The following is a 247,513-nucleotide window of genomic DNA, read 5'->3' on the forward strand; positions in this document are numbered from 1 at the left end:
CAAGACAATGTTGAGGCACAATATTCTTTTAGTCCAATTTGGAAGCTGCTACACAAGATAGACAATCTCTTAGAAAGAAGAGATGATAGCTAAGCAAAAATCATCAAAAAACAAAACCATTTTTCCTTATCCTGACTGTGCACAACTATAACATGCCCTGCAACTGCCACTCAACTACTTATTTTTTAAAACTAGATTTAAATGCAAACTTCCCATGCTCATTTTGAATAGGTACCTTTTGAACATCAAGCCTTCAGATTTGTAATTACTTGGATGAACATCTGTCCCATAACAAAATGTGACAGTGTTTGTTAAGCTCTTCAAATTTTGAAAATAAATTCTATGGGTACGTCCAGACTACCCGCCTTATCGATCCCTGAACACGCTCCCCGTCGACTCTGGAACTCCACCAGAGCGAGTGGCAGTAGCGGAGTCGACAGGGGAGCCGTGGCCATCGATCCCACACCGTGAGGACGGGAGGTAAGTCGGAATAAGATACATTGACTTCAGCTACGGTATTCCCATACACCTTTCATGGCTAACCAATTAATTTAATAAGAATCAGGTGCTTGCACAAAATATATTGAAAAGCAATTGTTATAACTGAGACAGATTGTACAACACAATACTCCTTTGAGAATACATAATTTTGAGTGGCGTAGCCTAAAATGTACAACAATTTCCTTGCTCCATTTCAGACACATGCACTTTTTTTTTTGTGGTTGTACTGATACGAAATTACAGGTTAATGGGACAAGTATTTAAATTCTTCTAAGAAGGCCAGTTTCATTCAGGAAGTGATGTGGACATAAAAATGCATATTTCTATTAAAAATGTTTACAAATATCCTTCCTAGTAGCTCTGCTGTAACTAGGGGCATAATCTGTCCCACAATGCAGTCAATAGAAAAATGACTAGCCCTTGGGAACAGAAAACAAAAAGCTGCGCTTTTGTGTGATTTTTTTTATAAACCTGTCATTTTCAAAGTCTAGTACTTAGTGGGTTTTGTTCATACTTTGTCATTGCCAAGTCCCCTACTCATTATGCAGGCAAAACTCCCACTGACATTGTCAGGTGTATGAAATTGGGGCCTAACTGTTACAATGTTTCTACTTTTTAATCTCATCTATTTATTTTCTTTGGGCTTTGTATTGGTACTCACAAATTACCTATTACCGTACCTGAACACCTCCCATAGCAGGGGACCTTCAATACTTCACTGAGTCTTTGACTCTTCTTACCCTGGTTATAAAAAGCTGTATTTGGGATTCTGCCTTTTGGTGAGGAGGAAGTAGAGTATGTGTTGTTTTAAGTGTCCCATCAAGGAACATTGAGTTGAATTTGGCTGTTAAACAGGATTATAAAACACATCAGTTTCTATTTCAATCATTCTGCAAGGGACTTTTTAATATTTGTACAAAAATATGAAAAATATTTAAAGTTGTTCCATATACACATTCAAATGCAAACAGCTGTAGTCAATATTTTTAATGGGTACACGTGACTACCATTAATTTTGTAAAAATATTATATACACCCAAAGACATATTCCTCCCACATATAAACATTTCTCAAATTTTGAATGATCTATTATTGAGAAATGTATATTTTACTTTGGGCACTTTTGAATCAACATAACACTAACACTACTGATTCTCTACTGTCTAGACTTTTGCTGTTCAGATGAGCTTCAGGTCTGAAATGTATTGTCTGGAGTACTCACTCAAATTTGCTGTAATCACCCATGAATTCATTAAATATATAAAAGGCCTGATTTTCAATTACCCTACAGCTCCAGCAGTATAAAGGGTCTGCAACTGACACCAAAGAAGATATCCATCATAATTATGGCAGGAATATACCACACTTTGGCTATTCTACAATGCCAGAAGGGCAGCCCTCTAAGGGTTGTTGGAGCCCTGAGGCTTGCTCCAACTTACACTGGGGGATGAAAATAAGGGGAAAATGCCACAGAAAAAGTTTTAAAGACCCTTTTCCTTCCTTCCACATTTCTGTGCTGAGCCCAGGAGTGGAGAAAGAACATGGACCAAGTCAACCACTATTATAGCAGCTACTGAAAACACATCATGTGCATTTTATGAACTTCTTTTTACCCAGGAAGTTTCTTTCTGCCTCAGGCACAGGGTTACTGTTACTTATGCCCATTAATACATTTATTGATTTACACACAAAACATGTTGACATTATCAGTCCTTGCTTCTATGCAAAGGATTATTGAAAGTAAGCAACTATCTTTCAGCTACACATTCTCTTTTAGAAACAAAAAGCTTAAAATTGTACATGACTTGGTGAATTGTGTTCTGGGTTTCAGCAACATGACTCAGATCCAAGGAAATCCAGCTGTATTTGTAAATGTGAATATTGTGCAAACAAATGCTCTACCCCTCACCTGTAAACAGTCTTTTGAGACTACAACACCCACTTAAGTAATTCCCCAATGATTTGGCTGAAATGTGTTTAGTCCATTTACTGTGGGAAATATATCGATTCCCAGGTCAAAGTAAGCACCTGCACATCTCAGGCATATGTGTTTCAGGTACGTGTACACACACGTACACACGCACCCCCACGCAGACCAGGCAGTTCAGTATTCAGAGGGGGACCAAAGCTGGACTTAACTTTCCCAACGGTAGAGTTTCGCTTGACCAGACTAGCGGTGGTTCGGACCTGGTCCTGGCTGAGGATGGTAGATGGGTCCTGTTTTGGCTCATCTCTAATTCCCTCCAAGGTTCAAGGATATGAAGCCTGTATGTGGCAAATCACTTCCATCCGGGACCGTGGGACATACGCGGGGGCTCCAGCGCCAGCCTCTCTCCCCGCGCCAGCCTGATTTGGGGGCGCTGGTCCGCAGGGGACAGGCAAAGACCCTGAAGCGGGGCGGGCTGCGCTGCGCTGCGCTGCGCTCCGGGGAAGGGGGCGGCTGCCCGGTAGGAGCCCAGCAGGTTTCGGAGAGCGGGGAGCCGCCGCGGGGAATGGGAGACAGAGCAGGACGCGAAGTGAGGGGGGGTTGTTACCTGGTTGCGGAGGTCCCGGGAGACAAGGACATGCAGCCGCCGCCGCCGCCCCCTTCTCCCGGCTGCTGCTGCTGCTGCTTCTTCAGGCGCCAGTGGCTGAACGCCGAGCGCTTCTTGGGCTCCCGCTCCGGGAGGCTGCTGCTCCCGACCTGCGGCCGGGGGGACGCCGTCTCCGCGCCCACCTCCGGCTCCGAGTCCTCAGACTCGCTCCAGTGGAAGAGCTTCCCGAACCGCTTGCGCCCCCGCTTCTCCATGCCGAGCGCTGCTGGAGCTGGAGCCGGAGCCGGAGCCGGAGCGGCGGGCGGGCGGGCAGGGAACTCGCCAGCGAATGAGGGGGCTGGAGCCAGAGCCCGGTGCTTAGCGCAGACAGCGGGAGGCGCAGCACCCCCTGGGGACCAGCTGTGGGCTGCCCCAGCACCGCCTACGTTCACCTAGCAGCAGCCGATGCTGCAAATCCCTCCCTCTTCGCCCAGTCGCTGGGGTTCCCAATTTTCCCGCGGCGCGGAGCGAGCTCCAACGCTTTCCTGATTGTTCCCTCCTCCCTCATCTCAAACCGTCACCCTCAATCCCTCCCCGCTGAGAAAGCAGCACAGTAGCCGGGCCACCGTCTATTGCACAGGAAGGGAGAGGTTTGCATTACCCATGTCCAGGGTGCAAATTATACATTCTCATGTTGTTTTCTGCTGAGCCCGGTTGCCCAGGGCCCTGTGTCACTCCCTTATGCAACGCTTGCCTAGCCAACGTGCTGCTCCATTGCAGACACAAGGTACGTTTCTTCCACCCAAGAGAAAGAGATTTGGCTCGAGGGTAGGAGGGAAGCATTGAAGACAGCAGATAAGACTGCCACATCATTTGTCACCTTTGAGATTCATTTATCATCTAATACATTAGACAATGCTTCAGGCTGATGGGAACTATAACTGTCCAACAGACATAGCTATTTTTTAACATTGACCAACATTTTTGAAGTCACCAGGCCTAAATGTAACTGTCTGTGCCTAAATGTTAAGTGGCCTGATTTTCAAATGCAAAATGGCCAGAATTCATTCAGATTTGTGGATACTCAGCATGTCTGAAAATGAAGCTACTTATATTCTGGTGCCTAAATATGGAGTTAGGGCCCTAAGTTTAGTTAGAAAATGTTGGTCATTTTCTTTTAGAAAGAATGTTATGAATACCATTAGATACCATGCTGACTAGCGAAAGCCACAGATATTAGTTATTTATTAACATTAAAATTATGGTCAGGTCACACATTGACAGTCTTGACATTTATATTCATGAACAAAGTCAGTCTAGATTTTATCTAAACCAATTTAGTTTTGGAATAGTTACATTTATTTAATTAATTTAAAAGAAAGAGCATGCAACAAATAGATCCCGTTCTCAAAATTCATTGCACCACAATCCTCTTCTGAGAACACAAATTACTACATGGCCCCAAGGGGGGGGATCAAAGCCTGAGCCCACCCGAGCCCCGGGTTGGGGCCAAAGCCGAAGCCCCACTACCTCAAGTGGGCGGGGTGAAGAGGAAACCAAAACCCAAGGGCTTCAGCCCTGGGTGGGTGGCCTGTAACCTGAGTCCTGCCACCCAGGGCTGAAGCCTTTGGGCCCCAACCCTGGGTGATGGTGCTCAGGCCCCAGCAAGTTTAATCCCAGCCCTGGTGACCCCATTTACCCACTTTGGAGTCTGGACTCACAGTTTGAGAACTGCTGGATTAGAGATCAGTAGATCAGGATTCCTTGGCTAACAGTTTTCTATCACCTTTCACTTTAGTCTCATTCAGCATGGCGAAAAAGACCAAAGATACCTCTACCCCGATATAACGCCATCTGATATAACATGAATTTGGATATAACACGGTAAAGCAGCGCTCCGGGGGGCGGGGCTGCGTGCTCCAGCAGATCAAATCAAGTTTGATATAATGAGGTTTCACATATAACTCGGTAAGATTTTTTGGCTCCCAAGGACAGCGTTATATCGAGGTAGAGGTGTAGATATTCCTCTTTCCTCCCCAAGTTTTCAGACTAGAACTGGCACTAATAATATCATCTACTCAGTAATTCTGAATGGCTGGAAAGCATGTTAGCTTGTCTACACTAAAACATACAAGATTTACACAAATAAATATTTTGAGATTAAAGTGGGCATCATCAGACAAACATTAAAATGCTCCAGAACTGTGGCAGGAATTAAATAATTTAGATGTGAGAAAGCATGAATTACTGATTAATTATTGCACCTTCCATACTATTATTCCAGATAATCAACACTGTTCTGTCTTCCAGAAATGGATTTTATGTAATAACTTGTGAAATTCCACTGAAAAAAATAGATTATAAACCCTTTATGGAAAAAACATTGGTTTATTTGTCTGTAAAATACTGTATACATCTATGGCACTGTATAAATAATTATTAATAATCATAATAAATTACCACTGAGTTTCCTGTTTTAGCTTTTCTTCCAACATTATGGTGATATGAAAAAACTTCTCCAAGAATCTGCATATGAAGACTACCATTTACTTTTAAAATTCTAGTTATGCACATTCAGAGTCCACCAAGAAACCCTTAAAAATCATTGTGTGAAATCTAACGCCACTGAAATCAGCAACAAAACTCCCATTGAATTCAGTGGGGCCAGGATTTCATCCATTTATATACTAATAACTCTTGTTAAAATTTTTGATGTAGGGCCTGATCCTGCAATCATTAGCTAGGCAAAATTCCCACTGAAGAAGCCAGTGGGAATTTTGTCTGAGTAGGGAATTTACCTAGCACTAGTCCTTTAAATGATGTGGCTAATTGTGGAGAGGACTAAATAGAATTTGTAAAACAAAATCGAGCTTATAAAAATGGTTTATTTAGGTTCATTTAGGTGCTGTGAAATAATTGTAAAGTATTTATAGGAGCCCTTTTGCTCCACAAATAGCCACATAGGCTGGAGCCCCTCAAATCTGATACAAACCATGCCCCAAAGAAAAAAAAATATTTTTGGTATCTACAGGAGGTTCTTGCACTGGTATCCCACCACCTGACGAGAAAATGTGCTTTGAGTTGGAGCAGCAAAACTACAAAACTTACAAAAAGCAGCTCCCTCCTTTTGGGGAGGCCAAAATGTGGCTTGCAGGCCATATATATACCAAGGAGTTCTACAGCGTAGCTCACAACCACCCTTCTTTTTAATAGAGGTGCAACCCACACAGACTACAGTTACCAAGTTGCCATGCTCCATCTTGATCCTTGCAGTGGGAGTAATTTGCTCAACTTTATGCAAATTAGGTGCAGCCCTCAGAGGCCTGGCAGGGTGTAAAAACAGATTTCAGTCAGGCAAGATTTGGGAGTTCCAGGATACTACATTAGTCTGTATACTATTTTATTTTTGCCAGTTTTCAAAGCACACAAACCTGATTTTACTTCTTCTCTCTTCATCCAATTAGTTCATAGCAAGAGAGTCCCACCAAGAAAAAGCCTGTGCAGCCTCCTCCTGTGTTGCATATTCAGTTTTTTTTCCACTTTGTCATTAGCAAAGTCAATCTTTTCCTGTTTGGGTGAAAGTCACCCCAGTGCAGAGGGCTAGCACAAGACTTATGCAATACTCAAGTCCTGCTTCAGCCCTATTTTAAGGACTTAAGTGGTGCATAACCCTTATGCTGGCCCTCTGCATAAGGATAAATTGTGCATTTTAAAACTCACAATTTCTCCAACAACTTTTGAATCTTATGCTTCCTTGATTTAACTACATAGTTAGGGTTGCCAGGTGACTGGTTTTCGACCAGAACGTCCAGTTGAAAAGGGATCCTGGCGGCTCTGGTCAGCACAGCTGACCGGGCCGTTAAAAGTCCGGTTGGTGGGGCTGGCAGACTCCCTTCCTGGCTCCGCGGGGCTCCCAGAAGCGGCAACATGTTCCTCTGTCTCCAAGTCATAGGGGCGGCCGGGGGCTTCACGCGCTGCCCCTGAGTGCCAACTCTGCAGCCCGCATTGACCAGAAACCACAGCCAATGGGAGCTGTGGGAGCAGTGCCTGCGGGTGATGCAGCGTGCATTGCACAAAGCTGCTTGGCCGCACCTCTGCCTTGGAGCTGAGGACATGTCACCGCTGCTGGGGAGCCCCCTGAAGTAAGTGCCACCTGGAGCCTGCACCCCAACTGCCTGCCCCAGCCTGGAGCCTCCTCCCATACCCAAACTCCCTCCTAGACCCCAACCCGCTGCCCCAGCCCGGAGCCTCCTCCTGCACCCTGAACCCTTCATTTCTGGGCCCATCATGGAACTGGCACCCCCAGCCCAGAGCCTATACCCCCTTGCACACCCCAACCCCTTGCCTCATCCCGGACCCCCCTTCCACGCCCAACCCCCCTCCTGGAGCCCCCCACCCCCGCACCCCAACCCCCTGCTCCAGCCCGGTGAAATGAGTGAGAGAGTGAGGGTGGAGGAGAGTGAGTGACAGAGGGAGGGGGGATGGAGATAGTAGGGGAAGGAGCTTCAGAGAAGCAGCAGGCAAGGGTGTTCGGTTTTGTGCAATTAGACAGTTGGCAACCCTATCCATAGTTAATATTGATTTATATAAACAGTTAAATATTTACTATCTACAGAGACTGTGTCTGATCCTGGACTGAATACTAATGTTTGTAAAGTGCCATATAGTTGCTGTGTATCAAGGCAAGCCCACTTAATGAGAGCATTGATTAGCGATGGTGTTTTTTAGCATCTGGAGCTTACCAATAAGCAATCTGTCCTTCCTGGAGCCAAAAATGAAATCAACAAAGTGTAAGCATTTTGTTTATTAATTCTTTAATGCCCATATGTGAAATTTTAACTTGAGTCTAATTGCTTTCACATTGTTGTTGGACAAACAAACCATATAACTAGACTGAAAACAAATTTATATAGTTAAATGACAAACTGAAATATAACATGAACAACATGAAGTGATAATGCTAAAGTCAGTGGAACTCTGCAGGTGCTTAATGGTCTGTGCAGGCAGATTACTTTCACGGATTGAGGTCTTTAGTAGAGAGTGTTGGACATAAGAAATATTCATGCATTCTAATATTGCCATTCTGATTTCATCTCAAAGTACTGCTGTGTTCTTGCAGTTTAATAATACATTGACAGAAACATCAAAAATTGCACACAATATTTTCAACTAATTGTTCATAGCATATGAATATCTAATATTTATAGAGTAAGGCCATAATTCAGGAAAGTGGTTAAGCACATCTTAAAATTAAACACTTGCTTCAATGCTTTCCTGAATCAGAGCCTAATCTATGTTTTCAATAAACTCATTTGTTTCTTACGAATCACCTTATATTATGTACGGTAAAGACAGATTCATTTTTAGGTTATTTTAAATATTTCTTTGTTTCTTCTTTTCATTCCCATTTTTCAAATTATTTCCTTTTAATTAATGTATATATTGTTCTTATGGTTTTATCATAGCATGGTTATTGTCTCATAGTTTAGGTTGTAACTAGTGTTCCACTGTCATTCTCTGGATTCTCATCTAATGTTTTAAAAAATAATCTTTTGGGCCTGAAAGTTTCCATGATTCATTTTAAGCCAGAGGAGGATTTTTGTTTAAGACTGAAATAAATCAATGATACTGTTTTTGAATCATAGGATAAACTACAGTTAACAAGTTTTAACCTTTTAGTTATGGATATTAATTACCCCAAATGGCTTGTTTTAGAACTTGAAAATTTTTGTACTTTTAGTTCTTAGTAACTTATGCAGAAGCTACTCTGAAAATTTTTAACTGAACTAATTTATGCATACACAGAGAAGATTCTTACAAATATTTGTTTTATTAGTGGTTTTAGCAACAAAATATGAATAATTAATTTACAATTGTTTTTATTATTATTATTTATGGACAGCCATAGTTGTGCTAGAAGCACATGCAAGAAGAACAGTCCCTGCCTTCAAGAATTTACAATCTAAATAGAAAAATAGTAATAGTTATCTAAATACTTATATGCCAATATGACTGATTAAATACGTAAAGGATATGAATCTATATTGACTAATTTCAATGCTGTCCAATCTTAAGTAAATTATTTAGGTATCAGTAAATCTGCACTGACTCTTTAAGTACATGGGTCTGCAAGTAATAGTCCTGGGGGAATTGTGCACCACTGCACATGCGCAGAATTCATGTCCCCTCCAGATTTCTTTGCTTCCCCACAGAAAAATGACTTTCTGACCAGAAAGCAAAGGGAAAATGCAAGAGCAGTTACACACTACTCCCTAGCTGTGCAGGTACATTGTTTCAGGCACCCGGAGCAGCTGGCGGAGAGGTAAATCACTGTGGGGCTGGGGACACCGCAGACAGTGGCTCCTACCCTGAGCTGGGATCAGCTGCTAGTCCTGGCTGGGTTGGAGAGGATGGGACTTCCTCTTCCCCTGCAAGGTTTGGCTGGGGCTGTGTCAGATCCACCCCCAGAAACCTCCCCCAGCTGCAGGAAGCTCAGCATCCTCCCCTGCTTCCTGCCCCCATCGCTCCTCAGCTCCCCAGCCCCCATGCATCTGGACCTCCCATACCCAGACACTCCTGCCAAGCCTCATCCTGTACACCCAGAACCCCCCCTCTCCTCCTTCATACCTGAATCCCACCCCACTGAACCTCAACCCCTGCACCTGGAGCCCCCCTGCACCCAGACCCCCTGCCTCCGGGCCCCCATCCCTGCACCCAGACCACCCCCACTGAGCTCCTTGCATTCAAACCTCCACCCTGACAAGCTTCATCCCGCATCACCCTGAGCCCCCACATCCAGACCCCAACACCACTGACCTCCAACTAGCTGCACCCAGATCCCCACCAAGCCCTACTTCTCCAGCACCCAGACCTCCCTGCTGAGACCCCCACACCCAGACCCCTCTGCTGAGCCCCAACCTCTTTCACTTGGAAGCCCCTGCAGAGTCCCATCCCCCCTGCACCTGGAACTCCCCCCGCATGAGCCTCTCTGCATCCAGATCCCCGCCCCCACATAGACCCCCCACTAAACTACCTGCACCCAGATCGTCCCACACAGAATCCTCTCACCCCACACCTTGATCCCCCCACACTGAGCCCTTCCACATTTGGATCCTACCTGGTTGAGCCTGCCTGCCCCACACTTGGTGCACCTGGCGCACACGGGCAAGGCCCCAGGGTGTTTCTGGGGCAGGCACAGGCCTTGTGTTGTGTCAGGGTCGGGTGCAATGTCACCACTGAGTCCGTGTCCCAGATGTGGAGGGTGGGGAGGCTGCAGGGTGATCTCCCACCTTCATACACCCAGTGGCCTGTGCTCCCCACTGCCATTCTGGAGCCTCTGCATTTATTTATTAATAAAGCTTGCAGAATTTTAAAATATTGTGCATAGCACTTTCAATTTTTTGGCACAGAATTCTTAATTTTTTGGCACAGGATGCCCTCAGGAATAAATTAAATGCAGAGCTGTTCCTACATGTTTCTGGTGATACGTAGGAATTGCTTGAGGGTTAAAGCTGTCTAACTCCTTATATCTGTATTAAGCAGTCCCACTGTGTATTAACCAGCCCAATTGCCCACATTAAGAACCCTGCAAAACAACCAGCTCCTTGTCCCAATACGTGCTCCCCTCATATTAATCAAAATAAAAATTCTTGTACTGCCCAAGAAGTGTCAAAAGAGGAGGTGCGGAAACAAACTGCTAAATTAAGCAAGTCATACAGATTCTGAAGGAACATAAGCAAAAAGTAGCTAAGTATTATTATTTTGAGATATATTAATGTGATAATCTTAAAACCAGATGCGTATGCTCTTCATATAAATGATATAAACTGAATTATCTGTGTGTACATTATGTCTGGTATTATACTAATGTTTTTTTTCCAGTGATTTAACAATTGTGAGATGACTATTTTTTAAGACTATTTTTAAGACTATTTTTGCGGTTGTATCTTAGAACATTCACTCCAAACTCTCAGACAGAGACAAACACCTACAAGCTCTCTATCAAGCATTCTTACAACTACAATACCTACCTGCTGAAGTGAAGAAACAGATTGACAGAACCAGAAGAGTACCCAGAAGTCACCTACTAAAGACAGGCCCAACAAAGAAAGTAACAGAACGCCACTAGCTGTCACCTTCAGCCCCCAACTAAAACCTCTCCAGCGCATCATCAAGGATCTACAACCTATCCTGATGGACAATCACTCACTCTCACAGATCTTGGGAGACAGGCCAGTCCTCACTTACAGACAGACCCCCAACCTGAAGCAAATACTCACCAGCAACCACACAACAAAAACACTAACCCAGGAACCTATCCTTGCAACAAAGCTCGTTGCCAACTCTGTCCACATATCTATTCAGGGGACACCATCATAGGACCTATCACATCAGCCACACTATCAGAGGTTTGTTCACCTGCACATCTACCAATGTGATATATACCATCACGTGCCAGCAATGCCCCTTTGCCAAACATTGGCCAAACCGGACAGTCTCTACGCAAAGACTAAATGGACACAAATCAGATGTCAAGAATTATAACATTCAAAAGCCAGTCGGAGAACACTTCAACCTCCCTGGTCACTTGATTACAGACCTCAAAGTCGCAATATTACAACAAAATAATTAAAAAACAGACTCCAGCGAGAAACTGCAGAATTGGAATTAATTTGCAAACTGGACACCATTAAATTAGGCTTAAATAAAGACTGTGAGTGGATGGGTCATTACACAAAGTAAAACCTATTTCCCCAGGCTAATTTCCCCCCCTACTCTTACTCACACCTTCTTGTCAACCGTTGGAAATGGGCCATCCTGATTATCACTACAAACGTTTTTTTGTCCTGCTGATAATAGCCCACCTTAACTGATCACTCTTGTTTTAGTTAATATGGCAACATCCATTTTTCCATGTCCTCTGTGTATATATATCTTCCTACTGTATTTTTCACTGCATGTATCCGATGAAGTGGGTTTTAGCACACGAAAGCTTATGCTCAAATAAATTTGTTAGTCTCTAAGGTGCCACACGTACTCCTCATTCTTTTTGCTGATACAGACTAACACGGCAACCACAGTAAATCTGGAGTATCATAATGGTGGATTCATCTTATTAAATATAAAAATAAATATTTGCCCCCTAATATACCTGCCAGTACCCTTGTCTCAAATGTACAAAGTGCAGTCTGTTTCGATATTTTAAACATACTATAATCCACCCCCACTCCACAAACACACACATACACTTTTCACTCATGCTTACTCTCCTTTTGGCAGCTCAAGAGGACTATAATCCTTCTGCTGTTTTTTCCCCATACTCAGTAATCCTTCACCCTCCTACTTTATGTGCACTGTACACTCATCTTTTTACTCACAAATACAGTTGAAGTTTTACCAATTTTGCTGTAACTCATAAAATAAGAGTTGCGTAAGTATAACAAAGAAGAAATATAACAACCTCAGGATTTGAATTTCATGTAGATTTGTTTTGCAAAGATAGTCTTACATTCCTCCTTAATAAGGAGACTTCTACTCAAAAGTATAAGTAGACTAAGCAGTGCAGCAGTCTTTTTAATTCTAAACTGCATTATCAAAGCTATAAGACTATAAAGCAAAAGAAATGACTGTAGTCAGTGAGACAAATTCATCCCCTGTTAAGTCCACTAATGCTAATGGAGTCATACCTCAGATGAATTTGATCCGTCATGATAGTCAGCTATGAATCAGATGTGTTTCAGTTCAGTGCATTCTTTTAACAAAAAGCTGAGAACTGTCTGCTCAGAGCAGTTACTATCAGATGTGATAAATACATAAATAATGGGCAGGAATCTCCATTGATGTAAAATGGCATAGCTCTGTTGACTTAAATGGAACCATCGTGATTTGCACAAGATATTTATATCTACCAAGGTTCTTATGCTATGCCCATCACTGTGCTATCTATGCACCTTATTCCAATGCCATGTCAAACCCCACTACAGCTACTGTAAATTAGCCAACAGAGGAGGCTGTCATGAATCACTGGGATGACAGGTCAAAATGTAGATGCTTAGAGTTATGCAATACAATAAAGAAAAGAAACTAAAGTTTTATCAAAAGGCTTTAAACTGATACACAGTAAGTAATCTTTTAACTGTAGTATAGAATAACTACTTGTAGATAGCAGTTAATTCTTTGTTTCAGTACTGGGAACTTTAAGTTATTAGATGAAGTGAGAGAAGCTCAATGTTGTATTGCACATAAGACTATATATTACCTTTGTTTTACATGCTGATGTTCCACTGACATCAATATGAGGTTTCCAAAAAGATCAAAGGCACTAAAAACAAACTGAAAACTTATTCAGCTACTTCTTAGAATAAGATTAATGTGTATTATTCCATTATGGTTTTGGTTTTTTTCCTGGGTATTTTCAGACTCAGTACTGTGACAATGCTGATATTGGAACTACAAATAATAGAAAGACATAGCCAGGATTTATGGACAACACACAGGATTGGGATCAGAACCTAATGAGTTTTAATCCAATTATTTGTTATATGGTATTGGGAATGTCACTTAACCTTTCTCTGCCTCCGTTTTTCCATCTGAAAAATGGTGATAATGTTTAATTACCTACCTCACAAAATTATTGTGAGGCTTTCCTTACGAGTATTTTACAAAATTTAAAGCAATATGTACTGGTAAAATCGAAGTATTATTATTTCCAGATATATTAATGTGATAACCTTAAATCAGATGTGCATACATTTCATATAAAAGATATGAACTGCATTATCTGTGGGTACATTATGTCTGTATGTTATTAAATTAATGTCTTTTTTTTCCAGGAGTGATTTAACAATGTGAAAAGAAAGACTATTTTTCATGACTTCTTTAGTTTTTTTCATCTATAAAATAAGGATAATACTTACGCACCCATAATTAATATCTACAATGCTTTACAGTGCTATATCAATACTAAGTATTAAATATCAACATAAATATTTTATTGTATTTATTTTCTTTTAAATTCATAAAATCATTTTTCATACATTCTAGGCATATTCATACAGAGAATGGAGAATACAAGCAAGATGTTCCTGGAATGATAAGACATGCAAGGATTTATATAAACCAGGTCAAAATCCTAGTTTCAATAAATAAGGCCAGGACATAGGAACTACCAGGAAAATTCGGATATATCTGGGCAACTGGTCCCCTTAAATCAGGACTCAAAACCATACGGTATCAATCCAAATCCTGCAAATTACTCCATTCAGTCAGACCCTTGCACCTGCATGGAGCTTGTTGTAGGAGTGGGGCCTTGATGGCTGCATAATCTCTCTTTCAGTTTGTTTCAAGACAGAGAATTCATTCAGCTGCTTTTTGCTGCACTATCTAAATTAGCACTATCTAATTAGTTCTGAAACATTAAGATCTACTGTACAAAAGTATTTAGAATACCAACTTTGTAATTGTAATCAGTATAGCTATAATGGATTTTTATTTGAGAGCATGCAATTTTTTATTTTTAAAGAAAAACCACATACCACAAGTTCACATCTTGCATTCCACATACATTTACTACAGTTTGAGAACTGCTGATCTTAAATTTTTGTCTAGTGTCTAATGGAAAGTATTTTAATATTTATTATTATATTATTCCCAAATAATGTTATATTAAACTAGTGATTTTATTTTTATCTCAGTGATGTGTTGCCAATATTTTAAAAGAAGCTGCCACAAAAATGTCACCTTTATCATTTGATAAACCCATGTGTGTAGTGCCAAGGGTATGTTGGCTTGCCAACAGGAGAGATCAGAGATTGGTGCTTGGTAAAGAAACATATTAAGATTATTAAAATAACTGCATTTAAAACAATAAGTGCAGCTACTGGAAATATTTATACTTGGTTCCAGAACACGCCGCAGTGTAGTACATTCATAGTATACTACAGTATCCAACATGTAATTTCAAAAGGATGAGGCCATGATTTTTGACCATAGTGAAATTTCCTGAAAATACTGGCCATCTGATGCAACCTGGCCCAGTTCTAAACCAAAAAACAAACAAACAAGGTCTTTAAAAGTATTTTTATACTTATACAATTAGGGAAAAGTCTCCTCTGGCAGGGATGACTGGCTAGTTTCCGGAGAGGGGATGAACTCTATCAGAGACAATTAAATCAACCCCACCTTCCCTTCAGTTTGGTGGTAAAATTTAACAATGGGCTCTTGGAAGCCCTAAAGTGCTCTCTCTAGTTTATTAAAACTTCCACCTAATATTTAAAGTCTGCATTTATTATCTGCTTCAACACACTAGAACTTTGGGGAATTTCACTTCCAGCAAATCTCATCTCCCTCATACAATATGTTAGTGGTATTGGATAATACGCTTACATTAAGCTCTTGCTTATTCATTCTAATTAAGAAAATTGTTCACAGGGTTCCGGATAGTTAGGGAGGAGTCCATCCTATTATTTTGGATGATGTACAGTGTCTTAAATTATAAATCACAAGAATGGAATTAATCTAATGATCTACATGTGAGAGAAGTTCTTCCATTGCTGAATAACAATTTCCTGTGTGGCTGTTTTAGGGTGCCCACAAGAAGTATATAGATGAACATTTAAAAAGCACATCTTTGTAAGTTTGCTCTGTACCCTTGTATGTAACAATTATACACCACAACCTGGATTTTCAGCATGGTTAATTTTTATAGGTGTCCCTATTGATTTGTGAACAAACAGAATTGAGGATTAGCTAGTGGGGGCTACTCTTAACTTGACCCTAGATCTTGTTCTGCTGTAGGAGATGGTCTACTTCCCAAAAGTTTTGTAGTCTTCATAATAGTTGAGCCTAATTGATGTAATTTGTTTATAAATAATGAATTCTAGATTATTTTTGTTCTGTTTTTTAATCTGAGATTAGTGCCTCTGGTAGAATAGCTAGATTATTAAAGAATAATTTTGCCTATATAGCAGCCTGTTGGTACTATCAGGGCTGGATTATGTTTGATGGGGACTTGGGGCAGTTTATAATTTTGGGGTCCCCTGTTTGCATACTCCATTCCTTCTCTTTACTGCTTTACCACCACCCAGGTCTGAGGCCAAATACTTTATTGTGAAGTTACCTTGATTATTTCAGCTATAGTTTTTAAATGTGATATATCAATTGTAAAGCTGAATGAAAGTTAAAATGAACAAAACCATGTTAATTTTGGCACATAACCGTAGTAATACACATAGGGATGCTATGACTTCAGTTACTTATATCAGTGGTATTCAATTCCATTTTCTGGTAGGCTAGATAAGGCACTGTCCCAATCTTGGCAGGACAAAGGGTTTTTCAGGTGTCTGCTCTCTAGTAAATCTGCCACCAGCCAGAGATTAACCTTTCAAAAGTTTTGTGCTGGATTGCATTTATTAATCTTAATATAAAAGGTGAAGTGTGCTGGTAGACAATATTCCAATGAAATCTTGCACACAAATAATTATACAAATATACTGTAATAGAGTGGAGCCGACCTGAGTTGCAGGGCTCTTTCTACTCCTTCTGTCCCACTCCCACTGTGTGTGGATAAGACAACTAGGACCCCACACCTGTATTAAGTTAATAAAGTTGCAGCTTATCTCTTAAATCTATCCCTGGGTTTGTCCCCATTCACCTACATGTCCTGATCACAATGGTGTATTTAGCTGCATATAATAGAGGAACTATGGCTTTTATTTGATTATCCACTGCTGCATCTTCCCAAAACCCAACAAGCATATTAAGGGATGGATATTAAGGTTATCCACTTTTGTATCTCTCACAAGAAACAAGACCAGAATATGGTCTGGCATTGTCCAGAGAACACTTGGGGAAATAATTTGTAAGGATTAATATGGATCTCAGGGTGTCCATAGATTGGGTGTCTGGCAGTCAAATCCTTTCACACTTTCTGTGGAAAAGGACACAGCTCCCAATAAAGCAATCTGGGGAAAGAGTGATTTTTGGACTAGGATTTCAATGTGAATTTTGCCATTGACTTCAACAGAGACAGAATTTCACCCTAATTGAGGGGAACTAGGTCATTATAAAAGTAACCTATTCTCCTTTCATAGGTTTTCCATACACACCAATGATCTGATCACTACTTTGTACTTTTAAAAGCTAATGTTATATTTATCAAAGTTACATTAAATGCAAAAATGTTTTCCTATTAATATTTCCATTGACCCAAAGAAAAAAAAGCAACAAAAAAAAACAGCAACTAGCTTCTTCCCACAACAGAATATGTATTCGGTAAGCCTCCAGGGACACAATTTTGGCCTCATTTACAATCATTCATCTGCATTGACTTCACACAAGGGCCTACTCTGACCCGACAATGTAAAAAAGGACAGAGAATAGGGCTGTTGGTTTATTTCTGTTAGACTTCATCTAAAAGTAATTCTGAGCTTATTGTTTAAAGCTTCTTCCAATTCCATATGCAGCCACTGTCAGGTAGTTGGATTTGGCTGCCAAAAAATGACTCATTGTTATGCTATCTGATAATATGGTTCCAAATTGGGGAGTGGTGTACTGCCTGAGGTTCTTTGGCATTACAAATATTTTTGTTTTGTTCTAGGAGTTCCCTCCCTCCCATTCTAGACTGGCTATAAATGTATCCTGCTGAGAAAACAAGGAATGTGGGACAAAATAGCCACTTGAAAAAGTAGTAATACACACCAGGGAGCCAATTCCTTTTTGTTGTACCTATTCTACCAAATCCATCCTATGATATTATTTTCAATAGTTTTGAATTCTTTATGGCAGTGGTTGTTATCAATGAGAATTTCAAAAACAGAAAGATTAAAGGAAACTGCATACTTTCCCTTGCTCTGAAGGCAAGGAAAAAGGTGATCTTTCCCTCCTCCCCCTCACAATAACCTTGGAACCCCCTTTTGGACCCCCATTTTGAGAAACACTGATATAGCTCTAGCTTATCGTTTAAAGTGGGGTCAGACAACAACTCCAGGGAGTGCTCCTGTTATGAGTCAGTGATTAACACAACAAATGTTGTCAAAAAGCTACCAGACATCCATTTCTCTGTCTCCTAGTATGATTATTAATGTGAAATTGTTAAGAAAACATTGCTAATCATCTCTCTTGCCATAAAAAAGAAGGTTAAATCATACCTTACTGAGAAAATGCCACTGGAGGGCAAAAGTTAGGCAGAAAGCCACTGAATTTCTGCTTTAACCCCTGTTGGAGATGAGATTTGCTTTCCCACTTAGTGAGTGGGGAATACTGACTTCCAAACCCAAAGATGCCCCAAGATCCAGAGGGAATGTCTACTAATCTCACAGTATGCGGGAAGGGCTGAGTATTGGTGCAGAAGTCCAATGTCTGTTACCCCAGCACAAATACCTATGACCAAATCCTCCCCAGGAAACACTACAGAAGGGGAGTGGCTGGATCATACTGACAGGTCCTTCAAAAGCAAAGTGCCTCAAACATGTAGAGGTCATACAGATGGGGTTTCTATTTTGCCATCTGCCTTGGTCAGACATCCTACTCTGTACTGTCAAATCCTCTGTGGGGCATTGGAAGCTTGGTCCAGACACGACTGGAGAGTCTGTGAAGAGAGTGGCTGCCACAAAGCAGAGTGGCTGTGGCCTCTGTAGATACTTCAATATCTACAGGCCTGGAAGTCCATGTCATTATATAGGTAGTCAAACCCAGCACTTCCATCTGCATCATTCAACAGAAACTCAGCCATTTTTTTGGTCCAACTTGAACCGTCCTGCAGCTTTTTTACATAGAAAAGCATGATTTATCCTGAAGACTAAGTCTTCTTGAGCCCAGTCCTGAAGATAAACATACAGTAAATCTCCACTGTATCTAGTGTTCTTTCATCACCAGACTAAGTAGCATTCTACTCCTTACTATAATTGAATTTTACAAGCTCTTTTCCCCTATACTTATTGATGACCATGTATAATTTATCTGTTGCTATAGTCTCTTTTCATCACACTACATTATTTCACCAGAATATATTTGTTGGCCTTGCTAAATATATCTTTGTATGTGAAGGAGTTAAATGAAAGAAGCAGTGTTGATATTTTAGGAGGGGGCTCAGGTGTGCCTGAACAATTTAGCTGAAAACCATAAGTAATCTTCTATAGTAGCAAGGAAATACAACTAATTAATACCGTATTTGCCATGTGAAGCAATCTTCCATTTGCATCCGTTAGACTAAGCTCAAATTCTGTAACTGTTGCCAAATCACACCAGTAATTTCCCACTGTTAGGTCTTCAGGATTTCCCCTACTTACTGGATTTTTCTTCTTCTCCGCCTCCAGCTACCTACTATTACAACAAAACCTGTACAAGAGACCCTTCCTTACTAAGCAATCTCCAAAGAGAATATCCCAAAGTAACTGGGCAATAGCACATGGGATGATTAGCAACCCACTTGCCAGAGTCTTAAGAAATGAAATATGCAACTCGATAGATACTATATGAAATGATTCATTAGGCTGTTGAATTGTGATCCATACATCACCTGTATAGCTTGTATCCCTTAGCAAATATTTTCTGTTAATTAAATATCAAGGAAAAAAATGAAAAAAAAGTTTAATTCCAGTAAATAGCTGTCCTATATATTTAGCAGGAAACTGCTCCAATCTGCTCTGCACACCGGCGATACTGGAAATGTTCATCTGTAGTTTTGCGTGCAGCTGTAAAGTCCTTTCTTCAGTAGAAGATAGCTCAAGAAGGGATGGAAAGTAAAAGAAAAAAAACAACAAAATTATGCACCCCTGGAGAGTTGGATACAAAAGGAAATAGGCAATGGACAGCAGAAGTGGTATTGTTGAACAGAAACCCTTCAAGTAACTATTTTGGGCACATTTCACACCAGTAACACAGGCCATAAAATAATTCCTAGTGCTTTTTTTTTTTTAGAAAAACATCCAATCTTGATTTTAAAATTGTCAGTGATGGAGAATTTACCACAGCCCTTGGTAAACTGTACCAACAGTTAATTATGCTCACTATACAGAACAGTTACTTCAGTGAATAGATAGAAACCAACGTCTAGATAGATCCTGAGGCCTAGTCTACACTAGTCTGTTATTTTGGAATTAGCTGAGTTAATTTGGAAAAAAAAATTCCTTCCACCGAACCACACCATTTTTTTTCAATTTAAAGGGCTCTTTAATCTGATTTTTGTACTCGATCTTGGCAAGTGAAGTAGCACTTAAATCAAGATCGCAATCCCAGGTTAAAGGTATTGTGGATGCAATTTAACGTTATTGGCCTCTGGGAGCTATCCCAGAATGCTCCCTTGTGACTGCTCTGGACAACACTCTCAACTCCAATGCACTAGCCAGGTGGGTGGGAAAAGCCCTGAATTTCATTTCCTATTTGGTCACCATCAGCACAGGTGACCATGCTGAGTCCACCATCACAAGAGATCATGCAGTCCCGGATTCACAGACGAGCTCCAGCATGGTCCAAACGAGCGGTTCTGTCTCTCATTGCATGTTGGGGAGACGAGTCTGTTATGGCAGAACTATGTTTATAAAAAAAAAAAAAAAAAAAGGAATGCCAATAGGTACGCTAAAGTCTCCAGGGCCATGATGGAAAGAGGCTACTACAGGGAGACAGAGCAGTGTCGTACAAAAATCAAGGAACTCAGGCAAGCATGCCAAATAGCCAGGGAGGCAAATGGGCACTCTGGGTCACAGCCCCATACATTTGGCTTTTACCGTGAGCTCCATGCAATTGGGGGGGGTTGACACCACCATTACCCCACCACTGTCCGTGGACACCTGCAAAGGGGCAGTTGCATGGAGCAAGAGTCACTGGAGGACAAAGAGGAGGAGGAGGATAGTGCACAGGCAGCAAGTGAAGAATCCATTTCCCCCCCCAGCCAGGAACTATTCTTAATGCTGGAGCCAACAGCTTCCCCTCACTCCGAAGGTGGGCTCCCAGACCATGACTCTGGAGAAGGTACTTCTGGTGAGTGAGAGCCTGATCAGAGCCACATGGTGAGGGACAGGGGAAGGGGGGGGGGAGAAACCCAGTCACGCTGGGCTGTTCACATTTAGGTTAAAGGGTTAATCCCTGCGCAGAGCCTCATCGGAGCCACACAGTGTGTGTATGTGGGTGGGTGTGGGTGTGAAGGGATCATCCCAGAGAGCCCGCAGGCCCTCCTTTTATATGGCAAACCCACCAGGCATTGCTTGCTAGGGGAAAGAGGGCCCAGCAGTTTGAAAGCATCGAAATGAATGTAGAAGCAGCAGAACCCCGCATGCCCCTAGGCTGCCTGCAACCTGAATTCTGTTGCCCGGACGTGTGTGATGGCTTACTCTCACCAAAGTGTCCCCTTTGTTCCCTGAAATTTATCTTTTAAACTACTACCCTCTCTTTTTCCTCCTTCTGCAGGTGCAAATGTTTCAACACAGCCCCTATCTACTCCATCCCAGAGGCTGGTCCAGATTAGAAGACAGAAAAAAAAAAAAACGAACTCAGGACAACGTGTTCGACAAGCTCATGCAGTCCTCCTGCACTGATAAGACCCAGCTGAATGTGTGGAGACAAACAATTGCAGAGTCCCATAAAGCATTACAGGAACATGGAGAGGAGGGATAGGCACGATGAGAGCAGGCAGGACGCTATGGGCAAGATCATGACGGAGCAAACTGACATGCTCTGCTGTATGGTGGATCTAATGCGGGAAAGGCAGCAAGACCACAGACTTCCGCTGCAGCCCCTGTATAATCAAACTCCCTCCCCCCAAGTTCCATAGCCTCCTCACCCAGACGCCCAAGAACACGAGGCGGGAAGGCTACAGGAACCCTCACACTCAAACCCAAAGGATCACCCAAGCAGCAGGAAGCTGGCATATGCAAACTTTTGTTTTGGTTTCTGGACTTGTCCTTCCCTCCTCCTCCTCCACCCCCCTAACCCACTATGCCCCCCTCGTGGTCTACCTTCTGATTTCTCTCACTGTGTTGTGTAACAAATAAAGAACAGTTTTTAAACAATTTTGACACACACACACACACACACTATATATATGGCAGGTAACTTCAAGAGAAACGAACACAACTGTCACACCGTACCCTGGCCAGTCATGAAAATGGCTTTCAAAGCTTCTCTGATGCACAGTGCACCCTGCTGCACTCTTCTAATCGCCCTGTTGTCTGTTCACCTGGTGAAATTGGCTGCCAGGTGAGTTGCCTCAACCTCCCACCCCACCATAAATGTCTCCCCCTTACTCTCACAGATATTGTAGAGCACACAACAATCAGCAATTACAATTGGAATATTGGTTGTGCTGAGATCTAACCGAGTCAGTAAAACTGCACCAGCGTGCTTTCAAACGTCCAAAAGCGCATTCTACCACCATTCTGCACTTGCTCAGCCTATAGTTGAACTGCTCCTTACTACTGTCCAGGGTGCCTGTGTACAGCTTCATGAGCCATGGCATTAAGAGGTAGGCTGAGTCCCCGAGGATAACTACAGGCATTTCAACATCCCCAACAGTAATTTTCTGGTCTGGGAAGTAAATCCATTCCTGCAGCTGTTCAGACAGACCAAAGTTCCTGAAGATGCGAGCATCATGCACCTTTCCCGTCCATCCCACACTGATGTCGGTGAAACGTCCCTTGTGATCCACCATTGCTTGCAGCACCATGGAAAAGTACCCCTTGCGGTTTATGTACTGGCCGCCCCGCTGTGCTGGGGCCAAGATAGGGATATGAGTGCCATCTATCGCCCCGCCGCAGTTAGGGAATCCCAGCGCATTAAAGCCATCCACAATGGTCTGCACATTTCCCAGAGTCACTACCCTCGATAGCAGCTGGTCAACAATTGTGTTGGCTACTTGTATGACAGCAACTCCAATAGTAGATTTGCCCACTCTAAACTGATTCCCGACTGACTGGTAGCTGTTGGGCGTTGCAAGCTTCCACAGTGCTATGGCCACGCCCTTCTCAACTGTGAGGGCTGCTCTCGTTTTGGTGTCTTTACACTTCAGGGCAGGAGACAGCAAGTCAAAGTCCCATGGAAGTGGCCCTACGCATATGAAAGTTTCGCAGCCACTGGGAATCATCCCAGACCTGCAACACTACGCGGTCCCACCAGTCTGTGCTTGTTTCCCAGGCCCAGAATCGGTGTTCCACGGCATGAACCTGGCCCAATGCCACCATGATCTCCCAATTGCCACATGCCATGCTTCTAGGAACGTCTGTGTCCATGTCCTCATCAGGATAGCAATCGCACTGTTGTCACTTCCTCGTCCGGTTTTGCAGGTCTGCTGGATAATGCATGAGGTATTTACAATGGTCAAAACTGCAGCGGAGATCTGAGTGGGCTCTATGCTTGCCGTGCATTGGCGCCTACACAGATAATCCTGGAAAAAGGGCGCGAAACGTAGGAGAGCTGTTCAGTTCTAGATGGCCGATAAAAGGTGGTAAATGGTTGTCTTCTGTAGCTTTCATGGAGTCAGGAAGCTCGTTAGAGCTGCAAGAATGGGAGAGCAGAGTTTGCGGCGGAAGTTCACAATGGCCCCTAAATGGCAGGGAATTGTTGTCTGTAGCTTCCACGGGAGCCCAGGGCAGACATGGAAAAATTAGCTAGCAATGCAAGAGCAGGAGAGCAGAGTTTGCGGCAGAAAAAGAGTAGATAGAAAGACAAGAGGACACGCAAGGTGGATTCATAGTACCAAGAGACAGGCAGTGCACCATACTGCACCGTCTGCTGGTAGTATGGCATCTGCTGTAGCTTTCATGGAGGAAGGAATGGTATCCCTAGCCTCTGTTTGTCAGAGGATGGAGATGGATGGCAAGAGAGAGAGATCACTTGATCATTGCCTGTTAGGTTCACTCCTTCTGGGGCACCTGGCATTGGCCACTGTCGGTAGACAGGATACTGGGCTAGATGGACCTTTGGTCTGACCTAGTACGGCCATTCTTATGTTATATTTTTATGAGGAGCGAGTGATGGCACACACCCAGAAACACCTGCGAGAATGTTTTTGCCCCAACATGCACCAGGAGCTTAACCCACAATTCCAATGGGCAGTGGGGACTGCGAGAATGGTGGGATAGCTTCCCACAGTGCACCACTCCAACATTCGATGCTAGCCTCAGTACTGTGGATGCACTCCACCGAATTCACGTGCTTTAGTGGGGACAGACAACACCGAATGTATAAAAATCACTTCTGAAAATTTTAATAGAATAAGTTCAAATTAATTTCATACTGTAGACGTACCCTGAGAGGTCCTTTATTGGCTTCTCTTGGGAAGAAGTTTTACTCCAGAAAATTCAGGAAAGCCTCTTGTTTTCCAGCAATTCCACTGGGCTATTCCATGGGTGGTAGGTATCATAGGCAAGGGGAGGCTGTGCCTCTCCATACAGTTGTGTGCTTTAATTTGTAGAACAAAAAAAAGTATTGTTTTTAAAAATATAGCACTTATCCAAATGCTTTACATTTGGAAAGATTAAGTGGTCCGCCAAGACCTTCAGCAATTTTCAAGTGGTCCATAAAAAAAGTTTGAGAACCACTATTGTAGCTTACGCATAACCTATAAACCATGTTTTCTAATCTCAATAATTTTGGGGGCTCTTCTCCGATTTATCACCATCCTTCTTGAGTTGGGGGCACCAGAACTGGACACAGTATTCCAGCTGTGGTCATACCAGTGCCAAATAGAGAGAAAATAACCTATCTATTCCTACTCATGATTCTCTTGTTTATGCATCAACTCTTTTGGTCCCAGTATCACACTGCAAGCTCATGTTCAGCTGATTATCCACCACAACCCTCAAATCTTTTTCAGAGTTACCGCTTTCCCAGGATAGTCCTTCATCCTGTAAGTATGGCCTACATTCTTTGTTCTGAGATGTATACACTTACATTTAACTGTATTAAAACCGCATACCTGTTGTATGAGGTTTTGGCTGACAGGTGGTGCAGAACCATCTTACTCTTCTTGTTCCTAATCATATAGGAGTCAATACTTCTTCTGTCATACATTCCTTTACATTGCCTAATATGGCAAGGAGGAATTTCAACCTAGAAAAATTGAACAATATCCTGTTTTCAATTACATCAAACACTTATTGATGCTATGGACTCAGTCCTGCTCCCATTAAAATAGCAATTTTCCCAATGATTAATGGAAGCAGCATTGAACCCTTAACTTTTGTATAAATTTTAACATTAACTATACCCAACCTGTTATAATGCACCTAGAAAGTCAAATCTCCTTCACTTCAGGATTACTAAGAAAGAATAAGATATTACTTTTAACACTAGTAAATTTTTCTTACAAGCAAGCAAACTCATTGCATTTTATTTTTGCTCCTCATGTAAAACCATTGTCTCCAACTTCAGCGTCATTTCTTTGAGTATGCATTTTTTCCATTTTAGAATTATCATATTCCATATTTATAGCTTTTATTTGTGCCACAGGTGCTGCTTTGGTATTTTCATTTTGTTTTAGTACTGAGGGAAGGTGTTATTTTGGTGGACTCCATAATAGGAAGCTCAAATTGTCTGATCAATTTTTGCTGGAAACAGGGTGTAAAATCACTTTGTTTTCCCTGGAGTTGTTTCCTGCCATTTTGTTGATTTAATTCTTTGACTTCTTCTATTTTCTGAATTTTACATTGCTGAATCAATAGCAAAAGATAGAAGAGAGCCTCTAAGCTCACAAGAATCCAGCTGCCATCATAGAAGGTCCATGTGTAGCTCCATCACTGAGGTAATTGAAAGCTTTACCCTGCCAACATTTTCCTCTTAATATGTAGAATGTACCATAAAGAAGCCACTGAATGCACAAAGTTATAAGGAGTGAAGGCTTGATCCTGTTCTCAATGAAGTAAATTGGCAAAAACCCCTTGAATTCAATGCGAGCATGACTGAATCTTAAGGAGTTGGCCAGCTTTTCATAAGCCTTCAATGTGAGATAAAGGCCTGGATGTCTTTTTAGCCCTGATAGAGAGATTAGGATGAAATTAATTTTATACACTTTATAGAATGAAGTTATTTGTTCCCCCATCAAATCCTTTCCTCAGCCAATGAATTCACTGGCTCAAAATGCTTACTTGCATGTGTCACGGAGTGTGGGGGCGCCAGGCCCTGCACCCCCGGGCTCCCTGCGATTCACCAGGACTCTCAGCCAGCCAGTAAAGCAGAAGGTTTATTTAGACGACAGGAACACAGTCCAACACAGGTCTTGCAGGCACCGATAACCGGATCTCCCCGGTTGGCTCCATCTTGGAGGGCCTCACCGCCCCCCACCCCGGGGATCAGAGCTCAGTCTCCCTGCTCCCCTCTCTTCTTCAGCCCACTTCAGTCTCCCAGTCCTCTCCGGCCCCTCCTCTCTCCTCCGCCTCTTTCCTTTTTGTCTCCCCTGGCCAGAGGTGTCACCTCCCCTCCCCCAGGCCAAGCTCAGCTCACAGTTTGAATTCCTGCATCTCACCTAAACCTCTGGCTCTCCCCTCCCCCACACAGACAGTCTGTGCTTCCTACTCCATCACACCTCTCCCCCCTCCGAGACTGAACTGAGCGGGGTCACTCCAGCCAGTGACCCGGGGAAGTTCGGACCCACCTACAACCTTATGCCGCCCGCGCCCTTTCCCCACCCCAGTACCCCTGGGGTGCACGCTGGGCTGGGGCCTTCTCCCCACGTTCCAGGCTGGGGGGCTGGGATTCGGGCTCTCTCGGTTCAGAGCCCCCCTTCTGACCCTGGCCCCCCTCTGGACAGGCTCCTCGGGGCGGGGCGAGGGTCTTACAGCCATCTCCCCCCTGTCCCGGGCCTTCCTCCCCCTCTGGCAGACGTCACAGCAGCGGCAGTGCTGCCGGACATGGGCAAAGACCCCAGGCCAGTAATAGTTCTGTAGCAGCCGCTGCTGGGTACGCCAGGCTCCCGGGTGCCCTGAGGGGGGAATGTCATGGGCCTGGCACAGCAGCTGGTGGCGATACTCCTGGGGTACCACCAGCTGCCTCCTGATCCCCCCTGACTCCATCTTCCCTGGGGGAGCCCATTCTCGGTACAGGAGCCCCTTCTCCCACAGGAACCTTTTCCGGCCACCTCGTCCCATGGTCTGTCCCCCCCCCGAGGTTGGCCAGGTCCCTTATCCTCCGCAAGGAGGGGTCTTCCCGCTGGGGCAGGGCCGGGGATCTGCTCTCTCTCACCGGCTGGGTCTGGGGCCACAGCCTCTCTGGGCCGTGTCCCTGGGCGTTCCCTCCCCACCGGGTCAGGGTCCGGTGTCTCGGCCAGAGTACCTTCCCCGGGGTCAGGGTGCAGAGCCCTGCGTCGACTCTGACTACGGTTCACGGCCAGGGTACCCTGGGTGTTACTTGGCCAGTCCTCGAGGTCCCCCCCCATTAACACCTCCGTGGGCAAATGTGGGTGCACCCCCACGTCCTTGAGGCCCTCCTTGTCCCCCCACTTTAGGTGTACCCTCGCCACAGGCACCCTGAATGGGGTCCCGATCACACCCCTCAGGTTCAGGTAGGTGTTGGGCACCATCCGATCTGAGCCCACCACCTCCGGCCGGGCCAGCGTCACCTCTGCGCCCGTATCCCAGTACCCAGTGGCCTCCTTCCCGTCTACCTCCAGGGGAACAAGGCACTCGCTCCGGAGGGGTAGTCCCGTGCCCACCCTGTAAACCCCAAACTCAGGGCTGGGAGCATCCAGCCCCTCGGAGGGGTCAACCCGGGGCCCCCCTCCCTCCTTCGCAGGGGGTACGCGGCCCGCCCCCCTTTCCTGCGAACGCTGCCCCTCATCCGGCTGGGTCTCTACCAAGTTGACCCAGTGTGGGGTTGGTCTGCTCAGTTTGTCCCGGAGCTTGGGGCACTGGGCCCGTACGTGGCCCGGTTGGCCACATTGATAGCAGCCCATGTCTCGTGGGTCCCCTCGAGTGGGACGGCTGGACCTGACGCCAGATGTTTCCCTTTGGTGGGGGCCCTCCCTCGGCTCCTTCTGGGAGGTCCCATGGTGACTCTCTCTCTGTGTCGAGGCAGACCTGCTACTTCGAGACGCCTCCCTATTATCCCCTGTCCGACTGTCCATGTATTGGTCGGCCAGCTGGCCTGCATGCTGTGGGTTCTCCGGCTTTTGGTCCATCAACCACAGCCTCAGGTCCGACGGGCACTGCTCATACAGGTGCTCCAGTATGACTAGGTCAAGCAGGTCCTCTCTGGTTTGGGCCCCAGCCGTCCACTTGCGGGCGTACCCCTGCGCCCGGTTGACCAGTTGCAGGTATGTGCCCTCCCGGGTCTTACGTTGACTCCGGAACCTCTTCCGGTACATCTCCGGGGTCAGCCCAAACTCGCGGAGTAGGGCCTCTTTGAACAGGTTGTAGTCCCGCGCCTCCGCCCCTTTCATTCGGCTGTACACCTCCACGGCGGTGGGGTCCAGTAAGGGGGTGAGGCACCGGATCCTGTCTGCGGGGTCCACCTCGTGCAGCTCGCAGGCGTTCTCAAAGGCCGTCAGGAAGGTGTCTATGTCCTCCCCCTCCTTCCGCCGGGCCAGGAAGTTCTTATCGAAGCTCTTTGTAGGCTTGGCCCCCCCCTCGCTCACCGCAGCCGGGGCCTCCCTGCTTTTCAGCTGGGCCAGGGCCAGCTCATGTTCACGCTGCTTCTCCTTCTCTTCCAGCTCCTGCTGGCGCTGGTTCTCCTCGTGTTTACGCTGGTTCTCCCGCTCCTTCAGTTCTTGCCTCCTTAACTCGAGCGCCTCCCTGTCATATTCCAGCCGCATCCGCTCCAGGGACAGGGAGCTCTGCCGGGACGATCCCCTGCTGGCCACTGAGCCCTCGGTAGTCGCTGGGCTCCCCCTCCCCCTACGCCTAGGGGTGGGGGGTCTCGGGGAGCCCTCAGCGGCCGGCTGACCACTCCCAGCGGGTCCAGACACTGGAGTCTGTGCTGCATCTGCCCGGCTGCTTCCCTCAGAGACAGGGACCGGTTCATCCCTGCGATCTCTCTCCTCCAGCCGGGCAATCAGCTGGGCCTTGGTGAGCTTCCCATGGCGCAGCCCCCCCTGCTTGCGCAGCTCCACCAGCTCACACTTGCGCTTCTGGGAATACATCTTCCTGCTAGCCGCTCGCAGGCCGGGGTGTTCGCCGCTCCCCACGGGTTCCAGGGGGACCCCTAGTGTGCCAGTCCTTGAGGTCACCACCTCTCTGCCAGGGTCGAGCTGCAGACTCCTCCGCCCCTGGGATCGCTCGCTGTGATCCCCCGGGGGACCCTGTTACTGCAAAGTCCTGCTCTCTGGCCACACTCGCCCAGGGGTGAATCGCCCCTTCGTTTTACTGCTCCCCAGTCACTTACTGCAGGAAGCGCCGTCCACGGGGTGCTGTCGATCCCACCGCTGCCACCAGTTGTCACGGAGTGTGGGGGCGCCAGGCCCTGCACCCCCGGGCTCCCTGCGATTCACCAGGACTCTCAGCCAGCCAGTAAAGCAGAAGGTTTATTTAGACGACAGGAACACAGTCCAACACAGGTCTTGCAGGCACCGATAACCGGATCTCCCCGGTTGGCTCCATCTTGGAGGGCCTCACCGCCCCCCACCCGGGGATCAGAGCTCGGTCTCCCTGCTCCCCTCTCTTCTTCAGCCCACTTCAGTCTCCCAGTCCTCTCCGGCCCCTCCTCTCTCCTCCGCCTCTTTCCTTTTTGTCTCCCCTGGCCAGAGGTGTCACCTCCCCTCCCCCAGGCCAAGCTCAGCTCACAGTTTGAATTCCTGCATCTCACCTAAACCTCTGGCTCTCCCCTCCCCCACACAGACAGTCTGTGCTTCCTACTCCATCACAGCATGCCACCCATATGCTTATTTAAAAATCCTTTTTGATGCTTATCTGAGCCAATCTGATATCTTTTAAAACTAATGGGGAGATAAATTTTAATAAAATTGCATCAGAAAAAAGATGAGGCAATTAGTATGTTGCATCTATCCAACATTTACATATGTAACTTTACTCATAATCCCACTGAACTTTACAACATAATCCCAATGCTGCTGTGTCTGAAGCACAGACACAGCAGCATTGAACCCATGGTGTGTACATTAAGGGCCCAATTTTGCACTTGTCACAATTTAGCAAAGCATTTCAGCACATGCTTATCTTCAAGTATGTGAGTAAAGTTAAACATGTGTTTAAGTGCTTCTCTAGATTGGGGTCCTAGAGCTATTTGGAGGTGCATTTTTATAATACTAAACAAAAAGAATAAATGTTATTGAGGTCAAGTAAAAAGTGCATACTAAAGCAGCTAATTCTCTGTGAATACTATTCCTGAACATGCTTTTCAAAATGGGCAAATGTCAAAGGGCATATCTGCCCTTTAGCACTCCTGTCTGGGTAAATGTGGCTCTGCAGAGAGCACAGTTTCCCTTTCACTCAGAGCCCCTTAAGAAGTCCACACAGGACAGATATTCAAAACATTCCCCCTTCTAGAGTGCAGTTTAAGCCCTGCAGAAAGTTTTCAAATTTACAAAATGTCCATCCCACTTTCAGCTAGGCCTAGGCCTACCCCTACCCCTCCCCAACAAGTTTGTTGGGTTTTTTACTTTGCCCTAGACCCAAGCTGCACACAACCCCACCTCCCTGAGAATCTATCTTTCTGCTCTCCCAGTACCTCTTACCTAGAGTTTAGCCTACTCCATTGGCCTGCCCTCTGCTGACTCAGGACCCAGCAGAAGCCTTCTTACTCTCTGCAAGTATCTGCCAGCAACTAGTTGCAGCTGTCTCTCCCTTTATAAGGCCTGGGTGTCTTCCTTTAAGCCCTGGTGGGCAGACAGCAATCAGTCCAGGTGCACTAGATCCCATTCCCTTTTAAAAGGACCAGTCATCCTGTAACAGCAGGAAATAACATGTATTTAGGGGATGAACTACAGACTTGCTCCATTCCATAGAACATCCTGGTGTTAAAAGATTCACATGAGAGAAAAGATCATACTTAAACTTGCTTCTCAGTCTGACAGAAAAAATGAGGCTATTAGAATATAAACATAGCTCTAACTATTTTATTCTCACACTGAAAGCCTTTTATGGCTGGGTCAAATTGGACAGATGTTATAAGGCTAAAATAAAAGATGGTAATTAGGAGTCTTCCCTAATTAGGCTACAGATGCACTGTGACTTTCAGTCAAAATGTAATAAAAATGTTAATTCAAATATCCCCATAGCAATTCTTTGTGCTATTGCAGCCTCTTTTTGTGTGTGGTTTTATTACATGAGCTGACTCAATGAAAAACTATCAGGAGCTTTGCAGCAAGTAGTGTTCTGTCCAGAACTCTCAGGCTTATAGGCTTCACAACTGAATCCCAACTGTGCCAGCTAAGTTATTATGGCTCTCTCCAACATCCTGTAATTGGTCTTAATTAGATAAGATCATCATTAACTTATTTACCTCAGAGGGATGTTGTGAAGTTTAATGCATTAATATTGGTAAAACAATTTAAAATTCTTGGTACATATAGTTTTCCTTTTTGTCCAAGTACTATTTTTTTTTCAAATTGCCCTGTCCATATTTCACTCTTTATGTATTGTATATTTTTTTTAGCAAATTAACTATCTGACAAGGTGCCAGACTGATTGTTCTAGACACTGCAATCCTCTATTAATCCACAGAACAGGCCTAGTCTAGCCAGCAGGGGTGTAAATCCTACCATTTTGCTTCAGCCTGGACTTGGAGGTACTAGGGGTGAGAGTTTCCATGTCCATTCACTCCTTGGTCTCACAGGGCTGAGTCAGGAATTCTTGAATTCTAAATCTGGCTCTGCAAAGAACCTGTGTAACCTTAGGTAAGTCACTTCACCTTGTTGCCGGCACAGAGGCCCGAGGTGACAGCAACAGTGGTTCGTTGCCCGGTGTGCTTCGCTTCCAATAAACACACCAAGGTGGAGAAGCAAAAACCAGGTTTATTTGAGCCCACATAAGGTGCAAGGGAGACAGCAATCTCAAATCCTGCACACTGATACAAGCGGTTTCCCTCTCTTTATACATAACTTCAGCTAAGCATTCCCATCACCCCCACACTCCTCCTCTCCCCCCACCTTTCATTCCCATGAAGCAAATACACTTTGCAATAGCAATCACATGAAGCAGTTAAGTCATACTTGGCAAAAAAACACCTTAGCTCGTTAGCAACTCTTCTGTGATCAGTTATCTGTACTTTCCCACCGTGGGGGCTCATGCATATAACTTTAATTACAGCACCTGCTTTCCGCCTATCTTATTTAGTATTGGCTACATCTAGTATCAAGCAACCTTGCCACTGCCAGTAATTAGCACATAACACAAAAGGTTACAAAAGTTTAGCAAGGCTAACAAAAGCACTTTACATAAAGGTACTTTGGGTCACATAGGCCCAAAGCCATCCTCCGAGTTACCTAGATTTATGCCTAGTGACACCAACAACCTCTCAGCTTCAGTTTCCCATTATGTAAAAAGGAGATAATAACCCAAGGGTGTTGTGATGGTTCTGTTCTGTTGGGCATAATCCCACAAAATGGGAGTGTTCAGTGGGGACTCTTTTCTCCCTTCAAATACAGTTTCCGCCCACTCAAGGAAATCAGAAATTGGATGGGAGGAAGCCCCACTGGACATTCCAGTTTAGTGGAAATATGCCTACAACAGAACAGTAAGAAAGAGAATGCTCCTCCATCCCCATTCCTCATTGTGGCTCACTTCCAGAACAATCAGTCAGGGAACTATAATGTCTGGCTGTGGAGTTTTCAGAATTCTTCCCTGGATGATTTGAGAACCTGACTCAAACATTTGGAATTTGGGGAATGGTAGCGGGGTGGTCACCTGCTCTGGCCCTGAGGGGTATAAAGACAGCCCTGGGAGAGGGCTGTTGCAGGGGGAAGCAGCTGCAGCTGGCCCTATATAAGAGATTCCCTCCAGCTTCAAGGGGAAAAGGACCTAGCTGCCTAGGAGCTGAGGGTGCAGTCAGCAGAGCAGGACTGGGGAAAGGCAAGAGGAGCTGGGGAGCTCCTGCCTGGCAACTCCCCATGCTACAGGCCCTGTGCAAGGTCAAACCAGGTACTGAGGTTGCGGAGGCTACAGTCCAGGGGTTAGGCAAAGGCAGCAGCTCCAATCCCACACACCCCCTTGCCAATGATGAATGGCTTGTACACTGCAGTCTGCCCTAGTGAGTGGGGGCTAGATGGAGACTGGCAGTTGCCATAGACTGAGGTGGGGATAGAGGGTTGGGGATTCCCTGGGGAGGGGAGACCCAGATCTGTGGGGGTACTGCCAGGGGGCAGCACCCATGGTAAAGGAGACTGGGGACCAGGAGGGACACAGGGGCCAGCAATGGTGGGACACTGGCTGGCAGAGGGTGCTTCAAAGCTGGAAAAGCTAATTCTCTGGTCAACCAGCAGGAGGTGCTGTGCCAGTGAGTCACTGCACTGCTACAGGAACTCACTGAGTATCAGCATACTTCTTAAGAGCCCTGGAAGGGAAGAGCTGTAGACTGCCTAACCCACATTTCCCTGCCCAAGATGGGAGATATGTGAATGCCCCACTTTTGCAGAGACTAACCTCTGGCCCCAACCCTTCTGCCTGAGACCCTGCTCTTTCTGGAGCCCTGAGCCCCCAAGCCATCCACCGTGACCAGAGGAGCCCTGGCCAAGCCACCATGAGCACTGGCCACCCACCCTGAGTCGCTGGATGGCCTGACCCCTGGACTGCTGGCCAGCCTGAGTGCCAACCAGCCTGCCCTGGCTGTCCCGTGCCCCAGGCTGGTTCATACCAGCCGACTGGAGCCCTGGCTTGCCCACCCCAGCTGGCCCAAGTCACCAGCCAGCCTGAGCCCTGGCCTGCCCAAGTCACCCCAAGCCACTCTGCCTGAGCTGAGCCTCCCTCCAGCACCCACCCCCAGCTTCTAGGGAGAGGCAGAATGAGGGCAGGGCCACAGCCTGGGTTTGGTGAGGCTTAGCCTCCCCTGCCCTATTATACTCACCCATTCTAAACAGAGAGTCGCTATGGCAGCTGCAGAGCCCAAGAAGAGCACTTTATAATACTGTAATAAGCCAACAGATGGCATCTAAGCATCCAAGTCTGGCCTAGAGCAACAGGAAACCAAAGGATTCCAGACAGTTGAGATGGGCACCATCTTGGCAGGGGGCGGTGTGGGTGTGAGCTTTGGTGGAAAAAAAGAAAACTGTGTTACCCTGATGGTGTGAGAGTCCAGGGAAAAAGGACTTTAATGGACATTGCTAGACTGAGACTGGTAGTGAACTCTTTAGATTTAGGCTTGAGTATGGGAGTATTGAGGCCTGAGGGAAGGTGAAGGCTGAGAAGCAGCATACTACACCAGGCTGGGAGTCCAGGCTGAGCAGCCACTGATCTGCACACCCCACCAGGCTAGTGCATCTCCTCTTTAAGTGCACCACTAGCGAGATTAGAAGCTTTGGGTGGTGATAACAGGGAAAGGGTAAAGGTGTTGGGCACCTCTGAAGGTGGGGGGGGGAAGGAATTTTGTTTTTATTTAACAGTTTTGCTGTTGAATTCCCTTAAGTCCCTCATCCCTTTCAGACAATTGGTCTGTACCCCTTCTCTTGCCTAATATTCTTACATGAATGGCCTCTGAACTCCTCTGTATGCAACTGGGTTTTTTGTCTGGGACTTTGAGATCCACATTGTCAAAGCTGAATCTCCACTCTGTCACCCTGAGTGCAGAACGTGGGGGGCCTGCAATGATTCTAAAAATTAATACTTGCTACTCCAGGCTTGTATTAAACTCCCAAGGTTACAGCTTTTCTCTAACCTTGGCTTGGTAAATGCTGCCACCACCCAAATGCACATAAAAAAAAAAAGCCTTGGACCCAAGAAGGAGCACTTGAATTCCTCCCTGTGGAGTACCCTCAAGACCTTTCCCCACAAGGAAGAGCTGAAACAGAAAACAAAGGAAATTAGCTGGTAGCAAGAGCTAATCAACCAGCATATGCACAAATCTCTTAGGACACCAAAAATTCAATCCTGTTCTTAAAACAGGTACATTTTATTAAAAACAAAAAGGAAGAAAATACATCTGGAACTTAGGCTTTTGCTGGATTTTAAAAGAGCAATTCCAAAAATAAAGTACCCAAAATAGCTTTCTTGGGGTAGCTTAAAGGTTACAAACAAAAATATCTTGGGTTAGCACAGAGGAGTCCACAAGCCTTAAAAAAATAAACAGAAATAAACCTAATTGCCTCTTCCTAAACGTTTCTACTTTACTTACATATTTGGGTTGTTAAAAGTAGTTCTAGGTATGATCTGATGGTTTTCATATCTGGTTCAAACTTTACACAGCATTCCTGCTTATAGCATTACTGCTCTGTGTCTCCTTCTCCAGAGAACAGACAAACTGAAACTTTCTTTCCCTATTTTAAAAAGTTCTACCTTCCTATTGGCTCTTTTGGTTAGGTGCCCACCTCCTTTTCTTTACCTGGGGGACTTTTAACCCTTTACAGATACAGCAAGCAGAGAGCAGCTACCAAGAGGGATTTTATAGCTAACTGGCTGGCTGGGTGTCCATCAAAAGGAGCTGCTATGCCCCCCCACTTCATTTGTCACACACAAACAAAAGGGTTCTATGTCTGACCCAAAGAGAAATAGGTGCAGGTACCTTACGACGTCTACTGGCACCTGTGTCCAGTGCAGAGACAGGGGGGATGAGGGTAGTACAATTATTTTAGACCTTTAAGGATTTCAATATGCTTCAGAACCACTAATTTAGTCTCTATGTACTCCTGAGACTCAGGGTATCTACTTTTCCTATGGGGGTGTGGGGTGTGCGCACATGCATGACTGGACATGGCCAGTGTCTTGCAAAAAGTCTATTCCAGAGCCAGGAATCATTCTTGGGTGTCCTATTCCTGTGTGCTAACCAAAACCTCATTCCTGCCCTCTTTGTCTATATTGACCCATATTTAGTATATTCCAGCTCAGGAGAAATAGATTAAGAATACTGAGTTGTACTCCTTTACATAAAATGCAACAGCTGAATACATCAAATTAAGATTTTTTTTGGGGGGGAAAGTACAAAATGTTGAGTTGGGGGAAAAATAGCTTTTTAAAAGATTTTTAGATACCCACTGTCCAGCTAAAAACACAAAAAACAATTGTAATTTTGTTTGTTTAAACTCTGAAACTCCCTTACAGTCTGACCATTAGGAAATCTTTAGTTACAGCAGCATGATGGACACCTGGTGGCTACGAGACATAATTGCAAGGACATCATATTCTACTAACTATTAATAAGGCTATGATTATATCATGGAGGTCATGGAATCCGTGACTTCGACTGACCTCTGTGACATTTTCTGCCCTGGGGCTGGAGTTCCCAGCCAGACCCATCCTCGCAGCTCCCAGCCCCAAACCTGGTCGGGGGATCCCACAGCTGCCCAGTGGCAGCCGTGGCTGGGGGACTCTGCAGCTACCAGCTGTCTGGGGACCAGAGGTGGCTCTAGCCATTTCGCCGCCCCAAGCAGGGCGGCATGCCGCGGGAGGTGCTCTGCTGGTCTCCAGTCCCGCGGCTCCGGTGGACCTCCTGCAGGCGTGCCTGCGGAGGGTCCGCTGGTCCCGCGGCTCCACCGCGGGACCAGCAGAGGTCCACCGGAGCCGCCTGCCGCCCTCCTGGCGACCGGCAGAGTGCCCCCCGCGGCATGCCGCCCCAAGCACGCGCTTGGTGTGCTGGGGTCTGGAGTCGCCCCTGCTGGGGACCCTGCAGCAGCCCAGTCCCAGGGCAGGAACCCCAGAGCTCCCACGCACTGCGTCAGTGGGGGACCTGAGAGCCCCAGCAGTAGTGGGTGCTGAATCCACCTACCCCTTTTGTCAGGGATATTTTTAGTGGAAGTCAGGGACAGGTCATGGGCTGCCATGAATTTCAGTTTATTTCCTGTGACCTGTCCCTGACTTTTACTAAAAATAAAAATATCCATGACAAAAACTTAGCCTTAACTATTAACTAGATTGTTCCCCTATGATGCATATGGACAGGGAAGCTGCAAGTTTGATTCATAGTTTCCCTGGAATTCTTATGTTTGTTAGGAGTGGAGGCCTGACCCTACTTCCATGGGTAAACACCCAAGAGTTTTACTAATTAAGTCACCAGATCCTCTGAGATCCAAGCAGCTCCCCAGCAACTTATGGAAGGATGGGCGCAACAATACAGTTTCTTCAGGATAGAGTTTCCAAAATGAAGAGAGTGTGGGGGGTGGCTTAGAGTAAATTAATGATGACTGAGTCAACAATAATCCAAGGATGAAGTGGGTTCCTTATTTGTCATTTCCAGATCCTTATTCAAAAGCCTTTTTTAAAAAAACAAAACCAATGTAAGGTTAACTTTAGACATTTTATCAAAATAATAAGGAACTGGGCTTTGACTGGCTGTATTTGACAAAATGCTTCTTAAGTCATCCCTGTGACCACTAGACTGATCAGAAGTAGTTGGAATATAGGTTTCTCTCCAACCTGAGGCTTTATTCCTGAGCAATACACTGACATGCCACATCCCAACCCTACTTCCCTTTTGCAAAAGCTCTTTGAATAATGAATTGGATTTAACTAACTGTAAGTGACAAAATGCTTCTTGGGTAGGGCTGGCTGGAAAACAAGCATTGCATTTAATGGGCGGAGGGTGGAAATCGAAGTTTCAGCATTTGGTTTAATTCTGCATTGCGATGAAACAGATGTTCAAGTCATTTGGTGAAAAATGTTGAAACTTGTGTTTCCCACATCGCATGTGAGTGCCATAACCATCAGGCTATTGGATCACTCTCTCCTGTTGGAACTGTTCCACTTCGGAAAAATAGTTACCTGTTCATTGTCCAGAAGCAGACACAGTCTCTGTAGCAGATAGTTAGGACATGAACCTAGGATGTGGGACAAACTGGTTATTCTGGGGTCTCTCTTTAAACTCTATTTTGGACCTGAGAAACCTTCCTGTTAAAACTAATTTGTTTGAAATCAAAACTTTTTATAGAACCAGCTCTAGAAGCAGCCCAAACTGCCATGTTCCTGTGACTGTTAAACTGTTCTGAAAATAGCTGGGACACCCCACTGCCTGACTGAATGCTTTATTCTTGTGCCACATGCTGACATAGCTCACACACCCATTTTCCATTTTGTAAATGGCACTTGATTAAGGAACTAGATATTGATGGGCTGTACATGACAAAATGCTTCTCACATAGGTAATCCCAAGTGACACAACCCTGCAACCATTATGAAGAGACAAGAATATGCCGCTTCCAGAGCCCAAAATTCTTTTCTGGGTAATCCTGCAAAATATTGAAATCCCTTTTCTATTTTGCATTTTCTTTGTTAGTAAACTTACAATATACATGCAAAAATCAACTAAAAACAATTTAATCAATTTGTTACAAATCCAGCTACAATTATACCATGGAGATTATATGGACACTTAGAAATTAAGAAGCAGTGATACTCAGACCTCAGTGGTTGAATTCACAGTTAGTGTGAATTCACAGTTTCATTTATTATAGCAATATATATTCATATTTAAACAGTATGACAGGAATATATAAAAATTATCACAGCAAAATGATTCACCAAATATTTTTATTTCTATCAACTACAAGTGATAACATAGCTAAAACATTCTGATTGGCTAATAATTAAAATCAGTGTGTTTTAGTATCACGTGCTGCAAAGAGTCCCAGGAGACACATTAAAGAGACACTTGTGGCTTGTGAGTCTCAGTCTGAGTATCACTGGTCTATAGCAACCGTGGTTTGTTCTTGGACAAATTAAGACCAGGAAAAATGGCTACATTTATCAAAATTTGTTACAAATATAAAGATATATAGTAGGATTAGTGTTGTTCTCTTTGCTCATTACAGCACAAAAACATGAGAACAGGGGCACAGTTACCAAATATCATGTTTATTAACTACATAAAAACATATTCTAAGACCTAGCTTAATGTATATTGCTGCTCTGACAGCTTCTAAAACACTGATTGCCACTGGAGGGCTCTCAAACTATTTAGGATTACTACCTTATTCCAACAGACTACAATTAGTTGAACCAGTCTTTACTGTTATGACATTTGTACAGTAGCAATGTGGCTTGGTGTACTATCCTTTTTAAGGAATTTGGAGAACTCGTCATATGTAGCTGGAATACCTTTACTTCCTTATTAGTTGCAGAATTCCATCACAGAAATGCCAACCATTAGTTTGACCAAGATTGTGGAAATATATAAAATGATTCCCAGAGTTGTATGTTATCCAACAACTTTGTACCTTTTAATAAACACTTACATTTATGAAAATAAAGTTGATAACCTATTAAATTATTCAAATTGACACATTTTAAATACCAGGGAATAAAAATTGATTTTAAGTGACTTAAAATTTAAATTAAATGGATATTTCTTTTACAAAACAAAGCCTATTTAAAATTGATAACCTATGTTAAGGCATAGACTTACTATAATCTATCAAAATAATTTAAATTAAATGAAAAAATATTAAGCTGAACATATTTGCTGCTGACTTTCTTCAAAACTTCAAACCACTGAACTGCTGGAAGTCACTAAGCACCTGTGATAGTCTGTTGAATTCCTAAACCAGCTTTTGAGAGCCTTGGTCTCTTCTGGAGGTGCAGCGAATTAGTTTATTTAACTAGTTCAGTTCACTGAGTTGTTCATTCAAAGTTAAGACACCAGTTTGGAGTTGAGAAATCAGAAAAGCTTCATCTTCCAATCCATGAATAAAAAAAACACAAGCAAACTACTTGTGAGAGGATGAGATCTACTTGTTCTAAAGTCTTGAAGGACATGGTGACCAAAAACTGTAACTTCCCCCTCCTTTACATATTCAGCACATTTAAGGTAATTTTATTCAATAAAAAATTAAATGATGGTTTTTGGACATTGCTAATGGAATTCCAGTTTCCATCCAAGTAGAATTTGACATAAATTGCAAGTAAAAACTCCAACAATCATCTAAATGCAACATTCACCATTTTCTAACAAAAGAGTAAAAATTAAGAGTCTGAATAAGTGTACACTAAGCTTTATAATTGCTTAAATAAATGTGCAGAGTGTATCCCCTGATTAGCAAAAAGTACTAACTTGATTTGCAATTAAATATAACCTGTACAATGAACATACTTTAATGTTTAATCAACCAATGCGAATCAACCTTTCTTTAGGAAAATAATTAAATAGCACAAATGCAAAACAAGACTAAAATCAGTTATGTAAGGTTTCCTGCTTGCAGATTTATATTATAATTAAAGTCAGTGAATTAAATCAATTCACCCTGGTAAATATTAATGCTATATTCAAGTTATGTAGAAGAGAGCTTCAGAGAAAGCAGATGAAGGGTTTTTCTGAGATAAGTGACATTTCATTGTTGGAAGTCAGCGATCAACATTTGAAAAAAAAAATGCAATTCAGTGCTTTGCTGTAACAACCAAAAATGCATCTTGTTTTCAATATACTTGTTATCATGCACAGAAAAATATTCTAGAAATAGCTGAGGGACAAATTCTGACATTTTCTGTATCAGACTTAATTGCAAGTGTAATGAATAATGAAATACCTATTACTCAATTGATATATACCACTGCATCTTGTTCACAATGAAATTGTAAAATAAAGTTGCTGTTTCTTATGAAAAAAATAATTAAGCAATTGTTGCTGCTGATCACTGGTGACATCCTACATTTTAAGCATTCCTAATAATTTGTGTTCTAAGGCCCTGTTCTGCACAGAAGGGAGTTCCTGCATGATTTGATGCTGTCTTTTATCCTGTAATCCCGACAGCCAACTACTATACCAAATATCCACATGCAGATGGAAACTATGGTATAGATGTGCATGCAGACCGACAGTAAAAGGTTTTCATAGATTTAAGACCAGAAGGGATCACTGGATCATCTAGTCTGTATGTCATGATAGGCCACAGAATTGCATCCAGTTACTGCTGTATTGAGTCCAATAACTAGTATCTGACTATAGTACATCTTCCAGATGGGGCATGCGCAAGTGGGCGCAAACAGGGGCATAGCCTCCCCCTCCCCCCAATAATTGGCAGGAGATAACCCTTCCGGCCCTGGGGCCCAGCAAGGGGCACAGAACTCCTCATGCTCCAGGATGTGGCGGGGAAAGTGTGGCCGGTCAATGCAGGCCCAGCCCTGCTGCAGTCCTCAGGGGTGGGGGGGTGGGGGCAGAGCATTGGTGGGAAGAGGTGGGGCTTGGAAGGGGCGGGGTGGGAAGAGCTCGAGCAGTGGCTGGAGCAGCACGCAGGTGCCCCAAATTTCCTGGTGCCCTATGCAGCTTCGTACTTTCCATATGGGTAAGGACGGCCCTTTACTTCCCTTTTCCCCCCTATGTTATACATTGCGTTTTTATTTCTAATGATTGCTTTCACTTCACTACTGAACCAGGTTGGAAAATTAGCCCTTCTGAAGCACCAAGTACATGGGCTGCCACTTTTCACAGAGGAAAAAGCTTCAGATCAGGGAGTTACTATTTGCTATTTCAGAACAACCTAATGGTTGTGCAGTGATGTCACGTGGGTGACCAGAGCAGCATTTTTTCAATGTGCAGTTAGTCAAAACCCAGTTCATTCTTCAAGTTTTATTTACAAAATGGATGGTGGGGAGGAGGGAGCATGACACATGTCAGCATATTGCTCAAGAAGAAAGCTTTGAATCTGGGAATTACAGTAGCTTAGGCATGTCACTGGGGTGACCTGAGAAGTATTTTGTCACAGCCAATCTAACCCCTGTTCCTTTTGTGAATAATTAAGTAAACAATTTATTAAAAATTCGTATAACATTTGATAATTTATTATGGTGAAATTTCTTTAAAAATTAACCATACATTGATTTTTTTAATTGTTCTTTGAATAAGGAATTATTACCACAAATAAGGAACTAGGAGTAGGGAACCAACTTTTGCCTCATACAATAACCGATCTACAAAAGACCATTAGCGTTGCAGGGGATGATACTGTTGACAGAAGCCTTTTATCCCACTATGATATGCAAACCCTGTGAAGCCCTGCAAAGGAGGTCCCGGGAAGTCTGAATATGGGAGAATCATGGCACAAACCTGGACTCTTTGGGCCAAGATCCACTGAATCATGGTACTCTTGGCTCATGGAAGTTAAAATTTTAATCACCCCACAAAGGTAGATAAAAATGTCTAAATGAGGAAGGGAGCATGAGGCAGAAAAAGGAGAGACAGTATCTAGTAGATGGACCAGGGAGTCAGGACTCCTGGGTTCTATTTTTGGCTCTGTCATTGAATCCCTATGACCTTGCATAAGTCATTTAACCATTTTGTGCCTCAATTTGCCTATCTGTAAAACTGTAACAACTGACTCAGCAGGATGATATGAGGATTAATGTTTGTAAAACGTTTTGAGATGCTTGGATGAAAGATGCTAATGTACAAAATGCAAGGTATATTCTGTTTTTTCTCATACTTGTTTGAAGCACAAAATCATACAATTGTCATCTGAAATGTAATCTTTCAAAAGCCAGTTTAGGGTTTCTAACAATATACATTTCCTTGAGTAATCCATTTGTTTTAAAATACAATTAGAAAATGTATAACAATTATGCCTACAGTAACTCCTCTCTTAAAGTCGTCCCAGTTAATGTTGTTTTATTGCTGATCAGTTAGGGAACATGCTTGTTTAAAGTTGTACAATGCTCCCTTCTAACGTTTGGCAGCTGCCGGCTTTGTCCACTGCTTGCAGGAAGAGCATCCCATTGCAGCTAGCTAGTGGGGACTTGTAACCAGGGGGGACCGGCAGCCCCGCATCAGCTCCCCGCTCCCCTAAGTTCCCTGTGCTGCAGCTGCCCAGCAGGCTATCAAGGCAGTTAAGCTGTCCCTCCTCACACTGCTATGTGCTGCTCCCGCCCTCTGCCTTGGAGCTGCTCCCAGAGATCCCCACTTGCTGTGCAGAGGGGCAAGAGGGGCTAATGTCAGGGTGTCCCCCTGCTCCTGCACCCCACTTACCCCTTCTCCATATAAAGCAGGGAGGGGACACAGATGAAGAGAAACAGAGAGCGCTTGGGGCAGCAGCTGCTGTCTCAAATTCCTGATCCACTTAAAAAGACAATGCACTTAAGAGTGGGTCAGCCTAATTAAAGGGGCAGTGTGCATCTCTCTCTCTCCCACACACAAGGTGTGTGTCTGTCTCTGTCTGCTATGTTGTCTCCCCTCCCTTGTGTTTGTGCTGCCTTGTGTAAAGGTAATAATTGGAGATATACCAATCTCCTAGAACTGGAAGGGACCTTGAAAGGTCATTAAGTCCAGCCCCCTGCCTTCACTAGCAGGACCAGTTTTTGCCCCAGATCCCTAAGTGGTCCCCTCAAAGATTGAACTCACAATGCTGGGTTTAGCACGCCAATGCTCAAACCACTGAGCTATCCCTTCCCTGTGTAAGAGGCTACATTAACAATGTGTTAACCCGTGAGGGCTTAGTCAAGTGCTAGTTCCCCATTTAGCAGCAAGGCATTCCCTGGGAAATATCCCTCCCTCTTTTACCCTCTAACTTCACCACCTCAACCAAGCTTCACAATCATCATATATGTGAACAGTTTTAAATTGTTTGTTTAAAATGTATACTGTGTGTATATCTATATAATATATATTTTTTTGTCTGGTGAAAAAAAATTACCTGGAACCTAACCCCCTTATTTACATTAATTTGTATGGGGAAATTGGATTCGCTTAACATTGTTTTGCTTAAAGTTGCATTTTTCAGGAATATAACTACAACGTTAAACGAGGAGTTATTGTACATTAAAAGAACTGCAGTCAAAGTTTAATTTTTCTGTTGCTCCAGTACTCTTGCATGTGGACATAACAGTTTCAAACAATTTGACAGACTTCATGCAACTTATTTCTGGGATTATCCCAGTTTTGATAAGCACTCCTGCAAGCTACCTAAAGAGAGTGATAGACTCATTAAAAACCGTTGGGGACCTTGAAATGCCATCTCATTGCAATGGGGTTATAACACTACTGAACAAACTCTTGATGGTCAAAACCCTAACTCACTCCCTTACATTCTCATTTTCTAGGTGGATTGCTCAGAGCTCATTCTCTCTGCAGCAGTATGAAGTACTGCCTCACTTGCTGCATTTGAAACCAGTTTAACCAGTACCCAACACTTATTCAGTTCCATTCAAGCCTATCACAAGGCCCCACCTATTGGCTGCATGTGTGCATAAATAGCTCAGCATGTCCAAAGCGATGCAAATGTACTGGAATAGGAATCACATGCAGCTAAAACTACACTCTGCTTTGAAACCGAAGGGTCTAGTGCAGTGGTTCTCAAACTTTTGTATTGGTGACCCCTTTCACACAGCAAGCCTCTGAGTGTGACCCCCCCTTATAAATTAAAAACACTTTTTATATATTTAACACCATTATAAATGCTGGAGGCAAAGTGGGGTTTGGGGAGGAGGTTGACAGCTCGCAACCCCCGATATAATAACCTCAGAACCCCCTGAGGGGTCACGACCCCCAGTTTGAGAACCCCTGATCTAGTGAGTCTCTCAGTTGCTTTTGGAGCAGCCCAGAAACAGCTAACTCAGGCCTTGTCTACACTGGCAAGTTTCTGCACAGTAAAGCAGCTTTCTGCGCTGTAACTCCCAAGGTGTACACACTACTGCCAAGCCACTTAGTGCGCAGAAACTGCGCAGTTGTAGTGCTCTAAAAAAACTACCCTGAGAGGCATACAGCTTTCTGCACTGGGGCTACAGCACTGTGGTGCTAGTGTAGACACCGTGGCTATTACAACGCTGTGATTGGCCTCTGGGAAGTGTCCCACAATGCCTGTTCTCACCTCTCTGGTCATTGGTTTGAACTCTACTGCCCTGCTGTCAGGTGACCAACTGTCATCCCCACCCCACACATTCATTTGAAAGTCCCCTTCCTGTTTGCTTGGTGATGTGTGCAGTGGTCTCAGCACATCTTTCAAGGTGGCCATGCCTGCTCCATGCACCAGGTGATCCCCCGCTTGGAGCAATGCTGAGCTGCTGGACCTCATCAGCATTTGGGGAAAGGAGGTTGTCCAGTCCAAGCTGTACTCCAGATGTAGGAATTATGATACCTATGGACAGATTTCACAATGCATGATAGAAGGGGTCATGACTGGGACACATTGCAGTGTAGGGTAAAAGTGAAGGCGCTGTGGAATGCCTACGACAAGGCACGGGAGGCAAACTGCCGCTCCGGTGCTGCGCCCACAAGCTGCTGGATCTACAAAGAGCTGGACGTGATACTCGGCGATCCCACCTCCACTGCGAAGGCCCCCATGGATACTTCATTGGCTTGCGTGCCAGTCAAGAGTGGACCGAGCCAGGAGGAGGAAATCTTGGATGAAGAGGGGGTGGGGGACCCAGTGGCAGAGGATGACTCAAAGGCCAGAGATGCATGCAGTCAGGAGCTCTTTTCTACCACGGAGGAGCCTAGCCAGTCACAGCATCGGATCTTGGTGATGCGCAAACAGGAGACGAGGCTCCTGGTAAGTGGATCTGATTTTGGGAATTGCTGAAGTGAGTTGTTGGGGGTAGGAGGGTTGCATAAAGCAGGCTTGTCTCCCACTGCATGCCTAGTCTGAGCGACTGAACAGGCTGTTGATAGACTCTTCACGGGAACCTCCCTCAGAAATCTCCAGGAAATTCTTGTGGAGATACTGGGCAATCCGCTGCTGCAGGTTCCTTGGCAGAGCTGCTTTGTTTCTTGCCCCATTAACGGTAACTTTCCCACGCCACTTTGCCATCATGGGCGGGGAGGAGGGAGAGCATTGTTGCACACAGATGAGCCGCATAGTGGCCAGGGCGGAAGCCACAGGCTTGGAGAAGACCGTCCCTTGATTCCCTGCTCACCCTCAGCAGCGAGATATCTTCCATAATGATCACATCCTGTGGAAAGTGTGGGGCAAGGAATGATTATCAGGCCCCCTCTACAATGATCACATCCTGTGGAAAGTGTGGGGCGAGGAATGATTATCAGCCCCCCCCCTACAGTGCTGGTTAGTGACAGGTGTATGAGTACTGGCTGTGTTTTAAAGCACTGTATCAGTGTTGTCTGTGTTGCAAACAATACTGCTTCTGTAAAATGTTGCATTTAAACTTCACAGAGATGACCTTGGGAGCCCAGCCTCCCTCTTTGTTATCAGCTACAGAACGGCTGTGCAGAATTAGAAAGCGGCCAAGAAGAACTAAGGAGGACTTTCTCCGTGAGGTTATGGTGCACTCTGTCGCCGAGAAACAGGAATTGAAGGAGTGTCGGGACAGCGATAAGAGGAACTGAAAGAACGTGGCACACCAAAAAGAAACCACGGAGCTGCTCTTAAATATTACGGAGCGCCAAGTGGAGACGCTCCAGGTGATACTAGCTCTTCAAACTGAGCAGCTCCTCGCCAGCCCTCCCCTACAGCCGCTGTCGCATAACCAGTGGTGAGCTTGATCTGGTTCGCAGGAACTGGTTGTTAAATTTAGCAGGCCTTTTAGAACCGGTTGTTCCAGGACAACCGGTTCTATAAGGGCTTCCTTTATTTAACAAAAGCTCCGGCCCAAGCTCACTTCCCCCTCCTCTCCTTAATGCTCCGCCCCCTTCTCCTCCCTCTCCCCTGCTTCCAGTGAATCAGATGTTCGCAGGAAGCCTGAACAAGCAGGGGGCAGGCAGGTAAGCTGGGGCGCGGAGGGGGGGGGGTGCGGCTGGCTCAGCGGCTCCCTCCAGCCCAGCTCCTGGTCCCCGAGAGCAGCTCCCCTCAGCCCCAGTCCGGTCCCAGCCAAGTGCCCGTGGCTCCCTCTGGCCTGGCTCCTGGTCCCGGCCGAGCGCCCTTAGCCCCCTCCTGTCCCGGCCCCCGCCGAGTGCCCCCAGCTTTGGCCCTGCAGCTCCAGCCCGGCTTGGGCCCTGCAGCGCCAGTGCTGGTCCCGGCGCCGTGGCTCCGGCCTGGCTGGTCACGGCCCCCGCGGCTCAGGCCCAGCCGGTCTTGGGCACCGGTACTGGTCATGGCCCCCGTGGCTCCGGCTTGGCCCCCGCAGCACCGGTGCCGGTGCTGCGGCTCCGGCCTGGGCCACCATGGCTCTGGATCGGCGGTCACAGCCCCCACGGCTCCGGCCCGGCCCCGCAGCGCCGGTGCCGATGCTGGTCCCGGCGCCCGTGGCTCGGCCCGGCTCGGGCCCGCAGCGCGCCGGTGCGGTGCTGATCCTGGCGCCGCGGCTCGGCCCGGCCCTGGTCCGGCCCCGTGGTGCCGGTGCTGGTTCTGGCCCGCAGCTCCGGCTTGGGCCCCACGGCGCCGGTGCTGGTCCCGGCTGAGTGGCTCCAGGCAGCGCGGTAAGGGGGCAGGGAGCGGGTGTTGGAAGGGGGCAGGGGAGTTTGGGGGATTATGGGGGTGGATGGGCTGGGGCAGTCAGAGGGCAGGGAACAGAGGGATTGAATGGGGCAAATGTCCTGGGGGCAGTCAGGAAGGAGCAGGGGTTGGATGGGAGATGTGGGGCAGTCAGGGGCAGGGATTCCAGGGGCAGTCAAGGGACAGGGAGAAGGGGTGGTTGGTTGGGGCAGGGGTCCCGGTGGGGCAATTAGGAATGAGAGGAGGGGTTGGATGGGGCGGCAGGGAGTAGTCAGGGGTCAGGGAAGGGGGGTGGATGGGGCAGGGGTCCTGGGAGGGCATCAACGAACATGGGGGGTTGGATGGGGCAGGAGTCCCCGGGGGGGGGCATGACCCCCTCGTGAGGTGAGGAGGAGGGAACCTGTTACTATTTTGGCAGCTCATCACTGCGCATAACTCTTTCTCATGAGCGCCCCCCGCCCCCAACACACACACACTCGCCAACATACAGTTATCAACCTCCTGGCTCCACTCTCTACCCGCAGCATTCAACTCCTCCCTCCTCACAGTCCAGCACTCAACCCACTGCACTCAACATCCATCTCTCTGCAGTTTGGCCCTGCTGAAGTACAGCACTTGCTGCACTGTACTCCAAAGGAGAAGGTTGGGTATGATCCCTGGACATACACAAATCTGTAGCTGTCCCAAGACCCCTCCTCCTCTTGAGACCTTCCCTTCTCTCATCCCTCTCCCTGATGATGAATTTTTTCATTTGACTCTCTCTTCCAGCTGTTGTCTTTTAATAAAAGAATTGTGTTGGTTTGAAAGCAATCTTTATTCTATTAAGTGAAAGCAAAAAGAGCACTGCAAAGCAACATACAATTATGTTAAGGCCCCTTCTTGCATCATGTGCACCAATCACCTCCTAGCATTACAAACACTGCAATCCCAAGCATAGCAACGAATATTACTGGCTTTCAGCTTCAAATTGCTATCTCAAGGCATCCCTGATCCTTATGGCCCCATGCTGTGCCCCTCTAATAGGCCTGGTCTCTGGCTGTTCAATCTCAGCCTCCAGGTGCTGAGCCTCTGCGGTCCAGCCCTGAGTGAAGCTTTCATCCTTCCCTTCACAAATATTATGGAGTGTACAGCACGTGGCCATAAGCATTGGAATATTGTCATTGGCAAGGTCTAGCTTCCCATATAGGCATCGCCAGTGGGCTTTTAAACGGCCAAATGCACCCTCAACAGTCCTTCTGCACTTGCTCAGCCTGCTGTTGAACTGCTCCTTGCTGCTGTCAAGTTGCCCTGTGTATGGCTTCATAAGCGACGGCATAAAGAGGTAGGCGGGGTCTCTGAGGATCACAACGGGCATTTTGACTTCCCATATGGTGATCTTCTGGGCCAGGAAGAAAGTCTCTACTTGCAACTTCCTGAATAGGCCAGTGTTCCGAAAGATGCGTGCATCACACACCTTTCTGGACCAGCCTGCGTTAATGTCTGTGAAACACCCACGGTGATCCACAAGCATCTGGAGAACCATTGAGAAATATCCCTTGCAATTAATGTACTCGGTGGCTAGGTGGTCTGGTGTCAATTGGAATGTGCGTGCCATCTATACCCCCTCCGCAGTTAGGGAAGCCCATTTGTGCAAAGCCAGCCACAATGTCACGCACATTACCCAGAGTCAGTGTCTTTCGGTGTAGGATGAGATTAATGGCCTTGCACACTTCCATCAACATGATTCCAAAGGTCGACTTTCCCACTCCAAACTGGTTAGCGACTGATCGATAGCAGTCTGGAGTAGCCAGCTTCCACAGTGCAATCACCACATGCTTTTCCAGCGACAGGGCAGCTCTCATTCTCATGTCCCTGCGCTGGAGGGCTAGGGTGAGCTCATCACACAGTCCCATGAATGTGGTTTTCCTCATGCAAAAGTTCTGCAGCCACTGCTTATCAACCCAGATGTGCATCACGTGATCCCACCACTCAGTGCTTGTTTCCCAAGCCCAAAAGTGGCGTTCCACTGTAGTCAGCACCTCTGTGAATGCCACAAGCAATCTCATGTCGTAGCTAGTATGCGTGGCAAGATCAATGTTGCACTCCTCTTGCCTTTGTAGTTTAAGGAATAACTCCACTGCCACTTGTGATGTATTGGTCAGAGCAAGCAGCATACTGGTCAGCAGTTCAGGATTCATTCCTGCAGCCCGAAGATGAAGGGCACACAGTATACAAACCGTTGAAAGATGGCGCCAAATGCGGACAGAAGCACAGTGATTGCTGCGATGCAAAGCAATGCATCATTGGGCATTGGGACAGGACCCAGGATACCCCGTGACCCTCCCCCCCTTCCCACAAGTCTTAGCAGCAAAAGAGAAAGAAGTGCTCTGTGGGATACCTGCCCAGAATGCACCGCTCCAAATACTGCTGCAAGTGTGAACATGCTATTGTGCAGGCAGCTGTCAGTGTGAACACACAACAATGGTTTCCCTTCTGTGCTCTCTGAGCGGTGCTGTAACTGCCAGTGCTGTAACTTTGCTAGTGTAGACCCACGCCCCCAGTGCTTGCATATACTTAGAGTGGTGCAGCTGCGCTGCTGTAGTGCTTACTGAAGATGCTACCTACGCAGATGGGAGAGCTTTCCCCATCAGTGTAGGTACTTCATCTCCTTTAAGGAAGTAGCTATATTAATGGGAGAAGTCCTCCTATCTACACAAAGATGTCTACACCAGGGGTTAGGTCAGTATAGCTATGTCACTCAGAGAATCTTCCACACCCCTGAGCAACAGTTATACTGACATAAGTTGTCAACGTAGACCAAGCCTCAGTTGAACCTCCAGTACAGCATCCAGCTTTTTAGCATTTTTGGAAAAGTTCATCTCCTCTAAACAGCCCATGTAGCTCTTACCACTTTTCGAGCTTCAAACCACAGAAGAAAGATAACCAAGTCTTGCTTGCAGTGTTGTTGTAGCTGTGTTGGTCCAGAATACTAGACACACAAGGTGGGTGAGATAATATCTTTTATTGGACAACTTCTATTGGTGAGAGAGACAAGCTTTTGAGCTACACAGAGGAGCTCTGTATAAGCTGGAAGGCTTTCCACTTTCACCAGCAGAAGTTGATCCTATAAATGATATTACCTCACCCACCTTGCCTCTCTCCCATCCAATTCTTGCCACAGTCAGATGAGTCAGGTTATTACCCCCATTTTGCAGACATAGATTTTATGCCCCTTTTCCAAGCCACACAGAAAGTGGAGGTTTCAGAGTAGCAGCCATGTTAGTCTGTATCCGCAAAAAGAACAGGAGTACTTGTGGCACCTTAGAGACTAACATCTTTATTGAGCATAAGCTTTCATGGCTTCTTACTATATGTTCCATTCTATGCATCTGATGAAGTGGGCTGTAGCCCACGAAAGCTTATGCTCAAATAAATTTATTAGTCTCTAAGGTGCCACCAAGTACTCTTGTTCTTTTTGAGAAAGTGGAAGGTAGCCTAGGCTTAGCCCTCAGAAGCTCCAACTACCAACGCTGTGGTGCTCATTCCCGCAGACAGGGCCGGCTCCAGACCACAGTGCACCAAGCGCCCACTTGGGGCGGCACGCCGCGGGGGGCGCTTTGCCTGTCGCTGGGAGGGCGGCAGGCAACTCTGGTGGACCTTCCGCAGGCATGCCAGCGGAGGGTCTGCTGGTCCGCGGCTCCGGTGGACGTCCCGCAGGTGTGCCTGCGGAGGGTCCGTTGGTCCCGCGGCTCTGGTGGACCTCCCGCAGGCATGCCTGCAGATGCTCCATCAGAGGCACGGGACCAGCGGACCCTCCGCAGGCACGTCTGCAGGAGGTCCACCGGAGCGGCGGGACCGGCAACCGCCAGAGCGCCTCCCGCAGCGTGCCGCCGTGCTTGGGGCGGCGAAATTACGGTACTAGAGCCGCCCCTGCCCGCAGAGCGGCGAGATCACAAAGACAGCATCACATGGGAGAATAAACCAGAACCCCCTAATTTTTCAAGTGACCAGTGAGTCGGGGGGCTGCAGGAACACGCACACAGCAAGACCCCTACAGAGCCTGGAGGTCCAGCCTAGGGCACTCAGTACCTGCTGGACACCGGCTCCCTGCGAGGGGCCTCCAGCTGTAGCTTGGCTATGCTGCCACCGCAGCCGGTGTAACGCCTAAAACGGGTAGCAGCTGCCCACAGGCGTTATGGGTGGTTCTTTTGGGCCGCCCTCCCACGTTTTGCTGCCTCCCGCCTGTCCCATCAGCTGGGCGGCCCATGAGGGCGCCACCAATAAACCGACACCTCAGCTCGCTGTAACTCGGGGCTCGGGGGCTGCTGGGCAGTTGTCGCCCATCTGCGCCCCGCACTGACGGGGGACAGGCCGGACTCGCCACTGCGCGCGCGCGCGCGCGCCTCCCTCGGCGTAGCTGCGCCCGGCCTGGCAAAGCGGCGCCTCCGCTACACACGAGCCTCGCTCCCAGCTCGGGCGCCGTCTCCGCCCCACCCACACCGAGACAAGCGGCAATCCCCCCCTCCCGCGAGCGTTTGCGTGACGTCATTCTTCCGCGCCGCCGCCAGTCGCCTTTGCTGCTAGTTACGGAGTCGCTGACAGGGCGGAAAGCGTCGCTCACGTGACAGGCGGACTGCGCGCGGATTGGCGGAGGGCGCCTCAGGCGGTGTCGCACATGCGCGCGGCTGGGGTGCGCGCGGAAGAGGTTCAGGTAATAGCTTCTTTTCCCCCTTTCCTCCCCTGGGAGGCGCGGCCCCCCGTGGGTGTGAGTGACCGGGCCTGGGGCACGTGGAGCCGATGCGTGGGGTGAGGGCGGGACGGAGATGAGAGTGGAGGTGACTTGGGCAGGGAGGCAGCGAGCTGGTTGGGACTGGGGTGAGTCGGGGGGAGTGAGTCGGGAGGCTGGGAGGGGGGGGGCGTGAGCCTTCATGCTAGGTTTCTGCTTAATGGCACCATCTGTCTCTTAATGATTCCTGAGCAAATTAGCTCTGTTGATAGGTGAATAGATATTTTTTTTTCTCCCTGCCAGCTCCCTGAGTTTTTTCCTGGGGTCTGGAAGGACCCTGGGTTTTTTTGTGGTTAGTCAAGAATGCCAGAGATTCTGCAGTCATTCAGGAGGCCTTGGTGGGCCGGAGAGCAATCCAGCCCATCATGTTGTGTTGACTGGACATGACTAATATAGTAATTGTAATAAACCTTCTTTTTGTCAGCCAAATAAGCATGAGTGTCTCCAAATATGCATGGAGAATAGATGGAGTAAGTAGGCAGTATTATAACATACTGACTTACTTGCTATTATCTGGTTTTCTTTGGCTAGTTTTTTTGTTCTGATCATAGTTATGGGCCCATCACTGGGTATGAATACATTGCATATCTGAGCTAACTTTAACCTATCTAACTCAGGTACTGGAGCAGTGAAGCTGCAGCAGCACAGGCTTCAGCATGGGATAGCTACCCGAGTAGTTACCCAGAGTTCTGGATCAGCTTGTCCAGCCTGCACTGAAGCCCAACCTGCTGTGACTTCACTTCCAGTACCCAAGCTAGGTAGGTTAAAGCTAGATCACCTGTTTCTACAGGAGCTACAGTCACAGCCTGTGATGCAGCGTAGACATGCTCACAGTGTCCTGCTGATTCACCTGGGACTTCAGTGCAGACAAGCCTTCATAGGAAGACTGTGAAAATGTTTTTCAGCATTAGTAGTACCGGTTCAGCTCAACCAGTAAGCAATCTTAGACCTAATGTAGCTAGGTCATGAGTGCTGCTGTTTTAAGCACCATGTTATGTCTGGTTTGAGCAGGGTCAGATTAAATGCTGCTTAAAATGCAAGTAGCCTGCCCACACTAGGGCTTTGCATGTTGCTGATGCTGGTAGAGATGAATGGTGGCATGTTTTTGGAAAAGTTATTTAATGTAGATACAGCTATTCATGCGCTTGGGTGGGGATCAGGTAGTTTATTAGGTCTGTCTGCATTCCCCAGCCCTCCCCATTTTCCGTTCTTGCCCTGCTGTTTTGTTTTGTCATGCCGTTACTGGTAATTCTTAGATGCTATTCTGTAATCAGCCAGCCTTTAGTCAGAGTCATTGTTAAAGATTAATTGGCTTCATTTTAAAACAAACATAGACTTATTAAAATCAGTTACTTTGGCTTTTAAAACACACCTATTCTTACAAGTATTGCAGTTCTAACTCTAACTTATGAATAATGCATTTTTTAAAATATAGGGCATAGAGGACTGGTCTGCACTTGAAACACTACAGTGGCGCAGCTGCAGTGCTTCAGTATAGATCAGGGGTGGGCAAACTATGGCCTGGGGGCCACATCTGGCCTTTAAGATGTTTTAATCCGACCCTCAAGCTCCTGCTGGGGAGTGGGATTGGGGGTTTGCCCTGCTCTGCATGTGCCATGGCTCCTGGAAGCAGCGGCATGTCCCACTCCAGCTCCTATGCATAGGGGCAACCACGGGGCTCTGCACACTGCTCCCGCCCCAAGTGCCACCCTCGCAGCTCCCATCGGCTAGGAACTCCAGAGCCTGCACCCCCAGCCGGAGCCCTCACCTCCCCCCGCACACTCCGCCCCAGCCTGGAGCCCCCTCTTGCCCTTAAACTCCTCATTTCTGGCCCCACCCCAGAGCCCACACCCCTAGCCGGAGCCCTCACTCCCTCCTGCACCCCAACCCACTGCCTCAGCTCAGAGCCCCCTCCCACACTCCAATCCCCAATTTCATGAGCATTCATGGCCTGTCATACAATTTCCATACCAAGATGTGCTTCTCAGGCCAAAAAGTTTGCCCACCCCTGGTGTAGACACTGCATATGGTGACAGGAGGGGTTCTCCCATCGGCATAGGTAATCCACCTCCCAGAGGCAGTAGCTAGGACAGTGGAAGAATTCCTCTGTCAATCTAGCGCTGTCTACACCAAGGAGCAACATAGTTGGGTCAACCTAATTTTTTAGTGTCAACCAGGCCTAAGCCTTGCTACTAGGCAGAGTGCTGCAGAATGATTTAGGCCCTCTTTGAATATGACTATGCTGCAATTAAAAACCTGCGGCTGGCCCATGTCAGCTGACTCGGGCTAAGGCTGTGGGGCTGTTTAATTGCAGTGTAGATTTCTGGGCTTGGGCTGCAGCCCAGTCTCTGGGACCCTCTCACCTCACAGGGTCCTAGAGTCCATGCTCTACCCCAAGCCTGGAAGCCTGCACTGCAGTTAAACAGACCTGCAGTCCGAGTCCCATGAGCCCGAGTCAGCTGGCAGAGGCTAAATGCAGGTGTCTAGCTGCAGTGTAGACAGACCCTTTGAGAATACAAGTGCTCCCACCTCTGTGTGTGAACCAAGGTAATTTAGAAGGTGCATGCCTGCCCATCATCAATTTGCAAACAGCTAGAAGATAATAAGGTGATAAATAACAGCATGGATTTATCAAGAACAAATTGTGTCAAACCAACCCTGTAGCTTTCTTTGACACGGTAACAAGCCTTGTGGATGGGGTGAAGCAGTGGATGTGGTATATCGTGACTTTAGTAAGGCTTTCAAACTGTCTTGCATGATCTTCTCTTAAACAAACTAGGGAAATACAACCTAGATGGCGCTACTATAAGGTGGGTGCATAACTGGTTGGAAAAGTGTTGCAGAGAGTAGTTATCAAGTGATTCACAGTCAAGCTGGAAGGTCATCTTGAGTGGGGTCCTGCAGGATCAGTTCTGGGTCCAGTTCTGTTCAATATCTTCATCAGTGATTTAGACAATGGCATAGAGAATACACTCAGTAAGTTTGTGGACAATACCAAGCTTGGAGGGGTTTCAAGTGCTTTGGAGGATAGGATTAAAATTCAAAATGATCTGGACAAACTGGAGAAATGGTGTGAAGTCAATAGGATGAAATTCAATAAGGACAAATGGAAAATACTCCACTTAGGAATGAACAATCAATTGCATGCATACAAAATAGGAAATGACTAACTATGAAGGAGCACTGTGGAAAGGGATCTGGGGGTTGTAGTGGATCACAAGCTAAATATGAGTCAACAGTGTAACAATGTTGCAAAAAAAGGGAACATCATTCTGGAGTGTTGTAAGCATGGCATGAGAAGTAATTCTTCTGCTCTACTCTGGGCTGATTAGGTCTCAGCTGGAGTATTGTGTCCATCAGGGTGCCACATTTCAGGAAAGATGTGGACAAATTGGAGAAAATCCAGAGAAGAGCAACAAAAATGATTTAAGGTCTAGAAAACATGGTTTGTTTAGTTTGGAGAAGAGAAGACTGAGAGGAAATATAACAACAGTTTTCAAGTATGTAAAAGGTTGTTATGGGGGGGAAGAGGGAGATTATTCTCCTTAACCTCTAAGTATAGGACAAGAAGCAATCGGCTTAAATTGCTGCAAGAGCGGTTTAGGTTGGACATTAGGAAAAAATTCCTAACTCTCATTGTGATTAAGCACTGGAATAAATTGCATAGGGAGGTGGTGGAATCTCCATCACTGGAGATTTTTAAGAGCAGGTTAGACAAACAACTGTCAAGGATGGTCTAGATCAGGGGTCAGCAACCTTTCAGAAATGCTGTGCCAAGTCTTAATTTATTCACTCTAATTTAAGGTTTCACATGCCAGTAATACATTTTAACATTTTTAGAAGACCTCTTTCTATAAGTCTATAATATATAACTAAACTATTGTTGTATGTAAAGTAAATAAGGTTTTTAAAATGTTTTTAAGAAGCTTCATTTAAAATTAAATTAAAATTCAGAGCCCCCCAGACTGGTGGCCAGGACCCGGGCAGTGTGAGTGCCACTGAAAATCAGCTCGCGTGCCGCCTTTGGCACACATGCCATAGGTTGCCTACCCCGGGTCTAGATAATACTTAGTCCTGCCATGTGTGCAGGGGACTGGATTAGATGACCTCTTGAGGCCCCTTCCAGATCATCACTGCCTCCTACATGTCTGACAGCTAAGCAACTTGTTAACTTTTGTATATTTGTTCTTTAATGTTCTGCTATTTAATTCATATTATCTGTAAACCCTTTCAGCCAACTGTTTCTTTGTAGCAATTAATAAATTCGGTAACTGGATCAATAGAACTCTGTTCTTAATACTTTGTGTCATAGGAACATATAAAGGGAGTATTGTAAAATTTTGTATCTTTTATTTGAAAAAGCTGATCTTGCTTTTTGTCTTTTGGGGGCATAGTTCTGGTTGAAGAAATAATTTAGTCTACATGTGCTTCAGTACCCATTGGAAGAATGACAGATGACAAAGATGTGCTTCGAGATGTGTGGTTTGGACGAATACCAACCTGCTTCACGCTGTATCAGGATGAGATAACTGAAAGGGAAGCTGAACCTTATTATGTAAGTACAATGAAGATAGGCAGGGATAGCCCAATCACATCTGGGGGGTTTTCAGGCTCTTTGGTTTTGATGCTTTTGTGTGTGTGTGTGTGTGTTAATGCAAGCAGGAGTGGATGTTCTAGTATAGATGTTGACTAAGTGGCTGCTGGTGTTCTTATCAGTATTCCACCTAGACTTGATCCAAGGAGAGTTAGATGACACAGTGAGTTTAAAAAAGAAAGGGGTGTCTGGCCTGTGCTAAAGCTCTCACCATTATTACCATTCATGAAACTGTAATAATGAGAGTGCTTTAAAAGGTGTAGGCAGGGCTTTTCACTTGAACCTCAAATTAATTGTGTTGCATACATGGGTATGGTGACGTCCAGTGTGTGCAATGAATGCCTTTAAATGTATGTGAATAAGGTTGCTGGTTTCACTGGAAAATAATGGATGTGTCCTAAGAAGTGTTACCCTATTAGGAGCAGACAGAACATATTTATAATATTTCTTTAGACTAAGGGCTAGTCTAAACTACTGCACTACATGGGTGCAACTGAGCCACTGTGGCATGTCTGGTGAAGACGCACTATGGCAACAGGACAGCGCTCTTCTGTCTGCATAATTACTTCACCTCAACAAGAGGTAGAAACTATATCAGCAGGAGAATGTTTCCTTCCAACTTAGCACTGGTGTGGACAGCACTTAGGTTGGTGTAGCTCGGGGGTGTGTGACTTTTTTTTTCCGCACCCTTAAGTGATGTAAGTTGTATTGACTTACGTGATAGTGTAGACAAGCCCTTAGTATGTAAACAGTAATAGTTTTGTTCTAATTTTACTGAATTTCTGTAAAAAGATGCTCAGGAAGTAGACCTGGGATTTGAACAGTGGGATGGAGAGAAGAAAAAGAAACGTGAAGAGTTTAGTTATTGCAGTTGTGGACTTGAGAATGCATTCTGTCATATTCTGAGTACTAAATGGTTATGGATTTAGGGCCTATGTACTTAAGGGAAAGTATCCCCCTCCAGCTGTCAGAGCTCACTATATCTGGTAGTTTTTTTAGACGTTTATCTTTTTCACTTAATTTAATGAGAGAAGCTGCTGTTGTCACTTAATGTGCTTTTTTTCTATTTCAGTTTTGTTTAGTTACTTTTGTTGTCCAAGGCAAGCATATATATTTTTATATTCCAGAAATTTCTGTAGCAGTTTTGCTCAACCTCAACAGCCCTTATAGGAGGCCTTATGTAACAATTCTTCTGACTTCCTTCAGATGGAAGAGAGTAATAAATACTGTCTAGACTGACGGACTAAGGCTAGAAAGTAGTTAAATGTGTCTTTTAAATGTTTGTATGTTTTTCCTCACAGCCATTCTCTGTAAATACTGCTGTCAGTAGTATTGTAGTGGCAGTATTTGAAGAAAGGAAAATATTGGGCTAAAACTTTTTTTTGTACTGTTCTTTGGATTATGTGCATGTACATGACCTGATAAAATATCTAAATTTTTAGATTAAATGTGGACAGCTGTAGGATGGATGAGAAACATGATAAAATGAACTAGAGATATCTTTATGCACCTTATAAAGCTGATTTAATATACTTTGTATTCACTGGAATGAATAATTTTAAGTCTAGAGTAGGAAAATGGTAAAATTAGGTTATTTAGTCTCTTGCTAAGTGGGGAAAAGTGATCTGAAAGTAGATGTGGATGGTATTGGAAGGGAAGAAACAAGTAAGTTACTTTTCAGAAGGTTTAACATATAGGGTGATCTAGGCATTTGTGAAAAATATTTATAGGATTGGCTAAAGTTCTGAAATCCTAAGAACAGGGAAATGAATTAATTCAACTGAGAGAAACGAAACATCTAAGGTTGAAATTTTCATTTTTCTCTTTTAAAGTTACTTACATTTAGGTGACTCACTGTGGATTTAGGTAAGTAGCCTGATTTTCATAGATGCTAAGTATCTACAGCTTCCATTGATCTATCGTGAACTGTAGGTGCTTGACATCTCTGAAAATTTGGCCATTTTTACTTAGATGACTAACTGTGGATTTAGGTGCCTAACTTTAGGCACCTGCATTTGAAAATTTTGGCTAAAATTACTAACATCAATGAAATGGCAATTAACTTGTGATCATACTGTCTGGTTACTTAAAAAACAGAAACAAAAATCATATTCCCACTTTATAATATTCCATACTTAATTGATATTACAATTTGGGCTAAAGTCGAATTGCTAAGCAACATTTTGATTAAAGCAATGTTTGATACCCTCCTTCAGGACCCCTGCAAAAAAGGGCTTCTGTGAAGGATTTGCCAAACATTATTGGCCACCTTGTTGCACCACCCTACTCAGAAGAAAATTGGTCTGTAGCAACAATGAAAGTATAACTGTAATGTAGAAACATATCACACATGGCTCTAGCTGCAAAAGGAAACTGACAAGGGTCATGTGATAGAGAAACAGCAAGATGCATGATAAATAAAAATTGATATTTTAAACCACAAATGTCTGGACCCCGGTCTCAAGCATAGGAACTGACTAGAATTAGTCTGTAAAGCAGTTTGAGGCCTTTGAATAAAATACACTAAGTAACCTTGCAAAATTGTCATAATTTACCAGTTCAGGCACAACATTTTCTTGTCCAAACTTATTGTGATGACATTTAAAAATTTTGAAGTTATTTTGACTTGTCTCTCCCAATGTTAAATCCCCAAACCAAATGGGAAGAGATTCATGCAAATACAGACTCTAGAAGTGCAGTATTAAACCCTTAAATCTTGTAATATATCTTGTAAATGCTAAGTAATATTTCTTTTACGAAAGGCTTCCATGCTGTTGCATATGTAATATTATGTTTATATGCATGAGATACTTCAATTTTAGGTATTTCTAAAATAATTATTAATGTCAACTTGTTCTGATTGGTTTAATTTTTTTTAAAGTTAGCCAATCTTTTGATTCAACCATTTAAACAGCATATTTTGAAGTCTTAAAAAAACCTAAATTTTGATATAAGGGCTTTTCTGCTCATCTTATGTGTCTAAGGACCTTTTCAGTTAGTTCCTCTCTTACTGACTCTGTATAAGTGCAGTCAAATGTGCAAACTAGTTAAAAATATTCTTTTGCTACTTTACTATAGTTACAATTTTTAATAGGTATAAAAGTTTCAGATAACAAGTATGGGCAGGTAAGAGTGTTAGGCGTAACTAATTAGCTGATAGAGGATTCAGTTATTTTTCTTGTCTTTTACTTAGAGTTGCAAACTTTCTGTTTTGGACAATGTGTGCCTCTTCTGTTTGAGAAATAAATATACTTAAAAGGTGAATTTGTTTCATTTTATAAAATATTAATAGTTTTTCCTTCTATTTTTGAGGAGGCAGTCAGTGGGTTTTTAAGGATTGGGGAAAATTGCAGCAATCCTGATGGGTATCACATGTGATACAAAATATGAAGAGGATGGAACTTGCGAGATGCAGAGAATGCACAGTGCACTGTGACATTGTTCATAAGAATTAAACAATAATTTGAAAAGGTCATACAGTAATTCCTTACTTAACATCGTCCCAGTTAACATTGTTACTTTGCTGATCAATTAGAAAACATGCTCATTTAAAGTTGCGCAATGCTCCCTTATAACATTGTTTGGCAGCCGTCTGCTTTGTCCAACGCTTGCAGGAAGAGCAGCGTTGCAGCTAGCTGGTGGGGGCTTGGAACCAGGGTGGACCAGCAGCCCCCCATCAGCTCCCTGTTCCCTTAAATTCCCTGTGTGGCAGCCACCCAGCAGGCTATCAATTGCCGGCAATTCAGCTGTCCCTCCCCCAACTGCCATGTGCTGCTCCTGCCCTCTGCCTTGGAGCTTCTCCCCAGAGCCTCCTACCTGTTGTGCAGGGGGTGAGGGGGAAAGAATGGGGCTAATGTCAGGGTGTCCTTCTCCCCCCTACTCCTGCAACCCGCTTACCACATCTTCCATAGAGCAGGGGGGACACGCAACAGGGCTCAGGATGGAGGGAGATTTCTGGCAGCAGCTGCTGGCTCAGCTTGCTGATCTACTTAAAAAAGCAGTGTACTTAGAGTGGGGTCAGCGTACTTAAAGAAACAATGTGCATCTCTCTCACGGACATGGTGTGTGTCTCTGTCTCTGCCTGCCATGCTGTCTCCCCTCCCTCCATTTGTGCTGCCCTGTAGAGTGTGAGGATACATTAACAACAATAAGTTAACCCTTGAGGGCCCAGCCAATTGCTAGTTCATCATTTCGTTGTAAGGCATTCCCTGGGAAATATCCCACCCTCTGACTCCACCACCTCAACCAAGCTTCACAATCATCATCGCTGTGTACCAGTATTAAATTGTTTGTTTCAAATTTATTGTGTGTGTGTGTGTGTATGTGTATATATATATATATATATATATATATATATATATATATATATATAGTCTTTTGTCTGGTGAAAAAAATTTCCCTGGAACCTCCCCCCCCCCCCATTTACATTAATTCTTATGGAGAAATTCGATTCGCTTAACATTGTTTCAATTAAAGTCACATTTTTTCAGGAACATAACTACAATGTTAAGCGAGGAGTTACTGTATTACAATTTTTTAAAGAATCAAATGTTTATCTGATCAAAATTTTTAGCGCAAGTGAATCTTTATTTTCAAACAGTTTTTTATAGAAATGTATCTATCCTGTTAGATGATACAGCATACTCCTATTTTTATACCTGTTCGAAAGAAAAGGGTCCAGTTGTGAGAAATGTAACTGGACCTGACCATTGAGTAATTTCTGCCTTTTTGTAAATTGCTTCTGTCTCCCTCCAGGTGCATTGAGTGAGGCAAGAAAAAAACAATTTACAGACTATTTTTTGTGTTATGGTATTTTCAGTGCTGGAAACAGTTACATTCAAAACTTGTTTTAAAATAAGTATCATTTGATAGCATTAATTTATTGGCGTTTAAGAAGCAAATTACTATTACTGTCTAAAAGAATGGCATGTTTAAAAAAAAAACAAACAACAAAAAACCCCACCAACTGCATATTTTGTCTTTGTTTTCGAAAAACAGTACCTATATGTGGCTTTATATTAGATTTCTAAAACTTCAAAAAATAAATGACACCTGCTTGTACAAACTTTCCTTTCAGTTGCTTTTACCTAGAATAAGCTACTTGATGCTAGTAACGGACAAAGTGAAAAAACACTTTCAGAAGGTTATGAGACAAGAGGATGTTACTGAGATATGGTTTGAATATGAAGGCACACCCCTGAAATGGTGAGTTGATTTAACTTTGGATCGTTAAACTTTGCATGTATAATACTAAAAACTACTGTATAAAAAAGATTAATCGAGTTAAGCATGCTGTCAGTATTTGCATCATAAACTAATCACATCTTATTTTAAAGACTGGAATTTCAGTACAATGGCATCTTCTCGGAGAGACCCATCACAATATTACCATTTACAAAAAATTTGAATTAGTTTTGAGATGAGTGATATTTAAACTCTGTCTCTCTGTAGAGCACTTAATTAAACGCTTACTGTGACAGATCTGATGCTTTGGAAGCATGGAATATTCAGGGACTGTTATATTGAGATATGACATGCTATGGATACATGGAATATTCAGACTATTGTGTCAACTTTATAAGTGTTATATGTATCTTTATAAACTGGCTAGTAATTGTATTCCTGGCTAAATGGGGGAGCTAAAAACTTTGTGTTGTTTGGCAACTGTTTCATGAACTGAGTTGTTTCTTTTCTACTTTCTGCTGTAGACTGTGAACTGTAAAAAGTAACATTGCTAATCAATAATCTTTCATGGAATAATACTTCCTTATTTCTGGAGGAGAACTGTTTTTAAAGCAGGTGATTTGAAAGCTATGGTATGTGCTACCTCAATACAAATAAACTTTGTTCTTTGGTCATGAATTGTACAAAGCAAACTGATTTTAACATGTTTTTAGATGCATTTCTATATGTTGTAGATGGGAAAAAAAATATTGATATTAGCCACTTGGATTTCTGTGAAAACTAAATGTCATCTAGTGGACTCTGCTTTGCTTTGTACTGCTGACTTGCAGGTGTTGTCTTGTGACTCTCACGCTAATGAAATCCTATGAAAGGTGTTGCTTGAAATTGTTAGTAGGGTTGTCGATTAATCACAGTTAACTCATGCGATTAACTCAAAAATTAATTGCAATTAAAAAAATTAATTGCTTTTAATCATCCTGTTAAATAATAGACTACCAATTGAAATGTATTAAATATTTTTGGATGTTTTTCTACATTTTCACATATATTGATTTCAATTACAACACAATACAAAGTGTGCAGTGCTCACTTGATATTATTATTTTTTATTACAAATATTTGTACTGTAAAAATAAAATAAATAGTATTTTTCAACTCACCTCATACAAGTACTGTAGTGCAATCTCTTTATTGTGAAAGTTCAATTTACAAATGTTGTTTTATTTGTTACGTAACTGCACTCAAAACCAAAACAGTGTAGAACTTTTAGAGCCTACAAGTCCACTCAGTCCTACTTCTTATTCAGCCAATCACTAAGACCATCAAGTTTGTTTACATTTAGGGGAAATAATGCTGCATGCTTCTTATTTACAATGTCACGTGAAAGTGAGAACAGGTGTTTGCATGGCACTTTTTTAGCTGGTGTTGCAAGGTATTTGTGTCAGATATGCTAAACATGCATAAGCCCCTTTATGCTTTGGCCATCATTCCAGAGGACATGCTTCCATGCTGATGATGCTCGTTAAAAAAATGCGTTAATTAAATTTGTGACTGAACTCCTTAGGGGAGAATATTATTTCTCCAGCTCTGCGTTTTACCCAGATTCTGCCATATATTTCATGTTATAGCAGTCTCGCATGATGACCCAGTACATGTTGTTCGTTTTAAGAACACTTTCACTGCAGATTTGACAAACACAAAGAAGGTATCAATGTAAGATTTCTGAAGATAGCTACGGCACTCGACCCAAGATTTAAGAATCTGAAGAGCCTTCCAAAATCTGAGAGGGACGAGGTATGTAACAGGATTTCAGAAGTTTCAAAAAAGCAACACTTCGATGCAGAAACTGAACCATCAAAAAAGAAAATCAACCTTCTGCTGATAGAATCTGTCATTCCGCACTGTTTTGGATCGTTATCAAGCAGAACCCTTCATCAGCATTGATGCATGTCCTCTGGAATGGTGGTTGAAACATGAAGGGACATATGAACCTTTAGCGCATCTGGCATGTAAATATCTTGCAATACCAGCTACAACAGTGCCATGTGAATGCCTGTTCTCACTTTCAAGTGACACTGTAAACAAGTATCAGAGGGGTAGCATACTAGAAGAGAAGATGATTTTGCAGAGCATGCTGCTGCTGCTTGCAGAAGAAGTGAATTTCACCACGAAAGCTCATGCTGCAAAACATCTGTTAGTCTATAAGGTGCCACAGGATTCTTTGCTGCTACTGTAAACAAGAAGTGGGCAGCATTATCTCCTGCAAATGAAAACAAACTTGTTTGTCTGAGTGATCAGCTGAACAAGAAGTAGGACTGAGTGGACTTATAGGCTTTACAGTTTTACATTGTTTTGGTTCTGAGTGCAGTTATTTTTTTGTACATAATTCTACATTTATAAATTCACCTTTCACGACAAGGATTAGGTGAATTGAAAAATACTATTTTTTTTTACAGTGCAAATCTTTTTAATGAAAAATAAATATAAAGTGAGCACTGTACACTTTGTATTCTGTGTTGTAACAGAAATCAATATATTTGAAAATGTATAAAATGCCCAAAAATATTTAAATAAAAGTTATTCTATTATTAACGGCGCAATTAATTGCAATTAATTTTTTTTAATCGCTTGACGGCCCTAATTGTTAGCAATACAAAAAGAAGGAAACTGGAATACAGTCAAACCCCGCCATAACACGCCTAGCCATAGTGCGAAATCGGATATAACGCGATCACAGGTTGGCTCCCCTTTAAGGTACAGTATAATACAGGTAGGTACTGTACCAATGGTCCCCAACACCATGGCAGCCCTGCACCTGCCGGGGACAGAGAGCACCAGCGCCCGCAGCCGGAGTTTTCTGTCCCTGGCAGGCGGGCAGCTGCGGCTCCTCTTGAAGCGGGAGAGAAGCCGCAGCCCCACGCCTGCGGGGGACAGAGAGCACCGGTGTCCGCAGCCCCGGAGTTCTCTGTCCCCGGCAGGCGGAGAGCCACAGCTCCTCTCCCCTGCTGGGCACTAGGCACCAGGGGCACTAGGTGGTGCACCTCAATGCTGGTCTTAAAAAAAGAATGGCTTTAACTAAAAACTAATTTGTATTTTGATACGCCTCTGTTAGACTATCCCCTTCTTTTTTCTTATTATTTGTATCATCATAGTACCTAGGAGCCCTAATCACATACTAGGACCCCACTGTACAAACACATAACAAAAAGACGATTCCTGCCCCAGGAATCTTACATTATAAGTATAAGATAAAACAATGGATACAGACTGATGGGAGAGAATACAAGGAAGCAGAGAGACAGTATTGGTTAGCATGGTAGGTAGTGTTCTCTGTATACCAGCAGCCTAACAGTTGTCAAGTTTTTATAGGCATCACAGCAAAGGAGAGTTTTGAGGAGAGAGATGAAAGTGAATGATGAATTTGCTTTGTGGACACTTACCAGGAGCTCTTCCCAAGCCTGTGGGGCAGTTTGGGAGAAATCACAAAAGTGTTTGAAAATTTAACAAGTGGGCAGTGGAGGCCAAGGTCTTTGGCTAATTGGAGGCAAGTATCGATATCTCATTAGCAAGAAAAAGTTGGGATGGGGTCTCACAGTGAAGGACCTTGAAAATGGAAATAAGCAGCTTATGTTTGATGCAGTACAGAAGGGGAAGTCAGTGGATGCATTCAAAGTGAGGGTTGAGATTGTCTATGATGGGCTAGGAGAACTATCTTTGTTGCAGCATTCTGAACGGATATGAGATGGGCAAGATTGCGTTTGTCAAGACCAAATAGAAGGATGTAGCAGTAATCAAGACACGAGATGATGAAAGCCAGGATGAAAGTTTTAGCTGTGTGGTTGGATAGGAAAGGTATTATCTTAGAGATGTTACGTAGCAAGAATCTGCAAGTTGTGGGGGAGGGATAGCTCAGTGGTTTGAACATTGGCCTGCTAAACCCAGGGTTGTGAGTTCAATCCTTGAGGGGGCCACTTAGGGATCTGGGGCAAAAATCAGTACTTGGTCCTGCTAGTGAAGGCAGGGGGCTGGATTCAATGACCTTTTGAGGTCCCTTCCAGTTCTAGGAGATAGGTATATCTCCAATTATTATTATTTTTTTTAAATATAGCCTCTATGTGAGGTCCTTCAGAAAGGTCCAAGTTGAAGATAATGCCCAGGTTACGGGCCTGAGTGACAGGCAGGATAGTGGTGTTGTACACAGTTATCAAAAAGGAGTTTAGGAGCTCTGTTTTGGCTATGTTTAGGTTGAGCTGGCAGCTAGACATCCAGGAGGAGATGTCCGAGAGCTGGGCTTATTTTGGTTTGGACAGACGGAGACAGGTATGGAGTAGAGAACAGCTCCAAGGACATTTGAATTAGAATTAGACTGATTTCTAGGAGCACAAGGCACTCGTGAAGAAGCAGGAGGCACTCAGGAGAAATATCTTTAGAAGGGTAAAGAGAGCAGCCAAGTAAAAATGGGGTTGCTTAATAATGATCAAGGCTGTTAATGGTATGTTTCTGCAAACATTTAAGCATGTACTTACCTTTAGTACCGGGAGTAGTCCCATTGAAATCAGTGGGGCTGCTCGCAGTAATAAAATTAAGCATGTGCCCAGGTGTTTGCAGGACTTGGTCCTTATTTTCATTGTTGTAAGCTTTCCTATGTAAGTAAAGTGTTGGGCCATCTGAGGGACCTTTTTAACATATGATGAGCACCAGCAGTGTGGTGAGTACTGTACAGAACAGAGAATATATAGGCCCTGCCCCAAGGAGTTGATTTAACTAACTTTTTTTTATGATGTAAAATGACACACTCTATTCTTGTTTAATCTAAGAGGCATAGGGTCTTTACCCATTTTTTGGGGGGAGACCTATAGGGAGCTGCTCCCAAGCATTATGGAACTCTGGCTTCCCATGGGAGATAGAGAATGGCAAACATGAGAGCTATTACATGGAGAAGTTTGTGGCCTTCCTTTGCAACAGTACTACAGAATGGCCTATGGGTACCCCTTGTGCTTACTGGAAGACCAGGGAACCTAAAATTATGAGGCATTCTCACCAGATTATTTAAGATGTTGGGTAATTTTCAGAGAGACAAGGTGGGTGAGTTATTGGACCAACTTCTGTTGGTGTGAGAGAGAGAAGCTTTGAAGCCACAGAAAGATCTGGGAAAGGTATTCCCAGCGTCACAGAAAAATGCAAAGTGGAACAGATTGTTTAGCATAAGTAGTTAGCTCATACTTTAAGGCAGGGATTGGCAACCTTTGGCACGTGGCCTGCCAAGAAGCCACTTCCCGCAGCCCCCATTGGCCTGGAACGGCAAACCGCGGCCAGTGGGAGCTGCGATCAACCGAACCTGCGGACGCGGCAGGTAAGCAAACTGGCCTGGCCCGCCAGGGTGCTTACCCTGGCGGCCTGTGTGCCAAAGGTTGCCGATCCCTCTTTTAAGGGATGGTTCATGGTAGAGTGGCCTGTTAACACATAGGACAAAAAATGGGGATTAATGGATTACGGATTGTTATAAGCATTTAAATTTAAATTCATTTTTCTGCTAGATACTACAAATTATCGACTGACTATAGCCATTGGATTTATGGCTTATTACAACAATCTGTAACCCACTAACCCCCCCTTTTGGTCCTAAAACTAATCCCCTCTAACCTTCTGCCCTTTTCAGAAGCTTGAGGGGGGTGAAAAATGGACTCTGTAGCGTGCCCAAAAAGTTAACAAATCTGAGTTTTGGTATATGGACCTCATTTGTTCATTAACCCTTTCAACAGCTTCATAGACGACATGAACAGAAAAGAATCAATATAGATTCTTCTGGTATCATGCAGGAGAAAGCCCTTATGGCGGAGAAACAATGTTGAGATGGAGCTGGTTACACTGGCATTAGCTTTTTGAAGGTGACAGGCTAAGGGAACAGTGGCAGTATAATGGAGTTGGGGGAACTCAAATGGGCAAAGTATTGTGAGCTGTGTTGTACAAATTAAAAATAGTAAGCCTTTTTTGCACAATCAGGAGCTGCCATCAGAGTATATAATGTTAATGCTAAACAGTATTTAACAAATGCAGGTTGATATACTGTGGCAACATTAGGACATTATGCAAATAGAATGGGTATCAATTAAAATCACGAGGAGGGATTTGGTACGTTTGGTAATTGTTTTTAAATTTATTTTTTCTCCTCTCTTGCTTTGAGAGGACTTAATACATTAGTTCACTGACCAAGCAGTGTTAAAAGTCCTCAAAAAAGATATATTTTAATTAAATGTTCACAGTCTACCTGAAATCTGGTATATTGAAGTGAAAAGAAAACAAACTGAGGGCGGAGGCATTTATAGAAATCTTAACTGTTAATTGATTAAAAATGTTTACAATTTTTTTTTAAAGCTGATTATGTCTCTTTATAATGGCATGTTGATGAGTTAAAAGTAAATATAAACGAAACTACAGTGAAACTGCTACTTAAAAAGCTATTGCAAGGGTTTTAGTACAATATTCTGCACATTGGGTAGAATGTAAATATATTGCTAATAAATATGAACCCCAGAATCTCGTAAAGTGGTGTGATCTGTAAAGTATTATTGATTAAAGCAAGATTTTCGTATTCTATTTTATTAACATACAATGAGAAATGGAAACATAACAAAAATAGAGATGTCTGCTTTCTACCCTCTATCTCTGTATCCATCTTGCATACTTTGAGTTGTTTCCACATCTGTCTTAGTCCTAAACTGATGGCCACAGCTAATTTCTTTTACTACATTTTAATGCTGTAGGACCTGATCCTTCATTTCTGGTACACCCAAAACTTCCACTGATGGAGGAGAAAATATAGCAATTAGTAGACTTCAAATACCTTGCATTTTCTCAACTTTCACCTTCACCACAAATTCTGTGTCATGGGAATTCTTTTCTGTCCTTGATGTGACAGTTGCTTATATGCTACACACGTCTTATTTTATCACCACAGAAAGGTGGTTCTAGCATGAAAGTAACAGTGCTCCTACTTGTTCTGGCTGACCCCTTTCATCTTCCCCAATGCTTTTCAAAGCTTCCACACAAAAAAATTTGTAAAGTTGATGGCAGTTAATTTCCTGTAGTTGCCTTATGTCTTTCTGAAAATATTAATGAACTTAAATAGAGTTCTGCAGCTGTACACTTACACTTTACAAGCACCTGCTTTGTAATACTACAGCAACAACTAATGGCCAGGGCTGGAAGTCAAGTCACTGCTATGCATTTATAGATTAAAGCAGGGATTGGCAACCTTTGACATGCAGCCCACCAGGGTAAGGACCCTGGCGGTCTGGGCTGGTTTGTTTGGCTAAACCTGTGGCTGCAGCAGGTAATCGCGTCTCCCATTGGCCGCAGTTCGCCACTCCAGGCCAATGGGGGCTGTGGGAAGGATATGCTGGCTGCCACGTGCCAAAGGTTGCCGATCCCTGGATTAAAGCCTTGCCAAAACTAAGAATTGCTTCAGCTTATGAAGAGAACTGTGGCCTCTTGGAATCTGTTCCTTTCCTTTTTTATTTTTCCCCAAGACCTGTCTGCCCTGGCCTCAAAATCTAGTTCAGTCTGACTCTGGCAATCAGACTTTATATTTTGAACAGGAAACCTCCCTTAAGTAGTTTGCACAGTCATGTTGTCTGACTTTCTGCCCATTTCTTTGGTACTTGCTTACTTTTGAAAAATTTTGAACTTTTTTTATTTCTGTTTTTTTTTTTTTTCATTTCTCCCCTGAGCTCTATAGGTGCTTGCAGGCCCCTAACATGCTTTTTTGTTTGTAGCATGCTTTAGAAACAGTGCTCCTGTGTCACAGCACTTCCCTAGAAGTTTAGTTCTGTGTGAATGGGATGGAGAATGTGACTGTCCCCATACTCTGCTGACAAACAAATCCTCTTTTCCCCCTCCCTTTCTGTTGGTGTGTCCCTGCCTACTCTGTCTACCTTGGCTTAGAAACATCTTTTATTTGGAAGAACTATAAAAGGTCTCTGTGCAGGTGGTGCTCAATACCATAGGTGTTCCTGGTTCCTATAATATACTTCAGGTTAGAAGTCCTGAAAATGACTGGAATGCAGTCTTGTCGCATTATTTCAAGTCTGTGATGGCTTGGGGTTAAATGCTAGTGCATGCACACTAGTGCTGCTTCAGAATTTCAGAGGAAGAAGCAATCTTGTTTGTAGCTCTGAAGATTGTAATACTCTAGTCATAGCATTTTAATGGGGATTCATGTTTCTGTTTAGCAAGTGATTTCTCTGGTGGGGCTTCTGTCTGCAGAACTAGCCTCAGAAGTATTGTGGTGGGAACAAAGTGACATGAATACTTCCTCATAAAAGGATCCAGCAAAGGACATGCGCTGGAAACAGTTATGCAGAACACTTATTTCTCTTAAGCATGTGAACTTATTTCATACTCTCTGAAGTAAGGAGGCCAAAGGAAAAAGGTAGCAGAGGTATGCCAAGAAGTTTATTTTATGTATTAGTTGGCATCTGTATTTGTACAGTAAATTAAAAATGACTCTTTAAGGGCCAGGTGTCATGCAATATGTTCCCTGTGTAACAGTGTAGTTCTTAAAGGAAATCTGCACTTATTTTATTTAGCCTACCAGTCAGAGTATTCTTCCATGAATTGCCTTTGCAGATCTCTGTTGTTGGAGTCATGTGCCATGACTGTACACCACAGAACTTCTACTAGTTAAGAACCCTTAGCAGTAAAAAAACATGTGCATTAATAATGGATCCATATTTTCTAAAAGTCCTGCTCTGTATCCATCCTTTGTTCTCATTTTCTACCAGCAAAAAGGAGTCATGGAGCTGCTCTCTTGTTGTTTCTCACTAATGTTAGGAAATTTTAAATAGCTAAACTCAAAAGAATATCAACTTAAAAAAAAATCACACTTCTGTCTGAATTTTTAACCTACTAGACTTGTCTTGAATGCAGTGTTGTTAAAGCTGTGTTGGTCCCAGACTTGAAGAAGAGTTCTGCGTAAGCTCAAAAGTTTCTCTTGCCAACAGAAGTTGAACCAATAAAAGATAGGAGTACTTGTGGCACCTTAGAGACTAACAAATTTATTTGAGCATAAGCTTTCATGGGCTACAGCCCACTTCATCGGACGCACAGAATGGAACATATAGTGAGGAGATATATATACATACAGAGAACATGAAAAGGTGGGAGTTGCCCAACCAACTCTAAGAGGCTAATTAATTAAGATGAACTGTTGTCAGCAGGAGAAAAAAAAACGTTTGTAGTGATAATCAGGATAGTCCATTTAAGACAGTTTGACAAGAAGCTGTGAGGATACTTAACATGGGGGAAATAGATTTAATGTGTTTAATGGCTTATCTTACACATCTTGTATCTCTAAACTTGTCTTAGCTTTTGGGCTAACTAGCCAGCAGATGGTGCTGAAGCACTAGGCTGTTTATATATATTTTCAGCTGCTATGAAAATGTTCTGGTATATCTAGAAATGATGTTGTCTTCTCCTTCAATCCTTCCTCTTTAAGGCCTGCGTCCTGGAAAGTCTTAAACACATGTTTGACTGTATGCACTATGAACAATCCCATTGAATTCAGAGGGACTACTCATGTCTCAAGTTAAGCACATGCATAAATATTTGCAGGATCAGGGCCTAAGAGAACAGTTTTACTTTGTCATGTTTCCAAAAATACTAATTTCTAAGGTATTTGAAGGCATAAGAGAATTGAATATGATATGCCAAATCCAAGAGAAAGCTCTACTGAGTACTAAAGCACTTGTCATATTTCATCAAGAGACACATTTAACAAGATGGTCATTTTTAGGTTTCTGTACAAAAAGATTTGTAGAAAAATTTTATGAAGTAAATATTTGGGAAAGGTTTAAAATACAATATTTTTCTTGACCAGGCCTGTAGTTTATTTGAAAAAGGCCAGCTTTTATGATAGTAAATTTTATCTACATTTTTACATCAAGGTAGAAAGTGAACACTTAAAGGGTGCAGTTTGTGTTCTTGTAACTTATTAGTTTTAATGGTATTGCTAGTAAACCTTAAATCCCAGTTTCCCTATACTTTTTCCTTATATTTTATTCTGACTAGTGTTATAGTAATGGGGTTAAAAAATGAAACAAATCCTGCCTGCCCTTGCCTCACTCAACTCACCTGCCAACATGCCTTTAGTTCTGTTGCCTGTTTACAACCATTCCCTTAGGCTGTAAGCCAGGAGGTGGGGTAGGGAGTCATGTCCAGAGTTAATATGATATTCTGTAAGATTGAGTATAAAACTTGGAGTTAGAAACTGTTGAGTTCTAGTCCTGACTCTGCCAGTGACTAAACCAAGTCAGTCATCTCTCCTTGTACAGGGCTTTGAGTGTGCTTAACACTGACTAAAAAGGTGGGGGAATAACTGGCAATTTTTGAAGTTGGGAACTGGAAGTATGTTTACTGTTGTATGTAATGCTAAATGTAAAACTCATGTGCATTTAATATACTCTTTTTTTATTATTCTTTTTTAGGCATTTTCCAATTGGATTGCTATTTGACCTTCATGCATCAAATACAGCCCTTCCTTGGAACATCACAGTACATTTCAAGGTACAATCCAAATACATTTTTTCTCTGGTTAAAAATAAATCAGCTTAGTAAGAACTGCATGAAACTTTGAAACCAGAAGAAGGTTTCATAATTATACTTACACCTATTTCTCAAGTATATGTTTTTTGTTTGTTTTTTTTTGGAAGGGGAAAGTTTGTGCTCCAGTACAACTTTTCAGAACTTTCAGGAAATCCAGAGCTGCCTTTTTCTGTCCAAGAAGTATGCATATGTGTTTAAATGACCTGTCTTGGAAAATGAATCTTTGTTTTAATCTAAAAAATGAACTGTTTTCTTCAGAATAAATTGTTCAAATGTATGCTGGTGCAGTTGGGTAGAGGAGAAGGGAAGAACTCTACAATTTTCTTTTGATTCACTGTAACCTGAGAAGGAAAGTCAGAGTTAGAGTGTTTGTTCCTTTGGAAATATTTGGAGGGGCATAGACTTATACAAATCTTTGAAAAATCAGATTACTGTTTGGTATATTGAAAGCACACTTGGTCTGGGTCCCCTTCAAGGACTAAGTGAAATGAGTTTGGTAGCCTTGCAACAGTTTAGTCACTGGGGCAAAACAGTGCACTGATTACACATCATAAAACTGTCAAATATAATTTAGTAGTGTTACTGATCTTTGCTCAGGAGAGTAGTTGCACTGAATTAGCATTGAACCTGAATTATGTTACACACAGTACTTTGAAATATGAATTGAAGTCAAAATCACAAAAGAATCTTCCATGCCATATTAGCAATTTTCATAATTTTAAAATAAAAACAAAACTATTTTTTTCTATTGTAGAGATGCAAAAGAGTTAAAATGGTGAACAAAATATTTTGTTGCTAGGAAAAACTGGCTTGTTGACTGATCTTGTGTGTTTTGTGTTTGTGAAATGGAAAGCAAAATTAGGAAGTATTTACTTAGGTTGTTCTGAATGCCCTCACTAATTGAGCTGAGAGACATTCGAACAACATAGTTTTTAAAAAGTTTAGGAAGTCTTGCTAACAGGAACACTCCAGATGAATCATTGGTAGCTGTGACATGCATTTTGGAGAACTGTAGCTGTGTGTAAGTCTGCTGGGAAGATTTTAAATATCATCACTTCTGGAATCGTGCGCGCCTATTTTGTCTGAATAATAGGAACATAAGAATGGCCCTACTGGGTCAGACCAAAGGTTCATCTAGCCTAGTATCCTGTTTTCCTACAGTGGCCAGTGCCAGGTGCCCCAGAGGGAATGAACAGAACAGGTCATCATCAAGTGATCCATCCCCTGTTGCTCATTCCCAACTTCTGGCAAACAGAGGCTAGGAACACTATTCCTGCCCATCCTGGCTAATAGTCATTGATGGCCCTATCCTCTATGAATTTATCTAGTCCTTTTTTAAATCTTGTTATGGTCTTGGCCTTCACAACATCCTCTGGCAAGGACTTCCACAGGTTGACTGTGCGTTGTGTGAAGAAATACTTCCTTTTATTTGTTTTAAACCTGCTGCCTGTTAATTTCATTTGGTGGCCCCTAGTTCTTGTGTTATGAGAAGCAGTAAATAACACTTCTTTATTTACTTTCTCTACACCAGTCATGCTTTTATAGACCTCAATCATATCTCCCCTTAGCCAAAAAGTCTTATTAATCTCTCCTCATATGGAAGCCGTTCCATACCCCTAATAATTTTTGTTGCCCTTTTCTGAACCTTTTCCAATTCCAGTATATCTTTTTTGAGATGGGGTGACCACATCTGCACGCAGTATTCAAGGCATAACACAGATTTATATAGCGGCAACATATTTTCTGTCCTATTATCTATCCCTTTCTTAATTATTCCAAGCATTCTGTTCGCTTTTTTGACTGCCGCTGCACATTGAGTGGATGTTTTCAGAGAACTATTCACAATGACTCCAAGATCTCTTTCTTGAATGGTAACAGCTAATTTAGACCCCATCATTTTATGTATATAGTTGGGATTATGTTTTCCAATGTGCATTATTTTGCATTTATCAACATTAAATTTCATCTGCCATTTTGTTGGCCAGTCACCTAGTTTTGAGAGATTCTTTTGTAGCTCTTCGCAGTCTGCCTGGGTCTTAACTATCTTTAGTAATTTTGTATAATCGGCAAATATTGCCGCCTCACTGTTTACCCCTTTTTCCAGATCATTTATGAATACGTTGAATAGGACTGGTCCCAGAACAGACCTTTGGGGGGACACTACTATTTACCTCTCTCCATTCTGAAAACTGTCCATATATACCTATCCTTTTTTTCCTATCTTTTAACCAGTTACCAATCCATGAGAGCACCTTCCCTCTTATCCTGTGGCAGCTTACTTTACATAAGAGCCTTTGGTGAGGGACCTTGTCAAAGGCTTCTGAAAATCTAAGTACACTATATCCACTGGATCCCCTTGGTATACATGCTTGTCGACCCCCCCTCAAAAAAATTCTAGTACATTGGTGAGACATGATTTCCCCCTACTAAAACCATGTTGACTCTTCCTCAACAAATTATGTTCATTTATATGTCTGACAATATTGTTCTTTATTATAGTTTCAACAGTTTGTCTGGTACTGAAGTCAGGCTTACAGGCCTGTAATTGCCAGGATCACCTCCAGAGCCCTTTTTAAAAATTGGCGCCACGTTAGCTATCTTCCAGTCCTCTGGTACAGAAGCTGTTTTAAATGATAGGTTACAGATAACAGTTGGTAGTTCTGCAGTTTCACATTTGAGTTCCTTCAGAATTCTTGGGTGAATACCATGTGGTCCTGGTGACTTATTACTGTTTAATTTATCAGTTTGTTCCAAAACCACCTCTAATGATACCTCAATCTGGGACAGTTCCTCAGATCTGTCACCTAAAAAGAATGGCTCAGGTTTGGGAATCTCCTTCACATCCTCAGCTGTGAAGACCGATGCAAAGAATTCATTTAGTTTCTCTGCAATGGCCATTCATCCTTGAGTGCTCCTTTAGTGGGGTGGCCAGATAGCAATTGTGAAAAAACGGGACCGGGGGTGGGGGGTAATAGGCGCCTATATAAGAAAAAGTCCCAACAAATGGAACTGTCCCTTTAAAAATGGGACATCTGGTTACCCTACCTTTAGCACTTCCATCGTTCAGTGGCCCCACTGGTTGTTTAACAGGCTTCGTGCTTATGATGTACTTTTAAAATAATAAATAAATAAATAAAATTTGCTATTACTTTTCAAGTCTCTGGCTAACTGTTCCTCAAATTCTTTGGTCTTCCTAATTGTATATTTACATTTCAGTTGCCAGTGTTTATGCTCCTTTCTATTTTCCTCACTAGGATTTAACTTTCACTTTTAAAAAGGTACCTTTTTGCCTCTCACTGCTTTTTACTTTGTTGTTTAGCACAGTGGCTCTTTTTGGGTTCTCTTACTATGTTTTTTAATTTGGGATATACATTTAAGTTGACTCTCTATTATGGTGTCTAAAAAGTTTCCACGCAGCTTACAGAGATTTCACATTTGTCACTGTACCGTTTAATTTCTGGTTAACTAACCACCTCATTTTTGTGTAGTTCCCCTTTCTGAAATTAAATGCTACAGTGTTGTGCTGCTGAGGTGTTTTTCCTGCCACAGTGATATTAAATTTAATTATATTATGGTCACTATTACCAAGTGGTCCAGTTATATTCACCTCTTGGACCAGATCCTGTGCTCCACTTAGAACTAAATCAAGAATTGCCTCTCCTCTTGTGGGTTCCAGGACCAGCTGCTCCAAGAAGCAGTCATTTAAGGTGTCAAGAAACTTTATCTCTGCACTCCTCCTTTCTATCCATAGAGATTCTATGGTACAGTTTGATTCATTTATGATTTTTACTAAGGTAGAATCCTCTGCCTTAACGTTACACTAACAGTTGTTTCAGATTATATTTCCTTTTAGTTATAAATTTTTATTAAAATAACTTGTTGGAAAATAATAATTGAAAATACAAGTATTTAAGAAAAGGTGTAAGTTATACAAGATAAAAGAATGTAGACGAGTTGAGGCAATATAGGTTATGATTCCTAGAGGAATAGGTAAGGAAACAAGACAATCAGATATTTGAATAAGATAAAATAAGATTCATGCTATGCACTTCTTTCTACAGAAATTTCCTTTTAAAAAAATATGGAAGTGTCCAGGAATGCCTATTCTGATTCTTTTAGGAAGTGTGCCCTCTAATTGAGTTCCTTACAGTGTGCACCTGTAAGCATCAACATTTTTAAAATGAGTTTTTGAGGATAGGCATGTTGCAGAAAAGCCACCAGAACTCTTGAGCTCCTTTTGGAAATACCTGAAAGATAGGTGGCATTGACAAAGCCTTCTTGAAAATGTCCAAATGATACTGTAGACCCTGTTCAATTTCTTAGATTGTGCGATGTAATCATTGCACATTCTAAGAAAAGTAGCTTGTACTGGCCCATTTCCTGTATTAACCACATCATGAGTACAAACATTCTAAGAATCTAAATGGTGTCTTCAGGTACATTTTTGGCCTCTTGGCATCATAACCCACTATCACAGATAGAATAAGAGAGAGGGACTTGCCAGCTTTTGCTGTTTTCATTCATGCCTAACACAAGCAATCGGCTACCAATTTTGTGAGCTCTTACACATGTAGTACATTATGGAGCATGCAGCCTTAGAACCTACATAATTTGATTTGAATGTGTTATTTAAATAATTCTTCACTGAGAGAGTGGGATAACAGATAACATGACTTGGAGGGATAATGTAGGTGAAAGGGAAGGTTGAAGGGGAGGGTCATAGGAACAACTAAAGGGAAATCAATGGTGGAATCTGCTCAACATCTTAGATGTCGGTACACAAATGCAGGGAGTATGGGGAATGAACTGGAATTATTAGTATATAAAATAAATTATGACTTAATTGTCATCACAAAGACTTGGCGGGATAAGTCTCATGACTGGAATACTGGTATAGAGGGGTGTAGCTTGTTCAGGAAAGACAGTCGGGAGGGGAAAATGGGAGGAAATGTTGCACTATATATCAAGAATGTATACATTTGTTCTGAGGTCCAGAAGGAGATGAGAGGCAGACCAGCTGAAAGTCTCTGGGTAAAGATAAAAAGAGAAAAAAATCAGGGTGATATCATGGTAAGGGTCTACTATAGACCACCAAATCAGGAAGAGGAGGTGGATTAGGCATTTCTTGAAGAAACAACAGAAGTATCCAAAACACAAGACCAGATAGAAATGGGGGGCTTTAACTACACAGACATCTGTTGGAAAAGTAATATGGCAAAATACAGCATTTCCAATAAGTTCTTAAAATGTATTGGTGACAACTTCTTGTTTCTGAAAGTGCCGAAGTAACCAGATGGATGACCATTTTAGACTTGATTCTGACCAACAGGGAAGAATAGGTTACAAATTTGAAGATGAAAGTGATCATGAAATGATAGATTTCATGATTTCTGAGAAAGGAGGGAGTGAGAGCAGCAGAATAAGGACAATGGACTTCAAAAAAGCAGACTAACCAAGTCAGAGAACTGGTAGGTAAGGTCCCATGAGAAGAAAATCTAAAGTGATACAGGAGTTTAGAAAAGCTGACAGTTTCTCAAGGAGACTATATTAAAAACACAACTGTACACTATCCCTGTGCAAAGGAAAGTTAGAAATAATCATAAGAGGCCAATATGGCTCCATTAGGAGCTTTTTAGTGACCAAAAAATCAAAAAGGAATCCTACAAATAATGGTAATGTGGATGAATTGCTAAGGAGTATGGAAGAATAGCACAAGCATCTAGGGACAAAAGCAGAAAGACTAACACACAAAATTAATTACACCTAGCAAAGGCATAAAAGCCAGTAAGAGTTTCTATAAATACATTAGGTGAAAGAGAAAGATGAAGGAAAGTGTAGGTCCTCCCTTAGTGAGGAACAAGAGCTAATTGCTTGAGACTAAGGTGTATAATGCCTGTTTTGCTTCACTGTTCACTAAAAAGCTTAATGGTGACCAGGTAGTCAACACAATTAGTATAATAAGGAGGAAGGAATGCAAGCCCTAATAGAGAGAGAACAGGTTAAAGAATATTCAGATAAGTTATATATATTCATGTTGGTAAGGCCTGATGAAATTCATCCTACACTACTTAAGGAATTAGCTGAACAATCTTGGAATTGTTAGCAGTTAGCTTTGAGAACTCATGGAGGATGGGTGAGGTCCCAGAGGACTGGAAAAGAGAAAACATAGTTCTTGTCTTTAAAAAGGGGAGACAGAGAATTATAGATCTGTCAGCCTAATTTTAATACCTAGAAAGATACTGGAAGAAATTATTGAATGGACATTTTGTGATCACCTAGAGGGTAATGGGGTTATAGGGTGTAGCCAACATGAATTTATCAAGAACAAACCAACCTAATTTCCTTCTTTGGCGGGGCTACTCACCTAGAGGGGGAAACTAGATATGATATAGCTTGATTTTTAGTAAGGCTTTTGACACCGACCCATATGCAAACTAAGGAAATGTGGTCTAGATGAAATTACTATAAGGTGGATTCACAACTAGTTGAAATACTGTGCTTAGAGTATCAGAGGGGTAGCCGTGTTAGTCTGGTTCTGTAGAAGCAGCAAAGAATCCTGTGGCACCTTATAGACTAACAGACGTTTTGCAGCATGAGCTTTCGTGGGTGAATACCCACTTCTTCGGATGCAAGCAGTGGAAATTTCCAGTGCTTAGAGTAATTATCAGTGGTTCACTGTCCAACTGGAAGGGCATGTCTAGTGGGGTTCAGTTAGGGTTATTCCTGGGTCTGGTACTAATTGATATTTTCGTTAATGACTTGGATAATGGAGTGGAGGGTATGTGGATGACATGGAGCTGGGAGAGGTTTCAAGTACTGTGGAGAACAGGATTAGAATTCAGATAACCTTGGAGAATTGGCCTGAAATTAGAATTGGAGAATGGGTCTGAAATCAACAAGATGGCATTAATTGAAGACAAATACAAAGTACTAGACTTAGGAAGAAAAAAATCAAATGCACAACTACAAAATGGAAATAGTTAGCCAGGTAGGATTCCTGCTGAAAAAGGATCAGAGGGTTATAGTAGCTCACAAATTGAATATGAGCCAATAATGTGTTGAAGTTGCAAAAAAGACTAATATCATTTTGGGGTATAACTGAGAGTGCAAATCAGGACCAATTGCTTAAACAGGGCAGTCACTCTAAGGCAAACCAAACCAGCCAGACAAAAGGCGATCAAGGACCAAGCCCCAGACCCAGGTCAATCTACACATCAGATCTTACCCACAAGAATCTAAAAAAATTAAGGGTTTATTTAAAAAAAAAAAGAGAAGAAGAGAGTAGAATTAAAAAAATGGAAAATATTACACACAGTAAGTAGTTTTAGTTTTCAGGGCTTGCAGGCAGTGATGGCATAACTGCAGGTTCAAATTTGTCTCTGGAAAACATCCCACTGGGATGGGTCCTTTCAGTCCTTTGTGCAGAGCTCAGTTTGTAGCAAAGTCCCTCCAGAGGTCAGAAGCAGGATTGAAGACAAGATGGAGATGAGGCCTTAGCCTTATATAGACTTTATGTTCTATATGGTCCCCCATTAATAATATAACCACACACCCCCAAAAAAAAATTGATGCAGGAAGGATGACAAAACATCGCTGACTGCATCCCAATTCTACCAGCCCATACCCAATTTGGCCAATGTTTGGATTAACCAATGTATTAAATATTGTTGTTCATAGAAGAACAGCATAGCATTTAGCATTTAGCCATGATATGTAGGTAGTGTGCCTCCCCCCCTCCTCTCTACAGCACATCAGACTGGAATGTATTTTCCTTGTTGAAAAAGTTCAACACTGTTATTAGGCATTAAACATCAACATCATAGTATGGCAGCTTTATAATTATAATTGTGTTTTTTTTTATTCCTTTTTGTCATGTTCAAGATTTTTTTCAGATTAGATTATTGTACATTGTGTACAGTTAGCATAGCAATAAACACAAATTGATTGCAAAGTGTCCATCACAAACATGTGTGTCATGCCCACACCCTTTGGCTCAATACCATTGAGTTTGGGCCTTTTAGTTTTCTTTCCCTTAAACCCTGATTTCTCTAACACAGATGGCTGATGGGGTGGGGGTGGGCCCCTCTCCTCCGTGCTAACAGCCATTTTTCTTTTCTTCTTCCCCGCCCAATCAGCATCATCACTACACACAGACACTTTAACTTTAGCTGCTATGCTTTCTCCACGGGCTGGACTTTGTCTGAGACACAAATCCAAACAGTCTGAGGTGAGAGAGGTGAGCTGCTCTCTCTCCCCTGCCTCCAGCATTTAGCAATACTACAACTGTTCTGGAAAACACCAGTAACTGAATCTCTGTCTCAGATCCTGAGCACACAGACTGCTCCTTACAGATTCAGCATGGAGACATTCCTGTCCCAACAGCATTGTTGGATCTCAAAAAAAAGTCAGTGATCCATTCACAACAGAAAACAGAAAATTTGTTAGAACTAAAAACTCTCTTGATTTAAATTTTTTTTACACCCTTCAGTTGCAGTAAACTGCTTGCACAGGCTACCATGAGTCACCTAGGGCTTGCTCTAAAGGAACACTTCTGAGCAACCACAGATGCTACAGACTTTCTAGATAACAGGTCAGAACACATCTTCCACTATCTCCCCCCCTTCAAAAATTGCTGATTAGACAAAGCCATCAGCACACAAGCTGCCTAGTCCCTGCAAACTTTCCTTACCAGGCACATTGCCTCTCCCAACAGATAAGCTGCTGCTCTTTTCTTTCTTCTCTCTCTAACTCACATTACACACTGAGACAAATCAGACACACATCAGAAATTCATTCCCAGACAAGCTGCCTTTATATTAACAGGAGTGTCATATGTAAGACATAGGAGGTAGTTGTTCCGCTCTACTCAGCATTGGCGGGGCCTCAGCTGGAGTAGCATTATGTCTAATTCTGGACACATACTTTAGGAAAGAGCAGACAAACTGGAGAGTCCAGAGATGAGTAATAAAAATGATGATAGCCTTAGAAAACCTGTCATGTGAAGAAAGGTTTAAAAAAAGGGCATGTTTAGTCTTGAGAAAAGAAGAGACCGAGTGAGGATCTGAGAAGTCTGTAGATGTGTTAAGAGCTATTATAAAGAGGAGGGTAATCAATTGTTCTCCATGTTCATTGCAGGTAGGACAAGAAGAAATGGGCTTATTCTGCAACAAGGGAGATCTTGATTAAATATTGGCGGGGCTTTCTAACTATAAGGGTAGTTAAGCCCTGAAATTGGCTTCCAAGGGTGGTTTTGGAATCTCCATCATGGGAGGTTTTTTAAGAACAAGTTGGACAAACACGCATTGGGATGGTTTAGGTTCAGTTGGTCCTGCATCAGCTCGGGGGCTGGACTTGATGACCTCTTGAAGTCTCTTCCAGCCCTACATTTCTATGAGTCTATTATTTTGGGTTTTGATCAACTGATTACTTTGCTCACCATGTACATTTGTCTAGAAAATATGCACTTATTTATGCAGGATGGAAAAATAACTTCCTACTTAGGGAGCATACCTTATTTTAAATGTTTGTTTAAAACACACACTTTTCAAATGTAATGAAAATGACATTCCTTATTGAGGACTATGTACACTACCTGGAAAAAATTTTGAGATTTTTGGAAGGTGCTGCAGGAGTGCAGAGCTTTGTTACAGCATTAAGGTGTGTTTGTTTGTTTTTTTATTTTTTTAAAAAGCTATAAATATATTTAGCTGCAACTTTAACCGCAGTTCCTCCTTCACTTGCCAAGATGGGAATTCAGAATTGCTCTCCATGTTTCCTTCTGCTGTTGCAGGGAAAGTGCAGAACTCTGAACTTGGATCTTGGAAGGTAAATGAAAGAAAGTAATTTTGATCAGTTACTAAGATGCATTTAAATGAATGCACATAATGGTCAGTTACTTAATTTGAGAGGTAGAACAGTTTTAATACTATGTATAAGCATTACTGTCTATGCAGATCTCAAAACTGTGTGCTTCAAGGGGCTCATACTCAAAAGCTCCTCTTCTGTGTAAATGCAAATTTCATACCTAGGCCCTGTACCTACAAACAATTATGTACATGTTTAAAGCCTCTGCTTAAATGTTTGCAGTATCAGAGCCCTACATAAGAATGGCCATACTGAGTTAGACCAGTGGTCCATCTAGTCCAGTATCCGGTCTTCCGACAGTGGCCAATGCGAGATGATTCAGAGGGAATGAACAGAACAGGAAATCATCGAGTAATCCATCCTCTCTCGCCCATTCCCAGCTTCTGGCAAACAGAGGCAAGGGACACTGTCCCTGCCCTTCTTGGGTAATAGTCATTGTTGAACCTATCTTCCATGAACTTATCTAGTTCTTTTTTGAACCCTGTTATAGTCTTGGCCTTAACAACATCCTCAAGCAAAGAGTTCCACAGGTTGACTATGTGTTGTGTGAAGAAATACTTCCTTTTGTTTGTTTTAAACCTGCTGCCTATTAATTTCATTTGGTGACCTCCTAGTTCTTGTGTTTTGAGGAGTAAATAACACTTCCTTATTTACTTTCTCCACACCAGTCATGATTTTATAGACCTTTATCATATCCCCCATTAATTGTCACTTTTCCAAGATGAAAAGTAACAGTCCTACTAATCTCTACTCATATGGAAGCTGTTCCATTCTCCTAATAATTTTTATTGCCCTTTTCTGTACCTTTTCCAATTCCAATATATATTTTTTTGAGATGGGGTTACGAGACCTGCATGCAGTATTCAAGATGTGGGAGTACATAGATTTATATAGAGGTGATGATATATTTCCTGTCTCATTATCTATCCCTTTCCTGATAATTCCCAATATTCTGTTAGCTTTTTTGACTGCCACTGCACGTTGTGTGGATGTTTTCAGAGAACTACAGTAACTCCTTGCTTAACATTGTAGTTATATTCCTGAAAAATGCTACTTTAAGTAAAACAATGTTAAGTGAATCCAATTTCCCCATAAGAATTAATGTAAAGGGGAGTGGGGAAAGGGAATTGGGTTCCAGGAAAATAGTTTTCACCAGACAAAAGTCTCTCTCTCTCTCTCTCTACACAGTATAAGTTTTAAACAATTTAATGCTGTACACAGCAATGATGATTGTGAAGTTTGGTTGAGGTGGTGGTGTCAGGGTGGAAGAGAGAAGGATATTTTCCAGGGAATGCCTTACTGCTAAATGATGAACTAGCACTAGGCTGAGCCCTCAAGGGTTAACACGTTGTTAATATAGCCTCACACTCTACAAGGCAGCACAAATGGATGGAGGAGGCACAGCATGGCAGAAAGACAGAGACACACATCGTGTGTGTGCGTGTGTGCGTGTGAGAGAGAGAGAGAGAGAGACACTGCGTGTGTGTGAGAGACTCGCATTGCCCCTTTAAGTTTGCTGCCCCAATCTAAGTACACTGCCTTTTTAAGTAAATCCCCAAGTTGAGACAGCAGCTGCTACCAGCAAGCTTCCTCCATTCAGAGTCCTGTTGTGTGTGTCTCCTGCTGTGTGGAGATGGGGTACAGAGGGAGGGGGGCACCCTAACATTAGCACCCTTCTTTCTCCCCCCTTTGCACAGCAAGCAGGAGGCTCCCGGGAGCAGCTCCAAGGCAGAGGGCAAGAGCAGCACACGGCAGTGGGGGAAGGGACAGCTGAACTGCCCAGCAATTGATTAGCCTGCTGGGCGGCTGCCGCACAGGGAACTGAGGGGAGTTGATAGGGGGGCTGCCAGTTCACCCTAATTCCAAGCCCCCACCAGCTAGCTCCAACGGGCTGCTCTTTCTGCAAGCAGTGGACAAAGCAGGCAGCTGCCAAACAACGTCGTAAGGGAGCATTGCACACCTTTAAATGAGCATGTTCTCTAATTGATCAGCAACATCACAAGGTTAACTGGGACGACATTAAGTGAGGAGTTACTATATCCGCAGTTACTCCAAGATCTCTTTCTTGAGTGGTAATGGTTAATTTAGACCCCATCATTTTATATGTATAGTTGAGATTATGTTTTCCAATGTGCATTACTTTGCATTTATCAACACTGAATTTCATCTGCCATTTTGTTGCCCAGTCACCCAGTTTTGTGAGATCCCTTTGTAACTCTTCACAGTCTGCTTTGGACTTGACCTATCTTGAATAGTTTTGTGTCATCTGCAAATTTTGCCACCTCACTGGTTATCCCTTTTTCCAGATTATTTTATGAATATGTTGAACCGTACTGGTCCCAGTACATACCCCTGGGGGACACCACTATTTACTTCTCTTCATTCTGAAAACTGACCATTTATTCTTATCCTTCATTTCCTATCTTTTAATCAGGTACTGATCCATGAGAGGACCTTCCCTCTTATCCCATCACTGCTTACTTTGCTTAAGAGCCTTTGGTGAGGGACCTTGTCAAAGGCTTTCTGAAAATCTAAGTACACTTTATCCACTGGATCACCCTTGTCCACATGCTTGTTGACTCCCTCAACAGCCCTAGGCTGTAATTGAAGCAGTAGAGTAAAATAGCTTCCTATAAGAGATATGTGTGTGTGTATGTGGATTGTATTATCTTGAGAGAACTCTACTACCAGGTTAAAATAAATGTTTAGCTTTGTTGGTAAGTTTAAAGATTCTATGTATTAGAAATATGGGTTCAATAAAATTTCGCAGAAGCAATAATTTTATAGGGAATGGTCTTGCAGTCTGCTATTCATTTCACTCTAGTTGTGTTATGGATGACTTAGTGGATGGACTGTTTTTTTTCCCTTAGACCATGTTATCAGTGTGATTTTGTAGTAAGTAATTTTTCAGTCTCTGTGGGGGGACTGTTCACATGTTAACAGGTGTTATGTAAAATAGAATTGACAGATATATTTAGGTGGAACAGAGTATGAAACCAGACTGGGTGAAACTTGTTAGCTGATATGTTTCTGGAACGACTTCATAGAAATAGTAACTCAGCGTTGCTGGTTGTAAGGAAGACACAGTACTGTTTTTTGGCTAAGTATTGTAAATTATATATGGTAATTCCATTGGTGTAAATAAAACTTGGTGATGTCTGTTACAGTAAAGATACTGAATTTCAAGCGAACCCAAACAACTAAACAGAAAATCTTGTATTCTGAATTAAAATGTTTCTTGGAACTATTACTTACTGCTCCCGCAGCTTTCAGAATTGTATCATCAGAGGCTGACTGACAATTTGGTTACAGTTGCTCCAGTTATTTTTATAAAAACAAATGCAAAAAACATAACTTACTTACAAAAGGTTCTTAACAATGATTAAAAACAAATCTAAGTACATCCTGAATAGCCAGGACAGTGAAGACATGCAAAATATTAAAAAAAATTTTTTTCTAAGACATGATTTTAACCTGTGTGGACCCTAGCATATGGTGTTCCTCAATGTCATTTGAGCAGGTGATGCCAAATGACATTGAGACTAGAGTTTGGGGGATAGTGCCTTTTCCTGAGGTATCACCAGTCTCCACTGCCTCTTGCAGAAGCTGTAAGCATCTTTATCAAAGGCACCATTATTTTTACAGTCTTTTTTTGTTTTTCAGCATTTTTATTTGTAATTTCCAGCCTATGCTCAGGATACTCTGTGGATGAGCCAATTAACTCGGAATCATCCAACTACCCTCTCTTCTTCTCCTCCTCTTCCTCTAAAGAAGAAAGTAGAGGACGTTCCTAGAATGTGGGAATGCTTTCCCAGTCCTCTGTTGCAGGACCAATGTACCTGCTGTGCACCCCTGCCAGCCATGCTGTGGGCAGAGGGGGTTATTGAGGTAGTTATCTACACAGATTGTTGCTGTCCCCAAAGCCTCTTTTTCTAGCTGCAGGAAAAACCTTGAAGACAGGGACCATTGCCTGATTTAACAGGGTTTAGGCATCTTCCTTCCCCTTCTTTCCCAGGGGTCCTTATAGATTCACTCCTAGGAAGTTACCAACAAAAGTTGTGCCCTGAGCACTACAAGGCTCCTTGCCCTCTTTGGTGGTCTCCTGGGACCTTTTTCTAAGACTGACAGTCAAATGTGATTTTGTCCTCTTAGACTTCCTCCCAGATGAAATTCAGGGTAAACTGGACTCTGGCATAAAATGTAACTCTGTCTTTCCTTCCACATATCTATAAAAGGTCTAAATGGGTATCCCCAAAGAGTGAAATTACTTGTCCCATCTTGTTCAGACCCTTAAATCTTACTGGGTGAGGGACAAGTTGGAGATTCCTGTTTTTTGTGAAGGTACGTAAATCCAAAAAAGACAATGGCAGTGCAACATTTTGTTAAGATGCTGGAGAGGTATGTGTCTCCCCTAATGCCTCTGTCCTCTTTTCTAGGACAGAATTCTTCTGTTGACCTAGCTGTGTCTATGCCGTGGTTTGGATCAGTTTAACTATAGTGCTTAGGAGTGTGAATGTTTCACCCCCTGGAGTGACATAGCTAGGTCAATCTAAATTTTAAGTGTAGACCAGAGTTTAGATATGTTGGTGGGGAGGAGGGAGAGGAGAGGCATTCAGGAGGATTTTTTCTCAAGTCCATAAGCTTTGCAGATACAGTATTCTAGACTCTGCTCTGAAGTAGGTTTCCAAAAAGAAAATTTTGTTCTTCGAGTGCTTGTTCGTGTCCATTCCAATCAGGTGTGTGCATGCCAGCTGGAAGATTTTTTCCCTTAGCAGCATCTATAGGGTCAGCCTGGGAAACCCCTATAGTCGTACCTTCATGATACCTAAGTTCACCCCCTAGTTCCTTCTTACCGCCGGTGACGGCTAGCTGGAACAACTGTTGCTCTTGCATTGCAAGTGCTTTCGGCAGAGTCCACTTCAGTTTTCATAGTTTAAAATCGTTAATTTGTTAGTTATAGTTAGTGGTTATAGTTGTTAGGATTTCTTGGGGGTTCTCCCCCCCACAATGTTTTCCCCGCTTCTGGGGTATGCCCCACTCCCCAGGGTTCCAACTCTGCGAGGACTGTGGCAAGTTTGTCGAAGAGTGACCTGCACTCTTCCTAGCTACAGTGCTTTGGGGAGAGCCACCAGAAGGACAAGTGCAGGGTCTGCAAGGGATTTCGCCCTAGGACCCTTAAAGACCAGGATCAAAGGCTGAAATTCCTGCTAATGGAAGTGGCACTCCGACCGCAATCCGACCTGGGGTGGCAGAACCCACGCCGAGCACTTGCTCGTTGGTCCGCAGTGCTCTGGCACTGATGGTGTGCGAGCCGGTGCCGAGGAAGGACCCCCGTCACCACCCTGGCTCCACCCATAAGCAACCTTCTGTCTGGCACCGTTCTCAGTGCCTGGTGCCACAGAAGAAGAAAAGGCCGGATAGGGATTGCTCTCCCCCTCCAAAGACCAAGGGACTTGTGGCATAGAAACACATTTCAAGCCAGACCACCTCGACTCTTCTGCCTTCCAGGGTATTGTTGACTCCTGCCCTGTCTGGGGTACAGTTGAGTCCGAACCCTCAATGGTCCCAGAATTGCCATGGTGGTCACCTCCAGCTCCCCTTGACACTGGAGGCATTTGAGGCAGCCAAGGACCTCATTCGCCTCACAGCGCCGTCCTGCCTGCAGAGGAGAGACAAGTTGCGGGTGGCTGCACGGCCCCAGTTCCAATCAAGCAGCAAACCAGCGATGATGGCACGCCGATCCCCATCTCCAGTGCACCTCTCCCCGGCACAGCTGCCCATGCAGAGGAGTGCACCAGTCCCCGACCTCTTGGCACTGCTCTCCGGCAGCCCAGAGTACCATTCCTCCGTGGTCGTCCTACTCAGAGACCTCGCAGTCACAGGTGGAATCCTATTGGTCCAATAAGACCAGGAGGTTCAGATCCTGCCACAACCACTAGCCCTATCTGGCACCGTGGCCTTCATAGTGGCAACCCTCAACCCAGTGGCCCTTTTGGACAACCTGGGCGTATCACCAGAGCCAGGGACAGATACAAGGCTCAAGGTCTAGGTCCTCAGCATCCTTTGTCCCCCTGCAGGCACTGCCAGCAGCGGCACTGCTGACACTACTGTTGTCTCCTGCAACCCCAGCGCCGACCCACCCCGTCCCCCCAACAACAGCACCACTGATAGCTGCATCCTTGGTGCCAACGGCATTGACGATATCAGCGCTGCCGGAATCAACAACTTCGGCATCACCTGCCTCAGCACCGATGTTTCCGCTCCCAGTCGTCCCAGCACCACAGGCTTCGGACCTGGGGGCTCAGCAGTATCACATGCCGCGAGACCCACAGGGTGCTGAAGGGAGTGAGCAAGGCCCACTGCCAGGCCTCTCCTCATCCTCTCCCGATGAAGCTGTGGCGGGGACATCGACGGCCCCAGCTCTGGAGGATAACCGGGTCCTCCAACAACTCTTACGTTGTGTTGCCCAGAACCTGGGCATACAGGCGGAGTTGATGGTGGAGAAATCCGACCCAGTTGTCGATATCCTCGCACCCTCCAGACCCTCTCGTATTGCCTTACCCTTAATAAAGACGATTGCAGAGACGACGAAAACCTTATGGCCGACCTCTGTATCTCTGACCCCTATGGCCAAAAGGAATGAAAGGCGGTATTTTGTCCCTTCTAAGGGATATGAACATTTATACACTCACCCACGCCCTGACTACCTGGTGGCTGATGCAGCCAATCAGCGAGAGTGCCAGGACTACCAGGGCCCCTCCTCTAAGAATAGGGATGCCAAAAAATGAGACCTTTTTTTGCAGGAAGGTCTGTTCCATTGGGGGACTACAGCTCCGCATTTCGAATCAAGGGGCCATTGTGAGCAGATACACACACACACAACACCTGCGCTGCGGTGGCCAAGTTTGCGAAGCTGCTGCTGCAGGACTCTCGCGCAGAGTTCTCAGCATTAGTGGAGGAGGGAAAACTGATCTCCGGAGCGTCCCTACAGGCAGTATTAGACGCCACAGATGCATCCTCATGTACAGTGGCCATTGGGGTTGCAATGAGAAGGAGTTGCTGGTTGCAGGTCTCTGGTCTGCCCCATGAGGCCCAACAAACAATCCAGGACCTCCCCTCTGAGAGTTTGGCCCTTTTTTCTGATAATCATAGAATCATAGAATATCAGGGTTGGAAGGGACCTCAGGAGGTCATCTAGTCCAACCCCCTGCTCAAAGCAGGACCAATCCCCAACTAAATCATCCCAGCCAGGGCTTTGTCAAGCCTGACCTTAAAAACCTCTAAGGAAGGAGATTCCACCACATCCCTACGTAACCCATTCCGGTGCTTCACCACCTTCCTAGTGGAAAAGTTTTTCCTAATATCCAACCTAAACCTCCCCCATTGCAACTTGAGACCATTACTCCTTGTCTGTCATCTGGTACCACTGAGAACAGTCTAGATCCATCCTCTTTGGAACCCCCTTTCAGGTAGTTGAAAGCAGCTATCAAATCCCACCTCATTCTTCTTTTCTGCAGACTAAACAATCCCAGTTCCCTCAGCCTCTTCTCATAAGTCATGTGGTCCAGCCCCCTAATCATTTTTGTTGCCCTCTGCAGGACTCTTTCCAGTTTTTCCACATCCTTCTTGTAGTGTGGGGCCCAAAACTGGACACAGTACTCCAGATGAGGCCTCACCAATGTCGCATAGAGGGGAATGATCACATCCCTCAATCTGCTGGCAATGCCCCTACTTATACAGCCCCAAATGCCGTTAGCCTTCTTGGCAACAAGGACACACTGTCAACTCATATCCAGCTTCTCGTCCACTGTAACCCCTAGGTCCTTTTCTGCAGAACTGCTGCCTAGCCATTTGGTCCCTAATCTGTAGCAGTGCATGGGATTCTTCCGTCCTAAGTGCAGGACTCTGCACTTGTCCTTGTTGAACCTCATCCGATTTCTTTTGGCCCAATCCTCTAATTTGTCTAGGTCCCTCTGTATCCTATCCCTACCTTCCAACGTATTTACCACTCCTCCCAGTTTAGTGTCATCTGCAAATTTGCTGAGGGTGTAGTCCATGCCATCCGCCAGATCATTAATGAAGATATTGAACAAAACCGACCCTTGGGGCGCTCCGCTTGATACCAGCTGCCAACTAGACATGGAGCCATTGATCACTACCCGTTGAGCCTGACGATCTAGCCAGCTTTCTATCCACCTTACAGTCCATTCATCCAGCCCATACTTCTTTAACTTGCTGGCAAGAATACTGTGGGAGACCATATCAAAAGTTTTGCTAAAGTCAAGGAATAAAACATCACTGCTTTCCCCTCATCCACATAGCCAGTTATCTCCTCATAGAAGGCATTTAGGTTAGTCAGGCATGACTTGCCCTTGATGAATCAATGCTGACTGTTCCTGATCTCTTTTCTCTTCTCTAAGTGCTTCAGAATTGATTCCTTGAGGACCCGCTCCATGATTTTTCCAGGGACTGAGGTGAGGCTGACTGGCCTGTAGTTCCCTGGATCCTCCTCCTTCCCTTTTTTAAAGATGGGCACTACATTAGTCTTTTTCCAGTCATCCAGGACCTCCTAGAGGATTCAAGGGCCACCCTCAGATCTTTGGGGCTCCATAGCCCCACCATTCAATGTAGACATTTCTGGCCACAGACTCCCTCTAGGTTCTACCAAGCTCAGAACTGCCAGGATGCTCCTCTTAGGAGGAATAGGAGCGGTAGAAGAAGGGAGCACCTCTCCTCAGTCCAGGGCTCGGGCCAGCCCAAGCCACTGCCCAGCCCCAGACCAGCCTTTTGAGGGTGTGATGGAGGACGGTACACCAGTGCTGGAACTGGATCCAACCCTACTTACCTTCTCGTCCCAACTATCCCCTTTCTACTGTGCATGGTCCCATATCACCTCAGACCACTGGGTGCTCCACACCGTAGAGAGGGGATATTCCATCCAATTCTGTGCCCTCCTGCCCTTCCACCCCCCCTAGCTCCCTGTCTCTCTTCAGGGACCCCTCTCATGAGCAACTCCTTATACAGGAGATGTACTCGCTCCTCTCTGTCAAGGCAGTGGAAGAGGTTCCTCAGGAGCAAAGGGGCAAGGGCATCTACCCCCAGTAGAGGGAGGAAGATGTCCTGGTTGATGTGAAACTGGGAGACAACCTTTGGGAGAAAAGCCAGATGAGGTTTGAGCTGAACCTTGTCCTTATGGAATACTGATGTAAGGGCCCTGAGCTCTGACACTCTCCTAGCTGAGGTTATCACCACTAGAAACACCACCATGCATGAGAGATAAAGCAGGGAGCATGTTGCCAATGGCTCAAACGGTGGTCCTGTAAATCTGGAAAGGACCAGGTTGAGGTCCCAAGCTGGGATATGCTGTTATTCTTGTGGGTATAGTCTGTTGAGACCTTTAAGAAAATGGCTGACCACTGGATTCGCGAAGACTGAGCAGCCTTCTCCACCCGGATGGAAGGCGGAGATGACGGCCAAGTGAACCCTACTGATAACATGGACAGTCCCTGTTGCTTAAGATGGAGGAGGTAGTCCAGTATAAATGGCACTGAGGCGAGTGTCGGAGACTGAAGATGCTGCTCCACCCAGATTGAGAATCTCTTCCACTTGGCAAGGTACGGCGCCCTTTTGGAAGGGCAAAGAGAACTTGTCTGACTTGATCAGAGCAGGACAGCTCCACAACGTGAAGTGGAGTGACTCGAGGTTCAGATGTCAGAGGTGGCCGTGATTGTGCATTATTAGGTCCGGGACGAATGGTAGTGTAACTGGAGTTGCCACGGACATTTCCGGAAGTGATGTGTACCAGTGCCGGCGTGGTGAGGCTGGAGCTATTTGGGAGAGGGATAGCTCAGTGGTTTGAGTATTGGCCTGCTACACCCAGGGTTGTGAGTTCAATCCTTGAGGGAGCCATTTAGGGAACTGGGGTTAAAAAAACTGTCTGGAGATTTGTCCTGCTCTGAGGAGGCGGTTGGACTAGATGATCTCCTGAGTTCCCTGCCAACCCTGACATTCTATGATCACCAGGGCTTATTCCCTACGGATCTTGAGGAGCTGTGAATGAGAGGAACCGGTGGGAACGTGTATAGGAGGCGGCCTCCCCACGTAGGTAGGAATGCATCCACAATGGAGACTGGGCTGTGACTCAGGAAGGAGCAGAATAGTTGACACTTCCTGTTGCGTTGCATGGCAAACAGCTCTATTTGGGGAAAGCCCCAGTGTTGGAAGATTGAGCTCACTATGTCCCGCCGGAGGGACCACTCGTGGCAATGAAAAGACCTGCTGAGACGGTCTGCCAGCTCGTTCCATACCAGGGAGGTATGATGCCTGCAGGTGTATCGAGAGCTCTACATGGAAGTCCCACAGCTTGAGGGCTTCCTGGCATGGAGAGGAGCCTGCACCCCCCTGTTTGTTGATATAGAACACTGCTGTGGTGTTGTCTGTGAGGACTGATTCAGAGTCCATATATCAGGGAGATGTGTAAGTCTGGCATGCCAGGCGCACCGCTCTCAGTTTTCTGACACTGATATGCAGAGCAAGGTCCAGAGGCCTTGTGTCCTGGGGTCTCCCAAATGTGCCCCCCATTCCAAAGCTGAAACATCTGTCACTAATGAGAGGGATGGCTGGGGGCTGGTGAAGGGGACCCCTGCACATACTACCTGTGGGTTGAGCCACCACAGGAGGGAGTCTAGTATCGGACGAGGCAAGGTTATGATACTGTCCAAAGCATCCCGAACTGGTCGATATACTGATGCTAGCCATGACTGAAGTGGGCAAAGCCTGAGTCTGGCACTATGTACTATGTAGGTACAAGCTGCCATGTGCCCTAGAAACTTCAGGCAATTCTTTGCTGTAGCGGTGAGGAACTACCTGAGGCCCCGTATGATGTCGCCCAGTGACCGAAACCAGGCCTCTGGGAGGTATGCCCTGGCTCGAGTCAAGTCTAGCACTGCCCCTATAAACTATATTCTCTGTACAGGGGACAGCATCGATTTCATCTCATTTAGAAGGAGACCTAGTTCATTGAACGTCCTTCTTATGAGGCTGACCTGTGCCTGCCACCGCCGGCCAGGATGCGGGCGCATTCCGAGTTGGGGACCCCTGTGCCACTGTTACTTCTGTGCTGCTGCTGGCATTGGCACTGCCTTCAGACCTGGGCAGCTGGAAAGTGGCAGCTGCTGGCTGGGATCCCAGCTCTGAAGGCAGAGCCGCTGCCAGCAGCAGCGCAGAAGTAAGGCTGGCCTGGTATGGTATTGCCTCCCTTACTTCTGCGCTGTTGCCTGCAGAGCTGGGCTCTCAGTAAGCAGCTGCCGCTCTCTGGCTGCCCAGCTCTGAAGGCAGCGCAGAAGTAAGGGTGGCAATACCACAATGCCCCTAAAATAACCTTGCGACCCCCTCCTTGCAATTCCCTTTTTGGTCAGGACCCCCAATTTGAGAAAAGCTGGTCTCCTCCGTGAAATCTGTATAATATAGGGTAAAGGCACACAAAAGACCAGATTTCATAGGGGGAGACCGTTTTTCACGACCATGAATTTGATAGGGCCCTACTTACCTATATTGTCATAGTATATGTAGCATCTGACACCGTGTGTTGAAAACTTGGTACAACATACCCAAATGGAGGAAATAAAAATGAATGACTGAAAGAAACTGGTAAACCGGCCCATCAGGAAAGATGCTGTTGGAAGGAGAATAACTTACAGTATTGTCTACTGTTGCAGAGAAATGGCCAACATATGATACCAAAACTTAAAAGGTATCAAATACTATGTAAGCAAGAAAAACTTCCAACTTGATATTGGGGGTGTTTTTCCTTCCATGAGTGAATCCATGAAATCTGAATGATGCTTCAGTTACAAATCATTTTTTTAAAACTTAAATCTCTTAATTCACAAATAGGTATTGTGACTAAACCTGAAGTCTATAAACTGGATGAGGGTTAATGATCTATTTGCTTTGTCTCAGTGTTTGCTGAAAAATAAATATTTTTGTTTATTACTAAGAGATGCACAATATACTTATTTCTTTTGGTCTGTCTTCTGAACATTGTTTTCTAGAATTTCCCAGAAAAGGATCTACTGCACTGTCCTTCTAAAGATGTGATTGAAGCTCATTTCATGGCTTGTGTAAAGGAAGCAGATGCCTTAAAGCACAAAAGTCAAGTCATCAATGAGATGCAGAAAAAGGATCATAAACAGCTCTGGATGGGGTTACAGAATGGTAAATACAACATGTCAAATTAAAGAAATTTCAATTTATTAGGATGTTAGAAAAGTTTTTCTTCAAAATCTGAATTATTGTAGTAGAGTAATATAAAATGCCATTTTTCACACTGTAGTCTAATCAAAGGGCTAAGCAATTTAGTGGAGAATCAACTGTTTTTCACCTCTAGTAGCTTGAGATCTTCTGAGAAATAAACTGGGTTGTGACTCAGTTCACACAGAACCACATCATATTTAATATAGTTTGATGCAACTGCTTGTCTGAACTTGAGACACACCCAGGTCTTAATTAGTATTGAGTATGAATTATCTCTAACACTAAAAAAAAGTGGTTCCTCTGGTTTATGGTTTGAGATCATTGGTGGGGCAACAAGGCTAAACTTTCATTACAATTTCTGGCATATGAATAATCTTGCCCGTTCTCCCACCCCAAATATAAATTGGGAAATGTTGTTGATCTGCCAGCTAAGCACCTTTATAACTGCATTTCTTACAGGATGTAGATATTTCACTACCTGCTGGCTAGATTAATAGAACAGATTACAGTACTTGTGTGAAAAGAACAGGAGTACTTGTGGCACCTTAGAGACTAACAAATTTATTTGAGCATAAGCTTTCGTGGGCTACAGCCCACTTCATCGGATGCATAGACTGGAACATACAGCAAGAAGATATTTATACATACAGAGAACATGAAAAGGTGGAAGTAGCCATACCAACTGTAAGAGGCCAATCAATTGAGATGAGCCATCATCAGCAGGAGAAAAAAAACTTTTGAAGTGATAATCGAGATGACCCATAGAAGGTGTTAGGATACTTAACATGGGGAAATAGATTCAATTAGTGTAATGGCCCAACCATTCCCAGTCTCTGTTCAAACCTAAGTTAATTGTATCTAATTTGCATATTAATGTGTATATTACTTGTGTGGTAAATGCTTCAAAATATATTTTCATATCTTTGTCAGATTTCTAGAAGATGCCATTGGTTAATCTTATGCAAGATAAAAACTATTACTCCTGGGGGAATTCTGCACCAAAAAATTAAAAACTGTGTACACAATATTTTAAAATTCTGCAAAATTCTGCATATTTTATTTTTCAAAATAACACTATATAATCATGCCAGTTTCAATTATTTCAAAATACTTGTCAGCAACGATGTCTGTAACAATACAGACACATTAAAAAAAATTCCCCGAGGAACAGAGAGTTAAAGAAACCCCTGTTTCTCTGCCCTGTCCCCCTCAGAGCCCGGGGGGGGGGGGTGGCCAGACATCTGCACCCCCAACCCCCCAAAACCCATCTGTGGGGCCCACCCCAGCCTAGTCACTTGCACTCCCCTTCTCACCAGAACCCAGCTGCAGGATCTACCCCAGCCCAGACATCCACACCCCTTACTCCCCCAGTGCCCAGTCATGCCGCCCCCCTCACCCTCCCAGCACCCAGCTGTGGGGCCTCCTCCAGCCAAGATACTGGCATCTCCTAACCCCACCAACCCAGACACTCGCACACATCCCCTACCCCCCAGAGCCCAGCCATGGGACCCCCCAGAGCCCAGCTGCAGACCCCCCCCCCGCCCTGCCCAGACACTTGCACCCCCCTTCCTTCCCCAGCACCAGGCATGCCCCTCACCCCTCAGCTCAGACACCCACTCCCCTACCCCCAGAACCCAAGGATCCAGAGGGAGAAATAGCCTGATGCTGGGTCTTGGGTTTGTATGGCGTTTACTGCACGCAGCCTCCTTCCTTCAGGGTGTGCTGAGAACTGTAGCAGCCTGGAAACGCACACCACCCTCCCCGCAGTGTCTTCTATTTGGGAGCTGGGCTCCTCTGAGTCCAGCAGCCCCTAGTGGTGGCCAGCAGCTCTGCAGCCCATTTCTGTGGGAGAAAAAAGGAAATTCTGCATGTACTGCATTAACTTCTGCACAAATTCTGCATGTGCGGTGGTGCAGAATTCCCCCAGCAGTAAAACCCTTCAAATACGTAAGTTTAATTAATTTATTGTATAAAATATTATACATTACATATGAATATGTAAAGCATGCCAAAATGCATATTGAGAAAGACAAAGAAAACTTACCAAGTACAGTGAAAGCTCTTTTATCTGGCACTTCACTAACCAGCAAACTCTATAAACTGGCATTTCTGATCTGCACTGAAAGACTGGTTTATAATGTGGTTGGTGCAGGGCTGGCAGGGGTCTGGGGTGTGGGAGGAGCTGCGGGGCGTATTCTGGGGGGGGAGTTTGGGTCCTGGCGAGGGCAGGGGGTTGGGGCATGGGAGGGGCTCAGGGTGCCAGATTTGGGGGGGGGGGCTCACTTCTGGCAGTTTCCCACAAGCAGCTCCCCGTCCCTGCTGTTGCTGGCAGAGGCATGGTCAGGCAGCTCTGCAGGCATGCTGCCTCTGTCCCCACTCCCTGAGCACTGAGTCTGTGGCTCCCAACCCCTTGGCTGGGAACCATGGCCAATGGGAGCTGCAGACAGAGGCGCCTGCAGACGGAGGCAGCGTGCCTGCTTGCACAGACACCTGGCTGTGCCTCCACCACCAGAAGCAGCAGGAATGGGGAGCCGCTTGCGGGGAGCTGCCGGAAGTGAGTGCCCTCCCCCAATTCAGCACCCTGAGCCCCTACCCATGCCCCAAGCCCCCTCCTGGACCCAAACTCCCTCCCAGAGCCTGTGCCCTGCAGCCCCTCCCATGTCCCAGCCCCCGCATACATCCCCCGCCCCTTCACTCCGAACCCCTCCCTTTGAGTTAACTCGCATTTTTAATTTACCAGCACCCCCCATTTCCCCAACATGCTGGTTAAAAAAGTTTTTACTGTAAAACTGCATATTAAGCTTGAGAACCAATAAAGTCAGGAAATTAGTTAAGAGTTAACGTATAAAATGTCAGCCTGAATTTGTTGTGGTTTTTTTTTCCTGGTTAATGTCTCAGTCTAAAATGATTGAGTTATTCTGGCCATTTGAAGTAGCTTCTGGCTTGCAAAATAACTAAACTCTGAGTTTGTTAGCCCAAAATACTGTTAGTACTGAGTATCAGAGGGGTAGCCGTGTAGTCTGGATCTGTAAAAGCAGCAAAGAGTCCTGTGGCACCTTATAGACTAACAGACGTTTTGCAGCATGAGCTTTCGTGGGTGAATACCCACTTCGTCGGATGCATTCACCCACGAAAGCTCATGCTGCAAAACGTCTGTTAGTCTATAAGGTGCCACAGGATTCTTTGCTGCTGTTAGTACTGACGATGTCTTCCCTGGGGACCCAATGATGTTTTGGGTCCTATAAGGGACAGTGGGAAGATGAATGAGTCATGATAGTGGTTGGTGGACATGTGGTTGGTGGAGTTCTCAGGGATGCAATTAATAAAATTCCGTAGATTTGCACCCTGTAATTAGTGGGAAATAGCTTTAAAGTTTGGGTCAGTTTAAAAAAAAAAAAACAAAAAAAACTTATTCTGATTAGTTGTGAACATCCATTTTTGTGTAAATCCAGCTAATTGGGTGAGTGACATATTTTTCATATTAACAGTAAATACAGAATTTTAGCTAGCTGAAAACCATATTACTCCTAAAAGTAAAGTATTTTAAAAGGGCGGATTGTCTTGTAAATCAGTAAGAGTGCATATTTTCAGATGTTGTATGTTGAGAAAATGGTTTGCTATACCCATATCCATTAAACAAAAGAACAACATCATCTGTATCATAAACAACTGTATTCAAGAGAAATGGAGTAGAACACTCTGTGTATACTGTTTCTTGTTTTGAGACTGCTAATGTTTTCTGGACTCTCAACATTTTTTGGAAATAGAAACTTGTCATTTGTATGGTTCTCCCAACAATCAAATGCTCATAGTAATGCCTTGTGTTGGTAGTTATTTGCTCTTATTTCATGACTAGCTTTATAAAAAAGTACAGTGAACGATTTACACAATTACCAAGTGAGTATTAAGGTATATCAGGCATATTAGAGAAGGAAATAATATGAGTGAAGGTCCCTCATTTGACATAGGATGATTGTATTAAGGTCCTATAGAATCCACAACACATAATTTGGTGATCAGTTGTTCTCCATATGCACTGAAGTTAGGACATGACGTAGTATGCTTAGTTTGCAGCTAGGGAGATTCAGATTAGCTATTGGGAAAAATTTGTAACTATAAAGATAGTTAAATACTGGAATAGGTTACCAAGGAAAGTTGTGGAATCCCCATCATTGGAGGGTTTAAAGAACAGGTTAGACATACACCTATCCAGGGCAGTCTAGATCAGTGCTTCTCAAAGTGGCGGTCCACGGACCGGTGCCAGTCCGCGAGCCATCGGCTGCCGGTCTGCAGCGAGTTTCCTCATAAGAGCGTTGAATAGGATAATAATATGGCACTGGTCTCTGGCACATTGGAAAAAAAATTACCGGTCCTCCACATCAGATAGCTTGAGAAGCACTGGTCTAGATAATACCTAGTCCAGCCTCAGCCCTAGGGAATGGACTAAATGAACTCTTCAGGTCCCTTTCAGTTCTACACTTCTATAATTTTTTGATTACTATAAAGAATTAATTGAGGAGCGAATGAGCCTATTATAACTTCTCTTGGCACATTCTACTATTACATTGGTCTAGTGGAATCAAATGATCATATTATACAAGTGAAAGTTTGTTTTAGTACCCTCTTAATTGAATTTATTCTCTAGCAATAGGCCCAGTTAAGTGCTGGGACTGTTTATGATGGCTCTAGTTATAGATTCTACTATTGTTATAGTGGTTTAAAAAATCAGTTACAAAAAGTCATCTCAGCTAAAATAAAGCTTGCTAGCCACTTGTTAGAATATGTATTAAGAAACATCTAGCTCAGTTATAAGTGTAACATAAGTTAGGTTTCATTGTAACTGCATGTATCTTTAATGGATAAACCAAAAGTTGGTGTTTATCAGTTATAGTGAACCAGAATTGTACTACGTATGTTTGGGAATGATGGTCTTAAGACAGGAGTTTGCTTAGTAAGGTTGGTTTTATACAGGTTTCATTGTATTTCGTGAGAAACAGCACCTGGGAAACCTGACATCTAAATGAGAAGTTTAACAAGCTTTTGAATACTTTCAAATGCTAATTTTAATGTCTCAGCTCTCTGTAAAAGAGAAATAAGAAAAGCTTGTGAAACTAAGAAAACTCTTTTTAAGACATGCTGTACCTTTCAGTATGTTTTTATAGGCTTTCGTTTTAGATGTAATGATTTTAAACCTCTCTCTGAAACAAAGTTTATGACCACAAAAAAGAAAAGAAAGTAGCATTTGTGATAACTGCTTCATACCTTATGATACACATCTGCAGATTGTTTTTTTTATGAAACTTCAAGTAATTTTCTTCATATCTTCAACAAAAACAACGATAGTTACATTTTTTAAGTATTGCTAGCATAAACAATTCTGTATCAAACTTAGTGGATGGCTTAAGGCATTAAATGTGTTTTTTTGTAAATAGCAAGTTTGCATAATTTTCTAATGTCAGAAGGGACAATCAATATTACAAATATTATAAATTAGTTTGGGTTGGTCTTTCTAACTGAACTGCAGTTGCTTTGTCTGGTTGCATGGGTAACTTCCCATCAACACTCTCTGCAGCCCTAGTGTCCCTTAAGGGATGAGCGGTAACAGTGGATTTATGGCAAATCTTGTGTTGGGGTTGCCTGACCTGGTGTCATATCATTCTTCAGTCCCTTTGGTTGGCCTACTGATCAGCCACCAAATCAGGGAAGAGGCCAGGTCTCTGTCCATGCACCTGTGGTGATCTCATTTATCCTTTCAATATCATTAAAGCCCTATTTCTAAGTTGGTGTTTCTCACCTAGAGGATTGGCTCCCTTGGGATATGTATGTGTGTCATACTAGTCCCAGATGCAGGGGGAAAAGTGAACAGGACAGAGGAGAGAAACGTTGTGGGGGCAAAGAGGAGAAGGTGAATAAGAGATCCATGAGAGTGTTTTGATGACAAAGCTGTATCTATATTTCTAATTACAGGGACATTTCTTATTGCTGTCCTTGCCTCTGAGTCACTTTATTGTTTCATCATTATGATGGATCAAGGAGGCCTGACAGGTTGTTGGGGTTTTTTGGTGTGGGAAGGGATTGGCTTAATAGTTTTTTTGGCTTGCTTTTTACATTAGAAATTCAGGTCTTGTCTCTATTGAAATGATGTCACATGGTCAAGAAAGTGAAAGCTGAACAACTTAAGAGGGGAAATTATTTTTAATTGAACTGCTCAAAACTTTATCAAAAACTATTAGTAACAGAAGTTGTAAGTGTTAAAGGAAGTCATGGTTAAAGATTCAGCACACCTGCTTTTCATTTGATGTGAGAGCTCATAAGTAAGGCTATGTTTTAGTCACGGGTATTTTTAGTAAAAGTCACGGACAAGTCACGGGCTGTAAACAAAAATTCATGACCCGTGACCTGTCCATGATTTTTACTATATTCCCCTAACTAAAACTTGGACCTGGGAGCTGTGGGTAGTCTGGGGGCACCACGGGTGATCTGGCGGGGTGGGGGGCGGCATGCGGTCCGGGACCCCCACTGATGCTGGGGTTGGGGAGGGTTGACCGGGCTGTCAGACTCCCTGGGAGTGGCCAGTATGTCCCTAAGGGAAGGGAAGGCCAGGGAGGCTCTGTATGCTGCCCCAGCCACAAGCACCAGCTTCGCAGCTCCCATTGGCCGGGAACTGCAGCCAATGGGAGCTGCGAGGGCAGTAGAGCCCCCTGGCTCCTCTGCCTAGGAGCTGTAGGGACATACTGGCTGCTTCCAGGGAGTCCCCTCGAGGTAAGCGCCGCCTCACACCCCAACCTCCTGCCCCAGCCCTGAGCCCCCTCCCATACCAAAACTACTGTTGCTGCTGACAGGGAGGGGCATATCAGCCCTGGAGCCAGCTGTGCCAGCTGCTGCAGAAGTCATGGAGATCACAGAAAGTCACGGAAGCCATGACCTCCATGACAGACACGTAGCCTTACTCATAAGATACATGCTGTGAAATGTTCATGGGTTCCTCAAGCAAAACCTGTGAAGACCAGACTTTGTTTCTGATACTTGAAGTAGAAAATAAGCAGCAGAAACTTTTTAAAAAAAACTTGTATGGCCGCCTTTTTTTATATTATAGAAGATAAAAGGCACATTTTTTTTGCCTAATAATATTCCCCATAAATCATCTTTAATACCCCTTTCTATTGCAGTGCTTACAAGAAGTTGGACAGCTAAGAGATATATTACTTTTATTTAAAAAACTACTGCATACTACTCTTTTACGTCCTTACACTTTCAACCCTATCCTACTGTTTTGTTTACCCCTCTGGGTCATGTCTAAAATATTTTGAGGTACATTCTTAAGGCACTGTAAAATAATAAATAGGAATAGGTAGGATCTTGCATTGAGGTGGCACTTCAGGATTGCATTGTGCTGAATATACATGACACACAGGGCTCAACAAAAGATTGTTAATATACTTTATCCTACTGGTAGAGACACTTATTAGCCGTGCTCCTACAATATATTTTGTTGTGTTGACCAGCACATTTTGACAATGAGGAACAGATCACCCTAATGTCAAATGGGGTTTTGTAACCTAAACAAAAGTTGACTGTTTTAAATTAGTAAAGCAGATAATATTTATTCAGAAAATTGTCAGGGGTTCCGTATGAGAACAAGTGACTGGGAGGGTAATAGGTTCTTTAATCATTAAACCATCTTTTTCTTCTCACCCTCCAGCCCCCAGAGCGCTGTCAAAATTTAAATAGTATTTTTCTCTGTTAGTAGGAATTTGGGTAAACTTGGGACAAGGCTAGGCTATTTCCTTGCTTTTAGGGAATGGAGACATACATCTGTCAGAGCAAGTTACATTTCAGAAGGAAACTGTTTTTTAGTTTAGTATTTTCTCTTTCTAACTTGCTATTTTTGTGTCCAGTCTAAAACAAAAAACACCAAACAAATGCATATTTTCAGAATTTTGGCTACACCTCCACTGCTGAACGTGGTGTTTCTTTCTCACATGTCTCTTGTCTGTAAATAATGCCTATTGTAGTCTCAGGAGCTTTATTAGAATTTCTCCTCACTTTGACCCTGTTTCTTCTAAAGCCCTTATTCATTCCTTAAGGGCTTCTTTTCTTGGTGCCTGCATTCTCCCTTCCTTATCTTCCTAAATATTTATTCTTCAGAGTGTTCAGAACGCTATGCTCAGACTATTCTCTCTCATCAGGAAATGGAACCAGATTGATGATGGAAAACAGAAGCATTCTCTCATCTCTAAATCAAATTCAGAATCACCCTCTGGTGCTTATAACACCATATACTTACTCCATCTTATTTTGAGTTTGCAACCATCTTTCCTTCAGTCTTGGCTTGTTCTGTCCCCGTCACCACTCCCCCCCCCCCCCCCCCCCGCCCCCGGCACCTAAAAACAGTTGGTCTGTCCCAGACATGGCAATAATACTCAAGGGAAGGAAGAGACACTACAGATAGTCCTGTCTGAAGATTTTGTCAGAGCTCCTAGTGGGCCCAAGGTGAGATGTGGTGCTCTTTCCCTTTTCTACCTTCAAGAACCCGCCTGCCCAAGTGTTCACTCAAGCACATACCTCACCATTACAGTCTATTGTTTAAAATGTTCCTGAATGTTGATTAGTTTATGGCTAATTACCATGAATGCATAGCTGGTTCCACGTTATGGACTGCATTTGACCACTTATAGCATGTGTTGTGTCCTTCTAGAGTTTGACTCTGAGATTTTTAGGGAAATGGTGCTTCTCATAGATCCATTTTGTTAAAGATAGGATTTTCTGATTCAGTTGAAAAGGAAAGCCATAAACTTAAATTCAATAAAATGTTAAGTAATTTTTTCTGGTCATCTTCATTGGGAGCTACCGAACAGGGGTCTGCAAAAAAGGGAATTTGAGAAGGAGATCCTCCTGCTGAATGAACAAGGTGCCAGTACTAACCTTGGGGTGAGTGAGTTTGTTTGGCTGCTTGTAGTTTTTCTTTCTCTTTCAGAATATTTCAGTTACAGGGTCAGTTAGGATAGTGTGTCTGGGGACTGTTTGAGCCTTTGTTCCCTGGATCAGCCTTGATCATCTTTGATCCACCTCAGTCAGCCTTGTGATCACCATCCCCATTGTGTGATTAACGAGGGGGTAGAGGTGACCTAGGAGAGAAGGCCTTAAAAACCAGAGGGTAAGCAACCAAGGGGAATTTGTGGGAAGGAATATAATCGCTATGGTTAGGAAGGGCTGCATTGTCAGTACCAACGCTGCTCCTAGCTCCTCCACCTGCACCTCTATCCAGACAGACAACCTAACCATGAATGCCTCTACCCAGATCCTGGTGTGGATTTGCAGAGACTGTGGCTGGCATTTCCCACTCTCAGAAAGCCAGGCTGGAGGGACCATCCAGTGTGAAAGGTGCCTGCTGGTAGAATCTCTCAGGAAGCAGGTGGGAGAGCTACAGGAGGAGATGGCTAGGCTGAGGAGCATCCGTGGCCATGAAGAATTCCTTGAGAATACTCATATGGAGACATGCAAGGCTGAAGAAGCTATCCAGCTACAGAGGACTGCTGTCACACCACCGGGGAGGAGGATATAGCTCTGTCTCAGGGAGGACACTGGCTGATGGTTACTTCTGGCAGCAGGCAGTACTCCACACCTGCTCTGAACCCACCCACCATGGTGATGAAAAATGGTTATGCTGCCCTGGCAACGAGCAATGAGGAATCACCCCCAAAGGTGGAAGCAGAGAAGCCATGTACCCCCAAGCCTGGGAAGACTGAAGCCACCACTCCCAGGAGAAAATATAGGGTAGTGATGGTTGGTGACTCTCTTCTGAGGGGGATGGAGGCACCCATCTGTCGCCCTGACATGGCATCCCAGAAGGTATGCTGCCTGCCAGGGGCCCTGTATCAGAGATGTTATAGTGGGATTGTCAAGGATCGTCAAGCCCTCTGACCCCATGTTACTCATCCATGTGGACACTAGTGATACTGTGAGGTATGACCCTCAGCAGATCAGAAGTGACTACAGGGCACTGGGAGTAAGGGTGAAGCAGTTGGGAGCGCAGGTGATGGTCTCTTTCATCCTTCCGGTCAAGGGTATCGGCCCAAGCAGAGACAGATACATCCTCGAGGTGAATGCCTGTCTGTGAGGATGGTGTTGCCAAGAGGGCTTCAGCTTCCTTGACTATGGTATGCTGTTCCCAGAAGAAGGACTGCTAAGCAGAGATGGGCTCCACCTATCAAGGCAGGGGAAGAGCATGTTTGGAAACAGACTGGCTAACCTAGTGAGGAGACCTTTTAAAGTAGGTTTGAAGTGGGCAGGTGACCAAAGCCCACAGGTATGTGAAAAATATGGAGACCCGGGAGAAGGTTTAGAATTTGGTGGGAGCAGGGGCAGTTATAGCAGGGATAAGGAAGAGACAAGACAGAACTAGGGGAGGTGGGGAATCAAATCGGTATCTTAGATGTCTATATAGTAATGCGAGAAGTATGGGGAATAAGCAGGAAGAATTGAAATGCTAGTAAATAAACACAACTTTGACATAGTTGGGATCATAGAGACTTGGTGGAATAATAAGCATGACTAGAATATTGGTATAGAAGGATACAGCTTGCTCAGGAAGGATAAGCGAGGAAAAAAGGGAGGAGGTGTTGCCTTATATATTAAAAATGTATACACTTGGACTGAGGTTGAGATGGAAATAGGAGACAGACTTGTTGAAAGTCTCTACGTAAGGATAAAAGGGGTAAAAAACAGGATGATGTCATGTTAGGGGTCTACTACAGACAACCTAACCAGGAAGAAGAGGTAGATGAGGTTTTTTTAAACGCTAACAAAATCATCCAAAGCGCAAGACTTGGTGATGGGGGACTTCAACTACTCAAACATCTGTTGGGAAAATAATACAGCAGGTTACAGATTTTCCAACAAGTTCTTGGAATTTATTGGAGACAATTTTTTATTTCAGTAGGTGGAGAAAGTTACTAAGGGAGAGGCTGTTCTACATTTGATTTTGACAAATAGGGAGGAACTGGTTGAGAATTTGAAAGAGGAAGGCAGCTTGGGTGAAAGTGATCATGAAATGGTAGAGTTGATGATTCTAAGGAATGGTAGGGGGGAGAAGAGCAAAATAAAGACAATGGATTTCAAGAAGGCAGACTTTAGCAAACTCAGGGAGTTGGTAGGTAAGATCCCATGGGAAGCAAGTCTAAGGGGAAAAACAATTGAAGACAGTTGGCAGTTTTTCAGAGAGACATTTTTAAGGGCCCAAGAGCAAACTGTCCTGCTGTGTAGGAAAGATAGGAAGTAGGGCAAGAGACCACTGGCTTAATTAGGAAATATTCAATGATCTACAACTCAAAAAAGAGTCCTACAAAAAGTGGAAACTAGGTCAAATTACAAAGGATGAATATAAACAAATAATACAAGCATGTACAAAAACAACGAGTCTGGTGGCACCTTAAAGACTAACAGATTTATTTGGGCATAAGCTTTTGTGGGTAAAAAAACCTCAAGTAAGTAGGGACAAAATTAGGCCAAGACACAAAATGAGATCAAACTAGCTAGAGACATAAAGGGTAACACGAAAACATTCTATAAATACATTAGAAGCAAGAGGAAGACCAAGGATGGACAGGGTAGGCCCATTACTCAACGAGGGGGAAAAAAACAATAACAAAAAATGTGGAAATCGCAGAGGTGCTTAATGACATCTTTGTTTCAGTTTTCATCAAGAAGGTTGGTGGTAATTGGACATGTAACATAGTGAATGCCAGTGAAAATGAGGTAGGCTAAAAAATCAGAGGCTAAAATAGGGAATGAATAAGTTAAAAATTACTTAGACAAATTAGATATCTTCAAGTAACTAGGGCCTGATGAAATGCATCCTAGAATACTCAAGGAGCTGACGGAGGAATTATTTGAGCCATTAGCAATTATCTTTGAAAAGTCATGGAAGATGGGAGAGATTCCAGAATTTATTTATAATTTGAGATATACCAATCTCCTAGAACTGGAAGGGACCTTGAAAGGTCATTGAGTCCAGCCCCCTGCCTTCACTAGCAGGACCAAGTACTGATCATAGAATCATAGAATTAAAGATCAGAAGGACAGACATATCCACATCCGTGAGCTCCTCAGCAAGATGCAGGCCACATGTTGATCCCCCCTCTAAGCCGATCCACCCTGCCCCTGCCCATGCCTCCGAAGGCAACCCAAATGAATCCTCCTTCCTTCCCTCCAAAAAACCCCCAAACCCTAGCCATTCCGACCCTAACCGAGCAGCCTGAAACCCTACTCCAGGTATCATCCCCTTGACCCATTGTTATATTTGGACCTATTTACCCCATGTCCTATTTTACAGTGTATCATAATCTTATATAGCTTATAAGGTTATCTATATCATACTTTCCCCTAATATATTCCCTCCCCACCCATCTATCTCCCTGGTTTACTTTGTCTCAGGTCTGTCTCCCTCCTGACTGTTTCCTGTTCCAACCCTGAATTTCCCTGATGGTTAGAAACCTTTGCACTCCCTGTAAGTTTGTCCCTGACTTCACTTATTTATCTGAATTTATTTCTCTATTCTATCATATTCCTCTTCCCTCCATAATTCTTCTCCTTCCCTATTCTATAATCTCCTCTATATTTCCTCTTGTATCCTTTTCTTCTCCTCCTCTTCTCAATAAGGACTCTTTCTCTTTTTTTCCTTTCATCCCTTTCATTTTTCCTTCCTTCATTTCACATTCTGGGATCCTTCCTTTTACCATGAAATCTCAAATGACCTTCTTAATCCTTCTTAAGGACCAATTCCAATATATATACCTAACACTAATCCATCCTCGCCCAACGCTTATATAGCCCATCTTGCACCTACATATCCGCCTTTTAACCTACACACCAGATCATCCTAACATCATCCATCACATCCATTGTCACTTGTCCTCCATCCTCCCTCCCTCACTCTACCCAGGACTCCTAGCCCTCAGCTCCCAACTTCTCCTCGTCTTATCCATCTATGCTTATAACTCTCACACTTTGTTCTCTTTACCTACATCCATACTAACATCCACTCCCTGAATTCATTCATCTCTCTCTCACCAATTTCCCTCTTCATCTAAATCTCCCTCTCAACTTCTCGATCCTCTCCTCCTCCATCCCCCCCCCAACCCTCTGTCATCCCAGAAACTTTATAATAAAATGAATAAAAAAACACCCAAACCTAAAAAACAGGGAACTCGGAACTCAATAACCCCCCTCCAAGTTCCCAACCCCTTCCCTTCAATACCAACCAGTTCCTCTTAACCCCATATCTCTTCCTCTCTAACTCCTCATTTTCCTATCCCCCCCCCATTTTTTTTCCACTCCCCATTTTTTTTCAATTTAACCTTCACGCCTTTTTTCAAAAATCCAGATAGATACTGAAATCGCAAATCAGAGAAAAAAGATGTTAAATTTTCAAAGAGATCATCAAAGTTGGAATCCTGAAATTACCTTCATAAATCCATGCTGATCTACCTTATGCCATTGCCACCATGTCCCAGTTCCCTCTCACTTCTTTTTTTTACCATTTGCATTTTACCTACTTTTGATTTTTTCCAGACACTTTTATAATACAGATGTTTTACTTACCCTTTTATAATTCCCAGTCTATTTTTTTCCCTACTAACATACTTCAACATTAGCTAATCTATTTCAGTAATTTTATCTTTATTACTGAATTTATCTTTATTAAATCCTTAAATATTCTAATTTCCTATTTATTCTAGGATATATTCTATTGAAGATTATATTCTGCCCCGATTTTGCTTCTTAAGTTGTGTTGTTCTCTGCCCTTCATCCCCTGTTCATATTCTCTCCTTCTATCCTATTTTCATCATTCTCCCTTATCAAATTCTTATTCCTTATCATTCCTCATTAAACTCCATTCCATTATTATTCATTCATTATATTATTTAAATTTTAAAAGTATTTTGGGGAGACGTTTGAGTTTAAAGGGGTTAGTCTTTGGGGGAGACGGTCGTGGGAGAGTGATTTTCACAACAGATAACAACAGACATAGGGAGAGACAGATAACAGAAGGACAAAAGAGGGGAGAGGGGAGAGGATAAGACAAGTAATAGTCTATGGAAGTACTGTGTCCCTACCGAGTTGGGTGAGGAGAGAGGAAGAGATGAGGGAAGAAAAATTAGGATGAAGAAAGAAAAAACAGGAAAACAAAATAAAATGGAGGAAAGGGAGGTCCTAAAAATGGTCGAAGGGGGGGGGAGGACAGAGTGGGTCCAAGGAACAACATGGGGTGCCTGGACTGGAGTGTATGGATGGAGGTGTATTAATTAGGAAAGAAGGAAAAGGCAAAAGTAAAGGTGGGAGGTAGCATATAGGTAAAAATGTGGAAAGGAAATGTATGACAATAAATGATCAAAAATGAATAACAATACAAGCAGAGCATGGGCAACAATGGGGAAGAACTACCAAAGCCTCTCCTCTCAAAATAGTGGGGTGGGTGTGCTATAGACCGATGATATGTATGAGGGATAGCTATAGATCTTTGCTTAGAGATTTTTAAGAGATTTAAATATTTAAACTTTGCTTAATGGGACTTAGGAACTGCTTGGATATGGGGATACAAATTAATATATAATAATAAAAAGGCTCAGCTAATAATATAGCTAATAATAGGCTTCATCTTTCCTATTCCTTGAATATTGCTGAACCAGGGGATTTTGATTTTTTTTTTTTTTTGTTGGATAGCTTTTTTGTTGTTTGAGAGGTTGTTTTGGACAGGACATTGTTGATGGGTGAGTTCTTGGCTAATTTCCAAATAAATAAATGGAATCAATAAATAAATGTGCATGAGACTAAGGGTGTATGATTTCAAAGGCTTTTTTAATTAATTAGCGCTTTTAGTTAGAAGTGGATTAAGTTAATAGGTTAGTGGGAAGGATGGATTGGGCATGGGAGGGAGGTTGAGATTTGAGTGAGGGTTAGTTGAGTTGTATCCCATGTGGGAAGGGAGGGAGGTCGGGAGGTAAGCGTTTTTTTTTACGAGCTAGATGAGCAGCGGAGAGAGAGGGAGAAAGCAGAAAAAAGAAAGCGTAAAAAGAAAGAAAATGGGAGGGGAGGGCAAGGGGACCCAAGGGATTGAGGAGAGAGGTGAGCAAGGAAGAGAAGAAAAAGAGAAAGTGGAGATGGATGGAGAGGAGGGAGGAAACAAAGAAAAAAAAAGTTTTTTTTAGCAATTTTTAAAAGATAAAAAGAAAGAAAGAAAAAAAGAAGTAAGAAACTAAAAACTTTAAACGGAGGGGATTAGGATAAAATGGGATAATGCACAATATCTGACTTTATACTTGCCCTCCTTGCCTTAAAATAATGAATGAAGGGCTAAGGATATAGATAGAGAGGGAAGGATGAAATGAAGATAGGGGGGGGGGATTACGGTATCTGAGGTAGAAGCCAAACTTGAACAGCTTAACGGAAGTAAATCGGGGGGCCCGGATAATCTTCATCCTAGAATATTAAGGGAATTGGCGAGGGATTTTACCCCAGATCCCTAAGTGGCCCCCTCAAGGATTGAACTCACAACCCTGGGTTTAGCAGGCCAATGCTCAAACCACTGAGCTATTCCCCCCGACTGGAAAAGGGCAAATATAGTGCCAATTTATAAAAAAGGGAAATAAGGACAACCTTGGAAATTACAGGCCAGTCAGCTTAATTTCTGTACCTGGAAAGATAATGTAGCAAATAATAAAGCAAGCAATTTCCAAACATCTAGAAGATAATAAGGTGATAAGTAACAGTCAGCATGGATTTGTCAAGAACAAATTGTGTCAGACCAACCTGATAACTTTCTTTGACAGGGTGACAAACCTTGTGGATGGGGGGAAGCGGTACACATGGTATATCTTGACTTTAGCAAAGCTTCTGATACTGTCTTGCATGACATTCTCATAAACGAAGTAGGGAAATGCAACCTAGATTGAGCTACTATAAGGTGGATGCATAACTGGTTGAAAAATCATTCCCAAAGAGTAGTTATCAGTGGTTCACAGTCATGCTGGAAGGGCATAATGACTGGGGTCCCATAGGGATCAGTTCTGGGTCCGGTTCTGTTCATATCTTCATCAATGATTTAGATAATGGCATAGAGAGCACACTTATAAAGTTTGCGGCCGATACCAAACTGGGAGGGGTTGCAAGTGCTTTGGAGGATAGAATTATAATTCAAAATGATCTGGACAAACTGGAGAAATGGTCTGAAGTAAACAGGATAAAATTCAATAAGAACAAATGCAAAGTACTCCACTTAGGAAGGAACAATCAGTTGCACACGTACAAAATGGGAAATGACTATCTAGGAAGGAGTTCTGCGGAAAGGGATGTGGGGATCATAGTGGACCACAAGCTAAATATGAGTCAACAGTGTAACTGTTGCAAAAAAAAAAAAAAAAGCGAACTTAATTCTGGGATGTATTAGGAGAAGTGTTGTAAGCAAGACACAAGAAATAATTTTTCCGCTCTACTCCACGCTGATTAGGCCTCAGCTGGAGTATTGTGTCCAGTTCTGGGCACCACATTTCAGGAAAGATGTGGACAAATCAGAGAAAGTCCAGAGAAGAGCAACAAAAATGATTTAAGGTCTAGAAAATGAGACCTATGAGGGAAGATTAAGAAAATTGGGTTTGTTTAGTCTGCAAAAGAGAAGATTGAGTGGGGACATAACAGTTTTCAAGTACATAAAAGGTTGTTACAAGGAGGAGAGAGAAAAATTGTTCTTATTAACTGCTGAGGCTAGGACAAGAAGCAATGGTCTTAAATTGCAGTACGGCAGGTTTAGGTTGGACATTAGGAAAAACTACCTGAAATACCTGTCAGGGTGGTTAAGTACTGGAATAAATTGCTTAAGGAAGTTGTGGAATCGCCATCATTGGAGATTTTTAAGAGCAGGTTAGACAAACACCTGTCAGGAATGGTCTATACTCAGTCCTGTCATAAGTGCAGGGGACTAGATGACCTCTTGAGGTCCCTTCCAGTCCTATGATTCTATGATTGTCTCAGTTCTATCAAACAATCAGAAAATTAGCTTTACATGTCTTTTATGGAGAGCATGATTTAAATTTTAGGCCAACCCAAGTAGTAGTTCTTTTTAGGAATCTTCCATGAGATTAAACCAAACGTAGCGCTGAATGAAAATATTAATTAATATTGCTAAAAAATATAACCAGTGAAAGTTAAAGAGAAAATACAGGTTTTTTAGTACAACACTTTTTTAAAAGCTGTGATTATTGTGAGTGGTTTATAGAAAACAGTAATTATGCTATGATTCTGTTCCTTCAGTGTCCCTCCCATCCACCTCTGTGCCTTCTGCAACTTCTGTTTTCAAGTATCTGGTAGACATAAATACAAATTGAGGGATCTTTAAAAAATATTCTGTAAAACTACTATACTACTTACTTCCTTCTTCTTCCTAGTTAGTCAGTTGTCTGAGGCATGCTGAGAGAAGCTGGAACAGGTTAATGAAATGGTATCTTAAAGCTTTCCTTTTTTGCCATTTCAGGTTTGTCGTTAAAATATTATATCTCTGTGTTTTGCTGCTGAAATGTTTGAATGGTGTTGGTTATCGATTACTAAAATTCTTGGACTTTTGTGACCTTTCCTCATGGGCACGATTTTGTGTTTTTTCTTTGTTAGAAGTATTTTTCTCATACCACATTTTTCTTTAGAAATTAATATTTTATCATTTCAAGACATGACAGTTGGGGTGTTTTTATGGAACAATAATCAGATTCCTTTATTTGGCCTAGCTTAACAGCTGCCAAGTTGTGTCATTGTTTGGCCATAATATAAGCCTTGTTACACTCCATATTTAAGTAATAAGATGTATGTTTTCACATAGGAGCAATGGGAATAAGTACAGTTGTTGTTTCTGCTTAAAGAAAAAAAAATACTTTGGCCTGATGCCTTGCATATCATCTCTTGAGGTTCATCTAGATACACTGATGACCTAGAAGGGGAAAAATATATGGCCAGTTTCTAATGCAATAAAACAGAACACTTACAATGAAACTTCAATACATGAGCTTGTACATTAAGTGAAGATAATTACAGAGGTTGTATCCTACTTACATCTGGAAAAAAAAATATGTTCAGGGCTTGACAATCAAGAGACTGTAACCTGCTGCTGTGTCAAATAATTTTTCAAAGTAACTGACCCATTAATATAGTTACATGCCTGCAACTAAGATTGTGTTATCACCTCTTCCTCCCAAAAAAGTAGTTGTGGAACATTAGTCAGAAAACTAAAATAATATAAACACTAAAGTTCACCAACTTCTAAATCCTCCATGTAATATTGTTAATTTTTTCCATACTCTTTATCTTCTGTTTTGCCTATTCTGTGTTCATTTCTGGTTTTTCTGCCTCTTCTCCCCATCTCCTTACCTGTTGTTGAAAATTTCTTATTATGATTCTTCCTAATCTGTGTTGTTTCCCATTTCCCACAAGGCTCATTTTTAAATTTTGTAAGGCCTCAGGGCAAGTTCTTTAACCCATACCTAGTTTTCTCCAATATAGCCTTGCCTCCCTAACCCTTCTATCTATCTCTCTGCCCATTCCCACAAAAATACTTCCTTCTTGTTAGGTTTCTTTTCCCCTTCCCTCTGTCCCTATCTGGATTTCTGTTTCCTCTCTCTCCTCCTTTGCATTGTCAACAAAAGAAAAGCAAAAACTTTGATATTGTACAAATTAAAGTTTTAAAATTTTCAGAAGGAAAACTATTTAAAGAATGAACTCTTTTTTCCACAATAAGCCATTCTCTATTAGGAAGGCCATTCTCTGTCTCCTGTCTGGAATGGAGCAACGTCACTTTCCCTTGTAACAATAATTTAGATAATCGTGTTTGTAACACATTTTCAAGCAGCTATTGCTTGTTGGCCATTTGTATCTTGTCTACAGTACATCAGTAGTTTTACCGTGCTTTGTAGATGTGATGAATCAAAGGCCTCTACATCTTATGTTCTTAAAACATTTGTAAATGGCCTCCAGAGAGAGAGAAAACTATATGAGAGTTCTTTGTCCACTGGAACTGTGCCCGTTCATAAATGCCTTGGAGGGGGAATTTATAAGTTAAACTGCCCTTTTTTTTTTTTAAAGCCATGTCACTACACACTCTACTTTTAAACATAGCTTTAAAGTTTTCCTTATTTATATTAGGTGTCTTGTTTGCAGTTTGGACATGAAGAATTGTGATTCTTCAGCTTGGTTGCTCAAATTGATCCCAAAGGCACAGTTTCTCTCTGCAGTAAAGTAAAATACAATTTTCCAATAAATACGCATAATTAGGTAATATAACAATAAGATGGCACCCTTAATAACAAGGTGTTATAGGCTTGTGAATTTCATGACTTATTTAATATTAATGAACTTAATTTCAATGTGTTTTGAATTTGCATGTTTAAAACCAAATTCACAGTTGAATAACTATATGCATGGGAAGCCTTCCTTTGTTGCTCTGTAAGCTCACTACTCTCTCCACTTTCAGATCTCTTTTTAATACCTGCCTCTTCCGTGATGCCTATAAGAGATCAACCAATTAAATAGTGGATTGAAGAACACATGGCATTAGTTGGCATTTACTTTAGAGGTCATCCCCTAAAGAATGAATGCCATGTGTTAATGTAAAGAAGCAACAGTTTATTCCCATTATAAATGTTTGGTGAAAGCTCAGCTCCATAAGATGATATGAAATCTATATCCTCATGTGACACTGTTTGCATCTATTTCTCTGCTGTTATTTAGCTTGAATCTTTTACCATGGAACAAATTACCTTCTAGTTCTCCATAGCAGATCATTATCACGTAATACCTGGAAGTAATCTGGAAATACCTGCAAACTTGCCAACTTCTCAGAACAGTGAGTTCACATTGCAGTGCTCAGAGGTATCATCTGGACAATTTTATTTACTTATTTGGATTTCTTCAGTCATAAAACAGTTGGCAAGAGGTCAACATATGGGGACTTTTCCATAAAAAAAGTGATTATAAGACTCCTTTATGAAAAAGAAAAAAACACTTTTTTTTTCCTATTTGTAGCAATGTAAAGCTAAAAGTGAAAATCGTCTCCATACTAGATAATAAATACCTTGTCAGTATTCAGACATACTTTGTTTGTCTGAAAAGTGTAACAGCTAGACTGTAGTCAGAGGTTGGCCAAGCAAATTTTTATCTCTGACTCTTCCTATGCTCCATTACCAAAGCAGCAGCAGCAGCATGATAGTTGGTTGTTTGACTCTGCATTTTTATGATACAAGAACAGGAACAGTGAAATAAATTTGTTAGTCTCTAAGGTGCCACACGGACTCCTCGTTGTTTTTGAATGATTTTGGCACACTTAAGTTTTACAGAGGGATCCTTCAGTAGCCAAGCCATGAAAGAACTACCAACTTCAAATTAAATGTTAATTCTGTATATAATACAATGTAAATATGGTTGATAAAGGATAAGTTTTAAATGTGATGCTTCTAGAATGTTTGTTTTATGCGTGAGGTATTCTGGATAAAAAGAGAGCTTCACATACATAATATGACTGTTTGGCTGAGCAATTTAAAGTGATTTATAAAGTGTTTGTAACTAGCCCAACCAGGGGCGGCTCTAGGAATTTGGCCGCCCCAAGCACGGCAGCATGCCGCAGGGGGCACGCTGCCGGTCGCCGGTCCCGCGGCTCCGGGGGACCTCTTGCAGACGTGCCTGCGGAGGGTGCGCTAGTCCCGCGGCTCCGGTGGAGCATCCGCAGGCACATCTCCGGGAGGTCCACCGGAGCCGCGGGACCAGCGGACCCTCCGCAGTCATGCCTGCGGGAGGTCCGCTGGTCCGCGGCTCCGGTGGACCACCCACAGGCATGACTGCGGAAGGTCCGCCGGAGCTGCCTGCCGGCAAAATGCCGCCCCAAGCGCGCGCTTGGCGCGCTGGGGTCTGGAGCCGGCCCTGAGCCCAACAATAAGGTTAGAGCTACAACGGTAGGACTGGTGCTGACTTTGGAGAAGGCTACTTCCCCTCTTCCCAGATAGAGGCAATGTGTGCTAGGGGTCTGATCAATGGGAAAGGTGGGTATTTTTGATAGGAGGGGTAGATACCATTTTACCACATTGTCTTCTAGGCATAATTCCATAGGATTGTTGGTGCTATGCAGTTTCAGAGCTCATTTGTCAATAGGAGCATCTCATGGTCTGTTATTCAGCTGGCATCCTAACAGTCAGATTGATTTGTAATGGTTCTACCAAATACTTACGGTTACACATCACTGGTATGATTTATGTTGTCCAGATGTGGAGTACAAGGAACATAAATGCAAGTTAGTTGCTTGTGAAAGAGAGTGAATTGAGTGACCTGGAAGGTGCAGTCCTTTATTTCTACAGCTAGTAGAGCTGTGACAGCAATAATATAAGATTCATAATTGTAGGTCACTGATGTCTCAAACTTGTTCTAGAGGAGCCACTCCCCAAAATTACTGCATGTCTCCATGCACTTTGGATTCTGGGCACCTCTACTAAGGCTGCCAAAGACAATTAAGTGTTGTGTGCTGTGGACAATTGTATACTAGCTTCGATCACCACCTGATTTCACATAGGCCAACTGTGATGGGTAGGACAGGGGCTGATGCAGGCCAAGGGAGAGGCAGGAGGTGGGTCATCTGGTCTCATTGCTTCCTGCATTTGTGTTATACAGGAGGTCAGACTAAAAGATAACAACAGTTTCTTCTGGCCTTGGTATCTATGATTTGTAAAAAGAATTTGCTTGAAGAATACAGGAGGCTGGGTGGGGAGGGAGGTGCTCTCTGGTTTGTCTGCACTACTGTGGTAAGTTGACCTAAGTTACGCTACTCCAGCTATGTGAATAACATAGGGAGTTGATATAGCTTAGCTCAACTTACTGCGGTGTCTACACCGCGCTGTGTTGATGGGAGATGCTCTCCCGTCGACTTATCTTAATCTTCTCATTCTGGTGGAGTACCGGAGTTGACTGGAGAGCGCTCCGCTATCAATTTAGCGGGTCTTCACTAGACACGCTAAATTGATCCCACTGCATCGATCGCAGCAGCGTTGATCCCTGGTAAGTATAGACATGGCCTCTGTGAGCCTTGAGGAAACGTGTGAATATGCACAAGCCAAAACACCCTGCAAGCGACTGGGCCAGAAAGAAAGAGGTACTTGCAGTTTACATTTAAAAAAAAAAAAACCACCTCCTTTATGTCCTTTGGTTTTGGAGACTGCTACATTAAACTGTAAGGGACCTTAATTTATTCTTGACACCGAAGGGGACTTTGTATGAGGTGAACCACTTCCAAGACTGAACAAAAGAAAATCTTCCCTTGTGAATTTAAAAATGGGGGGGTGGAAACTGGCTCTGGTGCTGGAGGTTGACTTCCCTCAGCCGCTGCTCCCCGGGGCCGCTCTCCGGATGGCCTGCAGGCACCCCTGGAGACACTGCTTGAACCCCCCGAGACCGTTGCTGCGCTGGCGGTCCCCAGGACGTCCCTAGGATCGCTGCTTGGGAGCTCCCTGGAGCCAGCCACACTGGCTACTGCTCAGGTAATTACTGCCCGGGGCCACCCAAGCAGCGGCCAATGCAGCTGGCCCCAGGGCAGCTCCTGGGATCGCTGCTCAGGCGCTCTCTGGGGCTACCCCGGTCTGCGGGACCAGCCAGACCAGCCACGGCTTGGGCAGTCCTGGAGCCAGTCGTCTGGGGCCTCCTGAGCAGTGGCCTGCGTGGCTGGCCCTGGGTCACTCCAGCAATGGCCGGTCTGGCTGGCCATGGGGCACCCAAGCAGCTGGTCCTGGAGTCAGCTGCACCAGCTGCTGCAGAAGTCACAGAGATCGCAGAAAGTCACGGAATCCGTGATTTTTGTGAGAGAAACTGCAACCTTTTTAATGGGATTAGAAACAACCTGTTCAGAGAAAGTAAAAGGAGTGCTGTTATGCAGCAGAAAACAGTTTACATGCTGCTGGTATGACCTCAGACACATTCCACCAACAATCTTATCTCTGTCAGATACACTGGACTACATCCTAGAACTAAAAATCTCAGGGCTATCCCCAAGCTCCGTTAGAGTCCACATGGCAGTCATCACAGCTTTCCATTCTCCAATAAAAGGTTTTTCCCCCACCCAAAACGAAGTTCCTCATGAAGCTTGGAAATCTTTTTCCACCTGTCAGATGTCCTGCTCCGGTTTGGGACCTCAATCTGGTTATTAAATGCCTTACAAATCATGGTTTGAACCAATGGCTACCTGCTCACTCCTCCATTTATCGATGAAAACAGCATTTCTGGTAGCCATCACATTGGCTCAACTTTCACAGTATCTTTTACGTTATGGCCACACCCCAAGATTTTACCCAAAATACCTTCTTAGGTTCATATTAACCAACCCATTCACCTTCCGATCTTCCACCCTACATCTCACCTAGGCAAAGAAGAGCGCTGTTACCCACACTTGATGTCAGGAGAGCCGTGGACAAAACCTTTCTGAAAGACTCCCAAATTATTTCTTGGGTGCAGACAGATCAAAAGAGTCTGCAGTCTCTAAACAAAGACGTTCCAAGTGGATAGCCAACTGCATTATTTGTTGCTACCAATCTTGTAATTTCCAAGCACCCTCAGACTATATGAGGTCTGTTTCTGCTTCTACAGCCATGACTTAGATCTCTATACATACGTTTGTTGAGCACTATCCAATAACTCATGGCTCTGCTTTCAAATGCTGCATTCGACTGGGCAATATTTTATTCAATATTGGACTCAGCACTGTAGCCCCACCTCTTTAAGGGGAACTGAGTGGTAGTCACCTAGAGTGGAGCAGCCATAGGGACACTACTTGAAGAAGACATGGTTACAAACTCTGTGCTATAACTGTGGTTCTTCAAGATGTGTGTCCCTATGGGTGGTCCTCTGGCTGTAGAGGGAGATGGGCCTGGCTGCAGGGAGCTAGAGACAGGGTACCTGAGTGGAGCAGAGTTGGGGGAAGGCAGATTTGCTGGGGAGCTCCAACCTGGAAAGCCGCAGGCTGCGGCCTAGCATAAGGCCAACAGGTACTGGGGGTTGCAGAGGGCAGCCCAGGGGTAGGCCAAGGCAGCAGGTCTAAACCCAACCTTGCCAGTGATGAGTAGGCTGATACAGCAGTCTGCCCCAGGGCTTGGGGGCTAGATGATGACTGGCAGTAGCCCGATACTGAGGCGAGGTGGGGATAGTGGGTGGGGGTTTCCCAGGGAGAGGAGACCCTCAGAGAAAGGGGTTACTGCCAGGGGGCAGCACCCCAGCTAACAGGGCACTGGAGTCCAGAGAGGGACACCGGGGGCCAAGTGGTAGTGGATCACCAGCCTGCAGAGGGTGCTCCAGGCTGGAAATTGAGCTAACTCCCTGAGAAACCAGCAGGAGGCACTGCAGGGGTGAGCCTACACCCTTACAAGCATAGAACACAAGACTGAGTAACATGTATGCATGGGCTGAACATCCAGTGCTATGAGAAATTTCCAATCAAAGGCGCAGGGGGCACAAGCACACCTGGAGTGGAGCACCCATAGGGGGGACATCTCGAAGAATCGCCATTACTGCACAGGGTGGGCATCCATTTTTTATGGGGTTTAGATGTGGATGGTAGGCAAGTTCTGGCACAAACATGCATGTGGACCCATGTCCAGTCGCTAGTGTAGACATAGCCTACTGTCCCCTGCAGGGCCATCCCTAGCCATTTTGGTGCCGTACACAGCCCCGGGGCGGTCCTCCTAGGAGGGGGAGGGGCTGGACCCTTAATTTTCTGAACAATGGTTAGATGTACCATCAAGAAAAAAATACATAGATATGAATTGCTATTTCAGATCAATTTCGGTTGACTCAGAGGGTTATTACTGTGATTTAGAAACAAAATAGTGAAGGCTTACACAGAGCACATATACAAATAAAAGGATGAAGCTTCAACTGGTTCAGATCTTGTGCCAAAATCAAATATGAAAAACTGGTTTCTGATCACTTTTCAGTGTGTCACTCAGCTCTCATCCCTCTGGTAAGGCCCAAGTATGCCTATATTACATGACGCCATGTATGTATGCAACCATGCATGGGAGACTACAAGCATGGCTCAAATCAGTCTACCAACCAAGCAGACATAATTTGGACAAGCTGGTTCCCTCTGGAGTTTTACATACATTCTGGAATGGTGGATGGACCAGGACTATTTATGAGTGGTTGACCCCCTTTTCACATTCCCTTCCAACAAGAATAGTTGTAGTAGACGCCTTTACAATCAGCTGAGACACTCACGGGGCTTGGCTTTTCAGTAGCTAGATCGGGAAGAGAGAAGCTGCTCTGTAGTAGTCCAAGAGTGTTTCCGACTATTAGGTAAAATATCTCCTATATTCTCCTATTTAGCAAAGTAGAAGTGTTTTTCACTTTGGGCTTCTACTTAAGGGATTCAGCCTATGAGGGCAAGTATCTAGGGCATTTTGGAATACTTACTAAATCTGAAGTCTTCTGGCCTTTCTTTAAGTTCCCTAAAGGTTCATCTGGCAGATACTTCTGCCATTCACTCCCCATTTTCAAGGGAAAAAAGTGTTTCTCAAGAGAATTGCTCACCTGATTCCACCTGTAAAAGCATCAGTTCTGCTTTGGGATCTTAACACAGTGTTAGCTACTTTCATGGGGCCTCCAGTTGAACCTTTGGCAACTTGCTTCTGGGCCTGTTTGTCCCATAACAGTGCCTTACCATCACAGACCCTAAGCTTTTGATAACATCTCTGCTCACTTACCTATCCTGGACGTTTGCAGCTCTACTACCCGATACTCCATACATACTCCCTCAAAGTCATTGTGATGGTGTAATGAGTGAATGTATGTGAACTTTGGCAAGGTCATACTTCGGTCACTGTTTAGACTCTGAGCCCCACTGCCTGTGTTACTGAGTTCAGTATTTCAATCAGTTGTGCACCTACTGTATAGTAATTTAATCTAGAACACATTTCCCTAGTTTGCTTATGAGACTGTCAAGTGGGACTGTGTCAAAAGTCTTACTAAATTCCAGGCACTTTAGTATATCACGTCTACCGGTCAAAGAAGAAAATTAGATTGGTTTGGCACAATTTGTTCTTGACAAATGTGTTGACTACTACACATCCTCCTATCATTGTCTAGGTTTGAACAAATTGTTTAAATATTTGTTCCAGTATATTTCTGATATATTGATTTAGGCTGACTGGTATATAATTCTCTGGGTCCTCCTTTTTCAAGATAGGTAATATATTTGCCCATTTCCAGTCCTTTGGGACTTCAACCATCTTCCATGAATTCTCAAAGATAATTGTTAATGGTTCAAGAATTGCTTTGCTGTTTCCTTAAGTACTCTAGAGCAAAGTTTATTGGACACTGCTGACTTGAATACATCTAACTTAACTATATACCGTATTCTTTAACCTGTTCTTTTCTTATTTTGGCCTGAGATCCTTCCCCCTAGTTTTTAATATTTTTGGTAAGCATCAGGTCTCAATCTTTTTAGTGAAGATTGAAGCAACCACAACAAAAAGCATTATACTAGACTAAAATAAAAGGACAAGGTTTTTAAGACTATGGGAAGGATATCCACTCCCATAGGAGCACTAGAAAAATGTATTCCTCCATAGCTCCTTCACGGTCTCCTTACTATCTTTTTACTGTCAGAGAGGTAGCCGTGTTAGTCTGGATCTGTAAAAAGCGACAGAGTCCTGTGGCACCTTATAGACTAACAGAAGTATTGGAGCATAAGCTTTCGTGGGTGAATACCCACTTCGTGTCTGTAAAGCCTATCATTTGTATCTAAGCACTAAAAAGGTAAATTAGATCTATGTGCTGATGTTGGTTTGGTTTAGCTTGTTTTCTGGTAAGATGTCAATGGATAATATTGAGACCCCCCTGTGGTTCAGTCCCTTACATGTCTTAGTTATTTCACGTAGTATGTTGCCATAATGGACAGGTGTTATCAACTTAGTGAAGGGATGCAGTCAACCATCCTCAAATCGTTGTGTATTGCTGGGCTTCTAAGACAATCTTACCCAGTCTCTAACCTCCCATTGATGGTGGACAGCGGTTATAGTGAGGAGGTCATCCTCCTTCATGTTCTCACTTATTGAAATAACTTGTTTTTCGATTGTAGAGTAAGTGTCTTGGGTCTCTTTCAGCCACAACCTTTGCATGAACAGCCATGTGTTTAGACGTGGCACGAAAGTATTTCAGTTGTGCACTTCACACAGGCTGTGCCCTTACCTCCTGACATTGAAACAGCACCACTGCTCCACTGACCACAAATTTAAGTTAATTCCTCTTACAGCTTGTAGCAATATCTTGATTTTAGTAAGGCTTTTGACACAGTCCCACATTACATTCTCTTAAATGGAGGAAATGTGGTCTAGATTAAATTACTATAAGGTGAGTGGAAAAACAGGTTGAAAGACTGTACTCAAGAGTAGTTATCAGGGGTCAGTTCTTGGTCCAGTGCTATTCAATATTTTCTTTAATGGCTTGGATAATGGAATGGAGAGTATGCTTATAAAATTAGCAGATGACACCAAGCTAGAAGGGGTTACAAGCACTTTGGAGGACAGAAGTAAAATTCAAAACAACTTTGACAAATTGGAGAACTGGTCTGAATTCAACAAGATGAAATTCAATAAAGGCAAAGGCAAAATACTACCCTTAGGAAGGGGAAAAAAATTAAATGCACAACTACAAAATGGGGAATAACTGGCTAAGTGGTAGTACTGCTGAAAAAGATCTGGGGGTATAATGGATCACAAATTAAATGAGAATCTGCAGTGTTTATGCAGCTGTGAAAAAGACTAATATAATTCTGGGGTGTTTTAACAGCACTGTCATATGTAAGACTCAGGAGGTAATTGTCCTGCTGCATTCAGCACTGGTAAGGCCTCCGCAGGAGGCCTGTGTCCAGTTCAGGGCAACCCACTTTAGGAAGGATGTGAACAAATTTGGGGCAAGGCCAGATGAGAGCAAAAAAAATGATAAAAGGTTTAGAAAACCTGACTTATGTGAAAAAGTTGTGGAATCCCCATTGTTGGAGATTATGAGAAACAGGACAAACACTTGTCAGGTATTGTCTAAGTCAGCGTTTCTCAAATGCGGTCACTGTGACTGCATTCGGCCACCGGGGACTTTTTTTGTGGACACAGCCTCATGGGCGGTGATTCGGGGGGGTGGGGGGCAAGTAGCATCTCCTCCCCTGGGGCTGCCAGCAGGGGTTGGGCCCTGTCCCCCTCTAGAGCCAGAAATGCTGGAGGAGTAGGCAGCTGGTGTGAGTTCCCCACCTTCCTGGGGCTGGTGGGGCTCGGGCTTCTGGCTTCAGCACTGGGGTGGTAACAGCAAGCTTGGCCATGGAGCAGCGAGCTCTGGTCCCTGGCCACAGGGCTTCAGCCTGGCCCCAGACTCGCTACCCTTCCCAGCACCGCTGGCTCCCGCTGCCTCCCCAAGCCCCTAAGCTGCCCCCCCCAATTGCACCTGGTCCCTGCTGCCTCCTGTGGTCCCCCCTATCCATTGCCCCCTGATCCCCTACTGCCTCCCTCCCCACTTCCCCATCCAGGGCTTAATTTGTCCCCCAGCTTGCTGGGGCTGAGTAAATTTGCTGTGAAAAGTGATATTTGTATGTTTGTTAATATCACTTTTCACTATCTCCCAGGTAGCTAGGAAGTCTGCTTCTGTGAAAAAATGTTAACAAACACACACATGCCACTTTTCACAGCAGCAGACTTACTAGCTAGCAAGTCTAAAACAAAAAAGCAACCAAAAAAAGCAAAAGAAATAACAAAAGACAAGAACATGAAAAGCACCTTATTCTTCTTCGAGTGATTGCTCATATGCATTCCAGTTAGGTATGCGCGTGCCACGTGCACGCTTGTCGGAAGATTTTTACCCTAGCAACACTCGGTGGGTCGGCTGGGCGCCCCCTGGAGTGGCGCCGCTATAGCGCCAGATATATACCCCTGCTGACCCGTCCTCTCCTCAGTTCCTTCTTACCGCCCGTGACGGTCGTTGGAACAGTGGAGTGCGGCATCGCTGTCCTCCACAACCCTAGCTTCTCGCTCTTGTTTCTACCTTGTTGTGTATATAGTTCAACTTAGTATAGTTAGAGTTAGTTTACTAGTTTAGTTGTAGTTAGTATATAGTTCACTGGGGAATTGGGGGACTAGCCCCCTTTTTCCCCTGACCCGGTGCGGGCTCATGCCCAAGGCACCAGGGTTTAAGCCGTGCTCGGCCTGCCAGAAGCCGATGCCGGTTGGAGACCCTCACGAATCTTGCCTGAAGTGCTTAGGAGAGTCTCACCTTCCTGATAAGTGCCACATTTGCAAGTCTTTCAAGCCAAGAACAAAAAAGGAGCGGGACTTTCGCTTAAAGCCTCTCCTAAGGGTATGTCTACACTACAAGAGTAGTTCGATTTAACTTAGGTCGAATTTGTGGATTCGACCTTATGAAGTCGAATTTGTGTATCCACACTAAGGACACGAATTTGTGTATCCACACTAACGGGGCAAGCGTCGACATTGGAAGCGGTGCATTCTGGGCAGCTATCCCACAGTTCCCGCAGTCCCCGCTTCCCATTGGAATGCTGGGTAGAGCCCCCAATGCCTGCTGGGGGAAAAATGTGTCGAGGGTGGTTTTGGGTAACAGTCGTCATTCAACCGTCACTCCCGCCCTCCCTCCCTGAAAGCGCCGGCGGGCAATCTGTTCGCGCACTTTTCTGGTCAGTGACAGCGCAGACGCCACAGCACTGCGAGCATGGAGCCTGCTGCGATCATCGCTGCACTTATGGCTGTTGTCAACTCCTCGCACCTTATCGTCCACCTCTTCCACAGTCAGCTGCTGAGAAATTGGGCGAGGAGGCTCCGGCAGCACGGTGAGTACATGAAGTGTCAGAGTGGCACAGACCTCTCACAAAGCACGGGATCCCGCGCCGCGGAGATCATGGTGGCAATGGGTCACGTTCATGCTATGGGACGGTGATTCTGGGCCCGGGAAACAAGCACGGACTGGTGGGACCGCATAGTGCTGCAGGTCTGGGATGAATCACAGTGGCTGCGAAACTTCAGGATGCGTAAGGGCACTTTCCTTGAACTGTGTGACTTGCTGGCCCCTGCCCTGAAGCGCCAGGACACCCGGATGCGAGCAGCCCTGAGTGTGCAGAAGCGAGTGGCCATAGCCCTCTGGAAACTTGCCACGCCAGACAGCTACCGGTCAGTAGCGAACCACTTTGGCGTGGGCAAATCTACCATGGGGGTTGCTGTGATGCAAGTAGCCCACGCAATCGTTGACCTACTGCTCTCAAAGGTAGTGACCCTGGGAAACGTCCAGGTCGTCATAGATGGCTTCGCCGCGATGGGATTCCCAAACTGTGGTGGGGCTATAGATGGGACTCACATCCCTATCCTGGGACCGGCCCACCAGGCCAGCCAATATATTAACCGAAAGGGCTACTTTTCAATGGTGCTGCAAGCACTGGTGGACCATAGGGGACGTTTTACCAACATCTACGTCGGGTGGCCGGGCAAGGTTCATGACGCGCGTGTTTTCAGGAACTTTTGTCTGTTTAGACGCCTGCAGGAAGGTAGTTTCTTCCCGGACCACAAAATAACTGTTGGGGATGTGGAGATGCCTACAGTGATCCTCGGGGACCCAGCCTACCCGCTAATGCCCTGGCTCATGAAGCCCTATACAGGTGCCCTGGACAGTGACAAGAAGCTCTTCAACTACCGGCTGAGCAAGTGCAGAATGGTGGTGGAGTGTGCTTTCGGACGTCTCAAGGGGAGATGGAGGAGCTTACTGACTCGCTCAGATCTCAGCGAAACCAATATCCCCATTGTTATTGCAGCTTGCTGTGTGCTCCACAATCTCTGTGAGAGCAAGGGGGAGACCTTTATGGCGGGATGGGAGGTTGAGGCAAATCGCCTGGCTGCTGATTACGCTCAGCCAGACACCCGTGCGATTAGAAGAGCCCAGCGGGAAGCGCTGTGCATCCGGGAGGCTTTGAAAGCTAGGTTCCTCAGTGCTGGTCCACACTAAGAAGCGGGGTCGAACTAGGGTACGCAAATTCAGCTACGTGAATAGCGTAGCTGAATTCGAAGTACCCTAGTTCGAACTACTCACCCGTCCAGACGCCGCGGAATCGAAGTCCGCGGCTCCAAGGTCGACTCCGCCACCGCCTTTTGCAGTGGTGGAGTACCGGAGTTCGAACTATCGCTTCCGGAGTTCGAACTATCGCGTCCAGATTAGACGCGATAGTTCGAACTCCGAGAAGTCGAACTCACCGCGTCGACCCGGCTCGTAAGTGTAGACTAGCCCTCAGAGAGCAGGGTAACCTATGACTGTCCAGTCTCTTTACAGAGAAGCTGAACCTGCCCCTGTTTCAGTTACTATTGACTTTTTTCAGCGGTTACATACCCTGTTCACCAGGTTTCCCCCCTTCCAACAGATGTTTAAAAATAAAGTTATTGGAACATTGTTAATTAACAAAGTTTTCTTTACTAACGAATTCGCGTTAAAGAGTTCAAACAGGGACACAGACTGTGGTGGGTACGGTGTGCAGTGATGTACAGACCGCTTCTACACTCGAGGAATGACAGGCTCCTGCTCCTACAGCGGTCTCTGGGGGGAGGACGGTTACAGGAGGGTGTGCAGGAAGGGGTGGGTTTGCAGGAAGGGGTGAGGGGTGTGTGGGAAGGGTGAGTAGGTGTAGGGGGATGATGGCTCTGGTTGGGGCTCAGGGCATCGGAGAGGCTCATGGCTAGGGTGGAAGGGCATGGTAAGGGCAGCCTGCCTTGCCATTTGTGGATGCCAGGCGCTCGGACCCTGGGGCAGCATACACCTCCCAGACTGACCTGGGGCAGCAGACACCTCCCAGAGTGACCCGGGTGCCTAGTGACTGCACTCTGTGTGTGACCTGCTGTTGATCCTGCCCCCATGTCTGTACCCTGGTAATGGTGGCTGTCCTATGCAATTAACAAACCCCTATCTCCCCTTCACACAAAGTCTTCTGCAAAGAAACATGACGGAAACAGTAATGAACAGCAAACTATTTTTAATACTCAGCTACACAGTTGGGGGATGAAACTGGGATTTTGGATTGGGTGAGCCAGGAAGGGAAGCAATTCTCATACTTTAGGGAATGAGAGCTGTTTGGTACATGAGCGCTCTGCTGGGGTGGAGTGACAGTTTTCACGGCCCCTAGCCCCTCCTTCTTGTGATTTTGGGTGAGGGGGTGACAGGACTTTGTGGCGGGGGAGGGCGGTTGCAGATACAGTTCAGGGGGGCTCTCTGCTCCTGCCTGCGGTCCTGCAGAACATCCACAAGGCGCCGGAGCGTGTCCGTTTGCTCCCTCATTAGTCCAAGCAGCGTTTGAGTCGCCTGCTGGTCTTCCTGCCGCCACCTGTCCTCCCGTTCGCTGTGTGAGCGCTGCTGCTGAGAGAGGGTCTCCCTCCACTGGCTCTGCTGGGCTGCCTCGGCTCTGGAGCAGGCCATCAGTTCAGCGAACATCTCGTCCCGAGTCTTTTTCTTTCGCCGCCTAATCTGTGCCAGCCTCTGTGAGGGGGATGCCGGGGCAGTTCGGGAAAGAGCCGCAGCTGTGTGATGGGAAAAAGGAAGTGATTTCCTTGCAAAGATACATGTTTGCGAACACTGAACACAGTCTAGTCTGTTTCTGTGAACAAGACCATACACGGCACCTATCTCATGCGCTCTCAGGACAAGTTCGAATTTTCGGCATTCGCTTTCATTGCCTGGGGTCTTGCACTGGAGATCAGACAAGCGGGGCAGGACAGCAGAATCCGTGTAGCAGCCAGGCCTGGTAAGCCGTAAACTTTAGGCTGCTTAACAGTTAATGGATAGCAGTGCCCTCCTGCTGCAGGCAATCTGGAAAGCATAAAGTCTGACCCTGTTCCAGCCCCTCGCGGCTGTCCCGGAAAGATCCTGTATGCTTTCCCTCTGCAGCCTCCACCACGTGGCTGTTAAACGACGGTCATTGTTATGCAAAGGAAAAGTCAAGCATTCCCAATAGTAACATTACACTAATTCCCCTAATTAGATGCAGCAGTTGCCGAGCGAGATCACCCTGAGGCGGGTCACTAAAAGAGACAGAGAGCGCATGCTGCGTGAAACCCTGCACAGACCAGGGCCCTATGCTGCCATGCTCGTGGAGGCAATGCTCCCACTGTACCTGAGGATGGCCTGGCGTGGAAGAGTGTGCTTCCACGGAGCACCCAATAAGGCACCTCTCCCCAGGAACCTCCTGCGGAGGCTTTTCGAGTACCTCTACGAGAGCTTCGTGGAACTCTCCCAAGAGGATTTCTGTTCTATCCCTATATGTATTGACCTTCTTTTCATATAGTTTTTATTCCTGTTTTTTTAAAAAATAAATGTTTACATGTTTATAGCACTTACTGACTGATCCTTCCCCTGATTCAGAGTCCGGGTTAACGGCCGGGGAGGGTTGGTAGGGATCTCTGTGAGGCTGATGAAGAGATCCTGGCTGTCGGGGAAATCAGTAGTGTAAGCGCTGTCGCCTGCCTTGTCCTCCACAAACCCTTCCTCATCTTCCCCATCCGCGAACATCGCCGAGAAACTGCCCGTCGACACTATCCCATCCTCAGAGTTCACGGTCACTGGTGGGGCAGTGGTGGCAGACCCACCGAGAATGGCATGCAGTTCCTCGTAGAAGCGGCATGTCTGGGGCTGGGCTCCGGAGCATCCGTTTGCCGCTTTGATTTTTTGGTAGCCTTGTCTCAGGTCCTTGATTTTCACACGGCACTGCGTTGCATCCCGGCTGTATCCTCTGAGTGCCATGGCTTTGGAGACCTTCTCGTAGGTCTTTGCATTCCGTTTTTTGGAGCGCAGCTCGAAGCCTGAACTCATCGCCCCACACAGCGATCAGATCCAAGACTTCCCGGTCAGTCCATGCTGGGGCCCTCTTTCTACTCTGAGATTGCATGGACCCCTCTGCTGGAGAGCTCTGCATCGTTGCCGCTGCTGCTGAGCTCGCCCCAATGTCCAACCAGGAATTGAGATTCAAACTGGCCAGACAGGAAAAGGAATTCAAATTTTCCCGGGGCTTTTCCTGTATGGCTGATCAGAACATCTGAGCTCGGACTGCTGTCCAGAGCGTCAACATAGTGGTGCACTGTGGGATAGCTCCCGGAGCTACTAAGGACGATTTCCGTCCACACATAGGCTAACTCGACATAGCCATGTCGAATTTAGCGCTACTCCCCTCGTCGGGGTGGAGTACCGAATTCGAACTAAAGAGCCCTCTAGGTCGAACTAATTACTCCTTCCTGGTGTGGACGGTTGCACGGTTAAATCGAATTAACGCTGCTAAATTCGACATAAACTCCTAGTGTAGACCAGGCCTAAGGGAGTCGGCACTTAGCCCTGCGGCGCCGGCACCAACCACCCAGCAGTCCGCATCGGTGAGGAGTGCGCCTTCGGCACCAGCTCACTCCGGCACTGAAGCCCGGCACCGACAACAGCCGGCACCGGTTCCCTGCCACCGTTCCCTCTCCCCTTCGGGGAAACGCAAGGCGGCGTCGACTTCGTCCTCCAAAAAGGACCATACGTCCAGGCCCGTAGGCCGAACTCCGGTACCTACGCCGGCACCACCAGCTCCGGCACCGCAACTCCAAGCTCCTCCTAGCGCAGCACTGTCGACTCTGGCACCGCAAGGGCCGTCGAGTCCGGTACCACACTGCTCCCCAGTACACACTGCGGTCGAGCTGGCTCTCCCGTCAACTCCAGAGACTTTCTCGACGGCAAGAGAGCTGATTGCACTGACGGAGCCGTCACAGCCTCAACCCCCGGCACCGCCGGTGCGGGTTGTCAAGTCAGTTGGCAAGCCGGCCATAATGAGGCCTCCTTCCCCTGACCACCAGGAGAAACGTCACTCCAGATCTCGATCTCGGAGACGTTCCCACTCACGCCGGTCTCGATCCCGGCACCGCTCGCAGTCCCGGTACCGCTCTCCATCGTGGTACCGGTCGTACTCGCGGAGAAGATCACGATCCCGGCCGCCGGACAGACGTTATCGGCACCGGTCCGGCTCTCGGTACCGCTCGTCCCGCAGCCGTTCTCACCATAGAGGCTTGAGATCCCGGTCGACCTCCCGGCACCGGCACGGTAGATGGTCCCGATCTCACTCCCGTCCCGGGACCGAACGGCTGGATCGGCAGCACCGTCTCACGGCTTCTCGGCACCGCCATGGCCTTGGAGACAACCATCCGTCTCCTCCCACGCCGGCAGTGCTGCTACCAGCAAAACGAGCCTCAAGGCCAAGACCAAGGGCCTCCTCAATGGGCTTTCTGGACCCCGTGGGCTTACCACGAGGCGCAAGGTGCCCCATTCGCGGCTGAGTGCTCGGGGCCCTCCGACCATCGAGCTCCAGAAGCCACGATAAGCAGGCCTCCTCCCGTGGACACGGAAGAGGCACCACTGGCATCTGAGGAACCTGAAGCGCCTCTCGTTGCAGACGCTCCTCAGCCGCTCACTGATCCACCACAAGACCCTCTGGTACCGGGTCTCTCCTCCTCCTCCTCACCTGATGAGGCAGTTGCAGGAACATCCTCCTTGGGTCCTCCTCCTATTGATCTTCGGGCGCATCAGGACTTGTTGAGGAGGGTAGCTCAAAATATGAGCCTGCTGGTTGAGGAGGTAGCAGAAGTAGAGGATCCAGTGGTGGACATATTGACGGCGCATGCCCCCCTCCGAGTGGCCTTGCCGTTTATACGTACCATTCAAAACAATGCAGATACCATATGGCAGTCCCCGGCCTCCATCCCACCGACTGCTGGGGGAGTGGAGAGAAAATACATGGTCCCGTCAAAGGGCTATGAGTATCTGTACACTCACTCTGCTCCCTGCTCGCTGGTCGTGCAATCCATCAATGACCATGAGCGACATGGCCAGCAAGCGCCGGCTCCTAAGGTGAAGGAAGTGAGGTGCATGGACCTTCTAGGCCGTAAGATCTACTCGGCTGGTGGCCTTCAACTTAGGGTGGCCAACCAACAAGTCCTGCTAAGCCGCTACAGCTTTAATACATGGGTGTCTGTAGACAAGTTCACCGAGCTTCTGCCACAAGACTCCCGTCCAGAGTTCACGGCCCTTTTGGAAAAGGGTAAAAAAGTGGCCAGAACTGCCCTCCAGGCCTCCCTGGATTCAGCGGACTCGGCGGCCAGAACCCTGGCCTCTGGCATAACAATGAGGCGCATATCATGGCTCCAAGCCTCGACTCTCCCACCTGAATTACAACAAACGATTCAGGATCTGCCTTTCGACGGTCAGGGTCTCTTTTTGGAGAAAACCAACCCAAGGCTGTAGAGCCTCAAGGACAACCGCATTATGATGCGCTCGTTGGGCATGCACACTCCGGTGACCCAACGGAGGTCCTTCCGGCCCCAGCCGTACCACCCCTACAATCAACCCAGGCCGCGACCAGACACCAGGCGTCGTGGCAGGGTGAATCGGTGGAGACAGTCGGGTAACCAGGGAAACCAAACCCAACCGCCCCCGAAACCAGCTTCGGAGTCTAAGCAGAACTTTTGATGGGACGCCCGAGGACGGCCCACCAGTTTCCCTACCGGATCCTTCCCCATCTTTTTCCAACCGTCTCTCCCATTTTCTCCCTGCCTGGTCCCAGATAACATCCGACAGCTGGGTCCTCCGCACGGTGGAAGTGGGATACCACCTCCAATTTGTTTCTCCCCCTCCCTCTCACCCACCCTACCCGTCCCTCTTCAGGGACTCCTCTCACGAGCAATTCCTCTTGCAAGAGGTCGAGACTCTCTTGAGTTTGGGTGCCATAGAGGAGGTGCCAGAAGGCATGAGGGGCAGGGGTTTTTATTCCCACTATTTCCTAATCCCCAAGGCAAAGGGAGGCCTATGACCAATCTTAGACCTGCGAGAGCTCAACAGATTTATGGTGAAGCTCAAGTTCCGCATGGTAACCCTGGGGACCATTATCCCTTCCCTGGATCTGGGAGACTGGTATGCCGCCCTCGATATGAAGGACGCATACTTTCACATTGCCATTTACCCGCCTCATCGACGCTACCTTCACTTTGTCGTCAACCACCAGCACTACCAATTCACGGTGCTCCCCTTCAGCCTCTCTGCGGCGCCGAGGGTCTTCACCAAGTGCATGGCTGTGGTCGCTGCAGCTCTCCGCCGTCATCGGATACACGTCTACCCGTACCTCGACGACTGGCTGATTCGCGGGACTTCCCAACAGCAGGTGTCTCAGCACGTGAGCGTGGTCATAGACCTCTTCGGCAGGCTAGGCCTTATGGTCAATGCCGAAAAGTCTACATTGACTCCAGTGCAGAGGATAGAATTCATCGGAGCAGTTCTGGACTCCAATCTGGCCAGAGTCTGCCTCCCTCTGCCTCAGTTTCAGGCCATGGCTTCGATTATTCGAAGCTTCCAATCCTTCCCGACAACGTCGGTGCGCACCTGCCTCAGCCTACTAGGTCACATGGCCTCATGCACTTTCGTGACCCTATACGTGAAACTCAGGCTTCGAAGTTTCCAAACGTGGCTCACGTCCATATACTGCCCACACAGGGACAATATAGACACGGTGGTCACGATTCCCGGCTCAGTCTTCGACTCCCTCAATTGGTGGTTAGACCCAGCGGTGGTATGCATGGGAGTGCTGTTCCACCCTCCCCAACCCTCCGTAGCGCTAACCACAGACGCATCGTCCTTGGGGTGAGGTGCCCACCTCGGCAACCGACACACCCAGGGCCTTTGGTCACCCCACGAACTGGCCTTACATATCAACGTCAGGGAGCTGAGGGCAGTCCGCCTGGCGTGCCAAACGTTCCGAGTCCATCTACAAGGCCGCTGTGTATCCGTCTTCACGGACAACACGACAACAATGTTCTACATAAACAAGCAGGGCGGGGCGCGTTCCTCCCTACTTTGCCAAGAAGCCCTCCACCTGTGGGACTTCTGCTTAGCCCACTCTATCCATTTAGTAGTGTCCTTTCTCCTGGGAGTACAGAACACCTTGGCAGATCGCCTCAGCAGGTCATTCTTGTCTCACGAATGGTCGATCCGCCCCGATGTCATCCACACAGTTTTCCAGAGGTGGGGCTTTCCCCAAGTAGACCTCTTTGCCTCCAAAGAGAACAGGAAATGCCACCGGTTCTGCTCCTACCAAGGACGCTCCCCGGGCTCCCTTTCAGACGCTTTTCTCCTCCCGTGGACAAGGCACCTGCTGTATGCCTTTCCACCGTTTCCCCTCATTCACAGAGTGTTGCTCAAGCTCCGGAGGGACAGAGCCAACCTTATTCTCATTGCTCCGGCATGGCCGAGGCAGCATTGGTACACCCTGCTGTTCGACCTGTCTGTGGCGAAACCAATTCCCCTGCCGCTATGGCCGGATCTCATAACGCAGGACTTTGGCAGGCTTCACCACCCGGACCTGCAGTCCCTTCACCTCACGGCTTGGCTCCTGCGTGGTTGACTCAGGCGGAGCGAAGTTGTTCTGCTGCAGTACAGCAGGTGCTTCTGGGGAGCAGAAAACCTTCCACTAGGTCGACTTACCTCGCCAAGTGGAAGCATTTCGCCCACTGGTGCGATCAAAACGGCTTCGATCCCCACCTGGTGTCTATTCCAAAGATATTGGACTACCTTTGGTCCCTCAAGGAGCAGGGCCTTGCGGTCTCCTCCTTAAAGGTGCACCTGGCAGCCATTTCGGCCTTCCGACCCAGCGAGGGTGGCCGTTCTATTTTTTCTAACCATATGGTTTCCCGGTTCCTTAAGGGGCTAGAACGGTTGTACCCACAGATCTGGCGCCCAGCCCCTACCTGGGACTTAAACCTGGTCTTAGCCAAACTTATGGGTCCCCCTTTCGAGCCTATGGCCACATGTTCCCTTTTATATCTCTCCTGGAAAACGGCCTTCTTTGTCGCTATCACTTCGGCGAGGCGAGTCTCAGAACTTCGCGCCCTGACGGCGGACCCACCTTATACGGTCTTCCACAAAGACAAGGTGCACCTCCGACCACATCCCTCCTTCCTTCCCAAGGTGGTGTCTGCTTTTCATGTAAACCAGGGTATCTTCCTCCCGGTTTTTTCCCGAAACCACACTCATCGCGCCGGGAACAGCAGTTTCATACTTTGGACGTCCGTAGGGCTCTAGCCTTTTATATAGAGCGGACGAAACCCTTTTGGTGTTCGCCCCAGCTCTTTGTGGCAGTAGCGGACCACATGAAGGTCATGTCAGTCTCTTCCCAACGGATCTCGTCTTGGGTGACATCCTGTATCAAGACATGCTACAAGCTTGCTCATGTTCAGGCTAGCCATCTTACTGCTCACTCTACAAGGGCACACGCCTCTTCTGCCACCTTCCTGGCCCATGTCCCCATCCAGGAAATCTGTCGGGCAGCTACCTGGTCTTCAGTTCACACCTTTGCGTCCCACTACGCATTGGTACAACAATCCAGAGATGATGCAGCCTTTGGCTCAGCGGTATTACACTCTGCCACGTCTCTCTCCGACCCCACCGCCTAGGTAAGGCTTGGGAATCACCTAACTGGAATGCATAGGAGCAATCACTCGAAGAAGAAAAGACGGTTTACTCACCGTTGTAACTGTTCTTCGAGAGGTGTTGCTCATATCCATTCCAGACCCGCCCTCCTTCCCCACTGTCAGAGTAGCCGGCAAGAAGGAACTGAGGAGCGGACAGGTCGGCAGGGGTATATATCTGGCGCTATAGCGGCGCCACTCCAGGGGGCGCCCAACCGACCCACTGAGTGTTGCTAGGGTAAAAATCTTCCGACGAGCGTGCACGCGGTGCGCGCACACCTAACTGGAATGGATATGAGCAACACATCTCGAAGAACAACAGTTACAATGGTGAGTAACCGTCTTTTTTTGTTTCTATTCTGTTTAGGTCCAGTAAAGAATAGAGACAGCAGTACATGATTTTGATTATTGAGTTTGAAAAAAAACAAACCCTACATAAATAAAATACAGTGATTTGGATATATATATGTGCATTTTATCCCCTAAAGTTAATTAAGTATTTTAGGAAAAATTGTCAGAGCAGCCACCAGCAAGAGTGGGTGGCCGCACTTTGAGGCCACCAAAAAATGTGTTGAGAACCCCTGGCCTCTAGATTTACTTGATCCTGCATCAGCGCAGGAGCTAGTCTTGATGATTTCTTGAGGTCCCTTGCAGCCCTATGATTCTATGATATGTATCAATCATTGGTAGCTTGTTCAGGATACAGATAAACCCTTTTTTGCCTGGATTGAACCACAGCGATCATATTATGCCTGTCTAATTTTATTTACTTTGGTTCCCTGTAACATGTTGGATTTAAAAAAAAAAAAATAAGACCTTGACTGTATTTGAGATCCGGTTGAGCATTGTTGCTTTGGGTATGTTTGATAAGATACAACATATATGCCTTAAGAGAGCCATCTGTTATGTCTTAGATTGGCAGTTGATCATGACTTTGTGGCCCCTAGAGCACTGATGTCTCTATATCTCTCTCTACTTCTTAACAACAAACCTTTCTCAATTTTAAAGATATTTTTCAGTATGATCGCGATTAGCTCCCCACATGTCGCCTCCCTCCTCCTCTTCCTTTTTTTGGTATTTGTTCTGCTTGGTTGATCTTATCTGAATATCCTCTTTACCCTTTTAAAGTGCTTTCCTTATCCTATTTTAATTAGGACGTTTGTTTTACATATTTTAATGCTATTGTGTTGTACAGCACTCAGTGTGTTTTGGCAGAGAGGAAATGTATGTTGTCTGAAACTACTTAATTTTTTCTGATATTACCAACATTAAAACCAGTTAACTTTTAATATAAATTACTGTGTATAATGTACAAAAATCTGTGTGTATGTTGAACATATTAAACTTTTACTTTTATTCTCAGGTTGTTCCATCAAAATGGTACACATTTCTTCTGTGATTTTGCTGTTTACAAGTGCTTCCATATTTACCAGAGTACCAGAGCAGATTATCCTAAAGGACCTTCTCTAACTACAAATATCAAGAGACAAAAATAAATTGTCTCCATGTTGCTGTTTCTGCTCTTAAGTCCCCTGTACTTTGCACCTGATTTTTCCTCTCAAGTTAAAAAAAGCTGTTAAATATGAAAAAAAGGGGGAGCAGAGAGCAGTAGTAGCAGAGAGCATTAGCAATATCTGCTTCTGGCTGAAATAGCAGCATTGTTAATGCTGTGTTACACAGTATTTCTCTACCCTTGGAAGAAGCAGAGTGACATGAAGTCAGTTTCTCTTTAGTTTCTGACAAGTTATCACATTGTGACTGTGGTGGGACAACGTGGATTACCTGCTCTGTTTATTTTCAGCAGTATGGGAGGGCAATTCCCCTTCTTGAGGCTACATAGGGAAAAAGAATTATAGGGGAAAAAACCTACTTGCAGGCAAATATTCTGTGATAAGAGTTTTAGATGCTCCATTTTCCTGTGTGTATGATTGTGCCTATCATATTTTGTGTATCTTTTTCAGTAAAGAGCATATACGTTATTAATGCTAATAATAAATACAACTCTTACTTTCACAGACAAATTTGACCAATTTTGGGCCATAAATCGGAAACTCATGGAGTATCCTCCAGAAGATAGTGGATTTCGCTACATCCCATTTAGAATATATCAGGTAGGAGACAACATTAAAAGCCTCATGTTTTACAAATCTGTTGTCATGCTGAGATCTGTCAAATGTTATAAAAGTAAACCAAATGAAATAAGTCCACTTATTTTTAGCTGCAAAGTAAAATTAGGTGGTCTGTTTGCTCACATTTGCTGGGCTGTTCAGTTGCATGAATTAACTGAGGCAATAGAAGTCCATAGAGCATGTTACTCACACTTGATCCTAATAAGTAATTGCTGCTCATTGTGCCAGAAATAGGTGCACAATACACAAAAGTATGCTAAGTGCTTTACAGACAAATAAAACAAAAGACTAGCCTGGGTGTTTAAATTCATATCTCTGCTAGATACTAAAAATCATGGTCTTGATAAAATGACTGGATTTATGACTTAATGCAAAAGATATTACCTCACCCACTTTGTCCCTCTTATAGACAAATAAGAAATTATCCCTACTTGAAGAACTTGCTGTAGTATCTGCCCTTGAAGGCTCCGCTGTACACAAAACAGGCCGAGTTCATCCTCAGCTGAAGAGCTGGAGGCAAGCATTTCAGGAGGAACATTTTCCTCAGCCTGTGCATAAGCTTCTTATATTCTGTCATTATAGGCCCAATGAGAGAGCAAGTGGTGTAGGTAGTGTCTGTGAAAAAATACTCACCTTGCTAATTTCACTTGGGACATCTGTTGCTCTTAACTGTTCTAATAATGCTACTTTATTTTGAAAAGACAAGTTTTAGCACAATAAAATACTATTTAACTGTTCTTATAGCATACTTAGTATGTGAATTTAATGTGAAATATTGAAAAAGGTGCAAATTTAAGTAAGCTCAAAAAGGAATTGAATTAGGTTATTAGAAATTTTCAGTGATGCATTTTTTATATCTTTGTGATAGCTTTAGTATGGAACTGCCCTGCTACTATTGCAGAAGTCAGAAAATTTTTTGTAGTTCATATAGCGAGCAAAGCCAATGCTAGTCAAAGCTAAGCTAGTCAATGACTCATAGACTCATAGACTTTAAGGTCAGAAGGGACCATTATGATCATCTAGTCTGACCTCCTGCACAATGCAGGCCACACAATCTCACCCATCCACTTCTATAACAAACCCCTAACCTATGTCTGAGTTATTGAAGTCCTCAAATTGTGGTTTGAAGACCTCAAGCTGCAGAGAATCCTCCAGCAAGTGACCCGTGCCCCATGCTGCAGAGGAAGGCGAAAAACCTCCAGGGCCTCTGCCGATCTGCCCTGGAGGAAACTTCCTTCCCGACCCCAAATATGGCGATCAGTTAAACCCTGAGCATGTTGGCAAGACTCACCAGCCAGCACCCAGGAAAGAATTCTCTGTAGTAACTCAGATCCCATCCCATCTAACATCCCATCACAGACCACTAGGCATACTTACCTGCTGCTGACATTGGGTCTGCCTCCCAGCTTGTAAATACAAGAACAACCCGCACTTAGATTGTTGCACACTAAAAAGTAGCAGAGAGTAGTTCTTTGTTAAAGTGTAAAATTGTAAATCATGGTGGCTGATTCAGAATTAAAAGTTCCTCCCTTTGCAAACTATACAAAAATTGTTTAAAGACTGTCTATGTACTCTAGTCAGTCTATTTTATAAACCCCTTCATGTTAAATTACACATTTACCTATGTCATTCTGAGAACATAAGAACAACTAGACTGAGTCAGACCAATAGTCCATCTAGCCCAGTATCCTTTCTTCTAACAGTGGCCAATGCCAGGTGCTTCACAGGGAATGAACAGAACAGGCCATCATCAAGTGATCCATCCCTTTTTGTAAAAGAAAATGTAAAATGAGTTTGTCCATTTTCTGCTGTTTGCATTGTATGATGATTAATAAATTGAAAAGCAGATGGGAGAATTTATGGGATATTAATCTGGTATTTTCAAACTTAATAAATGACTAGTTGAGTAAATTAGTTACTTTTTATTTTTAATTCCAGAAATGTTGGTTTACAGAATGTTTAAACTAGATTTAGAGACTGTAGCTGCATTTAGGTATCATAAGACTCTTTGAGAATTCTCCTTATCTCCATCCCTCAACTCCAAACCTATCTGCAATATTTGTTTATTTCTAATGTAAGAATACAGTTAGTCTCTTTATTTTTGCCTAGGAGTTTTCTTTTAGCAGAATGTTAAGATTCTGGAGAAATGTCATGGAATTCTTTAATTTTTCTTTCCTATGTGCCTTCTGCTTTCTTATGGCATGAAGTTTGGTGTTACGTTTTGAGTTGAGTTTAAGGTACTGTTGTATACTCATCCAAAATTCAGTTAGAAGGGAATCAGTCAATCGTGCTATTTTGATGGTCTGTCTTCATAAATTACATCCAAAATGTATCTTGTAAATCATTAATGGTGTTGAAGTTTTACACCAGTCACTATAAAAAGGAGATCTGTTAATGCTGAATGTATCAGTGTTACTTTATACTGGATCTAAATGCTTTATTAGAATTTGTAAATCTAAAGAAGTATACAATTGTTTTGTAGTAACTTTGTGTTTAGATTTAATTAAGACAAATTTACTGTCATAGTGAAACTTTAAAGATTGAGAACGGAAGTCACAGTTATTTTGTGAGCGCTATCAGAAATTTTAGCAGATGGTAAGCTCTGTATGTGTGCATCAAAACCTATAGATGCAATTTTCTCCTAGCATCGTCTTTGGTCACTGACTAATTTGTTGACTGCTTGGTGCTAAGAAATGTTTTTGCAGCAACAGAAATGGACTCATTAAGTGGAGATAGTGCTGATTAAATAATGTAGGGATCCCATACCACATATAAAACTGATTTTATATCTTTGCATGTAAAGCCCATATTGGCATTGCAAACAGCCCTTCATGTCTCTTCACAGAGACACTCGCAGAATGTTTCAGGTTGAATGACAAATTCTGTAGTTTAGATCTGGAAGGATGAGCAATGAGGCCTAATCCTGCTTTGTCTATTTCAACAGTGGGGCGTAGAAATGCAGTTCATTGTGTCCTCTGCCACAAAGAATCATCTAGCTGGGACAGGATTCCTTGCGGCGGGGTGGGGCACAATACTGTGTGTTGCATTATGCTGCTTCACATTGCAGGGGTAATGTGCACAGCCACAATCTGTCAATTAATACTTGCTGATGATGGCAATATATGTATTTATTGGATTGAGTGAACCAGATGATATTGGGTGGGATTTTCAAAACCCAAACTATTCAAAACTGTTCACATTGAATTCACACCAGCATGACCTTAACTCTGCTCTTCTGGAGCTGGCAGTACTCATTGGGCATTACCTACATATATTCTAGTTGCCTGCACTGTTGGGCATAGTTGTACTGAATGGTGGAGAGATTAATTGGAGTAGGTTGGTAGAGCTGTGATAGTGATATGAGATCTGTGTTGGAGCCCCATATCAGTGTGATCAGAGGAAAGAGGCGCATGTGTACCTTGAGGGATCTAAGATACATTATTTCAGCACTGAGTTGTGGAAGTTGTCAGTAGCAGGGTACAGGGGTCATCTAACAAAGGGGATTGTCAGCAATGAGGTGGGATATGAGAGCAGTCTGTGGTTTTAATGATTGATAAGTGAAAGTACACCTCTACCCCGATATAACGCTGTCCTCAGGAGCCAAAAAATCTTACCGTGTTATAGGTGAAATGGCGTTAAATCGAACTTGCTTTGATCTGCCAGAGCACGCAGTCCTGCCCCTCCAGAGCACTGCTTTACCACGTTATATCCAAATTCGTGTTATATCGGGTCACGTTACATCGGGGTAGAGGTGAATAATGTTAGATGGAATCTAGTAATAAAGACTGACGGAGTTGTAAAATGAGAGTAAAGGAAGTTGTAAAATTAACCCGCACAAAGTTGTTTCTGGGGAGTAGGCTCAGTGTTTGAGTATAGAATAGTTCAGGTAGCTCCTTGTCAGTACAGCTCACCTGAAAACAAGTTTTGCCTTGGCTATGAGAAGGTATTCAGCTTTGTGCTGCAGTTGTAATGTGTGTCTGTTCTCCGAGTGTGCACTGTCTGGAAAGGCAGAAATGAGTATGTGCACTATGGGCATGATTGGGTCCTCACTCAAAGAGGGCAAAGTGAAAGCTGTATTGGCAAGTACCTCACCGCTGTTTCCTAGTTTTCAGTGGCTTGAGTTTTGCTGAACTTGATGCTCAGGAAAGGCATGAGATACTTTTGGACAACTTTAACTCTGCCTTAACAAAGTTTTTTCTCAGTAAATTTCATAGTTTCTTTTAACAAACAAATAAATTGTTGTAATAGGAATAATTGGTCATTTAGGCAGTTGTAGTTGTCACCTAGGCTTGCAGCTGTTGTGGCTAAGTAATAACAAAGTGTATGTGTGCATTGTGATAAAACACCTGCAGCATCAAGTCTCAGAGCCAGTCAGCTGACTCGGGCTGTGGGGCTAAAAATAGAAGTGTAGATGTTTGGATTTGGGCTGAAGCCTGGGCTCTGAGATCCTCCCCCTTGTGAAGTCTCAGAACTCAAGCTCCAGTCAAGCCTGAATGTCTCTGCTGCAATTTTATAGCGCTGAGTCCGCTGACCTGGACCAGCCGTGGACATGCTGCAGGTTTTTTATTGCAGTGTAGACGTACCCAGAAAGACCTAGCTCTTATGTAACGTTTTTCATCAATAGATCTTAGAGAACTTAACATCATTATCCCTATTTTACAGCAGGTGAATGACAGAGCCAGGAATAGCTGAGGTCCAGTTGTCTCTCCACAAGGCCGCACAGTTGCTATATGATTCCTAAGCTCCTGCCTCGTCCTGTTAATTTTGTTGTAGTGCAGCAGGCATAATGGTTCTGCTTTGAAATGTTTACAGTGCATTGGTTGAGAGGGCTGGTGAGAGAAATCAGACATGGCGTGTGTCCCAAAACCTTAAGTTTTTTTTTCCCCCTACATGGTGCTTACAATTACTTTGTGTGTGAGAAGAGTGTGTCTCTTTCGCCACCCCCACTATTCCCCACAACATATAACCCCCCTGACAGCATTTCCAGATCATTCTCCCCTTCCTGTCCCATTAAGCCATTAGTTAGCAGTGCAGAAGACATTAACATGTAATAAGTTGCTCTTTGCTGTCACTTTCTGCCTGCTGCTGTATACACCTATCACAGGCAGCAGCCTAGTGCGCAGTTCCTTGATTATGTAGGCTAAGATGCACACTGGACTGGGTCCCTCATACTTACTACACCCCATAGCTGGGCCCCTATGTCTGCTTCTGCCTGGTTTCCCAATCTTGTCCCAAGTCTGACTGTCGCCCCATGTCCAAGCTGCCTTCTCCTGCACACATTGTGGCCAGCCCTCCACCCCGTACAGGGGTGATGTGTACCTTCAGTTTTGGATGTCAGACTTCAAATTTGTGTTATCTTTACCCCACTCCAGTCCCCAGATTTTGGCATACAGGGGGGGGATCAGAAACTCATGGATGGACAGGGGCCCCTAAGATCCGGGCACACAGAGGGAAGGCAGGAGAGAGTCTCAGACACTCCCAGAAGGACAAGGTCCCCAGTCCTTGCTCATATGAGAGAAGGCAGGGAGAGGGCTCAGATACTCCTATGGGAGTAGGGTCCCCCAGTTCCCAGCAAACTTACAAAGACTTGGAAGAGGGACTCAGACATTCTCCAAGAGGCTGGGAGCCCATATCCTGGCTTACCTGCCCCCTCCATGTAAGGCAGACTCCTCTAGAGGGACTTGGGTCCCAAGATTGCCACACCCACACAGGGGGTAGGGAGAGGGCTTCAGACCCTCCCCTAGATCCTGATGTATACAGAATGTAGGGCTAAGAGACACCCCTTCCCCTATTTTCCACAATTCCCCCCATCCCTTCATTCCTCCTGACCTGACCCCCTACCACCCATCTCCATTTATCCCCCTTTCCATAAACAATCTTCCCTTGCCTCAGTCCCACACCCCTTCCTTGCTCTTTCCTAGAGCCCCACCCTTTGATACTCCTCCCTTCTCAGCAAACATTTTATGTGTAACTTATTTTCTTTACAAATATAGCTTGAGCATCTTCTGAATTATTTACTGTATTAAGTTAGGCATTGAAACCTACATATTGTGGAATTGTCTTTTTTAAGGGATCAGATTCTGGGGCACATGTTGGCAGTTATGTCATGGAGGGTTGCAGACAGCTGGTAGGATGTAGAGAGCCACAGGGCCTGTGTGGATGTCTGTGGCCTTGGGTGTGCCTTTTAAGAACCACTGGGATTCTAGGACTTCAGTCCCCTTTCTGTTCTGGGGGGACGGGACGGGACATGACGACTCCTCTTCCCTTCACCACAAATAATCTGGAGGAAACTCTGCAAAGGGAACCTCATAGATTCCTGTGAGTTTTTTCATCTAAGGGAATGAGCTGGATCATAATAAAGATTCGTAATAAAGATACAGTAGATGAAAATCAGTTCTAACAGTGCTCAAACTGTATCACGGGAAAATTGTTAAAGAAACAGAAATTAAAATAATATTCAAATACACTTTTCAGTAAAGGATTGGTATTTTCAAAATTTACAAGCTATTTCTTTTGCAAAGCATGTCTATTAAAATACATTTTTAAAGACTAATATGAATCAGACCTCATGTGGGATCCAAATTTAATGGTGTGTGGGAGCAAGAAAAGACAAAAATAAACACTTGGTAACTCAGAACTAAACTAACCACAGGGTTAGTTTATTTAGACGTCATTTTACGTCTTTCTTCAGCAGCTCTTCTAAAAGTACTAACTAGAACTGAGTTAAATTCCTATTTTCCACAGCATGCTGAAAATAGAATTAAGTTATAAAGTCAAAGCAGCAAAATCATAACTAACTGATCAGTGCAATGGGCAATCTTAAGTTGGTGAACCAAAAAGACTTTGGGAGTTTGATTATACTACTTCTAATTATCCAAACCATTTCTTAGAGAACTATATAAATGTAAGTTGCTACACTTTCAGTTGCCAGTTGCACCAAAACTAAATTTCATTATCTTCTAATAGATATTGCTGAAGTAGAGGCTTTTTCTCCCTTTGACTTCTCCTTAATAAATGTGGAGCTGAAGGAATATTAATGTCTCCAATACTGTTATGTATCTAAACACACTGCTTTACCTGTACAAATGCTGTAGCCACCCAGAATTATGCAGAGATTCTAGGATTTGCTCCGCACCCTTACTTTATAACACCAGTTCCTTCTCCACTTCCTAGTATAGGGGTCAGCAACCTTTCAGAAGTGGTGTTCCGAGTCTTCATTCATTCACTCTAATTTAAGGTTTCGCGTGCCGGTAATACATTTTAACATTCTTAGAAGGTCTCTTTCTATAAGTCTATAATATAGAACTAAACTATTGTTGTATGTAAAGTAAATAAGGTTTTTAAAATGTTTAAGAAGCTTCATTTAAAATTAAATAAAATGCAGAGCCCCTTGGACCAGTGGCCAGGACCCAGGCAGTGTGAGTGCCACTGAAAATCAGCTCGTGTGCCGCCTTCGGCACCCGTGCCAGAGGTTGCCTATCCCTGTCCTAGTAGTACAATCCTGGGGAGCAAGATGGACAACAGATTGTCGGTGGTTGGGGAAACTAAGCCTGCATCTGAGCAGATACCCTCTGTTCATCCTTTGATACACAGTATATCTACAAGATGAAGGGGGAAGAATCCTGAATACTTTGAAAGTTTAAATCTTCGTCTTGGTATTACCTAGCTGACAGCTGATTTACTGTACCTGGTGACTTGTAAATTCTGTAGAGAGAGAAATATTTTTTCTTTAGAACAAGAAATTGTATGTTATGGAAGAACTGATGAGATATTTACCATAGCTTCACCTGACTTTTTATATATTTATAAAATATATAATATATAATAATATTATTATTATTATTAATAATATATATATAAATAGCATTAATGTTGATGTAAAGGAGACACACAATTTTAATTTACAAATATACCTTCGAGCCCACCCAAATTTAAATATTATCAAGGAGGGTCTAGACCCACAGCATTGGAGACCACAAATACCTCAAATGTACATGGCATTAGTAGGACATATTTTAGTCAAAAACTAATAAAGTAGATATTTCTTGAAACTTTACATGTCTGCTAAATTTACTATGTTGTCTGTTTCGCTGTCCTAGTAAAGAGTAAATATTTTTACTGTATTATTTAAATGCCTTAATTCATGACTTCATAACAAAAGGGGTTGGGGGGAATCACACTTAGTTTATCACTGATCTTTGAAGAGAAATATTAAATGTGATGTTCAATGACCTGAAGAGGGCAACACAACCTAAGTTTCTGTATTTACTGTGGTACTGTACAAATTGCTATTGTATAGACCAGTGGCGCTCAAACTTTTGTACTGGTGACCCCTTTCACATAAAGGTAATAGGTAATAATGGGAGATATACCAATCTCCTAGAACTGGAAGGGACCTTGAAAGGTCATAGAGTCCAGCCCCCTGCCTTCACTAGCAGGACCAAGTACTGATTTTGCCCCAGATCCCTAGGTGGCCCCCTCAAGGATTGAACTCACAACCCTGGGTTTAGCAGGCCAATGCTCAAACAACTGAGCTATCCCTCCCCCCATAACTAGTCTCTGAGTGTGACCCCCCCCCCTTATAAATTAAAAACACTTTTTAATATATTTAACACCATTCTAAATGCTGGAGGCAAAGCGGGGCTTGGGATGGAGGCTGACAGCTCGTGACCCCCTATGTAATAACCTTGCGACCCCCTTGAGGGGTCCTGACCCCCTCATTTGAGAACCACTGGTATCTATGGTATGACTATCCATAAATCATTGTGTAACTTTTTTCTTACAATGCAATTTCACAAAAGGGCTTTTTAATGTAAAGTAAACTTAGTCCTTGAATATATTCACATCTTTTTAGAAAGAATATTTCTGAAAAGTAGCATTTTGATGTGACAGAAAATATGGCTAGTTTGTCTAAGGAACTGAATGTTTACAGAAAATCAGCTAGGAATTTAAGTGGCCTAAAGGAAAATTGGCGTACCCTCTGGTCCAAAGTAAAAGTGAAAGGCTTTTATTATTACAGTTGTGCTAATTTGTCATAAGCGCTCTCAGAACTACACTCAGTGACTTACTCTGAATAGCCATAGGCAATAACAATGAATATGAATAAGTAACATTTTAGAACAGGGGTGGCCAAACTTTTTGGCCCGAGGGCCACATCTGGGTATGGAAATTGTATAGCAGGCCATGAATGCTCACAAAACTGGGGGTTGGAATGCGGGAGGGGTGAGGGCTCTGGCTGGGCTCTGGGGTGGGCCCAGAAATGAGGAGTTCAGGGCTCCGGACTGGGGCAGGAGGTTGGAGAACAGGGGCAGGGGGTGAGGGCTCCGGCTGGGGATGCAGGGTTGGGGTACAGGAGGGTGCTCTGGGCTGGAACTGAGGGGATTGGAGGGCGGAAATGGGATCGGGGCTGAGGCAGGAGTTGGAGCACAGGAGGGAGTCGGGTGCAGGCTCTGGGTGGCACTTACCTCAAGCAGCTCCCCAAAGCAGCAGCACGTCACCCCTCCAGCTCCTACACAGAGGCATGTCCAGGCAGCTCTGTGCACTGCCCTGTCCGCAGGCTCTGCCCTGCCGCTCCCATTGGCCACAGTTCCTGGCCAATGGGAGCTGTGGGGGCAGTGCTTGGGGCAAGGGCAGTGTTCAGAGTCCCCTGGCAGCCCCTATGTGTAGGAGTTGGAGGGGGGGAATACCGCTGTTTCCGGGAGCCATGCAGAGTGGGGCAAGCCCCTGACCCTGCTCCCTGGCTGGAATGCCAGAGCAAGGCAAGCCCCGGACTCCACTCCCCGGTGGGAGCTCGAAGGCCAGATTAAAACGTCTGGAGGGCTGTAGTTTGCCCACCCCTGTTTTAGAAACATGAGTATTCTACATCAGAACTTAACCTCTTATTGTGTGTGTTTTAGAGTTGTGGAAAAATAGCATGCTTTAGAGGGTTACCTTTTTCTGTAAAATCTACTGTTCCATTTTGAAAATTAGGTGAAGAGAATTTTGTGTGTTGGGGAGATTCATAAATTACTAGCTGAGCCAGTACTGTTTATATAAATAGATTAAAGTTCAGTTTGGTACCAATAGTATTTACTTTTCATAGCACTGGTATAAGAACAAATTACGGTAAACGTTAGGGTCCTTTTAATTTTACTATTTTAATATACTGCAGTACACAGCAGCTTAGTTGAGATTCAGTATCAAGCAAAATGCCTATAGTATATGTATGGTTTATGAAATGCCTATTGAAAATGAACATTAGGTTTTCTTAAGCAAAGGAAGCTGCTGAAGAACGTACGTGGTTTGGAGAAGTTAAGAAAGGGAGAAAAGCTGCAGAAGGAGCAGGAAGGGTCCATGAAACATCAGCACAAACTAACTGTGTGTCTTGAACTAGCACAGCCATATTAAAAGTTAGAACAGTGTTTCTCAAACTGGGGTTGCTGCTTGTGTAGGGAAAGCCCCTGGCGGGCCGGGCCGATTTGTTTACCTGCCCCGTCCTCAGGTCCGGCCGATTGCGGCTCCCACTGGCCGTGGTTCGCCGCTGCAGGCCAATGGGAGCCGCTGGAAGTGGCGCGGGCCGAGGGACGTACTGGCCGCCGCTTCCAGCAGCTCCCATTGGCCCATAGCGGCGAACCGCAGCCAGTGGGAGCCGCGATCGGCCAGACCTGCGGACGGGGCAGGTAAACAAACCGGCCCGGCCCGCCAGGGGCTTTCCCTAACAAGTGGCGACCCCAGTTTGAGAAACACTGAGTTAGAATGATTTGGTGAAAATGGCTTTTGTTCAGATTATGCAGTCTGCCCATTGCTATTTTAAGCGATATGGGCCTCAGTTATGCATTGAGAGATGGCTGGGCACAACATCTCTTGTGTGCAAGTTTAACACTGTGCCCACAAGGTTCTCAGTGCAGGAGTGAAGCTCTGGATTGGAAAGTAAGTTTTAGACACCACTGGCTATTTTGGGTCTTAGTAAGAAATATCCTGTTTTGGCCAATAAATAGTTTCTCATGTGAAAATCACCTTATTAGTAGTATACTATTTGATACCTTAACTAGTGTGAATTGTATATCTGTGGACTATATACAATATAATTGGAAGTGTTCCATTATGGAGCCATAATCCATAATTAAACCAGTAAGAACTATTTCATTCTAAACTCTATTTTCATACCATTTTATCTGTTCTCTAATTCTATTTAGGGTCTTACAGGGCCTGTCCCTGTGGCATCTAAGTGCCTAACTTTATTAAACTTTCGTTGTGAAAATTGTTACACTCTTTTTAAAGTGAGAAGAAAACTGAACAAATTGTGTTTTGAGTTATAATGTAGCTGAATTAAAAATCTGACTTTTTGTGAAATGTAATGCCTTTGGTTATTCATAACTTGAAAATGTCTTAGCTTCTTATGTGCTTAGTCCTTCCTAAATACAGATTTGCAGGCTACTTTTGAAGAAAGATTGGTACCCTTTGTTGTGGATTTCTATATAAAACTTAAACCTAAGTAATAAATCAAATTAAAGATAGCAACTCTGAACTCTCTGTTGCCAATATCTCCGGCAACAAACTGAATATATGTAAATGAGTATGCAGCAGAGCTGAATTTAGAACCTCAGATTTTAACCAATTTCTCTATTCACTACACACAACTCTTAGCACTTAACTGTTCAGTTTTAAAAATCAGAAAATTCCAAGTTTCCCACACTAACTTTGACGATTCCTTCAAAGGGATGCATTACAATATAGTAATGAGTCAAATAAGGGTATAACTGCCTTAAAACTTAATTTAAGTGAGAACATTGTAGAGATACTGTCATGTTAGGTCACTTAAAAAGAATTCTATAGGCTGATTATTTTCCTATATGCATTTCATTCAGATTGGACAACACACATTGACCTGTCTGTTTCATTTATATTCAGCTCCATTTTTTATTCTCATTTCGTAATGAGTTGTCAGATTTTCTTTTCCAGATAGAACTTTCAAACCAACTCTGATTTCTTGTTGTGACCATACTCCTTTGTAGTTACATCACCCATCCCTTGAGTTCATAACAAGAAACTATGCCGGAGCAAGGGGGAAGTAGGAATGGAATTGTGTTAGATGGGTGGGTCTGTAGCATGATTCCTTGTAGGCTTATTTCTGGGATGATGCAGTTTATGCACTACCCCTTGTTTGGTGCTATGGCAAAAGGCAGCCTAGTTCATAATGAAAACTTTAAAATAATCATCTTTGGTAATTCCCTCTGCAAAGTAAATCCGTGAATTTTAGTTTAATTTCACATATTTAAGGCTGCCTAGTTATACATTTACCCAGTAGGTCAGAATATTTTGCCTAATTTTCAGAGTTCTTAATTTCCTTTTTTTAGATTGAAGTAAAAAAGATTCATGTTAAATTTGAGAAGCAAACTGAAAAGTCAAGGTAGGCGAAGGTATACACTGTTCCGAGTCTGTTGGAAAAGACCAATAGATATTTTCAGGCAGTCTGAAAATAAATTTGTGTACATGGAACAAAACAAAAACAAAAAAGGGAGAGAAGGGAGAGAATATGACACCACAGTCTAGGAATATGGTCTGAATTAACAAATATAAGAAATGTCTGAAAGTGTTCTAATACCGAACTGCAGGAATTAGTTGAAGTTCTTAGCTGGCTAATTCCTTGCCACATGTTCAGCTGATGTCGGTTGGATATATTGCTGAGTATACATTTTTCAAAATTTTAATTCATTTGGCTAAATATCTAGCTATTTGTTTCTTGTTATATTTACAATATGCTGACACTTTAAAATGTTCCTTATATATTCAAGTACATATGTTGAATTCTTTTTCTGGGCCGTGCTTTTTGTGCATTAGTATTATATTTTCATGTTAATATTTTGACAGTTAAATTTAAAATAGAAATTTTCACGTTTCAAGGAATGTGAAATTAGATTAATAATAAAGGTATTGGAAAAGTATTGCTATCTTTAACTGTTTAAGACAGCCTGCTTGGAGTCTTTAGTGTGTCTCAGAGAATCACTGCAGGACTATTTCTCTAACAAAAATACTTATTGTAGAAAAGCGGTGAAATGTTTGTTCAAGTATGTGTTAGTGTGGATCCCAGTGTAGATATACATGCATTTCATCTCACTCATACAAGCTCAGTCTTTTGGATAGCAGTGTTCAGTAAGCCTATTCATGCACCCTCTGCTGCCTTCTGCTCCTGTGTGAGGGCATAAAGGGTAGTGTGGCCATGCCCCTCCCTCAGTTACCTCTTCTGACCCAGGGCAGTGAGACATAATGTGGTCTGTGCTCTATTTGCTTATGATTTTCATAACTCTATTTCTTCTTTGCTTCTTTTATTAGTCCCTTTGTTTTAGACTTTTTTGTTGGGCATTTCACCTGTGCTCCTGAGCATACACACAAGAAATAGAAAGCAGTTAGGAGAGTGGCGAGAGACCACCCTCCCAAATACAGCTGGGTGAGGCACTTCATGCCAGTTGTTAGCTGTGGTGTACTCAAAACCCACTGGGTTTAAACTCTGTCCTTCCTGCGATATCTTAATACTTGTTATAGATTCCTGTTTTGCCTTGGGGAGAGTCATGTCCTTGACGTGTTCTATCTGCCATTCTTTTTATCGCACACCTGGAAATCACAAGACTCAAACTGCACCTCTTGGAGCAATCCAGGAAGATAGCTTTGGATCCAGGAACGGAGATGTTCTCCCTACTAAAACCAAGGAAATTGTCTTTGGCGAGTTCCCCAGCTAGCAGGCACCACACCCTGGTTTCAGCTGGGAAAAGAAGGCAAAAAAAGCACCAAAACCCATCACTGCTGGTGCCAACAGCCTCAACTCCAACTATGTCAACTTCAACACCAACTCCAGGACGGAGACCAGCTCTATCCTCCAAAACAGAAATGTAGTCCCACACCAAGCACAAACACAGCTTGGAACAGTCAACATGATCATCCTGCAAAGAGGATTCAAGACATAAAGAATCCCCTCAAAATCCTCAGTATTGATGAGGGATAGCACCAAGACATCAGTGACTAGATCAGATAAGGAGACAAGTTCATCAGAACCAACATCAACCCCAGCATCCACTCTGGTACTGAGATATGCCTTTGAATCTCCTTACAGCTCCTGCCAGCATGAGACCTGGCATCAACACAGATACTGGCACTGACTCCATTAACATTAGTGCTGGACTCATACCCATCAACAGCACCATTTCCAGAGAGATACTTCTCCCTGTCACCGGGCCACTCCTCCCTTGCTTCGAGCAGGAAGCCATTGCCCAAGAGGAAAGAATGATACCCAAAATACCTTGAAGGCATGTGGTATCAAGTCCCAGTGAAGGACTGGCAGTGGATGGGCCACCCACAGTCTGGCTAGTTTCAGTACAGTCAGGTGCCTGATAATCACAGATGTCATTGACCTTGGAGGCAGACATTAAGGCTGTACTGCTGAAGATGGCACCTGGAAAAGTAGCAGGTTTGGGTAAAGTCACAGCGGAAATTATCAGAATCTTGAGAGAGCTTGGTTTATGTTGGCTTGTGCATTCTGCATGCAGTTTGGAAAGAGAAGAAAATTCCAAAAGAATGGAGAGAGTCCATACTGGTACCAGTGTATAAAGGTTACATACAAGACTGCTCCAAATATCATGGAATTAAGTTGCTGTTCTACAGCAAGAAACTGTTAGAGAGAATCATAGATATTCGCATTTGGCGAATATTGGAGCCCATTTTAGGAAAGAAGCAGTTTAGTCTTGGAAAAGGAAATGAGATGATAGATGGTACATTTACCATTAGATGGTTGTTGGAAAAGAAGCTGGAAGGAAACATCAAGCATGGATGGGCTTTCCTCAGTTTGGAGAAGGCATTTGAGAAAGTACTTCGGCTGGTGCCTCTGCTACAGTTCTGTGGGGTACAGGAGGACCGTGTCCAGGTGGTGATGGGTTTGTATGACAAAGGTGTGGATGGTTTTTGGTTGTAATGGAGGGTTTTGAAAGGAAGGTTGGGCACCGCTAGGAATCAGCACTTAGCCCATTACTGTTCATAATTGTGATGGATTTCATAAGTAAGCAAATCCAAATGGTTTGAAGTTGATCTATGCAGACAATACTGTGTTAATGGCCAGTAGTGAGTACTATTTGATCCCGACAGTTGTTTCTTGAACAGGATATTAACAAGCGGTGGCCTCAAAATCAGTAAAGAGGAGACTGTAGTCGTGTGGGTGACTCATGTGGACCCAAGACAAATGATTAACATTGAGAGCCAGCACCTAAATCATCTTTCTGCATTTAAGTACCTTGGGGCTGGTTAGTGGCCAATGGAGAAACCAACAGAGAATTGTAAGAAAAGCTGCTGAGCACATGGGACGTCTGGTGCAAGACAGTGGAGTGACTTATGATAAACCGATGCCCAGACTAGTTAAGGGACAACTGTATCAAACCGTGATAGACCAGCTGTTCTGTACAGACCAGGGACCTGGGCAACCAAAGAGAGGCACTTGAGAAGACTTGAAGCCATTGTAATTAGTTGTTTGAGGGCAGCAAGAGCAGTGACATTGTTGGATCACATGCAGAATGATGTAACCAAGAGTGAGACCAACATCCGTGGTATCGGAGAGAAGCTGCAAGAGAGGCGGTTGTGATGGTATGTGCATGTGTGAAGGATGGATGAAGGAAATCCTGTTAGGGAGGCATTTGAGATTAGCGTTCTTGGGCAGAGAACAAGAAGACGGACAAGAAAACAGAGGATAGGTTCTGTGTGGGAGGACAGAGAGGATATGGAGTGAGCATTGGCCCAGGAAGCCTGGATAAGACTGAGCCGGTGACCCAGCGAGCTGGGAAACGGGAAGAAGAAGAGTGTACTGCAAGCCCTTCCAGTACCAGCCACCTCAGAGACTGAGAAACACTATCTTTTTCTGTCTCCATCCTGAGTATCCACTCAGTAAGTGACTCCATATATGTGGAGGTGCCCATTATCTTCCTCCTCCATCTCACACCAACTTTCTTCCCAAAGGCAGCAGATTTGATGAGACAGTTTAGAGCCACGCCAGGACCACCCTGGAACTGACCTCTGGAAACTACCTTGTCCCTTTCAACCTGATGTGGATGGACGTTACAGCCAACAAATGGGTATTGAACGTTGTTGCCTATGGCAATTCACTTCCCTGTCCCCTACCATCTCCACTTCTCTGTCCCTCTTCAAGGATCCTTCTGATGAGAACATTTTCAAACAAAAGTGGTCTTGTTACTTTGTGTAGGAGCTATAGAAGAGGATCCATAGGATTACAGGGGAAGATGTTTCTACTCCCAATACTTGCATTTTGAAAAAGAAAGGGAGTCTTCATCCTGTCCTAGGAGGAGACTGAGGAAACTAAACAAATACATCTGCCTCAGATTCGGGATGGTAATATTTGCCTCCATTGTTCCATCCCTACATGTTCACAGCTAGATTGTGGACCCCGACTAACAGGACATCACCATCCGTTCAACTCTCAGAAAGTACCTGAAGGTGCTGCCATTCAGACTCTCTGTGACACTGATAGTCTTTATAAAATGCTTAGCCATAATGGCAGAGTACCCTAAGAATAAGGGCAGTGGTGTCTATCTGGTTGATCAGAGGCAGGTCACATCAGGAAGCTCTGAAAGGTATAATCCAGTGGTCCCCAATACAGTGCCCGCGGGCGCCATGGCACCCGCCGGGGCATCTATGTGCACCCGCGTACAGGCCAGCAGACAAGCATCCACCGAAATGCTGCCAAGAAGCGGTGTCATCGAGAAGTGTCGCCGCTGAACTGCCGCTGATATTCGGTGGCATTTTGGCAGTGACACGTCTTGATGTTGCCGCTTCTTGGCGGCATTTCAGCGGATGCTTGTCCACCGGCCACGGTCCTCGGTGGCTCATTGTCTGGCGCCCCCCACCTGGAAAAGGTTGGGGACCACTGGTGTAATAGTGCTCTCTCCTTCTGTTTGCCAGGCTGGGCCTCCTGGTGAACTATGAGAGATTCTCTCTCATCCCATTGTAGAAATTGCCTTATCTCATAACAGAAGATAAAGTTCATAGGAGCCATGGTAGATTCTAACATGGCAAGGGCTCACTTACCTCAGGATAGATTCCTCACTCTGGACATTACGGAAAACTGATTTTAACATCCATCAACAGTAGTAGCCTTATGTTTGGCTTTTATCTTCATGTACATACATCAGACTTCTCCTGTGACCCTTACATCTCTGACTCAGATCAGTCTATTTCCCTGCAAAGCATGAGATGAGTAAGTCAGTTATAGTTGCATCCCAAGTACAAGGGACTTGGGCCCTGGAAGAAATGAAACTACACAAACTTTTTAGAGCTCAGAGCCATCAGACTGGCATGCATGATATTCTTCCTGGTCCTATGACACTCAGGAATGCAGATAGTGAAAGATAATACATGTGCAATGTACTATATAAACAAGGGAAAGGGCACTCTCCATCCCTTCTCCTTCTCCCCTCAAGAAAGTGATCAGTGTATTCCTTACATCCCAACAGCCCTGCACCTTCCAGATGATGAAGTCAACCTGATGGACTTCCTAAGCAGGCAATCCATCACCAGCCATGAGTGATGATTGTTGAAATCCACCACCAACTTGATATTCCACCAGTGTGGAAACTTATTCATAGACTTGTTCATCACCCAGGACAGCACCAAGTACCAAACTTCTGTGCCGGAGGAGGAGGCAGCATGAGTCCAGCGTCTTTACTGGACGTCTTCCTTCTACAGTGCCTTCCTTCTTTATGCCTTTCTATCATTCCCACTAAATCCTAAACAATAGCTAAAGCCAGATGAGATCAGGCGAGATTCATCCTCATAGCTCCCTATTGGCCAAGGCAATTCTGCCTATTCGGCTTGCTGTAGATGTCCATGCAACCATGAATCAGGATTCCAGGCTTCCTGGACCTGGTGTCACAAGATCAGGGCTAAATATTGCATCCAGATCCAAAGTTACTGCAGCTGACAGCATGGATGTTGGCTGGCTGAACACCATGGAGATTCAAGAGGTAGATGGTGACTAAGAACATAAGAATGGCCGCACTGGGTCAGACCAAAGGTCCATCTAGCCCAGTATCCTGTCTACCGACAGTGGCCAATGCCAGGTGCCCCAGAGGGAGTGAACCTAACAGATAATGATCAAGTGCTCTCTCTCCTGCCATCCATCTCCACCTTCTGACAGAGTCTAGGGACATCATTCCTTAAGTCCATTAATGGCTAATAGCCATTAATGGACTTAACCTCCATGAATTTATCCAGTTCTCTTTTAAATGCTGTTATAGTCCTAGCCTTCACAACCTCCTCAGGTAAGGAGTTCCACAAGTTGACTTTGCTCTATGTGAAGAACTTCTTCCTTTTATTTGTTTTAAACCTGCTGCCTATTAATTTCATTTGGTGACCCCTAGTTCTTGTATTATGGGAATAAGTAAATAACTTTTCCTTATCCACTTTCTCCACATCACTCATCATTTTATATACCTCTATCATATCCCCTGCAGTCTCCTCTTTTCCAAGCTGAAAAGTCCTAGCCTCTTTAATCTCTCCTCATATGGGATCCTCTCCAAACCCCTAATCATTTTAGTTGCCCTTCTCTGAACCTTTTCTAGTGCCAGTATATCTTTTTTGAGGTGAGGAGACCACATCTGTACGCAGTATTCGAGATGTGGGCGTACCATGGATTTATATAAGGGCAATAATATATTCTCCATCATATTCTCTATCCCCTTTTTAATGATTCCTAACATCCTGTTTGCTTTTTTGACCACCTCTGCACACTGCGTGGACATCTTCAGAGAACTATCCACGATGACTCCAAGATCTTTTTCCTGATTTGTTGTAGCTAAATTAGCCCGCATCATATTGTATGTATAGTTGGGGTTATTTTTTCCAATGTGCATTACTTTACATTTGTCCACATTAAATTTCATTTGCCATTTTGTTGCCCAATCACTTAGTTTTGTGAGATCTTTTTGAAGTTCTGCTTTGGTCTTAACTATCTTGAGCAGTTTAGTATCATCTGCAAACTTTGCCACCTCACTTTTTACCCCTTTCTCCAGATCATTTATGAATAAGTTAAATAGGATTGGTCCTAGGACTGACCCTTGGGGAACACCACTAGTTACCCCTCTCCATTCTGAGAATTGACCATTAATTCCTACCCTTTGTTCCCTGTCTTTTAACCAGTTCTCAATCCATGAAAGGACCTTCCCTTTTATCCCATGACAACTTAATTTACGTAAGAGCCTTTGATGAGGGACCTTGTCAAAGGCTTTCTGGAAATCTAAGTACACTATGTCCACCGGATCCCCCTTGTCCACATGTTTGTTGACCCCTTCAAAGAACTCTAATAGATTAGTAAGACACGATTTCCCTTTAGAGAAACCATGTTGACTTTGAGAAGGTAACAGATTTTTTTAGACAAAGGAAATGCAGTGGATCTAATTTACCTCGATTTCAGTAAGGCATTTGATACGGTTCCACATGGGGAATTATTAGCTAAATTGGAAAAGATGGGGGTCAATATGAAACTTGAAAAGTGGATAAGGAACTGGTTAAAGGGGAGACTACAAAGGGTTGTACTGAAAGGTGAATTGTCAGGCCGGAGGGAGGTTACTAGTGGAGTTCCTCAGGGATCGGTTTTGGGACCAAACTTATTTAATCTTTTTATTATTGACCTTGGCACAAAAAGTGGGAATGTGCTAATAAAGTTTTCAGATGACACAAAGCTGGGAGGTATTGCTAACACAGAGAAGGATCATGCAGGAAGATCTGGAAGACCTTGTAAACTGGAGTAATAATAATAGGATGGAATTTAATAGTGAAAAGTGCAAGGTCATGCATTTAGGGATTAATACCAAGAACTATTGTTATAAGCTGGGAAGGCATCAGTTGGAAGTAACAGAGGAGGAGAAGGACCTCGGAGTATTGGTTGGTCACAGGATGACTATGAGCCACCAATGTGATATGGCTGTGAAAAAAGCTAATGCGGTCTTGGGATGCATCAGGCGAGGTATTTCCAGTAGAGATAAGGAGGTGTTAGTACCATTATACAAAGCACTGGTGAGACCTCATCTGGAATACTGTGTGCAGTTCTGGTCTCCCATGTTTAAGAAGGATGAATACAAACTGGGCTACTAGGATGATCTGAGGAATGGAAAACCTGTCATATGAAAGGAGACTCAAAGAATTTGGCTTGTTTAGCCTAACCAAAAGAAGGCTGAGGGGAAATATGATTGCTCTCTATAAATATATCAGAGGAATAAATACCAGGAAGGGAGAGGAATTATTTAAGCTCAATACCAATTTGGACGCAAGAACAAATGGATATAAACTAGCCATCAGGAAGTTTAGACTTGAAATTAGATGAAGGTTTCTAACCATGAAAGGAGTGAAGCTCTTGAACAGCCTTCCAAGGGGAATAGTGGGGACAAAAGACATATCTGGCTTCAAGACTAAGCTTGATAAATTTATGGAGGGGATGGTATAATGGGATAGCCTAATTTTGGCAGTTAATTCGTCTTTGACTACTAGCAGTAAATACGCCCAGTGGCTTGTGATAGGATGCTAGATGGAGTGGGATCTGTGTTACTACAGAGAATTCTTTCCTGGGTGTCTGGCTGGTGAGTCTTGCCCACATGCTCAGGGTTTAGCTGATCGCCATATTTGGGTTCGGGAAGGAATTTTCTTCCAGGGCAGATTGGCAGAAGCCCTGGGGTTTTTTCGCCTTCTGCAGCATGGGGCACAGGTCACTTACTGGAAGATTCTCTGCACCTTGAAGTCTTTAAACCATGATTTGAGGACTTCAATGGCTCAGACACAGGTTTGATACAGGAGTGGGTGGGTGAGATTCTGTGGCCTGCATTGTGCAGGAGGTCAGACTAGATGATCATAATGGTCCCTTCTGACCTTAAAATCTATGATCTATGTTTCCCAAATACAGAACAGAAATATTTATTGAACACGTCTGCCTTTTTTGTATTATTATTGATAATTCTTGCATTTCCTTCTGGTAATGGACCAGTACTGTTGTCAGGATTCTTTTTGTTCCTAAAAAACTTTAAAAATCTTCCCCCACTCCCCCTTTCTTTTCTTTTCTTTCCTTCCCCCTTTCCCCCCCCCCCCCTCCCCATTTAACTCTGCTGGCCATAGATTTCTCCTTGTGTCCATTTGCTTCCTTTATCAATTTTCTACAATTCCTAACGTCTGATTAATATTCATTACTATCAACTCCCTCTTTCTTCCAGTTGTTATGTTGTTTTTTAGTTTCCTATAGCTTCCTTCACTTCCCTTTTAAACCAGGCCAGTTTTTTAACCAGCATGGCCTTCTTCCTCAGTTGTGGGATTGTGGCTTTTTGGGCATCTAGTAAGGTATTCTTAAATTATTCCTGATTGTCATTCACATTTTTCTGATTAAATCGTTCCTCCCAGCTGATTTGGCTCGTAATTGTTTTCAGCTTTGTGAAACTGGCCCTGTGTTAAAGCACCGTGTGTGTGTGTGTATATGTATATGTATGTATGTATATATGTGTGTTTATGTATATATATAATATATAAATAAAAACTGGTCTAGACTTCATTCTGCTTGTTCACTATAAATGAGATCAAGTCTTGATCACTTGTACCTATGCCACAATTAATGTTCAGTTCTGTAATTAGCTTCTTCTTCAGCTATCCCTCGATGCGAGGATGATGTCTGCCAAGGGGGTTCATTGATGGGTTTTTAAGTGGCTGAGAAGCCCAATTCTTGCCCTGCAGATTTTCCCACAGAAGTGACAGATGTAATCTTGGAGGAGACATAGTTGTTGGCTGAACTGTTGTGCTCTTTCTTTCCTCCTTTGTCGCTTCTCTGTCTCATGAGCACATCTGTTCTCCTCAAAGTGAGCTGTGGCTTGGTGTATGGTGTGGCGCCACTGTGTTCTTTTCCACTCCAGGTCCTCCCAGTTTATTGGGTTGATGCCTCCCTTTTTCAAATGTACTTTCATTATGTCTTTGAAACGCTTCTGCCGCCTCCGCGAGCCCTTCTTCCCTGTCTTAATTGATAGAAGAGTACTTGCTTCGAGTGTCAGGCATACGTACACAGTGGCCAGATCAGGGGAATGGATATTTCATGACTTGTTTTTCTATACTGCTGATGTTGGCTGCAGAGAGAAGGCTGATGTTAGTGCGTCAGTCTTCCCAGCTGATCCTGAGAATCCTCCTGAGGCAGCACTACTGGAACCACTCCAGACACTTGAGCTGTCATCTGTAGGTTTCCCAGGTCTCACACCCATAGAGAGGGGTGGGGATGACAACTGCCTTGTAAACCAAGATCTTGGTACCTCTTTGTAGATCCCTATCATTGAAGACTCATTTGAGTAGTTATCTAAAATATGTGCTAGCACAGCGGATCCTGTATTCAATTTTTGTGTCAGTGCTGTCTGTGATTAGAAGCTCTTTATCTGTTAGGACTTGGTCTAATAATAAATAAAATCCTGTGTTGGCTGTGACATTTTTTGTTAGGAAATTGTCATCTATACATTTTAGAAACCCCAAGGATGTTTTAATACTGGCAGCATGAGACCTCCAGCGTATGTCACTCAAATGAAGTGCCCCAGGATCAGACAGTTTTTTTCCATACACATTGTAGATAGGTGTATAAAAGGCACAGTCATCCTGTTTCCTAGTGTGATTTGGTGGTCTGTAGCAGAACTAATACCCCATCTTGTGCTTTATCTGTTAGCAGAAAGGGTGTTGAAGATCCTTTATAACCTCGCAGTAAGACCTGGATGAATAACAGTAGGTCTGGGCCAGGGTCGAAAATATTCTCCACTGGACCAGATCCTCATGACTTGCCTTTTCACAGAGCAAGCACCATTTTTGGATAGGACTGAGATGCTACGTTGTATCTCAGAAAGGCACATGGAGACTGAGGACGGTAGACCAGAAAGACAGTCTTGTGGTTGCTGGACATTTTGTCAGAATCTGGATGAATTCAGGATCTAGAGGATGATGACTTAACTATGTTTGGTAGGAGGAGGACAAGGATATCACAATCTAATGTGTTTTGTGATAACATGCACCAATGTACAATGATTTTGCAGGCTTGGGAACTAGGGGAAGAGTGTTGTTGGGAATCTTATGAACTTCATAAGTAGTGCCTGTAAACATGCAGATGAAGTGTCACTTAAGAGCAAAAGTGTTCACGTTTCCTCCTGCCTCACCAGTCTTCACTTCCCTCTCCACACTTCGCTGGCTGTTTTTGCTTATCTGCAGTCAGCTTTCAAGCTGTCTTGTTTAATGTATAATAAACAATTATTAGCATATTTTGCTGACAATATGTAAAATAAATGTACAAATAATGTAGGCTATGAGCGTTAAGGAAATAATTACATTGCCTGTCCTTTACTGATATTGGATAGGAAATAAAGTTCTATAAATCTCATGAAGATACTCGTTAATCTTAGCACTTCTTATCTTAACCCATGGGACCAAAGTAAACGAATGAAGCAAGCTTTCCAGCTTTGCAATCACTTTTTGGGGCAATGTATATTTGCCTATCATGACTTGAAACTCAGATCTTCGTTCTTCTTACACTAAGCAGGAATTGTGCTACTGAAAACTTAACAGCCTTTCCCAAGTTCTCTCAAAATTTGCCCTTTTTTCCTTGGAGGGACTCTCTGCAAACAGATTTTTGATCATCCTGTTAATCTGTAATAAGTAACTTTTGTTAGTCCAGTTATATGACCACCACATACTTGCCTTCCCTTCATTCTATTATTGCACTGATCTAGGATTACTTTATTATGTCCTTTCCATCTTGAGTGGAAGGAGAAGTGCCTTGCCTGACCACTCTGTGTGACCTAAATTGCTATGATAATTCACTGAGGTTTGTATCACTGTTGAATAATACAATCTCTAGTTCATTGGAGTATCAGGCTCTGTGGAGGCCCTCCTGACTGCTTTTCAAAAACTCCATCTTGCGCAAGGAGTGAAAATTGAACATTCAGGCTGGCCTCCATTTGAGGAAAGATTTAGGAAATGGCACTGACACTGAGGGACTTATGGGAGTTAGACCTCTTCTTCCACAATTCATTTGGTTCTTGGAAATCTCCAAAGGCCTTCTTAACCCTTGCTTCAGAGAACTCTGCTGGGAACTGAGATACTCAGAGGGCAATAACTACAACTTTCTAGTAAAGCACAAATGTGGATGTTGGACAAAATAGCACTGGGTATTGTGGACACGCTGTGAAGTTGGTTCTTATATTGGTGGCTCATCTGTTCGTTTACCAATAATTCAATAGTGTAAACAGCCAAAAAGAACTCCAAGATGGGACATGCTGGTGCAGTGAACAAAGTAAGAGAGTGAAATAGGGAGAGAGAGGTGAAGCTGAGTCCTCAAACTGAAGGTGAGGATGAGAAGCTTGACCTTTGAAACTTTGGACTGTATTGTCTTCTCAGTAAGAATGTACATAGCTCCTCTTGACATTGAAGGGTGTAGATGAAGGCTATGGTCCAAAGTGTCTGTTTTTTTCCCCACCAAAGTGAGTTATGCCTTACCTTTCCTCTGCTAAAAATATAATGTAAGAATGCAGTATTGTAATACTTTTGGTCAGACGCTATTGTTGGTTATAAGCTATATTCTATCACCTGTAACTTAAACACTTTTTCATTTTATTAGGATTTTTAAATTGAAAGCATTTATGCAAAGCCAAAGACATTTTTTAGGAAAATTTCATGGAAAAATATACTTTTTACTGGATAATAACATAAAATTTGGTACAGTTATGTAAAATAAGTATAATATATTTCATTTTTGAGAGTAGTTAAATGTTCCTGTACTATCCTATGTATGGGAAACTTAAATCATTATGTGACCTCCAACTGCTCATTTTAAAGCTTTGTGGTTAAGTTTACACTTGTTTAAAAGTAATGATTAATTATTGCTCTATCAGAAACACTTTAATTGTTTTAAAGTACAATGATCATTACAAAAGTTCTGCAGAATGTGATTTTTGGCATGTTGCTGAAAGAATAATGAAGTATGCAGAAAAGACTAAAGTTTTACATTTTCATGTTGCCAAACTGTTCACATATGGGAATTTTAAGGATGTTTCTAGTGTGGGTTCAGAATGTAAGGTAATTTGCAGTGGTTGAAGTACAATTAGGGTAACAGCAGAATATTTAGTTAGGAAACCCAAGACTTTAATTTAGATGGAAAGTCTGGTTACTCTATGGTTTTTGAGATTAAAAACCAACAATCTGTGGGTTATGCTTTTTCATTTTAAGCTGCATCCTGAATAAAATGTCTGGCTAATCAAATTGTGGATTTTATGCAGTATTTGATGTGCTGTTGATGCCAGAAAGAACCAGGGAAGCAGGAGTGACTTTTTTAGATTATATGATTGTGGTGCAAAACTAAATGAGCTTTTCATTGCTAACTTAATATATAATTATACAGTCCCCTCAATTTAGCTCCCTTCTTAGTCTGTTTTATGTATTATGCCTCCATTTCCATACCAAATATCTGAGCACCTGCCAATGTTTATTATCCCCATCTTACACATGGAGAACGGAAGGATTGAGAGACTAAATGACTTATACAAGGTCGCAAGGAAGGCAGGGAATTAATGACACTAGCCTAGGAGATCCAGGTTCATCAGTGGACCATCTTTCTTCTCCAACCTATCAGTTCAAAATGCAGTTAATCTTCAGAGTTACTTATAAACTATACTCTAATAAAATGCATATACAAAAATGCAATCACTAAGGGTATGTCTACCCTGCACACTCAGGTTCGAGCCTAACCTTCTGCTTTCGTCCACACACAAATGAGTCTGACTTAGGTCAGCAAGCACTCAGGACCTAGCTCCTAAAATCCTGCTTGGGGATAGGGTCACAGCCTGAGTCCCACTGTGACTCTGATCCAAACCCTGTCATTTTGCAATGTGAATGCAACTCAGAAAGCATATGCTAGGCTCCCACATGACCATGTGGTCTTACTATCCATGGCTTCATCCTACCCCTTCCCGATGCTGTCCCTACTTATCTCCTTACATTTTTTTAAATCATTGCTCACATTGTAAGGGCTTCTTGAAATGGGGCTCAGTCTTCATTTATCCTCTGAAGTGCAGTGCACATTTATGGTGCTATATAGTTCTTATTTAATACTATTATATTTAATAGCAATAAATAATTTAAAATTCCTAGAAAAATATATTGACCAACAGTTGAATATTTGCTTTTGTAAAAGCAGAAGTTGAAAATTATTTTATTGTCAATATCAGTGCAAAGTGCCTGCAAACTGTGAACCAATTTCTTTCCTCAGGAGCCATGCTCATGCACTTGAGGGTATTTTTGATTTTCTATATAGGATTAACTTTGCCAGCTGCTGAATTACTGAACAGTGCAGTCCAACACTAAATATTGTGGTGGATTAAGAAGGGAAAAATACTGTATCTAGTAGAAACTGTAGGAAGAATTTGGTAAGCAGAAAGTAATGACCACAAGTGGAAGGATGTCCAGAAGCACAGGCACAATATTAATTTATGAAAAGAGGGGCCACTATTTTCTTCTGCATTTGGGCTCTAATAGGAGAGGTCTTCCATATGAATACTAACCAAGTCAAGATCTGCTTAGGTTGAGATTTATTTTTTTATTTAACATTTATGTGGTAATATTAAAAGCATCCAGGTTGGTCCCCATTGTGCTAAATACTGTACACATATAAATAAAATCAATAACAACAGCTAAAGTTAATGTGGTTAATATCATATTCATATTGGTCAGGTGAAGTAACACTACGGTTATACTTAAATGTATTTCTTTATGTTGTATTAGTAACAATACCGCTTTGCATTTTATGATTAAGTAATGTAATGTTATAACCTATACAATATTAGTATTTTCTCATACTGGTAACTGGCTCATGCATATTGCAGTGCTTTCTTAAATAACATGTTAGAAAGTTGTCGACAAGCTAGATTTGTATTAGTCAATTTTACAGTTTGAAAAACCTAAGTATAAAATTTTCAAATGCCTAAGATCCATTTCAAAATTAACTTAGATTGTAAGTACCTAAGTAGCAAAGAATCCTGTGGCACCTTATAGACTAACAGACGTTTTGCAGCATGAGCTTTGCTCCGAAGAAGTGGGTATTCACCCACGAAAGCTCATGCTGCAAAACGTCTGTTAGTCTATAAGGTGCCACAGGATTCTTTGCTACTTCTACAGAACCAGACTAACACGGCTACCCCTCTGATAAGTGCCTAAAGCACTTCTGAAAATGGGGCTTAGGCTCTGAAGTGACTGAGACACTTCTGAAAAAGTATCCCATAACTTCCTTAAATATTATATTGGAGGATAGAATCTTTTCTATTAATTCATGTAGCACAGTCACATGAGGGGGAAAATAGTGAACACATTGGGCAAATACTAGTAATCAATTTTAATGTTTACAGAATTATGTTAGTGTACTAAATTCTTTACATAATTAAGGATCCCTTTATTTTTGTCACCCACTTTTTTAGACATGATAGAACACAAGTGTTTTTGACTGCCATACCTAACATCTGACCATTATTAAGATATAAAGCTGATTTTTCAAACTTCATTTTGTGTCATTGTTTCATGGCTTTCCATTTCTTGTGAGAAGGGTTGTTGAGCGACATAATCCAGGGGTACGGTGGGGAGGAATCTTCAAAAGTATATCCATGATCCATTCCCCTATGAAGGAAGATAAGTGTGTCAACATATATAAAACTGCTAAAAGCTGTGTCATACTAGGTTGTAGCACTCTGTATCTGATGGAAAACAGAGGCAAAAATGTGTAAGGGGTTAAAATGCCAAACATTAGCCCCCCCAAAGTGGTATGATTAATTCACTTTTTTAGAGCTTAAATTACTGCAGTTTTACTAACTTTTTTGTATTAAAAACAGGTAACAACGGAACGACCTTTTATACAGAAGTTATTTCGTCCGGTTGCTACAAATGGGCAGCTAAATACGCTGGGAGATCTCCTAAAAGAAGTTTGTCCTGCTGCAATTACTCCTGAAGGTACTTTATAAACAGTTAGCATTATTTATGTACCTGAAGTGTAGTAGAAGTATGAGCTATGATGCTGAAGGTTCAGGATTCGTACTTGCTGATGATATATTATGGCAGCAGAGGTGGGAAGGAGTTACTCCTGGGGGAATTCTGCACCAAAAAATTAAAAATTCTGCCACAATATTTTAAAATTCTGCATGTTTATTTGTCAAAATAATGCAATATAATCATGCTGGTTTCACTTATTTAGGTAATTTATTTGAACTACAATACAATGGATGGAGAATGGAAGCGGGGAGCATTGAAAGAAATCCCCAAATCCCCTTGCATAATAGTAATGTAGCTAGGTTTGATCCTTTATTTCTAGGTATTAATCAACAAATATATGCAGCCATGCAGTGGTACCTCATCGGCCACTGAAGAGCAAGTGAAAGCTGGGGAATCAAACTCATAATTTATGTTGGGTACTGACAATCTCCAGAAAGGTCAATAGCAAACAGTTTGTGGAGTACATTTTGATAGGAAATTTTTTCATTACAAAAATTTACACCAGTTCTAATCACTGAAGCATCATAAGCATTTATAAGTCCTTTACACCACCCTGGCAATGTAAAGGAGCCTTAAAACTTTTATACCTGTTTTATACTCCTGAGGGAGTTCACAAAGACAATTGGAACAATTCACTAAGCAGGCAGGCTGCTACATTCTGCTCTGCCTGAGAGGACAGAGCCTGCCACAGACCTACCTCCTCAGAAACATCCCAAAGCCCTACCCCTTCATTCTGAGCATGCCGCAATAGCGAACAACAGGAACAGAGTCGCTCGCTCGCTAGCTCTCACATGCACGACTGCCCAGCGCCGCCCCCTGGTGTGGCGATTTATGTCTCTACCAGCTGCTCCGGGCACCCGAACAGACCTGCCTGTGCTGTTGGGGAGGGGCGTGTGGCAGCTCTTGTGGCTTCCCTTTGCTTCCCCATCAGAAGTTATTTTTCTGCAGGTAAGGAAAGAAATCTGTGGGGGACATGCACTCAGTGAAACAGAATTCCCATAGGAGTAACGAGTGTTTTTAAGGGCTAACGTACATAATACAACGTGTTTTGGACTCACATTTTTGAAATTCCCAAATGAATTAGGAGCTTAAGCCCCATTTTCAGAAGTGATTTAGGAGCCTAAGTCTTATTAGTTATTTGGGCACTTTCAAAAAGTTTACTTTTTACCATCTTCCTTTAAAAAAGAAAAAAAATAATTTAAAGTACTCTGTCAAAAGAATGCTATTCTCAGTGCAAAATCAAGTACTTGAGAGTTAGGAAATGCCAAATTTATAGTTGCATGTGCAACATTAATTCTGCTTTCTTGTGCGTTTAAGTAGGTGACAGCACACGATCATGCAATTAAAAACACTTTTTTTCTACAGGGCCGTGGCCTCGTTCAGTGTCCGAGGATGGACACTCAAGACAGAATTAAGTTTGCATGCGCAACCTAAATCTGGTATTTCATAACTTTTGAGTGCTTGACCTTGCAGTCTAAATTTAGTTTTAACTGTTTTTTGTATATAATGGTATGTATATTACATTGAAAGCTTTTTCCTAAATTTGATTTAATCCATGAGTATCCTTTCACAAATGTTAAAAGGAGGATTAAGGAGAGAATCTTAGTTTTCAGGTTTTTTGGGTGATCAAGTGCCTGCCACATCTTTCTTTGGTATTTATTATTCAGAAAACCAGAATTCTTTCTTCCACAATGAACATTGTCCTTTACTAATTTACCTTCATAGATTTTTGCTTTCTGTAGTTTTACTTTATAGCAATCAGAAGAAGAGTTCTCTTAATTTGGATATCTTGGAATTAGTTAATCTGTAACTTTATATTACCTAAACTTTATCTTATATGTCAAACTTCTGTAAGGCTTGAAGTTGAAGCTTCTTTCAGAAACATTGATTTTCTTACAGAACTTGTGGTGGCCCAGACTACATGTAAGGGTAAAATTAATGAATTTTAAAAATACACATACTTAAAAGAAAAGATGTGCTGTTCTTGTAATTCTACTAGATAAATTTCAGATAGGAGTCAACCTATAATCACTGTCTAGTTATTTAAAATTATCTAACAGATTCCATATAGTTTCTAACAGCACACTTGTATGACAGAGTAAATCCATTGGTGTAGTATCCTGTTATTTCACAAATTGCATTGTACTGGTAAGTAGCTACACAGGCAGCTACAACTCTCTGGTTTTGAACTTAATCCAGGAAAGATTACAGTTTATTGAAACAGTTGCTGGATGTACATATTAAGTGAGATGAACATAAAGATTTTTTTTTGGCAAACTGCAGCCTTGGCTTTTTCTACCGTATTTCATTTTTGTCTTATATTTGCCACCATCTTACTAGTATCTTTAAACAGCTAACCTCTCCTTAAGTAACAATGATATTTTGAGAAGTATATTTTTGCTATTACAGAGAATGTCTTGCAAAGGATTTACCAGAGGAGAGTGCAATCTTTTGACCGAAAGCTAACTGACAGTAGCGAACACTTTTCTTGTTCCTTTTCACAATGTCATCACTTCCTTTCCTGTCTTTCATTGTCCCCAGTTGTGACTCATTCCTCATCTCTTCTAGAAAAACATGAGGGGTAGTTTGTGGGTGTCCGTGTGTGTGCGCACACATTAATATATCAGAGGTGTAGCTGTGTTAGTCTGGATCTGTAAAAGCAGCAAAGAGTCCTGTGGCACCTTATAGACTAACAGACGTATTGGAGCATGAGCTTTTGTGGGTGAATACCCACTTTGTCGGATGCATGCATTTCAGAGGACATGCTTCCATGCTGATGACACTTGTTTAAAAAAAAATGTGTTAATTAAATTTGTGACTACATTCCTTGGGGGAAAATTGTATGTCTCTTGCTCCATAGTTTTACCCACATTCTGTCATATACTTTGTGGTATGACAGTCTCGGATGATGACCTGGCATATGTTGTCTGATTTAAGAACATTTTCATTGCAGATTTGGCAATTAAAGCCAAAACAGTGCAGCCATTTTCGATAACAAGCTAGGGAAAAATACATTGTTTTGCCCAGGTTAAAAAATTCTAATTGCCTTTTCTTTGAAATGAGCTAACATCTCCATGCTTTGAACTTGAAATTTGGCAAAGGGGTCGTTTTTGTGTCCCCATGAAAATCTGCCCAAATTTGGTCAAGTTATAAAATGTTGAAAAATCAGTCTACACATGCAGTTTACACAACTAGCGACTCTTTAGATTTTAGTATCTGAAGTCCCCAGTGCTGCACTGGACATACGTACTCCAGCCTGGGGCTGAGCATGATTTTTCCTGAAATTGCAAATTTAGACTGCTGCAGTCTGTCCTAGGTCCAGCCAACTGAACTAAAAGCAGGGGGGTGATCGCCTGTGTTCTCAGTGGGCCTCCTGCTGGACTCTGGCAGGTGTAAGAGGAAGCTGCCTGATTTGAATGCAGATGAGACAAGAGCTGGACCTGTGGGAGACTGGTGAAATTAACTGGTACGAGTAGCCTGGGGGAGAGTGGGACTGGCTGGGCAGGGAGACTGTTACTGGGAGCAGCTGGGAGCCAGTAGGTATGGGTGAGACTGAAATCAGATGAAGAGCTCAGGGAGACTAGGCCTGGCTGGGCAAGGAGACTTGGATTGAGGACCAATGAGAGATGCAGGGAGATAGTTCTGATGTAATGCAGGGTGGGAACTGGGACTGTCTGGGCAAAGAGACTGGAACAGGGAGCCTGGGAGGGAAGAAGAAGGGAGGAAGACTGGGACTGGGAGTTAGTGGGGGTGAAGTTGTGGCAGCTGGAGGCTAGAGTGAGGGAGAGAGACAGATCAGATGAGGAGCCAGGAGGGGGCAAAATTAGGACTTACTGGGCAAGGAGACTGGGATAAGAAATCTAAAGAGTAGAGGCTGAGACTGGCTAGGTGAGGAGAATGGGACTGGGATGAGGAGCCAAAGTAGTGAAGAGATAGGACTGGAACAAAGATATGTTGGAGGGGATTTGGCAAGAACAGGTCACACTTGAGGAAGAATGGGCAGAAGTCTGTGCCCACTAGGGAACGCTCCTCTCCAGAGCTTGGAATGGAACCCTGGATTCCTGAGTGTCTCCATTCCTCTGCTGTCTGCAAATATCTGTGAAACCCACTGGCAAAGTGTCCCATCCTTATTTAGTGCTAGTCAGTACATATATGTACAACATGCTCTTGCTTTAACTACAGTAAGGAGCATCCAAGCAGACACACCAATGTATTCAATAGTACATTTTGATGACGGTAGAAGGTGGTTAAAATGAAGTAAAATACAGAATTTTATCTTTTAAGGAAAAACTCACTCTCTTTGGAGTGTCTTGAGATTTATTTTTCCCACTTAAAAAAACTGAATATCATGTAGAAAGAGACTTTTCCTCCACAGCTATCATAACTAAATAATTCTGTGTGCATTTTTAATTCACTAGTATTGTTGAAGTCTTTGTAAAACTTGTTTTCATTTTTGTCTCGTACTGCTTTGAGGACTCAAATGGTAAACATTTGGGTGTGATGAAGCAAACATTAGGCTATCCAGCAATCCCAATTTTCACAGGATTGTTGTTCATTCAGAAAATCTGTGAATTGACCTCATTCTACAGAAATGTCATTAGTGCTTTTAAAAATTAAAACAGGATCAAAAAAGACTTTTAGAATTTTTCTTTTTAGTAGGTTTTTGATATGCTGTACTGAGTGATGTCATACAATCAGTTTTCCTTAGAGGTCAACTGTTTTAAATTAACTTTCAGCTTTTATCAATAAGTTCTATTAAAGACTACATGTTAATTGTTTTGTTGTTCTCCCTCAGTTTTCTAAGCACTCATTTACAGTAAATTATTCAGGTAGAAAATTGTATTTTAATGATATTTGCCTCCTAGTCTCTCTTGTCCCAAGTGATAAGTGCTGTATTGCGTTCGGAATATAAGTTGTTGAACAATTCTAGATGGGAAGTGAATGTAGCTGCCCACCTCCTCATCCCCACTTGTCCAGGGCAGGGTTAACTGGATCAGTGGAAGAAGGGCACATCCATGGGGTCCTGGCCAGTCTGGGAAAGAGCAGCACTGCCCCATCATTACCCCTCAATAGCCTTGTAAATGAATAGAACTTAGGCAAAGTTTGGAGGCCCCAAGTCCCACTGTCCAATTGGCTTATTCATGCCCTGCATGCACATCTCATTGGCTTGATGGCACCCTTAGTGTGGAAGGAGAGGCAACTTACATTGCTCTTCTCCAGCATTGATGCCATTTGTGTCTGTTTTCTTTGTCCCACTCGGCCTGTCTCTTGGACTTCCTTTCACTGAGTACCTCCCCTCCCCTCCACACACAGCCTCTGCCTCCATTTCTCCCTGCTAGATTTCCCACTTAGCACTAGCCAAAACCCAGAGCACTTTAAAGGGCCTTTAACTGGCAGCTAAAGGTGTGGGGGTTTGCCTTCTTCTGAGCACATGAGGTGCTAGTGTAATATTGATAGTCACTTGTCATAACTGTGTAGTCTGCGTCTAGTGCAGGTTAACTGAGGTAGCAGGGAGCCAGAGTTGCTGCAGCAGATCCAGTCTTTGGCTGGATAGTATTTGATTAACCCTTTACTGCACATTGCATGGCGAAGGGAGAGCTTCTTTATCTGTTGCAGAAAATCATTCCTTGGTTAAACTCACATTCCTCCCTTCCTCCCTCCCCCCAAAAAAACAAACAAACAAAAAAAATCCCAAACCTGTAAGGGAGGATCTGGAGTCCTTGGTTTGAATCCCAGGTGAATTTCACAGGAGGGGGCTTAGTAGCTGCCTCTTAAGGATTGCTGTGCCTGTGGAGATGTTTAGGAACTGCACTACACTTACCTATCCAGATAGTTTGTGTGGGGAGAAGCCACCTGTCTGTTCCTCCCCTGTTTTTACCGAATAAAAGTTGCAGTTCGTACTTTAATCAAACCTCTGTGTATGGTCTCTTTATATGTTGTGCTGTCTGGCCGAAACCAATGTTATGCTCTCTGTAAGTATCTGTGTTATTCCCGTCCTGATTCTCCAAAATTACATTACACCAGCAACAGTAATAGAATTAGAATAGTAACTATTTTATAAGACACAAATGATTGGGTTAAAAATGGGATGAAAGGTAGGGGAGATGAAGTTTATTGCACCCTTCCTTGTACTATAGTTGAGTTCCACCTGGTGACAAATAATATTCAGTTTCCCCATTTTCTAACAATCTATAAATGGTTTAGCCTGTGGCACAGGGGTATAGCAGTACATAAAAACATAAGAATGGCCCTACTGGGTCAGACCAAAGGTCTATCTAGCCCAGTATCCTGTCTTCCAACAGTGGCCAGTGCCAGGTGTCCTAGAGGGAATGAACAGAACAGGTAATCATCAAGTGATCCATCCCCTGTCGCTCATTCCCAGCTTCTGGCAAACAGAAGCTAGGGACACCCTTCCTGCCCATCTTGGCTAATAGCCATTGATGGAACTATCCTCCATGAATTTATCTAGTTCTTTTTTGAACCCTCTTATAGTCTTGGCCTTCACAAAATCCTCTGGCAAGAAGTTCCACAGGTTGACTGTGCATTGTGTGAAGAAATACTTCCTTTTATTTGTTTTAAGCCTGCTGCCTATTAATTTCATTTGGTGACCCCTAATTCTTGTGTTATGAGAAGTAGTAAACAACACTTCCTTATCTACTTTCTCTACACCAGTCATGATTTTATAGACCTCAATCATATCTCCCCTTAGCCATCTCTTTCCCAAGCTGAAAATTCCCTGTTTTATTAACCTCTCCTCATACGGAAGCTGTTCCATAACCCTATCCACAATGACTCCAAGATCTCCTTCTTGAGTGGTAACAGCTAATTTAGACTCCATCATTTTATATGTATAGTTGGGATTATGTTTTCCAATGTGCACTATTTTGCATTTATCAACATTAAATTTCATCTGCCATTTTGTTGCCCAGTCACCCAGTTTTGAAAGATTCCTTTGTAGCTCTTCACAGTCTGCCTGGATCTTAACCATCTTTAGTAATTTTGTATCATCTGCAAATGTTGCCACCTCACTTTTTACCCCCTTTTCCAGATCATTTATGAATCTGTTGAATAGGACTGGTCCCAGAACAGACCCCTAGGGGACACCACTATTTACCTCTCTCTATTCTGAAAACTGACCATTTATCCCTATCCTTTGTTTCCTATCTTTTAACCAGTTACCAATCCATGAGAGCACCTTCCCTCTTATCCCGTGGCAGCATACTTTGTGTAAGAGCCTTTGATGAGGGACCTTGTCTAAGGCTTTCTGAAAATTTAAGTACACTGGATCCCCTTGGTCCACATGCTTGCACTGAATTCTAGTAGATTGTTGAGACATGTTTTCACTTCACTGAAACCATGTTGACTCTTCCTCAACAAATTATGTTCATTTATATGTCTGACAATATTGTTCTTTATTATAGTTTCAACCAGTTTGCCCAGTACTGAAGTCAGGTTTACAGGCCTGTAATTGCCAGGATTACCTCTGGAGCCCCTTTTTAAAAAAAGCATTGATTTGTTTTGTTGCCCTGTAGTTAATGTCCCATTTACTCAAGTATTTTTGGCAAAAAAAATAATTCTATTTCCTTTTGCCACCGCTCAGAAGAAAATGAAAACAAACATGCTTGCACTGTTTACTTTCATTTTCTGCAATTTTAGATGTATTATTCATAACACCAAATCAGTATGTAAATAAAACCTATACTTAAGAGCAAGGTGCATAAGGCGAAATGTTTCTGCCCCCTTGTTTCCCTCACATGCAACACTGGGAAAACTACATAAAATGATTACTACATTTACACGTTACATTCATTTTTCTACCAAGTGATGGTAGCACAACTAAAGTGGAATATTGTACTCCACTTCCCCAGCAAGGAACAACAGATCAGATACAAAAGGATAATTAGTGTTTATATTTTTTAAGGGAACATAATAAAATGTAAGGAAACAAAAGGGTGTAGTCCTTTGCTTCCTTATGATGTAGGAGGAGATGTTGGGTGTGGTGATAGTTAACTTTCAAAGAAGTGGAAAGTAAACTGTAAGTAATTGAAAGAGCCCTGAAGTTGGCAAAATTTGAAGACCAAAACTGCTGTAACTGGGCCTCACTTTCAGTCTTCTGTTCACTGGTACCTAATTACTCACAGCTGTCTCACTGGTTCTGTACTAGAAAATTATGTGTACTTGCATTATTTCCGGCAGGTCCTGAAATATAAATTCATTAAAGATATTTGGATTTTAAAAGCAACTTTATTCCTAATGACCAATTATTTTTGTTTATATTAAACTGGAGATTTATAAGCGTGCTCAACTATCAGCACAGAATATTTTTAATAGCTTTACTGCAAGTACTGCCTTAAGAAAATGGTATTTGAACCTACTGCAATGAGCTCTGTAAGGCAAGTGGAATTTCAGAAGGGACTTTTGAAGATCGCAACAGAGAGACTGAACAGCACAAGTTTCAGTGTTAAATTTTGTTCTCTTTTTAGAAATGCATATTGAAATAGTCTTCAGATTATCCCCTTTTAAATGTTTTCTCCCAAATTCACATTTTTCCAACAATTTTATAAAATGAAGTACTAGATCATGGGGGGAGGGAGAGGCTAGTACCAAGTCTAGATTTCTGTACATGCATCAGAAAGTAGAAAGAGAAACAAGTCCATCACACACAAAAAAAGTCATTAGAAATTACTTGTTTATATTCATACATGAAAAAACATTCTCCTCTGGATAGCCCAGCTTAAGCATATAATCAAAAATAAAAAGACCAAAGTTCCTGCTTACAACGATCAATTAAAATAGTGTTTCTATAGTTTATTTGTACTCCAGCAATGCAAAGAGGCCCCAAACATGTAGTAAGTATGCCAATGTGATATTCGTGTCCTGAAAAGGCTTCCACTTTAACATTTGCAGGCAAGTCTACAGCCAGTTCAGAAACAGATTTTGTGTCGTTTGTCTTTGTTAAATTATTTACTCCTTTAAAAATAGTTGTCCACAGTCATGGGAAGTATTTTTGTATAAGAAATAAAAAGTTTACAAAGATGAAAGCATTTAAATTTCTTTCCAACTGGTTTCAACCTCAGGATGAAAGATACAATTCTTTTCTTTGCTCCATTATTTTAAGAAGAATCTAGAAAAAGGCTTTATTTTTCAGGTACACTGACCATCCAGTGGGTGCTTACTACCCCTGAAACTGAGGTCCATGCACAAAATCTCATCTCTCAGGTCTGATAAATGAAGGATGCAGACCCTATCAGCCAGAATAATAAAGTGCCCCAAACAAAGTCTGCTTACACACAAAACCCCTTTGTTATTACCTTAAATTTGGTAAAATATCAGATAAAAGTATTAAATAATATCTAGAAAAGGTGAATTAAATGTTTGTTTACTCCTTATCAGACACTAAAAAAAATTGATATTGAATCACTATTATCCAGTATTGATAAACTTAGGACTCTTATTATTTTCTGTTATCAAAACGCTCTGATAACTTGATGAAGTGTTACCTCTTTGGAGTGGGATAGCACTTACGGAGGTAACAATTTGGTAGAAATTTTCTTTGTTGTAAATATAAATTGACTTGTCTATGTATTGACTTAATGATCTTTAAATTGAAACAAAAAAGTACCAACTGCATACCATGGTATAGTAAACTGCATTTACAGTAGAATTTATTATTTTCTTCTAATGATTTATTATTTATGAGATTGTTGCTCATTGTGTGTCCATACAAAATTATTATTTGGTCAAGGGTCTCTATTAATGGCTGTAGTCATCCCTGGAGCAAATTGCCAGGTATTTTTGTTGTTGTTTCTGAAGTTTGGGATTTTTGTTTATTCAAGTTTATTCTCAATTTTAATTAAATGTGGAAAAATCCTGATTTGCCTCTACAGCAAAGCATAAGTATATAGGACCATTTTCTGAATTGATTTCTGCTTTGTAGAAATCCATGTACTTTAATGGATTTGCATAAGGAGTATGTCAGGGCAGAATCTTGCCCTTAGTTTTGTGTTAATGCTTATAGATCTGTATTAAGAAACAACACTTAGCAGTAAGTCTCAATATTAGCGCAGCAGGACTAGTGTGATATGGAAGGATCATTATTACAAACCCTATTTTTTAATCTTATTTATACAGTCTGAATACAATAAAATGTTTGAAACAGTAACTTATATATAGGTGTTTAAAAAAATCTTGATTTCTGTTTTTGTACAAAAAACTCATAGTTTAAAGGGAGCATTTTATTCTGGGATAAACTTGGAACCTGATTCTGTGAACACTACGACTAGCACATATTACTATACATTTTCCCACTGCACTAGTAGAGCTAGTCGAGTTGGGGCATAGTACACTCAGGAGTAAGTGTTTTGCAGAATGAGGGCCTTTGAAATAGCAATGTTTGTGTGTATCCTTATTGCTATTGAAGATATTGGTATTTTTGGTTAGGACATCATTTTTCTGGCCCAGCACCTCATTGAGATTGATTGTGCAGTAAAATCATACTCATGTCTTTGTGGTATCAGTTTGTTAATGAAAATAAATGCAGCTATAAACTTGAAGTTATGGCATTTCTGCAGAATCAAGTAGAGAGAATTTGTTGACAGTGCAAACCTAGGATTTAAACACCTAGCAATGATAACTAATAAACATGCTAAGAAAAGGCATGGGAAACATTTGAAAGATAAATGGATTCCAATTTTGACTGATATGATAGTTTTCTCCAGTGTGAAAGACACCCGTTAAGATATAGGTTTTTTTTGTTCTTATAAATGCCTATAAGCGACAAAGAGTCCTGTGGCACCTTATAGACTAACAGACGTATTGGAGCATAAGCTTTCGTGGGTGAATACCCACTTTGTCAGAGCTGAGTTTGTGGCTTGATCAAAACTTCCATTTTAGAGTTTCAAACTGAAAGCAGCAGGAAAGACAAAACTGTTCATTGGTATAATAAAAGAAGTGAAATATTTGGCAGAGGAACAGACTGAAATTACATTTAAATTAAGAACAGATTATTATTTTCAGTGGATAGTTGGATAGCTGCATGTTCTTTCTACATGTCTTGTCAGTAAGCATGGATGAGTGGCAAAAAGTTAAGTACTGTATTTAAAATGCAAATTTCACTTTCCTGGTAACTTCTTTCTGTTTGGCCTAAAACACTCTACCTACCTTCCTGTCTACCAAAAAATATCCAAGTATAACACAAAGGTAATCTTGCCAATGTGGACTGTCATAATTCTAATCTGAGGGCATTTGTCTTTTCTAAAAGCTACTACTAACAAGAAATGATGCAATGGTTCTTCCAAATGCCTTATATTAACAAAGATAGCAAGATTACGGGAAAGGGCCAGAAGATTCCTGCAAGTTACTGCTCTGTAGTTACTCACTCTTCCTCACGGTACAGTAATTCTAATGCAATTACATGCATCAAGTGGGCTGTAACAATTTCCAGAAATAGAGAATAGTGGCATTTGCACAGCTAATAATCTACTTCCAGTGTTATAAGGGAAAAGTCCTGGTAATAAGATGATTTTTTTCATCTTAAAGGAAATCTTCTCTTTTTTGATTCCTTCATTTACACCAGTCATCCTCTAGAAATGTAACTTACAGGAAATATTTGAATGTGTTATATTTAGTGGTAAAATAGCCTTTGTAAAGAAGAAATTCTTAGTCAAAACTGTATGATGAGGGGTAAAATTTGAAGTATGGGTTAAGTCTCAGTCCCATTGACTTTCAATGAGACTTAAGTTCCTTAGGCTCCTAAGGCCTGGTCTACACTGTGGGCGGGGGTTTGAACTAAGGTACGCAAGTTCAGCTACGCAAATAGCATAGCTGAACTCGAAGTACCTTAGTTCGAGTTATTTACCTGTCCTCACGGCGCGGGATCGAAGTCCGCGGCTCCCCCGTCGACTCCGCCACCGCCGTTCGCGGTGGTGGAGTTCCGGAGTCGACGGGAGCGCGTTCGGAGTTCAATATATCGCGTCTAGATGATACGCAATATATTGAACTCCGAGAAGTCGATCGCTACCTGCCGACCCGGGCGGGTAGTATGGACGTACCCTTAGTGTCTAACCATACGTGCGGACTCCGTGAGTGCTCCAGGGCTAGAGCACCCAAGGGAAAAATTAGCAGGTACTTTGCACCCACCAATAGCCAGCTGTCCCCCTCCCCTTCAATGTCTCCTGCTTGCCAGGGGCCTTGCTAATCAACTCCTCCTGCTCCCTCCCAGCTCCTCCTACTGGCAATGGTTAGCTGTTCCAAGGGATGCAGGAGGTGCTCGGAGGAAGGGGGAGGAGCAGAGACGGGAATGGGGTGGAACTGGGTGGGAAGAGGTGGGGGGGGCATTAGGGGGAATGGGTAGAGTGGGGGTTGGGCCTGAGTCTGAATGGGGATTTTAGCACCCCCAGGAAAGGAGGAAGCTGGCACCTATGTGCCTAACCAATCACTTTTGAAAATGGGACTTAAGACTCCTAAGTAACTTTTGGCCTTTTGTAAATTTTACCCAGTGTTTTTAAGTTTTATGTTAGTGGTTTCTATTACCTTTATGTTAGTTGTATTCTATTACCTTTATATTACCTATAGTACCATTACATTTAAAAAAGCAAAAACAAATTATAGAAATCCAGAAAATTCAGAGTTGAGAGTAAACTTAGAAGAGACCCAAACATTTTGAAGTATAGAAATACTTCTAAGTATAACTTTCTCTCTCTGTTTTGTGTTTCTAACATTTAACTCTCATTCTTGAAAACTATCTTAACATCTCTTTGGGGCAGAGTTATTTTCCCTTCTAGAGATGTAGCATATTTAAAAATGTGCACCCCACATCATTAGTTCTAGACTTTTTCTATAATAATGTCTCTAATAATAAATGTGGTAACTTGTAACTACTTTAACTCTTGCACTTTTTGTGTAAGTGTTATGATTTCATGATCTGGGTATATGGGATATGTATATGGAGACATTGCTATGACACTTGGATAACTACTTGCCTCATGGAATCATAGGGCCTAAATATCTGAATAATAGAGCCCAATATTCTACATTTAAAGATGGGGAAGATGGTAGGCTGACATTTCTGTGGGGGTAAAGTTAGGGTAGTGTGGCTATTTTAATTGTGTATGTTCATGCTTTCAAAGGATTGCATTATTTTTAAGTTTCACACTAATTTTCTGGGTTTCTATAATTTATACACTTATAATATATACATAATCCATTATATATGCATTTGCTTTTTTAAAACTCACTGAAAGATGATTTATACTCTAACCATTGAGATGTGCCTGCAACCTTTCTAAATCTGTCTTGAGTTAGCGTTTCTGTCATAGGACTTTAAAAAGGAGGCTTTTATACAAGGCACATTACTTTTTCCTTCCCGACTTTCTGAATTGCCTTGCTAATCCAACCTCCTTAACAGGGGGAGCACATCTCATTGGGACCTTAAGTAAAACAGGGGTAAGTCCATTGACTGCCTGCCAAGCCTTCTGAGCCTTGCCAGGAGCCTACCAATTTTTACACCCTTTTGGAGGTTGGAGGGGTCTCCAGTGATCTCTGGGAAAATGGCAGCCCACAAGCCTTAGGTGGATCATCAAGGGGCCTTCATCCTACTCTCTTTATGAGCCTTCTGAGGATGGTTACGGTCCTTTCCACACTACATCCTCTACAAGCAGTTGGAGGCATATCATGACAGAGACTCACTGTGAGACTTAAAGCTCATGAGCCCTCATTGTCAGCTTAAAAGGCTCATAAGCTTTCCCTCTGAGCCTTAGGGACTCTGAGGTATTCAATCCATCCCTGCTGTGAACCTTAGTAGATTCTTTGAGGGCTCCTTCACAGTCTTAATAGGCTTCTAAGACAAAATTAGACTCAGGGGCCAGACAGTCAATTTTGCCAAAGCAGGCATATTAGGTTTCTAATGAGACTACAAAAACTTGTTTAAAATATAGCTAATGGTGAATTACCAGTGAGGCTAAGGTTAATGAGGATGACAAACATTACTGGGGAGTTCTTCCTTTCTGTGAACCCCAGCCCCCTTCCTGAACTTTCCTCTTTCATCCAGCAGTTTTGCTAAGGTCTATAGAATTTAGGAGTATTTCAGAGGTATGTGCTTGTACACAAGACAATGGAGAAATGGAGAGATGAGAAGCTTAGGATAGGGGGCCTCAGAGCAGCCCCTTGAGTGGTCTTAAGAAACGTGTTCAACCCTGAGCTAAACTGTATAGTCAGACAGCCAATATGTTTTCTTATTGTCAGTCTCAAGCTTATTCTGTTTAAGCTTGTCAGAGGGCCAATGACTCTCTTCAGGCACAGCAAGATCTGCCAAACCTCATATTATTAGAGCTGGGTGAAGATATGTATTCCATTTCACAGAAGATTTAGCTATTACTTAATTTAGTTTCATTCCAAACTGGAATAAAAATAAAAAACTTTGAAATTTTCTGTGAAAAGGGGATGGAGCCTTCTCTTTGGGGGAATCTGCCTGGTAACTGGCCAGGAGCCGCAGAGCCTGGACACCTTGGTTTCCAAAGGAACTTTATCGAAATCAGACTGTCTTGGCGGAACATTTTGAGTTTTACAATTTCCTACAAACCTGTTTCAGAGGTTTTTCTGACAAGCACTAATTATTATTTATCAGAGGGGTAGCCGTGTTAGTCTGGATCTGTAAAAGCAGCAAAGAGTCTTTGGCACCTTATAGACTAACAGATGTTCGGGAGCATGAGCTTTCGTGGGTGAATACCCACTTCGTCGGATGCATCCGACGAAGTGGGTATTCACCCACGAAAGCTCATGCTCCCAAACGTTTGTTAGTCTATAAGGTGCCACAAGACTCTTTGCTAATTATTATTTGTCTGTTTATAGTAGTTTTTGGAAGCCCCAACCAAGATTGGGACGGTTTTGTGCTAGGCGTTGTACAGACATGCAATCCCTGTCCTAAATAGTTTACAGTTAAAATAGACAAGATAGACAAAGGAAGGAGGGGAAATGGAAGCACAGCCGTGGACTGTCAGAGGTTACACTGCAGGTAGGCAAAGCCTGAAATACAACCCAGGTCTCCTAACAGCCTAGTGTCCTATCTGTTAGGCAGATGTTTCTCAGCTGGTGGTTTGTGACCTTCAACAGGGTCATGAAAGTCAATCAGAGTGGTTGTGAGGTGTTGAAAATCGTATGGCAATGTAAAGCAAAGAAAATCCTCTCTCTCCTACTCCCTGTACACCCTTACCTGTCAAGACTAAATATTCTCTGTCAATCTCTCAAAACACGTTAATAAATTATGTAGGTTTAGCATTGTTATCACTGATATATTTGCTATGAGAATACAAAATATAAAGGGGGTTGACAATGTTTTACTTTGAATGAGGTGTCACTACCATGAAAAGTTTGAAAACCCTGCATTGGGCCTCACAGACTGACAGTTGGGGAGAGGTGATTGTGAGGGATTCCCCAATGAACCTAATGAAGTTTTTGGGAGAAGGCAACAATCCTATAAGGTTTGCAGGGGGTGGGGCCTCCAGAAAAGATGCCAATGCTTAGAGCATGATATGGGAATTGTGGCCCCAACACTGTTTTGGGGAGCGAATCTGATAGGCCCCCTTAATGTGTCTATAGAGTGCAATGCACCCCTTGATGTTGAGCCTCATGCTCCCTTTTTGCAATCCTCCTCTTTCTCCTTTTCCCACTGCTCCTTCTACATCTACATATCCTGCAGACCCCCTAAACGTCGTAGGAAGTTAGCCCCTTATGGTAAGAAATCAACAAAAGAAGCAAGAGTCCTGGAAAAAGAGGAGCTCAGGGGAAATGATGGGGTGATCTGTGTCTGTTGGCCCACCGGAGTGCTAGGGGGCGGTGGGGAGCTACTACCTCACTGGCCGGCCTGAGTCATGCCTCTGTCACTGGGGAATTATCGGAGGGAGGAGCACTGGCAAAGGTCTGTAGCGTTGTTGGGATTCTGCTCCCCAAGACGGGCTGGCCGGGGTAGGGGAATGCAGGCCCACCCAACTCCACTGCGTTCCGGCCCAAGGACCAAATAGACCAGGGTTTCTCAAACAGGGGTCACCGCTTGTGTAGGGAAAGCCCCTGGTGGGCCGGGCCAGTGTGTTTACCTGCCCTGTCCGCAGGTCCGGCCGATTGCAGCTCCCACTGGCTGTGGATTGCTGTTCTGGGCCAGTGGGAGCCACAATCGGCCGGACCTGCAGATGGGGCAGGTAAACACACCGGCCCGGCCCACCAGGGGCTTTCCCTACACAAGTGGCGACCCCTGTTTGAGAAACCCTGAAATAGACTCACTGCACTGTGCAATTCTGTCCCTGGGCTACTTCCTACCCAGTTGCTTGAGCGAGTCCCTCCAGCTCATTCTGGTACTCAGCTGCTGGCAGCTCCAGCTCCCACTCCGCGTCAGGCTCCTCCAGTTCCTCCAAGTACTCAGTGGCGGACAGTCCTGGTAGCCCCAGTCATTCCTCCTGGTCCAGGGCCTCCCCTGGCGTGGCAGCAAGGTCTGGAGGGAACAGCTGGTGGTCTGCATCTGCCTCCCTCATTGGGGCTGCTCTGACTGAGCTAGGGCCCCGCCCATTGTACTTCCTGTTCCACCCCTCCCCTTCCGGGGGGTGGAGTAAGCTTGGCCTGGCCCCACCCACTCAGGCTGAGAGAGTGGCTCTTTACCCTCAAGTTTGGAGGGAAGCCACCCTGGCTCCCTACAGGTGGGAAGAGCAGGTAACAGCCTCATCACTACCATGGAATGGATCAATCCACTAAACATAGCTTTTATTGTCTCTCTCTCTCTCTCTGTTCTAAAGCTAGGATGTAGCAGAATCTTCTAACTCTGATCACCACCACCGTCTTAAGTGTCTCAGTTTACTAATAGTTTATCTGATTAACTTCATTTTTGTGGGAAAAATCTCCTCCTTTCCTTAACAGGCCTCTCCCATGACTGGCTGGCATTCTGAAGTCTATTTCTGTGAAAAAAGGCTAGACACTTCTCTTTACATCAAAGCTAAGGTCTCAAGCAGTCATTTGATATTATTAAGCTTCCTAGAGCTAATGAGTCCTAACATTACTAATTAAAAATATTAACTTTTAGATTTGCTTTGTAATCCTGTTACCTTTTGCAAACGTAAATGCCTGCTTACAAGAGTTCAGTGAACTAAGTTTTATCATTTATCTGATTCAGTTCAAGTTTGGCATCTACTATCTGAAGCTGATTTTTTAGGAGATTTAAAAGGAGCATAAGGACCAAAGTAAGATTTATAATGAAAACTCATTTGGAATCTTAACTATGGAGCAGCTACCACTGATCTGTAATGCAACTACCTTATACCTCTCCACCCACCCTTCCTTAAATTCTCAGGAATAACTGGAACAGTTTTGCCATTGCAGAGTTCAGTAAACATTTTCAGGCAGTAGCAGTGCAAAAATACTTGCAGTCCATATACAGAAAATGATACTTGGTGTGTGTGTGCAAACTATATTATGCATTCATTAAGGCCTTTATTTCTCAATAAGTTCAGGCCCGGAAGAAGTTAATGTAAGTATTTTAGAAAGGGTTTGTATTTCTCTGATAAACAGCACTCCCCTTCTGTTTGTGATCACAGGATGAAAGCTCTCTAAACTTGTATATGTACATTTTTACTGCTACATCATGTAGTGTGCTCTTAAGATTGAGATCTCATTCCCCAGGAAGCATTTCTGTCTAAGATTAATTGCCCTTTTAAAATCCGTGTTTGATGTATTCCTTTGGCTATATCCTGACTTGGTTTAACCCTCTTTGACCTGACCTCACTGACTATTACCGCCATGGCTGAGGCAGAAATCCTTCAGCATGATGTATGCAGTACAGACTTCATCCTGTGGTTTTCACATCTATGGATTCAATTAGCTGAATTTTTACAAAGGTTAAAGAATTTGTCAGACACAGAACAAAACTCACCAGACTCTCTTAGGTTAATTGAATAGCTCATCTCCATTTGCTGTTCTACTTTGCTTGTCAATTTAAGAACTTATTAAAGAACGTAGAACAGTATTATATGTAAAATAATGTAGCAAAAATGGCAAATCAGCTTCTTTTTTTCTCTAGTTAAATATGAAATGGTATAACCATGACATGGTAACCATTAGGCTTTTGTTCTGTATAAATTTCCCATCACCTTGCAGGCAAATGTTTTTAACCTATTACTATAATTACTTTTGAATGTCCTACTCTGAGGACTTTATTAACCCTTGAAGATAAACTAGACAGTTATTCTGCTTTGATGAAAATAAGTAAGCCCCTGATACCATTTGCTGTATTTTCACTTAGCTGGCAATACAAGTAATCCATCCATCCAGTTTTCCATCTTACAAATGGTCATCGTTACTTGATTAGCTGAAAAGTACATCAAAAATACACACATTAGAATTAAAGCATGCTTGTATCCATGATTTTAAACATGGTAGCTTAACAAATATTAAGCAAAAAAATAATTGTGGTTAAGAATAAAGTCCTTGCCAGCATTCTTGAAGTGTGTGTGTGTGTGTGTGTGAGAGAGAGAGAGAGAGAGAGAGAGAATGTATGTTGGGGGGGAGGTATGTGTGTTTTTGTATACATATTCATAAAGAATATTTGATGGCATGATGGTGTGGGAGGTTTTATTGCTTTGAGTTTGTTTGGGATAACCCATATTGTTGAAAATGATGAAGCTATATATGTCCTTGCAAACTATTGCTAATAAAACCTTACCATGTCATCTCAGCATTTGTTCTATCTATACTAGCATTTATTAAAAAAATTGTTTTTAAAAATATTTTAGTTTAAAGAAATGGATCCATGGTATATTTAGCTCCCTAGCTTTGTATTCAGGTTGACCTAGATCCATGAAGTCAGCTGTACAGGATTCAGACGTGAAGATAAATTGTTTTTATAAATTTATGAAACCTCTAAAAAATCTAAACTTTTTTTTTGTAAGAATGATGTAGTAGTTAAGGTGTGTTTAAAGTATGTTCTATTCAGGCTAGAAACAAGTGCTTTTTTCCCACTGCAATAGTTTGGGGGAGATTCCTGAGTATCTAGGGTATAAAGCTTCCATTTCTGGTCCTGATGTTTTACAAACTGCTGAACTTCTAATTCTGTCATTGATCCAGGACTAATAGCTAAGGCAGCATACGGTTAGGGGAGCAATTCCATACTTGTGAGAGAAGGAATACAAGAAAAGATTGTTGTGAAAAAAATTTAATTTTTTTTTAAATATGTGCATGAAGTTGTGTGGCTGACTGTTGTGTTGGTAGGGGTGGTGTAGTGAGCCCAACCAGGTATAAGGCATTCTAAAACACTTATTTAATTTCTAAAACTTTAAACAGTTCAGTTTGGTTTGGGTTTTGCATTATTATAGGTGGTTAACTCCCATGGCAGCAAGCACTACTAAAAATATTTTATTAAACACACAGGAATAAAGAAAAAGTTAAAGCTCTCTTAACAAGCCTTCCTACTTCCCTTTAGAGCCTGAGGAGGTAAATGAATAGTCCTCACCCAGAGGAGGAGCTGTATCAGCTGGTGTGCAGGAATATCTATTAGACTGTGCTTTGGTTAGTACCGCTGATGCCAGAGGAGGCAGTTTGATCACTCCTAATAATGAGGAGTCCAGTACCGAAGAGACACAATAGGTCTTTCAACAACATATAGGATTTTAGTCACAAATATTTTGTTGCCAAGGATAGGTGAGTAGATGGCATTTATACCAAAGTAGATAGTACCAGAGATATCAGTATTGGGGGCCTCAGTGCCAAGAGGCTGGTACCAGTTGATTTAAGGGATGCTGAGAAAGGTGGTCCTGCAGCACTAATTAGGGCCTTGTGCTACTCTTTTCCTCTGAGGCTCAAGGGGAGTCAAAAGCTGAGGTGGGTTTTTTTTGGACTTAGTAGAATCCCCCTGAGTTTCTTTTACTCCCTGATATCCTCCCCTTTGGTCCCCTTCCCCTTACACCTATCCATATCCTTGGTCTTTTTGAGCTATGTGGGGAATGTACCACACCAGAAGACCAATATTTGCTTCCCAGTCCAGAGCTAAATCCCCTTCTCCACCTCACAAGGGAGCTTTATTAGTTTGCATCACGGCAACAGATTTGATTTCTTGATTGGGAATGGCATGCAAATTCATTTTGTATCTTCTAGTTATATCCCCTCAATTTGGGAATCATTTTTAATTTCAGTGGGTTCTGGAGCACCATCACTGTGAACACTGGATCCTGTAAATCAGGAGGTAGGCTTTTCCATTTAGTTTGAGATCCCCTCCCACCCGCCTTCCCCATCCTGTTTCTGGAACCTTGTCTCCTGAGAGCATCCTATGTCAGTAGGTGCAATCACTTCTAAATCTCAAAGAAGTGGATAAAGTTCCTCAAGAACACAGGGAAAGGGTTTGATTCTTGTTACTTTGATTCCCAAAAAGACTGCTGGTGCCCTATAGTGATCAGAGACAAATGAACACCTTCAAGTTCAGAATGGTGACTATTGCCTCAATAATTCCAACCATAGATCCAAACTCAAGGTCTACAGCTCTCAAACTCCAGGCTACTTTCATACAGCAGTTCACCCTACCCAGAGAAGGTATTTGAGGTTTCAGGTGGGCAGTTCCCACTATCAGTATAGGGTGCTACCATTTGGCTTATCGACAGCACCATGGGAATTTAGGAAATGCCTATTGGTAGTGGCAGATTACCTCGGGAAACAAGGAGGCCAGTTGTTCCCATATTTGTATCAGTGTCTCATTCATGGAACATTGCATCAACGAGTAACAGACTCTGATCAAAGGACTCTGCATCATTTTGTCTCTCTAGGCCTGAAAGTAAATGGAGAAAAGCCCAATACTGACTCCATCAAAAGGACAGAGTTTATAAGAACTATGCTGGACTCCACATCAGCAGTGGCTTTATCTACCACAGGAAAGATTTCAAGCTATACTAGATGTATTCATCCACCTAGAAACTCACCCCAGAACATCGGTGAGAACCTCCTGCATAGCCTCCGGATATGCACAACTCAGCACGCCAGACCTTACCTTATATGCATGGAAGTATGGCTGAAGTCTATGTATTAGCCAAACAGATATTACCTAGATATATTAGTACACATTCCACCAGAAGGCTTGTCATTACATTTGTAGAAAGTCTGCAAAGGAATGTCTTTACCCCCTCCATTACCATCAAAGACTGTGGTAACAGATGCCACCACACTAGGATGGATAGCCCATGTAAACAACACTAAAACACAAGTTTTGTGGGAGCAGGACTTCATATAAATGTCTTGGAGCTAAGAGCCATTTGTTGGGTGCTCAGCTTTTCTCCAGCTTCTAAAATGACTGACAAGTCATATTGTGAAAGACAACCCTACAGCCAGGTTTATATAAATAAGCCAGGGATAGCAATATCCACTCTGCCAGAAGGCTGCAAGTCTGTGGAACTTTTGTATCCACCAGAAAACTACCCTGAGAGCAGTACCACTTGCAAGGATTACAGAATATGCTGGTAGATCACCTCAGCAGACAATTTTCAAGCGACCATGAGTAGCTGATAAAGGACAACAGAATACAATATGTGTTTCTGAAGTGGTGTCATCCATCCAAATACCCCTTTGCTGCCAGAGAAAACAAGAAGTGTTGAAAATTTTTCTCCAGAGTGGGACAAAGTCAGGTAATCCCTATCCAATGCCATTATGATAACATGGTCCCCAGGCCTGATGTATTTTCACCCTCCAATTCCATTAATCCCAAGCATTTTCAGAAAGTTCAGGCAGGACTTTGCCAAAATTATCATAGTACCTCCAATGTGGCTGGGACAATTTAGGTCCAAGTACTGAAGAATCTCTACATGCAACCTCCAATATAGTTGCTTCTCCTACCAGATGTGATATCACAGATGTGATCAAATCCTCCATCTGAATCCACGTTTCCTGCATCTCATGACATGGATATTTGCTGGCTGACTTCTATGGAGGAAATCTGTGCATCTGACGTACAAAACATGATAAGTCACAGTATAGAAAAGGCTCTGAGAGGAATATTTATGCTGTTAAATGGAATAGATTTGTGCTTTGGGTGCAATTATCTGGCACAGATATCAGACATACTTAATACTTCAAAGAACTCTGGACTGTCAGTGAGCTCCCTGAGGGCTCACATAGCAGTCATCTCTGTTTTGCACCCTCCAGTTCAGGGGTATTCCATATTTACACACCTACAGTAGCTGGATTCCTAGAGGGCCTTATGAAGATATACGTCCCAATCAGAGATCTGTCACCTTTCTTGGGATCTATTTATTGTTCTGACAGGGTTAATGGATTCACCTTTCTAGCCATTTCAGTCCTCGATCTAATTAACTGTTCATCCTGTGCACTAAATAGGACAGCAGTCCAGTAGGATAAATAGTATGTGATTACTTTATTCTACTCTATATACATACACATATTAAAGTTACATGAGAAACTTTAATTCTGGAATTTCCTGTTGTACACTGCTTGACTGTGTAAACTTAATAGTCTCTGAAGTAATTTATTTGTATGCTACACCATCTGTAAGACGGGGTCAGGAAGGAGGAGGGAGACTGCCTGGCCTGCCTTGTAAGGTAGGAATATGAAGCTTTCCTCAATAATGAGGACTGTGAAGTATACAAACATATGAATAGTAGTCAGTAGAGGAGCAGAGACTAGAACTCATGGTCGTCTTCTGGCTCCTAGCCCAGCTCACTTTCCCTTAGGCCAAAAGAGTATTTTGCAGCTGCTGTTTTTTCTGTTTTCCAAAGCCTTTAGAATATGTCTAAACTGCAAGTGAAGTTGTAACAATAGTAGTATAGATGTGACAGCATGGACTTCAGCATAGGTTAGCAACCAGATTGTACCCAGGGTTTCCACTAGACTTGTATTTTGGTTGCCAGCCCATGCTGAAGCCCATGTCACCATGTCTACACTACTGCTGTTACCCATTTTATCTAAACTAGAGCTATCCAGGTTTGTCTATCCATGCTACAATCATAACTTCATGTGTAGTATAGACATACCCTTAGAGAGCAGGATGTGGCTTGGTAGTATGTTTGATGCAAATGTAATGTTCTGAACAGCAAGTCTCTAGCAAAGAGATGGTTAGAGGTTTATGTCTCAGCCAGATCTAGATTTGTGGATTTTCATAGGGACAGTAAAAGACTTCCCTGATCCAAGGACAATCACCCTGCCAATTTTAAGTCCCTATTCAAAACTGTGAAGGTACTAAAGATCTTCAAATAAATTATTAGAAAAAATGTTGCAACATTTACAAAATTACGTATTTTTCCTTAACCACAGTCTCAAAAAGGGTTGGAAAAAAAAATTCAGCCTGAGGCAGAGACCATGCATGGAAAATTTCTATCTGAAACTATCTGATCAAATAGAGTTTGATAAAGTTATAAGTCATTGAAAATAGAGGCTTATAATGTAAACTCCTATAGTTAAGCCCCCCCCCCCCCCCAACAATGTTGCCTGTAATAATATAAAAATATTTGCTTATCTAAGTGTTTGAAACTACTGGAGTTTTCCTTTAAAAGAGACTTTTTGATGTAGCTATGATTTAAGTGCTCTTTCTATTCATCTCTGGTTTTTTGGACTGTGATGTCTGACAATAAGAAATTGAAAATAGTTCATTCATTAAGGGTGATTTAGCTTATAAATTGCAGCTGTAATATCATTAGACACTGGCAGTTTACAATAGGTGAGTTCAGATAAGCCATGTCAGTCCTAATTTACCTGTCTGATTGCACATATTTTCTTAGTTTGTGGAACATCCTTAAACTGTTTCTTTTTTCTTAATCTTTATTTATTGAAACACTGAAGACTGGAGAATGTGTATTATAAATGTTATGAGTTTTAGCAGATGTGAGCCAAGAGGTAGAGCTGTGTGTCTGTTTACCTGCCCTAATTTTTCTTGGCTCAATCCAGTCACATTAATCTACAATTTTGTCCTCACTAGAATCATAGACATGCAAAAATAATAGGACTGACAGCTGTATAAATACATGTTGTAGTTATGAATTATTGTTTTGAAGATATCTAGTTGTGGAGACATTTTGTCAATATATTAAGTACTTGAAGATATTTGCACTGTATCATAGAGAATTTGTATGAAAAATCAGTTCGCTTTGACCATATTTTCTGGCATTTCCCTTTTACTATTGAAAACCTGTCAAAACCATTTTCCTCACTATCATACTTCTTGATTCTGCAATAAAACATGTTGTTGTTTAAATTTGAGCATTACAAATTGCGTTATCATTTGATTAATTAGAGGAAAACATGAAATGGTAGCCCTTATTTATGTTTGCCTGAAGAAAGGGGGAAAGAAAACTTAATCTTATAAACAATGATTAACCTTAAGTATAAAGTATATTTAAAATAACACTAATATTATAGGTCTCCTTTGAATATTCAACCGAACATTTTTGTAATAAAAACACTGTAACAGTGAGTCTTGCAATATTTAAATTATATGATTTATTTTGATGACAGTGAAATGTTACCATGACCAAATATCTTGGAACAATATAGGTTACTGGTTTGTGGAATGAAACGTCATGCTCCCATTATTCATTTTTCAATCAAGCCAAATGCATTTGCTCCTCAAGTTATGTGGATTGGTCACACTGTACCAGTGCATCAAAGTCCAGAAGTAATAGTCACTCCAGAAAAACCTCCTTGGATAAATATCACTTAATATAGAATAAGGTGGAATTGTTTCCTAAAAATAAATAATTTGCTGAAGAAATTATTTTATAGCAAAGGTAACGAGCCAAAAGGATATTATAATGAAGCTGCATTTTGAAAGCTGTAAAAATATTGCAATATTTGGTAAGAAATGTTTATTTTAACCATATTAAAAGCATCCCACCTTCCCATGGTAAACACATGGTTAGTGCAAGCTATCATTTCTTATGTACCATTGGCCCTGTATATTGATGACAGCTTGACAGATAATGTTTCAAACCCAGCAAAATGTCTGTTAGTCTGAATTATCGTATCTTATTTTAAAATGGCAGCACTCCCATTTTATGCGCTGTCCACAATAAGGCCCCAAACCTGCAAACATTTATGCAAATAGGTAGTTCCACTGAATTGAGTGGACATGCATTTGTAGAACCAAGGCCTAAGGTTAAACCAAACTAATAAGTAATGTGTTTAATCAAGGATTTTGTGGGATGGTTTCTTTGTATGTGGACAAGGTTTTTATTTTTTTAAACACTGAACTATTTTAACCAAAATGGGATATATAATACCCTGTAGGTAATCTATAATTCAATACTTTGGGCAAGAATCCCTTTCTAGTAGCTTTATGAAACCAATTTCATGCTAGCAACAACCAGGTTCAAGCATAGCTGTTGCTAGCATTATTTGAACTGTAGTGAGGACACAGATACTCATGCAGACCAGCTATCAGAACATGTTATGACAGGGTTGGCAAGGCTTTATCCTGGTTACAAAACACAGTTAAGATCCTATCTATGCTATGTATTAGGAACCATGTTATAACCAGCCCTTTGCCTGACAGAGCCAGCAAGTTTGCCTTCATTTCCTAGATTCTGCTATCTTACATAAATATTGTGGTGGCACAATCATTCTTTCTGTAGCCAATTCTGTTGGGGAAAATGGGAGGTTTGTAAGTGATGGTATAGGGAAGGCAGTGACATCTGTGCGCACTGTGTACAGATTTCTCTATGGTAGATTCCTATAGTATAAGGATGTCTGAATTTGCCATCTAAACATTAAAAGGTCACTGGTTTCTTTTCTTTAACCACCTTTTGAAGCAGATCTCAAATTACCTTACTTCTCATTTCAAGACTCAAATAATCTGTCAAGCTTTTTTAAAGCTAGTTTTGACTCAGCATGTGGCCATCAGGTCACAATTTTAGCTGGTTCCCATCCTTTAAATTTAAGGATCGGAGCTTTTTCATCCTTCAGGACAAGTATAAGTAAAGAGAATTGAAATATTCTTAGCTTGTATCCCTCTTGAACTAGGAATCACTTGCTAGCATAGTTATCCCAATAGATGAAACTAAGTGATAAATTGGACTAATTCAGTTAACTTTCTGAGTAACTCTTGATAATGCTGCCATAGTCTTTAAATTTAGTTATTCTTATTAAAACAAGTGTACTCCAGAAATATTCCAGTTATTTGAAATAGATATAGTGGCTTATTTTGTGTGTTACTTCTGTTTCAGTAGAACCCCTATAAAAGCATGAAAATTAACTATTAAGCTTGGGGGTTCATGTTCTTTAGTTTTGACAGCTATATTTTTCTTAACTAAAGCAAGACACGTCATTTGAGCAGATTTTTGTGTGTGATATCTGTAGCTGGGGAAGGTGGAGGTGTCTTTATAATTTTATTAAGAACAAATCATTACTGTCGGAGAGAACTGTAAGTAATGGACACTTTCATTGTTTCACTGTAACAGAATTTCTCAGAATTCATTTTAACTCAGTTTCTGTTTTAGATGATGCAAACTGCAGTTTCAACTTTCTCCATGTCAATGTTTCCTGCTCTTCGTTCAGTTAAATGTGTAGTAGCAAGCCATTAATCACTTTATCACTGCAATGACTTTCAGCATACAGTAAATTAAACTTAAAGCTGTTTTGAACTGTGAATTGATTAGTGGTCTTTATTTTTCTTTGCATTAGATGGAGAAAAGAAGAATCAAGTGATGGTTCATGGAATTGAGCCGATGCTTGAGACACCAGTACAGTGGCTAAGTGAACATATGAGCTATCCTGATAATTTTCTTCACATTAGTATTATTCCCCAACCTACAGATTGAAGAATCAGCTGTATCAGATATAAGGATTATCCTCAGGCTGGATTTACCAGGGCATGTCAACCTTTTACTTATGTCAGGCTTGGTGGAGACAACCTGACCAGAAAAACCTCACTGCTGCAAGCCAAACAGGAAAAAAGATCCCATCACTAGATAAGGACAATTGGGCTGGTCTTAGTTTGCATCACCACTGCTTTTCTCTACTGCCGTCATTAAACCTCAGTTGTGACATGAAAGACTTTACAGGACCATTGAAAGTCTGCTGTTTTCTTGTAAAATATAATGAAGCTGAAACTATTAGCCTGAAGAGCAAATGGAAATATGTGCCATCTGATTTGTATTTCTGATTAACAAATAAAGAAGTGTTTTTCCTAACGTGACAATATTTCAGCTTTGGTTAGAGTGGAAACATTGGTTTAATTTTCTAGAAAATTAGACACCAAGAGAAATTATGTTATCAATAACTTCTAGTAACTTTTTGTAAAAGATCAAGTTACAGTAAACCCAGATTTCCTTAATAGGAATTTAATATGTTTACAGTATGTCAATTGGTATGAAAACTGTCTTTAACTTTGATAACAAGCAGTGAGAAATTTTTAAATAAAACCTCTGAACATATATTTTGTCATTTAAGAACATGCACAACTTAGTCGCAAGTGTTTTTGATTTATATGCAGTTTGTCACTGAATATACTCTGGTGTAAGTTTATCATTCAAACTAGTTTTCAGTGGAATAGTAATGGTGTAGGATAATTTGCTCAGAAGCTGTTGTGGCATTCTTCTGATAATTTAAAATGTCTTCTGAGATAATTTTTTCTTTAATCAATAAAAATGTAAAAGAATGTTGCAGATTATCATACCATTCTATTTATTCCTATAGATTAGAAATTGGTCACATCACAATATGATAAACAGATGTACTGTTTTTGAACAATTTTGAATATTGGAAAATTGAGCCTTTTCTGAGCTAGTTCTCATTGTGAGTTCAGTTTCCTAATGTGGTCCCATGGCAATCGGCACATGAAGTATCAACATTTTATAATCTCATTGCAATAGATTTTGCTTAATTTACCAAATATATTTATAGGTTACTGGAACTCATGCTCCAATTTTTGTAAATTTTTATTAAATCATTGCAGTTGCTACAGCGATCCTACCTTTATTTTATTTTATTTTATTTTATTTTATTTTTTATTGCATTCATCTTGTCATGAGCCATATTACTCTGTCTGCTTATTCTTGGTTGCTGCAGACAAGGGTATGTTGTAAGCATATTGTCATGTAAATGTTTTCTTAAAGAAACATGTTATTTTCTCCAAAAAAAACCAAAAATCAAAAAACATTTGCAATTATTACTGAAATTTTGACTTGCAAATGTCCTTATAGCTCACACTGCTCTCTGCCCCCACTCCCTCCCAGTCCCCTTTTTAGGAGCACTTACCTGTATTTGATTAAAAAAAAAACTCATACACAAAGAAATGAGAGAAACAGCATTGACATAAAGTGAAGATGAGGACAGAAAAAACATAAAACCCTAAAGGAAAAGACAGTATGACCAAGTAAATTAGAAACAAAAGGATTTTTTAACAGTGTATGTAAATGAGGAAATATAATTAAGGAAAGTCGGGGGGGAAAGGAATAGTGAAATAGCTACATTCTTAATCTGTGGATTTGTAGGGATTAAAAAACTGAAAAATATGTTGACCTCTGTTTTATTCAGAATGGATATATAGTTCAGTTACGGCTGGACGATATTGTTGAAGGATTCTAGTTTCCATTTATGTTTGGAGTTTCCTCCACAATATTTTGACTGATTTCTTTCAAATTTTCTCAAGCGAAGGTGTCTAAATATCCTGGAGAAATTCAAAGGGGAGAACAAATATTCTGTAGAGCATTCATATAAAAGGAAGGCTTGTAGGCACTGATATAATTTTTTTTTTCTATTAGTGAGGCAAAATAAAAAACTTCAAGGGAGGCAGCACATTAAATGAGCTATGAAGACTATTTCATCTGTTTAAAAATAAATGGTATTAAGCCATTGCCAGTCTTTACACATGCTCTGTTTGTATGACACCAGCATTTTAAATATCTGGGTCTCTTCTCAAGGCCCTTACTCAGTAGTGAGTCAAGTCTCTAAAGCCTGGTATGGAACAAAGACAAAAATGTAATGCTTGGCTTTGATATATTGTTTCTTTTTATTTTAACTATTTCAACCTTACGGTTTATTAAAAAATAAAATAAAGTTTGAGTCTCTTTATTTTTCAGTAAAAATAATAAGCATAATGGCACTAAAAACGTTTTGTGATATGTGGTGACTAAGGGGGAAAGATATTTAAAGTATAGCAAATGTGGTTTAATTGTCTAATTTACATATAGAACTGGTGAAGTTACGTATCTAAACAAAAGACCTACATCACAAGAATGAAATGAGGTGCTTAATCTGAGTTTAATCACAGGGGTGTGTGTTTCTGCATTTCAGAATAGTTTTATTTTTACTGCATTTGTGTATGAATGTTGTCAGATCTGATATGAATAGAAAATATATTGAGGTCTAATTTAAGTGTTACTTTTTAAGATTGAAATGATATAACTCTTGAGAAAACAAACTCATTATAAACTAGTCAAAATCAAAAGTAGTATTTCTGTTGTTCTACATGATGAATGTAGTTTATTTACAATATGAATTCTTAGAGCTCGTGGAAAGTGCCATTTCCACAGACACCCCTGGAAACTTGAGTGCTGGTCTACACTGTAAGTCAATCTAAGTTACCCTAGTTCAGGTACATAAGTTACGTAACTGAAGTCGACGAACAGCAGTGTCTACACCGTGCTGTGTCAACGGGACATGCTTTCCTGTAGACGTAGCTTCCGTCTCTTGGGGAGGTGGAGTACAGATGTTGATGAGAGAGCACTCTCCCATTGATGTAGCGTGTCTTCACCAGACCCGCTAAATCAGGGGTAGGCAACCTATGGCACGCGTGCCGAAGGCGGCACACGAGCTGATTTTCAGTGGCACTCACACTGCCCGGGTCCTGGCCACTGGCCTGCGGGCGCTCTGCATTTTAATTTAATTTTAAATGAAGCTTCTTAAACATTTTAAAAACCTTATTTATTTTACATACAACAATAGTTTAGTTATAAATTATAGACTTATAGAAAGAGACCTTCTAAAAACATTAAAATGTATTACTGGCACGCAAAACCTTAAATTAGAGTGAATAAATGAAGACTCGGCACACCACTTCTGAAAGGTTGCCGACCCCTGCGCTATATTGACACCGCGGCATCGATTGCAATGGTGCCGATTTAGCAATAATGTATCCATAGAACAGGTAAAGCATATTAAAGAGTACTGGGCACTGTTTCATACATGCATTGTACTTCAATCCTGTTCTGCAGAGGCCACAACCTTTGCGGATGTTGAAAAAAGTTCATTCTCAATAGCTATTTAATCTTCAGCAACTTGCTTGAGACTCTCAACCAGAGCCCCAGTTGTAATGTGAATGCCTGTCCACTAAGACCTAGACAGTGTATTTCACTCTAGCTGCCAAACAGCCATCAGTAGGTAAATACACTTGATCACTACTCACTGTGGTGTTTTATAGACTGTATGCCATTAAGATAGTCTTAACTTCCTTCTGTGCATATCTTTTGGTGTGAAAGCAATGAGAATAATTTTCATTCTGCAGGCCTGTCATTTTCATAATTAGGAAAATAAACCTCAAGTTGTGCAAATGTATATCTGTTTGACAACACTCTCATTTATAGACACTTACTAAAGCTAAAAATTGAACCCTGAGTTATAAAACAAATTTATCCCACAAAAAATAGCATTTGGTGTAAAACAGCCTGTGTGTCAATGAATATACACACTGAATAAGAGGACTAACAATAAAAAGACTAAAGAATGCTTTTGTGAATATTGTCTCAGATACTTTCTGAAATAATATGCAAGAATTATTTAAACACAACAAACATTAAAGAAGTTAACATTGGTCTAAAATGCAGGCTTAAAAGTTTAAAGTAAATTTAGCAATAACCTCAAGATGAGTGCTTATTTAAATAAAAGTAACTTTTACAGAAGCTATTAAGATATTTGTACAAGTCTACATTATTTTAATTGTGCTGTAGACTACAGCACATAACCTTGATTAGTACTGTTGAAATACATACAGAATTAGCAGTAACAAGGATGAAATTTGCCCGTAACTTAACAGAGCAGACTTGATTATTGGGTCTAGTTTTTTTTTAATATCAGTAATACCTATCTCTCCCTATCTGAGTACAAACGAAGGCCCTGATCCTGTAAACACTTACTCATGTGTTTAGGTATTTGCAGGATCAGAGCCTAAAGTTAATTGATTCTGAGCACTATAAGGTTTGAGAGAAGACAAGTTTACACCATTTGTAATACTATACTTAAAGTTGCATTTATCAGTAGTTACCACACACTGGTATCCAAGAGATCACAATTATTTTCCACTCATAAGTATTGAGAGAGACTGCAGTAGTTCATATATCAGTTTTGACTTTTCAGTGCCTACCATTTTATTTCTCCAGTATGGGGGAGAGAAAATTGGGTTTCCCCCCATTGTTAAAAGGAGATCATTTTGTTGTAGCTTCATAAATGATTCTTCCCCAGTAACTGATTGAGCCATGTGCTCCAGAACCTAAGCTTTCATTTTTTAATTTTTTTTTTTTAAGATTAAACACTGGGTCCATTAAAGTCAAATAGAGTTTTGTTGTTGGCTTCAACATTTCACTCTGTCTCTAGGAAAACAAGTGCAGCTTGGAAAATAACTGAAGTATGAATTGCTCCTGTTCATCTCAATGGGTTATTTATTATAATTAGGTTTTCATAGTTAAATGTTAGTATTGTTAACTATGTTAGTTATGATCAAAGTATGCAAGAAAGAGGGACAATTATATTATGACAATTGTGCGATCCACCATGAATGACATCTTGTTTTGGTGTTACAAGTAGTTGAAATGTGGGTTGTGAGTGGAAAACTGTAGTGTACCACCACTTTTCTTGCAAAAAAAAAATGTTAACAGTATAACTTTCTCAAATATCTTTCGGATTGAAATTTCTCATGATATTTGCAAGCTAGAAATGAAAATTTTGGAAAATCTTCTCAACTCCTTCCAGCTATTGAGTTACTTAGAGTAGAAAAGATATTATTCGCAAATAATGGTGAAGTTATCCAAGTCCAGAAAATGTATATGAAAAAGATTTTAAAACTTTGTGCTTGTCATGTACATATTTCTGAATGAAGACAAGTATGTTAGGTGCCCTTTAAATGAGTGAAGAATTTTGGTTTTGAAACAGTGTCACTGATATTTTGAAATTATGGACTAAACTTTTTTAGGGAGATGCACAATTATGTGAAAAGTCAAATGCACAGATGTGAATTTTGGATTTCCATCGCTGTGAGTGAATGCCGCATTACAATCTACGGAAAAGCAAGAGGATTTTAAAGCTATCATATGATAAGTGTATGTATTATTCCCTTATGTGTTGTCTCTGATATTTTAGTATTTTACGTTTTTCTAACTGTGCTTTGAAAACCTAAAGTTTCACTTTGATAAAAGATCACTAAAGAGAGTAAAATAGTGACTTTTTTGAGTTACAATTATATGAACCAGTGATCAAACACCAGTTTTATGGATTTTAATAGTAATTTGTTTAATACGGTGTCATCCAGATTTTCCAAATTGCTTGGGGTAACAGATATATTTGGTAATGGCAATTTGGATAAGATGAAGACAATAGAAGAGGAAGGCAATATGTTAGAAAAGGAAGTTTGAATGGGGAAGCTTGATTTTAATCTACTAGATTCTACTGTAACGCAACATTTTACATAGTAGTTTCCATTATCAAAGTATTTTGTAAACAGTTAATTCATCCTTGGATTACCTCTGTAAGGCAGGTCAGTGAGTATAATGAAGTGAAATAATAAGTTGTTCCGGGGACAAATGTATGAGCTAATCATTAATCAACATTTTCTCATCTGGCATGACATCAGTTGCCAGCAGTGAGAAGAGTGAAGCTGACAAAAACAAAACATTCTGTGCTACATGTTTTGCACCTCCTTTAAAATATTTGACTGATTTTGAGGTTTCTTTATTGTAAGTTTGACAAATGCCAAACATTTTTTATGTTTTAAGAAAGAAAAATATAGACCCTTAAAACTAGAACTGGTTTAAAAAAACCTGATGTAACAGTTTTCTGTTGGAAAATGCTGTTTCATCAGATGCTAAATATTTTGTAGGAGAGTGTCTCTTTTGATTTAAAAAAAAAAGGTGAAAATTCAGAAGTAAAATGGAGTATTTGTTTAGGCTTTCTCATTTTGTTTAGATTTTCTTTTTGTTTTGTTTCATTTTGAATAATATTATATAAAGCAGATGAAAACCACCATATGGAGATACTTATAATAATTTCAATAGGCATTCTTGGGCCTAGTGCTGGTAGTGTCCAAAATACTATAAAAATGACAGTTTGTAACACTTTCAGCATGGGAGTCAAATAGAAACAAGAAATTCACCTTGCTTTAATATTGGTTCAGAAGGAAAATTGTTTATTCAAACTATCTGATTTTTGACTATTCAACAACTGTTAAAGCAGGATTGAAACTCAGGTCTTGTATAGCAGCCCCATTCTACCAATGCTAGTGAAGATAAATCAAAACTTAGGATATTTTTTTAAATTCCATCAAGAGCATCTAGAATATATGGATAGGTGTGCCCTTTTTAGCATTTTCAGAAATCTAAATAAAATAATAAATAGTAAGGGCTTTGGCAAATTACAAGTTCTGAAGAAGTCTGTATGAGACAAATCATGGGTGAGGATCAATTAATGGGAGTAGCCCAAGAAAGTCAGACATTATGCACTTGGCACGCTCTAGAAAGTGATATGGGTTTCTTTTGTCGTTTATTACTAGGCACACAATGAAAATAATGTTGCAAGTTTTGCTTGCTCCCTCTCATGAACTCTTTCATTTATTTTTCATCTTTTACTCACTTCATTCCCTCAACCGGTTTGAAACCCACCTCTGCTTTTTGTTCATTTTTTTCCTTTGTGCACTTAATAGTAGCAGTAACTGTAGAATGAAAGTGACTAAAATCCTGATCTCTAAAGCACTCCATGACTCTGTTCTGTGCTGTTTCTTCAGCATTTGAGACATAAGTTAGTTTCTTTCTGCTGTTACCACAAACTGAGTAGCCCTATAGGAAAACAATGAAAGAAGCAGATGTGGAGGAGGAGACAGATAAACAAGAACAAACAGTGAATGTGGGGTGTGAGAGAAAAGTAACTAGTGGGGAGTAAAATGACGGAGTCAACTTTTTTATCTCACTAAGCTTTCCTGTTTACTCAGTCCTCTAGCTTCCATTAAGTGTTTTACTTTTCTGATTTTACATCAGACTGATACTGCCCTTTTATGTGTGGTGTCTGACTACATTCTTTATTCTTTCATGTTCTTCATTATAAGGGTCAGTACCTCTTTTTTTCCCCGGCTATATTATGCTCATTGCTAAAGAGGCTTTAGTATAATGTAGCTATAATATAGTATCAGTTTTAGAAAATTTTTTGTGGTAGTAGGTATCCTTTGCCTCTCTGCCATGGATCCCAGACTGATGCCTTAATTAATTGCCAGTCCTGGGGGAGTTCTGTCAGCAAAACCTAAATGTGGTTTACAGGACCATTTTTTTTTGTTACTTCCCTACATATTTTGTGTCTTTTAAAGGGCTGAATCATCCTATTTTTGCTCAACTATACAGTAAGTTATGGATTAACATACTGGAACCTTCTGCGTTGTGGAAGTCAATTGGTTTCTTTTATTATGAACATTTTATTGTAATTTTATGAACATTGCATACATTATTATAACAGAATAAAGTTCAGATAACGTATAAGAAACATTAAAAACTTTCTTTCTCGGGCTAGTCTTTGGTTATAATTGCGAGTAAGTATTAGGTGCATTATCAGTACCATTGGAACTTTTTTTATTTGTGAATTCTGGGTTAAGCAGCCACAGTTGGGTGTAGTGCTTTGTAAAACTATTCTGAGAGGAATGATTAATAATCTACTATCCACCTTCATTAACTGTATGGTTTTCTCTACATAAACATTTACTTTGTGGCAAACTAGGGTGTGTAACTACCCTGCACTAGTCTGCCATGCACTAAAGGTTTGTCTACACTGCAGTCAAACACCTGCAGCTGGCCCAAGTCAGCTGACTTAGGTTCACGGAGCTGTAAAATTGTTATATAGATGTTCAGGTTCAGGCTGGAACCTGGACACTGGGGGGCAGGGGTAGGGGGGGTCCCAGAGCCTGAATGTCTACATTGCAGATTTACAGCCCTGCAGCCCAAGTCAGCTGACATAGGCCAGCCATGGGTGTTAAATTGCAGTGTATGTGTGAATCCTGCTAAGTCCCTAGGGCTCTTTAATGTACACCAGTTTAAGGAATTGTTAATGCATGTCAACAGAGTCCACACAGGCAGTGCGTGGCAGGCTAGTGCGGAGTATATTTAATCCCCAGCGTGCCGTGAACTGAATGTTCATGTAGACAAGCCCTGTGTGAGTTGCTGATGAGTGGTGTCCCTGGTAATATATAGCAGTTCCAATACTCTTTTTACATGCAGGTAGCAAACATTTGTAGATGATTGTCCTATTGGCCCTACCCTAGCTAGTACTATGAAAACAAACTAGACATGTATGCTCCTATGCTGCTTCCGACTGACTAATCTTCATTTGTGCACTCCTTTACTATTCACAGTGGTTAACAAAGATACATTTCTGGCCAGAAAAGAGTTATAAAGGGATGGCCACATGATAATTTATATTTTGGGGTTATTTTTAAAATTTAAAAACCAAACACTTTGAAGAGAGATCACCAAGCGCCGGTTGTACAGTGGAGTCAAAGTAGTTAGAACTGGAGAAGAACTGTTAGGTCAGCCCATATATCCTCTTCACCACACTAAATTCTGATGTGTTTTGCCAACACTAATTTTAAAATAATTGAAACAATGGGGCTTCTGCTACTTTGGGAAACAATTCCTCAATCTGATAGGTGTTGCTCTTAGAAAACAGATTTTCTGGTCCTTCCAGGACTATGTAATGCAATGAAAGAAGATTTAAACAAATCTTCTGAATCAGGTTTCATGGGCTAAAAAAAGAGAACATTTAATATATATGCGTTTTCTACCTTTGCTCTGCAGCTCTCCACAGCTTGGCACCTTTAGGGGGAATAAAACAATATGCAATGGCTTTCCTGTCTCTACTGTGTCTAATACTGAATTTGTTGTATATAGTTGTTTAAAGTTGTATAGTTAATAGTTCCCTTAGTGTTAAGTTAGAAATAGTTAGTCCTGTATGGGACTCAGCCTAGGGATGGGGCATGCCCTGGGCTTCAAACCTTGTGACTGTTGCAAAAAACCCATGCCAGTCTGTGATCCCCATAGAAGCTGCCTGAAGTGTTTAGGGGAAACCTACATGAATGACAAGTGTCATATTTGCAAGAGCTTCAGGCTATGGACCAAAAAGGAACGGGATATTAGCTTCACTCTGAGGTCATCAGAATGCTCTTCCAGAAGTGGGGAGCTCCCCGAGTGGACCTGTTCACCACTAGACAGAACAGAAAGTGTCATCAGTTTTGTTCTCTCCAAGGCCTCGGCAGAGGCTCACTATTCAATGCCTTTCTCCTGTGTTGGTCAGGGGACCTGATGTATGCCTTCCCGCCAATTCTGCTCCTCAACAAAGTCTCTCAGAAATCAAGAGGGACAAAGCTGTGGTCATTGTGATCCCCCCAGCTTGGCTTCGCTAGCATTGGTTCGGCATGCTCATGCACCTGGCCACTTCCCAGCCTCCCGGACCTACTCTCACAGGATCACGGTCGACTCCTACACCCAAACCTCACCTCTCTCCACCTCACAGCTTGGATGCTGCGTGGCTGAGTCCAGAGGAACAAGCCTGCGCTAGTCAGGTATGGCAGGATCTTTTGGAGAGCAGAAAGCCTTCCACCAGAGCATCTTATCTGGCAAAGTTGAAGTGTTTCTCCTGCTGGGCATCAGAGCGGAATATCTCCCCACCCAATTGTCTCTGCAGTCCATCCTTCATTACCTGCTTCACTTAAAGCTTCAAGTTCTTGCCTTCTCTTCAGTCAAGGTGCTCCTGGCAGCCATATCAGCCTTCTATCCTCTCATCCAGGGTAGATCGGTGTTCTCTTATGAGATGTCAATCAGTTCCTGAAAGGCCTTGGAAGACTCTTTCCACCGATCCGGGACCAGGCTCACAGGTCCGCCCCTTGAGTCTATGGCTTTTTGTTCCCATTCCCACTTGTCATGGAAGGTTGCATTCCTTGTAGCTATTACCTCAGCAAGATGTCTCCAAAATTAAAGCCCTCACTTTGGAGCCCCCGTAAATGATATTCTACAAGAACAAGGTCCCCCTGTGACCCCATCTGGCCTTCCTGCCAAGGGTGATGTCGCACTTCCATGTCAACCAGAATATCTTCCTCCCGGTGTTCTGTCCAAAGCTTCACATGACCAATGAGGAGAGGTACTTGCACACTCTAGCTCTCAGTCGCACCCTGGCTTTCTACCTGGAATGCACCAAGCCCTTCCACAGATCGACCTAGCTCTTTATTGTGATAGCTGACAGAATGAAGGGCCTTCCGCTGTCTTCTCAGAGGATTTCAAATTTGATCACCACCTGCATTCATACTTGTTACGAGTTGTTGCAGGCTGTGCATCCACTGATAGTGAAGGCTCACTCAACTAGGGCTCAGGCATCTTTGGCTGGCGCATGTCCCTATCCAGGACATCTGCAGGGCTGCGACGTTGTCTTCAGTACACACATTCATGACACATTTCCCCATCACCCAGCAAGCCAGAGATGACGCTGGATTTGGCAGAACTGTGTTGCAATCAATACCTCTATGAACTACCTGCCTCTGATGGTACCTATAGTGACACCTACAATGGCATGGACATGAGCAAGCACCTGAAAAAGAAAAGACCTTTTGTAATTGTTGTTCTTTGAAGTGTGTTGCTCATGTCCATTCCATGACCAGCCCTCCTTCCCCTCTGTCAGAGTTCTGGCAAGAAGGAACTGAGGGAGGGGGGAGCTGGCGGCGCCCTTTACGCTGGTGCATACGCACATCATGCCAGAGGGCGCTGGAGCTGGTCCCCTATGGATATCACTGAGGGCAAAACTTCCAGCACCAGTGCACATGGCAAGTGTACACACACCTACAATGGAATGGACATGAGCAACACATCTCGAAGAACAATAGTTACGAAAGGTAACCGTCTTTTCTTCAACATGTCATTTGGTTAGATCTGGAATTGCATGAGTTTGATCATTTCAGCTGTTTTTAATGATGAATGTGTACTGCCTTTTTAAAAATTAATTTAGTTCTTGTCAATGGCATCCAGTTTACAGCACTAGTATTTAAACCAGAGGTCAATTTAGTTCTTGTCAATGGCATCCAGTTTACAGCACTAGTATTTAAACCAGAGGTCAGCAACCTTTCAGAAGTGGTGTTCTGAGTCTTCATTTATTCACTCTAATTTAAGGTTTCGCGTGCCAGTAATACATTTTAACATTTTTAGAAGGTCTCTTTCTATAAGTCTATAATATATAACTAAACTATTGTTGTTTGTAAAGTAAATAAAGTTTTTAAACTGTTTAAGAAGCTTCATTTAAAATTAAATTAAAATGCAGAGCCCCCCCAGACCGGTGGCCAGGACCCAGGCAGTGAGAGTGCCACTGAAAATCAGCTCGCTTGCCGCCTTTGGTTGCCTACCCCTGATGTAAACCCACTATCCCAAAAGTAGTGTCCATAAAGTTTTGTCTACAGGGAATAGAAACCCCTTCTTAAACTTAAATGTAGTATTTACCACATGTTTTGGATCAATACAAAATTCACTCTCTTTTACGGAAAGTACAACTCCTAATGAGATTTAGGTGTTCTTTTTTGAATATAGGGACCTACGAGATGTGAAGTGTTACACTAAAATGGATTAGGGACCTATCAATGGAGGGAGGAAAAGATTACTGTTGACACCTAAGTTTCTCCCTAACTGCTTATTTATTTACTTACATTCAGTAGGAGCTTCAAAAGTACTTTAGTGACTTAGGTACAGAACTTTAGACTTTTATGAAGCTTGTGCTCCCAAGTCAGTAAGATGCTTTTAAAAATTCCACTGATTTTACTTCTATCTCATTTCACTGTGTGATGTGGTGTGTTTGAACAGATATATTTTAAATGGTCAAAATAAGCCATTCATGAATTGATGGACATTTTGTTAATCACTCATCTATGGCAAACAAACTGTGATGTGCAGTATTTTATTACACTGATACTTGTATTGTCCAGTATCTCAACTTACACACATTTTGTGTAATTTACTAATAAGACACAATCTTTCCTGTTGTTCAAATAGATCTGTGTCAACCTTGGACTAAGCGTGTTCAGGAATTTTACCTGATGTCAATATGGTTTTTGCATTTTATTTTCTGTTTATTACAGATTTCCCATCTGAAGACCATTTATTGTCTATGGCAATATTCATGGTTGGCTAGAATTTCTGGCTTTGTCGTACTTTTCAATACCAACATCCCAATGAGATCCTCTGGATTATGTTTAACATATCTGACTTCCTGTTGTGCAATGTTCTGACACAATATCCTTGGTACAGAATCCCATTTTATGCAGCAATTTATTCTGTATGATTCCAACAACTTTTTAATCTTAGAGGTTCTATACAAAATGTTACACACCCCTGTCCACATTCAGGGGTCAGTATACACTAACTTCAGAGGCTACAGTTGCATTTTTTCCAGTGCTTCTGAGATTCAAGAGCATCCACCCTTAGGACAAAGGACAAAAGCCAACAGCTAGAGGAAGCTGCCAACAACCCCCTACATGTTCCTGAGGTAAAAAAAACAAAATCAAAGCCTTGTCCCCAGATGATGATTCTTAGGATAGCAGAAGGGAATAGAAATTTCTCAGCCATAGTGTTGCATTAATGTTTGAGGGCACAAATGGGTTATGTGTCTGTATATATGTATGTCTGTGTTCTCTCTCTTAGTGTTTTATACTGCTACTCATCACTAGTATCTGAGAGTCTTCCAGGTAAAATCAATATCAATAGCAAAATCCCTAATGGACTTCATGGAATCTGGCATTTCTCTCTCTTTTGAGGTCAAAGCTTTTCTTGGATAAATAGTGTTTTTGTTTTTAGGTGTTTTGTGGGAGGAGGGGTAGAGGTTTGGGGCTAAAAGGGTGTTTGAATTGTGAATATTACTTATGGTGGAAAGGCTTTTTTAAATAGGAAGGTTTACATCATTTCCTAAAGATAAGCTGTGGATTCATCTGACCACCTCTGGAAGTTTTGTTTCATAGTTGGATCCCCTCAACAGGATGTTCTATTCACAGCTTGTAAGCTCTTTGGCCTGAGCTTTGTGATCTGCATTATTGCAGAGAAGCACAGGTGTCGTGGGAATTCATAGATCAAAATTTGGTCTTTGAAGCTAGGGCTTGATCCATTAATTGCATCGAAAATTATGATCAAGACCTTAAACTGGCATTGGAAATTGACTGGGAGCCAGTGGAGGGATTTGAGCACAGGTCTGATCTCATAGTGTCTTGAGCCACAGAAAAAAGTGAGCAGCCACATTCTGTACCAGCTGTAGTCTGTGCATTGTCTTCATATTGAGCTTCAGATGCAGTGAGTTACAGTAATTCAGCTTGGAAGTGACAAATGCCTGGATCACTGTGGTCCCCATCTGGGATGGATGAAGCTTGCTTGCAAGCTGGAAGTGAAAGAAAGCATTTTTGGAAATTGATACTACCTGGTCATCCAAGCTTAGTGAGGAGTTAAACAGTACCCCAAAGCTTCGCACAGCTTTGATGAATGGAGGCTATATACCTTCAATAGATGGTGGAGACAACATATTAGCCAGATCTTCAGTTTCACTTTAGTCTTACCTGGGTTGTTTGAGCTAGATGATCTTCATACAAGAGCTAATTTCCCATAGGCAGCATCCTGACATTTTAGTAGTGGCAATGTTTGCATCAGTTGAGAATTATATGAGAGAACTGTGAGAGATAGACACTCCCTGTGGGTTCAGTTGCTAGCGTTATGCCAGTTACCCTGAAATATTGAACCCATAGAGTGTGTCTATCTCTCACAGTTATCTCATGTAGATACTGGAGAGAAGAAGGGACTGTCTGATTTTTTGTGGCGCCTCACAGGTAAGGGCCCTGGGAGAGGAGAAGCAGTTACCCATCACCGCTCTGAGTTCTGCTGAGATGCATGATTGGAGTCGTAGTGCTGGGCCATCTGCTTCTGCTGTGTCATGTAGGTGAGTTAGTAGTACCTTGTGGTTAGACTATTAGTTTGTAAAGTGGCTTGGAGTGAAAAGTGTTATAATAAATTATGATTGAATGATCATGAGACCATAGTTAAAGTTTCATCAGAGATTAATTTAACAGAGTAACATAATATTGCTATAGATGATATACAGATGTACAATATATAGAATAATCTGAAGAGTATGCATGTTCAATTAAGACATTAAATATAGTTTTAATTAGCTCGTGTTATGTTGCTATCTCAACTCCTATTATCAATGAATCATTTAGCTATCAATCCAAAATGAAGTATCATATTTGTACATTTTGTTCAGAAAAATACTGTCCAGTCAAGAGACACCTTTCTACAAATGAGGCAATTCCCACTTGATTCTTAAGATGTTAAAGAGAAAAACTTTATATTATAACATTAAAGGCAGACAATTTGTTTTAATCACTTGCCAAAACAGCTGAAAATAATTATTAATTAATAGGAAACACAGACTTCTAGCTTCCCACGCTCTCCAAAGAAGTTTTTGTTGCAGCTTGCATCTGGATTTATGGATTATTTAGATACAGCACAAGTGGGCATGACAGTGCAAAGATTGGAGTTTTTAAATTCATTTAAGTGTGCCCACAGCTTTCTCTTAAATTGGTTCAGTTTAAATTTATCTGTTCTTTTTCTGGCTTTGTTTGAAACAAAAAATGCTGTGCCAGCTCAAAGTTAACTAGAAAGCTAAGTGAAGTTAGTCTACTAAAAGCATGCACACACGAATAATAAAACAATACCTCTTTCACATTGTAGCTTTAGTGCTGTGTCTAGAAGGTATGAGGCAACTTTTTCACATCTCATAAATAAGAGATCTTTCAAAAGTCTTATAAAAGACTATTTGCATTTGAAACAGTGTAACCCAACATTTCCAGATTATCAGGCTCAATTCCAACAAGGCTGAGGTTGAGGCGCAGTGGGGGAGAAACGTAATTGTCAGAATGTTGATTGGATTGGAAATCTAATTCTCCCACACACAGTACTGGCAAAATGTTGTGGCTGGAGAGTGCAGTTTTCAGTAAATAAAAGGAGAGGATGAATATTGCACAGTCTGAGATTACAACATCAAAGAAGAAGAACAGCTTTCACAAGTATGATTACATGAGACTTCATCATGGAGACATATACAGTTACTGCACATTTTGTCATTTAAAGGTCCTAGACTTACATTCTTTTATAATATAGTATCAAAAGAATTTAAACAAGACCAGACCACTGCAAAGTGTTACCTTGTGTTAACTGAGAATCTTAAAACATCTTAATTATTTCTAACAAATAGAGCTGTTGTCTGTGTATCTGTTCTCTTGTGTATTCTAGCAAGTGTGGAATTTTTGTGTACTCTGAAATATTGTGGCATAAATGTGACAAGTGTAATAGCTTTGTATGTTTTTCACCAGTCAGCATATCTTTTATGACCAGTGAAACAGTATTATTTGCCTATACTTCTGCCACCTATACTTGCAAAGGTTATTCGCTGTGACTGGTAAAATGGCACTATGGCATATGGCCTGCTCTACTATTGAATGACTGGCTCCCATAGTTCTGTGGCCTGGTGATTGACCATTTAGATGCTGCCAGTCCATTAGATTAGCTGCTATGGTCTATATTCAGGTATAGAAAGTCAGGAAGCAGACACAGGTTATATTGATGTAGGGCCAAAGATATTTGTCGTGTTTGTTTACCAGCAGTTTTACATTGGTTGGTATCCTAGCTAGGGCAGTTGCTAGGGATCTGAGTTATCATTGTTCATGATCATAGTATGACATTCATTACTATAGACCAATCCATTGAAGTTGGATAATAAGATTTGACCCCATAGTTGTAGCTGAGAAGGAAATTTCCCTTTCTGCAGTTAGGCTGTTCCTTCAGATAGCATCTTTTGAGTATTTCATATGACTTGGTCGTTACGGGGTTGGACTAGTCCTGCTCTGTTGTTTTTTTTACAAGTACTTTGGGGTCAGCAACAGTGAATGGCTGCAGAAATGTTGCTGACGGCTCCCCTCATGTGCGAAACTTGTGTTATAGAGCCTGTGGGGATACATGCTTTATCCCAAAGGCTAAACGTTCAGAAATTGTTGGGAACTGAGATAGGAGCCCATGACGTCTCTTGTCTTTCTTACAAGCCCAGTTCTCCTTAATTTATGAGATCTGATAAAATTACAACATAAGCTGCTATGGCTGGTGGCCATATATTAACAAACTAGCCAGATTGTTTTTTTACTTAATGTATTTATTATTTGTATTTGCTAGGCACCGTATGTAGATATATGCAGCAAAGAGTCCTGTGGCACCTTATAGACTAACAGACGTTTTGGAGCATGAGCTTTCGTGGGTGAATACCCACTTCGTCGGATGCTCATGCTCCAAAACATCTATTAGTCTAAAAGGTGCCACAGGACTCTTTGCTGCTTTTACAGATCCAGACTAACACGGCTACCCCTCTGGTATGTAGATATAGTAAGAGACAGTCGTTGCACTGAAGAGTTTACAAGACAAAGTATCATCCCCACATCACAGATGGGAAATTGAGGTGCAGAGAGATCAAGTGACTTATTCAAGGTCATATAGGAAATCTGTGGCAGAGCTTGGAATGGAACACAAGTGTCTTGAAGCCCACTGCAATGCCTTAACCACGAGACCCACGCCCCTTTCTCTCTACATTAATTGCTTACTTATTTTGCATTAAGAATGCACAGAAAGACTCAGAGTTATCAACTCTGTTCACAGTTCTTTCTCAAAAGGGAAACATTCTCCTGACTGGTGCAACTTTTATTCATTTCACATGGGATGAATTGTAACTCATGCAATAAACCAAGGGTCCCTGCCCTCCTGTTCTTTGTCTACCTACCATTTAATATACTGAGCAGTCTGGAGATCATTAATGAATTATTAGCCAAGTCCAGAATTATAAATGGAATTCAACTGTGAAGGCTTCAGGTATATTGTGATCAGTCATGAAGAAAGTTAATAGGCTGCTTTTGGTCAGTTGTGAATTATAACTTCTCCTAGCAGAGAGATGTCAGCTTTGCAGCTCACAAGATAGCTGGAAATTGTTATTTTTAATACACTTTCTGGTATTGCTACCTGAACTAAAAAAAAAAATTATACTACCTATTTTTCTCCTTACAAGGGTCTTTGTAAAGTATAATTAGAGGGAATACAATTTACATCCTCTCCATTGGAAATGTCTTATTACATGTGAATGCCAAGGGCAGAATTTATTTTAGTGAGGGATTCGGATTAATTTTGTGCATTGGAAATAGGAACATGGAAGCCAGTACTATGCTACTGTTCTTATTTCTGTACTTGTTGGTTTGGATTCTCTATGTACTACTTCAAATTGTTAGTAATTACCGAACTATGGACAGAATTTAAGAATGAATGAATAGGGAGAAACTAAAGTTCCATTGGAGAAGGACAAGGACATGTCCCCTCTCACACAGCAAAAGGGAAGACAGATGGAAGGATGGACTTGTAGTTAAGGAATTCCAGTCCAATGCAAGAAATCTGGGTTAAATTCCCACCTCTGCTACAGGTTTCCTATCTGACTTTTGACAAGTCACCTCCTTGTATTCAGTTCCCCATCTGTATTTTTTTAAGGATGAATACTTCTTTCCACCACAGGGATATTGGGAGGATAAATCCATAAATACAATAGAGGTGCTTGAATTTTATGGTTATGGGGGCGCAAAATAGTACCTAGCTAGAATTACAATCAGGAACATTTTTTGAAAAGCACTTATAAAACATTGTAATTCTGTATGTCTGTGTGTGTTTGGATAAAAGGCATTTTAAAATAATTTTCATATTTTAACATTAAGATCTGCCTTTATTTCTCCTTGTATTTGGAAAGACTCTGGATGAAATTCTACTTGATTATGTGTGTCACAAAGCGGAATTTGGCTTTCTCATATTGTTGTCTTATGATCTCACGAAGAAGGGAAACAGCAAATATATACTTTAGAAAAAAACTGACAAAAAGCTATTTTTTGCCATAGAGAGAGAGAGGTATATGTTGTCCCAGAAAGTAAAATGCCATTATGTAAGAAGGAGGCATTCCTGTAGAAGATCCAGATCTTTCAGATTTTAAAAATTTTCACGCATGCCAAGTAACCATAATTATTTGCTGCCATTTGGCCGTCTATCTTATGATACTGCTGATTGGTCACAAAAACTGCCTGTTGTGTGTCATTTATACATCGGGGTTTAAATTTATAAAGCACTTTGGGGATGTAAGAATGTAAATAGAGGCTATATCATTATTACAAATATAACAATCTTTGATTACAGAACTGAAAAGAAGTTTCCATATCCACCTAGGAAAAAATCCAACAGGTTCTGAGTTCAGCCGTTACTGTGGATCTTCTAGCAAGCAAGCTATACTGTGAGTATCTAGAAAAGGCCCCTTTCAATAGAAACACTTAGGCAACCTTAAGAATATGTATTTCTGTGCCTTCGTCTACTAAAAAGATCGTGTAGAACAAGGATCGGCAACCTTTGGCACGGGAAGCGGCAGCCAGCACATCCCTTGGCCCGTGCCGCTTCCTGCAGCCCCCATTGGCCTGGAGCGGCAAACTGCGGCCAGTGTAAGCTGTGATCGGCCGAACCTACGGACGCGGCAGGTAAACAAACCAGCCCGGCCCACCAGGGTGCTTACCTTGGTGAGCCACGTGCCAAAGGTTGCCAATCCCTGGCGTAGAAACATAACCTATTTCAGCCATGGGTGAATGGAGAGATTGGGCCTAGCCTAACCTTTTGCTTTTTCAAAAATAACAGAATACTTCCAGTGATATGTTATTGGCCTACATACACTTTGGGGATCTCTAGCATTTAACTTCAAAATCCAAACTGGATCTTTCTGTACAATACTACCACATTTTCAATCACTGTGGACATTCCAACTGGAACTCCCTTGGTATATAAGAGAGTAGCTGCTTGTTTAGGAGTGTGGGGAAGAATTCTAAGATCAAAAATAGGTAAGATATTTGTAAGATAAGAAACAAGAAGGGAAAAAACATTGGAGTGGAAATGAACGTTCAGTCTTTATATATCATAAATTAGTAAAGAGTCAGAGAATTTTTCTCTCTTTTTAAGGTCATCTTTAAAGAAATCCATAGAAAGAAATGTACAGACCTACTTATGAAATGAGCACAAACTTTAAAAAATATAGCAAGGTATTCTTTTTGCTATGTTTCCCTTTTCCATCTCTGCAAAGTGTCATTTTGAAAGGATATTTGAATACTGAATGATACTGCAGTACCTCTATGCTAAATCAGAGGAAAATAGGATATTATAATGTAGGACTTATTAAAAATGAGCTTGAAGAAATAAGAAATGTTCCTAATACTTTTTGACATGCAACAATTCTGTATTCCTGGATATTAATTCTAAGATTCCTGTGGAATTAGGAGGGTGCTTCTGAAGCACTTCTTCACTCGCAGACTTGCAGATGTAGAGAAAACATAATCCAAACCAGGAGAAGGACTATGATGAGCAGGATTTAACTCAAGTATAAATGTGTTTTGTGGGAGGGAAAGGGGAAATCCTTGGGTAGACTTGGCCAAAGTCAATCATGCAGTGAATTTAATTAATATACTTTTACTGGGAGAGCTGATGGTTAAAGAATGATGATTCTACACTAGGCCACAAGTTCAGCTGGATTAATAATAATAAGAATGGTGACTAAAGTTACATTCTGACCAAGCTGTTTGGGAAGGGAATCTAGGTAATATTTGCAGTAAATTGATCTCTTTAATACATAGTTGGACTAGCAACCTGGTCACAAAAAACATCATCATAATTCATACCTTTATTGGCAGTATCATCAGTGAAACCAAGGATGGGGATGGACATAAACATTTAACTTTTTACACTTAGAATTAGTCCTTCTAAATCTGGGTTGAAACACACCGTTGGGAAAGTTTAGACTCTTGTTGTCTGTGCTGCTTTTTGTCAAAAGAGGATCTCAGTTGCCAGGTCTGTTAATCCAGCACCTTTAAAAGCCCAAAATATACTTTTAAAATGTTATCTTTATAGTTTTTTACAAATACCTTTTTTTACAGTTTTTTTTTCATTTTTTACAAATGAAAATCAGTAGATGGCCATATTTTAGCGAATGTGCAAGTAGTGTCTCCCTGATAGACAATAGGACAATTGTCTCACTCCATTTAGGAAGATGATCATGAAGAATTCTCCAAATCAAATCTAAAAGCAAGATGTCAGCTGCTCAGTTGATGACAAAATAAGCAGCCCCCTTAAATGTTTACTAGCAGGGAAAAAAACCCAATGATTAAAGTTCTATTTTCCCTTGTTCTGTTTTTCTTCAAAAAATCCCTGAGACCCTTTTGAGGAAGGGGGATAAGATATTTAAGCAGGAACTAAGCAAGACTATGGAGTTTTTAGAAAACACAGCTTAAATGCAAGAGTTGGGTGGTAGGTTGAACTATGGCATGTTACAGCTCCTTGTTAGGGAGGTTCTGATGCTCCCAGGGACTACAAAGTAGGGTGACTGCTCTGCTACCTTGAAGAGGGAGCAGCCTCACCACACATTGATGCCTGATCAGCTCTACCAGAGGTCTGAGGGAGGCCCTGAGTCTAATGACAGCCATTGTGCCTGTGTAGGGTACAAGGGAGGGAAATGCTCACTACCTTCCTTAAGCATCCACACAGCAACTGGGCCTAATCTGGCCTGTTCATTTCAGTTATGTCAGTGAACACCTGACAGCTAATGGGCTTTTCTCTAAAGTGTCACCAGACCAGGTGATCTTTTCTATACCACTTTATAGTCTGTAAGTAAGGAATAACAGTAATCCAGAATATAAGGGTGGGAGACAATATGGAGGCTCCAGATGACTGAGTTTAATATCTTAAATCCTTACTTCAGAAGGGAAAGGCCTCCTGCCTTCAATTCCCTTTTAGCTGCGGAAACACTCATGGTTATGTGCTGCACTATCGAAAATAAACATTTTTAAAAACGAGAGCTTGCTTAAAAACCGAGTTGCATTTTTACAAGAGAACTGAAAGCAAGCTCAGCGTAACCACTGTGGCATTGTCTGAATTTGTCACACTTCTTGCCTATTTTTGTTCTGAAGATCAGAAATTGATGACTCGTTCAGTATATTAAGATCTAAATTATTCACTTCAATTAATAAAGCTATTTTTATGCTAGTAAACTTGAGTCTTCCTGCTAGGTCAGTGGAAAGTCAGTGTCTTGGGCCCCAGAATATAGATAAACTACTAGTGTGGGTTAGAAGACTTAAAACAATCACACTTAAATCTGACACACTGCATTCCACGCTCTTTATTTTGTTTCTCGGCTAATAGGTGCTTAAACTATTTGGCAAAGAGCCAGTGAGATCTGCTGGTCAGAGCATGGGACAAGGAATCAGGTCAGAAGTCCTAGGCTGTAACTAATCCCAGCTCACTCAATAACTAGGTGACTTGCTCATAGTCTACGACTTCACTCTGCTTACTTCTTCGGCTAAAGGGGGATAATACTTTACCAGCCTCATGGGTACTAAAGCTCAACTTACTATCCTTGTACAACACTTTGAAATCCTCTATGATGGGTGTTATAGAAGTGCCTAACTGTGTGGGAGTTTTTAATGGACATTGTGGTAGGGTAGAAGTGTGCTATTTTCCAACAGCCTTTTCTCAGGCCACTCCCTGAATAAAGTGCATCCCTTTAAAAAGCCTCAGCTTCATGTGGGCTTGCATGAAAGAGAGAGAGAGAGAGAGAGAGAGAGAGGAAGAAAAGTCAAACCTTCATTATCCCACTACTTTTTTCCCCAATTGCCACTATATCCATTGGGCAGTGTGGCTACTGTGGCTACTGTGCTACTTCTGTGTGGAAGGGTTAGCACAGCAGCTTTGACAGAAATCACTGGAGTTGGTACTTTCAATGGGGACTCACTTGTAGGGACAAAATTTGTATCTGCATCCAGTCCGCGATCCACAAATATGGTCTGTGGATATCAGCGTCCGGATATCCACAGATTTGCAGGGCTGTACTCACTTGGCCTACTTTGTAAAAGCAGCAAAGAGTCCTGTGGCACCTTATAGACTAACAGACGTATTGGAGCATGAGCTTTCGTGGGTGAATACCCACTTCGTTGGATGCATGACCTACTTTGTCATTTAATCACTTTTGAGGTGCCATGCACTTGCTTTTTGATTAATATCTTTAAAATGTGTTCTGTGATCTATAGCTGGAGAAACTCCTGTGAAAAAATGGATTGACCCACTAACTTTAATTTATGAACACACCTGCAGCTTGCTACCATAGCAGCATTGCAGTGAAATACCCTTTTGTTAACACATAGTGAAGGTTTTGTCAGCATGAGGACTATTGAGTTGTTATAACATGGTAATAGAAAATGTATAGTGTGACTGGCTGATCTCAAAACAATTCTAATCTGCCCATTGCTTAAGTGAAGATTATTTTGTGTCTTAATTTCTTCAGCTATTTCTCCTGCTTTTGTATTTTAAGTGATGATGATATAAACAATGTACTGAAAAGAGCAGTTACATGGAGATAACCTTGCTCTGCACCAAAATTGTTGCTTTAACAATTGATTCTTAGGAGGTTTTTGAGTTCTAAGTAATTTTATTTTGATTTAGTATATAGATGAATGTATGTTCTAAGAGGCCTGTTTTCTAGAGTCTCATTTAACAAGATAATTTCTTTGATTATTTATTCATTTAAAAGCACTACAGTGTAAGTTATTGGTTTGCTTTGGGAAATTCTTTATTGTTAAGAGGTTTATTTACATGTATTATTTTGAGTGGAGTCACTATATTAACAATTTTCTGTCGTAAATATTAAAATATCAGAATAATTTAAATGTAGTATAATTAGTTTTAGTTAAAGGTAAATTAACCTAAGAAACATAAATGAGGCTTGTAGTGTATGTTTAGTACATTCTCACTTCAGAGTGTATGACACATTGATATGTATAGTAAAATAAATAGACTAATGAAGCATTAAATCATATTCTGAAAAACACACACATATGGTAAAGCATTTCTAACTATCCTATACAGTACATAACATTTGAAAGGAGAAATTGTGTGTGTAGTATTGAAATATCCCACCACATACTGAAACTTTAAGTGTAAACTGCCACTTTCTGAATATCACATATTGAAATACTTGTGGTGCATAGCGAAATGTATATTATATAGTGTAAAATATATAGTGAAACCCAGTAGATGTGTAATGAGACACCATATGAGGATGTAGTCCCATGTCACTAGCCTTAATTTCATGGTCTACTTTTTCTGGGTCAAAGAGGAAGGCACTTTGGAGATCAGAGCTGATATTATGCTATAGAGTGCACATCTGAATGTACACACTGGAGCTAGTGAACTGCTTTTACAATAGCAATTCTGTTAATAGCAATAATAATCTAGCACTTAAATAGTGCTCCCCACCAAAGGATCTCAAAATGTACAACAAATGTCAATAACTGAAGCATCATTACACCCTAGTGAGGGAGGAAGTCTTATCCCATTTCACTGAGGGGGAGAAGTTAGGCCCAAATTTTCATACATGTCTACCAATACTTTGTGCCCAACATGAGACCCCTAGAGACTGATTTCAGAAGTTCTGAGTACACACAACATTAACTGAAGTCAGTGAGAGTATTCAGCATCTCTGAAGTCAGTCACTAGTGCCCAGATCCATAAAGATGTATTAGGCTCCTAACTTGCATAGGTTTTGAATACCTTTGTGGATCTAAGTGTTTCACATTGGGCCCCTAAGGACTGGCCACTTTAATTTGGCTGTAGGTGACTTGTCCAAGGACCCAGGAAGTCTGAGAGAGAGCAGGACGTCTTGAACCTAAATCTCACCTTCCAATTCTGTGCATGTCCTTTTGTAAAACAAAATAACAATCAACCAAACAAAACCCTACACACATCTACTTGAAGCACCATTTACAGTATAGCCCTCCCCTTTTTCTTTTAATATTTCTGCTGGGTTAGGGCCAAATTCTATTTATGCAACCAAACATCTGCACTGTGCAGGGGAGCGGACGTGCTGGTTAGTGCATCCACTTTCCAAGAAATCCTGCTGCTGCAGGGTAGTGTTTCACACAGCAGCCTTACTCACTGCTTTATTGGGGCACTCTTTAGCTGTTGCTTTTAGCAGGTTTCAGTTGCTCACAGCTCATTGGCAAACAGCTTGTTCCTGAGGGCATCATTTTAGGTGCATTCTGGCTTTGGAGATAGCTTTGCCCCTCTCCTTGTCAATCCCAATCCCAATCCCGTGTATTTTAACTAGATGTCTTTTTTAGCTTAGTTTATTGCTGTCTTGAGCACCATGACTAGATTATGATGGGTCACTCAATTTGCAGCCCAGACTGCTTGCTTGAACTGGTCAAAAAGTTTGAAACAAAAAAAGGGACAAATTATTTGTGAAAATTTTCATGAAAAATGTACCTGTTTTTCAGGCTCTTCTGCTTGCACACAGTTTGGGGCTGATACCACCTTCTCCCTGCTTATGCACCAGCAAGCCAAAGGCAGGAGATATCCCTTAATATTTATGAAAGTGATAATTGTAGAAGTTTCTCTCATTGTAATCTCCTTACTGTCTTGATAGGAGAGGTTCCATTTGAAGACATCAGACTCATCATGGGATTTAATGATATCAGTGTCCTTTGCTAAATTAAAACAAAACAGGTCATGTTCTAATTGAAAGAAGAAATTCCAGAGTTCATGGTCATTGTGTAATAATCACACATCATGGGTGGCTGTTGGTACAAGGCAAAACACACCCTGAGTTTGAAGTTAATACATATTGACCCTCCCCCTGGAATTGCTCAAATATTGCCAACACTGTTCAAACTGTCAGAGCTGTGCTAGGGAACAGGCAGAACTGGAGGGACAACTCTATTTTAGGGGTATGACACATTTATTGGGCTGGTTGGGTGAGAGTACTCACCCTTCCTTCTCATCTGTCTTTTAAGTATTACTACGGAGTGATTAGTTCATGTGAGGAAATGGCACAGAGAAGCTAAACTGCAACAACCAGTTTAATTTCACTTATTACAAATAGAATCTTAACTGAGGTTCCAAAAGAAGATGAAAAGCAGGTTTATCATTTACTCACCATGATTTAAAAGCAGCAAGGGGACTAAGCAGAAGATTCACTCCCAATATTAATTCCACCTTTTTGTGGTTTGAGGAGGAGGCAAAAGGGTAGGTTTAATTTGCATATGTACTAGGACTAAAAGTCTTGTCAACTGTGGAGTTTTCTCCCCCTTCTCCCCCCCCCCCCCCCTTTGGCTGTTTTAATCATTTCAAGGGCAATATATCAATCAGAATTTCTGAAACAAGATCCAAAGTAAACATGCTATTATGTACCATAACATCAATGCCAAAATTAATCAAGATCTTGTATACAATAAAGATGGAGGGGAAAAGGATGGTGAATAAATGGGAATGATCAAATAAAATGTTAAGTACCTGAAAATTAACCCTAAAAAACTAACAATATTAGGCATGAATATTTGAAGGGCCAGCCCACCCTATTCATCAAAGTTGCAGCGGAGGAGGGGATGGGTGTTCCCTATAGAGGAGCAGGCTGTCAGTAAGGAAGGGGTAGCAGGGTTTGTTCAGGAAGAGGCTGCTAGAGTATTCTGGGAGGGGGAACCTGCTGAGCAGAAAGCCATTGGAGTCAGGAACAAGGAAGAATCTTGCAGTAAGCCTTGAAGCAGGAGGGACTGAGAGAGGCAAAAGGGAAAATCCCATGAAAGCTGTAGCCCAGGATGGCCTGTGGAGGGTGGCTATGGGTGTGGGTGTGTTGGTGTGCACGCACCTATGTTTAGAAAATAAAACTGTGCCTGGAAAAGTCTCTGGGTGTGTGAGTCCTTCAGTGGCTGGAGACAAGCCAGCACCTTACAAGAAGAATCAAAATTATTAGGAGAGCTCACAGATCAACACATTTTAAGTTCTGAAGGGAGCTCGTATAGTCACCTCCATAGCTATTCCACCTCCACAAGGGGAATAGCTCCCAGGGCTGGTGCACTGTCTACACTGGCACTTTACAGTGCTGAAACTTGCAGCGCTCAGGGGGGTGCTTTTTCACACCCCTGAGTGAGAAAGTTGCATTGCTGTAAAGTGCCAGTGTAGACAAGCCCGCAGGCTAAGTTTTTGCAGAATGGTTGTGTAGTGATGGAGACTTGTCTGTAGGACCCTATCTCATTTGTGCCAGAAGTTGGAAGGTGTGTACCTACTGCAGGTACTGGGATGGGTGGGCCTAGACCCACCATCTTAATTGAGGGGGAGGAACCACTGAACCCAGGCCACAAATCAAGTCTTGGGACAACAAATGAAAAAAAACCCAGAATGGGTCAAAAGCTGAAGATAAGAGAACCAGAAGGGGACACTGAGCAGAGAACCCTGACAGCACTCACTGCTCCTCAGAGATGTCTGAGGCGTCAGTGGACATGGCCAAGAGGATCTCTGCTCAGAGGCATAATTTAACAAGGGACTGGAAATAGGCCTTACAGTTGCAGACCAACCCCCACCATACAGATTCCTCTTGCTGGTGTGATGGATGACCAGAAGGAGGTTGATGAGGCAATCTCGTGACTGAGGGGCCAAGGATGGGGTGTGCCAGGATCAGGAGATGTGGGGGAAGGTGCAGCCAGAACCTCAGTAGGAGGTTCTGAAGGAGCTGGAAGAGGGACTGCAGGCTAGTGTCCTCTATGTGGACACGTGCCAGGGTCTCCCTCTCACTGCAGAAGGGACAGGTGTCAGGGAACTCTGTGAATCATGCCAGATCTGCTCCTGTGCTAATGGCTCCAGGGAGGAGCCACCAACTAATATCCCCAGCAGGCTGTGGGACCAAAGTAGAATACAATTTGGCCCACCAGGGCTCCCTGCCCTCTGGAGGTGGTAGCAGGTCTCACCACTCGGGGATGGGATATGTGGATGAGGAAGCAGATGGTAACGAGCACAAGTATGTACAGATGTTCTTGGGGTGTGAATTAGAGATGGACCAGCTGGATGGCATGGCTGGGGAGGCTCACAGGGAAGGGGCCTGAAGATAAGCTCCAGAGGACCAAGAGGGTTGAATGCCTTCCTGCAGGTCTCCCTCAAGAAAAGCAAGCGAAGAAGTGGGCAAGGCCTCACCTCCTGGAGTCCACAATGGAGTCACACAGGGTGGACAGCCCCATGCTCTGGCTGAGTGAAGCTAGGTCCACCATGTGCCTCTGATCATAGTTGAGGAAGTCTGGTGGCACCAACCAGGGCCCTTCTGGTGCACCAGTGGGGACTCCAGCACCTGCACACAAAGGTGTGGATTGCGTATCAGGGGTTCTGTGAGGAGATCTTCCCCCTCAGTGGCTGCTGCAGACCTGGTGGCTGAAAGTAGCTTCCATGTCCTGAGGAGGTCCTGGTAGAAGACCAATAGCTCAGAGAGGTCTTGGGGAGACCATTCTAAAGAAGATAAAAGAGCTGCCACTATGACCACTGGATCTCTTGGAGGTGGCGGAGGAAGGCATACATCAGCATGCTCTATGCTGGATTAAGACCACTGTAAAGGAGTCTCTGTAGGTGGAATATGTGGATCTGGCTGCAGTTACAGACCAGGCCCTGTCTGCCATCTCGCAGGGGGAGTCTAAGGACACCCACAGAAGACCCAGGGCACCCCGACCAGAAAAAGGCCAGGATCTTCTTCTGGAGTTTGGACAGTGTCCTCTGATGTAGGCTCATGATGTTGAACTGGTGCCAAAGCATGGACTGGAGTAGCTGGTTGATCAGCAGCACCCTCCCACAAAGTCACCAGAGCAACCCCATCCACCTCCACATCTAGTCAGACACCCTGGCCTCCAACTTAATCCAGTTCTCCAGAGGGGAAGGATCAGTAGCAAAAGGCTACATGCCAAGATAGAGCAGAGGAACTGTGCCCCACCAGAAGGCACTGAACATGGGTGGGAGGGGGACCCCACATTCCACCCACCCACCCTGATCAGGCCAGATCTCTTGACCCAGTTGACCTGGGCAGAGGAGGCTGCTGTATAGAAAGCTTGGCAAGTCTCCATCCACATCAGGTCTCCTGGGTCCAGAGCCACAAGGAGCACATCATTTTATATGCCAAGTGTGGCCAAACTGTGGCTCGTGAGCCATATGCAGCTCTTTCACAGTTAAAATGTGGCTTGCTGCCCCCACCCCCAAAACCCAACCCCCATTCTCCACCTACCAGACTCAGCGGGCAGTGCAGGGAGCTCGGGCTTCTGCCCTGTGGCATTGTGATGGGACTGGGGCTTCTGTCCTTCTGCACTGTAGGGAGGGGAATCTAAGGGCCTTAGCCCCGTGAGGGCAGAAGGTGGGGCAGAAGCCCTGTGCCCCAGCAGGTGCCACACCGCAGGGCAGGTTGTGCGTGTCTTGTGGCTCTTGAACTTCTGAAGATTATTTTATGTGGCTCGGAGAGTCAGTAAGTTTGGCCACTCCAGGTATATGCTGACAGGGATCACCCGCAAATCCAGGTCTTGAAGCACCAACCCTATCAACCTCTTACAGGAGATGGAGGAAGGGCTTGATGGTGATGGCATATAGGTGGCTGGACAGTGAGCATCCCTGATGTACCCCCCAAATGAAGGTGATAGGTTCAGTCAAGGTCCAGTTGAGCTTCATAGAATCATAACTTTAAGGTCATAAGGGACCATTATGATCATCTAGTCTGACCTCCTGCACAATGCAGGCCCCAGAATCTCACCCACCCACTCTTGTATCAAACCTGTGTCTGAGCCACTGAAGTCCTCAAATCATGGTTTAAATACTTCAAGGTGCAGAGAATCTTTCAGCAAGTGACCCGTGTCCCATGCTGCAGAGGAAAGCGAAACCCCCACAGGACTTCTGCCAATCTGCCCTGGAAGAAAATTCCTTCCCGACCCCAAATATGGCGATGAGCTAAACCCTGAGCATGAGGGCAAGATTCACCAGCCAAACACCCAGGAAAGAATTCTCTGTAGTAACTCAGATCCCACCCCATCTAACATCCCATCACAAGCCACTGGACATATTTACCGCTAGTAGTCAAAGATGAATTAATTGCTAAAATTAGGCTATCCCATCATACCATCCCCTCCATAAACTTATCAACCTTAGTCTTGAAGCCAGATATGTCTTTTGCCCCCGCTACTCCCCTAGGAACGCTGTTCCAGAACTTCACTCCTCTGATGGTTTAAAACCTTTGTCTAATTTCAAGTATAAACTTCCTGATAGTTAGTTTATATCCATTTGTTCTTGTGTCCACATTGATATTGAGCTTAAATAATTCCTCTCCCTCCCTGGTATTTATTCCTCTGATATATTTATAGAGAGCAATCATATCTCCCCTCAGCCTTCTGTTGGTTAGGTAAACAAACCAAGCTCTTTGAGCTCCTTTCATATGACAGGTTTTCCATTCCTCGGATCATCCTAGTAGGCCTTCTCTGAACCTGTTCCAGTTTGAATTCATCCTTCTTAAACATGGGAGACCAGAACTGGACACAGTATTCCAGATGCGGTCTCACAAGTGCCTTGTATAAAGGTACTAACACCTCCTTATCGCTACTGGAAATACCTCGCCTGATACATCCCAAGACTGCATTAGCTTTTTTCACAGCCATATCACATTGGCGGCTCATAGTCATCCTGTGACCAACCAATACTCCGAGGTCCTTCTCCTCCTCTGTTACTTCCAACTGATGCCTTCCCAGCTTATAACAATAGTTCTTGGTATTAATCCCTAAATGCATGACCTTGCAATTTTCACTATTAAATTTCATCCTATTATTATTACTCCAGTTTACAAGGTCATCCAGGTCCTTCTCTGTATTGGCAATACCTCCCAGCTTTGTGTCCTCTGAAAACTTTATTAGCACATTCCCACTTTTTGTGCCAAGGTCAGTAATAAAAAGATTAAATAAGATTGGTCCCAAAACCGATCCCTGAGGAACTCCACTAGTAACCTTCATCTGGCCTGACAATTCACCTTTCAGTACAGCCCGTTGTAGTCTCCCCTTTAACCAGTTCCTTATCCACCTTTCAATTTTCATATTGATCCCCATCTTTTCCAATTTAGCTAATAATTCCCCATGTGGAACCGTATCAAATGACTTACTGAAATCGAGGTAAATTAGATCCACTGCACTTCCTTTGTCTAAAAAATCTGTTGCCTTCTCAAAGAAGGAGATCAGGTTGGTTTGGCACGATCTACCTTTTGTAAAACTATGTTGTATTTTGTCCCAATTACCATTAGCCTCAATGTCCTTGACTACTTTTTCCTTCAAAATTTTTTCCAAGACCTTGCATACTACAGATCTCAAACTGACAGGCCTTTAGTTGCCCAGATCACTTTTTTCCCCTTTCTTAAAGATAGGAACTATGTTAGTAATTCTCCAGTCATACCGTACAGCCCCTGAGTTTACAGATTCATTAAAAATTCTTGCTAATGGGCTTGCAATTTCATGTGCCAGTTCCTTTAATATTCTTGGATGAAGATTATCGGGGCCCCCTGATTTCATCCCATTAAGCCGTTCGAGTTTGGCATCTACCTTGGATGTGGTGATATCTACCTCAGGGGTAGGCAACCTATGGCACGGGCGCCAAAGGCAGCACGCTAGCTGATTTTCAGTGGCACTCACACTGCCCGGGTCCTGGCCACCGGTCCAGGGGGCTCTGCATTTTAATTTAATTTTAAATGAAGCTTCTTAAACATTTTAAAAACCTTATTTACTTTACATACAATAGTTTAATTATATATTATAGACATATAGAAAGAGACCTTCTAAAAACATTAAAATGTATTACTGGCACGCGAAACCTTAAATTAGACTGAATAAATGAAGACTCGGCACACCACCTCTGAAAGGTTGCCAACTCCGATCTACCTCCATATCCTCATTCCGATTTGTCATCCTTCCATTATCCCTAAGCTCCTCATTAGCCTAATTAAAGACTGAGGCAAAGTATTTGTTTAGCTATTGGGCCATGCCTAGATTATCCTTAACCTCCACTCCATCCTCAGTATGTAGTGGTCCCACTTCTTTCTTAGTTTTCTTCTTATTTATATGGCTATAGAACCTTTTACTACTGGTTTTAATTCCCTTTGCAAGGTCCAACTTTAAATGGCTTTTGGCCTTTCTAACTTTATCCCTACATGTTCTGACCTCAGTAAGGTAGCTTTCCTTGCTGATCATTCCCATCTTCCATTCCTTGTAGGCTTTCTGCTTTTTCTTAATCACCTCTCTGAGATGCTTGCTCATCCAGCTTGGTCTACAACTCCTGCCTATGAATTTTTTCCCCTATCTTGGGATGCAGGCTTCTAACAGTTTCTGCAACTTTGACTTGAAGTAATTCCAGGCTTCCTCCACCTTTAGATCCCCAAGTTCTTCAGTCCAATCCACTTCCCTAACTAATTTCCTTAATTCTTTAAAGTTATCCCTTTTGAAATAAAAAACCCCTAGTCACAGATCTTTTCATCAAACACTCTGCACAGGTTACAGCATCTGAAGAAACCCTACAAAGTGGGAACCCAGGCCGAATGCCTGCAGAGTGCCCAGGAGATACCCATGATCCACCTTGTTGAACATCTTCTCCTAGTCGAGGAACAGGAGAGTGAGTGACATACCATCCCTATATGCTAGCTGGAGAAGGTTCCAGACCAAACAGAGATTATCAATATATTTTGGACTGGGATGATATAGGTTTGGTCAGTGTGGATGATGTCCACCAGCACTGACTTCAGCTGCAGCTAGTTGGCTTTCTGTATGACTGAGATGGCCAGCACTATGTGCTGAGGAGCAATACTGGGTGCCAATTCCTCAGAACACAGCAGGGCAAGCTCAGCGCACCTGCACAACAGAGGTAGTATTGCATTCCAAAAGGACTAGGTCCATATAGTGGCAAGGTCTGGATGAAGGATGTCCCAGAATGTGCAGTAGAACTCCATGGTCAGCCTGTTTATCCCCAGAGATTTGTTGGTGGGCATCAGATGGAAGGCAACCAAGAACTCAGCCTGAGTGAGAGGATGCTCTAGTTGGTCCCAGACAACCACGCTGACCTTACGGAGTTCATCCCACAGGACTTTGCCTGCTTCGGTATCAGTCAGGCCTGGAGAGAAGAGGCTAGAGTAGAAAGCCTTGGCCCTTTCACACAGTGCCACTGGTTCCGTAAGAGGGGTGCCATCTGCTTCCCCGAAGCAGGTGATATGCTTTTTGGCACCCCTCTTTTTCTCTGCATGTGCCAGGTCAGCCAGAACTCTTGGAAAGACACCACAAAGCCCATACCCTCCAATCGGCTGTTGTTAAAATGTCTGAGCGGCCAGGGCTGGCCCACTGGCATCAATGAGACTGTTGTGGTCACCAGGTTGTGGTTAGATAATGGGTATGGGCTGATGTTGGAGGAGTGCACCAGCAAAATGCTAAATTGAGAAATGCTGAGAGTGGCATGACCGAGTGTCCTCCACCTGGACATAAATAAAGGTGGCAGTAGGGGGTGGCATGCCAGATGTTCACCAGGGAGTGATGGTCCAGTGATCTCCCTGAGGACGTCTGCAGCAGCCTGTCACTTCTCTCTCTCAATGCCATCCTGCATGTTCAGCATGGTGTTTAAGTCACTGCACAGGACCAGGCACTTGCGAGGATCCAAGATGCTGAGGAAGGCGTATGCTCTGGGTCTGGTATTGGGACATAGATGTTAAAAGGGTAAAGGATCAGCCTGACCACACAGATCTAGCGGTGCAGCCAGTGACCAGGCACAAGCTCAGCAACCCCCAGTACTTCAGGCCATAGGTCCAGGGAGAACAAGATCGCCACTCTGCCCAAGAACTCAGTGACGTTGCTGAAGTACACCCAATGCCCCCACTCCAGCCACCAGCTGGCTTCAGTGGCTTGGATTGGAGAGAGTCTTCTGCAGGAAGATCACAGAGTATCCCTCCACCCTAAGAAAGGAGAGTACCTGGCATCTGCAGAGAGACACTTTAAAGCTGCTGATGTTTTGAGATGCGCTGGTGGTAGGTCTCACTGGGGAGTTTGATGATCCTCACAGCTGGTGATAGCGCCACTCACCCGAGCAACCCATGGTCAGTCCCAAAGTTAACAAGGGAATTGTGGAAGCTGCAAGCCCATTGCTAGGCTGCGGAGCACTATCCTTGGGTCCCTTTTCCGTTCCCCAAAAAAGTCCTCCCACCCTGGAGGATGAGATGCTGGAGAGCGAGTTGCACCTTCCTTCTAAAGCCTTGCGAGTCATCCAGGAACTGGCACAGCTCATCCCACAGTGCAGTGGGGGCCTAAAGGGCTGTAGACTTGAATGAGCCGACAGACTCCCAGGAGTCCTCCAGCTGGCTCCCATCAGCATCCCCATGGCCTTTGGTCAGGGGTGTGGTTTCCTCTCTCTCAATGGTGCCAGAACCCTCGTGCAGCACGACCGACGTGGTTCACCTTTTCCCCAATAGAGGAGTGAGTGGCAGAAGGAGCACAGCAGTCCCCGGTGGAGCAGGGAAGGGAAACAAATACCACCTCCTGAGAGTCACCCCGTCAGGAAGGGAGCATGACAGCCCCAGTGGTAGCATGGAAGGGGGAAAAGAGGGGTTGGGAGTGGTATTAGCATCCACAGTGACTGAGCTGCTAAGGTGTAGCACTATCTTATGGGTCGAATGGGCAGGGGGCCTCTCAGTAATGCTGGACTTGGGCACCACATTGGGCTCAGCACACTCAGCCTTGAAATCGGCTAGAACATTGACGGCACGGGGGGCCCCAAACAGCTCCAGGAACTACAGCTCCATTACAGATGGGGGCACCCCAGAAAGGCTTTGAGCCCAGATGCTCAGAGATGGCCTTCACCTCAATGGACTCAGCACCTTTGAACTCAGCACCATCCACAGCTGGGGAAGTAAGAGCAGCAGCAGCATCCCAGGCAGTATGCTGGGAAAGGGAATGAGGAAGAGGGGGAGCTGTGATGGATTGGCAAAGCATCATTCTCCCCTGGGCTACAGGGATCAGTCTCAGGGCCTCAGTCTCCATCGACAACTGAGGTGAGTTCCAACTTGTCGCCAGTCGTGGGGGACAGATTTTGGAAGGGCAAAAAGGGCTCCCTCCAAAGTCTCCACCAGAAGGGACTCCAGGAGAGGGGTCAGCATCACCCCCCCTGCTACCAGAACCCCTTCAGCCAGCTCCACTCACTGACCTTATTGGGGGCGTGGGAGTAGGCCCAGCAGTAGTCTCCCCAGGTGACAGACAGGAGGCTTCCTCCTCCTCTTCTGAGTCAAGAGGGGGATTCTGGGCCTGTGACTTATCCCCTGATACCAATAGTCAACCCTCATTAGTGATGTCTGAGGACAGGCCAGCAAAGGTGGGCTCAAGGGGAATCAGGAATAGGGCAAGAGAAAGAGGTGTGGTCTCCCCCTGATATGGGCCCTCTCCTAGGCTCCCTGATGTTGCCACAACCCCCTCCTCCGGGGACCCTGCCACATGATTAGCAACAGTGGGGTCCACCTATTTGGCTGGGCATGATGGGAGGCAGCCATCCCTGGGACATGAGTGGGGTTGTCAGCTGGCACGGGCGGGCAGGGAGCAGCTGGGTAAGGTTGCAGGCAATGTCAGGGCTGACACGCTCCTGTCTCTCAGGGGTACCTTACATCCCTCCTTGCTGGGATGAGGGACAGTCCTTCTGGACATACCCCAAAGCCCAGCAGAGGAAGCACTGAGCCTCCCCGGATGAGTAAGGCACTCAGTAGAGGGAGCCCTGATAGATACCCCTCGATAGTCCTCCCGCCACACACCGCTGGTGGCAGCTGGATGGTGACTTGCTGGTGGAATGAGAGGACATGACATGACGAAGGGGTCTTTACGGCTGAAGGTGGAGGCCAGTTTCTCCAAGCTGGACAGGGGAAGCAGCAGGGCAGTGTAAGGGAGGAAGTGTAAGACAGAGATAAGTACCACACATAGGCCCAAGTCCTCCAGGAAGTTGAGGGGGAGAAAGAGCCCCCCCCCCCCCCGAGATACCCTTCTCCACTTCCTCCTGGGTAGTGGCCTCCAATGCCAAGAAGATGACAAATTTCCCATACATCTTGGAGGACACCACTACCCACACCAACACCTGCGTGTAGTTTTATATTGGGGCAAGGTGGCTATAGGGTTGCCAGGTGTCCAGTTTTCAGCTACAATGCCTGGTTGAAAAGGGACCTTGGCAGCTCTGGTCGGCACTGCCGACCAGGCTGTTAAAAGTCTGGTCAGCAGAGCAGTGGGAGCCTGGGGCTAAGGTAGGCTCCCTACCTGCCCTGGCTCTGCACTGCTCCCAGAAGCAGTCACCAGGTCCCTGCAGCCCCTTGGGGTGACCAGGGACTGGAAGGCTCTGCGTGCTGCCCTCCAGCCCCACCCCAGCGCTAGCTCCGTAGCTTCTGTTGGTCAGGAACTGCAACCAATGGGAACTGCGGAGGGCGGCACCTGCGGGTGCGAAGGCACCGTGCACCACGCAGAGCCGCCTGGCTGCCGGGACCTGGCAGCTGCTTCCTTAGAGCCGCAGTAAGCGCCACAAGGACTCCGCACCCCAACCCCCTGCTCCAGTCTGGAGTCCCCTCATGCACCCCAAACCCCTCATCCTCAACCCCACACCAGAGCCCACACCCCTTACTGCACTCAAAACCCCTCAACCCCAGCCCAGAGCTCCCTCCTGCACCCCAAACCCCTCATCGCTGACCAGCCCCACCCCAGAGCCAGCATGCCCGGCCCAGAGTGCATAGCCCCTCCCGCTGCCCAACCCCGCGCCCCCACCCAGTCAAAGTGAGTGACAGTGGGGAAGAGTGAGTGATGGAGGGAGGGGAGATGGAGCAAGCAGGGGCAGGGCCCTGGCAAAGGAGTGGGAATATGGGTGGGGCCTCAGAGAAGGGGTGGGGCATAGGAAGGGGCATGGGTGTTTGGTTTTGTATGATTAGAAAATTGGCAACCCTGGGTGGCTACCAGGAGGCAATGGACATCATGTCTCTGGTCAGGGTGGGGAAGAGGTCTCAGGAGGAGGCAGTGGCTGGAGGGGCCACAGCAGATGGTGAAGGGGAAGCAGGTAGAGCTGTGGCCACATGCTCTGGGGACTGACATGCAGGCACCCTGCAGAGCTTGTGGCAGGGACAGCAGAAGGAGCCTTATGGCCAGGGCTCTTGCCCTTTTTCCTGTCTTGGCCCTTTTTGCTGACTGAGGGAGGTACATTGACAGTGGTAGGAGACTTGGCAGCAGAGTCCCTACCTGTGCCTTTTGCTACCACCCTAGTGGGGTGCTGAGCTGCCGGCAGAGGTGTTGGTAGCTATGGAGACGGATGAGGGAGAAAGCTGAGGTGGGGTGACGACAGTGGCTGGAGAGCCTTCTCCCTTAGTGTCCCTTCCCTTTTCCTCATGGGAAAAGCTGCTGGAGAAGAAGCTTAGCAAGTGGCTGGGTTGGGGGTCTGCCATTGAGGGCTGGTGATGGGAACAGCCACCAGAGGAGCTGGGTGTAGGGGATAGAAATGATAACGGGGTGGGGGTAGGGGAAAAACAGAGGCTAACTATTCTTACCTTCTGGGCTGTGTGTGTGTGGGGGGGAAGAGGGTACAAACAGAAACTGAGGAGGATTAATGGAGCGAGTAAAGAAAGGTGGGGAGGCACAGGAGGCAGTTTTTTGGGGGAAACCATCTCCTCCTTCTTGAAATAAAGAAGGAAATTCAATAAACTCCCATAATTTTTCACAGCTGTGATGTAATCCTGAAGCTACAGTTCACTGGTGTGACCTCATAGCTATGAGAAAAAGTTACCGTTACTTTTCTGGACTATCAACCAAGAGGATTATAATATGCAACTTAACTCAAAGCAACTATATGATGGTCAACTGAGTTTTTAGTGAGGCCACAAGCTCGCTCCTTTAACAGTGATGTTAAAATCAAACTATAACTTTATCAAAGATCTAAAGCTGATAATGAACCACAGGGAGAATGGCACTAAATCCAGCGGCGGTATGCATCACCCCACTTTTGGACAGATGAGACACTTATCTGGAGCATGAGCTTGTGAGGGGTCATTCCCTTCAACAAATTTCTAATTCTTTGCACTGGAGACAGGGGCAGCTCTAGGAATCCCACCGCCCCAAGCAGGGCGGCGCACCGCGGGGCGCGCTCTGGCGGTCGCCGGTCCCGCGGCTCCAGGGGACCTCTTGTAGACATGCCTGCGGAGGTTCCGCTGGTCCCGCGGCTTCGGTGGAGCATCCGCTGGCATGTCTGCGGGAGGTCCACCCGAGCCGCGGGACCAGCAAACCCTCCGCAGTCATGCCTGCGGGAGGTCCACCAAAGCCGCGGTACCAGTGGACCCTCCGCAGTCATGCCTGCGGGAGGTCCACTGATCTCGCGGCTCTGGTGGACCTCCCGCAGGCATGACTGCAGAAGGTCCGCCGGAGCCGGCTGCTGCCCTGCCGGCAAAATGCCGCCCCAAGCATGCGCTTGGCGCGCTGGGGTCTGGAGCCGGCCCTGACTGGAAAGCTAGAAGGAGAAAGTCTATAAATATGAAGAGCAAACAACTCCAGGTTTTGTATCTGAAAGAAAAGGGTCATTTTGACTCAGAGCCTTTGGGCACTGGAAAAAGAAATTACATTGTGGTAGAACCCCCACTCACTTAAAAATTCCTGTGTCCCATGAGGAAAGGAATTTATCGCTTCTTATTCTTGTGACTGCAATGAACTAGAGGATGAAATGCAGGTCACAGTGTCCCCCACTATCACAAAGGTACCTGCAGACTCTCACCTTGCTGAAGGAGAATACTGGGATGACTGACTTCATCCACTTGGGGACCTGGGGGTAATCTCACACATTGATTACCATCTCCATGTCTGGGAGACGGCCGATGATCTCCAGAATGAAATGTTCGACCCCATTACATCTAGCAGGGAACTTGCACTGGGATTGAGGGACGGATATAAGTGTGTGTTGGGGGGGAGGTGCACTGAATGGTGGATCAGACAAAATGGCGGGATCAAAAGTGCAAGGAGTACGCAGGTGCACAGGGCAAATGGGGCCAGGCAGGGCAGAGGAGGCAAACAACAAGCAGTGAAGGGGAGGGAGGCCCTGACTGGGCAGGAGATGCAGGCAACAAACAGCCAGGGGGAGGGCAGGGGAATCTCAGGCAATGAACAATGAGGAGGGCAGGCAGAGGAGGCGAGGCAGGCAACAAATACAAAGGCAAGGGTCCCTGGGAGGGGCAGAGGAGGCAGGTAACAAACAACAAGGGGGAAGCTCCGCTGCAGCAAGGGGAGCAGGTAACAAAGTATAGGAATGAGGATAATGAGGGGACCACATGAAATGGGGGAAGCAGTGAACTGCAAAAGAGAGGCAGACCATGCAAGATGGGGGGTTAGGAGTTGTGAACTGTAAGGGAGAGGGGGACCATGCAAAGCTGTGAGGGGCAGCAAACTGCAAGGGAAGGAGGTCTACCAGTCCAATGCAAACTGAGGGGAAGAGGAAGGAAAGCCACGGGGCATATGCATCCACATGCACTTGTGGTAGAATCAGGGGCAGCTCTACCTTTTTGGCCGCCCCAAGCAGTCATGCGCGGGAGGCACCCCGGAGCCGCGGGAGCAGCGGACCTCCCGCGGGCATGACTGCAGAGGGTCCGCTGGTCCCGCGTGGCTTGGCTGGACCTCGCGGGACGAGCGCCCCCTCCGCAGTCATGCCTGCGGCAGGTCCAGTCGTCCCGGGGCTCCGGTGGACCTCCCGCAGGCATGACTGAGGCAGGTCCGCTGGCCCAGCCTGCCGTCCCCCCCCCCCGGCGGCAGGGGACGGGCCGCTCCTCGGCTCGCAGCTGCAGGATGAGCTGGGGCCCCAGCCTTTTGCCGCCCCCTAGATTTTGCCGCCCTAGGCACCAGCTTGTTTTGCTGGTGCCTAGAGCTGCCCCTGGGTAGAATGCAGCTGCAATCCCCAGGTGGGTGGGTGGAGGCAGGCAGCTTAGCAGGCCAGATGCAGGTGAATAGTTAGGATCAACAAAGAAGTCTTGGCAACAGAGTCACAGGTGTCAGGGAAGAGAATTATAGGAAGTAAAAAGCTGGGTCTTATGGTTAAGCTGTCCTGGAGGATTGGATTCTGTCCCTGCTTCTGTTGAAGAGTTCCTATGTGATGATCTGAAAGTTACTTAAACCAAACTTTTCATAGGTGTTTGCTAATTTTCTGGATGCCTGAGTTAAGATGTGGGGAGTGTGTGTGGGGGGTCTGATATGCACCAGTTGAGCACCTGTAACTGAAGTCAGCGGGAACTGTGCTTTGAGCATATAAAGTGCTGCATAATAATAAATATTTATTCTTAATCTCTGCACTTCAGTTCCCCAAATGTAAAATGTGGATAATACTGCCACTTCATCCCATGGGAGTGTTGGGAAGATAAATTAATTCATGTCTATGAAGCATTCAGGCAAGGTGGATTGATTTTAACCACCAATTTTAATCATGATTTAAATTGGCAAGCAGGAAACATTGATTTAAATAATTGATTTTTATCTGGTTGTGGGTTTGTATTTTTTAGTTCTTTTCCTAAAGAAAGGTTGATTGTCATCGGTCAGTGACTGTTAAAACATGTTGGTTTGCAACTAAATGTAACTTTTACATTGTTTGGTTAGTCTTTTTGCTAGCCAGGAGGATACCCTATATATCTATTCATTTATTTTAGTAATTATTATATATCTTAATTTACGTATATTCAGATTCCTAATCTTTTTATATTTTTATTGTTAGAAAATGAAGTATGCATTTCTTATTTACTAGATTAAATTTTTTTCTTCTGATTTGTGTCAAGGTCTTTGTAGATGGAAATTCAAATTTAGTTAAAAATGCACAAAACCATCACATTAAAACAGTTAAGATGTTTTTATTAGGTTTTATTTAACTATGCTGGATACATAAGAGAAAAAATATCTGAAAGTTTATTACAACATGTATTGCATTTAAAACTCACAGATTTATTAAATAGAGGAAGTATTATCTGTAGTTAGTGAATTGAACTGGTTGTTTCTGGTTACCATGTCCTTCAAGATTTTAGAACTAGTAGATCTTGCTCTCTCACACCTAATTTTTATTCTGCAATTGGAAGAGAAAAACAAGCTTTTTTTGCTTTTTCAACTCCCATTGGCTTCTTAACTTTGAATGAACTAGTCATTGAACTGAACTAGTTGAATAAACTCAAATGAAGAAAATCTCTCTCTGCACCTGCAGAAAAAGCTATTGCTATCCAAAGCTGATTTAGCATTTCAGCCAACTCTGGTTCCAGGTGCTTAGCCAGTGACTTCCACTGGGTGAGTGGTTTCAATTTTCTTTAAACTTGGCAGCAAACATGTAGTGCTTAACATTATTTTTTTTTATTTAAGTCAAATGATTTTAATAGATAATAAATTTAGGACTTAGGTTGTCATAATTTCAAATTTAATTTGTTTTAAATAAACCTGTGATTAATTGAAATATTAAAAATTCAATTTAGATTTAAAAAAAGTGATATAAATATTTTTTTAAAGCCAACATTCTTTTTATCTATATTTATCCATCCTGCATTCAGATACTATAGTGATGAATGGGCCATAGAAAAGCTCAAGAGGAAATGAATAATTCTGTCTTCAAAAAGGGTTTAAATAGTGTGCTGTAAATAAGCCTTAAGGCCAAACATTGAACAATGAGGATAAAAAAATTGAATAGCTTCTCATTAAGTGATCTCCCTCTGTTCTGTGTGAATGAAGCAAGGATCCTGGGGAGGGGCGGGGGAATAGTATTTGTTCATATAATTAAAGACTCTATCATAATGCATATGCACAGGCAACCTTAACTCTGGCATTTTCTGATTATTGAGTGCTTGATTCTTCAATCTTATGTTCTTTTAACTGTGTGTGTGTGTGTGTGTGTAATTTTTGCTCTCTGCACTAGATATCTAGAGAGGAACATCTTTTCCAGTGTCAGTTTACTTCTGAGCTAAGTGAAGTGACGTACCACTCGGTTTTAGCACATTTTATGGGGGCCCAGCCTTTCAATAGTGTATAATATTTCTGGCAACAGATGAGAGATAATATATTATGTTTAAAGCTGGGATTAGCTGTTGACCAGCTGTAGTTTATATGAAAAGATATTGAATGCTTTTCTTTATATAATGTCAGTTTTTGCCTGGAACCCACATGTAGATCAGACCAAAGAAGATGAACACTATACTATCAGTCCAGTCCCATAAAACTATACATCTCTTGTAATGTTTGTTACTATCATCCTTTAACAGGAGACTGTATTTAAAAGGTTTCATTGTTTTTATAAAAAGATAAAAACTGAACTGCCGTTTCTAACCTTGTATCTGCATTTAAGTGGTAGATTAGTTAAGATCCTGCAGAAGTTATTTGCATGCAGCCTAAGTGGTAAATGTTGTTTGAACTGCAGAAAAGGAAACAGCTCTCCACAACTTATTAGTTTCTGCAAAAGCAAAGATATCTCTTCAGCTTCCCACACCATCAACCTGAGTCCTAAGTAGATATGGGCAAATACCACCACCTAAATAAATAAAGTCCTGTAAGTATTTGTTTGAAATTTAAATTAATCTCCATTAACTGGATTTATGTCCCTCCTATGTTTCAAAACTGCAGGCCAGAACAATTAATTCATCAGGCAAGATCTGACTATCCTTTGCAAATGGAAGTGTTATCTCTTACATAATTACTTTTTGGGAATGTGAGGAGAGAAAATTGATATTTAAGCTCTGCACCCAACCAATGGATTTTTCAGTACCCTATTTTTGCTAGGAATAGTAAAAAATATTTGCAATTACGTGGCATGTTACATCAGAGGATCTCAAAGTCTGGTTAGTTTAGCCTCACACTAGAATTTGCATGAGTCTTTATACCCATGCTACAGAGGAGTACAATAATGCACAGGGAGATTAACTGACTTGTTCAAGGCCACACCGCAAGTTAATGGTGTTGCTGATGATAGAACCTAGCAATCATGACAGTTTCCTCCTGACCCCTGTCTTTCCTCTAATTATTGAATTTTCCATTAAAATATTTAAGCCTATAAGTCCACAATATTGTACATATTTGGACTACAGGTATGCTCGAATGTAACCAGTAAATTACTGCATAAATGTTTAGGTTCAGTGGAGATGTGAACTAGAGATAGCACTGACTGAAAATCCCAGATCTGAACTCTCTAAGCTTTGGAGAAATTCAGATCTGGATATGACCTTTGAGGCTTGGGGCTGTGCCTACTAGTGTTTATGGATTTAAAGTTCTCACATGTTTGAGATGTTCCCTTTTTAACGTTTAGAACCTTTTACAAAGTGTGAGTGTGTGGGAGGCAGGTAGATCCTGTTAACAAGATATCAGAGTAGGACTTGGGACAGCTATGTTTAACTGGAGGCTTTACCACAGATTTCGTGTGTGAATTCAGGCAAGTGGTTTAGGCTGGTATTTTCAAAGGAGCTGAAAAGGTGTTAAGTGGCTGGGTATCTGTGAATCTGAATGTGGTTTGGGCATCAAACTCCATGGGCTTTTCTCAAAATCCCAGCCTTAACCTCTACCTGAGTTCCTCCTCTGCAAAGTTGGGGAGATTTGTCCCCTACTTAACAAGGTTGTTGTGAGGGTAAATTCATTTCTATATCTGAAGAGCTCAGATGGTATACTGAGAGAGTCCACTGTGTTCGTTGGGGGGAAAGGGCTCTCACAATATCTGAATGCTCGATACAATTCTCCAGGAAGCACAAGCAACAAAAGCGATTGTTCAGCAAATCATATAGTCAGTTCTGACTCTCTTTTTTTTGGGGGGGGGGGGGGCAGCAGGTTTGGGGAACATCAACCAATATGGACAGAGATACTCCATAGAAATAAAAATCAACAGCAATATTTAGATAAAGTGTGCATTTTTACTTGAGAAATAACACATTTTATTAGTGAGCCTCCTGATGTATTACAATATCTGGCATTAAAGACCTAAAGTAAAGTCAGGTAGAATATGGGAGGAAAAACCCCATAGATTTTTGGTTAAATCCCCTTAGTCTGCTACAGATTGTGGAGGAAATTCCCTGCAGATTTCCATCATCCCTGCATAAAAGTGCTCTGGGCCCTCCTTCAATGTGGCACTTACTTCCCATTAAAGTTAATGGGACTACAGATGGAAGTAATGGTTTCCAGTCTCGAGCTCTTTTACTGTAAACACTTCAGGGTAGGACCTTTCATTTCAAGAGTCAAGCTCATATATATGCAGGAGACAGAGCTTTCTCAAGGGTGCCTGGAACCAAGTCCCCCAGGAACCAAGGACTAGACCAAACCTCACCACCTTCTGCTCCAAGTGCAAGACGTGTGTCTTCCTCCTTGCCTTCTCTAACCTAAACATAGAGAAGCATGTACATTAACCCCCCCCCAAACCCTAACATAACAAAACATTCCACTACACACAGAGTTCTGCCCCTGGAGAGAGTGTGAGAGAATGAACCGCTTTTGATAGATGCTAATCACACCACATAATGCACTGTTGGAAGGTACTCTGTGATGAGGGTGGTATACTAGTTTACACAGAAGAGATTAGTATTTCCATAAAGCACCATGCATACCTCTAGTGCTATATTTTAAAAATGTAGTTTATTTTGGATACAAATATATAAGCAGGGAGTTTACGTTTGGGATAATGAACCCCCTGGAGACAGATTGTGCCAGGCCCTGAAGGGAGTGGAAGTGTGTGCAAAAGCCCATCTCCCCCTCACCTGACATTCCCCACACAGGCCAGATATCATTTCAGTTCCTGTAATCTCCCAAGTGCCAGAGCTGCTCCAGGCTAGCACCCCAAGGTGTAGCGACTCTCTCACAAGGGGGTAAGGAGATGCATGAGCTTTCCTCCTCTTGTTCTGGTCTACAGGGTTTCCTCTCCTTGCAAATGGCACGGCACTTGAGCTCCTCAGGTCTAATGTCTCCTGGAGAACCCATTGCACCCATGCAAAGCTATGGCTTAAAGCCACAATTTATCCCTTAATTGGTCTGGGGATTCATGACAGGAAAGTATCTGGTTTCCCTTGCTGTTGGCTTAGAGTGGCCTGCAGGGAAATTTCTTGGGAGGCCCACAAACCCCACCTAGCAGTGGCAGTCCAAACAAAGATCCTATTTCTCTGTGGATCCACATCCTAACTGGCTGGGGCTAAAATGCTCAACAGACCACAGATCCACTACCACAGCCCCCACTGCTGGGGAAAAAATAGCTCAGGAGGAGGTGGGGCTGGTGTCCTCTTTCCTCTCTTGTGTTTGAATTTAGCAAACTGCTGTGCTATGTGTCATGAGTTGGGATCTGAGACACATTCAAATCCAAACCACAGCAAACAATTGGAAGGCAGCAGGCCAAACACAGAGGGTATGTCTACACTTGGCCTGGTGCCTTCCAACTGTTTGCTGTGGTTTGGGTTTGAATGCACGGTGTCTCAGATCCCACCTCATGATGCATAGCACCGGCCTAGGAGAATCACGCTGAGAAGCAGCAGTAATGCATTTCTAATTCCTTTATCTGAAGGGAGAAAAGACCAATTCTGGCTCCAGGGGAATGGTGGTGGGGAGTTAAAGCATAGGTCACTGCTGCCCTGCCCTCCCTTGATGGCTCCTTTTCTCTGCTCTTCCTGGAGCTCTTCCCTCCCAGTGCAGCGATGCTGACCTATCTTTTATGTTTAGGTGGCTCTTCTCCTCAGATGTACACATAGCACATTGTGAGGCTTCCTGTGGGGATGTAAAGTAGAACTGAAATGTCATTGGTGAAGACAGAAGGATCTTTCAGGTCCTGAGCGGAGAAATCGGAGGGAAGATCTCTTTAAGTATTGGTAAGTGTAAGTTATAATTTCTGATCCCCTGGGTGGGGGAGGCGGAGGGAAGAGAAACAGTTTGGTTGTTACTTGGGTCACTTTTATGTTTAAAGAGCGTTGTATCTGTTTTGCAGTGTCAGTAGGCCGGGTACGTTATGAAGTCATGCTATTTGTGTTCCGAAGTGATAAGACAAGTGCAAAATGCCCCCACATCTTTCTGAAAGAGAATCAAATTGAAACTTACCAGTAAAGTAGAAAATACATAACACCCACAGCTACAGACGTGCACTAATTGTTGCAATATAGGTTAGATGAGGAGTCTCATTCTGCAGCTCGTGGGTCCCATGAACAAAAAGATTTCTCTAAATGACTTGAAGCCCATGCGCTTTTTCCCTCTTGAACACTCAACTAATTTTAACAGCTTAGTTAAAAGATGAATTTTCACTTTTCATGTATCTGTGCCCCTTTCACACCTGGTTACACTTTCCACAAAATGTCTAACTTTTTTTTTTTTATTATCATCAAATGCAAAAAAAAAGAAAAACACCACCATCATTAAGAAGCCCCCTGCGTTAAGTGACTTCCCCCAATGTACCCAGAACACAATGAACAGAAATCTTACTTTTTACTAAAGGTCCATCTCTAGTGATGATTATTAATTGTATTATGGTTGGTGCCTGAAGGCCCCGACTGAGGTTGGGGCCCCTTTATACTAGTCCCTGTGAACACACAGAGTGAGAGAGAGAATCTGTCCCAAAGAGCGTATAGTCTAAGTCCACAAGACAGGCAGAGGGCAGGAGACAACAAGTATTCTCCCTATTTTAAAGCTGGGGAATCGAGGCACAGAATGCTTTGGTGACTTGCTTAAAGTCATACAGAAAGTCTGTGGTAAAGTTGGGAACTGAACCCAGCTCTCTAGAGTCCGGTGCACAGCCTTAACCACCACCTTCTCTCTGCTAAGAAACTGCTTTCTGTTAGTCCCTTGAATGCTCATTTAAGCAAGGTTTCGGTATACTTAAATACATCATCAGAACTGGCAAATGCACTGCATACTGCAAAGATTAAAGGCATAACCTTTCCTAGCTACATTTTATGTTCTAACTATTTCTAAACCTCGTGTCCCATTGCTACAGCTAATTCCCAGCCCTGTAGCCACTAATGGGTTGGAATGCTGTAAGGAATCTCACTCAGTACTTGGATGAGGAAACTAAGCAAGGCTATTCACAACTAATGGAAAAAGACACAGAGGCCTGGATTCAGATTCCATAGTGGGATGCCTTTTCTACTCATTGCACAATAAGGAAGTCATACTGGTTTGGCTTCCTTAGGTATGGTTATTTGGTCACACCTAGTTAGGTGGCCTGGAATCCCAAGTATCTTCCCAAGTCGGACAAAAAAATGAGGGGAAGAGAGACTGTGCTCCTTTCTTGAGGTCTTCCTGCGTCTGTCCTAGAGGCAAATACTCCTACCACAAGTGTGAAGTTGCAACACAACAGCTTCCGTGTAAAAAACGGCCAGTCCAGACATAATCACCTTGATCCTCAAAACAAAACAGTTTAGGAAAGGAAGTGAAGAAGAATGGTGTATCCAATTGAAAAATTACAGGCAGGTACTTAAGGAGGCAGAATTACAGACACTGGAATTTGGCCAGAACCCTGGGAGTAACAGCTCTACTCCTGAAGCAAGTGCCACAGGTCTTGCATAGTTATGATCCCAAGTGGTCAGGAGCTTGATTTGACAGACAGAACCTTCAACAGCACAGCGACCAAAACACCAACCTAGGGCTTTAATTTAGTGGGCAGTGAGGTACTGTATCTACCAGTGAATACTGCATGCAGATGTGGTCACCCCATCTCAAAAAAGATATATTGGAATTGGAAAAGGTACAGAAAAGTGCAACAAAAATGAAACGGCTGCCATATGAGGATTAATAAGTCTGGGACTTTTCCGCTTGGAAAAAAAGACGACTAAGGGCGGATGTGATAGAGGTCTATAAAATCATGACTGGAATGGAGAAAGTAAATAAGGAAGTGTTATTTACTCCTTCTCAGAACATGAGAACTAGGGGCCACCAAATGAAATTAATAGGCAGAAGGTTTAAAACACACAAAAGGAAGTATTTTTTCACACAACGCACAGTCAACCTGTGGAACTTCTTACCAGAGGATGGTGGTGAAGGCCAAGACTATAACAGGTTTCAAAAAAGAACTAGATAAGTTCATGGAGGATAGGTCCATCAATGGTTATTAACCAGGATGGGCAGGAATGGGGTCCCTTGCCTCTGTTTGCCAGAAGCTGGGAATAGGCAACAAGGAATGGATCACTTGATGATATCTGTTCTTGTTCATTCCCTCTGGGGCACCTGGCATTGGCCACTGTTGGCAGACAGGATACTGGGCTAGATGGACCTTTGGTCTGATCCAGTATGGCCGTTCTTATGCTCTTACCAAATGAACATCACTTCCTGAAGTTCACAGAGTTTCCCGTCCAAACACTGACCAGCCCTGACCCTACTCAAGTTCTGTTAAAAGTCATAGGCCCACGTGGCATTACTAAGACCATTTACAGCATCACAGATGTACCGATACGGCTGTGCTGCTGTCAGAGCACTTGTGTAGCTGCGGTATGTCTCCGGTGGACATAATAAAACCAGCTCAATGAGCAATGGTGCACATGAGCTCTTATGCTGGCAAAACTTATGTTGCTCAGAGGGGTGTTTTTTCACACCACTGAGTGACAAAAGTTTTTGCTGACATAAATGCTGGTGTAGACATGGCCTTATTCTCTTTGGAGAAATAAACATGCAGAAAGTTTCAATTTTTTCCTACTTCCTTTTAAAACTCACCAGACAAAGGTTTATTACATATCAGAAAACCATAGACTAGGGCTTCTATTGTTTTTTCTAATAACTAGATTCCATAATTGCTGAGTCATTTTGCTTTCATGTTATTTTTTAATCCAGGTTATCATTTCCTCATTCCATAATCCTGATAAATACAATTGGAAAGGAACTAATGGCTTTGCGCTGTGCACCACAGGCACAATAACATGCAATACTCAGTCACCCTTATATAAACATAACAAAATATTTTTATTGATGTTTTCTCTTTTATTTTTAAGAGATTTTAATGGTACTGAAAGCAGATGGACAGCCCTGGAAAATGAAGTCTTCTAATCCAGGGGCACCAGTAATGCAAGATTCCTACCACATTCTACCTCTAGGTGACAGGATAGTTTATGTTCTATGCCACTTAGGTCAGTTGCCTCTCTGCTGAGCCCAGGTATAACAATTTGTGGATGGCCTCCCCCAAGCAAAATTGGGAGTGGTCCCTTCCCCGTCCTTAGAACACACAACTTCAAAGAGCCCTTTCCTACATTCTGCTCTCTCTCAGTAAAGATGTGTGTTTTATTGCTTTAATTCTCTCACAGGAAGCCAGGCAGGAGAAGGGCAAGGTTCTAGGCTGAAGCTCTACATCTAAAGGGAAAGAGAGAGTTTTAGGGATAATCTTTTCCTTATTATAAGTGGAACGGGCAGCAACACCTATACCTAAGGATGTTTTCCAATATAAGACCCGGTTTTCAGTTTAGCCAATTGGACTGATATTTTCCATGCTGGGTGTCTATCTCAGGCTCAATTTTTTATGGAAAGTTTCAGCTAAAATAGTTCTGGGAATGAGGTTTGTGAAAAATACACTATTTTGCCCATGTTAAAAAATGGACACCTATTTTAATGAGAAGTTCTAGCAACTCTGTGCTATAAAGCAGAGGCTTGAAATTTGGCAGTGGGTTCCCTGGGTGTCAGGGATGTGCCTTTTTAATATTGCCATGGAAAACCACCCACATTTTGCCAAGTTAGCTGCCTTTGAAAAATCTCAGTTTGTACAAGCTCAGGAGAGACTCGTTAGAGATCAGCAGCTAAATTCTCTGAAAATTCCATTTACACTGAGCATGCTGCACTCAGGACTTTCCCTGTGGTTGCCCCTCCTGATAACCAAGGGCTGTTGTGGCAGGGAGACTGACTCTCCTGTGCCCTCAGTATTCCCACTACTGGTGGCCAGACAGCAAAGAGCAGGTGGAAAAAACAGTCTGATCGGAGTGCAGAGGAGTGAGGAGCAGAGGTGGGCGAGGGAGATGATAGGTGCAGAAGATAGCTGCGGAAGGCGATGCGGTAGGGACAGGGTGTGTGGGTAGTATTTCATTGAATGAGGCAGCGGTCCTGTGGAAAATATAGTATGTGATAATTTAAATAAACCCTGTATCATTATTCATATGCATAAGAGGGCTGAATTAAGGTCACACAGACAACCTTAATAATGGCATTTCTTAACTTCGGTGCTGGACTTTGCAACCTTAACATTCTTTTAACCTAGTTTCTATTCATGTCATTCCAATAAAAGTGCCTTCCTTGTTCAGTGACTCAAGGAAAGTGACTTTCTGAGATTGCCATCACCATCATCACAGTGATACTTCCTGTTATCCCAAAGGCCATCCTGCCCCTCTTCAGAATTAAAAATGGGTACATTACATTAAAGGCTGAAAGGAGGGGCACATGTGGTACCTCTTCGTGCCTGCTCACTGTTTTGCCCAGTCTTTTTGTTGTATCTTCTTGTGGGCCACCTACTTTCTTTTAAAAGAAAAACTTCTCTGTTCCATACCCACTTCCTTCCCACTTCTAACTTTGCCATGGGGGGGGGAGAGAAAATAACCCCAGAATGAAAACATCAACTCCCTAGCCTCACCAACCAAGTCAAGATCCCATTATCTAAGCTATGCCCTAATTGCTGGGCACTAGTCCCAGAAGAAGCTCTGTTTTGCTCTATCTCTTGGGCTTCCCTGTGCTTCTTGGTTTCACTTCTCACCTCCTCGCCCCCCAGCTGCAGGTTTTTCTCTGATTTTCTCACTTGGTTGATGGCTTTCTTTCCGCACTCCCTGCTGTATGTCTGGCTCTTTTAGAGGTGGGAGGTGCTCAGATGACATGCAGAGAGGTAACGTGTAGCTCCTTACATAGAGGGAGACTGCAGTATTGGGTGGCAGCAGAGCAGTTATTCCTAAGAATGGCTTGGCTCCAACTTTGTCTTCTGTCAAAAGCGCTCACTAGTAATCCTACCTAGCTCTGTCATTCTAATGGCTCTTGTTGCCCAGCAGCCAATCCAGTTTCTTCTTCCCATTTGGTTGGTAAAGTTAACAGACGCAGGCACTCAGTGTCTTTTATGAAGTCACCAGTTTGAGCCAGCAGCCTTCTGAGTAGCAGAAACATGAGGCATGGTTGAGTAGTTAGAACTGTGCTTAGAGTCTGACACCTGGCTTCTATTCCATTCTGCCTCTGATTTGCAGTTTAACCATGGGCAAGTCACTTCACCTCTCAGGGCTTCCGTTCCCCATCTGTAAAATGAGTATAATTACAGTAACCAGCTATGCTGAAGGAACTGCTAACAACATTTAGTATGCTCTTTTGAATAACTTTTCCCTTAGCCTGGTGGTTTTGTACTGCTTTTCAGGCCAGGTTCTTTTGAAACAGTTAATACTTTTGCTTAATTCCTAGTTCCTCAGTGCTCTGGCCCTTATATTTGTCCAAACTCCGGTCAAGGGAAATGGCACTTACGTAAAATTCCAGGCAAAATTGTAGCACACAGCTGCACAGTTGCTCCCCTTTTTAAAATGGCTTCAGTTCCTCTTTCAGCTAGCTCCTTCATAGGCCCCACTATGGCTACCAAAAAATGGTTCTCTCCACCCTCAGTTGCTGAGTAGGCAAGTGTTTATAGTAACCTGTCTCCAGCAGAGAGCATGCTTGGGCCTCCACTAGGGTGACCAGATGTCCTAATTTTATAGGGACAGTCCTGATATTCAGGGCTTTTTTCTTATATAGGTGCCTATTACCCACCATCTCCTGTCCTGATTTGTCACTAAGGTTGCCAACTTTATACTTGCACAAAACCGAACAACATTGCTCTTCCCGTTCTTGGTCCCTTGTCCGAGGCCAGGTCCCTTCTCTGAGCCCCCACCCCTGCTCACTCTATCCCCACTCCCTCTGTCGCTCGCTGTCTCCACCCTCACTCACTCGCTCATTTTCACTGGGCTGGGGTAGGGGGTTGGGGTGCAGGAGGGGGTGAGGGCTTTGGCTAGGGGCACCGGCTCTGGGCTGGAGTGTGGGCTCTCGGGTGTGGCTGGGGATGTGGGGTTTGGGGTGCAGGAGGGGGCTCTGGGCTGAGGCTGAGAGGTTTGAGGTGCAGGGGGGCAGTGTGAGGGCTCCGGCTGGAGGTGCAGGCGCTGGGGAGAGGGCTGAAGTTTTGGAGTGTAGGAGAGTGATCTGGGCTGGGACTGAGGGATTTGGAGGGTGGGAGAGGATCAGGGCTGGGGCAGAGGGTTGGGGTTCAGGAGTGGGTCAGGGATGCAGGCTCCAAGTTGCCCTTACCTCAAGCTGCTCCTGGAAGCAGTGGCATGCCCCCCTCCCTCCAGCCCCTATGCGGAGGTGCAGCCAGGTGTCTCTGCACGCTGTCCCATCTGCAGGTGCTACCCCCACAGCTCCCATTGGCTGTGGTTCCCGGCCAATGGGAGCTGCGAAGCTGGCACGGAGGGTGGGGGCATTGCACAGAACCCCCCTGACTGCTCCTATGTGTAGGAGCCATAGAGGGGACATGCTGCTGCTTCTGGGAGCCACATGGTGCAAAGACAAGCAGGGAGCTTACCTTAGTCCCACTGTGCCGCCGACCTGACTTTTAAAGGCCCAGTCAGCAGTGCTGACCAAAGCCATCAGGGTCCTTTTCGACTGGGGGTTCCGGTTGAAAACCGGACACTTGGCAACTATATTTGTCACACTTGCTATCTGGTCATCCAGCCTCCACCCCACAACTGTTATTGCTCTGATTGATCATCAATGACTTAGATGTTGGCATAGAAAGTACGCTTATTAAGTTTGCAGATGATACCAAACTGGGAGGGATTGCAACTGCTTTGGAGGATAGGGTCATAATTCAAAATGATCTGGACAAATTGGAGAAGTGATCTGAGGTAAACCGGATTAAGTTTAATAAAGACAAATGCAAAGTGCTCCACTTAGGAAGGAACAATCAGTTTCAGACATACAGAATGGGAAGAGACTGTCTAAGAGGGAGTACGGCAGAAAGGGATCTAGGGGTTATAGTGGACCACAAGCTAAATATGAGTCAACAGTGTGATGCTGTTGCAAAAAAAAGCAAACGTGATTCTGGGATGCATTAACAGGTGTGTTGTGAGCAAGACACGAGAAGTCATTCTTCTGCTCTACTCTGCGCTGGTTAGGCCTCAACTGGAGTATTGTGTCAGGTTCTGGGCACCGCATTTCAAGAAGGATGTGGAGAAATTGGAGAGGGTCCAGAGAAGAGCAACAAGAATAATTAAAGGTCTTGAGAACACGACCTACGAAGGAAGGCTGAAAGAATTGGGTTTGTTTAGTTTGGAAAAGAGAAGACTGAGAGGGGACATGATAGCAGTTTTCAGGTATCTAAAAGGATGTCATCAGGAGGAGAGAGAAAACTTGTTCACCTTAGCCTCTAATGATAGAGCAAGAAGCAATGGGCTTAAATTGCAGCAAGGGAGATTTAGGTTGGACATTAGGAAAAAGTTCCTAACTGTCAGGGTGGTTAAACACTGGAATAAATTGCCTAGGGAGGTTGTGGAATCGCCATCTCTGGAGATATTTAAGAGTAGGTTAGATAAATGTCTATCAGGGATGGTCTAGACAGTATTTGGTCCTGCCATGAGGGCAGGGGACTGGACTTCTCGAGGTCCCTTCCAGTCCTAGAGTCTATGAATCTATGAATCTACTTTCTGGCTTTCAAATCAAGCATGGCAGCTCACAGCAAAGGAATGGCATAGACAGAGCAAGTGGTCTTCAGCATGGGGGAGGTGAGGCCAGCTGTGACTTGTTCCTTCTTCCGGCGTACATTTCCTTGCACTTGCCTATATTGCAGGGGTTGGCAACCTCTGGCATGCGGCTCGCCAGGGTAAACACCCTGGCAGGCCGGGCCAGTTTGTTTACCTGCCGCGTCAGCAGGTTTGGCCGATTCTGGATCCCACTGGCAGCAGTTTGTTGCTCCAGGCCAATGGGGGTGGCAGGAAGCTGCGGCCAGCACATTCCTCAGCCCATGCTGCTTCAAACTGGCCTGCTATATTGATGATGATAATAATACATGGAGATATACCTATTTTTTATTATCTCATAGAGCTGGAAGGGACCCCAAAAGGTCATCAAGTCCAGCCCTCTGCCTTCACTAGCAGGACCAAGTACTGATTTTTGCCCCAGATCCCTAAGTGGCTCCCTCAAGGATTGAGCTCGTAACTCTGGGTTTAGCAGGCCAATGCTCAAACCACTGAGCTATCCCTCCCCCCTTCACCTGTTTTTGAGTTACTCAATTTCCTGGGTATTTAGGACCTTCTAGAGCAGTGGTTCTCAAAGCCAGTCCACTGCTTGTTCAGGGAAAGCCCCTGGTGGGCTGGGCCAGTTTGTTTACCTGCTGCAGCTGCAGGTTCGGCCGATCGCGGTTCCCACTGGCCGTGGTTCGCTGTTCCAGGCCAATGGGGGCTGCGGGAAGCAGCGTGGCCAGTGGGAACCGCGATCGGCCGAACCTGTGGATGCAGCAGGTAAACAAACCGGCCCGGCCCACCAGGGGCTTTCCCTGAATGAGCTTTGAGAACCACTGAGCTAGAGTTCCTCACAGCCTTCAGTTAGAACCGTGTCATTGCTGTATATTGCTACTTAGCAATTCACTGATCTTGCAAGTTGTAAAATATTGAACCTCACCCCTCCCTTCTTTCCACATTGAGAATTAGCCAATCATTCTTTATATTTTCCCCATCTCCTAATCATTTTCAGAGCCGTCACTAGACCTTATCACAGCACAGTTGTATTTCCCTCATTGGCTCTTGTGCTTTGAATTATAATTATTTTATTAAAATTCTTTTGCCATTCTAAATAAATTATACCAATGTATTGTCTTGCTCCATGATTATGTTTTCAATTTTTTTAAAGCATTCTAGCAAGTTATAAGGACACACTTTACCTTAATGCCTCCATTCTGGTTAATCATAAGCAGTACTGAGCTGAGTGTTTCATGGCTAACAAGAATTAGATAGTTTTATATACATTTAAAAAAAAAACATTTTCCACTTTAATGCCGCTGAATGACAAGTCTTAGGCCCCAATCCTAGAATGAGCACTGTGGCAGTGGACCCCCTATATCTGCATGGTGGCTCACTGACTTCAAACTAGTTATCTACACCTGAAAGGCTTTATAGCCTAATGAGAACTCATGGGGTCACTCTTTCCTTTTCCTTTTCTCTAGTTCAGCATTGCCAGCAGTAAAGGATGAATTCATTTCTGTCCTAGAGTCTAGCCATAAGCTACAAGTCTCTACAACTCAGTAGTGATGGAAAATACTTTTTAAGGCTTTATTTAGATTGAGCTTAGATATAGTTTGCTCTTGTGTCAAGCATTATGGAGTTAGGTGCCTAAATCTAACATTTAGGCATGTCTGAGACCCTTAAAATCACTGTTCAACTGCTGCCTAACTGTAGGTCCCTGAAGCACCTTGGGATCTAAATTTTTGCCATCAGGGTCCGTAAGCACCTATGTTTTAGTGGCTGGATATGTGCACAACTGCCTCAGTCCTGCTTCTACCCAGCAGCTCAGAGCCTGCCTTACTGCTTAGCCTCAGCAGCCCCTCCAACTACCTTGCCTACAGGGCATGATCTAGTTGGTGTGCTCAGAGCAAGCTTAACTCCACACACAGAAGGAGAAGGTGGCTTCCTCCCTTATAGCCTTTAACCCAGTAGCTTGGTTAATTATCTCAGATGTGGGAGACCCTGGTTCAAGTTTTTCCTCTGCTTGATGTGGAGCAGGCCTTTGAACATGGGTTTCTCCTCTCCCAGGTTGCAATGCCTATGTTCTTTGGTGGTGTTAACCCAAGAGCAGCTGGCAAAACCATTGGAAATCAGAGTTTTTTTCCTCTAGAATATTTAAAATTGAATTTCAAATTAAGCCTTCTGTAAGGACTTTAACTGAGAATGCACAGTAAACAAGCCTCCCACTTCTTCAGTGGGAGTTACAGGTACTTAGCATTTTGCTAGGAAGCACCAAATACCTCACACGATTGGGTCCCTATGAAGCAAGAGGAAGGAAAAATATCTGTTACCTGCACAGTTTGTTTCTTACACTGTTAATAACTTTTTATTCCTTTTTTTTTTTTCTTTAAAGCCCGCTGTATTTCTGGTCACAATATGCTCTCTTTAATGCCTGCTAACTAGCTTCAGTTTCACCAAAACCAAATGCAACAGCTGCTGACTTCAGGCTAATGAGGCTGCGAGGTATAATGTGCATTGTCTTTTTATGTAATGTGGTTTATTAAACATCTTCTAAAGCTTACCAGTGTCCCCAGGACATAACTCTCCCGCACAAAGCAATGCCTTGCCAAGTAATGAACTATGATTTATGGTGGTAATGGTTATCCTACTTTAAAAAAAAATATTACAGCAATTGCTCTGTAGAATAAAAGAGTATAACATGCACCATTTGGCACATTTATGACAACAGTGTTCTGGTTTTCTTAACTCCACAGTTCGCTGTTGGCAATATTTCAAATTCTTGAGACAGATGTTTAAATGAATTTAAAGAGGACAGTGAAATACTTTAAAAACATCATATAGTGTTCAGTGTAAGGAACATTATTTCTTTAATGTTCAGGTAAGAAAGGGCGCCACATGGCCTATTCTGTTTTAGATCTAGTAGTGGGTGATGGAAGTAGCAAACATGGAATTAGCTTTGTGAAGGATCTCCATGCTGTTATTCAGTTTTGGCTGAGCGAGCTCAAACTTTTTCTAGAATTAGTTCATAAGAGCATCTATTTAGTGAGATCCCGCATTTGTTTTGAATGTAGTTCCCACCATGTTAATACAGGATTAAGTGGTCTCATGCTAACATGATGATTGTCTCATTGTGGTCCCAGTGGTTACAGTTTCAGGCCAGAAATGATAAGCATTTGGAAAAAAATGTAATATTAAAACCCTGGTCATGTCTTCAAAAGGCAGATATTGTAAAAATGCTTTTATCATAACTTGTGACATTCTAAAGAAAAGAAAGAAAGTGTTAGAGGCTAAAAACCAAGACAGTAATTTAGTCAAGAAAATACTGTACTCAGCCCTAGCATTGTTATATGTTGCA

General features: G+C 43.2%; 2 protein-coding genes across 11 annotated transcripts in view; one reads left to right on the top strand and one right to left on the bottom strand.

The window, feature by feature from the left end:
- CRYBG1 (crystallin beta-gamma domain containing 1) overlaps positions 1-30,724 on the bottom strand; it is a 167,556-nt gene extending 136,832 nt beyond the window's left edge. Inside the window, exons 1-2 of the mRNA XM_039529215.1 lie at positions 30,628-30,724; positions 24,922-25,055 (exon numbers count right to left, since the gene is read on the bottom strand). Coding sequence (XP_039385149.1) covers positions 24,922-25,016 — 95 coding nt within the window. The 5' untranslated portion in view covers positions 25,017-25,055; positions 30,628-30,724. The remainder of the gene's footprint in view (positions 1-24,921; positions 25,056-30,627) is intronic.
- Positions 30,725-51,881: 21,157 nt separating this feature from the next.
- ATG5 (autophagy related 5) lies at positions 51,882-191,500 on the top strand. Of its 10 annotated transcripts, XM_039532286.1 has the most exons (9): positions 52,551-52,572; positions 56,536-56,657; positions 61,774-61,901; positions 72,365-72,443; positions 94,400-94,562; positions 136,181-136,275; positions 164,190-164,307; positions 165,712-165,785; positions 190,987-191,111. In XM_039532286.1, the coding sequence occupies exons 1-8, from the start codon at positions 52,557-52,559 to the stop codon at positions 165,759-165,761; spliced, it is 771 nt and encodes a 256-aa protein (XP_039388220.1). In that variant the 5' UTR covers positions 52,551-52,556; the 3' UTR covers positions 165,762-165,785; positions 190,987-191,111. The 10 variants fall into 10 exon arrangements, with proteins under 10 accessions (XP_039388212.1, XP_039388218.1, XP_039388214.1 ...); XM_039532278.1 differs by lacking the exons at positions 52,551-52,572; positions 165,712-165,785 and adding an exon at positions 51,882-52,027 and having other exon boundaries at positions 56,497-56,657; positions 190,987-191,500; XM_039532284.1 differs by lacking the exons at positions 52,551-52,572; positions 165,712-165,785 and adding an exon at positions 51,934-52,027 and having other exon boundaries at positions 190,987-191,500.
- Positions 191,501-247,513: the final 56,013 nt, after the last annotated feature.

This window comes from Mauremys reevesii, linkage group 3, assembly GCF_016161935.1.
Source record: "Mauremys reevesii isolate NIE-2019 linkage group 3, ASM1616193v1, whole genome shotgun sequence".
Lineage (NCBI taxonomy): Eukaryota > Metazoa > Chordata > Testudines > Geoemydidae > Mauremys > Mauremys reevesii.

Coding starts and splice junctions, on each gene's coding strand:
- ATG5 (XM_039532277.1), top strand. Junction 72,444..94,399: donor ACATCACAGTACATTTCAAG/GTACAATCCAAA, acceptor ATTGTTTTCTAG/AATTTCCCAGAAAAGGATCT. Junction 136,276..164,189: donor TCCCATTTAGAATATATCAG/GTAGGAGACAAC, acceptor TATTAAAAACAG/GTAACAACGGAACGACCTTT.